The sequence below is a fragment of the Camelus ferus genome, chromosome 4, assembly GCF_009834535.1.
Source record: "Camelus ferus isolate YT-003-E chromosome 4, BCGSAC_Cfer_1.0, whole genome shotgun sequence".
In the NCBI taxonomy this organism is placed as follows: Eukaryota; Metazoa; Chordata; class Mammalia; order Artiodactyla; family Camelidae; genus Camelus; species Camelus ferus.
In genome coordinates, this window is record NC_045699.1 from 72,707,783 (window position 1) to 72,983,084 (window position 275,302).

Genomic DNA, 275,302 nt, shown 5'->3' on the forward strand with positions numbered 1-275,302 from the left:
CAGGGGGTGGGCGAGGGCTGAGGCCTTGCCTCCTCCATACGTGGCAGTAGGCGGAGCCTTCAGAGCCTGGCTTCCAAAGGAGAGGCAGGGCAGGTGGGTGCGGGGCTCCCACAGGGACAAGTGGGTGTCATGGGGACCAGGCATCCTCTAGGTTCTGTGGCCACACTCCAGGTGTGGCAGGTGGCACACAGGTGATAAGCACTCAGTGCCCAGGGGCCAAGGCCAGGGGCAATGAGGATGAGGCAGGGAGGGGTACTGAAGGGTGGAGGCCCCAGCTGCAGGGCCCAGGGCTCAGCTGCTTTTCCAGGTTCCCAGCCAGCAGGGCAGCTCCTGTCCCTCAGACTGGTGACCAGAGGCACCTGGGCTCCCTTCGTCTTGCTGCCAAATGGAGCACCTATCCCAGGGGCAGGCAACTCCTGGCCCCTTGGCCCCACACATGAAGCCCATGCCTGGAAGATCCCCTGCGTCTGCCTGGAGCTGCAGGCCAGGCAGGAGTCTGTCCAAGGTGGTCAGTGCAGATTTCACAGCGACAGCTGTCCCTTGTGGAGTGTCTGCTGTGCTCCAGGTCTACTGCCAAGGGCGTTGCAGGCAAGACTTCATTCACCGGGTTCCCATTTGAGAGAGAAGAGAGAGGCCCAGCGGAAGGCTGAGGCCCCACTCGTGAGGAGCCCTGCTGTGCCCCAAGCCCCACACCTCCCCTACACTCTAGATGGCCAGGGTCCAAACAGAGAGAGGCTCTCCCATCCATCAGTGAGCATTTATGTATCAGCCCCATGCCGGGAGCTTCGGCGATTCCGGCAGGTCCCTGTCCACCTGGAGCACACAGGTGCTCTGCTCAGCCCTCTGTCCACCGGTAGGGGCCTGCTTCAATTACAGCGACACATCCACGAGGTAAATGCCATACAGCCCCCACTCTCAGCTGTGTCTGTGAGGTCCAGGTCATGCTTACAACGTCACATTAAGTGAGAGCAGGAGGCTACAAAACTACATGTGCTATATGACCCAAGTTCTATAGCAATTCTTGTAAGTGTGTACTGAGGAGTGAGTGTACTGGGGTGAATGGTGGGCCCCAAAGAGACATCTACTTACAATGGTAAATGTGACCTTATTTGGAAAAAACAGTCTTTGCAGGTGAAATTAAGTTAAGGATCCTGAGCTCATCCCTGATTAGGATGAGCCCTAAATCCAACACAAGTCCTCTCAGGAGAAGAGAAGACATAGACCCAAGGAGAAAAGGGGAGGCCACATGAAGCTGGAGACAGAGGGGGGATGATTTGGTTACAGCCACAGGACACCTAGAGCCCCAGAAGCTGGGAAAGGCAGGCCCTGCTAGGCCTGCTAGGCCCTCCAGGCAGAGCAGCACCTAGATTCTTCTGGCTTCCAGAGCCGAGAGAGAACAAATTCTGTCATTTTAGGCAACTTAGTTGTGGTCATCTGTTGTGACAGCCCCTCGGAGACTAAGATAGAGGCCTACACTCCGTCAAGCAGGATTTAACCAGCACCTACTGTGCCTCATGTTGCTGTTCTAATGTGTTCAGCCTCCAAGCAAGCCTGGGAGGTAAGTACCAGAGAGATGGGGTTGCCCAGCATCACACAGCCGGGCGGGAGCCTGCTCTCCAGGCTGGCAGCTCATGGCCTCCTACCCCAGAGAGTCTGGGCTCACCATCCATCGTCACACACCCGGAACGGGCAGAGAACCCGCCCCACAAAGGGAAAGATCCACTGGATTTTCTGTCTGCGTTGGGGCTTTCCTTGGATTTATCGGGGTGGCAGATTTGCCCTCCTAATTCTGTTTGATTTAGGCTGATGTTAAAAGATTTCCACCCCACACCCAAGGGCTGGGGGGCCTGGAACCAGCCCAGAAACTTGGAGCCGGAACAGGCTCCCCTCTCTCTGTCTTTCCCTCGGTCTCTCTGTCTCTGTCCGTCTCTCCCTCTCTGTCTCTCTCTGTGCCTCTCTCCAGCACTCTGTGTCTGCCAGGATGTGGTGGGGAGGGTAGGGGAGCCGGAGCGGCACAGACCGGGAGGGGGGCGGGGTTCTGGTCACACAGGCCACAGATGAGCCCTGCTGTGGACAGAACAGTATACGCCTGCTTCACGTGTGCCTGCCTCCTCCACACAGGCCCCGGGGACACAAACTGGGTGACAGAGCTGCCAGCTAGCACTCCAGGAATGCCGCGTGGCGAGGTGTCACTTGATGACACCGTGGCGCGCAGCCTCACGCGGACTTCCAGCTATTTCCTGGGCACGCGTCATCTCCCAGTGAGGCGCTCAGGCCCCTGTGGTTGGACAAACCATTTCCTTCCGGGCTTCCTGCAACACCCACTACACACTCTGCAGCCCCCACTCTCCAGGGACTTTGAGGTCCCCAAGGAGAGAAATGGCTGTGGATGATTTCTTGGAGATTTTAGGGCAACAGGAGGGGCATGTACACCAAAACTGGGCAAAAAATGAGATCTTTCTCAGAGTAATGAGATTATTAAAAATGGTGGTAAAAATGAGCACTCTCTTTACTTAAACACATAGGTGTGCGGACGTGTGTGCATGCATCTGTGTGTTTGGGTCTCTCTTTCTCTCTCCTCCCTGTCCATGTCTTCCCTCAGGTCCTGTGTTAGCACCTCTGCTGGTGGCCCCTGGTGGTGACCCCAGCCTCCACTGGGCCCTGCAGGAGCAGACTTGCTGGGGAGGGGCCGGGGAGGTGGGAGTAGGAGGAAGGCCCTGGGCTGGGAGCTGCCAGGCAGACCACAGGGACATCCCCACCTATACCTCGCCGTCACAAATGCCTGGGTGGGCCTTGGAAGTCGCACATCCCGTCTAAGCCCAGTTGCTGGTTCTTTGTCCCTGGGATGGCTTGGGGCAGCCTGGCCACTTCCCTCAGCCTGGTCCTCATCTGGAGTCCATGTTGGCCTTGAAGGACCACCCCTCTCCAGGAGTCCAGCCCTCTGCACTCCCAAGGGCTCAGAAGAACGCTGCAAGTGTCCCCTGTCATCTCCCACCAGCCTGTCCAGGGGACAGGACTAGGGAGGGGTGAGTTAGGAAACCAGGACTTGACTTCAGCTCCCCCGAGGCCTAGATTGGTGACCCAGGGCATCACTGCCCTGTCCACTCATGAGGCAGGACGCCAGGGAGGGCCGAGTGATGACCGGCAGGTGAGCAGTAGGCGCCCTCAGGGGGAGGTGGCTCGGCAGACGACCGCCAGGAGCAGGACCCTGGGTGTGCTGGCACTAAACTCTTGGCACTCTGAGTGTGGTGGGCTAGCCTGTGAGAGGTGGTGCCTCTCAGGACAAGGTCTGGCATGACTGTCTGCGTCCGCCCAACTCATTGCCGCCCTGCTCCCCGAGCTGTGACCAGGGCTAGGACGCATCCAGACGTAAAGTTGTTTTTCTTCTCTCTGATGCTACTTTGGGATGAGACCCATTGAGGGTGGGTAGAGGGGGCGTGCTCACAGCCTCCAAGGGACACGCACCCTGGGCTGGTGCACGAGGCGTCACAGAGGGAACTTATAAGAGAGTATATGCAGAGCCCAGATGTGCACAGACAGCAGGTCCCTGCCCCCCAGGAGGCCGGGGGGAGGGAGAAAAAGCCAGAGAGGGTGAGCTAAGTGAATGGGGCCTAGAGGGGGGAGGCGAAGCAGGCCCAGCGCCAGCAGGGTCAGTTGGTGATGGAGAGTCAGTGCCCCCAGGAGCTCCTCCACTCCCTGACCTGTCACCTAGCAGCCCCTGTGCTCCGTGGAGCCGAAGCAAAATCATTCTCACAAATCAGTGGCCACACGGGCACCGTACATTGGGCCTGTCACCTGGTGGAGGTCCACATGCCATCCTCCTTTGTGGGTCCTCTCGACAGGAGACTGTCGGGCCTCTGGGCAGGAGAAGACACACCTCTGTGCTGTGTGGGAGGGGCGTCTCCCCATCCAGCCAGGGCTGTGTGCAGGGGCCCAGTGGGGCCAGGTGCTAGTCCACGGACAGCATTATCCCGACAGCTGGTACTCCCTGAGTTCTTACTGTGCGCTGGGCACTGTGACTATCACTGTCCAAAGCCCGTGGTCCTTCCCAGCCCCTACAGGAGGGGCTGCTGAATCCTACTTATAGGTGGCAGAACCAAGGCTCAGACGGGGAAAGTGACTTGGGCCCGCACACAGCAGGTAAGAGGTGGGGAGGGCTCAAGTCCCCCTCGGCCTAACCCAGGACCTGAGTCCTTGGCCAGCTCACTGCATAGCACCTCTAGGAGGGTTCAAGCCCCTCCTGCAGATGCTCTGATTTAAAACTGAGACTCTTCTGGCCCAGGGACCCAGCTGCCCAGTTTTTCTGGTCCAAGGAAGGAAGAAGATGCCCTCCCTGCAGTGACCCCTGTGGGGCCAGGAATCTTTCCCTCACTCCGCCATTCACGTTGTATCACTGAAGGCGGCCTTCCTGGCAACAGGCACCCGGCCCCAGATTCAGGGGACCTACAGGGGCCCACAGTAGTGGCCTCCCAGGGACACTGAGCTCAGGACTGGCATAGGCGGGGCCCACGGCAGCCCCTGCCCTGACAATGGTGCTGGCTCAGGGGCGCCCAAGGAGGCAAGCCTGGGGCTGCAGTGATTGAGTCCCCACCCACCCTGCAGGGGCCAGCTGGTGGCCGTGGCTAAGGCCAATAGTGAGGACTTGCCCAGCTCCTGTGGTCATTGGGGGAGGGTGTGTGGGCTGAGCCCCAGGCCGCCGTGCTCCAGGCACAGGTGGTTCTCATCCCACTGTCTCTTCCACAGGAAAAACAAACCAGCTCGGGGCCAACAACCCTTTTTTATCTCGTGTTTATTTTCGTTGCCTTTGCCTGAAGCCAGTGTCCTGTGGGCTGCATTCTGCCGAGGGTCTGGCCGGGGTGGCCCTGGCGTTTTCCTGGCCTTAGGGTCGCTCTCCGGGAAGGGGCTGGGGTGTTCCCAAGAAAAGTAGCCCATTTCCCTCTTCCAGGTTCATCCGAGTTCCATTTGGTCACAGCGGCTTTTCCAGAATTTGGAGTTTCCTGGCTGCATGGGGAGGGTCGAGATTGAGAAGTGGGGCAGGACAGAACCAGCTGGGACCCTCGAGGAGTGCAGAGCCAGGGGCGGCGGCGGTCAGGACCAGCAGGGCTACCAGGAATTCACAGAGGAAGGGGCCCAGGACTGGGGTACTAGACTGGGGTTGGGGGGGCACAGCCCTGCTGCCCTACCTGCATCCTTCCAAGTTTTCATTCATCCCCACTTCGCACCAAAGACCAAGGTTGGAGGGGGACCTGCGACCCAAAATCTCAGAAGGGAGATATGGGTAGGGGGGAGGGTGACGTGTTTGCAGGATCCACAGCTTCCCACACACGCCCTGGTAAATGGGCCAGGAGTCTCTCAAAACCCCGAATCCACATGGGGGATACTCTAAAGTAGGCAGAGGGGCATCCTCCGTGGCCTGCACCCCACTGCCAGTGTGAAGAACGGGCTGAGGCACGTGGGGGCTGGACAGGAGGAGAGGCAGACGACCACCGAGGGGGGAGGGGTCACCTGCCAAACAAAGGCAGGGAGGCCTCCAACGGCCCCTCGTGAGGGGCGAAAGAAAAGCGGCGGGGAGGCCAGCAGGGCTGCACTGTCACCCAGGGGCCTCACAGGCCCCAGAAGCCCCCAGAAGCGCTGCCAGCGCCAACCCCTCCCCTGCCTTCGCCGCGGGGGTTTGGGGGTCGGACCCTCTGCCGGTGCCAGCTGCGCGCTCGAAGGCTCCGCCCTACCCCCCCCCCCCGCCGCCGCGGGCCGCCCCCCTCCTCCCGCGTCCTCCCCTCCCCCCACGGCGAGGACAGAGAAGGGACTGGCGGCTGGGTCCGCGCCCCCCCCCACCCCCACGGGCGGCGGTGACATCACGGCCACGGCGGGAGGGGCGGCGCCGCGCACATCACTTCCTCGGCGCCTCCCGCGGGCGCGGACGGACAGACGGACGGCGGGCGGGCGGTGGACGGCCGACAGCACAGCGCGGACAGGCGCAGGGCGGCGCGAGCGTGGGGCGCGCGGCCCGCGGCCCTCGGCGCCTCCGGCCCCATGGCGGGCCCGGCCCCGCCCGCCGCCGCCGACGAGCTGCCCGGCGCGACCCGGCGCCTCTACTCCAGGTGGGCAGGGCGGACGGCGGGGACGCGCGGGGACGCGCGGGGCCCGGGCCGCCGGGACCGCGGGAGGCGGGAGGCGGGAGCGGCTGGCCGGGAACAAAGACGTTGGCGGGCGCGCAACGTGGCGCGGACGCCCCTCCCAGCGGGGCCGACGGGGTGGGGGGGGCCGTTTGCCGGAGGCGGGTGCTGGGGTGGGAGGCTCGGCGTGGGGGTGCCCCGGGTGTCGGAGGAGGGGGTCCGAGGGGTAGAGGTTGCTGGGGCCTCCCGCCGCCCACGCCCGCGAGAGCCCGGGGACTAGGGGGTGGGCAGAAAGGGCCCCCGGGCTGGGCTGCTGCCTGCCAGGACTCTCCCGCCCCCGCCGTAGGGTCCAGGGACAGGGGTTGGGAGACTGGCAGCTTCTCCAGCCCTGCCCTCCTGGCAGCTGGGCCCTCTGGCACAGCAGGTGTGTGGAGGGGGTTGCCAGGAGATTCCCTCCCAAGCCTGGCCCCACCTCTCTACTGCCTTGCTCTGGGTCCTCAGGGAACAGCATGTCTGAAGAGACCAGGCTGTGTCATTGATGGGGCCCTGCCCCCACCAGCCCACCGGGTGCCCCTGGTCCGGCAGACTGGGGCTGGATTGGGGCTGCAGAGCCAGCCAGGTGGGTGTGTGCCTGCCTGAAAAGGCACCTGCCTCGGGCAGGTTCATGGGTGATGCCAGCGGTCTGGGCTCTTCTCTGCACTGTCAGGGATGACAGGGTGGCCCTGCCCAGGGCTGCGTGCCTACTTGGTGACTCCAGACTGTTCGAGGGTGTTCCATGAGGCAGGCACAGGCTCTCCCAGGGCCTGTCCTCAGGTGCAAGTGTCCAGCAGAGCAGGGCCAGCATGAGTGCTGGGGATGTTTGCCCGCTGCAGCTCCCAGAGGCAGGCCTGGCTCCCCACAGTGGTGACAGGCCCCTCCAGCTTGGAAGGACATTATCATTCCTGCTCCATCTTTAAGATCTGGGGGACTCCCTGGCTGCTGATCCTTCGAGGGGCCCGGCCTGGCCTGTGAGGATTCTCCAGCCCAAGTCAGGAGTCCAGCAGCAGCAAACCTCTGCTGGGTGCTCCCCCAACCCATGCAGAATGAAGCCCTGATGGCCCCTCCCTCCTTGGTCTGAACAGAGCTGCTGGCTGGAGACACAGCCCCCATTGTATGGTCTCAGGGATGGAGCGCTAGCCCCGGCCTGGCTCCAGGGGCCCCATGCAGGGGGAGGGGCATGCGGGTGGGTTTGTTGGCTGCTGACTTTGGAGGCCTGTCCTAAAGGACCCCCTCCAGGCCCCTCTATGGGTATCGAGAGCTGTTTGGGGCAGCATGTCTCTCCCCAGGGTTGTCTCTCCGATGGACAGAGGGGATTTTGAAAGAACTACAGGAGTTGATCTGGCAGCCACCGACTTGTGTGTGTGTGTGTGTGTGTGTCTGTCTGTCTGTGCGCATAGGGGAGCTGTAGGTGGAGGGGGCGTCCTGAGCTTTGGCCTTGGGAGACCCTACGCAGCCGAGCATGGCGTCCACACCGTGTTAGTCACTTCATCTGCGAGCTTGGTGGCAGGGTCCAGCAGGGACTGTAGGGGAGCCTTCAATGGGCAGGGCCAGAGCTCAGAGTGAATGCTGGGAGAGGCCCTGAGCACCGGCTGGAATGCTTGCAAGTGGAGCCCTGAGTTGAGCTCAAGGGGGCGAGCCCCACAGAGGTTTGGGGTGCATGGCCACAAGCCTTCCTTCAGGGCCTATGAGGAGGTCCGTGGGAGTCTGGACCTGAGGGCGCAGCAGAGGCCAGGCATAGACAGGGCAGTTCCTGTTTAAAGCTGTCTTCCAGAGGCTACCAGGAAGCCATCAAAGGACCATCTGACCCCTGAAAGCCTGCGTGTCTGGGGAAGCCCACCTGCAGCGTGGGAGCCCGGGGGGTGGGCAGCCCGGCGCATGCATGGCCCGCCGACTGGGTCCTTTTGTTCTGAGCACCCACTGGATGGCTGTTTCAGGAGAACCCCAATGTGTATGTGGGTTCCTTGGGGCCAGGCCAGGCTCTGCAGCCTTGTCTCCCCCCAGCCTGGTGGTTCCCCTTCCCACACTGACATTCCTGCCTGGTGAGATGAGTTCAGTTCTTATCAAGTGGGTCCCAGGGGAAGTGGGCTTGGAACACACGCTGAGAAGGGCCTGAGTGTGAATGTGCCCCCAGTGGGTCCTGACGAAGGGACTGGGTTAGGGAGGCAAATGGGTCTTGTCGGGTGGGGATGCCTGTTTGCCCAGATCAGGGGTTTGAAAGGGACTGAGGGGCTGGGGGAGGGGGGGATGGGCTGATGGCCAAGAAGCCCCTGAAAAGTAGAGGAGCTATGGGCTATCCTCTCCTGGCCTCCTGGCTCCCTGCGGGCCAGCAGCTGAGGGCTCCTATCTGGGTCTGGGACGGGGAGAGAGGCATAGCACCCCTACCATGGGGTGACCCATTAAAGGTGCGCCCCAGGCAGGGTCATCCCACCCCTCATCCCACTCTGTATGGCCGTGCAACCCAGCTTTGCCCCCGGCTCCCAGAAAGTGTGACCCCCAGGCACTTTCTGAGGCTGGGTGGCCCTCCCACCCCTCCTCTCCAGTGATCTCTATACCCACCCCATTGTCTGTCCCATGCTGCTCCCAGGCCCGCCCCGCCAACTGAAGGGGAGTCAACGTGGCTTCACTCTGGGGGTGGCGGGACAAGGGGTGAGCAGAGTGTGGATGACAGACCCGCACAGGGGTGATTGCATTTAGCAGAGAGAGGGGCTGATGGGGACACAGCCCCTAGTCAGCCTTGGGCAGTGGAAGCTGGGGGCCTGGCTCAGAGACCAGCCTCAGCGGTGGGCACCAGAGGACATCCTGCAGCCTGAAGAGGCAGACAAGGGGAGTCAGGAGCCCCGGTGGGGAGCCCGTGGGGGCAGAGGGTAGAGAGCAGGGCAGTATGGTTCAGCTGAGGCCGGGCTGATGGCTACTCCTGGGATGCTGTCTCAGGCGCGGTCCCAGGTGGGAGGGATGCGGGGATGGTGTGGCTAGAGCAGTGAGGCCAGCCGCTGGGGAGTCAATAACCACTTCATTAACTGGTGAGCCAGTGGGCAGGTGGCGGGAGCTTGGCAGACAGTGCCCTGCCTCCTGGCCGCTGCGGTCTGGCTGCTGGGAAGGCCGACCCTGGTCAGCCACTTTCAAGGAGAGATGCGCCGGGCAGTCACCATGTCAGAGAGCGGATCTCACGGGTGAATGTGGCCTGGCTGGGGTGGGCAGACTGGTCCCTGAGGCCTCTGAGGTGGTGGGCCAGCTCTCTCCCCAGGAGGTGGAGGCCTGTGGATGAACAATTAAGCATCTGTTTAGCCCAGGTGGCAAATCCTAGGAGGGAAGGATGCCCCCTCCCAGGGTTTGGGTGGTAAGGCTGGTGAAGGGGGAGGTAAGACCTCAGCCCCGGGGCCCTGAGAGCCCTTGGGTAGACAGGCCTTCTGGAGGCCCCAGCAGCCCTGCAGAATGGGCAGAGGGTAGTGGGAGGGAAGGCCGGCTCGGCAGAACCACACTGGAGCTGGTGGCCTAGGGTGGCTGCAGCCCCAGTGGGTCCCCAGTGGACTTGAGCATCTTGCCAGATGACAACACATACCACAGGCCTGCAGAGGTGGTGTGGAGAGACAGAGGCTCCAGAATCTTCTTCATTGAGCAAGGAAGTGGGCCCAGCCAGCCTGGGCAGGGCCCCACAGGGTGCTGGGTGGTGGAGGGGGGGCCTGGGGTGGTTGTGCGTGTGCAGAGTTCGGGCGTTCAGCTCGTCGACAGGAACAGGGCAAAGAGATGGTCCAGGCCCTGCCCTGCGCCCTGAGCTGAGCTGTCCTAGCGGGTGGAAAGCCGCTTTGGACAGAGGCCTCAGGGTAGGGAGCAGAGCACCCTGGCCTGGATGCCCTGGGGAGCAGGGCCTTTTGTGGGCAGATGGGTGGCCTGGGACCTCATCCTCCCAACTCTGCATCCCCCCACCCAGCCCCTTCGAGGACTCCCAGACTTCCCCCGCCCAGAGCGGCAGTGCCTGCTGGGCCTCATGGGCTAATGCTGACCTCGAGGTCCTACATCCGGGGCAGCCTTTGCCCCGGACTCCACACCCTCCCACCTGCCTCTGCTCAGACCCGGGGGTGGTCTTGGGGGAGCAGGCTTTCTAGTTCTCCCTGAACCCAGGACCGTGCCTCCCTCCCTGTCCCGAGGTTTCTGGCTGGGCAGGCTCGCTGAGCTCCCTCTCATCCCGAGGCCCATCCCTGAGAAGGGAAGTGTTCTGGCGGTGGGGCAGAGAGGGCCTCTGAGGGCCCAGGGGACCCCAGGGGCTCTGGGCTGGAGCAGCGGGGGAGGCCCTCATGAGAGGCCTGAGACTTTTCTCCACGACTCTGCCCTGACTGAGCCCTGCAGCCCCCTCTCTGTCGCTGGATGTTAGTGCAGACCCCCACTGCTCCGAGGATGGTCACACTGTCTGGCCTCTCATCAGCCATGGTGGCTGGAGGAGCTGGGAGCTGGGCTGAGAAGGTGGCTGAGGGAACTGGGAGGTTTCAGGAAAGGAGCTGAGGGGGTGTCTGTTCCTCCCAAGCTCCCCAGCCCCAGGCCCCTCCAGCTCCCGCACCCAGGTTAGACCTGGGGCTGGGAGCTCACCTCGGACTGGTCAGGTGCTGGTAAGCCCAGCAGCTCCCCAGAGGGTCGGGGACTAACAGGGTGGCCTGGCCCCCAGGCTTACCTGTTGACTCTTTGCATACAGGACAGGGGACACCTGTGCTGAGGCCAGGCCAGGCTGCAGAGTTGGGGAGGACACAGTCTGGGGAGGCAGGGTGGAGCCTCCAGGAGGACCGGGCGGGGCCAAGTGCAGACCTTGCCGAATCCCAGCTCTGTTCAGGCAGGGAGCTTCCCCAGGCGGAGAGCTCTGCCCAGGGTCCTGCCCTCTGCCAAGACAGGCAGGAGGGCGGGGGGGGGGGGGCACACTTGCGTTTCCTTCTTTCCTTCTCTTACGAACACTGAGCCAGCGCCTACTAGGTGCCCAGTGCTCCTCTATGCTGCTTGTCCAGGCTCTGGCCCAGAACTGGCCACAGGGCCGGAGTTGGGTACAAGTTTGCCTAATCAGGGCCAGCGGGAGCGGGGCACTGCCTCTGCACCCCTGCTGTGCACCCGCCCATCAGTGAAGGTTCCCTCTGGGCTCCCCGCCCGCCTGCCCTGCTGACGGTGCTGATCCTGGCTCTGAGCCGCCCTTGATCCCCTGATCCACCGCAGGCCCTGGGAGGCCCTGGTCGACCTGCCAGGGGGCCAGGGGTCTCCCAGAGCTGAGCCCACCAGAGCCTTCAGCCCAGCCCTCTAGGGTCGGAGGATGCAGGGGACCCTGAGGCTGGCGCACCCCCAGGACCAACAGCCAAGGTGGGGAGCGGGCTGGCCGACCAGGAGGGAGGCCCAGAGCCCTGTCATGCCAGCTGCCACCACGGAGGGCCAGCCTGTGGCCCTGAGCTTGGCCGAGAAGGCTGTGTGCAAAGTGGTGTACGGCGCCCCCCGTCCACGCCCACTGCTGCTGCCTGTGGGCCTGGAGCTGTGGCTGTACGTGCAGAAGATGAGAAACCTTCAGAGGAAGAGGTGCGCCTGGCACCTGGCCACGGGCAGTGACCAGGTTGGGGATGGGGCCTGGGCTGGAGGTCAAGGTGCAGTTGGAGATTCTTGGGACAAGGGAGGGCCGGGGGCTTCTAGCCCAGGACACCCTGCCTGATGCCTCCCTGGGTGGCTTCCTCTCGTTGCAGGGCCCCTGTTAGCTATCCCCAATCTGTGATTTGCGATGACTGCATCGGACACCCCCATTGTGCCCATGTCCCCTTGGCCTCTAGGCCCAGGGCCCTTCCCAAGCCAGAAACCTCCTCTGCTCTGAGCCACTGATGCCACCTCTCCAGGCAGGAAGGTGGGGTGGGGGGAGGCCGCCTCGTTAATCAGATCTGCCAGAGCCCATGGGACTCCCAAAATACCCACATTTCAGACCCCAAGTCCTTCCTCTACAGTCCCCTGGGAGGAGAGGGCTGCGCGATGTCAGACAGTGTGGTGAGCAGCTGGGCAGGGACAAGCAGGCCCTAAACAGGGAGCCCCGTGTGTGGCCCTGGTGATGGGAGTAGGACTGTCCATGGGCTCTTGCGACGTGGCATCTGAATGGCTCTACCAACAGCGCTGGGCGAGGTGGCTGCCAAGGCTCCAGCGTATGGTGGTAGGGAGCCCCAGGGGCTGGCATCCTGGTGTCAAGGCCATATCCCTGACCCCGGTTCTCAGTGAGGCCACTTGGGCTCTGCTTGAATGAATCCCCTGATCCACTGCAGGCCCTGGGAGGCAGGGAGATGGTGGGGGGTTGGTGGGGTCTGTGAGTACAGCCCTGCATCCTCCAGGAGGGGAGGAGCCTACTTTCCCAGGAGGAGCGACCCTGACGTTGGGGAGTGGTGGCTGGACAAGGGGCGCCCAGAAGGTGAGGCCTTCCCCAGCAGAGAGCGCTGAGCTTATGGGTGCAGGGCGCAGGGCTCAGCTTCTCAAGGGGTTCACCAGCCCTGCCCCAGCCCACTCCCGAGGCGTCCTTATCATTTGTAAAAGTTGAAAGTGCCCCGTGTTCTTGATAATACAGGGACAAGAGTGAATGGAGCATTGTGGTTTTGTATCAAAGGGGCATTTTGGTTGAAAAGCACTGCTCTGGACAATTTTGTTTATTTTTTAAGGAATTGCATTGGTTTCCCCCCAGTAATTCCTGATTATTCCACTATTCTAACAACACAGAGAAGGGGAGGGCTTTGGGGTGCAACGGGGCTGTTTGGGGTGCATGTTTTAAATTACTCTGCTGACATCAGAAAGCAGTGGGCGTAAGAGGAGGAGGATCTGGCAGCCTGTGACGGGCAGAGCTGCCTCTGGCTTTTCCGGGGTGCTCACCTGCTGTGTGGTCACCGGGCGGGGACAGGGGTGCCGCCTGCTCTTCATGGGGGGGCCCTCTCCCTGGCTGCTCCTGTGCCTTCCCCCCACAAACCCCCTTCCTGCCCCAAGACAGGACATCAGCTCAGATGCAGCCATGCTCCCCAGAGTATGGGAGGTGAGGACAGGTGATGGCTGAGCCCCAGGCCCCCAACGAGAGCTTGAAGCATGGGGTCCCCCTGCTTGAGGATGCAGGGCGGAGGCGGGGCTGGGTTGGGTCCTGCCTGTGTGGCACTGTCCGTGACCCTGTGGGCCTTGGTCGTCCTCGTTGGGGATCAGGGCCTGCCCCCAGGCTACCGCAGCCACTCTGGAAGACAGCGTGTGGCACCTGCCCCAGGGGCAGCCCTTGTCCTGTCGGCTGGGATTCAGGGGACAGAGGCAGTGTTTGCAGCTTGGCCTCCGCAGGCTGAGGGTTTGACTGTCATCGCAGCCTCACATGGTGCTCTGGCACTCTGGGCCCCCGGGTAGAGGAGGGCGCACAGTGAGGTTCGGGTGGGGCCTGTTGCCGGACCCAGTGCTCTTCTAAGAGTTTATCCAAAAAGAGACTTGGGTCTGCCCCCACTGGCATGGGGCTGGCCGCCGCCATCCGAGGGGCCCAGGTCCGAGTGATGACAGGGAGGAGCGCGGGGCCCCAGACGCGACGGCGTGAGAGGCAGGCTGTGACGACTCCTCTCTCTGCCCAGGATGGAGGCCTCGTGCCTGGAGCTGGCCCTGGAGGGCGAGCGTCTGTGCAAGGCGGGGGACTTCAAGGCGGGCGTGGCCTTCTTTGAGGCCGCTGTGCAGGTAGGCACTGAGGACTTGAAAACGCTGAGCGCCATCTACAGCCAGCTGGGCAACGCCTACTTCTACCTGAAGGAGTACGCCCGGGCGCTGGAGTACCACAAGCACGACCTGCTGCTCGCCCGGTGAGCCACAGGCGGGGGCGCGGGGCGGGGGGCCTGGCTGCCCCTCCCCTGCTGGGCCGGCCACTGGGCAGGGTCTGGGTGCCCTGCCCTTGGGGAGTGGCATTCCCAGTGTGAGCACGGGAACCCAGAGGGGCACCCCTAACCTGGGGGGGGATTCAGAGGTGCCCCCAGGGGCTGTGTTTAAGCTGAGACTCCTGTGAGTGTATCCAATAGCGTGGGCATGGCCCAGCATTCCATGTCTGGGTAAGCACACGTGTCTGTGTGTCTGTGTGCATGTGCCTGTCTCTGGGACTGCCTGTTTCTGGGGGGCTCCGGCAACCTCCCCACCTGCCCTGTATGGAGTGGTCTTGTCCCTGGGGCCCCTTCCTCCTCCCACCATGAACTCTGACCCCTTCCTTGCTGGCCACACCTACTCCACAGCCTCTCACCCCCAACATTCCCCAGTGTCTCTGTTCTCCTCTGGTCTCCAGAACTCTGCCCATGCTGTTCCCACCTGGAATAACCTCCCCTTGCATGTTCCCTGCCCACTCCTGCTCCTTCAGGCCTGCAGGAAATGCCCCATCAGAGGCCCAGGCCTCCCAGGTTTGGCCAGGGCTTCCCGGGGCTCCCCTCCAACCCTGCTCACAGGCCCTCTGCACTAGCCAGTGAGCCCTGTCCTCAGCACCCAGCCAGGCACAGAGCAAACATTCACTGAACGAGTTACTGTAAACTCCCTGCAAGGCAGCTCAACTCTCCCTTCCTGCATCCAGGGGACTCCCTGAGCCCCCCAGCAGCTGCAGGCTGCTCAAGTGCCAACCCCAGACCTGGCCCAGCAAAGAGCGGTTCTGTGCTGGGCCTCAACCCACTACGGGACCCCAGCCCAGCATCATCCCAGGGGCTGTGGGCTCCCATTCCCCCCAGGCCCTTGCCACCCTCACCGGGCTCCCTGCTGGTTTCAGGGTCCCCACCAGTCCTTGGTCTGGCCCCTCACTCCTCCCTGCCCCCCAGGACCATTGGCGACCGCATTGGGGAGGCCAAAGCCAGCGGGAACCTGGGCAACACACTCAAGGTTCTGGGCCGCTTTGATGAGGCTGTCGTCTGCTGCCAGCGGCACCTGGACATCGCACAGGAGCAGGGGGACAAGGTGGGCAGCAGCCCCTGACCTGTGCCCCCTGTCAGGGTCTGGGATTGGGGCCACAGATGACACCACTCGCAGCCCCACGCTCTCCCGCCACGGGATAAAGATGGAAGGATGGTCCTCTTGGAAATGAGGGCACTTCCAGCTCACACAGACATCGTGGGTCTGAGGCCCAGCTCCCCAGGCTGGGGTTCCCAGTCCGTCACTTCTATGCCAGCTCGCCTTTCCCCCGACCTTCCCACGAATCTGCCAACACCCTTGTCTAGTCACTCTTTCTGGGATTGGAGGGCTGGGGGCCCGGCTCCAGGAGGAGGCCTGGCTGGAGGGGCGGACGTTGGTGGAGCAGCCGTGCTCTGTGTCCTCCCCCCATGACCCTGTGAGATGAGCCTCCCTGCCGCTGTCCAGGCGAGGGGACTGCGGCTGAGAGGTGACCGACTCACCCAGGTCACAGCAGGAGGTGGTGGAGTGGAGCCAGAACCTTACTCTTGGGCACCAGGGAGGGGCAGCCCAGGAGGAGTGGGGCCAGGTCCCTCCCTCCCCGTGACCCCTACCTTAGTGTCTGGAGTCAGTGATGCCACCCCGTGGGCCCTTGCTTTCAGGGCCCCAGGAAGAGCGGGATGGTGGGCCAGCTGGTGGGAATACCCATTCTGCAGACACACAGCCTGAGCGGCTGGCTCCTGGGGACTGTGGCTTTGGAGACACCCCCCCCCAAACCTCGGTGTCACCCACAGGTCGGGGAGGCAAGGGCGCTGTACAACATTGGCAACGTGTACCACGCCAAGGGCAAGCAGCTGTCCTGGAACGCCGCGCAGGACCCTGGGCACCTGCCCCCTGCCGTCCGGGAGACGCTGCGCCGGGCCTCGGAGTTCTACGAGTGAGCAGGGCGAGTTTGTCCACGAGATTCACAAACACAGGGACCTGGGCGGCCCTAGGCTCAGAGCACTCTCCCCCCCCCCCCCATCCTCAGCCTGGTGGGACTCACCAGGCCCGGGCGTTTCCCACCTCTTGATGACACACAGCAGTGGAGAGAGGCAGGGAACTGCGGAGCCACAGCCATGTGCGGGGTTTTAAAACATTTGGCTGGAAGAAGGGCCAGAAAGTTGGGCCAGGCCCCCAGGTGTGGGAAAACCCTCCCCTTCAGAGGCTGCATCTGAAAACGAGTTGGGGGTTGGGGAGCCCCTGACCTGAGCCTTGGAGCTTAGCATCCAGCCACCCTCTTTCGGGAACACAACTCTGGGAGGGTGAGGCCACCCGCTCAGCATCCTCTAGCCTGGGTGGGTGGTCGCTGGGAGGGACACAGCTCAGACAGGCTCGGCCCCCAGGAGGAACCTGTCCCTGGTGAAGGAGCTGGGCGACCGGGCGGCCCAGGGCAGGGCCTATGGGAACCTGGGCAACACGCACTATCTGCTGGGGAGCTTCACAGAGGCCACCGCCTTCCACAAGGAGGTGAGTGCACAGCGTGGCAGCGGCGGGATCGCCCCAGTATTGGGGCAGAGTGGCATGGCTTTGTCTGGCTTGGTGCTGGGGCTCCCGGGGCTGCCCTTCTGAGCACACAGACATCAGGCTGACCGTGCTGGGCGGGGCAGCACCTGCCATCCACATCGGGTCCCAGGCTGCTCCACAACCACCCGGGCCTCATGTCTATGTCCTCAGCGCCTGGCCATTGCTAAGGAATTTGGAGACAAGGCAGCAGAGCGGAGGGCCTACAGCAACCTGGGGAACGCCCACATCTTCCTGGGGCGCTTCGACGTGGCTGCAGAGTACTACAAGTAGGCAGGCCCCGCCCACCCGCGCTGCCCAGCCAGGGAGAGGGTGGGGCCTAGGAGGGTGCCTGGACACCAGGCCACGGAAACGCCCACCCCAAGGTCTGCCCTCCCAGACTCCCCAGGGGCCACGTGGGGGGTTCTAGACCCCCCTGGAAGGGCAGACTGGTAAAGCCAGAGAAACCCCCAGTGGGATCCTAGGGCTGGAGGCCTCTGGGCCGAAGGGCTGCTTCCCCCATCACCCACCATCTGCCCCTTGGAAAGGGGGCTTCGTGGGAGCACGAGTGGTGCCCTGCCCCCTCAGGGGGGGGATACTGAAAGTTTCCCTCCTAGGGGCTGACTTCCCCACCCCCTGTGCAGGAAGACGCTGCAGCTGTCCCGGCAGCTCAAGGACCAGGCCGTGGAGGCACAGGCCTGCTACAGCCTGGGCAACACGTACACACTGCTGCAGGACTATGAGCGGGCTGCCGAGTATCACCTGCGGCACCTGCTCATCGCCCAGGAGCTGGCCGACAGGTGTGTGCCGCGGGGACGCGGGGGTGGGCAGGCCCAGACTGGAGGGCTCCCGACAGCCCCTTCAGGCTCCTGGGCTGAACTGCAAGCTGATTGCAGTTCAGACTCACTGGTCTGCATCTGAGGTGCCACCGACCACTGACGGCACCCCTCGGCTCAGCCTCCGTCACTGGGCCACGCGGCCCTCTAAGTAAGACTGGGTGAGCTCACAGTGACCCTTGGCACAAGCTTGGGGGATTGTGCCCTAGTCCTCAGCCCACTGCCCCTTGGAACACCCTCCCTTCCCCTTCTGTCTCTGTGTCTATGCAAATATTAGTCTCCGTGGGGAGACAGACAGGCTGACCGAAGACTCCTGAACACACAGAAGTGTGTTTGTGGGGCAGCGGCTGCAGCTCAAGAACTCAGAGCCACTGGCCAGGTTTCTCTCATGGCTGGTGGACAGGAGGGAGCTCCTAAAAAGCTGCTCGGCCAGGAGGCTTACAGTGGCCTGTGATTTTTCTTTTGGGTGATGCTTTGGACCTAGATGGCGGCAAGGGTCCAGGCTGTGAACGTGTGTGGCGCTGTTGGGTTGTGCGTTTACAGCGGTTACATTTTCGTGCTGTTATTTTTACCTCAATTTAAAAATTAATGATCCAAGGGAATGAGGTCACTGCTGCCCAGGGTGGAGGGAGCCACAGGGGTGAGAGCCTCACTGGCCACTAGGGGGCAGTCAAGGCCACACCAGGAACTCTGGGCCATCCATGGGCAGCCCCTGACACCCTGCCAAGCTACCCTGCCTTCCCACCTCACGTTGTGATGGGCCTAACCACCTGGAGGCAGGGCTTGGGCTGGCCAGACTAGGAGGGAGGCTAGCAGGCCTGGGTGGCACAGACATGGACTCAGTTTCCCTCTCCGGCAGAGTGGGCGAGGGCCGGGCGTGCTGGAGTCTGGGGAATGCCTACGTATCCATGGGGAGCCCAGCACAGGCCCTGACCTTCGCCAAGAAGCACCTGGAGATCTCCCAGGAGGTGAGCCCGGCCTGCCCACCTCTGCCCCCAACCCTGCCCTCGGCCGGCACTGGAGGCTGCCCAGGTGCTGCCCAACCCGCTCCAGACTGGGCCAGGTGCCTCTGTGTGCTCTGGGCTCTTTACTGGACTGCCTCCCCGTCCTTTCCTGGCTGTGCTGTGCGCCGTGATGGGGCCCAGCTACCCCGGGCCTTCAGAGGCCTGGTGGCTGCTTGTCTGCTATAGTCCCGGGGGGCGGGGGGAGCAGGGAGCAGGGAGCAGGGGCCTGTTTTCTGCTCCTAGAGTGTGAGCAGCACCTTTGGGTAGCCACAGGCAGGTGCCTCTGTCCCTGACTGAACTGGGCCAGGCTGGGCCATGGAAGGCCTGTGTCCAAAACCCAAGGAGGAAGGATCTACCGGAGGTTGTTGGGGGGTGGCCCTGGGGGGGTCTTCCCTGGGGCCCTCAACCAGGGAAGGGCCCTCACACCTTCCTAGGGAGGACGGGCAGGGTCTCTGAGGGCATCATCACAGGTGAACTCTGGCTCCCGGCTCCTGACCTGTCCTCACCTCACCCCATCCCGCTCCTCAGCCCCCACCACACCCCCGGGAGCAGAGCTGTGTTGCCTCCTTCTGGCACACCCCCAGCGCCTGTCCAGACCTGCCATGGGCCAAAGTCCATGGGCGGGCAGGACCCACAGGTGCCGTGGTGGACATGGGGAGGAGCAGGAGAGCTCGAGTCGGGGAGGTCCTGGTCTGGAGAGCCCTCCACTGGGGCCTCCAGCAGGGCTAGCCGCCATGTCCCTCCGAGCACGGGCAGGGCGGGCAGTGGCCCTGGGGCCCCACGCGCAGGTCCCTCCTGCCCCACCCTTCCTTTGGCTTGCTCCTGGCTAAGCATGCGGCCTTTCTGCCACGAGGGCTCCCAGAAGGAGGGCCCCATATGGCACAGCCAGGCTGGGCTGTGAAGGGGGGCTGTCTGGGGCTCTTGAGGCCACTCCCACCCAGGGACACCTCTGGAGTCCACTCTAGGGCCCAGAGGGGCCCAGTTTATTTCCCTTGGAGGCCCCAGGATCGTGGCGGTCCAGTGGGAGTTCACGGCAGGGCCTCCCAGCCCACCTGCCCGCTGACCGGGCCCTGCCTGACCGCAGATTGGGGACCGCGGCGGGGAGCTCACGGCCCGCGTGAACGTGGCGCAGCTGCAGCTGGCACTGGGCCGGCTGTCCAGCCCGGCGGCCGCGGAGAAGCCAGACCTGGCTGGCTATGAGGCCCAAGGTGAGTTCCTGGCCTGGAGGGGTGGGAATCCTGTTCCCTGACAGGCTCAGACTCCAGCCTGGGATGCAGGGGCCTCGGAGGGCAGGGCTGTGGCAGGAGAGCTGCCCGGGGGCCAGTGGGCACTGCCTCGTGCTGGGGCTGGTGGGCTCTGTCCCTAAACGGGAATTTCTGATGGCTGCCGGGTGAGGGAGGGGCCCCTCGGAAGGTGTGGAGCCCTGTCCCTGGGGGTTGTCAGCATCTGAGCCCCACTCACCAGCCCAGTTCACAATAGGAGTGGGTGAATGACAGGTGCTGGGGCACAGATAGGGCTGTTTCCCCAGGGCGGGTCAGAATCGGGGGACTAAAAGGTGGGGGACAGCACGGGCAAAGGGGCATTCAGGCCAGTTCTTCATGGCTCTGGGGCCACCCTGATGAGTCCCTGGGTTTATCACCACAGCTCACTGCCTCTCCCTCGCTGCTCCACCCCTCTGGAGCCCAAGATCCCGCTCCAGGCTGGGGGCTGGGCCTGGGGGAGGCCTTCCTGTGGGAGCCCAGTGGGAGGGGGCTGGTGGTAGGAGGGAGGGGCTGAATCATCTGAGGTGGAGGGAGGTGCGCTGGGTATTCATCAGCCGAGGCCTCAGACCAGCCACGGTGGGTACAATGACCTCATTCACAGGCTGCTGGTTGCCCCATACAGGTCAGAGATGCTACTCGGACCAGGACAGGACGTTCACTGCAAAGTAAACAGATTAATAAATATGGGCACTGGGGTAGGGGGCCGCACTGAGCTGGCCTCCTGCAGGTGGGTGGGGGCAGGCTCTGGGCAGGGACTTAGCTGTCCCCTACTGGCCCACAGAGTCCCTGTGGTTCTTGAGTTTTCAGGGATTCTGGTCCAGATCCCTCATGCTGTGTCCCTGAGAGTGCCCACCCTGCCCCAGCCTCCAAGCCCTGCTGGCCTGCCCAGAGCCAGGCTGGGAGGCCAGCCAGCCGTGGTGTCAGGTCTTGGACTCCTGTGCTGTGAAGCTCCTGGGTTTCTGACGATGGCCTGTATGAGAGATGGGGGCTCGTGTCACCTGGCTCAGAGGCTGAGGACAGGAGATCCCTTCTGGGGCCCTCAGCCACTCTTGTTTTGGGGGTGCTGTGGTCAGTGGGGATAGGATGGAGTATGGCCCCCTTTTCTCCCCACCCTACCCAGCCTGTCCAGGCCAACATCTGCCCTTCAGGCTGGGGTTTTCTGAGGGCGGGCAGCTGGCCCTGCGAGGCCACCCTCTGGGAACCCCAGCAGCAGGTGGGGGCAGGGCTGGGCCCAGCATCTGGAAAGGCTCCCAGAGAGGTGTGGCCCAGCCCTGCATCTCCCGGCATTTGCCTTCTCTGAGCTGAGGGAAGGGGGGCTCAGGGTTGGTGACCGGCCAGGCCGTGCAGGAACAAGGCAGCTTCTGTCTTCCCCATGCCTGCTCCTCTGCCCTGCCCGGTGCCCAGACCCTTCCCAGCCAGGGCCCCTGGCAGCTTCCGCCCACCAATCTGCCAGCAGACGCTGGGAAGAGGCCATCCCCCTGGGAGGACAGTGGCTGGGGTGGCCCACCCAGGCCCGCAGAGCCAGGTCTGAGGGCTCTGGGCAGCCCTGGGTGCCCCAGCCCTGGGATGCAACTGCTGGAGGCCGACCAGCACCTTGAGTCTGGGTGGCTCCGGAGGAGACCCCAGCTCGGGCAAGGCCCGTGGAGGGAGCCATGGCTAGGCTGTCTGCTGGAGCGGCTTCATTGATTCATCCCTCACTCACTCGTTCGTTTGGCACATACTGAGCGTGGGCGGTAAGCTGGCCCAGTTTCCAGAAAGCCGGGTGCCTGTCTTCTGGAAACTGTCCCTGGGGGTGCAGATGGGACAGTTGCACATCCGGAGCCTGTGAGTGTGCAGGGAGGTGAAGGGGGCCAGGTAGGCACCTCCATGGGAGGTAGGAGCCCTGGGCTGCATCAGAACAGGAAGAAGCCTGTGGGTGTGGCCTTTGTGGCCAGTATGGACACAGGACAGGAGGCATGGCCCGTGGAGGGGCGGCAGGCCTGGTGGTGGCCGGCCGGCTGGAGGCCAGGCCTAGGGACATTTTTTTCTATCATAAAAACGAGGACACTTCATGCAGGAGGAGCCAGAGCCCAACTCATGGCCCCTGCTGCCCACACCCCAGCAAAGAGGGCTCAGAGTGAATCTGGGTGGGAGGGGGCCCCTCCCTGCCATTTGCTGCCTGGACCAGGATCAGTCTGCCCAGGTGGCTGTCCCGGGAGGGCACAGGATTTGGGGGAGCGTGCTGGTTGAGGTCCTACTGCGCCTGCTTGGCGTGACAACATAATCAGTGCACGGGAGGAGGCAGTCAGCCCTGAACTGTCCTCTGTGCCCAGGGTGGGGCTGCCCTGCCTCCCCTGCTCATGCTGCGGGGGTCCTGGGCCCAGAGCAGAGGAGTCCCTGGACAAGCAGGTTCAGCCATGATGGGAGGTTGGGATGTACACAGTATAACATCTAACTGGCAGTTTCGGCTGCAGGCTCTCGCCCTGGCTCCACACATCCTGGTCAGCTGACGTAGTAACTTGACCTAGCAGTGCCTCAGTGTCCCCATCTGGGAAGCAGACCCACTGGTGGTCCTGGGAAGAGCTCCTGGCAGGGACAAGGTCACAGCTCATGCCCTGGGGAGGTCTAGAGTTGTAGACACATCACTGTCTGTCCGTGTATTCAGCAAGTGCCTGCAGCCCACCCACATGCCAGGCACCTGTGATGGACAGATCGGGGCTTCGGGGCATGAGGACAAGTCTGCCTTTATGTCTGTCTCTTTTCTGGCTGTGCTCAGCTCGACCCCCTAAGGGCTGGCCGGGTAAGCCTGACTTCCCATAGCGCCCCCCGGTGTGGGCACACATGTACAGCCCTGATTTCCCATCCTGACACTGGCTCTGCCCCTCCAGGCTCTGTGACGTTGGTGGTGGTCACCTTCTCTTGAGGCCCAATGTCCACAGTCCCTGGAGGGTGGCCAGTACTTCCTATGCTGGGGACAGCCCTGAAGGAACAGTGCCTGAAAATGCACCCAGGTCCTCACACAGTAGGCACTAAGTAAACACTTGCTACTCATTCCACTGTCCTGAAAGCCCCTATGTGCCAAACCCTGTCCAAGCTCTAGGGGCACAGCAGCGAAGGAAACAAATGAGAAATGATAAATTCGCAGAAAGCAAATCATGCGTTTTAGGAGCCTGGAAGGGAGCAGGTTGGTAGGGGGTTGGGAGTGTCAGGTGGGGCAGGACGTAGCAGTAAATACAGCAGCTGATGGGCCTCACAGAGACCTACATCTCAGTCAGGTCGAGCTGCGTAACAAAACAGCACAGAATGGGCGGCTTAAATAGTGGATGTTGGGGGGAGGGTACAGCTCAAGTGGTAGAGTGCATGCTTAGCATGCACAAGGTCCTGGGTTCAGTCCCCAGTGCCTTCTCTAAAAATAAATAAATAAGTAAAAAAGTCTAATTACCACCCCCCCAAAAAGAAATTAAAAAAAAAAAAAAACTCTTAAAACTGGATTTTTTTTCTCTTGGTTCTGGAGGCTGGACCTTCAAGAGCTTGGGGCCCACTTGTCAGGGCCTTGTGAGGGCCCTCCTCCTGGTCTGGCCCAGGTGAGACGGGTGGGGTGCAGGGGGAAGAGAGAATGAGCTCTCTGGTCTCTTTCCATGTGGGCACCAGTCCCATTTCCAGGGCCTTGCCCGCATGACCTCAGCCCACCCTGACCATCTCCCAAGGCACCTCCTCATTGCTATCACTTTGAAGTTCGGGGCTTCAACATATGGAATCTGGGGGACACAAACATTCAATCCATAAGTGACATCTGAGCAGACACTTGAAGGAAGGGAAGGAGTGAGCCCTGAACTTAAGAGGAACAGCAGTCTAGGTGGACCAGACAGCCCTTGCAAAGCCCCCCCCCCCCCCACAAGGCAGGAGAACCTGGCAGGGAGGAGCGGTGGGACTGTGTCTGGAGCGGAGCGAGGGCAGAGGGTTAGTGTTGGGGTTGAGGGTGGCAGGCCAGGGTCGGGGAGGGCCTGGTGGGCCCTGGTGTCAGCCTCACCCCCGACACTAGTGGGGCCCCTGCAGGGTTGAGCAGAGGAGGAAGAAAATCTAATCCAGATTCTAAGGGCATCTCTCTGGCCCCTGCATGGAGAAGGGACTGGGGGGGGGGGGGGAGAGCAAGGCTGGGCAGGGAGGCAGGGCTGGGAGGGAGTGTCAGATCCTGGGTCTGTCCCAAAGGTGAAGCTGCCAGGTTTTCAGAAGTGGGGTCGGGGGTGAAGGCGAGGGAGGCGCTAGGGGCCCAGTGGGTTGGGACAGGCTGTGTGGGGACAGAAGTGATGACGAGGTGCCAGTCAGACTCGGCGGTGGTGGGGCATCCCTGGGGAAGTTTCCAGGCCTGGCCCTCTCAAGTGGGCGGGGCAGGAAGCCAGCCAGCAGTGCCAGGCCTGAATGCCCCCAGTCAGGGCTCAGCCCAGGGCGAGGACCGTTGGAAGCGCCGGGTTCAGACCGCCTCGACGCACACTCCAGACAGAGGGTGCATTTAGCTGGGACCGGAGGACCTTCCGCCCGCTGTCCGCGTGGCCATGAGGGTCCCGCCCCGGAGGAGCTGGACGCGGGCTGCGTCTCAGAAGGACATTTTGTGGTGGAGGGCCAGGTGGGGCAGAGACAGCCATGCAGGGCCCAGTGGATGGGGTGGGGAAACCTAGTCGGACCCCCAGGGTATCCAGGGGCAGCCGAGAGAGGACTGCAGCTGGCCTCCCGCAGGAAGGCAGAACAGGGCTTTTTGTGGGCTGGGGTGGGTACTGGCTGTGGGATGGGTGATGCACCAACCCTTTGCTTCCGGACAGAGCCCTTCTTTTCCTACTTGGAGCTTTCTCCCTCGCTTCGTCCAGCCCTCAGAGGAGAGCTCGCTGGGCCCCCCTGGGGGACCTGGGCTGCCCACCGTGCAGGCAGGGTAGGGGGAGCAGCTGAGCTGCTGGCAGCGCAGATGCAGGAAGGGCCTCCCAGGAGAGGGAGCAGTGCAAGCTAAGGCCGGGGAGTAAGAGTGCGAGGTCCAGAATTTGGGAACTGGACCAGACGGGGGAGCACCAGAGCCTGACCCTGCCCAAGTCCCTGCAGGTCGGCCCTATCTCTACATGGCACTGCTTGTCCTGATAGGGCTGGAGGTCATGCGCACCCTGCTTTTGCCTCCATGTCGGGCAGGGGGCAGGAGCCTGGAATGCTTGGTTCCCAAGCCAGCCCACCTCGAGGCCAGGGGTCAGTGCCAGCTGACCAGGCCTGCTGTCTTTCAGGGGCCAGGCCCAAAAGGACGCAGAGGCTGAGCGCAGAGACCTGGGACCTCCTGAGGCTTCCCCTGGAGCGGGTAAGTGGGTCTTAGGCGGGGTCCTGGGGCACCTTGGGGGTGGGCGGCAGGGAGTAGGCAGTGGGTTAATGAGGCTGGGGCAGTGTGTGCTGAGCTGCCGCCGCCCGCCTGGGCTCTTGTCTGCATCACGTCCCTGCCGTGGGAGACGTGTGCCCTTTGCAGCCCAGGACCCTGGACAGGCCATTTGCCCTGCCCTGAGAGGCCCCGAGGGGACCCTGCCGCACCAGCGCCCATCCCCTCCCTCCTCACCTCAGAGTCCCGCCAGCCAGGGCCCCAAGGGAACAAGCCAGGGTCCTTACACCTTGCAGACCCCCTTCTCCAATCCTCAGCCACTGTCCCCAGTGTCCTGGCTGGCCTCCATTCCTGTCCGCTCCCTGCCCACTCGGACTCTGCTCCGTGAGGAAGCAAAGCTGTTATGGATGGGGCATTTGGGACTTCGCAAACCCCAAACAGATTTGGGTGCCCTGGGCCTACTTTGTACCTGCCAGGGGTGGGTGCTGTGTGGTCCTGGAGCAGTGGCCTCCCCTCTCAAAGCCTCTGGTTCCTCCAGTATAGACTGGGTTCAGTTACAGGGACCCACTAGGGGACAAAGCTCAGGGCCACCCAGTCTCCCACTGTGTGGGAAGGCGGGTGTCTGAGGCAGTCAGACACCCAGCCCCAGCTCCTCCAGCACCCACCGTGTCTCTGCCTGCCCTCACGCTGCCTGCTGCCCTCTCATCCTCCTCCCTTTGGCACCTGAGTGCCTCCGTGAGTTTCAGTGAGACAGGGGTGACAGCATCTGCTCAGCCACCCTTTAGGGTCCTGGGACGGGGAGCATTGGTTCAGAATTGCTGTTGGCCCCCTCCGATGACCGGCCTTCCTCCCCACTTCCAGGAGCAGAATGGAGACAGCCACCATGCGGGGGACTGGCGGGGGCCAGGCAGGGACTTGCTCCCCCTCCCCGTGAGGAGCAGGAAGTACCAGGAGGGGCCGGACGCTGCTGAGAGGAGGCCCCGGGAAGGTGGCCACTCCCCACTGGACAGTGCGGACGTCCGGGTGCAGGTGCCTCGCACGGTAGGAGACTTCTCCTTGGGCGCCAACAGGGGGCCCCAGGGGGCTCTGGGCCATCCTGGGCAGTTGACCTGGGAGGCCTAGCATCTCCGGGGATGGATGAGGGATGGGTGTGCTAGTGATCAGGTAGACGGACAGCGGCAGATGGAGGAATGGGGGTGTGGCTTCTTCCTGCCCGGTGTCCCACTGTGCCCAGGAGCCTAGGCTGGCCCCTCCCGGCTCTCTGGAGTTGGTTAGGGTACGGGGGACACAGAAGGGCAAACCCGAGTTTCTGGTCAAGCCCAGGTTTAGAGGTCAGCCTGGAGCCCCCCATGCAGAGCACCTGGGTTCAAATCTCAGAGAATTAGTCTAAAAATAGTTCCCTCCAAGGGTTTAATCAGCACCTTCTCAGCCTTCGAGGGGTGTGGGCACTGTGCTGGTGTTTTTAGCCTGAGGCTGCTCTGCACCCATCTAGCGCGAGCCTGGGGAAGCCTCCACTGACCCGTTTGACCCCAGTGCCACCAGACGAGCCAACTGAGGGCCAGAGTCTGTGTCTGTGGAGTGAGACAAGGAGCGGGACACGTGGGCCAGGCTATCCCGTGGGAAGGCGAGGGGTCCCTGCCTGGGGCAGGAGTCCCCCATCAGGTCCCAGGCCAACGGGGCCGCTGCTGACACTCCCTTGTGTTAGCAGCTGGCCCTGCTCCTCCCCCACCCCAAGCCCAGGTGGTGCAGGGGTGTTGCCACCAGCACAACGGGGACGTTGGGGTCTGAGGAGGTGTGGCTGACCCCCACCAGGGCACTGGGGAGCCACAGAGGGCTCTGGAGCAGGAAGGACCTGCCCAGGGCTCCCACCTGTGCTCATGGCTCCCACCATCCTGGCTTCTCCATCTAGGACCATACTTACCAGGTGATGGCGCTGGTGGTACCCCCCCCCATGTTCACGCTATGAAAGGGAGGCTGAGTGGTGGAGGGGGCAGAGCCTGCCTAGGCCCCCAAAACAGGGAAAGCGAAGAGAGACTTGTCTTTCTGATTCCCTCGCACCCCTAAACCACACCAGCCTCGCAGCATGAGGGCTGTTTTTGAAGCCTCGCCAAAAATGGCAGCCAAGGCAAAGCTGTACCCCACTCCCATCCGGGGGTCTCAGAGCTTTAAGCCCCAGAGGCGGGACCTGGGAAGGTGGAGTCCAGGCCGGGAAATGGCTGCCACGTGCTGCCGACCGCTCACCTGCTCCACCTTTTCACTCTGGCCCCAGCCGCGTCCCACAGCTGCCACCCAAAGCCCCTTCCACCAAACAGAGCCGACGCTCAGGCTTGTTAAGTGTGCTGTGTTTACAGTTGCCCAAAGAGGGGAAACTGAGGCGCAGAGCAGGGAAGAAATGGCCTGAGGGCGTCCAGCTAGGGGCGGTGGAGCTGGGGTCCCAGGACCAGGGCCAGCTCCTGGCACCTCCCCCTTGGCCTCTGCAGAGAACACAGCAGGGCTTCGGGCCGTGGTGGTGCCTTTGGAGACAATTCCCACAGCTGAGTGCTGAGCCTGGTCCCAGCTGGAGGCCTGAGGCCAAGGGTAGGCTGAGCCCCCTGCCTACTGGAGCCTGACAGGAGGCAGCCTCACAGGGCCAGGCCTGGGCTGCTGGTGGGGGCCCCTTCTCCCCCAGGGCCGTGATGGGAGGGGGTCAGCACTTCCAAGCTCACTGTGGAAGCAGGACAGGGCCCTAGTTGGGGGGCTCCAGTGCCCCCTATCCTGTCCTCACCTCTCCTGCCAGGGCTCACAGCTGGTTCCCCAGGATGCCTTTTGGGGTCGGCCCCCTGCTGGACCCCAGGGCTGGGCTGACAAGGGTCTTGCTGTGAGACGCTAGGACTCCACGGACCTCCCAGAGCAGGAAAGGGACACCAGGGCAGGCTGGGCAGCAGGAGGCCGGGGCCGGGCGGAGGCCAGGGCGCTGCTGCGTAGGGAGGTGGCTGTGTAGCGGGGAGGGAGGTCAGGCCACACAGCCACCGAGGCCCAGGATGGAAAAGAACACCAACCCACCTGGCTTCTCACCCGCAGCTCCCGGCCTCTGGAATCAATCGGGGCTGAGGAAGGAGGGGAAGGAAGCTGGGGCTGCTGGCAGAGTGAGGAAGTGCTGTCCGGACAGGTTCCGTCCCCCTCCCCTTCTGGTGTGACTGCCCACAGGTTCTGTGCTCAGGGAAATCCATCTTCCAGTGTTTACCGAGCGCGCCTGCGTGTGTGCGTGTGCGTGTGCGTGTGCGTGTGTGTGTGTGTGTGTGTGCTGCGAAGGGGCGGGGACGGGGAGGGGCCCTCGCCCTGGGTCCTATTTAAGCATTAAGCTAACGGCCCCGTGGGTCTCAGCAGCGAGGCAGCACCAGGCACGGCGGGTAGGGCACTGGCACAGGGACCTTGGCGTCCTGCCCGGGCTCCACGTGGCCAAGAACCCCAAACCACACCTGGTTTCTGCTGGAGAGCTTCGGATCTGCGTGAGTGCGGGGCCCCGACACAGGTGGAGGGTCACAGGCCTGTGGGCGCTGGACTCGGGGGCAGAGCTCTGCTCGTGGGGGGCCGGGGTGGGTGAGTGGCCAGTGGGTGGGTGAGCAGTTACACCAGGGGCTGTGCAGTCCGCGGGAGGTGAGCAGTCAGCTCCCTAGCAGCCTCGCCCAGGCCAGTCCATGGGGGGAGAGTCCAGTGCGTTGCCCGCACCGCCCCAGCTGCCTCCCCGCTGCCATCAGCCCCCGCCCTCAGCCCTGAGCAGCTCTGAAAGCCCCAAGGGCTGGCCGCACCAGCCGGAGGGGGTAGCCCCGGGCCCAGGGGAAGGGAGAGTTTCTGCAACCAGGGCTGGCTCCTTCCTCCTGGGGAGAAACTAGGCTGAAACTCCCACTGGAGGAGCTAGGCTGAGACCCAAGGAATTCTGAGACCTCCAGGATGGAAGGAGCCTGAGTCTGGGGCAGAGGAAAGGTTGGAGGGGCCAGGGGTAGTCCCCAGGTCCCCTGAGTTTGTCCTGCTGGGACCTAGGATGGTGTCCTGAGCGAGGGGCCCAGGCCTCACCTGTGTGCCTGTGGTCTCAGGCTAGCCGTCTCCCACGTAAGGGAAGCCCGCCCTTCGCCAGTGGCCCCAGTCCTGGGGAGAGTGAGGGCTTCCAGGCCCCAGCCCGTCCTGGGTCTTGGGTTTAGGCGGCCCTGCCACAGCGCCTTCAGAGCCTGTCTGGACGGCCCAGCCCCGGCCGCAGTGGTGATGGGGCAACGAGAGGCCGCCAGACGAGCCCGTCTCATTCAGGAGCTCTTCTTCAGCCAGACTTTCAGCCCAGGGGAGGCTGGAGAAATGTTGGGAGCACCTGCGTCCAGAGGAGTGGGACGCCGGGCTGGGAGGGGCCTGACTCCATCCACCTGGCCCGTGGTCCACCTGGGAGACCCCAGCTGGCACCAGATGCTGGGCTGGGGGCCAGGAGCAGCAGCTGTCCCCTGCAGCGGGGGTGACACTGGTGTGCCCAGGGCCACCGTCAGCCTGTGAGCAGAGCCCACGACCTCCTGGGGGGCACCTGTGTGTGGTCCCCACCTGTGCTTGGGTTGTTGCTGGGCCCCTGGTCCACTCTGCTGGGCCTGCGGGTTCCCTCAGAGGCCCTAGTTGACTAGGTGCGGCCCTCTGGGCTGGGCCCCTCAGCCCTGGCTCTTCCTCAAGGCTCTGTAGGGGCTGCAGGAGAGCTGAGCCCTGAGGTCCCCCAGCCTCGGCTCCGGGTCTGCCCTGGTGTGCGTGTGCAGTCTGCATGTGGGGAGAGGCAGCCCCGGAGCCTGAGCCCTGGTGGGATCTCTCCCAGCTCCCACCTGTCGGTGCAGGTCAGGACTGCCCGCTCAGCTGCCCCTCCCTGCCCAGGTTGGCCGACGGGTCCTCCTGGCCTTCGGAGGCCTCACTGCCCCATGGCCTGAGCCCAGCTCTAAGCAGCTCTCCCTGTGCTCCTGGAGCCCAGGCTGGGCTGGGCCAGCTCCCCGGCCCCAGTCTCCTCTAAAACAGGCTGGAGATGCGAAGTCGGGAGCTCTGGGGGTCCTGACACATTTTGGGCAGCACCCAACTCTGAGCAGCCGTGACAGCCACCAGCCAGCCAAGAGATGGACAGGCCAGGGCTGGGCAGAGACCACTACCTTCTGAGGGGAGGGTGTCAGGCAGCGATTGGCAGCCAAAGTGTCCTCTGGAAGCTTCCCCATCCACCTGTCAGTCCTCAGGGCCCTGGACCAGGCCTGATGAGGCCAGGCTGGCCTGAGAGACCATGCCTTCTGTGCACCTATAAACTGAGGCCAGTGGGAGTGGGCTCAGCCTGACACAGCGACCTGATCTCACACTTCTCACCCCAGCCCTCCCCCCAGAACTGTGGCCCCTCTAAGGGCCACCCTCCCCACCCATCCTTCCCCTGCCAGTGGGACTTGTCTGGCCCCAACTGGGTCACCCCAAGGTCAGCCATCCCTGCACCCAGACTGCACACTGATGGCATCTCTCCGAGTCCCTGCGGTCCACCCAGCAACCCAGGACCCCAGCTTGGCGTCCTGGCTCTGTCCCCGCCCCGAGCCACCAAGAGCAGACCCTGGACCACCACATGCACCTCTAAGCCAGCATGTGGAGGCGGGGGCTGGGGGTGATAGCATCTTGTCTCTGGCCTAAACACCCCGCACCCAGGGTCCTGGCCCCCACACAGCTGCTGTCCTCTGGGCCCGCGCATGGATTCAGGACCTTATAAAAACGTGCCCAAACCTTATAAGAGGTGGAACTGAGGTAGAACACAGAAGCCCTCACCTCCCCCAGTTTGGGCTCTTTGCCTTTGGTGATATGACCTGATATTACTGGCTCTTCTGAGTCTACCTTCATCACTGCCAGGGCCTCGGCACTGACCACAGCGAGTGTGTGTAATGGCCATCAAGGCACCCTGCCTGCCTAGGGCCTTATCACTCACTCGTTTGTTCATTCAGCAATCACTGGTGAGTGCTGTGCTGGGTGCCAGGGCTCCAGAGGAGAGCTCATCAAAGGGGTCTGACACAACAATAGAGGCCCGTGGGGCTCGGGGCATTGAGAGGTGGGGGGAGGCATACCAGGCTGGGAGAGCGGGTGTGAGCGGCCCCGGGGGAGGGCAGTGTCAAGTCCAGGGAGGATGACGGCAGCCTTGATGGGGAAGCCAGGGGCCAAGGGAGGAGGGAAGTGAGTGGCAGTGATGCTGTGGGGAGGAGCGAGGGGCAGACGGGGGAAGACGCCTGGGTGGCGAGCAGGGTGATGGATGAGGGTCCTGATCTTGGCTCAAGCTGAGCGGCCCCTCAGTCGTGTCCAGGGGTCTGTGAGGGGTGGTGGCCCCAACAGGGCCACCTTTGGCTGGTCCAGAGCCAGCACTGACTTCCCACACCTGCCTCACGCAGAGCATCCCCCGGGCCCCCTCCTCCGACGAGGAGTGCTTCTTTGACCTGCTGAGCAAGTTCCAGAGCAGCCGCATGGACGACCAGCGCTGCCCCCTGGAGGAGGGCCAGCCCGCGGCTGCGGAAGCCACAGCCGCCCCCACCCTGGAGGAGAGGATGGGTGAGCACCTGCGGTCGGCTCCCTTAGGCCTTAAGGGTGCGGCACAGGGACCGGGTGAGCCCCCCCCCCACTCTGCTGCAGTGCTCCGAGGGCGGGGCAGGCCAGCTGCAAAGTGCCCCCTGTCACTGTGAGCTCCACGTCCCCGCCTTGCGCAAAGCTACATCCTGAGAAGTGTGTAATCATCCCGCCTCCGGAGCACACCGTGTCAGCACAGCCGTCCCGGGGAGAGGGCGTGGGAGGCGAGGCTCTCCTCCCATCACCTCCTGGAGGCGGGTGTGGGGCCCACGGTGGGGACAGCTGAGAGCAGCTGGGGTCTGGGGTCGGCCCTGGGGGTGCAGTGGGCTGTGCTGAGCTCACAGAGGTCAGAGCTCAGGCCTGACCTGAGGTGGCGCCTTGCTTCCCTGGAGCTCACCCCACCCCTGTCCCCCACAGCCCAGCCCTCGCTGACAGCCTCCCCCCAGACCGAGGAGTTCTTCGACCTCATCGCCAGCTCCCAGAGCCGCCGGCTGGATGACCAGCGGGCCAGCGTGGGCAGCCTGCCCGGACTGCGCATCACCCACAACAATCTGGGGCACCTTCGAGGTGACGGGGACCCCCAGGAGCCAGGGGATGAGTTCTTCAACATGCTCATCAAGTGCCAGGTGGGCCTGCAGCCCGGGGCTGGGGGCTGGGTGCCGGTCATCTCCCCACCGCCTGTCCTCCCAGGCCCCTGGCCCCAGGGCGGCCACACACAAGCTCTCGTCCCCCGGTCTCAGAGTGGGTCTAGGGGGGTTGCGGAACACTATGCCGGTTCTGCTGGTGTCACTGAGCACCCATAGGTACTTAAACTGTGGCCCACCTCCCCAGCCCCCTGAGAAGGCCACCCCAGGACGTCTTCAGGCCGGCCGCTCCTTACAGCACAGGAGCTTGGAGCCCGGGGTCACCGGGTCCCCAAGACCATGGCCTCAGGTACCTCTCCAGCCTTCCACATCTGGATGGAGAAAACCGAGGGCCAGGCAGTACCCCCAGAGTGCAGGGGCAGGCAGGGTTTCAGGGTCAGGAAACCTTCAGTGAAATGTCCGGGGAGGGGCAGCACCGCAGCCCCCTATGCAGGAAGCTGGGAAGTTTCCAGATGTGACGTTCATTCCCACATAGGAGAGGAAGGCGCAGCCCTGGGCAAGTCCAAGGAACCTCGAATCCAGCGCCTTCCGGGAAGGCCCGAGCCCCCCGCCCACACTCACTCACGCTCCCGTGGCTGCGCCGCCTTCCGGCCCTTCTGCTCCAGACCCTACAGAGAAGCCCGGCCACCCCCTCAGCCCCCTGACTCGATGGGACTTGATGGGGCCCTGGGGGGCTCTGCACCCCAGGCTCTGGGAGCTGCAGCCTCGCCCCATCCCTGGGGTTCATGAGCACGTGCTGTCTGGTGACCTTGCGAGCGGCCTGGGAAGCCACCCAAGCTGCTGTCTTCTGGCCCTGCCACTCCCAGCGGCTGTGGAAAACTCTCGCCAGGTGGACTGTTCTTGGGGTCAGGGCTCCCAGCTCCACTGCCGGAGGTGCTTCCCAGGGAGGCCCGAGGTGGCCTGACCAGCCCTCCTGAGCTGGCCCTGCCGCTGGATAGCAGCCTTTGCCTCCGAGTTGTCTGTGGGGCCACTGGCCGCTGGGTTAGGCCCTGCAAGGCCCAGGAAGGCCAGGCCGCCGGCCCACGTGTCCGTGTCTGCCCAGTCCTCCAGGATCGACGACCAGCGCTGCCCCCCGCCCGACGTGCTGCCCCGTGGCCCCACCATGCCCGACGAGGACTTCTTCAGCCTCATCCAGAGGGTCCAGGCCAAGCGGATGGACGAGCAGCGGGTGGATCTCGCCGGGAGCCCGGAGCAGGAGGTGGGCAGACCACCCGAGCCCCGGCAGCAGTGCCAGCCTGGCGCCAGCTAAGGCTTCGCACCTGCGGCCAGGCCCACCCCACCCCCATTCCTGGACACCGGGGTGGTGGGGGCACTCACAAATATCCAGGATGCCCACGGACCCCCCGAGAAGCCAGATCCTCCCAGGCCATGGCTGAGGGCAGGCTCTGAGTCACTCAGCCCTTTCCACTGAGCCGGATGCTGGGCACACAGCTCTCACTGTGTCCCCCTGCCCCAGGGCAGGAGGCTTAGGCCTCGGCATAGTCTGTCCTGGGCTGGTCCCCACATGGTACGCAGCTTCCTGCAGTCCTGCCCAGCCCAGCCCTGCCCTCACCCCTGCCCCGGGCGCGGCCTTCAGCATGTCGGCCCCAAACCCCAGTACTGTCCAGACCCTCCATGCTCTCCCCCTGCCCTCCACCCCCATCCAAATGTGAAAACTCTGCAGCCCTCCCGACCCCTAAAGTTGTCTCTGAAGCCTCTTCTCTAGGGCCACCAGCGACATGGGCATTTCTGTCCTCCCAAAGCTGGTCCCGGGGTGGTGAGCGCAAACATGTTCTCCCCAGTCCCGGCCTCACCCCTGGCAAGTGCCTCCTCCCAGCCCCACTCCCCTCAATCCTGCCCCAGGCTGGAGGAGGGAAGAGGAGGCAGTCACATCTGGAGCCTGACGCCGTAGTGGCGGCAGTGCCCCTACACGGGGTCCACGGCCCCACCAGGCACACAGTCCTAAGCAAGCAGGATGGGGAGGGAGCGGGGTGAGCTGCCACACTCCTCAATTCCAAGCCGAGAAACCCAGGAACTGAGCCGGCCTGGTTCTGGGAGTACCAGTGGCAGCGAGATCTACTCCCGGACCGTGCCAGGGTGGGCAGTGGGTGCAAGGGCTCCGGCTCTGTGGCTGTGGGGGGCACCGATGGCTCAGCACAGCTGGGAGGGGCTCAGTTCGATTCTGCCCTGACCGCGTGAGCACCTGGTCCTCACCCCTCCCAGCGGGGGGAGATGACACCACCACCTCCCCCGTGGGGGCATCGGCCCACAGGACTGGGCTGGAGACAGGCCCTCTCCCAGGCCTCCGTCACAGCCCACCCCCTGCAGGGCCCACCCACCACCAGCTCTTCTGGAGCACTCTTAGGGTCGAGCGGCAGCCCCCCTGGCCTCCAGAGCTCAGAGGCGACGCCTCCTCTTGGGTGGTGCCTCACCCAGCCCCACAGTCCTGCCCTCCGAGTGTTGGGAGGTGGCCAGACCCCCACCCCACAGTACAGCCTGCGGAGCTCTAGGTGGAGGGGCCTCAGAAGGGGTGTGGGGCCCTCAGGGGTAAGGGTGGGTCAGTAGGTGTGGGGTCAGAGGCCAAGCACAGGCTCCTGCTCAGCCGCCCCACATGCCTGATTGTACGTGCATATTTATTGCTCACACGTGTGTTTGCCATGTTGTCAGTGGGTCCTTTCCAACCCAAAAGGTACATTTGTTTTTCCCGAAAAAATAAAGTCTGCCAAGTGAATGCTGTCCATGTCGGGGTGAGTGCCGACTGAGGGTGTTGGTCCTTCAGGAAGCCTGGTGACGACTGTATCAGGGTGAGCAGCGGCACCCTGCAAAGGGCCTGGGGCTCAAGCCACGCCCTCCCACCCACCCCCACGAGTAGTCTCGCTCCCTGCTAAGTTCATCAGTGAGGGGGCTAGGGCTCAGGGGTTAAGTGGCAGCCCCAGGGACACACAGTCAGCCAGGATGCTGGTGTTGGAGCCCACATGACTCCTAAAGCCCACGCCTCACCCCACCCCCACCCCCACACTCCTGTCCTAGAATAGAGATCCTCTGGTGCTGACAAGGCTGCTGGGACACATGGAGTGTGCTGTGGGGGCTGGCCCCCTCTCTGTAGTGGGGCACAGGGAACCCCGGGCCTCCCCATCTGGCCAGCCACCCATGCACCCTCTCGTGGGCTAAGCCTGCCGCCCCCACCGAGAAGACTTCATCCCAGGAGTCCCCAGCCATTGGGACAGTCTGGCTGGTCCGCACGGGAGAGGAGCCTGGAACCCAGGGGTTTGTGTTCCACAGGCAGTGGGGGGTAAGGAGAAGGCCGCTCATGTCCAGCGAACACAGCAGGCAGGCAGTTGGGGTGTATGACAGCAAGGCTGCCCCCCGTGTACCCCTGGCCTTGCCCCAGTGCCCTGCTGGAACCACCACCACCTCCCCACTTGCAGGAGGGTTTCTCACCAGGGGCCGTGGAACCGGGGCCAGCCCAGCTCCCCGCCTGCGTCTCTTGAGTCCTGAAGTCTGGGCTCCAGATAAGGTGTCCGGGACCTGTCAGGACAGCCTGCTGCACAGGTGAGACCCCCACCTTGGCCTGCTCAGGGATTCACCCCCAGGAGATACAGCCTGGGCTCCACTGGCATTCGGAGGGGGACAGGTGACCCCGAAGGCTGGGCAGGGGTCTATAGGCAGAGGCTGAGGGCCCACCCAGTAGGAGCTGAGCAGGAGGAGCGAACAGGAGACGTCTGCTCCTGAGGCTAGGAAATGCAGACCAAGCTTGGGACGCCAAGGGGCACCACACTTGTGTGTTCCTGACAGCACCCAGAGCAACAGGACCAGCAGGAACTGCCTGCCAAAGCCTAGGTGCAGGTGAGCCCCTGAGGGCCACACCTCTACATTCCAAGCTGTCTTAGTCCCGGGGTCCTGTGCCTGCGTGCAGGAGGCCACCATGAAGTCAGTGGCACCCCGGCCTTGCACAAGTTGGGCTCACCCAGACCACTGGACACTGGCTGGGCTGAGAAACATCAGTGCAGGTGGGGCACTGCCCTCGGAGGGGCACCAGCAGGGCCCTCAGGGGTCAGGAGGCAGGGGAGGGGAAAAAGTGGGCAAGAGCCTTTCCTGTGGTTTCCGTGGGAGCAACAGGGAGGCAGGACCGGCAGTGGGAGGGATCAGTGGCTCTGGGTGGAGGGACTGCCCCTAGTTGTCCATCCCTGCCTTGAGTGCGCTCACTGGCATCTTCTACTGTCTGTAGGTACTGACTAGCCCTGGGAGGGGCAGTCCCTCCAGGGTCAGCGGAGCCCAGATGTCAAAGCGTCAGAAAACAAACAATAAAAAACACGACTAGCATACATGTCCAAACTGCAGGCCTCCGTTTCCCCATCTGTGGAGGGAGGGGTTGGTCTGGGTGGCCCTCCAGCTCTGCACTCTCAGAGTCCAGCCAGCTCCCAGGACCTCCCCAAATTCTGGTCCTAACCCTCTGGGGTCAGCAAGGCAGCCAGGCCAGGGCCCAGCCCTGCAGCTCAGGCATTTCAGGGCCAGTGGGTCCCCTGGGGCCTTCTGTGGGAGAGCAGGCCACGGTGGGGGTGCTGGCTCAGCCTCCAGGAGCGACTTCACAAAAGGCACAGGAGGCTCTGGGCGGGAATAATGCAGGGTTGTCTGCCACGGGGGAAGAGTCAGAGCACAGACCGCCAGCGCCTGGGGAAAGATGCTGAGGCCCAGGGCTGGCGGGGTCGGCGGCTGGGAGTGCGCATCCTGCCAGGATCCTGTGAGATCGTGGCTGGTGATTAATGCTGAAGGTCACACGACCCAGAAGGCTTCTGGAAATAAACACACTCTCATAAACACAGGAACATCCTGAGAAGACAGTCAAACGAGGCTGGGAGACAAACTGCACACCCTGGGGGAGGGGACACTACGCGGGGCACGCGGCCCACCGCCAGTCAGACAACAGCCCTGGCTCCCACTCTGCTCGCCACCACGGCTGCCTGGCCTGTCTGTGGCGACGGTGAGCAGCCTGGTTTCCTGACCGCTTGGCCAGTGGCCAAGAGTCAGGGCTGAGGTTGGCACTGGTTCAGCAGTGCTGTCCAGGGAACAGCAGGTGTCACAGAAGGATCTGCGGGGCCTCCTTGTGTCTGGCCAGAGGGACAGGACCCACAGTGGGGTGTGGGGGTGCTGATCCTGCACCCAGGAAGAACAGTGGCTAACTGGCCATCCCTTCCAGGCATCCCCGAGAGCCAGCAAGATCGGAGCCCTGACATTTGGGGCAGGACTGAGCCACCCCATGCCAGTCCTGAGTCTTGTCTTTCTGCCTGTCCTCCTGACGAGGTGGCACTGTGAACATTTTCATCTGTAGACAGGAAGACAGAGGCTCAGAGGGGCAAAGTGACCTGCCCAAGGCTACACAGCCACAGCCAGGAAGGGCTCAGACTCCATGTCCAGCCCCTTCCCACTGGGACATGGCCTGTAGCTGCAGAAGGCCCCAGCTGCAGCCTGGAGAGGGTTCTTGTGAGTCATTCTGACTCCAGAACCAGGGAGAGCAGGAGACCCCCAGGCTCCACATCTGCAAGTGATGTCTGTTTATTGATAAAAAACAAGCACGTCCAGAGTGGCCCAGGGCCAGAGCATCCTTCTTGAAGGCACGTGAGTCAGCTGGCCTCCGTCTTGCCAGGGTGGGTGGGATCCTGGTCCTCAGCCCCTTCCACAGCAGTGGTGGATTTGGGGGACCCCGCAGCCTCTAAAACAAGCTCCAGGGCCCCCTCACCAGCCACTCGGCACACCTTCTCCCCTCTGGCTGCCAGGATTTCTTCAATATTCCTGAGAAAGAGGGAGGCACCATGACACTCCAGGGCCAGCAGCCATCCTTCATCTTGGTCCCTTGAGGGCACCCCAGGCCAGGCGGAGCATGGGTGTGGGATCAGGGCCACCCAGCCAGGAGGCTCCTGACCACTGCCCCCCAATGCTCTCCACAAGGGGGTGAGGTTGACTCTTCAGGCCCAGGGCCCTAACACATCACCTCACACACCCCCACCAAGACCGGAGTAGTCAACCAGCCAGGGTCAACAGAGGACAAGAAAGTGACATACTAGGATCCCTGCCCCATAGCAGGCACTCAGGGAATCTTTGTAGGGTGAAGGAAGGAACCACAAAATGATAGGCAAGTCGCTGCTTTCAAGAGTCAATCTCATCTGATCCCCTAATTTTAGCGGAGGCTCATGGATGGCCCTGGCACGTAACCAGGTTCTGCCTCCCACACATAGGCCATCAGCGAGGACAGAGGTCAGGCAAGGAAGCAGGGCCAAAGAGGGTTGGTCTAGGGTGGAAAATTTAGCAAATAAAAACATGTCTTGTACCTGGGGCACACTCACACTAAAAAGTGACTTGTATTTTATCTGAAATTCAAATGTAACTGAACCTCCTGTATTGATAAGAAAGCTGGGCTTGGAGAGGTGAGCTCTGTAATCATCTTTAGAAGGAGGGTGCCCCAGGGAGGTTGGGATGGGGCTCCAGACCCAAGATCAACCAGGCCAGCCCTGGGATACAGACCTCGATCCCCAACCCTGCTGAAGTGGCCTCACCTCTTCCCATCCAGGTCCGAGAACCAGCCCAGGTTGTCGGCGATGATGTGGTGGTTCTGGCAGCCAGGGCAGGTCACAATGACCACACCCTGGTGATAGGCAAGCTTAGAGATACGCTTGGAGGACCTAATCCCACAGACCTGTTGGAGACATGGAAGGACCTGTGCCTGGCCCCGCCTCTCCCTGGGGGGGGTCAGCCCCAACCCTCGGTGAGGCCCCGTCCCTTGTAGAGACGACCACCTCGCTCCCAGAAAGCTCCGCCCCTTGAAGATAGCCCCACCCTCCACGCAGTCCCGCCTTCTCCCAGAAAGTCCCACCCTTTGGAATAGCCCCACCCCTCCGCGCGGATCCGCCCGCCCCCTAGAGGTAGCTCCACCCCCGCGCAGTCCCGCCTTCTCCCGGGAGGTCCCGCCCCTTGGGGAACAGCCCCACCTCTCCACAAGGCCCGTGCCACCCCTCTGCGTAGCTCCGCCCCCTGGAGACAGCACCATCCCCGCGCAGTCCCGCCTTCTCCTGGAGGGTCCCGCCCCTTGGGGAACAGCCCCACCCCTCCACAAGGCTCGTGCCACCGGCTCTGCGCGGCTCCGCCCCTGGGGATAGTCCCACACAGTACTCGCAGTCACGCAGCGCCTTCCAGCGCCAGGTGCAGGTGTGCTCCGGTCCCCTTCCCGCCGCGTGCCCACCTTGCAGGTGTAGACGAGCTGGTAGTGCGCCAGCCCGGGTCCCGTCTCGGAGCTCGAGCGCCGCCAGCCCCAGCCCCAGGCCCGCCTTCTCGCTGCGGCCTCCAGGCAGGCCCCGCGCCCCCACAGCCACCTCAGGCCGGGCCCCCGGGGCCGCGCGCAGCTCAATGTCAGCACGCGGCTCAGCGCCGTCCGCAGCATCCCGCCCGCCGGCCCTGGTCGCCCCGCCCGGCTCAGCCGAGACCGGCCCCGCCCCAGCTCTCCCCGCGCAGCCTGACGCCGCGCCGACGCCATCTTGGAAGCGGGCGCTCAGCGGAAACGGCCCTCCTCGGCTTCCGTCGCCGGTGGGCGGGCTGCGCTCTGCTGCCTCCTGGCGGCGGGAGGTGCGCACTGACTGGCGCGGTGTCCGAAGGTGCAGGTGCAAGCGAGACCCATCAGAGGCGGCGGTGTCTGGACCACGGTTGTTTATTGACGGCTGCGTTTTTAACACTGTAGCATGCGTGTACATTACATAGCAATAGAGCACGCCTGTGCTCGCCAACAAAGAGGCGGCCTAGAGGGGCAGCGCCCAGGTCCCGGGGCGGCGCCATGTCCTCCTCCCACGACGGGCCGCTGGACTAAGGCGCCGACTAGGAGCCCTCGGTGTCAGTGTTGTCGCTGCCCGTGGTGTTCTCCCAGTCCACCTCTCCCTGCCTGGAGCCGTGCTGCACCTTTCTGAGGGCCCGCTTCCTGCGGGAGACCCAGACGGCACAGGTGTGCGCGAGTGGGCCCAGGGCTGCGGCCCCTTAGCACCCCCACCGCGGCCATCCCTCGGGGGAGCCTGCCTGGGACCGCCCACCGTGCGGGCCCACCTGCGGTAGTTCTCGAAGCTCTCTTTGAGGCGCCGCCGCCCCTTCTCCTTCTCTGGGGGCTCCCTGCTGCTCAGGCCTGCATCCTGAAGAAGGGTGAGGACTCTCAGGCTCCAAACAGCACCCTGGTGGGCCCTACCCGCGCCCTGCCCCAGGGATGCAAACTGCGGTCCAGGCCAGTTGCGTCCCCCGTGCACCTGGTGAGGGGAGCAGGGTGTGCTGTCGCCTTTCAGATGACGACTGGCCCAGACCAGCAGCCAGAGGGGCTGGGCTCCAGGCCAGCGTTCCTTCTGCTACAATGTCCAGGGGAACCCCTTTGCTGTCGGACTCCCATGTGGTGGACTGTGAGACTGAGTTCCCACTGAGGTTAACGCTGCGGCCCTCCCAGAAGACAGACTTCCCATAACTGCCATACTGCTGGCAGAGTTCCGTCCTGCCCCGCCCCCTGCCCCCTCTCCAGCTGCTCTGTCCAAGAAGGGAGGAGGCACAGCTTCCTGTTCCAAAAACCACACCCCAAGCGCCCATGGGCAGAGACCCTTGTGATCACCCTCCAGGCGTCCTGTGGAGCAATCACCCTCCCTGTGATCAGTCACACTGAGGCCCATGCCAGGGACATCCCAGGGCACCAGGGACCCCAGGCAGCCTTACGTCGGGGGTCAGTGAAAGCCGCTCCTTCTGCAGAGCCACAGAGGGCTGCTCCAGGCTCTCCCCAATGGCCTGGCCACCTGCAGAGAAGAGTTGTGCTTGTGGTCCTGCCCACCTTCCATACCTCCCCCTCCCCACCCCAGACATGTCCTGGGTCCTCACTTGGACTCCGCAGAGACTCCCATTGTATAGACAAGGGGACTGGGGCTCAGAGACCTCACCTCCCACTCCCCACTCCCAGGAGCAGATCCCAAGTGCTCCCAGAGCAGGTGGCTTGGCCCCTTCTAGGTAAGGACTGGGGCACTGCAGCAGCTGGGAGCAGAACACACCAGGCTGCTGGGCTCCCTCAAAATCTGCAGTGTCTGACAGATCCAGGGCCCAGGACCTTCAGAAAAAGTACTCTGTTGGGCTGGCTCCCCTGGACTGCCCATGATGGGGACTGTGGATTTCAGGGGACATTGTGGTGAGAGAGGCCGAGGCCCAGGTCTCTCCCTGAAGCTGACACCTTTCCCTCCTCCTTGGTCTCTGACCCTGAAGCCTGCCCTGCCTCCTGCAAGGGGCCACACCAGCCCTGAGTTGGGGCTCCCTCCCAGGACAGCTGGGCTGGCAGCCTTCCCCTCCTGCTCGATGCCCGTGGGTATTGCCCGCCTGTCCCCATGTGGGGGCTCAGTGGCCTCAAGCTCACGTCTTTGGGCAGCAGCAGAGGGACCAACCTCTTACTTCTCCATTTGCTGTCCCTTCTTCCTCTTTTGCCCCCCTCTTTAGAATCTGGGTTCAGGCCTGATGCTGAGGAAGTCTGTTTGGCTTTCCATGCTACCTCCCCCTCCCCTTCCACACCCAGTCCTTCCAACCTCCCCTCTGACACCCACCTTCAGAGCGAGCCCCTCGTCATCCCCTCTGGACCATCTCCTGGCCACCCTGCCCAGTCCTGTGTCCAAGCAGGCAGAGAGATCCCGCCCCTGCCACCCAAAATCCCCAGCACTGTTACCACCTGGGTGGTACCACATGACACACCTGGGCAGAGACCTACTGCAACCTCCCCAGCTCCCTGCTCTGGGGGGGGCAGGATTTCTCCACTCAGCATTCCCAGGGCCCAAGTGGGCTCCAACGGCCAGATGTACTCTCAAGGTCAGAGCTGGGGTGTGGACCTGCAAACCTGGGGGGCTCTCGTTTGCTCACTGGGGAACCTTGGGGGGTTATTTATCTCTCTGAGTCTCAGTGTTCCCATCTGTAAAGTGGGGCTGTGATGGTCAATGGGTCAGGGCTGGGGCCCGCATCCCCAGGCACTGTCACTGGGCTGTGTGTGCTGTAGATCAGGACAGGGGCCAACTTGCAGCGGTAAGGAGGCCTTGGCCAGATTCCTCCATGAGAAGCCGCTCCTTCCTCACCTTTGTCTGAGAGCTGGGCGTTCTCCTCCAGGTCACGGGGGGGCGAGAGCTTCCCAAGAGAGAGGGGGCAACCAGTTAGACCACCACCCTCCCGGGACTGGACCTAACCCTCGTGCTGCCCACCCCGGGCCGCCCACCCCATCACAGTCACCCCCTGTGCAAGTTTCTCAGGGACCCTTATGCTGTCTGGCTGAGCACTGGAAGGATGGCCTGCTGTGGGCAGCCAAGCTTCCAGAGCTTCTGAGGGACACATGTGGGACTGTGGTCTGGCAGAGGCAGTGGCCCAGAGCCCCAGGTGAGGCCAGCCCTGGGCTGACCCCTGGAGTCACACTCACCTCCTGGGAGTTCCTGGGTGAGCTGTCCTCCAGGTCGGAGCTCTGTGGTCACAGAAGAGGGGTCAGCCAGCAGGCCATGGGGGAACAGAAACACTCCCAGGCATGGGACAGGGTGCGGAGAGGGGTTCCAGGCCAGCCCATCCTCCAGGGAGGCCTCCCTCCAGGGCACAGCTGGCATCTGGCCAGAACACCCCTCCATCCCCTTCACCCCCACCCCGAGCCCTGAGCTCTGCCATCCCTGCAGCCCACCTCCAGGAGGGCTCAGTGAGGAGCCAACCTCACAGAGGAGGAAGGTCCGGGGTCCCACCAGGGCCACCAGCAGAGCAGTGGCCAAGCCAGGCCAGGGCCGGGGCTCTCTGGAGGCTTCTCCTCTGGGCTCTGTGGTGTCTAGGGACGCACCTGCCCCTAAGTGGCCAAACCCCTGAGCCCCACTGTGGCAGAGCTGTGGCTCTGACTGATGGACACTGGCCCCGGGGGAGGCCCACCAAGACGGACGTCTCCAGCTGCTGCCGCCTGAGCCTGCCCTCCGCGGCCAGCAGCTGGCCCTCGCGCTGGAACAGCTGCAGCTGCAGCTCGTCTGCCTTCTCGCTCAGCTCGCGGACCTGCTTCCGCAGCGCATCCTTCTCCTGCAGGTTGCGGGCTTGCTGTGCGTGCAGCTCCTCCTGCCTCGCGATGGCCTGGGGGTGGGGTGCAGCTCAGGGACCCCTGCAGAGCGCAGCCTGGGCCCCTTTCCCCCGCCCCCAGCCCACATGGGGGTACTTTCACTTCTCCCCCCCTCCCCAGCACTCTCACTTCTCTGCACAGCCCGCCTGATTTCTAGCAATGTTCCCCGGAGAACTCCCAGCAACGGGTGGGGCGGGGGGCAGGTGACAAACGCGCCCACCTCTTCCTCTTTCTTCTCTGTGGACGTCATTCATGTTTAGGGGGTTTTAAACATAATACAGGCTCATGATGGAAAGGGTGGACCATTAAGAAACTACAAAGAAGACAGTAACCCTCAGCCTAGTCCCTGCTGACCGTGCGTGACTGGTCTCCAAGTCCTGCTCCCTGTGCAGACATCCCGCACGGGTTTACGCCGCACGTGCGTTTTACACATTTTGGGTGTGGCTTGATATCAAAAAGGAGATTGTTGACAGCAGTGTAAGATTCTTTAAAAAGAACGCCCCTTGCTTTATCATGCCCGCTCTCCACCGGGGGACATCGAGGTGTGAGAATGAACTTGCAGAGGCACAACGGCCAGACCAGGAGGCTGGCCCACGACCTACAGTGACTGGCCCAGGAGGCAGCGGCTGCAAGTCAGACTTGTAGGAAGCCAGCCTCTGTCTCCAGCAACAATCCAGGAAGCTAAACCATATCGCTGTGTCGGTTGACCCCAGACGACCAGGGCTTGATTCATGACAGAACTGCCTGAATTTCTGTGCCTGCTTCCAGTGTAGGACCAACCAGAGAAAACCCTCCTGCTCACCTGCGGGGCCCGCCCCCCAGCTTCCCCAGGCAGATGGCACACCTGTGGCTGCCCTCCTCCGCCTGCCCTGGGGTGGTGCAGGGCCCCTGCTCTGGCAGCTCTGGCGCATGGCTGCACCCATTTACAGGGGCTGCCCCAGACCTCACCATTGTCCATGGCCCTTAGATAACACCCACACACCAGGCTTTTCCTGAGTTACTGTTATTCCCACCAGAGAGGTTTCCGGAAGTGGAATCGCTGGGTTAAAGGGGTCTGCATCTAAGACTGTGGATTGCCCTGCAGATCGCCCTGCAGATCTCTGCCGCACCAGCTGTAACTGATTAGAAACGAGCCTAGCGATGGGACGGCAAAGTGACGGGAAACAGTGAAGCAGATGCAGCCCTCCCCACGCTCGGATGCTGCCTCCTACCCACGCCCATGAGAATGCCGCCAGCCAAGGTGCCACTGCTAAAAATGTATTTGCGAGACAAGTCAGGAAGCTTCTATTTTTGTAAAAACAAAAATGAAACTACCCAGATACTGAAGAGAGTCTGGTATGTCCAGCAGAAGGTGGACCATGGATTTTGGGGCAGTGGGCTGGGGTGCAGCTGGCAGAGGGATAGCCACTTCCTGGGGTTCTCATCTGTCGTTGAAAAACCATCTTGACGGCGGCCTCCCCTTGAGAAGTCATTGCATGGGTGGTGGGGCTGGGAGGCCCTACCTGGTCCCGCTCGATGGCGACCTCCTCCATCTGCTGCAGGATGGCCTCGATGCGATCCTTGTACATCTTGGAGTCCTTCCGCAGGGCCAAGCACTGCAGCTCGAACATTTCCTTCTCCTCCATGCACTGTGGGAGATGGTAGCTAGCCCCCTGCCCTCGGCCCCCATCCTGGCCCGGGTCAGGCCAGCTGGGATGGGATGGGGGAGGGGGAGGAGAGAGGGGGAGGGGTTGCTTGAGCCCTGAGGTCCCCACCAGGCCTGAGCTTCACCAAAGGTTGGCCGTGAGCCTGCTGGGTGAGAAGGCTGGGCCTCTACCTCCAGGAAGGGGGAGTAGGGGGCCGTCGAGCTGAGAGGCCGCCCCACTTCCAGGCACGTGCAGCCCAGTTCCCCCTCTACCCGCCTGCCCACCGCGTACCCGGGCACGCAGGGCCTCGGCCTGGCGCAGATCCTTGCGCAGGGAGAAGATGGCGCTGGTCTGCTCCTGGTGGTCCCGCAGCGCCTGCCGCCAGTCCTCCTCCAGCACCTGGATGTAGGGGCTGCTCTTGTCCGGCTTCCCTTCCTGTGGGCAATGAAGGGAGAGGGCAGTGGGGACGCCTGGCTGGGAGACCCAGGCCCGGCTGCCCCGTGCCCGCCCCACGCCGCCCCGGCCGGGCCCCCACCTGCACAGAGGCCTCCAGCCCCTGCACCCGCGCCTGCAGCAGCGCCTTCTCCTGCTGCAGCTCCCACAGCAGCTCCTGGCTGGGCCGCTGCTCCATGGCGTGCCTGAGCTTCAGCGTGTGCTTGCGTTCCACCGAGCAGTCGTCCTCTGCCTTCATGAGGCTGTGCTTGAGCCGGTCGATCTGCGGGACCAGCTGTCAGCCAGGACCGCGGGATCCGCCGCCTGGCCCCCACCCCGAGCAGCCCGGCCGTGAGCAGGGGCGGGCAGGCACCTCCAGCTGCAGGTCACGGTTCCGCATGAGCGCGGCGCCCCTCTCCTCGCTCTGGCGGGCCAGGCGCATGGCCAGGTCGTAGTTGTCCTCCTTGCAGCGCTGGAGCTCGCGGCTGCCCGCCTCGCAAGCCTCCTTGAGCCGCTGCACGCGCTCCTGGTGCTTGCGCAGCAGGCTGTCCTTCACCCTCAGCTCCTTGATCAGGTCGTCCTTGGAGCTCAGCAGCACCGTCAGGTCCTGCACCTTCTTCTGCAGCTTCATCACCTCGCTCATCAGCAGCTGCATCAGGCCCGACTCCCCGGACGCATCTGTGGACCAGACAGGCATCAGTTGGGGTGCCCCTCGCCTCCCTCGCCTCCACTCGAAGGGTCAAATCCAGGTCGCTGCAGCTCCCCATCAAGGAAAGGAACTGAGGTTCTGACTCACTGCTCGGTCCTGTTCCCACCACCTCCCAGGACAGGGCGTCCCTCTTTGTCTAATTTTGTTATCTTGATTGAGAGGCAACTCAGAGCCAGGAGGGCCTTGCTCCACCAGCTGCTGGGACCAGCAGGCCCCATCCTGCCAGGGGCAGATGGTCTTCTGGGCCACGAATCAGCCTGTGCACCCCACCTCCCACCTGTTAACCCTTCGGGATGGGAGTGGAGCCAGACAGGGCCCCATGCTGGCACCCTTCCCCGCAAGGCTCACCTGTTTTCATCTGCAATGTATCCATCAGGGGGCCAGGTGGGAAGGGGCCCACCAGCCCCACCCCTATGCCGGCCCCACCCCGTCCCCTCGAGGCTCCCATGCCGCCCCGCCTCCAGTGTCCCCAGGCCCAGGTCCCATTCCTCACCGATGATCATGGAGAAGACGCGGGTGGGCTCCTTGCCTGTGACCTTCTTGTAGAGCTGTGGGTAGTACAGCTCCAGGCTCTCAAGGAAGGCCACGTAGCCCTTGTGGCCAGTCCGCTGCAGGATGTCCAGGAGCACACCTGCAAACCAGAGAGGCCCAGCTGAGCCTGAGCGGGTTAGGCAGACAGAGGGACAGGGCTCGGGGGCTGGGAAGTCCCCATTGCCACCCTGCAGTTGGGGTTGCAGTGCGCTCCAGGGCAGGTGCAGGGCCGGGACCGCCAGCACTGACCCACTTTCCGCTTGCGGATGACCAGGTTGGGGTCGCTGAGCACCTGCTCCTCATCGTCAGGGTTCAGGACCTTGCACTGCCGCAGGTAGGGGGTGATGCGGGCGGGGTCGATGACCGCGATGAGCTTTACGCGGAAGCCTTCCAGGGCGCTCCAGCACTCGTCCTCGTTCTCGTAGTCGGACATGGCTGCTGGGGGCGGTCGGGGAATGCTTGCCGCAGTCTGAGTCCTGACCCAGGCCTGCCGCCTTGATGCCTGCCAGGGCTCTGGACACAGCCAGACAGGAACTCAGCCCAGGGGACTCCAGGAGAGGTGTCGTCAAGAGAGGAAGCACCCCGCTCCCATCAGCTCACCCGGTCCTGGGCTTTCTTTCTCCCCAGTCACCCCAGTAAGCATGGAGGAGGATGTGGGGATGCTCCAGGGACAGGTGGCATCTAAGAGAACACTCTTCCCTGCACTGTGGCCCTCCTCTGGCCTCTGCCCCCCCAAACCCCCTGAAGTGTTGTGGGGCTCTCTTCCACCCATGGAGGTGAGGGGTCGGGAGGAGCTGGTACAGCCACCCTGGCAGGTGTGGGTGGAACCCCGGCTCCAGCCCCCAGCTGGCCAATGCCCCAGCTGGGGCCAGAAGCTGGTTGGCCTGGGACCCTGCCACCTGCCAGGCACCAGGCTGTGCTGCTGGGGACTTCCTCATTCCCCGACAGTGCCTGCTCACATCCAGTCCCGTCCCCTCCTCTCCTTCCGGCGGCTGCTGGTGATGCAACGGTCATCCAGCTGCTGCGGGGGCCAGCCTGCTCCAGGTCAGGCTCAGCGACACGGTGCCCTTTGGGACAGCTGACTGTGGACGGCCCACAGGAGTGCCAGGGCCCCGGCACACTGGAGGGCGGACTGTGTTGCCCATGGCTGGCCCGGGATGCAGCTCCACGCCTCATCCAGGCTCTCAAGTCCTGGCCACCAGCCATCCCTGGGATCCTCTCCACCTCCCAGGTGAGGCCTGCTCTTGGCCACACTCTGGGGGACTGTCACGCCAGCTCTCCGCCTGGGAACCCTCTACATAGGAACCACTCACTGCTGGTCTCTTCCACCAGTGGGCAGGAAGCCACTTTCTCCAGGGCTGGGCTGAGCTGGGAGCAGCCACGTGGTCGTGCCTTGTCCCGGCAGTGGGGATAGAGACCCTGACCGGCCACCTCAAACTGAGCCTTCAACCTGAACAGGAGCGGTTTCCAGCCCAGAGGACCTAGACCGCACTCCTAGAGATGCGGGTGGCAGCGGGTCTGGTTTGCTGAGGGGTCTAACTTCCCGCTGCTCTCAGCCAGCCAGCCTGCTGGGTGACAGACAAGGTGTTGAATGAGAACAGCAGCAACTTGCTGGACAGTCTTTGGAGCATTTGGCCTGTTCCCTGCCTTTCTGGCCTAAAGTCCACAGGTCCCACACCTGACGCCTTGCTGCTAATTCCACTGAAATGACAGCAGGTACAGATGGCTGTGAGGGGGGGCAGGGCATCCCTCTGGGGTATTTGCTCCAGACCCCGCTCCCTGCCCCCAGGAGTCCTGAGCTGAGCCACTGAGGATTCCTAGCCACCCTTCAGAAAGGGCAACAGACCAGCCTACCTCAGGGTCCTCCCGGGGCACCTGTGTAGCTGGTCGCCGGTCAGCCTGGAGTGGTAGGAGGTGCTGCTGGCTGCTGCGAGGTGAGGGAGGGCGGGGCCGTGGAGCCGGGAGGGGAGCCTGTGCACTTCCTGATGGTTCTGGTTAACCCCAGGCCGGCCAGTCCTCCCATGGGGGACGGGCCCTGTGGCTGCCTTCTGAGTCGCCCTGGGTGGCCCCAGGAGATGGCGGCAAGAGGGAAGTGGAAGTCGCCTGCTCTCCGAGGACAGCAGCTGGTCAGAGCCCTCCCCGGGGGGTGGGGGTCCTGGGACCTGCCCTGGAGGCCCAGCCCTGACCCTAAGAAGTTCTATCAAGGCTCTCCCAGGGCTGGACGAGACCAAGCCACCTTCCAGTCCACTTGGGCCCCCTAAGGACTGCAGTGTGGTGTCCAAGAGGTCATGGGCCTGGCCGCACTTGTCCCACACTTCCACCAGCCCCCACTGCAGCTGGTACCCTGTCCCATCCTGAGAGCATCCCCACTCTGCAGCCCCCTCCACCAGGATACAGGGGACACAGGCGGCAGGACCTAGGACTGTGAGGCCACTCCCTATGGCCCACAAGCCAGTTTCTCAAGGGCTGTAGACAACTGGGCAAAGCTTGGGCCAACAACCATAGCACCAGTTCTCTGTGGAGGGTACTCCCCAGGCCCCCACCCCTGGCTGCGAGCTGTGTCCTGACAAGCAGGAATCCCCAGGCCCCACCTCACCGGGGCAGCCTTACTGGTTGGACTGAGTTGCCACCTGCCAGGCTGAGGCAACAGCTCCGGGAAGGGGCTGCGGGTAGGCGGGCAGGGAGGCAGCCTGACGGGTGCTCCTGGCTCCACCATCCTGAGGCGGCTCCCTTCTGCGTAGCCAGCCCTTCCAGTGGGGTCCTGTACCTCAGCCTCGGGGTTCTTCTCTGCCTCCTGGCCCATGGCGGTCAGTCCAGGCACTGCTGAGCTACAGTGGCAGCATGGTGGCCTGGCCTTCCTGCAGGCCTCCCAGAGGCCCGACACACCCTCCAAACGCAGTCCCCTGGCCCCTGGTGGGGGGGCCGCAGTCAGGGGGCTTGTGCCTGGGCCCTCAGTGACCCAGCGCTTCCCCACTTTGCGAACGGAGACTGATGAAGGGAGCTGCCTAGGGGTGTGTTCAAGAATTGAAAATGCTGTTTTCTGACCACACTGGAATCAAGCTGGAAATCAGTAACAGAAAGACATTTGGAAAATCACTACGGACTTGGAAATTAAACAGCAAACCTCTGAAACAACCCACAGAGTGTCAGCACAGAGCTGGGGTGACGGTGGTGTCAGGGGTGAAGGGGGGACAGGGACTGTTGTTTGGGGCCGGGGTGTGTGTGATAAATCTGTGAAAACCAAGGGAAGCAGCTCGCAAGAGAGCCAAGCTCCTGGGAAAACCGAGCGCTGAGGAAGGTGTTAACCTGGGTGCGTGCTGGGCAGCCTGCTGGGAGCAGGCCCTCAGCCTGAGGGCCAGAGTGCCAGGCGCTCCTCGTGAAAGGGCAAACCCCTGCTCTTCCCGCGCGCTCATGGAGGCCCAGGATGCCGGGGACGCCCCTCCCCTTCACGTGCCAAGCACCTCAGGAAAGACCAACGAGACCCTGCATGGCTTGTTTTTAATTAAAAAAACCAGGACATTTCTTTATTTCTTCCAATATTCTGATCTGCACTTAGGGACCAGCTGAGCCGGTCACAACGTGGTCACTGTCGGCAAAGCCTCCGTCAGCGTCCTGCGGGGTAGGCACAGGCTCCCAGTCCTGCTGGCAGCAGCGGTGGAGGTCTGGCCCGGGCAGTCCTGGAACACGACCACACTGAGGGCAGGGCACCCTGACCCTCCTTGGACCCCACAGGTGCCACAGTGGAGGGACAGCACTCTGCTCCGTGGGCCATGGCGGGGTTGGAGCGAGGTCTCGCCGCCCACCTGTGGTCTTTGGAGGGGGCTGTGCTGGCAGGCCGTGGAGCCGAAGCAGGCTCTAAATGGGCTCACCCAAGAGATCCCCTCTGTGGCCCCCACAGCCCAGGGCTCGCTGCTCCCTCTCCACCTACTCCAGGATGCAGAGCTCTCAGCACAACCCCCTCGACGCTCAGAGGACCCGACTCCTGCCTCTAGGGATGTCCTCCCGGGGCCTATGCGGTGCCTGCTACCCAGGCACCGTGCACCCAGCAACTGAGAGCGAAGGGTCTGCCCTTAGAGGCTCGCATTCATGGGGAAGACAGTGAACAAATTCACCACAGACCACGCAGGGGGTCAGGGTGGGGCAAGTGCCGTGGGAACAGATGGGCCCTAGGACAGCGATGCTACCTCAGGGCAGTAGGGGAGGGCGTGTCTGAGGAGCCGACCACTGAGCAGACCAGAATGGAGAGATAGACAAGCCTTGGAGACAGACAGCAAGAAGAGTGCGAGGCAGAGGGACAGCAGTGCAAAGGCCCTGAGGCAGATGTCGCCGACAGGAAGGAAGCACTAGTGGCTGGGTAGTGGAGCCAGTGGGGTGTGGGTCCCATCTATGCCCACACCCACCCTGTGACACTGCCACACTGAGGTGAGCCCTGAGGCTCCCACATGCCCAGGGCAGAGCCAAGGGAAGGCCCCTGGCACTCACCCCACCACTCACACCAGCTTCCTCCGCTTTCGGGCGTGCTGGGCATGCCGGGTCCTGAGTACGTCAAGGTCGTCAGAGCCGTCCAGACAGGAGGGGGCAGAGCCCTGGCCCTGGTCTGGGGCTCCCTGAAACAAAGTCCAGGCAGAGGGGGACAAGAGTGACCCTCTAGCCAGTACAGGTAGGGGCCGGGGTGGCAGTGGGGAGCAGCGAGGAGCCTTTGGAACCAGGACAGGCAGCTCCTCAGACTCATCCTGGCTGGGAACGAGCAGCTCTTCAGGTGAGCCAAGGCCCCAGCAGTGGGAGCCACTCCAGGCTGGGCCTGGTGACAGTGACACACCCAAGGGTGTGACAGGGAAGGATGGGAGAAGCGCTGCCTTATGGAGCCACAAGTGGGCTCTGGCTTTCTGCTGACCCCTCCCTGACTTGGGGGCTCCAATCCCCTCTGAGCAACCCCCCAATAGCTAGCCTGTCACGGTTTCCCTGAGCGGGGCCGGCAGGGCTTGGACCAAGGCGGGTAGGTGCTGGAGGCTGCCCAGGCCGTGGGGGACAGGGAGCCTCTTCCCCTCGGGACCTGGGCTCCTGTTGTGCTTCCACTTCGCTCCAGCCCAGAAGGCAGCCCTGGGGCTCCTGAGGCAATAGTCTTGGGGACGGCAGTATGGCCCCCGTCTCCCTATCCTCCTGCTAACACATAAAGGGGAGCCCCAGGCCCAACAGGCCCAGTGCCACAGATACCCCAAGTGAACAGGAGGGACAGCTCCTGGGGGTTCTCCAGGAGGGTCACTACATACTCCCCAGACAACACTGGCCAAGTCCTGGGCGACCTCCCTGATTTGGTAGTCGCGAGGTGACCCAGCCGTCCTGCTTGGCCCAGACAACAGGGGCCAGGGGTTCCCTGGTGCACACAGCCCCAGGGGGTTGGTTAGAGGACACCTTCCCATGCATCCATATCAGGTTTCTTGTCAGTCAACAGGGACACGATCCCCCTTCTGTAGCTTAGAAGACTTGGCAGACAGTGCCAGATTCGGCACCTGGAAGGACTGCGGTGTCCGTGAAGTGCAGGTACCCATGTGGCCCCCACAGGAGTGTGGGTATGTGTGTGTATGCGTGTGGGCACAACGCACGTGTGCATGGCGGGGCGCAGAAACCCACAGCAGCTCCCCAGCTCAGACGGGGCCGGCAGCCCCAGGCGGGCAGAAGCAATGTCCCTGCTGCACAGAATCCGCCCGCCACTGGGCACCTTGGAGCAGCCTCTTCCTCTTCAGAAACCAGCTAGCCAGCCCTCCCGGCCGCGACTTCCACCTGCTCCCACCCGCAGGTGCTTGGGGTGGCAAGACACCCACGGGTGGGTGGGGTGCTGTGGGGGCTGCAGCTGCTGCAGGGAGGTGGGGTGAGGGCTCCGCACCCAGGACCACCTACCTGGGCGGGGCTGGCGTGGGCACTGCTCGCCCAGCCCCTCTGCTGCCCACTGTCGTCCTTGTGGACATCATCGTCGTCACTCTCAGGCTCAGCCCTCACGGCTGCTGACAAGGTGGTGGGGACACTGGGCGGGGACAGGGTGGCCAGGAGCGCGGGGAGGGTGAAGGCCGCCAGGAACCGCGCCTTCAGCAGCAGATGGGCTGGGCTGTCCTGGAGCCGCTCCCGCGCCTGCTGCAGCGAGGCCTGCAGGGCTCCGGCTGCCCTGCCGGGCACAAGGGCAGCGGCTCGCTGTTCTAGGTCCTTCTTGCGGAGCAGGAGGCCAGACAGCACCCGCAAGCTGCACAGGGTCGGGGGCTGGTAGGGCAGCCTGCTCCCCAGCGGGGGCACACACACCCCACACCGTCCCCTCAGCCACTCCCTCACGGCTGCCTCGCTCTCCTGGGAGAGAAGGCCCAGGTCCAGGGCACCCTTCTCAGGCCCAGGCTGAGGCCTCCTGGGCTCCCCGGGTCCTGGTGTCTCTCCTGGGCCACTGCCACCTGACAGAGGCAGCTGGCTAGACTGGGAGGGCTCTGCTTCAGGGTGGTGAGCCAGCAGCATGGCCTGGGAGAATGTCCTGGGCACAGCTGTCTCCCCGGCTACCTGGACCTCTGGGGGGGAGGAGAGTCCCTCGGGGTCCTGGGCCCTGGTGCTGTCCACCTCTGTAGGGCTTTGGGATGTGGAGGGCCTCGGAAGGGTCAAGAGGTCTGTCCCTGAGGGAGGGTCTGACGCTGTGTCCATGTTGGCTGGGGGCTGCCCAGAGAGTCCAGGGCCCTGGGCTGCAGGAGGCTCAGTTAGGGAGGGTGGCGGAGTCACCGACAGCCCTCTGGGGTCAGGGGTACCTGCTGACGTCGGAAGGCCCACCACAGCTGGCACAGGCACAGGGAGCAGCCCCTGGGCTGTGAGCACCCAGGTGACAGGCAGAGGGGTGCTGGCCCCGTGTGTGCCCAGAGCTGGGATCAGGCTGAGAGGCTGGGCAGGCAGCTGAGCAGGGCTGGGGGCTGCAGGGAGAAAGGGAGGTGCCTCGGGCAGGCCCTGCTTCCGGGACGTGGCAGGTGCCTGAGACTGTCCGAGGAGGCTCAGGTGGTGGCTCACAGGGCCCTGGCTGGGGCCCAGAGCTGGGGCCCTGGATGCAGCTGGGGTCGTCCTGGCTCCCGTGGAGGCTGGGGTGAGGGCAAAGGCTTGCAGAGACGGGGGTCTCTCATCCGAGGCTGAGGCCCAGGAGCCTGGAGCACTCAGACTGGCCACTGCAGGGCCCCCGGGCCCAGAGAGCACTGCATTTGACACAGGGGGGCCTTGAGGGGCCAGTGGCTGGAGGACCACGGGTGAGGAGACCAGCACCTGGGGCGGGAGAACCACCCGGCTCTGGGCAGCCTTCCTGGCTCGGGCCTCCCACAGCCGCTTCTCCCGAAGCAGCTCAGACACAGTTTTGGGCTTGGGCCGGGGTCCGCTCAGAGCTGGCGGGGGCACCCGTGCAGTGGGCTTGGCGTGGTGAGGCTGCAGTGCTGCACCCTCTTCATGGCTGGCACTCTTCTTTGCAACTCCGCGGGCTGGCACATTCTGCAAGAGGCAGCCTGCAGGGAGGATGGAACACATGCTGACAAACCCCAGGTGACTGGCCCAGAAACAGGACTTGCCTCGTGTCCTGGTGGAAGGACCCTCATGGTGGGCAGCTGCTGGGAGCGTGGAAGCAGAAGCCTGGCATCTGGGCCAACAGGGGCACATCAGTCTGGCTGCACATTTCCAAATCTCCCCTCCCACGGCACCCCCCAAGCTCACAGTGGGCACTGGGCAGCCCAGCCGGGGGCGTTCGGCCACGGCAGGCACTGAGCAAGGCCCTGCATGTCAGCCCCACTTCTGGAGAATCTTCTAAACAAGGTCTGTTGGCCCCACTGCTCTCCCCTCTAGCATCACCTCTCAGAACCCAGACCCTGAGCCTGCCGGTGGGGAGACTGGTGGTCACCAGCAGGAGAGGCCCCTTGGCTAGAGGGCAGCCCTTCACCTCCTGGGCCATGGCTGGGGCAGGTGGACTTGCTATGCTAGAAGTGCCCCCCCACCCCCCCGCCAGCCAGGCCCTCCAGGCGGCCCTCCCTGCTGTGGGATCCAAACAGACCCACCACGAGGGGCCACAGTCGTGCTGCTCAGAGCCAAAATTCAAAGCCTGTGACAGGTATGGCCTTTTTCCCACTGGACACAAACCACCAAGATAAACGGAGAGACAGACAGACAGTACCTTGGGTGTTCTGGGCACTCGAGGGCATCTGGAAAAGAAGGGTTAGCACCTCAGGATAGTCCCCAGAGGCCCAGATCCACTTCTCCACCCCCAGAAGACCATCTCTCACTTCTTGCCTGCAGTGAGCACAAGGCTCCAGGTGCTAGGGCCAGCCTGCCCCCTCCTGATGCAACTCCACCCAAAGGCACCCTCAGGAGAGCTCATCTCAGTGGGGTCAGGGCTGTGTGGACTTTGCAGGGACAGACAGGGGGCCTGGCTGTTGAGGCAAGAGGGCATGGACTCTGTGGACTAGATGGGGCACCACAGGCTCGTATATTTGGTCCTCTGACTAACCACACCATCTTGTCATTTTCTCTAGCGCTGACCAGGCTCCCCCTAGCAGAGCCAGGGCCCAGGGCAGCAGGTGCTCAACAGCTCCCGCCCTCTGCCCAGGGGTGGTACGGCAGGGTGGGAGAAACATGCTGTGGGCCAGGTGGGTCTCAGTGCCATTCAGGCCCTGCACCCCTTGGACTTGCAGCATAGCCACTCAGGGATCCAGGCCCTCACTGTGAGATGGACAGACACCTCCCAGGAGGGCTGCTGTGGGAGGAGGGGACAGCCTTGGAGCCAGGAATGGGCAACAGCTGCTCGCAGGGCCAGCCCCAGCCTCCACAGGACCCAGAAAGGCCTCCCATCTCCAGAAAGCTGGCCAGCACCTGCTACCTGGCACTAGCCGTGCAGCAGGATGGGGAAGGGTGGCTGGAGCCAGGTGAGCCCGCGTCCGGCTCCCATGCTCACTTCTCACCTGCAGAAGCTGTGGCGGCAGGTCCCGGGCACCAGCCTGGAGCTGGGTGGGGGCCTGGGCCTTCCTCTCTCGAACGACCTCCATGCAGCCGGCAGTGTCGATCTGGAACAGCTGAGGGATGTGTGTGACACGCTTGATGCCATGTGACAGGAGGCCCTTCACCGCCCGTCCTGAGGCCCCCTCCACCCCAACAAGGGCTGAGCCGATGAGGCGCTCGTGGTGGGAGCCGCTCTCATGGAGAAGACCCAAAGCCCCTGAGGGAGTGACCATGCCTGCACGGGTCACGCCCTAACCTGGACGCGGGAACTCAAGGCTGCCTCAGTGCTGGCTGCCTTTCCTGCCCTGATTCAGACCATGGGATGTCCAGTGCACCTGTCGCGACAGCCTCTTGTCCCCTGAGCTTCCACTTCCACACTGGGGCTACCCTCCCAGCCCTTCCCCACGGGGTTTAGCTGACATCCGCAGGAACACTGCACCATGGCTGCCCCTCCACCTTAACTCGCCCACTGAGTCATAGGCCACTGAGGAACTTTAGAAAGTTGGGCTTTGATAAGGAAGCGCCACACCGGGTGGCATCTTACCTGAATAAAGAGAGTAAACACTGGGGTGCTGGCCAGGTGGGCGCCCCGCAGCCGCTGCCTGATGCCATCAGCTAAAGGGACAAGGACACATGTGCCAAGTGGCCTCAACTACCAGCCTCCTCTTCCCCAGGCCCGAGAGCCCCAGACTGGGTACCAGGCAAGGGGCCCCAAAGAACCCCAAATCCGGCTGCCGCTACACTCAATCAGAAAACAGGGCAAGGGTCCAGGGGGCAGGCTGGCCCTGACTGGCCCTCAGCACAAATTCGGGGAAAGGCACTCCTGAGCCACAAGAGCCCCGTCCCCTGGAGAACGTGACCAGCTCTCTGGAACCTGCACGCCAGGTGCCCACACATTTCAGATCCCGAGAAGATGCTCGTGTTCAGGCCTGAATGTGCGGTCAATTCCTGGGCTGACCACGTGTGCTAAGGGGGTCGGGAGAGGCAAATCCCAGACACCTCACAGGTCAACACTGGGCAGGTGGCCCCTCCTGTTTCTGCCTCGCCCCAGCAGAACAGATGTGACCAGCTGTGTCAGTGGGTGCCCCCCTCCCCCTTCCTCTCCCCTTGCCCTGGGCCCCACAGGAAGCTCCCGAGGGGAAGGAGCCCTGAGGTAGTACCTTGACTGTGCACCATGGCAGGCCTCAGGGGAGCGCACGGCAGGACGACATCGCCCACCCACGGGCTCACAGCCATCAGAAGCTGGCGCTCTAGGAGCCTCCTCTGCAGGGCGTGTCTCTGGCGCCGCCGCTTGCTCCCCATGGTACCCTGCCACAGCGGCTGCACCCGGGGCCTGGCCACGCCACTGCCATTGGGGCTGGGCTGCCTCCGCTTCTCCTTCTGCGGGGAGAGAAAGGGACCTGGGCCTCTTGGCCGGGCTCAGCTCTGGGGCTGCCCAAGCCCCACCCTTACTGTCCCCCCTCCTGCCATGTGCTGGTGGGGTGGGACACCCAGGCTGGGAGCAGGGGATGGGGGACAAGGTGGTTCATAGGGACTGGGGTGATCCTGGCGGCCTGGGGTGCTGTGAGCGGCCTTGGGCAGGCCCTTACCAGCACCCGGCAGTGGGCAGCCGTGTTGGTCCTGAGCACCTGCAGCACTGTCTCCAAGGGCACTGTGAGCGGATGTCTCCCCCCCTGGCGAGAGACCGCGTGAGGCTGGCTGCCCCCTGGGCTGCACGCGCAGCTCCTCACCCCAAAGCGCACCACATCCGCACTCCAGGTTAGTGGAAATGCTCGCTGGAGTGTGGTGGCCTCAGGCAGGTCCACCCCCTCAGGAGGGTAGTGGGTCCCTAAGGCCTGGCCCCATGATGCTGCTGGGCCGGGACATACCCAGGGCTGACCGAGTCCCCATTCCCCCAGGCAGCTCCCTGAGCTGACGGCACCATATGCTGCAGACAAAGTTGGAACCGGGGCTTCAGGCCCGTAGTTACAGGAGCTGTGGGTATCTGCTGTCCCCTTGGGCGTCACAGAGTGGACTTCCAGCCTCACCCAGGACAGACCAGCCAGTCTGAACGTGGCCAGAGCCGAGTCTGCGCCTGGAGCCTCAGCACCTCTGAGACCAGCCAGGATACGCCTCAACTTGACTAGCCAAGTTGGGCCTGAGCTGGTGGACAGTGAGACTCTCCATGGGGAGCTCCTCGGACTTGGGGAGACTAGGAGGAAACAGTTCCTCCTTGCTGTCCCCACCTTCCTCCATGTAGCTCTCCCACAGGGCTTTTCAAGCCAACCAGTTGTGGGAAATGGAGGTGGCCGGCCTCAATGGGGAGAGCTGCCACCCTGGGTGCAGCTGCCCTGGAGTGGCCAGGAGTGAGCACCTTGACGAGCGAGGAGGGGGTGTCTGCCCCGCACACACGGGGCCCAGTGGGCATGTGACAGCGCAGCCCGCCACCCCCACGTCATCCAGACTCGGTGACAACCGCGCAGGGCCGTGCCCACTTGCCTGCCGCCTACCTCGTCTGTCTCTGAGCTCGAGGGGTGAGCATCTGACGAGCGCGGACATCCGACACCTCTCTGGCCAGGGCTCTGGGTCCCAGCAGCGGCCTGCGGCCGGCCGGCCTCCTCTGTGGGGGCTGAGGCTGTGGTGCAAGCTCTTCTGCCCCCACCCTGGGCCGTGCTGGAGCCACCAGGAGGGCTGGGGGAGGCAGCGCAGCGGCCCGGCCGGCCCCCTGCTCCTCCTCCCCACAGCTCCTTGGCGCTCTGCCTGGCGGGAACCCACAGGTCCAAGTCCGGCACAGCGTGCGGGGTTGGCGGCAGCACTGGGCCATCCTCCAGGGCCTCCTCCGGCTCTGGCTCCGAGTCCTCGCTGCTGCTGCTGCTGCTGCTGCTGCCACTGCTGCTGCTGCCGGGCCCATGGCTGCTGTCCTCGCTGCTGGAGCTCCACTGCACTCTGCGAAGGGGCCGCCGCCGCCGCCGCCCCCCCCGCCGCTGCTTCTGCTGTGGGGGAAGGGCTGGCTGGAGGTCCTGGCCGCCCAGGGCTCACTGATGGGGACAACGGGCAGGCCAGCCAGCCCTTTGGGGAGAGGCCTCGAGTGGGCACGCCTCCAGGGGGCAGGGGGGCTTGGCTTGGTGGTGCTGTAAGCAACCCTTCCACCCGCTTTGAAGCCAGAGGGTCCCAACCAGGCCAGGTCTCTCTCTACTCTTGGCCCCATGGAAGAAGACGCCCCTTCTCCCTCTGCCAGCCGCTCTGCCCTCATCCTCCAGTGTGACACCAGCCCTGCAGGTGACGGGCCTGCTGGTCTGCTTTCAGCGAAGCCTCACCCTGACCATGATCTTCCACTTGCTCAGGCACTGCGAGCCCGTCCGATGGGGTAGTTCAGAGGCTATTTTTGCCCAGTGACCTACAAGAGCAAACAACATGGAAGTCACTTCTTACAAACAGGTTTCCTCAGCACAAGTTTATCAGCTTGGAAAAAAGGACTCTTTCCTAAGACGCATTTGTGTTTCCCGTCAGAACGGATCGGTGAGAAGTTGGGCATCTGGTTCCTGGTGGATACACAGCCCCTCAGGGAGCTCCAGCAACGCACAACCACAAGGAGAAGCCTCATCAGTGTTTATGTGAAGTGGCCCGTGCGCGCCTCCTGTGGCCAGGCGGCTAACCAGGCGTTTCTTTTTTTAAAAAACATTTTATTTATTATTGCATTATTTTTATTTTGGTGGGAGGGGGAGTTTTATTTAATTAGCTTTACTTATTTTTAAAGAAGGTACCAGGGATTGAACCCAGGACCTCATGCATGCTAAGGCACTCTACCACTTGAGCTGTGCCCTCCCCCACGTGAGCTGTGCCCTCCCCCCACGTGAGCTGTGCCCTCCCCCACGTGAGCTGTGCCCTTGCCCCCAGACATTTTAAATTATTTGGTGTTTTCTTCCAGACAGTTGCTGGTGGGATGGAAACGGGCGCACTGCTTCTACAGGGCAGTCTGATCACCTGTGACAGAAGCCTTAGGACTCCACATACCCTTGAACCCGGCAATGCCGTATCTGGGATTTTTTTGGGGGGGAGATATTGCGAATATAAGCACAAATTTAGCTATTAAACCCTCAGCTCATTCCAGCCCTGTAACCAACAATGCCAACAACTTAAATGTCCATCGATAGAATACCGGCTGAGTAGCCTACAATACTATTACTCAGGGGAATATATCACAGTTATGGAAAATAATGCTGGAACACAGAATGTGTAAAGACACGGAAAAATACTCGTAGCAGACAGCATAATGACAGAATGAAGCAGAAACAGCCGGCTCAATTAAACTAAATGGAATGACTCAATCTAGCGAGCTGCCTTTTCCTAGGAAAGCACCAAACACAGAGAAGGACTGGGCAAGTGCACACCAGCCAGCGGTGGCCGCCTCTGGTGATGAGAGAGGAACTACGTCACTCTCCTTTTCATACATCTCTGCTTCTAAATTTCCTACAATGAATGTGAACTAGCCTGTAAAAGGGAAAAACCGCCACCACGTGCTGAGATGATGAAAAACGAGGCAGAAAAGTCGGTGGCCAGGAAGGCAGCCTGGGATCGGCGCAAACTGCCAACCTCCAGGGGTGTGTGCAAACCTCCACCGTGAACTCAAAGCTGTCAGGAACCCGCAGAGAGCAAATGTACCAAGAACTTGCTGGAGGTGCCAAGATGGTGGAGAAGGAAGACCCTAAACTTCCCTCCTCCCACAACACCCCAGAATTACAACTACTTACAGAGCAATCCTACATGAGAATGATCTCGAGACCTACAGGTTTCCCACGACAGAAGGCATGGACAGGGCACCACAGCGAGATGGGGGGGCGGGGGGCGGGGGGCGGTGCAGGCAGGACCCATGCCCCCGGGTCAGCGACGCACAAAGGGAGCAGTATCACAGCTGCAGAAGGCCTTCTCCAGGAGCGAGCGCTCTGAGCCCCACACCGGGCTCCCCAGCCCAGCGGGCCCTGCACCAGGAAGATGAGCCCCCAGAACGTCTGGGTTTGAAAGCCAGAAGGTTTACATACATTCGAGAGAGCCAGGGGCCATGGGAAACAGAGACTCCGCTCTTGGACGGCACACAAAATCTCACGTGCTCCGAGGGCCAGCACAGAAGCAGCAGCTTGGAAGGAGCCTGGGTCAGAAACGCTTGCCAATCACAGAGAGCCTCCCAGGAGGCACTGGGGCCCTCTGGGGATGGAGATGTGGCGGCAGCCGTCTCTGGAGCTCAGTCCACCGCAGTAACACCAGAGCTGGCGGCCCTATCAGCCCGGGAACGCGGCCACCCACCAGCTGCTGGCAGCATCCTGCACCAACCCTCCTCCAACCCCGGGTGTGCAGCCAACCATGGGGGAAGCCTACCCTGCCCTCCAGCAGGTCCACAGCCACTGCACGAGGCATGGCCTTGCAGCCAGCTGGACCAAGGCCCAGCCCCACCTACTGGCACCCCTACAGTTGTCGACTCCACCACAACAGAAGGGCCCACACAGCCCACACTGGGGGCACCCCTAGAACATATAGCTCTTGTGACCAGAGAAGATTATGCTGCTGGCCTCACTGGCCATCTTCTGCCTAAGGCCACTTCTTCATGATCGGGAAATGTAACTGATCTACCTGACAGTAAATACACAGCATTAGGCAAAGTGAAACTGACAGTAATGTGTTGATAGCGGGGGACTTTAACACCCAACTTACAACAATGGACAGATCATCCGGACAAAAAGTCAGTAAGGAAGCACTGACCTTAAATGACATACAAGACCATACAGAATTCATAGACATTCACAGAACATTTCATCCCCAAACAGAATACACATTCTTCTCAGGTGCACATGGAACATTTGCCAGGATAGATCACATGCGAGGCTACGAAACAAGTCCTGGTAAATTTAAGATTGAAATAGTATCAAGTGCCTTTTCTAAAAATGAACGAGAAAAACTTGAAAAACACAAACACGAGAAAGCTAAACCATCTGCTGCCTAACGAACAACGGGCCACTGAAAAGTCAAAAAGGAAACAAGTAACTGGAGACAAATAAAAGCAGGACGCAGCAAAAGCAGTTCTAAGAGGGAAGGTTAACAATGCACGCCTGCCTCAGGAAGCGAGAAAGGCCCAAGGCAACAACCTAGTCTCGTGCCTAAGGGACCAGGAAACGCAGCGCAAAGCCCAGCGTAAGCAGGAGGAGGAAAACAATAAAAACTAGAGTAGAAACAAGTAAGGGCTTCAAAAATAATAGGAAAGATGAATGAAATTAAGAGCTGCTTATTTGAAAAGATAAAATTGATAAACCTTAGCCAGACTCATCAACATAAAGAGAGCCCAAATCAGTAAAATCAGAAATGGGACGTCCATCAACAGATGACTGAGTAAAGAAGATGTGGTATATTTATACAATGGAATACTACTCAGCCATAAAAACCGACAACATAATGCCATTTGCAGCAACATGGATGCTCCTGGAAAATGTCATTCTAAGTGAAGTAAGCCAGAAAGAGAAAGAAAAATACCGTATGAGATCGCTCATATGTGGAATCTAAAAAACAAAAACAAAAACAAACAAACAAAAACAAAACGTAAATACAGGACAGAAATAGACTCATAGACAGAGAATACAGACTTGTGGTTACCAGGGGGGTGGAGGGCGGGAAGGGATAGACTGGGATTTCAAAATTGTAGAATAGATAAACAAGATTACACTGTATAGCACAGGGAAATATACACAAAATGTTATGATAACTCACAGAGAAAAAAATGTGACAATGAGTGTGTATATGTCCATGAATGACTGAAAAATTGTGTTGAACACTGGAATTTGACACAACATTGTAAAATGATTATAAATCAATAAAAAATGTTAAAAAGAAAAAAGAAATGGGAAGAAGTTGCAAGCAACACCGCAGAAATACAAAGGATCATATAAGATTACTATGAAAAATTATCCACCAATAAACTGGAAAATCTGCAAGAAATGGATCAAATCCTAAAAAGTACACTCACCTGAGACTGACTCAGAAAGAAACAGAAAAGATGAACCAAACGATTACCGGCAATAAAACTGAATTCACATAAAGAGAATTCCCAACAAACAGAAGTGCAGGACCAGACGGCCGCACAGGTGAAGTCTCCGAAAACCTACGGGCTGTTTGAGCACCACCCCGTGTTCACTGCAGTGCTGTGTACAGCAGCCGACACACGGAAGCCACACAAGTGCCCACTGATACGACTGCATAAAGAAGAGTGAATATGATGTAGTTACTCTACAGTGGGATATGACTTAGCCCTAAAAGAAAAGAAAAAAAAAAAAAAGAAATCTTGCCACTTGCGACAACAGGGTAGGACCTAGAGGGTATAATGCCAAGTGAAGTAAGTCAGACAGAGAAAGACAAATACTGTGTGATCTCACTCATACGTGGAATCTGAAAAATGAAACAAAACGAAAAGAAAGACTTATAGATACAGAGAACAAATGGACGGCTGCCAGGGGTGGGGTGGGGGGCGCAAAACCAGCGAAGGGAACTAAGCAGCACAAACTTCCAGTTATAAATTAAGCAAGTCACAGAGACGCAGTACATGGTATGACACGGTCAACAACATCACAGATACTCTGCACAGGGACAGACGGTCACTGACTTTATTGTGATTGTTTCGTAACACATGCAAATGTTCAGTCACCGGTAAGTGTGAAACTAAAAACACAGAAGCAAAAAGTAAGAACTCACCAACACCGTATTTCTCTATTAATTCAATTAACTTTTCCTCTTCTTTGGAATTCCATCGTCCCTTTTTCAGGCTAAAATGTAACCTTCTGAGATACCTGAAAGTGACATAAAGACAAAGGGACATTTCAGAAGCTCAGATGGCCTCCCACCCGTCCTGGCATCTGCAATGGCTTCCCAGCTATGACACCAAAAGCACAGCCACAGAAGAGAAATACAAATAAACTGGACTTCAGCAAAACTGAAAACTTCTGTGCGTCAAGGGCCACCATCAAGAAAGTAGACACACAAGCCACAGACTGGGGGAGACTGCCTGCAAACCACGTACCCGGTGAGAGACCTGTGTCTGGAATACAGAAAGCGCTTTTCTAACTCAATTTTAAACATGGGCAAAGGGTAAGGACAGCTATTTCTTCAGATACACAAACAGCCACTCAACACACAAAGGGATGCCCAACACCATCAGCTGTCAGGGGAACGTGAGCCAGAAACACAACGAGGTTCCACTTCACACCCACTAGGATGGCTGGACTCGGAAAGATGGTAAGTGCTGGCGAGGATGCAGAAAACCGGGACCCTCCTACACGGCTGGGGGGAGCGTGACATGGTCATCCCTCAGAAGTCAAGTCAACACGTGACCGACTCCACTCCCAGGCAGAGCTGAGAGAAGTGAATACACATCCGCACAAGAACGTGCACACAAACGCCTACGTTTTCACAGCTCGTCCATGACGTCACAGGTACCAGACTCTTGCTTATTTCTAAGGCTCAGTGACAGTCAACCGTCCACACGACATTAGGACCACCTTGTGTTTAGCCACTTCACTGCTGATGGACGCTTCGGTTGCTTCCACCTTTGGGCTGTTGTAAGTGTTGCTATGAACGGGGGTGTAAAATATGTTTGAGTCCCTAATTTCAGCTCTCTTGGGTACGGGCTGGAATTGCTACATAATGTGGTAATTCCATGTTTAACTTTTTGAGGAACCTCCATACTGTTTTCCACGGTGGCTGCACCAATTTACATTCCCACCAACAGTGTGCGAGGATTCCAACTTCTCCACATCCCCTCCAGCACTTGTTATTTCCCGTTTCTTAAAACCAATAGCCATCCTAGTGTGTGAAGTGGTATCTTTCTGTGGTTTCGATTTGTATTTCTATAATGACTAATCATGTTCGCATTTTTTCACATGCTTAATGGCCATTTGTATGTCTTCTTTGGAGAAATGTCTGTTCAAGTCCTCTGCCCATTTTTGAATTGTTTTTTGTCAGGGAACAGCATTTGAGGGGTGGATCAAAATGTTCTAAAATCGACTGTGATGATGGCTGCACAGTTCAATGAATACACTCAAAATCACAGAACTGTAGTACGCTTTGAATGAATGAATTACATGTGAATTACATAATAAAGCTGTTACTAGTCATGATAACAAACCTCTTTTTTAAAAAAGCAAGCCGAGAGAAGGGGGAAGCGGAAGCTGCCCACCAGATACCTGAGAGAGGGCTTCGGGCAGCAGGGCTCAGGGAAGCTGCCGGCCAGGGGGTCTCACGGGACACCAAGGGGAGCTGTTCAGAAGCCACTGCTTCCTGACTAGGTCAGCCCTGGCCCTCCGCGCCCCTACGGCCACATCCTCCTCCTGCGCCAGCAGGTCGCCCTGGGGCACAGCCTCCCAGCCCACCGGCGGCCCACACAGAAGCAACACCCACAAGGCCCCCACTGCTCGGCGCCCTCCGACTCACCGATCTCGGCACTGGGCATCGCTCCTACCTGGCACCTCTTCCCGGATTTTAAACCAGTCCTGCTCCCCGTATTTGGCAACTGCTCGAAGCAGCTTCTGCAGGGAGAGACAAGCAGACAGGTGACCTCTGCTGGCTCAGCCACAACTTCCCCACCTTTAATTCAGTTTAACAAGGAGACATGGGGGCCCAGTAGCCACTCAAGGTGTCCGGTTCTCCTCGGCTCCCGCAGACTTACGGCATCTTCTTCTGGCGTCCAGAACCCTTTCTTCAGGCTGGGATCCAAGCTCTTGGTCCACCGGTAGATAAGCTGCATGGAGTCCCTCCCTTCCATGTAGTAGACGACTGGGGACAGAGAGGCCTTGTGGGCTGCACTTCCGGGCTCGCCCAGAAAGGAGTCGCTGGCCACAGGGAATTAAACTGTGGGCGCCCAGGACCGTATGACCCGTCTCCCGCCACCTCTCACAGCCTTGACTAGTGATCCGCCTTGGCCTGGGGCCCCAGGACCTCCCAGTAGCCCAGCGACCCCGACCACGGTGCTGGAGCCAGGCAGCGGGGCGGACTCACTCCTCCGGTAGGGGATGTGGCTGCCGACACGCATCTCCTGCACGAGCTGGGTGAGCATGTGGTCCTCCTCCTCCGTCCACTCCTTGCGCTTCAGGGCCTTGTTGTGCTGCTGATACTTCTGCAGGCACTGGAAGGCGCTGCGGCAGGTCTGCCGAGGCCGAACCAGAGCAGAGTGGGGGTTACTAGGCGCTCACGTGCACAGGGAACGTCCAGGCGCCAAGCAGGTAATGCACTTCTGGGAAACAATGACCTACTTACTCCTACCAGGCCCCTGGGGACAGTGGAGGGCACCCCCATGGGGGAAAACACGGGGTCCACTAAAGAGGAGCACAAACACCAGTGCACGAGGGAAAATACACCCACAGAAAGTCATGACCCCACCTTCACATAACCCTAAACCATACTGCAAACTCAAATACCCAATGGAAACCTCAGCTCGGCCAGGTCTGCGGGAGGAGGGCCAGCCTGCACAGCACGGCTGGCACTGTGACTCTTATTTCGCAGCCCTGAGTTGGTCTCTCTGAAGTTTATGCCAGGGGGCAGCGGGCAGTGCATGCGGCAGGGGATACTGGACAGTCCTTGGTGTGGTGCCTGCGTCTGGGGACAGCTCACAGCAAGCTCCAAGTGCCTGTCAGCCTGCTTCCACACCTTATAGCTGTGCACACCCCTGGGCTGCAGAGCAGGCGTTTTTGCCTGTATCTGTCCCCTCACTCATGTCCTCGTGGGAAAGTGGTTGTCCGAGGGCTGGCTAACGCTATCTGACTCTCTTTTCTCAAGTAAGCTTTCTCACAGGGAACAGGTACGGTTGGACGTGTATGGTCTGCTCGGCTATGAGCTCTGAATGTGGTGATGTCTCTTTAGATTCAACACCAAAAGCACAAACCATCGGAGAAATAATTTTCATAAGTGAGGTTTCATTACAATTAAAAACCTCTGCTCAATGAAAAACAATGTCAAGAGAATTAGAAGACAGACCACAGACCAGGAGAAAATATTTGCAAAAGATGCATCTGACAAGGAACTGTTACCTAAAGTACCCAAAGAACTCTTCAAAGTCAACAATGAGAAAATGAACAACCTGATTAAAAAGTGGACCAAAGAGCTTAACACACACCTCGCCAAAGAAGATACACGGACAGCAAATAAGCACACAAGAAGCAGCTCCACGCCACACGTCGTCAGGGAGAAGCAAGCTAAGCTGAGACACCACCACACGTGTATCAGGACGGCCAAAACGCCGCGCGCTGGCAATGCCGGACGTGGGCGGGGCGGGGCTGCACGCCGCAGGAGCGCTCACCACCGCTGGCGCCCATGCTACGCAGGGCAGCCACCCCGGAAGACGGCGTGGGGCTTCCTACAAAGCTAAATGCGTTTCTACCGTATAAGCCAGCAATTGTGCTCCTTTGTATTTGCCCAAAGGAGCTGAAAACTTCTGTCTACCCAAAAACCTGCATGCGGATGTTTACAGCAGTTTGATTCATAACTGATAAATTTTGGAGGCCCCCAAGATGCCCTTCAGTAGGTGAATGGATAAACATATTTTGGTCCATCCAGACGGTGATAGTACTCAGCACGAACAGGAAGTTACCAAGCCACGACAAGATAAGGAAGAACCTTAGATGCTTATGATCAAGCAAAAGAAGCCAACCTGAGAGGCTGCAGACTGTGGGAGTCCAGCTACAGGATGGCCCGAAAAGGCCAAATGATGGCGCTCGTCTTCCTAAATGATCACTGGCTGCTGGGGGAGGGGCTGAGGGGGTGGCCGGGCAGAGCCCAGAGGACCCTTAGGACAGTGAAATCACTTTGAGACCGTAACGGCGGGGACATGTCATTACACTTCTGCTGAAACCCACAGAGTACACACCACCAGGAGTGAACCCACGGTCAACTATGCGCTTTGGGCGACTGTGACTCGTCAGCGCAGATCCACCCTCTGTAAGGACGCACCGACAGGTGAGCGACGTTGCTGGTGTGTGTGTGGAGGCGAAGGGTATGCGGGAAACAGCTGTACTTTCAATTTTGCTGTGAACCTAAGCCCTAAAACCTGTCTTAGTAAGCACTAAAAACATAAGGACATAAAACAATTTTTTAAAAGCAGAACTTATCAAGTAAATAAAAGCACGTGTACCAAATTACAGAGCCGCTAAGCGTATAAAGTAAAACTATTAAAGACGAGAGCACAAAAAAAGTTAACAATGTTTCCTTCAGGTTCTAACCAAATTACATCAATGCAATTCTTTCAGAAATGAATGGCCCTAAAGAACGAAATTTAATAATATAATGAACTCTATTTAACAGGCTTATATGGCATCCTAGACTCTCAGAGCAGAGAACACGCTTTTCTTTTTAAACAGCTTGGTAAGTTTAGTTTGGTTTTCTGCAACCATGTGCTTGGCCAAAAAAAGTGAGATTAAAAACGGAAATTTTTCACATCACATTCTCATGTCACAAGCCAACAAAATTCAAACTAAGAATAACAAAAGGGATTCCAAGAAACCCTGCCATCCGAAAATGAGAAACACATTCCTACACAGGCTAAGTCCTAACACAAACGGGAGTCACAGCCATCCCAAAACTTGTAAAAGGAAGGCATTTCACACCAAGCTGTTCTCAAAACAGGAGGCCTTAACGCCTCTACCATTAGGGAGAGGGGCCAGCGGAGAACTGAGTCCTCGCCTTAGATGGGAAAGACAAGAAACCCAAAAGAAACCAGGAAAAGCGTCCTTCTCAAACACCCCGCGGACTCCTCCTGAGCCTAACGGGGGTGAGGGGGGGCCGAGGAGGGGAAGCAATTCAGACGGCCTCAGAGACGGGGCTCTACGGACAGATGGAGCATGAATGCGCTCTCAGGGAGGCAGTGGGGTCTGAGAGCAGGAAGCTCTGAAGAATCAGCCCGGGGGCAGGGAGGGCTTACCCTCTCCGAGGGCCACAGCCTTGAAAGCGGGGAGAGGAGGAAACCCATTGCTCTAAGGGAAAAGCCTGGGCCACAGTGTGACACGTGGCCCATGGAGACCCCAGACCCACCCAGCCTCCCAGCTGTGGAGCCGAAGCTGCCCATGGGGTCCGGGCCTCACCCCCAGCTCCTCAGCAATCTTCTGCCAGTCCAGGTGGCCGTGCCTGGCCGCGATGGCTTTCAGCTGCTCGACCTCCTGCCCCATCCACTCCTGCTTGTTGATGCTCGGGTGCTCACAGTTCTGCCAGAACTTGCGGATCTCTTCTGCACTGCGACCTCCTTCAAACTGCACCAACACAGAGACCCGGGCTGCAGGGGGTGTCACTCTGGCAGCCAGGGAGAGGTGGGATCTCTAGTCAGGATGCCTGGATTCGCGCAGCCGAAATGTAGAGGGGGCTCCAACTTCAAAGACAAAGCCTCCACAGCCATCCACCTCAGAAGAAGCGCCTTGCTCCAGCAGGGAAGGCCCTGCAGAGCCACACCACGCTGCTGGATGAGCACTCGACCAGGGAGGGTCACGGCAGGCCTGGTGACCACGCAGGTCTACGGCCTTACCGCCTGCAGCTGACCCTGCCGACGCTGACCCGCCCCTCAGCTACCAGGACAGGCCACCCCCAACTTACGTTAACATTGGAGATTTTCTCCCAGTCGTGGCTGTCCAGCCTACTCCCCAGCAAGGCCTCCTCTGGGAGCTGACTGGAAAGGGGGGCAAGGGCACGGGGTCACGCCTGGCCTCCTGCCGCCCTCCCCGGCTGACACCCGCTGGCAACCTGGCTTACTTGATGTCCTGGATCTCCTTCTCGGCCTCCCTGGCCTGCTTTTCCAGGACCTGCCTCTCGGTCTCACTTGTGACCCTGCTCTGCTTCTGGTGCAAGTACTCGAGCCTGAAAGGCAGAGCAGAGGCACCACGGTCACTGATGATGCTGGTCTGCTCTGCGGGGGACCCCACGGCTGGCTCAGCCTTCACTCGGACCCAGGGTGCGCCCCCTGGGGCCCGGCTCGATGCTGGCGCTGCCTCTGCAGACACACCGCTCAATCTCTCTGAACCACACCCAGAGAAAGCAGCAGCACCCCTCCGGCGTCGGGACGGCAAGGGCAGCAACGTGTGTGCTGATACAGATGTTGTATCACTGCTGCCCCACATCTCAGAGCTCGGTGTCCCACTGCCAGCCCTGCATCCCACATACAGGGAGGCGCTTCACAGGCATCCTGACCCTAATGCCCAGCAACAAGGCTGGAAACTGTCTCTTAGGACTGCAGTCACCCACTCGAGAACATAAGCACTTCCAGGACAGCCCAAGGAGCGTCCCAGCTGTCACCACAACAAATCCCGACCCCACGCGGAGCCCCGGCCTGACTACAGGTGCTGAGACGTGGTTCCAAGACATCATCCCATATGTGCTGCAGATCTTGTGAATGGTCCTCCTTTCCCGAGATGGAAACGGAGGCCCAGGCCAGAGACACTGCCAGGTCACACAGCCAGCGTGGCCACTCAGCCTGACCCAGCTCTCACACGCTTGACCTCAGGGTTCGGCAGCCTCCTCTGGGAGAGAGTTCAGAAACCAGAGCCTCTCCCGTGGCAGCAGAGGGACCCGGCAGAGAAGGGGGCATGGCTGAACGGGGCCTCTGCCCGTCATGAGCTGCCAGCCTGGGCGCCCTGCTCACCGGGCAGCCTTGTGTCCAGGCCCTGCTCTCAGACTTACTTCAGTAACTTGGGCTGAAGCAGACGCTGCAGGCGGTCGCTCACCACTGACTTTCGGAGCAGGGCCTTTTCCCAGTTTTTCCCTGAGGAGACACAAGGATGTCAAAGCAGCCCCTGGCCCCGCACTCAGGCCCCGTGCACTTCAGCTGAATCCTCTTGGGACCCTCGAGCTCTATCCAGGCTGCAGTGAGGAAGTGGCTGAGTGGCTGGCACCCGGGGATGCGGGCTGAGCGGTGAGCCAGGCCACAGGCACTGGGCCCTCCATCCAGAGAGCGCAGCCCCACCCGGGCCTAGCACCAGCTACAAGCTCACAAGGCAGGGCCTCCTGGGGCCTCAAGTTCAGGAGTTTGGAGGGGGAGACCAGAGAGGGCGCCACAGTGGGTGGTCCGAGCCTGTCCCTCATGACAGCATCCTGAAGACCCCACCCAGCATGGGAAAGCAAGGCTCCAAGTAACCAGTTCTGGTGCTTGAGGCCGAAGGCGCCTGTGACGCTGCTGGAGTCTCTCGTCACGCCCGGGGAGAGGCAGGGCGCAGTGAAGGCCCCCCGCGTCCGAGTGTGGCAGGCACTGAGGACTGGGCGGGGCTCTTACACTTGGTCACTAGGAGCTGCTCGAAAGCCTTGATGCCCTGGGCGGCCTTCTCCCGCGTGTCTTTGTTGGCAGGAGGTCCCTGTCAGAGAACGGAGTGCCACAGTGTGGACAGAACCCAAGGGTGCTCCCCTGAAGGGCCAGCATGTCCCTCTGGGGTCCCTCCTAAGACCCCTTCCCCACAGCCTCCTCCAGCAACCCAGCCACGTGTGAGGCAAGGCCCTGGACGCCTGGACCTAGAACTGTGCCTTGGGAGTAGCTCTGGGACACAAGCCAGAGGGCGTAGGGTGGGTTCAGTGACCCCACGAGGGTGGACAAGGAGGGGAGGGGTGCTGTTAGCAACATCAAGACCCCAACTACCAAAGCTCAGCAGGCCCTCCAGGCTGCCCCGCCCATGGCACCACGTTAAAGGAGCTGCCCCAGCAGGCTTATGAGAGAAGGGAGATCAACTGCCACCTTTGGGGGTGGGTTGGAGGGCAGACCCTGACTTTCACCACTGGGCCCAGGGGAGACTTTTAATTTAGGAAGGTTGGGAAATACTGTCCTGAAGAATCCAAGGGAATTCACAACAGCCACAGAAGGCTGTGGGGACAAGAGCCCCTTCCCACAGAGCCTGGCTGAAGCCTCACCGAAGGGCAGGGCCCTGGCCACTCACCACGCCGGTCACCTTGTCCTTGAAGTAGGGCTTCATGAAGTGCCCAATGTACAGATTTGGAGGCAGGCTCCTGCCGTCCTTCACTTGGGGCCTTTGGATCCCGCCAGGTCCCACATGACCTCCTCCTGTGGCAGACACAAGGGCCCATCTGTGGGCCAGGCAGCAGCAACCCTCCTGGCAGAGAAAGGGGCAGACCTGACCCAGAGCCCAGCCCTGGTCCTGGGAGGCCCAGCTGCGGGGGCTCTGGGAGCCAGACCACATCCTACCTGCTGCTCCCGGTTCTGGGCCAGCAGCAGGCTGACCTCTGCCAGCTTCTCCTGGATGACCTCTTGGTAGACCATGTTCAGCTGCAGACAGGTCTCCGGGTCCTCAGGGAGAGCTTTCTCTTTGGGGTCGTCTTCATCATTGCTGGCTTCACCCCACCTCTCTTCTTCCTGGTTACAAACGGGAAACCGCAGCTAAGGAAACAGGCGCACGTACTCCGGCACCCTCGTGCCCCAGGGGTGTGAAGGGCCCTGAGCAGGCTCTGGCTGTGGCCTGGCGTGGTCCACAGAGTGCGTGCACACTCCCAACTGAAAACAACTCTACTTAAATTTAACTTCTAGGAGTGTACTTCAGGTGTGGAAGCGCGAGGAAGTGAGCAGTTTTCATTCTCTACAATAAAAACGTCTGTAAGGCTTGGACTTTAGAGCAGGCTCGTGTCATGTTCCTTGCTGGCAAATGCAGCGAACAAGAACATGTGCAAAGGCCACTGCAGCACCAGTGACACTAAAGACAGACAAATGTCCACCACAAGGCGATGCAGCTAAAACCCTGGAACTACAGTAAACCTGAGTCAGGGGACCACCCAGCTAGTAAGAACAGGGAGCAATTCTGTACCTACTGACTTGATGGAAAAAACAAAAAGCCAACTGTAAAAGTTTTCTAGAAAAACATAAAACTACAAAACAAACAAGAAATAGTTAAACAGTACGTGGCGCTACCCAGAGCTGACTTGCCAGGCGCTGCTCTAGGCGCTGGCGTGTGTGAACTGGCTTGTGCTGTAACTGCCCCTCCCGTTCAGGCTGGGAACCGGAGGCACAGAGAGGTGGATTACCAGGGGCAGGACCCAGGCAGCCCAGCAGCCCTTCCACGTCACATGTCACACAAGACACAGCAACCAGCAGAAGCTCAGACAAGAAGAGAGGCCAAACGACAAGCTGCCAGCAGTGGCGGTTCTGGGGACAACCTTATTTTTGATGATACCTGCTGATGTCTCATCTTTACTAACAGGTGGGCAATATCTTTACAATGTGAAACACCCAGCTGGCCTCAAAGCACCCCCTTCCCGGACCCACCAGGAGGGTGGTGTGTCTGCCACAGCAGAAGTTACCGAGATCAGTGGAGCAGCAGCATCCGAGTCCTCATCGGGCAGTGAATCTGTAGGAACACAAGCAGACCATGTTGGTGACTGACGATGGGGCGCCATGGGGGCCGGGGAGACCAAGCAGCTGAGCTTCAAGGGGCTGGAGCCAGGCGGGGCGGGCGGGCGAGCGGGATGAAAGACCACAGGTGAGACTTGTTTTGCGTGTGCCCCTCCTGCCCCCTCCAGTGCCGGTGGCTGAGCACTGCTCACTGGCTGTGAGGAGCAGGTACTGCACCACGGGCAGGGTCAGCCAGAAGAAGAAGACACCAGCCTGACAAAAGTGCTCTCAGGCCTGCAGGGAACAGTGACCACTGGGACAATCAGTGGGAGACTTCACAGGAGACAGTTCTGTCCTGGGGGAACTGGAGCTTGTTATGGGGGAGAGCGGACAGACAGAGGCCCTGCTATCAGGTGGAAAAAAGGCCTTGGTGTATTGGGAACTATGAGAAGTTCAGCCTCAGAGCTACCCCTGGAACCTGCAGAGAGGTGAACAGGTTGGGGGACCCTGGACAGCTCAGCCACTGCAGGTTGGCCTCCAGTCAGAGATGCAGTGCAGGTCACTCAGGGCCTGGGGAGCACTGGCGGGCGGGGGGCAGAATATGAGCCTTGGCACCAGGGGTCTCAGCTGTGATGGCTGTTCAACGAGGGGTGGAGGACAGAGCTGAACCCCGGGACCTTCCGATTCCTGTGGCAAGCAGCGTGGCCCTCCTCCCAGGACAGCCTGATGCAGATGGCCACTCTGGGGCAGGATGCCCACGCATGGCTGGCAGGTCCAGGGGCTAACGCAGGAGGAATGGTAACAAGCTGTCCAGTGGAGTCAAGGCAGAGGCTGGTTTTGCGGAGAGAGCAGCACGGTGGCCTACTGGGCTGACAGGGCCCAGGGCAGACACAGCTGTTCTAACTGTAGTGCGCGGGAGCTCACCTGCATCAGAGTCTGAATCAAGACTCGACGCTGAGACGTCCACGCTGATACTTGAAGACTGAGGGTCCAAAATCCTTTCCAGCTCCTTGATCTCCTTTGATATTTTTTCTCTTTCAGCATCTATATCCATGGCTTCTACCTGCCTCCAAAATACAACACAAGATGCTAGAAACCAAAGGGTATGTGGGAATCTCATTGTCCCTCAGATGCGCAGGCCTGCAAGGGGTGGCAGAGCACTGACCAAAGCAGGTCCTGGGCTCCTAGAGGCCCAGCCCGGGGAGCCCCATGAACCCCAGCTCTTTACTGTCAGCTGCTCCAAGGTTGCAACCAGCACGGGGGGAAGAATGATGGTCACCAACATGGTCCAACATGCCTGGTCTGTCTACCCACGACCAAGCTGAGAATGAGCTGGTCACGCGGAGCATTAAGAGGAGGATGTGGTGGCAAAACTGTCAGAGGATGAGGACGAGGAGGCCCGCAGACCGCGCGAAACCTGAACTTGGGACCACAGGTGCACCCTGCTCTCCCTCGGCACAGAGCTGGACACAAGAGGGCATCTGGCCAGCATTCGCTGAAATACAGACGGACCAGGTGGCATGCGCCAACAGCTCTGGGAAGGAAGCCCCAAGGGCAAGGCCCACGACTGCCCAGCAGCTAGTCCAGCACCTGGCCCTGGGTAGTGTCTGACACTGAACAAACTCTACTAAAGAAACAGGGACTTCTTTTCTTAGGATTGAGAGTCTGGAAAATCTCAAATAGGCCGAAAGAGGGAGAATAAGTCACTGGTAAGGGAAACAGAACGGAACACAAGCACAGACCAGAAACCCAAAACACGCACGAGAAACATCCTCCTCGTCCCCGGCCGGCCCCTCCCTGCTGCAGACCCACAGAGGCCCGCCCTGCGACAACCGGGGCGCCCCCAGCTCGCACAGCAGCACAAAGCTGAGATTTCAAAGGTTTATAAACCCAACTCGGCCAAACGCCAGCCAGTCTGCAGAACCGGCACAGCTCCTGGCAGGCGCCGAGCGGCCCCTCCGCGGGCGGCCGGGAGGGACGCCTCAAGGAGCCGCAGCGCGGTCTGCGGGCGCCCCCGGCCAGCTCGGCCCCGGGCCCAGCGACCCGCGGGCGTCAGGCAGCCCTGCACGCTCTGCCTCCGACGGCGACTGCCGGGGACTGGGTGCGGAGGGCCTCTGGGGCGGACCCCGCCTCCCCCCGCAGCCCCTCGCCGCCGCTCCGGGCCCGTCGACACCCACCGCTCCTCACCGGCAGCAGCCCTGGCGCCAGGCCTCTGCACCCCACGGTTCCGGCAGATGCGCGACTCCCGTGCCGCGGACCGGAAGTCCCGCCTCCACGGTCGCGACGGAGGCACGTCGGGTTGAGGCCCACAGGCGGGCCGGTGCTGCCCCCGCGCGGCCACCCTTGGGACTGCCCGCGTCCGCAGGAGGCCTGGCTGCGGCCCACAATGGGCGGGGTCATCTGGTAGCCGGGTGCTCGCCTGGCAGCGTTCTCTCCCCCGCGGTGGGACCTCCCGCAGCACCCGAGCCTCACTGTGCTGTTTCTCCATTAGCTGTATGCAGGGTTTTGGTTGAGGAACCGAGGAGAATCCTGCCCAGCGCTCGGTACTTTCCTGGCCAGGCCATCTCCAGACCACCCTCCTCGCCCGGCGCAGCGCTCTGCGAGGAGCGGGCAGAGCCGGCCAGGAGGGGTCCCTGACCCCCAGAGGGGCATCTTCCCGAGGGTGATGGTGGCTGGGTCCCGGCGGATGAGTACGCCCCCCTCTAGTGAACCAAGTGGAGCTGGAGGCCGGTGGGCGCAGGGGAAGCTGGGATTGGCGCTGGAAGTGAGGACAACGACGACGGAAACTGCAAGCTGCCTGTTCTCCAGGGCTCACCAAGTGCCCCTGGAGTAGCCCAGGACGTGCCTACTGGAAATCCAGGGGCAGACACGCGGGTTCGTTTAAGTCACCGAGAATGGCGAACCCAAGTTTTGCTGTCGAACACTTCAAAAGTAAAGGGAGAGACCAGAGTGTAATAAAAGCCTGTGTCCGCCCACCTTACCTCGTGGAGACCCTCTCTGCCCACCCCGCCCCCCAGCAGGCCCTCCCCCCACGGCTGCAGCAGCTGGAGCCCACTCACATCCAGGGTCAGGGGTGGGTGGCCCATCTGAGGGTTGCTGCTCTGGGAGCCACCCTGCTTTGGGCCCAGCCTGGCCTGTGGGCCGGTGGGTGAAGGAGGTGCCAGGCTGGTGATCTGCCTGCATGGGCCCAACCCCTGTAAAATGCTGTGCCCTCCATACGGGGCTGTGGCCCGAGGCATCCTCCCTGGCAGTCCCAGCCCTGTTTTTACAGGTTTCCCAGAGCTGCTATGTGTACACCCAGAAAAGAACCTCTCTCTTACACTGTCCTGCTAGACCACCCCGTCTGAAGTCTGCTCTGACAATAGAACCCAGTGCCCACTTTTCACCAATGCGCAGGAGCACGAGGCATTGGTGGGGGGTAAGATGAAGGACATGGTCCACGGTGACTTCTGGGAAGCTCTTACCCATAGCTAGGGGCAGAGGGCCTAGCAGTTTAAACGTCTTGAAAATTCAGCCGCATGATCTCAAATGCTCCAATACTAGAATCTAACCTGTCCCACTCAACAGGCTGCTCTGACTCAACTCGCAAGTCTACAGCGTGCTGTCACTGCAGCCGGGCCCACACAGCAGTGGCCCGAGTCCACCCCTAACGGGCAGGGCACGATGCTTCATTCGTCAGCATAAACCACCTGTTAGGACAGGACAGGACACACACCTTGAAATCAGGGGACAGCCGCATGCTTCTCAGACACAACAGGCTAAGTCACAAAAACAGGGACAGTGCATATGAATTTTAGAATTTATTAAATAAAAAAGCTGTTGACTTGAAGAGGAGAGGAAAAGGAACTTTATTTTAAAAAATAACATCCACGGGAACACAGCCAGAAAGGCGTCTAGTGCACATGAGGCCTCACTTGCGGACAGGAAGGGGTGGGAGAGGCACCGTGGGGCACGGCGCGCTGCCCCGGGAAGGCTCTGCCCACGCTCCACGCTCCTCAATTCTACACCTCACGGTATAAGATGCCACCTGAAACGTGTACCAAAACCCTTCAGCCAAGAGCAGTTTTCTGAATCTGAAGGCCCACGGAGAGATGCACTTAGATGGCCCCCCACCGTGGAATGCCCGTGCTGACTTTGGTCCCTGCGGGGGTCCGGGCTCAGGCCACCAACCACAGAGCCACCCTGTGAAGGCCAACAGAGTGGACACGAGCCAGAGGGGGTGCGGAGCGAGGGCGGGAAGGCACAAGTCCCCTCTGACTAGGTGTTTAGTTACGGCTCATTTAGTGTTGTTCTCGCCTCATGAAGTCAAGGACGAGCAACTGGACTTCTCTGACAATTATTCTGGAATGACAACGGAAAACGCTTATAAAACAGAACTACTGCTTTTGTGTTTAGTACATTAAAAAAAAACCACCAGCTCTTATAGAAGTGCCTCCCAGTAGCAGATCGGCAGCTGGAAACCAGCGGGAGCCCCCGGAGGGGCTGCGTCCAAGGCAGGGGCGGCCTCCTAGCCAGGAGCGGCTCCTCCCCGTGCGTGGCTGGTAACAGTGTGACCGGTCGTGACGTCAGTCTCGCATGATAAAGATTTCTATCACGGGTGAGGACTGTTTATGTAAAGACACAGCGGCGCTTTGGAATCTTTGGGTAGTTATTTCAGGGTGTAAACAGAGCTGTGAGCTGGAAGCCCCTCGGTGGTTCTCAGGACTCCTCCTCATCTTTAATTTCAGAAATTCTGTCTATAGATTTAAGGATTTCAGCAACGAGATTCAACGTTTCAGCTCCAGAAACCAGCTGCCTGAAACGAGAATACAGACAGGACGGACCGCTACCACAGCTGCTCAAAAGTGCCAACAGAAGCGTTCACGTCCCAGAGTGAAAAGTGCAGGTTTGTTAAATCTTGGATTTACTCTGAAGAGACTCTTCATGCTCCACTTAAGCGAAATGGGCTTTGTCACTCACTGCTGCCCTGGCTGGGGTCGGCCCGGGGACAGAGCACGAGGGTGGCCGCTAACGACAGCAGCCGTCACCTCCCACAGTCTTACAGCACTGAGCGCGGTCCTAGGTCCTTCTTCCAATTTATTTGCTTTTTACAGGAGGGAAAGTATTATTATTTTTTTTCACTCAAAATCTCGGTGTTTTGTAGGCGAAGGAGCCAGGATTCAGGCCCGCTTGACGTTAACCTTCAAGCCTCCAGGGTGAGAATGGTCATCACCACGTGGGCCATAGGGGGCCGGCTGGCTGGTGTGCACCCTGTGACCCTGGGGTGAACAGGATCATCCAGCCCCCTTCACCCCGAGGGAGCCCTCGGTCTGCCGTGCGTGGGGTGGTCGTGGTTTGAAATCCCTCGCTGAGGGAGGTCCCACCCCGCCCCCAGCCAGCCGAGGGCACAGCCCGTGCTCACTTGATCGAAGTGTGTGCGTTGTTCATGACGACGCGGAGGTTCTGCAGGGCCACGTCCGTGTTCTGCTTCACCACAGTCAGGCTGGCGCCCTGGCCCGCCCGCAGGGCTTCATTCTCCCGCTTGAAGTTAGAGACCTGTGCCTGTGTGTGTGTGGGGGGGTGCTAAGAACTTCCCTGGCCAAACCTGGCGACAATGGTGGTCTTTCCTAGTGGGGGTGGGGGGCTCCTAATGGATGCGGGCCTGACGCTGTCCCCAGCCCTCCTCAGCGGTGACCCACAGAAATGAGACTAGCACGCGAGCATGTGCCACCCTGCCCTACAGTCCCCCACGCTGCGCGGTGTGCAGGCCCGGGGCCCAGGACCGAGTGGCTTCCTTCTTTCAAGGCCTGAGAGGAAAGCTCACACTGTCCTGATTTTGGATGCTTTGTCAGTTAGGGATGGGAAGAACCCCAGCAGAGGCTCTGGCGTGTTTTAGGGGATTTGTGTGCACATGAAGCATCTGCGACCTTCCCTCTAGTTACCTGCAGCAAGCTTATTTCCTGTTTCAGTTTCATGACGTGATTTTCTGCCTTGACCGCCCGTTTCTGTGATTCCCCCCACAGAAAAAAAAAGAAGAAAGGCATCACTGACGTCGTAATGTGGACACAGGCGTCCCCTCCTTCCTGGCCCTGCCGCCCTCACCCAGAGCCAGGCGGGCCCACCCCACCTTCAGGGTGCCCACTGTGAGGGACCTCTCCTCACAGAATCCGTGCCCCTGCTCACTGCCTGCCTGCGGGGCCCACCCAGGCCTCCGGTCCCCCAGGGCAGGGCTCAGCAGCAACAATGCCTGGGACTTGGGTCCCCTGCAGGGAGTGACACACCCAACACTTCACAATGTCCCTGTTGGCTCCGCCCAGCAGACAAAGGCCCTGCCCACCTCCCTCCTGCAAACAAGGAAACCGGCTCATACAGTCATGAGCTCCAGATTCTGCTCCACCTGCTGGACCACCGACTCCAGATCATGATAGTCACTCTCCTCCTTTATCATCTTGGCTTCTAATTTCCGCTCCAGTGTCCTCACCCTTGTTAAAGGAAAGCCCCGAGATGTTAATAACTCCCACGAGTAACGCTAACAGTATTAGAACAGAAGGAATTTTAATTGGGTTGATTGGATAAAAAACGTTAAGAGCCTGCTGCTTCAGAATGAACCTCAAGGAGGCCCAGCGGGGGAGGCAACAACCCCGAGCCAATGCAGAGTCAGCTCGTGGTCAGGGCCACCAGGTCAGGGGCACCGGGAGCCAACTGACCGCTCTGCTGCCTTGTCACCAAATTTGGTTGATTTCAGCCTCATGTTCAATGTAAACTTTTACACGGGACGTAAGAAACGTGTTTGATGCTGAGGATTTAATACAATAAAACCTGGGCTTGGTTCAACTTGGATACTTCGTCATTATTTTCAAATTGCTCTGTTTGGGTCAGAAGACGTTTTGAACTGTGATCCTAACTAAAGGCTTACATACATTTCTGTTTGAGTTTCAGAGAAGCTCTGAACCTCAGTCAGCTTTCTTCTTAGCTTAGAATTTTCATCTTTGAGCTGCAGAAAAAGAAAATCCTCATTAGCAACTCAGCGTGTCTCACTCCCAGGAGTCTGGACTTCTGCCATTTGGCTCTGGGACACAGAATGTTCCAGAGTCACCCCACAGTCCACTTACAGAGAAAGACCAAGAATAAAGCTGTCTGCTTTCCCAAGGCCTATAGTCACAACTTCAATCATATTCATACCTTGTAACGCTTTTCTAGGTAATTACTACTTTTTAAAATGCCTCCAGAATACTGGGCAGGCTGTCCCTAAGCCACCGGTTGGAGTGGACCCTGTTCTAAGGGGCAGCTCTGAGGGTCTCAACCTTGCTACAGCTCATGCCTACGGGGGGCCAGACCTTGCAGCCCCCGCAGGGCCTTTCAGTGGGTTACGGGCACACTGGGCAAGGGCCCCGCACAGAGACCCTGGCGCGGACTGCTGTCTTTGGAGCCAAAACCCCAGGCCATCGAGGCCTCCAGAGCTCTCCAGGTTTTTCTCCAAGAATGCTGCTCAGATCTGAGCTGTTACTGGGGACCTGACACACAGTCCCCCCTCACTTACTGCTTCATAACTTATCTGCAGTGTCCGAAGGTGCCTGTCCCCCAGTGACTCTCCGTGGGCTGCAAAGTCTGCGCTGGGGCTCCCCGCTGGGGAGACGCGAGAGTCGGAGTCACTCAGCGTCCACGCGGGCAGAGACTCAGGCCCCGCCAGCTCCGATGGGTTGGAAAAAAAGGAGATGTAGGTGCTGCAGGGTGATGTGCTGGCGGCGACCCTGGACGAGTGGGTCTGCTCCACAGCAGACGGCAGGTAGGCCCCATTCCACCTGTCATCCTCATCCTCGTCCTCGTCCAGGAGGTCACCAGCCCCTGTCGGGTCTTCGAAAAACTGGCTGCTGGTATTCCAGGCCATACCCCACAGTTTGGGAGGTTGGGGAGTTATGGTCGAGTCCCAGAGAGTGCCTCGTGGATTCCTAAAAAAAAAATAGGGGGTCAAAGCTCAGACTCAGAAGACACTGCAGGCCTTTCTTCCTGGACGTTCAACGCTGGAACTACTGGGAAGGTGGGAGGCAGGAGGGACCCATGCAGCTTCCCCACCAGGATTAGCAGCTGCTTCGATGTGCCCCACAACTCCTGCAAAACCTTCTCGGAAGGAACGCTGCCAATCAGAGGAGAGACGTCCTCTGGAGGGTTTTTCTGAAAGTACTGCAAACAGTGCCTTCGAGCTACCTTTGAATAGATCCTGCTGTTGGTCGTGTTCTCTTTTGACAGGCCAAGGTTCTTGGTTTTCAAAAACTCTTTAAAGGAGAATGGATTTGCCTCTTCAAGATCTTCAAGTTTATCATCTGAAATGATAACGCACGTCACACATGCAAAGAGTCTCCAGAAGGTCATTAAAAGGGGACTTTCCCATGCACTGCTCTTTCCCAAACTCGGCCCCAGCGCAAACTGGGAAGGCTGCCCTTGTCTTTCCACCAGACCCCGGTGACACTAGGAAATGAGCGCAGGCCAATGAAACAGACCTACTCCTCTCTGTCCTGAGCCCCTTGGTTCCCACAGCTTGGGGCCCATGGAGTCCACCTCAGAATCTTTATGACCACGATGCACCTCAGCTCCCACACAGGCTGAGTTTTAGTTGGCCTGGGGGCAAAGTGCGCCCGCGGGCCATGCTGGGAATCACTGCTCCGCCTTTATTTCCCTTTCCCGCTGCCAGTACCCAGCCAGCCACACTGCTGCCCTTCCGGCCCACCAATTACCCAAGCCCAGGTGCCAACCCTGCATAAAGTTAGTTCCTGTAACCCCAGCCCCGGCTGTATCCTCAGACCCTCAGGCAGGGTTTCCCCCTCACCTCCACTCGCCACGTCCCAGTTCTCTGGCCCCATGCCCTTTTTCCCTTGGCCCTGGGGTCAAGACTGAATCTGTGGGATTCTACCTCCACCTGATCTTTTGGGCTCCAGGTACACTAATTCTATGCTGTCAAACCAACAACCCCACTACCAAGCACATGCCTGGCACTGTGTGTTTGATGAAGAGAAAAAGAAAGGATTACTGAACTACTCTACCTCCAAAATGTGTGTTCTGGGCTCCTGATGGACCTTGCTTAGTACACTTCCCCTTTCCATAGCCAAAATCTGCAAAGAGACATCGTCACCCCACCATGATCACAGGAATCCTTTATGACCTCAACTTTTTTTTTACATGGGGTCTCTACTGCAGTGGTTCTCATAGCCTGGGGAACTTTCAAAGCACAAGCACCTGGATTCCTGCCCCTAGAGATGGTCTGACTTCCATGGGCCCTAGCATGTGTGTTTCTGACAAAGCTCTCAATAGGTTTGATGCCCAGTGGGGCAGGTACATATATCCTCCTGCATCTTGTGGTACCTCCTGAATGCCCTTGTGGGTTGCCATGGCCTCTCAGACCCTCACATAACTACCTGAACACTCCAAGGACACCCTGGACACGAGGCGGTGTAGTTGCTTGGGGAGAATTAGGATGAACTAAGGCTGCCCACTGCCCAGCTGCAGTGACCAGAGGATCACTGCAGCTGGTTTCCAAGCCTTGCCTACTGGATGAAGCCTCCCTTGCCCTGAAAGAACGAGGTGGTTTCCCTTGCTCCCACTGCGCATACCTCCACTCCAGTATTTACCATCCTGTACTAGAGCTGTCTGGCTGGGGGGGATCCAAGATCAGACTGTGAGCTCCTGGGGGCGGGACCCCTATCCCCTCGCGTCCTGTACTCCCAGCGCCCGGCACACGGTGGTGCTAGTGCTTATCGCTAGGTCAAGGGTTGAGTTCAGGCTACAGCACAGGTACCTACAGGTAGTGCCGGCACCGGGGATCCCTGAGGCTGGTCTCTCACCTGTGTCTCCCACGGAAGCTAGCACCGGACTGGGCACATAGCACATAAACGTCGGCCGAATGCCGAAGAAGTGGGACTCCAGGTCCCTGCCATGGGGGCGCTCACAGTCTAGCTGGGGGAGACAAGACCGGCGCTCATAGAACGCTGGAGCTGTAATAACAACAAGAGCGACTTCACCGCGCGCCGGCGCTGCGCGGGCGCTCTGCGTGCCCGCCTCACCTGGACCTCAGCACGGCCACCGGGCCGCGGACCCCGGCCCTTGCCCGCTCCGCCGCTCACCGTCCGAAATGACAAGGCTCCGGGCCCGGGATAGCGGGGTGACGCCCGGGCGGCGCGCGTAGCCCGCCATCGCCGCGGGCCCGGCGGCGCCAGCCCTCCCTAGCCCGGCAACGGCGGCTCCATGGCCCGCGGCTCCGCCCCGGCCGCGGCCCGAGTTGCCCGCCCCAGTCGCCCGCCGCTCGGCCGCCGCTCCGAGGCTCTGGCCGCTGCTTCCGCTCCGCGCACCGGAAGCGCGAGCCCGAACGTCGCGGGCCGGCGCCGGGGGGGCGGGGCGTCAGGGGCGGAACAGGAAGTGACGACAGAACCGGTGGGCGGAGACACAAGATGGCGGCTATGGTGTTGGCGGCGACGCGGCTGCTGCGAGGCTCGAGCTCCTGGGGCCGCTCGCGGCTGAGGTGAGTCGAGGGCCGGCCATGGGTCGGTCGGAGGCTGGGGAGGTTCGCGTCTCTCTGGACGTTTAACCTTTGGCTTCCCCAGGCCGAGGCACGGCGCCAGGCGGTCGGACTGGGACTGCGGGATCCCAGGCCCGTCCTCGACACGTCGTGGGCACTTCCCCGCCTGGCGCCGCGGGCCCGGGCCCCGAGGCCCATCCGGCTTTCCTGTCCCGCCGTCTCCTCCCGGGCGGACGGGAGCTTGTCCGAGGTCACGTGTCATCTCGCCTCGGCCCCTTCCTGCCTCGTGCCCCCTTATGAGGCCGAGCCCGCGGGGCCTCAGGTCCTTTGGGCCCACAGAGCCAGGATTCTGTGGTCGCCAAAGCTGTGCCCTTGATAGCCGTGCCGTGTCCCCTCCTGTTGTTGTCTGGCCTTTTCTCTACCCGCCGCCATCGCGCTCCAGTGGCCAGGCCTGCGTTTTTCCACACTTGGCACTTTCACTGAGACAAGGGATGGATGTCGACACCGCTCTGTCTGCAGGAACTGTGTAGGCGCCTGGGTGCGATGGGGACAGAAACACCATCGCTGTCCCCAGACAGTGAGGGATAGATAGTAGCCTGCCCAGAGTGTCAGCTTTGGAGCACGTAAGTCGAATTCAGTGATGGGAAACAGGAAAGACTAACTTAAAGTCGAATGATGAGGGGTGATCTCAGAGGAAGTGACATTTAAACTGAGAGGTGAAGAATGAAAGAAGAGTCAACCATGTGAAAAGTGCGGGTGAGAGCAGGGTGGGCCAGAACAGTGAGATCAGAAGCTTTGGGGATGAAGTGCCCAGTGTGCTCTGGGAATGGACTAACAGGCCAGAGTGAACCAGACCTAGCTGGGGGATGGGCGGTTAGGAGGTGAGTTTGGATAAGTCAGAGGCCAGACCACACGTGGCCTTCCAGTCTAGGTGAAGAGGTGGGGCTTCCAGTTTCCACTCCAGTGGGGCTGTGGAAGGGCAGGGCTCTGTGTGGAAAAGCTGATTTAACCCACACAGCCTCCCTCAGAGTAAGGTGTTGTTATTACTGTTTATCTCACAGAGTTGCATTTGAGGCCCGAAGACCTGAGCCAACTTGTGGCAGGCCCCTGGGCTCAGCCAGGATTCGTCCCCCGCAGTAGTGTGTTTGGTCACCCCTCTGTGTTATCTCTGGAGACGTGTAGAAATACATCCTTTATGAAGGGAGAGGCTGACTTGTAATACAGATAGAATACAGATAACTGCACGTAGGTGGTCCCCACGAGTTCTGTCGGCTCAATGTTGTTGTAATGGGGCTAATGTCTCTGTTTTAGGTTTGGAACCCCTGCGTACAGACGGTTTAGTAGTGGTGGTGCCTACCCCAACATCCCCCTGTCTTCTCCCTTACCTGGAGTACCCAAGCCCGTTTTTGCTACAGTTGATGGACAGGAAAAGTTTGAAACCAAAATTACCACACTGGATAATGGGCTTCGTGTGGCATCCCAAAATAAGTTTGGACAGTTCTGTACAGTAGGAAGTAAGTACTGTACTGTTCGCCGTGTTGTGGGTGGTCCCGTTTGCTGTAACGTGCACACACTTCACTTGACTGTCGGTTGTAATTAGTCCATCATTAATGGATTGTATCCTGAGTGAAAAAGCATGGCATAAAATCTGAAAACTTAGTAGACTAAGTAAGAAGGGTGGCTGTTTTGGTGGTGGACTTTTCCCCTCTTTCTTCCTGTTATTCTAACAATTTTCCACCACGAGTATAAAGCGCGCAGGTCTGTAAATACATGTGTTTTAGCTGTGAGGCCGTCCTGAGTAAGGTGGTGAACATACTCATCATCTCGTTTGTTTACATCTGCTTATGTAGTCATCACAATTTTAAAAGGTTTCTCTTGATTAAATCTTCCCCTTTGAACTTACTTGTCAATTTCCTTTTTATTGCCAGTTCTTATTAATTCAGGATCAAGATATGAAGCAAAATATCTTAGTGGAATTGCTCACTTTTTGGAAAAATTGGCATTTTCGGTCAGTGTCCAACTTGTGATTTTTTTTTTACTTTTTTATTGAGTTATAGTCATTTTACAACAAGTTGTGATTTCTGAGGTTATACTTGGGAGGAATCTGTCAAGTTTTGCTTTTTTTAAGTGGTTATTTTAATAGATGATTAAATTGCAAAATTAACACTAATGAAAGATTTCTAAGTTAAAAGATAATTTGATGCAATGTGTTTTTAAAGCAACAGTAATTTTTTTCTTAAAAGTTGTATTTTAGAGGTTGTTTTGGATTGCTTACTTAGTTTTTATTTATTCTTTCTAGTCTACTGATCGATTTGGCAGCAAAGATGAAATTCTGCTTACCTTGGAAAAGCATGGGGGTATTTGTGACTGCCAGACATCGAGGTACACCAGCTTTTACATACGGACTCATTTTGCATCAGGTGAAACTGTTCTTCTCATCCTTGGTCAGAGTCCCACTGAGCCCCTCCCATCAGAGAGGCTGTGGAGGTGGATGGGGAGAAGTGAGGCCTGATCTGGGCAGAGAATTGGGTGGAGAACTGGATGGGCAGAGAATTGGGTGGAGAACTGGATGAGCAGAACACATGGGTGGCAACGCTTACACAGAGGAAGGTGCTTTGAGGCCCAAGCAGTCCCCAGAAGGCTGCTTACCCTATTGTTTGAGCCAGGCTGCTGGCTGGGCCCTGGAATGCCGAGCAGGCCCTGTCCCCAAGATGTGCACAGATTGGGCAGAGGGCTGCACCCTAGGCAGTAGACAAAGAAGCCAGGGACCAAGGGTGGTGGGAGCGTGGGGTGAGAACTAACTTGGTCTGGAGTCAGGAAAGGAAGGAAGGGCAACTCAACATTGGGGCTGGTTCTTGGAGAAATTTGCCAGATGGAGTGAGGGGGACTGTGGCTCAGACTGGGGAGCAGCAGGTGCCGAGGCTCAGCCTGGAGGAGGCAGTGGTGTGTGTGGGGACGGGGGAAAGTCCAGTAAGTAGCTGGAGCACAGATGGGGCAGGGTGCTGTGGGCACAGGCAGATGGTGTTTGCCAGCTGTGGGCCCCTTTCAGAGAGCTCTGTCAGGCAACAAGACGAGTGGACAGAGGTCACACGTGGTTGGTTGTTTCAGTCTGAATGCTACGAAATTACACAGAAAAGAATTAGAGTTAGCGTGGAGGCCATGTGTTCACATTTTCCAAAAGAGTCTTTGAAAGCTCCTGGCTCCCAGTTATTTGAACTGCAGTCCAGACGCATGCCCAGTATGTGAGCCCATCTCCCTCCGTCTCCCCAGGGCTCTTCCTTCTGGTCAGGCAGGACTGTGTTCTGACCCTGACACCGCCCACTAATCTCAGCTCAGACTTCATTCTTGTCACTGTCCTGCGTGGACCTGCAGCACCTCCCCGCTGAGAATGGCCCCTGGTCTGCAAAGACACTGGTGGCCGTGTCTCCCCTTGAAGGCTCTCCTGTCCGCGTGGGTTATGTCTGTTCTGTGTGGGCTCCTGCCTGACTCTGCTCCGTCCTGTGGCTGTGTGGTTGTCATGCCAGTGCCTCCCGACCGACTTGGTGCCTGTCTGATCCTCGTGCCCCGTGCTGTGAGCTGATGCCACAGGGAGTCTGCTCCCCAGCCACCTAAGGCCAGGCCTGTTCCCATCTTGATAGTTCACATAGCAGGACACTCAGAAAGCACAGAATGAAATGACTCACCTTAGAGGGAGCCTGTGCTGGTGCAGTCCTCTCAGAGCTGGCTCTCTGGTCTGGTGGGACAGTGTCTTCCGCCCAGTGCGTAGCCAGCACGCAGCTGTGTTTCCTACGCTGTGAGGCAGGAAAGGGAGAAAGGCACCAAGCGTGTGCTGACACCTGCCGCGACCTCAGCGCCCAGTGCCCGGTGTTGTCGGTTTTCCAGAGACACCACCATGTATGCTGTGTCTGCTGATTCTAAAGGCCTGGAGACGGTGGTTGGTTTGCTGGCTGATGTGGTCCTGCACCCCCAGCTGACAGGTGTGCATTCAGGCTGCTTGAGGGATTTGGGGGATGGAATACTGGGAGAAGCGCCACCCCAGGGAGGGGCGTGGCTTTCCTGGAGCCCTGGGGCTCACCTGCCAGCGACAGCAGGGTCTCGTTAGAAATAATGCCAATGATTAGAAGAGTCCTTGGTGCTTCATCCTTGTCTCTATGCCCTCTGACATTTGTGGTGACCTTGCTTCTTTCATTTCAGAAAGGCACCTCAGACTGTCTTTAAAGACCTTGCCTGACATACTAACAAAAGTTTCCACGTCCCCATCCCCCTTCCCTTACTCATCCTTGCAAGTGGCAGGACTTTGAGCTCCCCAGCAGGAGTGGGCCAGGAGCAAGGGCTGGGCCATTGGTCCCAGCTGCTCTAACTGACCCCTGCTTCATAGCACCGTGGCCTTGAGGTCCCAGGCTGCAGTTCCGATGACGATTTTTGGGGTGCCTGTCCTAGGTAGCTGATGAAATGGCACCCCTGACATTGGTCTGGGGTTCTGTGTTCTAAGCACCTTCACACCCAGGCTGATTTTTGATCCTCATGGCAGCAGACGGGTCAAGGTCCTGAGTGCCTCTAATGGGGAGGGAGCCAAGGCTCAGAGCAGGCAGAGACTGATGAGGGGCCCAATTCCTTCAGGTCACAGCTGAGGGCGCTCTCACCCCAGCTCCTGCAAGTGTCCCCCAGGTCTGCCCCTGAGGAAGGCGGAGGGGACCCTGCCAGCAGCTGCCAGCCAGTGATGCTCAGGGCAGTCTCCGTCTGAGCCTTGTCTTTGGTTCTTTGCAGATGAGGAAATTGAGATGACCCGAATGGCAGTCCAGTTTGAGCTGGAGGACCTCAACATGAGGCCCGACCCGGAACCGCTTCTCACCGAGATGATCCACGAGGTGAGGCTGTCACTCACACCGGGCCGATGTCACCTCACAGAACAGTCTTCATTTCAGTTTTTTAAGTTGAAGTGTAGTCAGTTTAGAGGGTCGTGTTAGTCTCTGGGTCTGCTATTTAGGCAAGGCTTTAACTTCCCAGTTCTTAAAGTGACAGAGCTCTAGAGTGAGCCTATTGTTTTGCATTTCTTATGAGCTTTTGCTCTGGAGCAGCAGATTTACCATTTTTGTAAACACACAAGACTGCTACTGCCAAGCCGTAGCTGAAGTGAGCAGCTGGTGGGCTTCCCCCGTGTGGTGGGGGCCTCTGTGGCAGGGCTGCCGCAGGCCTGGCTCGCTTGCGGAGACCTGGTCGTGTTCTCGTCACTCGCGTTGCTCTTGCTTCCCTCATTCAGGCTGCTTACAGGGAAAACACAGTTGGCCTGCACCGTTTCTGCCCCACAGAGAACATAGCAAAGATCAATCGAGAGGTGCTTTATTCTTACCTGAGAAACTACTACACCCCCGACCGCATGGTGCTGGCTGGAGTGGGGGTGGAGCACGAGCGCCTGGTGGAATGTGCCAGAAAGCATCTCCTGGGGGCCCACCCAGCCTGGGGCAGCGAGGCGGCTGTGCAGGTTGACAGATCGGTGGCGCAGTACACCGGGGGCATCGCCAAGGTAAAGCCGGGGGTCCCGGGACCTCGGGTCGAGGACGTTCTCTTTGACGTCGTTTCAGTGTGTTCCTGTGAAGGTGTCAGGATTAGCTGTGCGTTCGTGGCTTTACCTTAGTGCATATTACTCGAAGCATGCCACATGCTCCCTGAGCGCTTGTGAGACGAGAGTCCAGCTGGGCCTGAGGCGGGGGCAGTTCTTTCCTCTAGAGGGAGTTTTCTGACATCCGTGGATGGCTTCTGTAGAACTGCTTTTAAGACTGAGAAGTTTGCATGGTCTGGTGGTGTGGTTTATCATGTGTGCACACACATCCGTTCTGCTTGGTTGCAGCTGGAAAGAGACATGTCCAATGTCAGCCTGGGCCCTGCCCCATTCCCGGAGCTTACGCACATCATGATAGGGCTGGAGAGCTGCTCCTTCTTGGTGAGTCCCAGCAGCTTGGACGGGACGCCCTGGAGCCAGGGCCGCCTTGCGGCTGAGCTCGGCCCTCCCATCTCCTGCAGGAGGCAGACTTCATCCCCTTTGCGGTGCTGAACATGATGATGGGGGGCGGCGGCTCCTTCTCAGCCGGTGGGCCCGGCAAGGGCATGTTTACCAGGCTCTACCTCAACGTGCTCAACAGGTGCGCTGGATGCTTTCCCCTGGCTATCCCGGGGCCTCCAGGCCCGCCGAGGGTGCTCCGGGACCCTGATACCACCTTCCTGGTGGCCCTCTCTCCCACTCCTCACAGGCACCACTGGATGTACAATGCGACCTCCTATCATCACAGCTATGAGGACACGGGCCTCCTGTGCATCCATGCCAGCGCTGACCCCAGACAGGTGAGCCGGGTGTAGCTGGCGCCTTCTTCGGAGCACCGCAGGGCTGTTGGGCTCAGGTCATGCTCTTCCGCTCCACGCTCTCTTACAGGTTCGGGAGATGGTGGAAATCATCACCAGAGAGTTTGTTTTAACGGCTGGAACCGTGGACGTGGTGAGTACGGCCTGGAGCCATTTCCAGCAGCCCCACAGTGTTGGACAGGTGGAGACCATGGTGTAGGGTGGCTGGCAGTGGGCCCGTTCTCTGTGCCCACAGCGCCAGTACCCCAGCCAGGGTAGTGTGGCCCATGGGGTGACTCAGGCCTGCAGCCCTGGGAGCCCATCCTCCCCGTATCCATGCTGAGAGCCACCCCCAGCACAAGGTCTGTGTGCTCTGACCAACCCCGTGCGTCCTGTGACCGTCCTGGGCCCCTCTCAGCCGCCCTGGGAAACCAAGTGAACTAAGGCAGCGCCGTACAAAACGTGTGGGTCACTCAGCATTTGTCCTAGCTTCCTCCTGGCTGTGTAGCTTTTCCGTAGTAACCTTAGGTTTTGTTTCATGTTTTTAATTTCATTTTTTATACTGAACATGTTTAGAAGTCTTGTTTCTTCCTGCACCAGAACTGGCACAATTAAGTTGATTTCATGTACATTATGGACTGATGCATGCATGCGCATGCACACATACACACCAGCAGCTGCAGCGAAGCCCAGCGCGTGAGCTGTCTGCCCTGTGGGCGGGAGGGTGTCCTTCACCTTTAGAGCTTCTTTTCTGCACATTCCGTGTTTTCTGCAGGAATCACGTACTCCCTTTTTAGTTCAGAAAAAGGAACATTATTTTAAAAATACAAATGTGTTTAAAAATTAACACTTGATGGTTCCCTTAGCGTTTTGCTAGAAAAACTGTTTTTCTCTAATGTGAAGTCAGTCTGAGAGAAGGTAGCTGCCTGAAGTTTCAAAAATAAAGATGTGTCTTAAATTAGAAGTTATTTTACTTAAAAAGCACAGACTCTTAAGTAGCCAGGATGTTTTCCGACATTCGTTCCTCCAAGTCAGGTAGCTCCCAGGTCGACCGGCCTGGCGTTTCTCACCCAGCCCCGCCCCTCTTTCCTACCGTCGACTCCCAGGCTGAGCATTGTAACCGTAACCCCCTGGAGTCACGGAGCTGTAGATTCCACACTTGGTCTGAGGGGCTCGAGTCGCAGGGTTAGTAGATGAGCAGGTTTCCCTAGAGTTTCCCGGGGGGCCTGCTCCTGGGACTTGGGTGCTGCCCCGGCATCTGCACGCATCTGTCTTCCTTGTGATCTTGACGTGTGGCCAGCTTTGGAGTCCTGGAGTTTGGGTGTTTGACATTTCACCCTGCCCACTGCATGGCGAACTTTTTAAACATGAGAATGTTTAAACATTAGCATGTTTCTTCCTTATTTAAAATACGGTGAAGGTCCTACCAAATGTAGGTCCAGCCCCACCCAGAAAACAGAGGAAGTGTGGCGGGATTTGCCTAGGAGCCCAAGCCCACGGGTGTCTTCCCTTCCCTCAGCCTGGGGCACGTGGAAGACCCTTTGCAGGGACGCTTCCGTCGGCCACTCTGTGGGCTGCGTTGTTGGCGAGCAGCTGGAGGGGCGGCAGTGAGCCCTGAGAGCTGAGCCGTGTGCCCCGCAGGTGGAGCTGGAGCGGGCCAAGACCCAGCTGATGTCCATGCTCATGATGAACCTGGAGGCCAGGCCCGTCATCTTCGAGGACGTGGGCAGGCAGGTGCTGGCCACCCGCTCCCGGAAGCTGCCCCACGAGCTATGTGCGCTCATCCGTGAGTACCGCGCTCACGGCTCGGCCGAGACGGCCTCTCCCCCGGAGGAGGCCAGGGGCACGCGTCCCGCCCTGCCAGTGTTGGCTGAGTGCCTCCCCGCATGACCCCAGCTTTTGCCCCCCATTATGAAAGGGCTTCTTACAATCACTGTGGGTTTCAAAGCAGGTTCAGTGAGGAAATGGGCGGAAGGCTCCTGGCGCAGTGCTGTTCTGCACATGGAGAGGCTCCAGCAGGGGTACCCTGTGGGCTCTGTGGTGGGGTCGGGTCTCCAAGTGTCTGAGGCCTCCCACCAGTGACCTTCAGGAGGCCCTGGAACTTCTCCCAGTTGTATGCCAAACTTGATTTGCTTGTGACGCATTGTGGGACAGGCTGATCTTAGCTTCATCAGATTGTCGAAGGGTCTGCAAGCCCACAAGGGCTCGGCCTCCCACTCTGTGGAGACGAGGAACCTGGGGTCTCCTGAGTGTGGAGTCCTGCTGGGACGGTGCTTGCCCCCCACGTGTGGCCCCTTGTCCTTCCTTGGAGATCCCTTCAGTCACTTCAGTATGACAGTCCCATCTCTCCAAGGCCTTGTTTTCCATAGAAGATAAGCCTACTGGTGGGCGTGTTCACTGGGGTGTGGTTTCCGGGTTCTGACCTCCGAAGGCTGCACCCTTCTGTCCATGCAGCCCTGAGGATTTTGGTTTTTTCCTCCCCTGTGGATTTGTCATGTAGGTAACTCATTAGATGAGGGGGTCCTTTCTTTTTTAATTGTATTAACTCCTATTGAGTTGGGCATGTCTGTACGCATTTGAAAGTACATAATTTTAAACCAAAGACACTTCCCCATTCCTAAGAAATTTCACCGATTCACTGAGTCCACTCACAGCTGCATTTGGACCCTCTGGGGTCCTGAGGTGGTGAAGTGATGGGAGATTGGGGACCCCTCAGTCCGCTTAGCGATCGCAGCCACTGCGTGGAGAGGACTGGAATCGTGGAGGAGTCACGTGTCCCCCGATGTCTTTTTGTTCTCTGTGCCAGGCGATGTGAAGCCAGAAGACATCAAGAGAGTTGCTTCTAAGATGCTGCGGGGGAAGCCTGCAGTGGCCGCACTGGGGGACCTGACTGACCTGCCGACATACGAGCACGTGCAGGCGGCGCTGTCCAGCAAGGACGGGCGCCTGCCCAGGATGTACCGGCTCTTCCGATAGAGGCCCTGGGACCCGCAGACCCAGAGCTGTTAGCACCTTTTTATGTGCTTCTTGGGATGTGACTTTAGAGCAAACATTCATAAATGGTGCACTCTCGGGCTTTTTCCCTAAACATCAGTGAACCTATTTAATGTTACCAGAGCACAGCTGTTCAGAATTGAACGTGCCAATCAGTGGAATAAAGATTTCTCTCCACGGCTGCAGCTGGACACCAGGTGAAGCACAGAGGTTACAGCCACCACTGTAGTCAGACCAGGTTGGTCTCCACACCTCCACAAGGAGCTTCGCTGGGAGGGGGCCTCCATGAGGTCTCCGAGACTGGCAGTCCCTGGGTGGGGGAGCACCCAGCCGTCTCCTCAGGCCAGCAGGCTGTCAACCCTGCCCGCTGCCGAGAGGCCTGTGCTGCCCACACTGAGTGCCATGGTGGGTCCCGGGGCGACGTGAGCACCCGCTTCTCTCCCTGAGGGTTGTCCAGCTTGACCCGGCACTGTGAACCCTCTTGCCCAACCTCCGAGGTGTGGATGTGCATGGGGTGGGGGAGGTGGGGTGCTTACAACTGACAGCTGGAAAACGGCAAAGCCCGTGAGCATGATGAAGGGTGGGGAGTTCAAAAAGGTCTGGTGACCTTGGTGACCCAGGACACTGCGGGGGCCTCAGACACGTACAGGTCCCCAGGTTGCATGTGGGAGGCCGGGGCCTGGACATGTGCATTGGCTGCCTTGGGCTGTTCCTGTGCTGCCATGGTTCAGAAGGCGGCTTCCTGGTGGTCAGCAGCTTGCACTCGGACCGCACAGTTTTATAGAGGAGTCATCTCCAAATTGTGGTTTTTGAAATGTGAGGAGGTGTGGGCTCTGCAGTCCAGCGTGGGGGGGGGGGTACAAGGAAAAATAAACACGTGAGCATCGCCTTTCTCGTCTGTTTACTCTGCAGGGCCTGTGGTTCCATTTCCATCCCTTTCCGACTCCTGGGTGGGAGGCGTCTGGGCCCGGCGCTGACTCCGCGCTCCCCTTGCAGTCCCGTCCGCTGGGGTGGGAGCCTGAGAGTCAAAGGCGCGGTCCTGCAGTGCAGACTTAAAGTCCTCACCGCGGTGGGGGTGGGGGGGGGGAGGCGCGTGGCAGACAGGCCAGGAGGGGCTGTGCCCCTGAGGTATGTTCAGATGGACTTGCCTGGGCTGCACTCGACTCCTGATGAGCCTCCTAGAAGCTGGCGCTCATGCAGGGCTGGTTTCTCTGCCAGCCGCTCCCCCCCACCCCCAGGCCGGGCACTTCTGTGCCTTGGGTGCCGCGCCCCTCCCTCTTGCTGGGGGGAGGGGGGCTTTTCCTGGCCACCTTTCCAGCGCACCCATGTGATAGGTTGTCCACTCCATTCCTGAGCACGAGTGCGCCTTTGTCATCCTCAGCAGCCTCCCTGTCAGCACCCCCACCTCTGGCGGCAGCCTGCGCTGGCCGTGCAGGACTCAAAGCACATTTCTGAGAAAAGAGCTGGGCTCTAAAAACCGCCCTCAAGCCTGGTTGTGTTCCACGCTTCTTTATGAAGCTCAGTTTCCAGACGGTCACCAGTTTCATTTGCATTAATTTGAGCTTTAACCTCACTTGCCAAGTGAGACCCCATTCGTCTAAACTCTGATGGCTGGTACTAACTGCTTCACTTTGGACCCATCAGGTGTATGTAATGGCCCCCCAACCACATGAAGCTCAATCTCAAAGCTAACACACGTCTGTGTCACATTAAATCTCTTTTCCATGATTTTGGTCAGAGAAAACACCCAGAAAGAATCCATAAATTCTCATTTCAAGCCCTGTTACCACAATTGATTCAAAACTCAAACGCACATTCTTCTGAGCACAATTTTATACATTCAGACAATCTGAACAGTTTCTAAAGATTAGATGGGATTGACTGCCTTCTCAGTGGAATTTCTCCCACTTGTACCAAAAGATTGGGTGTGTATTGCTTTAAAATCTACATTCCACATTTTGGAAGCTGACGCTAATAAAAGTTTTGATAGTCTACTTCTTGGAATTGACTTTCCATCGTTCATCATGGTTCACTCAAGTCTGAAGTACTCAGGTCTCCTCAGAAGCCCCTTTTTCAGTGAACACTTACCTGGGGGCAGCGGACGAGGCTGTGGGTGCACGGGCAGCAGAGGTAGATCACGTGAGACCAAACATGCTGCCTTTGAATGTGACAGCCTCTCCTCATAAGAACATTGAAAGAACAGGGTGTGTATACAGATTGTTTCTTTCTAGGACTCAACCTTTAGCCAGAGAGAGTTTGAGAGTCAATATATGTATTTATTTAAAAATATAAATACTGAAAAATAAATAATTTAAAAGACTAGATTGAATGCCCCTAGATTTTCCCACATTCAAAGCCTGCACTGTTTTTAAGAGATGGGCTAAGACACAAAGCAATGATGGGCTCTAAATCCTTTGAGGAAGAAGAAATCTGGAACATGGCGGGGTGCTGGCCGAGGCGGGCCAGGTGGTGACATCAGAAGCTTCTAACGGTTTCTTTGACCGGGAAACTCACCTCTTACATGAATGCCATTCGCCTCTGAAAATGGTCTGAAATCACTGAGACCAAGAGAGGAGAGGGAGGTGGTTTTGTGGCCCTGAACCACCGGCCCCTCCTCATCCCAGCCTCAGCCGGATCCTGTCTGTGGTCCCTGACGTGGGATCCGAGATCCCAGGGTCACCCAGCCCCGGGCAGCCTCCTCCCCAGCACTACCGGGCGCCCTGAGCTCAGACAAGACGGGCAGCTCCTGGCTGGTGTTTAGGGGCTGCAGGGAGGCTGCGGATCTGGACATGCAAACGGAGGTGAGGGCTCGGCAGCCAGGCGGGAGGAGGAGGCGGCGGCTCGGCGGCGGCGGGGTGGAGAGCCTGCGAGCCGCTTGAAGCCGCCCTGACACCTAGGCTGACAGGGACTGTGGGCGAGCAGGCCAGCGTCGGGCCGTGCGCGGGCCGCCCTGTGAGGGGAGCTCCGGGGGTGGTGAGTCAGTACGCACGGGCTGGTCCCATTCCAGGAGCGGCTCATCCTGATCCAAAGACAGGGAGAGGTCCCAGATGGCAACCTCCTCTCTCTTCCAGGGAGTCTGGGCCAAATACCCTCCCACGTTGCAGGTGGCGAATCCCCCTCCTTCAGCAAACTTCTCAAGAAACAGTACAGATAGTACTCGAGTGCTGGTTCTTGAGCACTTGCTGTCTCTGCATCTCTTTGGAAATCCGTCTTTTAATTCCTATCAGGTACAGTTCACGGTCAAACTTGCCAGCAGCCAGCGGGATGCTGTGGGGAAGGAGCCGTCAGGAGGGCGCCGGTCTTCCGAGCCGCTCCTGCTTGGGTGGTGTTTCCTGCGGGCGGCGGCGCGTGGAGGAATGGGGCCCGGGGGTTCCCTCGGCCGCCTGGACCTGCAGGCCTCCGCCCACAACGGTGCCAGACCCTGCCTGTGGCGGGAAGGCCCCTGCAGGGGCTGTAGGGTGACCCCTGCTGTCCTCGGGCTGCTCCGGGCGAGGTCCCCACCCTCTGGCATGTCACTTGCATATCGAGCACTTCAGGCAACCAATGCCAGCAGCCCTCACGTGGGGCTGCGGGACCCGAGGAGCCACACTACACTCCCAGCACCCCCCACCCCGCCCCAGGAGCGGACAGAGGGAGGAGGCCTGGCGGGATACTGACTTGTCTCTCCCTGGTCTCACTCTGACCCGGAACAGGCCGTACACGGGGCGGTGGTCGGACGTCCTGATACCGGGGCAGGAGGCGTACTTGATGGGGCGAATGTCGTCCTTGTGGCGGCTCCGGTACATGACCCGGTCCTGCCCAGAATACCCAGAGGCAGCTTTGCTACAGGCCTTGGCCTGCTTGCCCGTCACCCCAGCTGCTCTTGAGCAGAGTCCCGAGTCAACGCCCACCCTCAGGAGGCCCTGCCCAGAGCCCGAGCCCCAAGCCTTGCTTACAATGGGCATCTGGGCCCTGGACGGGGCCAGGTATGCCTGAGGCCTCTCCCTCACTGCTCTGGGGCAGCATCTCCTGCCCAGATTCAAACCCTGCACACACTCCCAGCGCCTGCCCAGAGCCCACCGTGCGGGCACCTGCCCCGTGCCAGGCCTCCTCTGGGCCAGCGAGCCCCCCTTCAGAACAACACTTGGAGGGCAGCCCCATGGGAGGCAGAGCTGAGTGGTCACTGGCCCGGGGCTGAGGCTGGGTGCTGGCTCACCCAGGTCCCCGCCCTGGACAAGAGGGTATCCAGTCCGCCCCGTGGGGGCCAGCCCGGGCTCACCGTGTAGGACGGAGTCCTCTGCTTGGAGGTGGTGTCGTAGGAATCCTTCCCGATGTCAAACTTGTACGACGGAAGAAAGTGGATGTCTGGCTCTTGGAAGCCCTTGAAGATGGACCCTGGGACAGCATGGAGCCCAGGGTCACCCCAACCCCAGGAGTGCCACCCCCTGTCCCGGGCGTCAGCCTCCCCTGGGCCCCACCTCTCTTCATCTCCCGGGTGAGCTGGTCGCGCTGCAGCAGGGCCTGCACGTCAGCCCCCGGGTCCTGCTTCAGGATGGCCTCCACCGCCGCCCGCCCGCCGCTCAGGCGGAAGTTGAAGTCTCCGAACCAGAACACCCCATCGAAGCGGGTGGTGACATCCGCTGGGGTGCGAGAGGGAAGCACATGAGCCCTGCCCTCCCCAGGCCTTGGCAGCAGGGACTGGTCTGTGTCCCCAAACCCCCAGAGCCACAGCGGGGCAAGGACACCCTGGGGAAGAGGGTGGCAGCCCTGAATGCTGTCCTGGGGGCTCAGGGCTGTGAGGGCCAGACTCCGCAGCATTCTGGGGTCATGTTTGAGTCTGTGACTTTCCTTCTTTCATTTCAAGTGGCTACAGTTGCCCTCGGGTTCCCAGCTTCTCACAGCACAGACGGGAGGCAGCGGCGAGGATCAGACCCGGGCTGGCAGCTGCATGGACACTGCCTGGCCTGGCTGAGTAGGTGCGCATGGTCACTACTTGCGGGTGGGCAGGCACCAAAGCCTTGTGACTCTCCAGACTTTCCTGACCTCGATTCTCAAAAGCTCTAAACAGTCCGTCCCCACTGAACTATCCAGGGGGGGAGGCAGCTGCTGCAGGTCTCTGGGGTAAAGCATCTCTCAGCAGCACTGCCCGGGCCGCTCACCTGCGTCGGAGCGGTAGGGGCTGGTGTCCGGCACGTTCCGGGGCAGGGCGAGGCCCTGGATGGTCTTGCTGTAGTCCACCAGCCTCTCGCTGACCTTCCCATCTCCAGCTGCAAGGATGGTGTGGTGAGGGCCTCCACAGAGGCAGGTTTCTGAACCCAGGCCTGGGCACCTGGGGGGTACGTCCTGGGCAAAGACCCCCCCCTTTGCCCTCTGAGAGTGCTCTAATCACACGGCGTCTATGTGGGGACCCGGCCCACCAGGCTGACAGCACCTCCCAGCAGACCTTTCCAAGCTCAGGACGGAGCCCATCTGGATGGGAGGCCCCCGTGAGGTCTCCTCTTAGGTCCTGGGAGGCCAACGAGGGACCCGGCACCCTCTGCCCCCAGCCTGACTCTGGCAGATGGCACCCAGTGTTGGGGCAAGACTTACAGGTGAAGTGCGAGGTGATGAAGAGGAAAGAGGTGCCGAAGAAGGTGAAGCCGACACCCAGGGCGCCCTTGGTTTTGATCTGGGACACGATGCGTGTGGTCACCGTGGCGCTCTCTACCTCTGCAGGGAGGGGAAGAGCGCTGAGCCCCAACATGGCCGATCGATTCCCCGTGGTTGCCATGGAAGGGGACGCGGTGCAGCTGGGCCACCTACCTGAGCAGAACCAGATGAGGTCCCTGCGGATGAGCACAGACAGGTACAGCGCCCCGTGGGCCGTGGAGAACAGCATGACGTAGTGCGGGCCCAGCGTCTCCTGCAGGCGCGCCTCCCACTCCCGCCTGCGGTGAGGAAGCAGTCGGCCTGGGAATGGGGCTTCCCAGCTCCGCCAGCCCCCCGCCCCAGCCCCAGAGAGCCCCCAGGAGCCGGGAGGGAAGCAAGCTCCTCTTCCTGTGGGAATGCGGTGATCGAGTAGCACAAGAGGTCCACCGGGCCCTAGGAGACCCGCTTCCTCGGCGTCTCCGGTGATGGTCACAGGCCCATGTCCTCCCGCTGCCTCCCAAAGGTCTCAGTGATGGACGGGGCTGGTACCCCAGTGGAGACTTGAGCAGAGGCCCAGGGAGAGCTCCAGGGCCGGGCAGGAGTGAGGCCACCTCTCCTGGAGGCCAGGACCCCTGGGGAGCAGAGCCCCCTCCGAGTGTCTGTGCAGTCGGGGCACCTCCGCTCTGGCCAGGCCTCCCACTGCTGCTCGAGGGGTGGGGACCCCACTCCCCTCACCAGGTCAACTCGCAAACACACCTGAGGGCCACCGCCAGACCTAGGACAGGTGAGCGACACCACTGAGGGCTGGGCTCAGAGCCAAGAGGACGTGCCAGGCTTCGCTGCCCTCACTGTCTCTTAGATCAGCTATTCACTTACAAGACGGTAGATCTCATTTATTTAAAATTCTGTGAGTCACCATTTGAGAAGGAAAAGCTTCCAGGCTTGGCCGTGGCCTGTGTCTTGCCCCACACGGGGTTCTCCAGCCACAGCAGCTTCGGCCCCGAAAGCCCACTGGAGCCGCTGTTCCCAGGGATTGGGTGGGACCAGCAGCTCAGAGACGCAGGGCGGGGCAGAGGCAGGAAAGTGGGTGAGCCGCCTACCTGTCGGAGCAGCCCTCCTGGACCCCCACGACATACAGGTCCTGGGCATAGTCGGCCTCGGCCGGTAGCAGGAGCTCGTCCAGGTTCGGGGGCAGCTCCTGTGGGAAAGCAGCAGCGCCCGGCAGGGGCTGGAGAGGCTGGCACGCAGGGCTCCTGCTCGGCCTGCAGACCCCACGGCCTCTCCCAAGGGAGGGGAGTCCCTGGTCTGTCACGGCCCAGTTGGCTCCCCTCTTCGCCATGCCCCCCCCGCCTCGGCCCTGCCCACAGTGCAGCCACTGTCTGCTCTGCTGCATCCAGCCCCGAGCCTGGCCGTCCCCTAAGTGGGCTCCCCGCCTCCCTCCCCTGTGCTTCCGCTCTCACTGCAGCCCCAGGGAGGGAAGCGAGCCCCCCTGGTCTTCACCCCAGCTGCTGCCGGCCCTGCCATGGGCTGCCGGCCGGCTCTGGCCCTCTGGGCCCAGGGTGAGGGCCATGGGTGGATGGGCAGGGTGGCTCCCTGAGGACGACGGAGCCACCAGCCTGGGCAACTGCCTCCTCCCGAGAGACAATCACTTCTGTCTCGCTCAGGTCACTGTTTTGTGGGGGCTGCAGCCCTGCGCCATTTCCTCCCCGCCCATCACCCTGCTGTCAGCCCAGGACACGGCTGCTTCGCTCCTCTTGGCAGCAAACACACTGGCACACGTGGGCGATAGCCCGAGCCCCCACTGGTGGCCAGTCATCTCCTTCACCCAGGTGTCAGGGTCACCCACAGTCTAGAGGACGTCCACGCCCAGCCCCACAGGCAGGGGGGAGACCGCTAACTGTGGGAAGGGCGCCCCCGGAGACTCAGGCGCTGGCAGCACAGGAGGCCGTTGGGACAGCGTCCATCCAATGGGCTTCCCCAGAAACCAGCATGCAAAGCCCCAGCCTGGCGGCCAGGATGCTCACCTAGTCCACAAGGACTGAGGGAGCTGAGCGCCCGGCTCGCAGTGGGACCCTGACGGGGCGTGGTGGGGCAGAGGATGGGGAGCCCCGACCAGTGAGGGACTCACGATGAGAAACAGACTGGGATAATGGTGCAGACGCTGCTCTGTGGAGGACAGGGGTGGATGTGTGTCCCCACATGTGCCAGGATCCACGATGCACACAGGAGTGGCCCAAGGGGAACCGTGGGCTTGGGCTGCCTGCAGTGGCTGGGCCCTGCGACGGGCGCCACAGGTGGGGAGCCTGTGGGACCTCCGCCCTTCCTCTCAGGTGTGCCGTGAACCTAAAGCCGCTCTAACAACACAGTGTGTGTGCAACAGAAGCCCTGGGCCCCTGCGCCCCGTCGTCAGGGTGGAGAGGTGGCCGAGTCAGTGTTACGGGCAGGAGGCTCCTCGGGGGTGAGGGTGACGGGCGAGCTGGGGAGGCCCTGGAAAGAGCCTGGCAGGAACCCTGGCCCCAGTCAAGGTGGGAGGGGGCGGCCTGCTTACCTTCTGGCCCTGCATGTTCCAGGTGGCCACGAAGAGGGCCACACTCCGGTCTGGGAAGTACCGGGCGAGCTCATCCGCCCCCATCAAGGCCCCGCTCGCCAGGAGACTCCCCTCCAGGTAGCTCCTGTGGGGACAGGGACAGACTGAACTGGGCGCTGGGGGTGGGAGCGGATGGCCCACAAAGGGGCCAGGTGCAGGGCACGCCTCGCGGGCAGGCCTGTCGGCCTCAGGCCTCGGTTTCCTGAAGCCTCTCTCCCAGAGCTGGGGTTTCCTAAGGACCCTGCCAGCTGGCCCGGAGCCGAAGCACCGGGGTCCCCTGCCCTCTCAGGAGACTACCAGGTCCGCAGTTCCACAAACACCAGACTTCTGACTTCTCTTTCTCACCTCCATAGGTGAAGGGACATGAGGGGACATTCTGGGCTTTTTTGTGGAAACTCTTAGAGGCAAGGCCCTGGGAGGGCCACAGACAGAGGTCGAGGTGGGCTTCTGGCTGTAAGCAGACCTCGGGGAGGACTGCCGGCCCTCTTCTGAGGGCCTGGCCTTGGCCTCGTCCTCAAGCACTGGGAGCGCACACGTGCTGCACGTGACACGCGGCGGTTAAATCCACTTTCAGATTTTCAGAGGACACCACCTGCAAATGGTTAACAAGGCCCCGACAAAGAACAAGAAAGGCCTGCCCTGCCCCACTCTTGCCCTGAAGGTCGCACTGACACTTTGAGCAGCTGTGGTGTTTCACTCTGGGCCACCAGTCTGTCCCTCTTTCACTCGGCTGACAGCAGCCACCACCCATACGGAACCGAATGACGCATGCCGTAGTGCCAGTCAAACTCTACTTAGGGACACCGAAACCTGAGTTCCACGTGACTTTCACACATCACAAAGGGTGTCAGTACTGCCTCAGTGTTTTGTTTCAACAATGTGAGAACCGTTCTCGGCTGGGGGACCGCACAGAAACTGGTGGCGGCTGCGCCGGCCCGTCCCGGTCCCGCCCAACCCCGAGTGCGTTCCTGCTCCAGGTCTACAGGGGCTGCTTTCTTTCCCGTGGGGACCAAGTCCAGCTCCTCCGCACCAAGGCCCTGGTGGCCGCCTTCTCCATCCCTGCCTGGGCAGGTGAGCAGGGGGCCAGCTGGGTGGTGACGGCTGTGTCCCCTCCCTGCTCTAATTTTCCCTCCTCCTCTTGAGACTCGTTCGCGCAGGGAGGCCCCTGCGTTTTCCCGCTGCACTGTCTGCGGGCCTTTCTCCGGGAACCCTCCTTCTGGAAGGAGCCCACTACCAACCCAGCTCTCAGTCAGGCTGGTCCCTGGATCGGGACCCCGGCAATGGCCACACCCTGGGTTGGCCTGCTCCGTCCCTGACGTCTTCTTAGTTCCATGACAGGCCTCCTTCCCCCATGCTGCCCACACTGGGGACACTGGTCATCAGGCCTGTGAAGTCCCAGCTCAGACTCCTTTGTCTCCCAAGTGCTCGTGACAACTCGAGGCTGATTAGACCTGTTCCCATTTCCTGACGGATGTGCCCCGATCAGCTCCACGTGTCCCGTTCCCCATCCAGGGGCACCAAGATGGGTTGGTGGGTGCACATGGCATCGCCTGATGGGCCCTCCTCTGAGTCATCTCCCCTCATCACCGGGACCTGCAGATGCCCACTCCTGCCGGCACACTTTCTGATTTCTTCCGAGGCCCCTCCCTGTTTCCTGACATGTCCCTGTCCAGTGTTGAGAGCACATCACGGGGGGCTGCTTGGGCTCTGCGATGTGATGAGGAGAGCCACCGGGCGCTGCGGTGCAGGAGGCCTGTGTGGGGGACTTGTTCCTGCAGCTGGGCCAACTGGGTAACCACCAGCTTGGCCTCTGTCCTGGGGTCCACTCTCACCTGGTCAGACAGGCACTTCCGCAGCAAACGCACCCCTTAAGCCCTGGTCTACTTGCTGGCCTCCACCTTCCGGGAAGGTGGACACCCCACCGTGGACACCCCAATCCCAGCTCGCTTGTTCACCAAGGGTTTACACCATCTGATCGAGCTCCCAAGAAGGGAAGGGGCGCCTGGGGTCAAGCCTGAGTCAGTTACCAGAAACCTGCATAACTGCTCACGCGCTCTTTTCACTGCAGCTTGTTGAGAAAATCTTAGCTTTCAAAGAGGCGCCAATCCCTCTGAAGGAGATAAGGTCTGGAGTGTGGCTCCCAAGCCCCTGGGCTCACACAGGAGACTCTTGAAGCCTGACCAAGCTTTGAAGGACATGAATTTAAGCACGTCAGGAGGGAGGAACCTCACTGACCGTGTTCAAACCCCCTCCACTGCCTGTAGTGCCATCTCCTCCAGCGGGCCGTCCGCTGCGTGGCCAGAGAGCAGCCCCTCCAAGGGCAATTCCCTGGGTCCCCGGCCCAACCTCAGGCCAGATCTGGGCTGTGTGCAGTCTGCGAGCCAAAAATCGCTTTTACACTTTCAAAAGGTTGGGGTTAAAAATAAAAGTACTTTGTGACATGAAGAAATGACATGAATTCACATTTTGCTGTCCCTGAACAGTGCCCCTGATGCACAGCCATGGCCATTGATGTGTGTGTCCCACGGCCACGGAGACCACGTGGCTTACAAAGCCCACCCCTGTCCGAGAACATACAGAGGGTCTGGAAGAGGGAGGTGTCCCCATCAGTCCACCTTTGCTGCTTGTAACTTTGAGATGTGTTTCTCATTTTCTATAACACGTGCTACATCTACGTAAGTTGCGTATAATTCAGACAGTATAAGAACACTTCAAATGCGCAAAGAGATCTTGCTCTTTACGAGAAACTCACGGTGGATGAAATTAACAAAGGAGCTCACTTTGTGATAATAATAATAAACATTGCCCCTCCCTCGCTGATGGAGAGAGCAGGAGGGAGCCTGGGGACAGCGGCCCTCACTCCAGGGCTGGAGAGAGACCACCTGCCTGGCTTCTACTGCTCAGCTCACCAAGGGAGGAGAGAGGGGAAGACGGCCCTCTGTCTGCCACCTGACCCCCAGAATCTGCAAATATGACCTTATTTGGAAACAGGGTCTGTGCAGATGTAGTAAAGGATGTCCTGGAGATGAGATCGTCCTGGGTTAGGGGAGCCCTAAGTTCTTACAAGAGATGAGAGGCACGTCTCAAAGTTGGGGAGGCGCTAGGTCAAGGGGGTCAGTGGTGGAAGAGCTGCTCCAGCACCTCACATGCTTTTAGGAGAACCTTCCCGTGGTTCTCATGGGACCTGCATCTGAAGGTTAACACAAAGGCAGCGGACGACACCCCTCCACCCCGGAGGCCCTACCTGCTCCGGACGTCCTTGGCACGAATGGGTGCCAGGAGGCTGAAGGTGGACTTGGCCGAGTGAAGGGAACAGTCGTCGTTGGCCAGGGGGCTCGGGGGCCGGCCAGGGCCGAGGCTGCTGTGGGCCCGGAACAGCCTGGCCTGCAGGCGGAGCTTGTAGTCCGCGTGATCCGAGTCCACCTTGTTTGCTGTCCTCAGGGCATTGGAGGCGACGTTCTGGTCCATGGCAGGCAGCGGGCGTGGGGGAAGTAGGCTGGCCAGCCTGGGGGTGCTCCCAGCCGAGGCCCCATCCCGGTGCAGGAGGTCCAGGGAAGTGCTGATCATTCCAGAAAGACAGTTCCCCCACGAGGAGGGGCCCCCACCCAAGCTGCAGGGGGCCCTGCGGGTTGTGGGGATTTCCTGCAGGGAGGTGCTCAGGCAGGGTGGGGAGCCACTGTGGGTGGGGGTCCCGGGGGCCTCATCCTGCAGGGAGCCCCTAGAAGGGCTGGCCCCACTCCGCCCAGCCAGGTCCTCCCGGCTGGTTCGAAAACGCCTCTTCCTCCAGCCCTTCTCATCCAGGGACAGTGCTCGCTCCAGCCGGGGCCTCGTCGGCGGCTTCGGTGCGAAGGCTCTTGCCTTGGCATGTGGATCCTCATCGGTGACTTGTGCTGGGATGTTAGGAGGGAGCACTGGGCTCTTCTCAGGTGCCTGCCGGCTGTCAGGCAGGGACCAAGGGTCGGGGACGGGGTCTTCCTCAGTGTTTGGGAGCTGCCCCTTGAGCATCCTGACTTCAGGCTGCAGATGCCCCTGGGCGGCGGGCTGCTGGGGGGCAGCCTCCGAGTGCCCCACACACGCCAACTCAGATGGCATAGTCCAGGGGCCAGCCCTCACGGACGACAGCAGCTGAGCCGACTCAGAAGATGGCTCCTCCTGGGGCTACTGGCAACGCCCAGTGTTAGGGGTGCGAAGTCAGACGTCGCTGGGTGAGGCACGGAGGAGAGGACCGGCAGCGGCTCCCCTTCAGGCCTGGGGTGGTCCGGCACCACCAGGGCTGGCTGCTGCATGGCTGGAAGCCCTGAAGGTCTGAAGTCCCCGACTGGAACCTAAAGGAAAGTGTGCTATCAGCCTGCCACCACCGTGGCCCTGATGCCAGTTTACTGTTCCTAAAGGTGACGGAGCTGACAGGTCAGCAACAGGCCAGCAAGAAGTAGCATCTAGACGTTCTGGCCTGCGGCTTCCTCCTAGAGGTGGGTGAAAGCAGGAGCAACTTAGGATGGTGGAAGTCCACCCTCCTGAGGGGCCTGCTCTTCCCGTGGGGTGCGGGGGCATGACCAAGTAAGCTCCCCGTCGGCGCAGCCTCCGATGGGGACCCTGCCGCGCTCCTTCCTCCCGCAGCCAGGCGGCCCCGCCCCGCTCACCTGCGCGCCCACCACCATAGCTCGGCCCGCAGTGCCCGCCCTGAGAGCGGGCGACCCTGAGCAGGTCAGCGGCCCCGGCTGCGAAGGCCCCTGACTCAGGACCTGCGAGTCCAGCCTGGCCGGCTGTGGGGCTCCTCAGGGCAACGACCGGCGCGGGGCCCCGGCGGAGGGGCAGGGAGGGGAGAGGAGACCCGCGCCCAGGGGTTCCCCGCGCCTAGGACCCCGCGGTCCGCCCCGCGCCGAGGACCCCGTGCCCCGACGCGCGCCCGGCCCAGGATCCCTGCACCCCCGCCCAGGGGTGATCCCGCGCCTGGTACCCCTGGGCCCCGAGCCCCCGCCCCGGACCTCGTCCAGGACTCCCGCCGCGCCCCCGCCCGGGGGTCACTTCGCGCCGCACCCCGCGCCCTCTCCCTGGGGCCCCGCGCCCCGTGTCCCCACCTCTCAGAGCCGCCTGCTCTCCAGCCCGGCGGGCCTCGGCGGCCGCTCCCCGGCAACCGGCAGGCAGGGCGGCCGGGACCCGGCGCCTGCAGCGGCCCCTGGCGGTCGGAGGACCCAGCCGCGCACAGCGAGGACGGGGGGCGCCCCCCGGTGGGCGCCAGTGCACCTGCGGCCTCCTTGCCTCCGCCCCCCGCCCCCATGCCCGTGCAGGTATGCGGGCTGGGGCCCTTTCGGACAGAGGGAATCCTAGAACACTTGGTGTTGCCTGGGGTCCCCAGGGAGCAGCACTGCCTCATCTCCTTCCCACCAGGAAGGGTATCCATGTCAAACCCACCACCCTTCAGAGGCGTCCTCCTTCCTCTGCCCATGAAAAGCAAGGATCGCGAACAGGCTCAGGTGGCCCAGGCGCCTCTGTACAATAAAGTGCAGGTGAGCACGAGGGTGTAGCTCAGTGGTAGAACTCATGCTTAGCGTGCGCAAGGTCCTGGGTTCAATCCCCAGTACCTACACACACACAAATAATTAAAAAATACGTAAATAAGCCTAATTTTCTCCAACTAAAAAAAAAAAAAAAAAATTGCAGGTGCGGCCCAGGGTTCCCAGGCCTTGCAGAGGGAGACTCACTGGCTCCCAATAAACAAAAAGAGGCAGGGTGAAATGCTTGAGAGAGCAAAATATTTTATTTAACAATTTGCAGTGTAACAATTTGCATTTAGGAAAAATAGCAGCTCCCGCCTCAGAGGAAGCTTCTTGAGTCAAAAGTCACTGGCAGTCGACACAGAATGATGGGCAGGGCTGACGGGGGAGCTGATGGTGCCAGGAGGGTCTCAGGTCCCAGGAATGAAACGGAGCACTGACCAAGGGACACGGCAGACTGCCTGTCAGCGAGGTGACAGGAATATGGATCAGTCACAGATCTGTGACGCATTCTGGAAACCACTGTGGGTCTCTCCTAGGTGACAAGTGACCCTGGAAGACAGGCAGACCTTGCCGGGTCCACACACAACCTCACAGTTGGGTCTAAAACTCCAACCAACCGTGTTCCCCCAGCGATCTACAGAAATTACTTCCTAATGATTTTTATAAATATTTAAATATTTTCTTTAGTCCCTTTAGACTTAACAAGAATGTGAAGTTTTAGAAACAGTCGGTGAAGCCTTAAAGCTCTGAGCCCACAGGAGGAGGTCTTCCTTGCGGCCTCATGTGGCCGAGAGCTGACGCGTTAGCTCCCCCGGAGCTCGGTGTGGGAGAAGTTCAGGGGCAGAAAGATCAGGTTCCAGAGCTTCCGTCAAGAAATTATTTTAAGCTACTTTTTTCGAGATGTTACCAACTCCTTATATGAAGTCAACCAGGGGAGAGGAGCCAGTCAGCGGGGCTGTGCTGTGAACACCGCCCAGGAGGAAGCCCCGCATCGACTGGTTCGGGGAGCACGGCGACCCAGAGCTTCCGACGGGGAGTCTGACCAGGCTACGCACACGTACCTCAAAGTCCCCCAAGTGACCAGGTGTTAATGTGGCTGACTAGTTGGGCTCAGTCACGTCAGAACACAAGTTCCCTGTGGCTCGTTCCCCGCCATGGAGCCGCCCCTAGGGACGGGCAAAGACAGCTCCTTCGGCTGCGTGGAGCCCCTCACAGGCCGGATCAGGCCGGATCAGGAAGGTTAAGTGAAGCTGGACCCAGCTCTGCTAGAGAGAAATGCACTTCAGTAACCAAGGCCTCCCGCAGAGCCTGACTGAACTCGCTGAATTAACCCCACATTTCCTTTGAGAGGAACGCCCTCCCAGGCTCAGCCACAGTGACGTGGGAGCCCACTGCCTCTGCGTGTAGGGTGGGTGTCAACGCCTCCCTCTGAGTCAGAGGTCCACCACTTCCTTCTAGCATCTTGAAGGACCCCGTGGGGTGACTTGGCAATAATTCACTGTTAGGTTTTGAGAGATGCCTTAGTTACGGAAAAGCAAGGTCCTCCTGTAGCCAAGATGTTTGCAGCTTTGCTTAGTGTAACATCCTTAAATGACTAAGAATGTTGGATCCTTAAAAGGAATGAAAGATTCTGAGTCAAAGATTTACTCTTGTCATTCAGCATCTTAAAGGTGTGGAATCACTGTTGGCGATACTGTGTAAAGACAGGTGGTGAGGAGGAAATGAAGGTACTTCTGAATCACGGCCGTCCATTTGGGAACAGAAGAGAGGTTGCAGGCAATCGGCCTGAGCTCTCGGTGGAGGGTAATAATTTCAGGGTTCCAAACGCTAATCCAGACGGACCATTCTAGCTCAATGCTGGGTATCTCCTCTGGCCAATCCTTCCCGTCCTTGAACTTCCCGAGGCAGCAGAGGCCTGAAACAACACAGACAGCACTGACTTCGCACACCTGGCCCCTCACCCCCAAGGTGGGCCACCCTCCGTGAAGGATCAGCGGGTCAGCGGAACAAGCCAGAACAGACCATTTCTCTCAACAGACACGCATGTTCTGCGTGTTTTGTTGCTGCAAACCCGTGATAACTGACCAAGGCAGTACCCCGTCTTGACATCCCCTTCAAGGGTGCCTGCAGTCTCGTCAGGCTGACCCGACAGCTGAGTGCCTAGACTCCAGGGAGGGCCTGGGGCCGGCCTGCTACTGACAGGACACAGGGACGCCCATGGGAAGACAGTGGACATCTACTCCTGCTCCCTCGAAAATCCTAACTGAAATGAAAGCCAGGGAGCGTTTGTAAAGGCATAACCCATAAGATAAAGATGACAGGAGAGGAGAAAACAACCATGGAAACCTGAAGTGAACAAGCAGGTGGCAGCCCGGGGACCAGGGGAGGGTGCAGGCGGCAGGCCGGGAAGGCCACCACTGCCAGCTGAGGCAGAAGCCCGTGGCTGGGAGGAGAGAGGCTGGGGCTGCCTCGGGACAACCGGGGATCAGGGAAGGTTACACGTTCTGAATGCCAAGACCTCCCGCAGACCTCGTCCCACCCTGAGCTCCCCCTAGACGGGCAGCCGTCTTTACTCTGCAGGAAAGAGCCTGGAAGGGAGGAGAGAGAAGGCAGGTGGGGAGAAATGAAAGGGAACACTCAGGAACATTCCCTGCCTGGAGGTCACAAGTACCAGGTGAGGGGTGGCCAAGGCCAACAGGGGAGGGAGGTGGACCAGCAGGAGGTGGCAGGACCCCGGGCACAGTGGCGGCGTTCATACCCATGGCGGTGGCGGCGAAGGGAGAAGGGTGAGCAGGCAAGTCGGGGTCATCGGTGGGGGAAAGGCCTCCTCCAGCTTCCCACCCGCCCCTGAGGGACAGCCAGGGCGCTTACCTGCGCAAACTGGGCAGGGTTGTAGAAGGGCACTGCTCCCCCGGGAGGGCCCCCTGTAGGGGTGTGAGCACTGGGAGCCTGAGAACCACAGAGAGTTCATCTCAACAACTAACTTACAAAGTGGTTTGTGTTTCACTTGCAAATACACTATTTCTGGGTCAGGATTTGTACGACTTCTAAATATGCACAGAAGCAGGTCTAAATACTTCTTGCAACACTGGATTTAATTATTTAGTGGTTCAGAGAGAAATGGCGAACACCACAGCAACATGCAGAGCACAGCGCTTCAGAGACCACAGCACGCAGGCGAGGCAGTGCGGCGCCCCGAGGGGCCCGCTGGCATCAGCTGGAGCAGTTAGAAGCGACTTCTGGCTACTTCAGCCCAAAGTATGCAGCTACAAAATCCAGTGGTTTAATATGCAAACCAATCACACGAAGCCTTTCTGCCGAGCAGTGGGCAAAGCTTCGTTCCACGATACGCGTGAAGACGGAATATTTCCTCTACGTCCCACCCAGACTGACCACAGGGCAGCGGTCACTGCCACCCCACCTGGCCTAAAACAAAGCTTCTCATGCTCCGTCAGAAAACAAACTCCTCCTTTCAACTGAGAGCAGCCCGGCTTCTGAAACACACACACATGTAAGGCTATGCCTGAGGCTGGTCATTTGGAAAAATCAATTCAGAAAGTGTAGGAGTCCAGAACTTGCTGGTTCACTATGAACGTTTTCATTCAATTCGACTGTCAGTGTATCTGGATATCTAGCACCACCCTTCCAGAAGGTTTAAAGACAGGAACACTGCATCCTCAGTCGTGTGACGGTTGGCTGAGACGAGAGGTAATGTTAGACACCGAGAGCAAGGGACCAGCCAGCACAGCGACACAAACAGCCCAGTTCAAGTCCAAGTCCAGTGAGAACGGCCAGCCACAGGTACCTGGTTAAAATGCTGGCTGACTTCACGTGATAATGAACTCATTGAACTACAGCGCGAAAGCTACAAAACAGTAAGAACACACACAGAGACAGACAAATCAAACAATCAAGATGCAAGTCACTGCTCCAAGCTGTCAGTGTAATTCCAGAGCTTATGAGGCCATCAGAGTCAATACAATTCATTGGGAAAAAGCCAGAGTTAGCTTTAAATTCCTATTTTAAGGTACAGTTTTTATTAAGAAACACCACTGGCTCAGGGGAAGGAGTCTGGCCAGCCCGGGCCTCAGCCAGCATGACCTCGGGGCACTTGACAAACTCCACACAGAAGCCACGCTGGCTGGTGAGCACGTACTCGACCCCTTGCTCTGTCTGGAGCCCCCAAACAATTCTGCTGAAACAACTGTGACTTTTTAAGAGCACAACACTTTCAAGTTCTCAAAAGTTCCCAAGCTGCCTTTTTCATACCCATTAATATCCATTTTAAAGGAAAAAATTGTTTTGACAATAAAAACGACCTTCCTCAGCTCAGAGTTTCCACAGATACTCTCACCCAGGGCCATTTACCTCTCCCCCCTGGGAGCCGTCCGCTCTGGAGGGGGGCAGTTCAGAACCAGGGAGCGGGGCCGCAGAACTGAACACCTGCCAGGAAAAAGAAGAAATGCAGCCACCAGCACACCCCAGGGAACCAGAGTCCCCACAGGAGGCAGAGCACTCGGGCCGGCCCTCTGCCCAGGTTACAAGCCACTCTGCTCCACGCACAGCGCTCCTGCGTGTACCCGCAGAGTGGGGCCGGCCGTCCCACAGGTTCCAACACCACCAGCGCATCCCTAAGGAGGGCCCGCTGTGCCCTGCAACGGCCTGGTGACTTGATGGTCTTGTCACCGTATCCACCAAGCAGGAGACTAAGGCTTAGGTAAGTGACTTCCCCAAACTTTAAATGGCAGTTAATGGAGAACCAGGGCTGAAACCCAGATCCATTCAACTTCAGAGACCATATGCTAAACGACTGTATTTCACACATACGTTTTAATTATTCAAAAAAATGTCTTTACTATTGTGATTTCAGCAAGACAAAATCACTGCGTAACACGTACGTGGCTCTAACCTGCAGCCCCCGGAGGACATTCAATAGCAAAGAGACTCCCGGGAGACACAGGGTGCTCTGCACACGATGGAACTCAACGCGCAGAAGACCAGGGCTGACTCCCCACTGGGCCCTCCCCTCTGTCCCACGGCTCCGCTCACCTTGGGTTCTGACGCAGACTCTCGGTTGGCTGGACCCCCAGCTGGTGCCTGCCCTTCCCTGCCAGCCCCCTCTGCAGGTGGTGCGTCCTCTGCATCTGTGGAGGAGACAGTGTGAGAGGTGGTCATTTAGTCCAAAATCTTGGGGGGCGGGGGTGTGGTTCACTGGAAAGAAGCCGAGAAGGGTCCACACAGTGCCCGCCCCAATGGAGGCAATGGGAGACAGACCCAAAACCCAGCACAGGCCAACCTCAGGCTCTCGGCGCGCTGGCTGCTCGTTCTCCTTAAGGAGGTTAAAGCCACAGGCTCTCAGAAAGAGGGTCAAAGGTCAGGACGCCAGGGCTCCCATGGGCACTGCTCCCGTGCTGCCTACCTGGGTGTGGTCCGAACAGGTGAGCTGGGATCGGGAGCGGGGCAAGCGGAGCAAAGAAGTCCGAGGGGGCCAGCGCTGGCTCGCTCCGCTGAGGGCCGCCCGGGTTCAACACGTCCACGTAGCGTGCTCTGCTGCCGCCTGTGACGGGGAGGGAGCGGGCTCAGGCCAGCACAGTGATGACCGCTTCCACTGCTCCAAAGGGCAGCAGGAGCCCGCAAGCCGCAGGGGCGGGGCGTGAAGGCGGGCTCTCCGGAGGGCTGAGCACGTGTGCGGCATCTGGCCTGGGGTGAGGGCCATTCGCACCACAACGCTCCCAGAGCCCTTCTCCGACCACGGGACCTGCTCACTAGTGGCACCTGGCCTCTGAGGCCTGTTTTAATCTCTAAGAGACCTGGTATCTTCCTCCACGACTCATCCTCATACAACCAGGATTCCCTCCTGTAAGGTGACAAACTACCATCTAACATGTGCCTCATCATTGCTAAACTCTGGCCTATCTGTAGGACAAATTAACCAAACTCACTCTGATCTCTGGTTTGACTTTGTTACCTGCTTTTCTAGAAAACATGTTCACAGAGGCTCTGGGGGGCCCTCCGGGACAAGGGTGGGCAGCTTGCGGAGCCTTGGGAAGTGATGTTGGAGGCGGGGGCAGAGCCTTCTTCTGTAAAGGAAAAGACCACTTCAGAAATCTGCTCTCGGACAAATGCAGGCTGAAGCCTCTCAGAGAGCGCCCCCACCCAAACACTGAGGGGCCCCCTCCGGTCACAGGCAAGTGCCCCCAGCTCACCTCCTCTTCCGGCTCGTTTACATCCACCCATCGGTTCTTCTTTTCATCCCAGACGATCTGCCACAATTATGCAAAGTAAAAACAAACAAAAACAAAACCAAAACACTCAGTCGTTGAAGCAGAGAAGAACTAGAACCCGATTACTTGAGAGGCACCTGCTGGGTTCATCCTGAAGCTGAGACGCAGCGTGCAGACCAGCGGACGGACGTGCTACACGGCGCCCTACCGGCTCCTCAGTGCCCCGCTCGCCAGGCTTACCGATTTGTTCTTGTCATCTGGCAAGTAAGCTTCTGTCCTTCTCTTCCCAGGCAGCCAACGAGAAAACCAGGATTCACTAGTCTAAATATAAAAACCACCAGAACAACCTTGAGAACATCATGCTGAGTGAAGTTAGCTCAACCCAGAAGGGCGATCCTGCAGGAGTCCCTGAGGGCGGGACCCAGGAGTCAAACCCACAGAGACAGGAAGCAGATGCCCAGGGCGGGGGCGGGAAGGAGGAGCTGGTGTTTAGTGGGGAGTTTCAGTCTGGGACAATGAGAAAGTCCTAGCGACAGCTGGTGGTGGTTAGACTATGATGTGAACATATCTAATGCCACAGAACCGCACACTAACAACAGTTACAATGGTAAGTTTTGTGTATATTTAACCACAACTTAAAAAAATTAGAATAATCATTTGCACTATGGAGCTTTTCATTCTAAATGCCAACAAGTGAGCAGCCTATGACCATCTCCCATCTGAGGAGTGACAGCGCTGGGACAGGTGGCAGAGAGGTCCCAAGGACAAGGCCCTCGGTGCTCCCGGGTGACCTCACTTGTACTAAACCCCATACGCTCCCCCAGCCTGCTCCCCTGAACCTGCAGCAGAGTGATGCGCCTATTGGAGTGGGGAGGGGAGTAACTGCTTACTCACAGCTTGTTTGAAGGCCGTGTTCTACCTTGTGGTTCATGCATGTCTGGCATTACATTTGTGCTTACCTAAAACATTGGCTATTAAATTAAAGTCTCATGAGCTGAACTTGAAGAACCATGTTCTTCATAAGCTACCGCCAAAAGTAAAAGGCACAGACCGGGAGGAGGTACTCACAATACACAATACACGGGACATCAGGCAGGACTCGGAGCCACAACAGGCAAAGAATTGCAGGTGACTGAGTGCCCAGCTACGGTCAGGGGAAGACGGGAAGTGGCCCCACACATAAGCGCAGAGGGTGGCAGGCAGCACGTGAGACGTGTTCAGCGCCATCACTTGCCAGGGAAATGCAAACTAAACCGCAATCAAGTGTCACCAATCCCGGCAGAACGGCCAAAACGAACAGGGTTGACAGCACAAGGCCCGCGGGGACGAGGACTGGACTGCGGCTGCCACTGTGAACAAAGAGGCTGCCGGAGGGGCCCCTGGGACAATGCCCAGGGGACTGGCTGGCAGCTCACTCCAACCTGGACACACAGCTGTTTGTGACCTCGGGGCACACTCGAGAGAAACAAGTGCCTCTGCCACCAAAAGATAAGAACGCTCATGTGGCTTTATTTCAGAAACTCTAACCTGAAAAAGCCCCAAACATCCAGTGTTAGGAGAAAGGGTGCATAAAACTGTGGCACAGACGGCACTACGCCATGATGACAAGGGTGAACCTCCTCTGCACGAAGCTGGGAAGCAGCCAAAACTAAGCGGTGGAGCCAGAGACCAGAACGGAGGCCACCCTGCAGGGGTGGACGCCCACAGTCCTGGACTCGTGGGGCCCCCAGGAACTCCGATCCGGGGGTGGTTGGTCATACGTGGACACAGACTCACAGAAAGGGCCACACGCTTTCCCACATGCTTACTGCACTTTGAGAAAATGTCTGGCTTAAACGAAAAAGAAACAAACGCTCCGTCCTCGCTTCCAGTGGCTGAGCCCCCTGCCCAGCCCCGGCCCTGCCAGCTGGAGGTGGGCTGCCCATCACCTTCTTAGGCTCCTTGGTCTCTTTTTTGGCCACCTGTTCAGGTCTCTTCATCTCGGGCGCCGATGTCAGGGACGGAGACGGTGGCAGGGACCTTGAGCCGGCACCCTCCCAGGCTGGAGGCGCCTCGGAGTTGAGCGGTGTCCTCGAAGGGCCCTGTCCCAAGGAAAGACGGGGGCAGGCTCACCTGGGGCACTTCTGGGAGCCCTCACAGTGCTGCCAAGAGGCTCCTGACCACGATGAGCAGAGGGGAGTGAGGGGGCACTGGGGAGAGACTTTTCATAGAGCTGTACAATATTCAAGTGTGGATTCTGGAGCTGAATGGGACTGCTGGGTGGGAACACATGGGTACCTATGTGCATGGAGGACGGGACTGGGCAGAACGGGGTAGGTGTACCTCCAAAGACACACTTCTCTGAAAATACTTACCCTGGGTTAAGATGCTGTTTTCAGCACAGTTACCTGCCACCCTTGCTTTCCCGGGGACAGAACACTTTAGTGGGAGAGCACACAAGGAGAGTGTGAGCTGCAGCCACCCCCACCGACGGGCCCATAAAGAGCTGGTGTCTGTAAAGAAGCTTCCAGAACGCGGTTGTCGCCCCCACACCCCCACTGGGATCACAGCACAGATGTGCCATTTATAGCAAACATATCTGATCAAGTCAATCTCCATTTCAAAAAGCCACTGAAAATTTTAGGGATTCTATGGTAGAAAGAAACGCAAAAGTTGGAGGAAGTTCTCCATTTTAGAAAAGTTAAAATTGACAGAGTGGTTTCATTATAGACAAGCACTCCTTCCTTAAAGCCCCTTATTTCTACAGCATTAAACCACCTTTTTCCCTATGGATGTTTTCACCATGTCTTCATGGTCTAAGGACTCAAGCTTTCTCTTTAAGAAACAATGGAAAAAATAATTCCATAATTTTAAGTATCATCTCCCTACTTACAACTTAAGAACAGAGTCTGAGTACCTCTTCAGTGGTGTTTATGGAAAACAGTTTTTAAAAAAGTGGGGAAGTACCATATGAGCAAATTTTCCACCAAAATCCTCTTCTCTTGACTCCAGAAGTGAGCTTCTACAGGGACCATCTTGCGGCATCGCTCCTGTCAAGGGAAAGGAACGGCGTGACCTGGCGGGGCCAAGCACAGAGCCGGGGAGTGAGGCGCCGACGGGGGACACACAGCTCCTCCCGGCCATGCCTCCCCAACCCTGTTTGCAGAAACCAAGACGGAAAATGTTCCCGGACTCGTGGAGACGGTTTCTTTGTTAAAGCCGGGCTGTCAGGAAGACAGTCAGGTGCAGGTTGGTGATGGATCTGCCTCCCACGAGGAGGGCACAGCTTCCCGTAAGGTTCACAGGGGCCGCAGGCCAGGCACCTCGATGCCGGCCTGCCCACCCTGGCCACCCACTCCCACTTCATGTCCTAAAGAAAACCAGGTCACCAACCTTGGATCAACCCAGTCAGCCTAGGACTTCTGGAGTATTGGGTACACACTAAGTAAAAGAATTTGCTCCAAATCTCTCCCCAGTCACCTCCTTGGACTTAAACACAATTCAGCTCTTCCCCCAGGACAGCGCCTTGGCAGACCCACCTGGGACCTGGCTCCTGGGGTCTGGGAGCAGGTGGTCACTCTCTTGGAGAGGTGGTGCACCAGGCGTCAGGCCAGGCCCTGGGTACAGAGCAGCTGGATCAGGCCCTGGGGACTCTGGAAAGCCAAGTGCAGGCCCGGGGGGTCCATAGCCAGGGCCCGGCTCGACTGGGCCCATGGGTTGTGGCACTGGGAACATCGGCACCCTGGCGGGGATGGCCGATTGGCTGTCAGGGAGCATCGACGGAGCTGCATGGAGACATGGACAAGAAGGTTTAAGGTGCTGAGCTCACTCTGGTCACCTGAAAAGCCATCTGGCAGCTACTAAACAGCCTCTCGCACATGCCCAGCAGGACACGTTTCCTTCGTTAAGGAACAGGAAATCAATCATCAAAGCACAAAGGCTGAAGTTGCTGGGACATCACTGGTCTGGCTGGGCAAAGGTGGAACATGCACCTTTCAGGGCCAGGGGCGGACATCATTCAGCGGGACATAGGGCATGGGCTCAAAGCCACAGTGCGACCCCAGCACAGCCGGTGAGCAGCCTCCTGGCCCAGAGCTGGCTCTCCATGCTCCCTGAGTCCTCTCCCCACCTCCTCCACCTCCCAGCCAAAGAGGCCACCTGCCCACTCACCCAGACCTTTAAGCTGGGAGAGCAGCAGGCTCACCAAGGAATAAAGCAGAGAAAGGCATGCTGGCTCACCTGAGGGCAGCAGCCACACGTCCTGGCTGAGGTGCTCGGCGCTGGGCCCGGGCGGCACCAGCAGTGGGTTGTCGGTGCCCAAGCCCGCCAGCTGAGTGAGGGCCAGGCCGTCACACTGCCCTGCCTCAGAGCTGGGGGTGCTGGGACAGCGCAGGGGGAAGGTTCCGTCCTGACTCCACACCACGGTGCCCTCCTAAGGAGAAATGCGTCACTGGACGCTGACCCCCGACCCGCTCAGTCTGCTGGGCTCCAGGGAGCGCCAGCCTGGCCCGGGAACTAGGGCTCTGACAAATGCGTGCCTCCAGAACTGTGCCATCTGCCCCACACCCTCAGTGTCAAGCCCTCTGACTGGAAGCAAACCACACCTGGACCTGCTTCTCCACCCGCCGCAGCTCGGCCAGCCAGGCAGGCTCCACAAAGAACTCCTCCTCCGGCTTCTCCCTCAGCTGAGGATCAAAGAGGCGTAACTGGGAGGCAACCTGGAAACAAAGGCCATTACCACGGGGGATGGCAAGCAAAATCATGCTGGCGGAACCCGTTACGGTCTGGAGCACGTGTTTTAATGCGCTATGTAAGCCCTTCTCCATTGTGCTTCTGTGACTGGTCCTTAAACATTTACACCGAGGCTGAGCACGCACATCAGGGCAACCAGCCACTGGCGCCGGCACGGGGCCCGCAGCACCGCCCTGCCTCCACCCCACTCTCCTTGCACTCTGGTCTGCGGGGTGAGGGAAGGGGGGATGGAGGGGGACTGTGGGGGCCAGGGGTGGGAATAGATGAAACAAGTTTGGCCTCATGTTAACTGCTGAAGCTGGGGGACGAAAACAAGGGTTCACTTGTTATTCTATCTTTGTACGTCTAAAAATATCCACAGTGAAAATTTTAGGCATCACACAAGCACGCTTTCAAAAATGAAGCTCCTGGGGGAAAGGAACACAGGCTGCGGCCACTTCGGGGCTGGCGAGGCACTGTCTTGCTCCATCACACTTTCGGCTCACAAAGCCCAGGGGCTGGTCACACTGTCTCTGGTTTACAGAGCGGAACCTGGGGCCAGCAGTCCCGCAGCCAGAACCAGACCCAGGAGGCCGGACTCCGGAAGCTACACTGTTAACTGCGAGACTTAAGATGCCTCAAGACACGAACTTCCTGGAGGAGAGGGTCCTTCTTACTCCAAAGCTCGCTGCTAAGTTCTGCACCTGCACGAGACTCCCATGTTGAGGTGGAAGACACCATCCCCTGCCCAAGAAAAGTGAGTGTCTCAATTCAGCCAAGAGTCAGTCTAGAGCACCCACTGGTCACGAGCACCTGGATGATCAAGAGACCCCGCGTGCCGGCATGGTGGGGACGACGCTGTGGAAGGCTGCACCTGTACCAGCTGTCTGAGCAGCACCGGGGAGTGTCTGTGCGGCTGCAGCAGGATGCTCCTGGCGATCACTTCGCAGTAGTGGAAGGCCTGCGTGGCAAGCCCCATCTCAGCCAGGCGGCAGGAGTAGATGAACTTAAACACCTGAAACAGACAGATGGAGCTGGCGTGCCCGGCCTCCCCCGCTACCGCCTCCCAGCATCATCCTGGGGTCGCCCTGCAGGAGGATGTTGCTTTGGACATTTCTAATCTCTCCTGCGTGCCCCCAAACCTGCCCGCAGCAGAACTGATCCCGATTCCTGAGCTGGTTTACATCAGAGTGAACAACTAAGCTGCTAAGAAACTCACTTCTCTTCAACACCCTTAACAGAGCTGCCAGAGCTCTGACTACAGAGACCACAATGCGGCATGTGCCCCGCGATGACCGCCACCTGCTTGGAACCCTTCTCTGTGGCGCCTGGTCTGCGGAGTCAGCGTTTCCGACACACAGTTCAGGGTCAGGCAGTGCGGTCCCCGTGTTACTGCCAAAGCTGCCAGGAAACTACTTGACATTGAATACTAAAGGTTTTTAATATTTAAAGTATAAAAAACCAAAACAAGGGGTGGATATAGCTCAGTAGTAGAGTGTATGCTTAACATACACAAGGTCCTGGGTTCAATCCCCAGTACCTCCACTGAAAAATTAATTAATCAAAAAATACATAAAGAAACTTAATTATCTCCCCCCAAAAATAAACATAAGAAACATAAAAACCAAAACACAAACCCCTCAATTCAACAGGGTTCAGTTCTCGAGCAATCATCTCAAAGTTTCCAAAAACACTTCATTATTTTATGGGAAAATTTAAAATCCCTGAACCACCAAAAACCCGGAACAACTGAAGCCCTGTCAGCCCGACCGTCAGAGCCGGAGCCCGCGCAGTTCCCACCCACCTGGAAACTAGGCAGGGAGGAGGTCTGCGCCCCGAGGGACTGAGCGTACTCATAGGCCTCTGTCCTCTGAATAGCTTCGTTGGTTGCAAACCTTGAAAACGGCAAACTGTTGAGGAAATGAGTTAATCTTGGAGCAGGTCACCTGGAATGTGTAACTGCATGTCGAAGATGCAAGGGCGCCACCGGCGGCCCCGCACGTGTGTGTCCGGGCTCGCCAGAGGAGGGGCCGCTTCCTCTCTAGAGGAAACGGATGACGCTACATTTACTCGATTTCTCACCTGTGGTTTGATCCAATTAAGACAAGTTTTGTGGTTTTCTTGGTATAAACCCCAAATCCAACCTGGGCCATGAGGTAGCAGAAGTGCGCCGCATCTAAGAGGCCTTTGGAAGCTGAAGAGACATAAGACAGGCCCAGCCTCAGTCATGGGGGTTCTCCCGGCAGCCGGAGGGCTGACAGGAGACACCAGGGAGACTCCGGAGGGAAAGGCTCGTGGCCTTAGCAGCTCGACAGCTGCCCGCCCACGTCAGCCGTCCACGCCCACGCCCGACCCACCTAGGGTGTCACCCATCGTGACCATTGTCCTGGATTCCACGTCCATGTTGTTGTTCAGGTTGGATAAAACCATCGCAAGATGTGGCCTCCAGTCTCCCCACTTCTCGTCTCCACAGCACTGAAGGCAGAACAGAGCAGAAAAACCCTTATCCTTGGAAAGAGTGTCGTTTTAATTTTGTGGTGGTTGAGCTCCATGAGCACAATGAGGAGGCAAAAGAGGACAGACACCCAGGTTTCGCATCAAAGGAGGTGGCCTCTCCCGGGAGCGGGCTCTGAGCAGAGAGCTGGGCTGTGGGGGGCTGTCGTGGACCCCGCACTGACCGTGGACGCAGCTGGCATCCGCCCCGACATCAGCTGGTAGACTGTCTGCAGAGGGTCATTGATTGGAAGGCTGTTGGCGAACCTGGGCAGACACGAAGAGAGACAGAGCTAACTCAGCCCAGCTTAAACAACAGGAAACAAAGCACAAGTCTGGTCTCACTCAGCCCCTCTAGGACTGGCCTGACACTTGATCTAAGCAAAGGATACGCGCCGCAATACTTTTATAAAAGGCTGGAAAAGATGAAGACTACAGAACTCACTGAGATTTTATAGAAAAAAAACCCATGCATTTAACAGAAAATTTAAACCCCTCAGCAACACAACCCGAGCACGAGGGCCCTGCACGCACGCGGACATGGCGGCACCAGGTGCAGTGCAGGCGGGATGCCCATGGCTCTTGCTGACAGGAGCACAGGTGACTGTGTGCGTCAAGGAGCCGCCAGCGCATCGCACTGACCAGCAGACACACCCAGGGACAGTCCACACGGCGAGCTCTGTACCTGGTCATGACTCTGGCGTGCGTCCGGCTGTCCATCTTACTCGCCAGTAACAGGGCGTGACCCCACAGGCCGTTCTTCATCGCAGACTCTAAAGCATCCTGCAAAACATTTCAGTGGTTCTCTGATTCTTGGAACAACGCAGTGATGTGAGCAAACAAGGAGCAACGGAACATGTGTCACTCGCACACTCAGGGAGGAGAGGACTCAGCTGCACGTGAAAAAGGTCCCCCTACACACCCGCTCCTGGTCCCAAAGTGGAAGAGAAGGCAAGTGGGGCCGTCTTCCCTCGTCACAAAGTCCCTCCTGGAGGAGGTCCCTGTTTTCAACATCAGCACAGGGAACAAGCACACCGATCAGAAACAGGGACATGGAGTGGCTGAACTGCCACCCCCAAGCTGCCCCTCCCACTGCAAGAAATGCCACAGGCACATGGACCCCCGGGTCCAGGGGACCCATGAGGCCTCCTTGGGTGTCTTCTCTGCACAAGCAGGGCCTTCACTACAGCAGCCTCCCTGGATCCAAAATAATCTGGGGCATAATTTAAAGAATTTCTGACCAGGAGGCAAAAATGTTGCAATAGAGATAAATGTAATCAAACCTAACAGAACACGCGACTTTGATCACTTGTAAAACGTCCATGTTAAGGTCATTTAAGTATCAGGTATGAACTTTCTGATTTTATCATAACATAAAAGTACCAAGAACTCTGGCCTCCCCCAGACCCGTGCTGCCAGAGGCAGGCGTGTGCTGGGAACATGCCCCAATGCGGTGTCCCCTGCCATGTGCCTGTCTGGGCCCCTGTGTTCTGCACAACCAGAGCACACTCTCATGGGCCAATGCCGAGTCTCTGAGGCACTCTCCACCGACCTCCTGCCTACAGGCCTCAGCCCCTGCTCTGCGCGACCAGCTCACTCCCAGCAGGGCTCCCACCCAGCACCCTCACTTCAGCAATGCTGAGGGCACCCCGGCTGCGCGTGTGCACGTTAACTTCCTACCTCGCACATGTGCTGATCCCTGAGACGGGCTCCACACAGCCTGAGCTCAGTCAACGTGTTTATCGTCAAATGCCTAAAAGCCAACCTGCGAGTCTTCAACACTGGCAACGCTTAGGAGAAACTGCCACCCACGCCTTCAGAGATGACACACCAGGTGCCAGATGTGCCTTGTGGGACCAGGCCCCCAGTACTGCGCTCAGCCCAGATGCTGGCACCCCCGGGAGCAGGACGGGCCCCGCCCCGCGCTGAGCTCAGCTGGCTCACCTTCTTCCGGCCGTATAGCAGCAGCTCCCTGAACCTCTCCGTTTCTTTCTCAAGGGAGGTGGCGGCCTGATTGTCAGTGAGAAACGAGAGCTGGGCCTCCCCTGACTCCTCCTCCTCCACTTGCTCCACGGCCTCATTAGTGAAATCAATCAGGTTGGCCTCATTGGGTGACTTCCCAGGAAGCCACACGGTTCTGTGGTCTCGTAACAACAGTTCCGCGATGTCCGTGCCCACCACGGTCTGTCAGGGTCAGCAGGGACAGGCAGGAGAACAAAGGCTTTACTACGAAGAGAACTTCCTGCAAGAGCGACCAGACAGGACTGGTCCTGGTCCCCTAGGGCACAAGGCGCTGCTCCCAACCTGCCTAGGACCAAGATGGGCCACCAGACAGGCATAGGACAGTGAGCCCAAACCTCCCTCCACCCCAGACCACAGGCCCTGCTTGGCTCCCACTTCCCCAAATGACTGCCAAGCCCTTCTTCCCAGGGGAGTCCTGGATGGCAGCACTGCTCCCCGTGCACAGCCTGGGCCAGAGACCTGCCCAGCTCCTTGGGGGGACTGAGGATCCCTAAGACTATAAAGCCTGACAAAAGAACCACCCTAAAAGCAAAGAGAAACATACCCCATTCTGTCTGCATAACAGAACAATAAAGCTCCAAAGAAGACTTGCAGACTCTTTGTCAATTAGATTTTCATTCTGCAAACATTTTGTAGCTTTGTTCTGCGCAAAATTAATAACATCCACTTTATGGGTGTCATCTCTGAAAAAAGAACACACACTCAGTGAACAGCAACACTGCATCTGCGAGGCCACGCTCGGCACTGCCGGGACATGCGTGGCGGACTGCTTCCGTGGGGCACGTACTTGCCAAGAGGTCCTGGGAACAACCGCATCTCCTCCTGCTCCGGCCTGTGCTGCAGCAAGATCTGTGGGGGACAGAGAGAGAGCAGCTCACGGGGTGCAGGCACATCACTGCCTGACCCGGCCTGCCTCTGCTGGCTCTGCCTGCAGATGGAGTGACAGACGCGGTCCTGAGGATGGCCTGTCCCTCGACGTGGGGGGCAAAGGCCTCCATCACGGACCGCAGGCATGTCTGCTCTACAACAATGATTTTCTAACTGTATTTTAAGCAGTGAGACCAACCCTCCCTCTCCCTGCCCAAACTCTGAGGCGGGGCCTGGAAAGAAGTCACAGGACAGGCCTGCCAGGGCACAGAACGGGGCAACCCACACCGGCCCCCGGAGATCATAACGCACCTCCACCCACTCTCCAAAATCACCAGGAAAGTGACCATGGACAGGGTCCTCCCTCCAAAATCAGAAATTCAAGTAAGCACAGAAAATGAACACACGGTAAAACCAAGTCTAACACGGTACCCAAAGCAGATTCTTAAAATGCCAACTTCTGGGAGGAAAAAGAGACGACCAAACAACCAGAAAGATCTACAAATTGAAGATTTACAAGAATAAACATTTCCCAAGGTTGTTTTTTCAGACAGCGACTCACAAATTGAAGATGTTAAGATTGCCAAGCAGAGTGGAGGGCAGGGGGCAGCCTGGGCTGTGACATGGAATTTCTACCCGTGGAATTACCTCCATGCTGTGAATTTCAACCAATGCAGGCTGTCCTTCCGAAGGCAAATTCGGAATCACTTTAATGAGCTGACCCCCAGGACCAAACCTGGCACAGATATGAGGCACTGAGAACTTCTCAGGAGACGTTGGTCTTGATGGAGCTACGTTAAATAAAGTAAAAAGGAAACAATAGGCTTGTTACATTTTAATGCTTCTGAACTAGATCAACAGCTTAAATTCTCAAGATGCCTGTGCAGCTGGAATCACAGGTTTATCACGACAACCCGACTTTCTACTAGAGATCAGTAACTGTTAAATATCCTATTAAAAAATAGAACTTAAACATATGTCAGAAAAACATTCAAATCATTAAACACGAGAACTATTCTCCTTTAAATCACAGTGCTCCTTTAAGAACCGCCAGGATGCATGTGTTACACAAAGCAGCGCAGCGCACCGCCCCCTGGGCTGGGGCACCCTCCCACAGCCCCCGCTGCACCCTCAACCTCAGAGCAAGCGTCGGAGGAGCAACGAAGTGACCGAGAGGGTGTGGGAGGATAGCTCAGTTGGTAGAGCACGCGCTGAGCATGCAGGAGGTACTTAGTTCAATTCCCAGTACCTCCATTTGAAAAAAAGAAAACAGAAGAGAAACCAAAATGAAAGTGACCAAGAGGAAAAGCACCCCAGCCCACAGACAGCGAGGTGCTTAACAGACAGGACACTAGCGAAGCAGCCATCCCACCTCTGCTTCGTGCTGCTATAGTGCAGAACTCCACACATGCTTGTGCAGTTTTCCAAGAAACAGCATTTGACCAGACACTTCAGAGGGGAGCTGAGGACGTGGCCCGTGTGATAAGTGTATGAACAGGGGTTTTTCTGAGTGGAGTTAGAGCTTTCCTCCAAAAGCCGCTGACCCCTGTAGTCAGCACAGGGCGACCACAAGGCCCTGCCTGAGAGCTCGGCCGTGAGCCTGTCCTCGGTCACACTGACATGGACACAACAGACAGGCTGGGCAGCTCTCAAGCCTGTGAACCAAAATGTAGCCCAAGGGACGCTGCCAGCCCAGCGTGGCAAGCTGTCACTCAGCAGGACAGGTGCCCTTCTCTGCAGGGAAGCCACCAGGCCAGGCCATCACCAGCACCCGTCCCAGGTATAGCCCAGTCCCTGTGTCTCATCACAGGCCCAGCTGGTCCTCAACCACACACACCGTGCTCCACGGAGGGCCAGCCGGCATCGGCGGGGTAGCTGTATTCCGGGAAGCCCAGGGCACCGTGGAGACTGCCGCCATAGGTGCTGTAGGCGTAGTCGTCGTGGAGGGAGCCTGGTGGAGGGGGTGCCTCGTAGGAACCAGCCGTCATGTTGTGACTTCGGTAAATCTGACTCTTCGAGAGCAGAAAGCAAACAGGGACGCCGTGAGGCCTGGGCAGGCGGGCAGACCCGCCGGGTCGAGGCCGGTGCAGCGCGCCCGCCCACCTGCTGCGACTGGGAGCTGAAGCTGCCGCTGCGGCTGCGCAGGCTGCGCGCTGAGTGCTCGCTGTGGACGCTGCGCCGGTCCGCCTCTCCGCCATAGGGCTCCCTGTGGGGTTCAGGGTCGTCGTCGAAGCTCCCGGTGAAGCGAGGGTCATACTTCCACTGGTCGTCGTACTTCTCGGGCCTGGAGGGGCCGTGGGGCAGTGGCGGGGGAAGGGAAGTTGGGAGGGCGCTCCAGGGCCGCCGTGCACCCACTACACAGGGGCCCCACCATGGCCCCGCTGCCCACCGCGCAAACATCACCCCGAGTCCCGGGCCTAAGAACACGGGTCGGAGCCCCCCTCGAGTGAGGAGCTGCCGTCTCCTGAGCCCAAGTTCAGGCCCCACCGTAAGCCTCAAGGCACTGCTGCAAGTCGACCCGGCGTGCCGCTCATGGCACCGAGGAGAGGAGTGAACTGGCCCCCGGCACTGGTTCTGAGGCCAGGCCTCCTCCAGCAGCCCAGAGAAAGACCCGCCAGGAGCGCCTGGTTCATCCTCCTCTTCCAGACGGTGACTGTGACGTCAGCCGTCCACCAGAAACCCAACACAACTGGAGCTCCTGAGTGAATCACAAAGACACCAGGGCAGAGACGCACAAGCACGGCTCTGATTTACCACCAACCCTCACCGTCAAGGTGTGTGTCACTAACCTGTCACCATAAGCACAGCTCTCCTTCCTGTATGCGTCGCGTTCAGTGTTGTACCAATACCCCCGGTCGTAGGAGCGGGGGTCCCTGAACTGAGAACCATAGTGGTACCGATCCCAGCGACCAGGAGCTGTAGGCCAGAGATCAACAGGTCAACACAATGTGCAAGACACCCCTCAGCCATCACTGGAGAAACCACGGCACCCCAGGACCAAAGAATGCTTTCTGCCTCCTAGAGGAACCAAACTTTCCGCCCGAAAACCAACACAACCCTGGGGATGTTAGCTGTGAGACCCAGAGTACCCCTCTGGGTCTTGACTGTACTGATACCCAATGGCCACTGGCTGTTTTTTTCTCAATATACATAATTAAAAAGAAAAAAAAAACTGCTAAAAGACATCTTTATTTTTTTTTTCTCTTGGTTTGTTTTTTTATGATGGGGAGGTAACTGAGTTTTATTTATTTATATTTGGAGGTGGTACTGGGGATTGAACCCAGGACCTCGTGCATGCTAAGCATGCACTCTATCGTCTGAGCTATACTCTCCCCGAAAAAACATTTTTATTAAGTTGTTACTTGTAGTTACTGCTTTTTAATAGTTGATCCTGTGACTATCCAGTTTACTCATATCTTTTCTCTCTAATGTGGTTCAGAGAGTCTAAATAAATACTCTCAAAACGGGAAGACTGCTTTAAAAAAAGCACGTTAGCATTACAAACAAACCAGATACTCCATTTTGGGCAGCTGTGTGCAGAACTTATGTGTAAAGCAGTGTAAACGTAAAAGGGGAGGAAGAGGCCTGTGGGATGTGGAGGGTGAATGTGTCAGGACAGCGAGGGGCTGCAGACTCCGGACCCTGCATCTGGTCACTGCCAGGGAGGGGGACCAGCAGGGCTGCTCAGGGGACACACACCCACTCTCATACACTGCCCGACGCCGGTGGCACCTGGGGCAGCTTATGTCCACACCATCCAACACGGGGACCCCAGCCACGTGTGGCCCCGTGCATGTCAGATATGGCTGGTGCAAAGAACAGGCGGTCCCTCGTTTTACTTACTTTCATCAATTTAAACAGCCACACATGGGCCAGGCCACTCTAGGACTACTGAAAATTATCAAAGAAATAAAAAATCAAAGAAAACTACTAACGTGACGAAAATGCATTAATTCTATAGTTAAGATACAACTTTTTAATGAATAGCAACAAAATACAATTATGGCCAGATACAGTTCATTTTCAATTACTTTGGCTCTTGAATAAAATCATAAGACTAACAAAAAGGGAAGTCCCCTAAGAAATCCCATAGGCTGCTGCTTTGCACCTGGCTGCACTAATGGTCTAAACACAGGTTTGCTAGTGGTTGGCCGATTAAAAGCCCTGCACTTACCTCCATAACCGTACTGGCTGGAGTAGTAATTTGCATAGTAGTCACTCTGACTGCTCCATCCACTTTTGGAATGATAGTAACCTTCAGGATACCCTTGCCTGAAAAACACACGGTGCTGTTAAAAAACAAATTACCTATTTCTTAAAGTGCCACAAGCTATCAGTCAATACGAATTATACCAGAGTACCAGGCATTGATCAAAGCACCTTGGTTGTGAGAAAATTCTAATCAGAAGATCCAAACCAGTAACGGTGATAAGACTGCGGGATTCCCTACACATAGCGAATTGAGATGTATCTGTGGGAGTAACTATTTAAGTGGTGTTCCACATAAAAGAACGGACTCTCTTCTGCGTTCTCAGTGCTGTGTCCTATAAAAGCCGGCGCTGGAACAGCTCCTCACGATTTTGTCATCATGCCTGCTGAAGCAAAAAGCACTAAGCTATCAAACCAACCTGAGGCCGACTTTGACACCCACTACACAGACCACGCGCGGAGTGGTAAGGTAAGGGGCCCCTGGTGTCCTCAGAGCTGCCTGGCTCGGGACTCACCACGGAAGTGATCAAGGTCAGCTTCACAGACCCAGATGGACACTACCTCTCACCACAGGAAAGGCAGACCTCAGCGGGAAGGTCAGGTGTCAGAACTTCTGGGGCAGTAAGATTCTTGGAAGGACTTAATAGCATTTTTGTGTTTTTTTTGTTGTTGTTTATGTGAGGTTTTCTGGGGTTTTTTTTAATGGAAGTACTGGGATTGAACCCAGGACCCTGTGCATGCTAAGCATGCGCTCTACCGCTGGAGCTATACCCTCCCACCATTTCTGTCTTCTAAGAGTAAGACTCAGGCAGGATCTGATTTTGAAAACATGCCCCTTCAGGAATGTTTCACTCAGCCAGCTCACTCCTGGGGGTGGGGTGCTGCCCGTGAGGAGTGTGCTCCCGCCACCACCCGGCCCTGCTCAGCCCCACGAATACCCGCTGGGCTGGGGGCCTTGTGGGGAGCACACTGGACTGCCCTGCCTGCACACATCAGCGGGGGCTCCGGAAAAACCACCTGATGGGCAAACCCCAGAGCGTGCCACCTCCTGGCTGCCCTGGCCAACCCTGCGTGTCTATCAGGAAAGACACACGCACAGAAACACAAGGTGTGTCCCCTCCTCAAGAGCTCACACCATGCAGTAGACAGACAAGCTGATGCTCCCCGCTGTGCGAGAACACCACCAGGCACACACTCTTGTGCATACACAAGCACGCAGGGCAGGAAAGGGGAGGCTGCTCCCCAGAGCCATCCCAAGGAAGTGGGGGAGACGTGGAGACGCTGCGGATTAGGTGACAGAACCACTGCAAGGTAATCCGACCGAGCCTCCACGCAGGTGCCCCCCAGCAGCACGGAGCCTCCGTGGCCTCTTGAATGAAGTGCCACATTAAGCAGCAGGCGGCAGGCAGAGGCAGGGAAAACAGGAAGGGCCAGATGTGCCTGGCTCCTCCCTCCACTCTCCTGCGCCTCCCAGGGGTACCAGAAAACACCTGCCCACTGGGACTCCAACCTTGCTTCTGGGGACGCCAGGCACTCTCGCACATGAAGCACCCAGAGCACCAGGCTACATGCAGGTCAGCTCGTCCCTGTGGAGCTGCGTGGGCAGAGGCCAGCTGCACGGGAGAAGGCTCACAGAGGTAGAGCCCTGTCTCCAGACAGGCTACTGAGGCCTCAAAGAACCAGCATAAGGAGCCCACGGCTTTGAAAGGCAGTGTGTGCATGAAGCCTTCACCTGTGACCGGACTTTCTCTATGAAGGTTAAGGACCACGTGACCTTGTAGCAAACCCCACCCCAGTGGGACAGGTCACTCCCGAGGTGTGAGGGCGTGCTGCTGTGGGCACAGGCTCTGGGGAAAGAAGCCAGGCTGTCAGGGCCAGCGGGCCAGCGGCCAGCGGGCCAGCTCTGAATTCCGCCCAGCCTGCCTGGCCTGGGAAGCAGGGCACCTCTGTAACCACAAGTGGGAAAGCTTGCCTTGGTCCAAGGACCTGTGAAGGTTCGCCTTAGCAAGCCCGAAGAGCTGTGTGTGTGCCTCAGCGATGGGACAATGCCTGGCCCGGAAGGAACCCTGCATGGGGGCACTGGTGGCTTCACAGTGGCCCCGCACAGGGCCCGGCCCAACCAGTGCAGCTGACGACACAGCCACTGACTGTGACTGTGTGGCAATGTGCTTGGTAGTTCAAGGTGCAAAGAACAGGCAGTAGTTCAGTTTAAAAACTGCATCCTACCACCTGTCCACGCTGACAAGATGCAAACACATTAAACAGGCTTGTATCATTCCTCACAAACACGGTCTTTCTGAAATCACTAAGTTACTAGCACAGCCAGCAGCATGAACACCGATCACCTGGCAGCCGGCCGGTCGGAGCAGTGACTCGCGCGGGAGCTGGGCCGCTCGGGCTCGGGGTAGCGGTAGCTGTCTGCGTAGGCGGCTGTAGCGCTGTCGTAGGGCCTGTATCTGGGATCGTACAGGCCATAGACATCCTGTTGAAAGACGGATGTCTCATTAGATACGAAGAGCCAACTTGTTAAGCAACTGGCACGAGCACCCACAGTGATGCTCTCCAGGAGGAGCCTGGAGGCAGGGCTCCCTTCACTGACATGAAAGAAAAAGCTAGAGTGAAAGCCGCAGCCACAGGCAGGTGCAGCCTCTCCCTCCTGCGGCCCACCGCGCTCGGCACACGGCCGCAGGCCAGCAGGCCCCGGGGAGCGGGCGGCAGTGACTCTCCCAGGGCTGCGAGGCTTCTCTTTCCTGAGGCGTCGTGTGCGTAGGTGCCATGACCCCCAAGCTTGGGCCCTATTTCAGACACTGTCTCAGGTGCCTCAGTGGAACAAGGGTTCCACTAAAATGGGTCCTGAAGCTACAAGCAGCCTCAAAAGGAGGATCATGCTATTTGCATGAAGCTTTCAGCCCATTTCAGATCAATGAACCCCCATGGCTCTAAGGAGTGGACATGCTGGGCCCAGAAGCAGAGATGAGGTGACGGGGGCACAAGCCAGAGTCAGTCCTTCTGTCTCAGAGCCTGACCCTCGCCATCATCTGGCAGAGAATGAGAAATCACGTAAGATGGACTGATTCTTGACCCTGATGGAAAATGCAATGAAACAGAGAAAGGCAAAAAGAAGTGGGCTCCCACAAAGTGACGCAGGGTGCTGGGTGGAACCTCTGGGACGCAGAAGTAGCCGCTACACAGAAGACCCAATGCAGGTACACGGCTCCCTCCCAGAGCTCTTGGCAGCGCATAACTTCCTTCTGCGAAATAAAAGTCCCCGGGGTTCCTTCTGGATCTAGGATTCGCAGGCCTCAGGGGTTAGGCGTGTAACTGCTCACACATATACAAACGTCCCAAAGCCCATGAGGTGGGCACGGGCCCCCATTGCCGGGGCAGCCCCCAGTGCCACTGGTGACAGCCCTGCTCTGTCAGCCTCTGCTGACACAGTGGATGCCACACTTCTGGCCCACAGTCCTCCTGCCTCAGCTGGGTGTGGACGATGCTGGCGAGGGCTAGAGGTGGTGAGAAGCAGGCAGTAACCAACCGTGCCCACCTGGACCGTGTTTCTCACATTAATGCAAGGTTAAACAGTTGTGAGTCTGCATCACCGTGAAGAGGCAAGAATCTTCTGTGTAGCACAGAGGGGCCCCTTGCTCTGCTGCCGGTATCACCAGGTATCACCTGGGGGAAGTTTATGGAATTCCACCTCTCGGCTTAGCTGTTTCATTTGGATTACATTCCAAACCTAACTTTCTTCCCTAAATGATCTAATTCTAAAGGAGAGGCTGATAAGTCTAGACGTGTTCCTGTTGTTCTCAGGTGGGTTTTTGGTGTCCAAACCACAAAGAAGCTTCACGAGGCCATCCGTTTCCCAAAGTGTGTGGCCCAGAACTCTGGGTCTGTGGAGAGCCAACGGGTCTGACAGCAAACAGAGGTCCCTTCTGTCACATAGGTTGGGGTATGCTGTGTTCAACAGAAATTAAGCAGGTATCCAACCCAGCCCAACACGCTAACGCGCAACCTGGACTTCCCAGAGGGGGGCCGCGCTCAGGAGGAGCTCTCTGACCAGGAGCATTCCTCTCACAAAGCAGTGGGTGCCAGAAACGGGGCTACGGGGCATCTCAGACCTGACCAACAGGACCCTGCCTAGGAGCACGACATGGCAGGAAAAACCACTGGTCAGAGGACTTGACAGCCTGAGAGCTCGACCCTACCTGGTAGTAGTGGGGAGCGGGGCCAGGATCCGGCGGGTACGGGGACTGGAAGCCGTCATACAGGTGCCTGTAATAGTAGTAGGATGCCAGGTCTGGAGGCGGCTGCTGTGGCCACTGCTGGTCTGACCGCGCGGCTGCCTGGCTCGAACTGGTGGACACGACGGACGCGCTGGAGGACCGAGGTGGCCGAGGCAGCAGCTGCTGGCCCGCGTCGGCCGGAGACGGACTTGCAGGAGGATGGGTTGAGTTCTGGGGCTGTCCTTGCGCTAGGGGACTTCCTGGGTCTGGAGGCTCTGAAAGTGCTGCTTTGGGAGCCGGTGGAAGGGGCAGAGGTGGCACTGGCCCCTGCTGGGCTCCCTCTAGGCTGTGCTGGGCCCGAGCATCTTTCATCACCTGCTGGTAGAAATGGTCTGGGGCGTGCGGCCCAGGCTCAGGTGGTCTGGGAATGACTGGCGATGGTCTGCTGACCAGGAACTGGGCCATCAGAACGGGACGGGCTATACATTCTCACAGGATTTTCCAAAGTCCTAGTTAGAGAGCAGTCTAGAGCTCCTGAAGTTCCATCCCGGTTACTGGGGTGATCTGCCTTAGTACTACTGGGTACCGAGGCACCGTTTGCAGGTGGTACTAACATCACGCCGGTGCTTCTCCCAGGACCATTAACTAACTCGGGAAGCACGTTCTCTGCATTTTCAGTCTTCTGACTTTCTGGAAGCAAGTTCTTTGGAGTTGGATGACACGACAGCTTGAATCAGCAAATCGGCTGGCAGGTTAGAAACCATTTCAGAGGTACCAGAAACTTGTGGGGAATTACTCTGGGCAAGATTGTGAGGCAGAGGCGGGCAGAAGAGAGAGCCAGCCAGAGCCCCAGACAAAGCAGTGTTTTCTCCAGAATCTCCCCCGACAGCTCGGCTGCCTACTGTGGCCTTGTCTCCCACCAATGAATCTCTCCAGGAATGATTCTTCTCATTAGGATTCGGTAAGGACACAGGAAAATTCGTGGGCTGAGCCAAACTATAGCTTTGATCAGGCTGGGCGATCAAGACTGGCTGATTCTGCAAAGACTCGGTGGGCGGCGAGGACAGAAGACTGGCATAACCGGGACTTGCCTGGGACTGGAGGGCCTCCTCTTCGCCCATCTGGGGAGGGTTCTCGAGATTCTCAGAAGCACCAATGGCATCCCCGCTCTGCACGGTGGGGACAGGGATGGGGACAGGCTGCCGGGACTGCCGACCAGACAACCCCTCATCTGGAGGCTGGATGACTTCAGGTGGCCGAGGTTTCGCAGGCACGTGAAGTGCGGGAGCAGCTGGGGCTAGGAGGACATTGCCTCCAAAATCTGGCAGCTCATTCTGCGCCCACAGAGTCGTGGCTGGGCTCTCACACTTCCCAGCTCCTTGAGCCCTGGTCGAGGGCCTTTTCTCAGGTGCTGGAAGCACACTTTCCAAGGGCGGCGCCCTGGCGTGCAGGAGCCCATGACTGGCTTCCGCAGGCGTGGTGAGAGGCAGGGCACAGAGCTGGGGGAGGGAGAGGGTCTCCATGTTGTCCGGTGGCTGCTCCAGGTTGCCCGGGGAGGCGTCAGGCGGGGCAGCGCCTGGTCTGCGCTGCTTCTGGTGAGCGCTGGTCCCCCTCACCTCACCCACCACGTTGGCGCGATCTGCCTCAACCGGTTTCACTCCAACGAGGTGGGCTTTCACGGGTTCAAAAGAACTATTTGCACTTGTCTGAAATATGCCCGTAGGTTTTGGGGGGCTGGGGGTTGAGGGCTGGGACAGGCCGCTGCAGTAGTTCTGGCTTGTGGTGGGTTTGTCTGTCTTGCTTCCGATGGGAGAGGAATCAATTTGCTTAAAAAAACCCCCCGGAGCCTCATCTTCAGGTTTTCCAACCTCCTGCTGAATGAAGGTGCCCCCCGCATCGTCGGACGCGGCTGCACTGCTAAGGCCCCGGGGGCTCTTGCCGCTGTAACTGGAGGATGTGCTATCAGATCGCACGGGGTGTGGCATTGCATCTGGGGCCTCGATATTTGGGCCTCCGCCTCCAGTGTGGCCCATAGCACTGAGTCTGGGGACAGCTGGCCCAGGAAGGGGTCCATATCTGAGCGGATCGCCTGGGCAGGAAGGGTCCAGACTTTGGGGCTCACTTGGAAGAACTTCCTGATTCTGCATGAACTCTAAGTTTTCCACATTCTCATACTGGGAGCTGCCCGTGTTGTGAGTCCCTGCGCTGGCTGCATCACCCCACACGTCAAGAGCAGCATTCTGAGTGGCTGGTTTATCCTGCTGGAAGCCTGCAGACTGGGTAAAATAAGACTGCATGTCTTCTCCCTGCTGCGTGGTCTCGCTGTTGGAACCTTTGAGAAAGAGCTGATAGGTTCCTCTGGCTCCCACATGGGCAGGAGGATGGCCGAGTCCCAGGCTGGGGGACAAACCATCTGAGTCGGACTGAGCAGCAGAGCCTGTTTTTTCAGATGAGAGGTTCTCCTCATTCTCTGTCTCTCCTCCTTGGAAAAACATGGAGAGCGCTCCCGAGCCCACTTCCGGCAGGGTCCAGCTGCCCCCAGCCCCCGGGGGGTAGTGCAAATGGCTTTCTGGGCTATTTCCCTGAGCGAATGGATTGACAAGAGCAAGGTCTGGCAACTGCTCCTTGTTCACTCCTGGATTCGACCTGAACTCGTGGCTTGCGCGAGTAGTCCCAGCTCTGGAGTTCTGCCTGGATGTGTTCTCAGGGTCCAAGTTGTTTGCCGAGTGGTTTCCACTTTGCAGACAGACTGCCTCATTTCTTCCATCACTGACCAAGGGTCCTGGTAAAGACACCAGGGGACTCTGTTGCTCGTGGCCAGGACCTTGATGCGGGTTGGACGGAGTGGGAAACTGGGCAACACCGGAGGCATGGGGCATCGTGTTCTGAACAGGTCCTTCTGCACCAGACCAGTAATGCTGACCTGAGGGTTGTGGGCCTCCCTGCACGGGCCCCCACTGCCCTGGCAACTGCTTGATGAAGCTGAAGGGAGAAAGGGGACGCTGCCGGTACCACGGCACCGTCGTGCAGGCTTGGCAGACTCAGCGGTCTGTCGGGCTGAGGCGCACTCCCCTGCGGACGGCCCCCGTGAGAGCTGTCAGGACCCGCTCCTGGAATGTACTGAGAAGGACACAGCAGAGGCTGAACTTCGGGGTTGGAGCTGGGAGTGACCTCGGCACTCCTGCTCCTGTCTGGCCCAGGTGGCATTGAGGGCGTCAAGAGGCCAGGAAACGGGCTGGAATCTGCCCGGGGCTGTGACAGAGGTCCAGGCAGAGGTTCGCAGGGCCCCCGGGAGCTATCCCTGGCATTTGTGTGGGGCACAGGCAAACCAGCATGCTGAAGAAACGACGGTTGGGCCGGGCCTTGCAAAATTGATGGGCTACTTTTAGACGAACTGTCCAAAGACGTATTCTGGAGCGCCTGTCTACTGAAAGCAAAAGGATCTGTCACCGGCTGCAGTGGGCAAGTGACCGGGGCCACCGGGGCGTGATTATTTGCCTGTCTCCTATACCGGCTGCTGGACCAGAACATGCCCTGAGGGTTCCTAGCTGGAGGTGGCCCGACCACGCCTGACGGGACCGCCTGGGGCTGCGGCTGCATGACTGATCTCCTGCACAGTCAGGCGCTGCTCACAGAAAGAAGCAGGATATAGGTTTCCTTAATTTGAACTGAAAAAGACAAAGAACAAAAATTAGCATAAGATCCATATATTCAAAGTCATGGCTGCAATCAGGAAAACTAGGAGGGGAAAAAAAAAGACTGAAAATGATTCTGCATCATTTAAGTCCCAAGGGATATATCTCTCCTTCCCATTCCCGGGAGGACTGTGGTCCTTGAGGAGCCATTCCTGCTCTGGGGAGTTTGGGGGTGGGGGAGGCCTGGAGCGAGAACACTGCAGGGACAGGACGCAGAAGCTGGCTGTGCCCCAAGCTAGCTGAGGGACTTCAGACAAGTCGCTGCCCTTCTCTGAAATTCAGTTCCATAACCCAGCTAGGTACCCACGTGGAATGCCCACTAGCCTCCACGATGCCCTCACCAAGCTGGCAGGGACAAAGCAGAACCTAACTGCCAGTCACCAGGTATGAAGTTCCTCCACATTTTCCTAAAAATTATCAGCACATCTAGTAAGAGCCAACTCCTCTGTTAAGACTGCATATCATACTTGTCATACAGGTTAATTCTAAATCTCGAAAGGAAAACAAAAGTTTAAAATTTGGTCCTCCCACTAACTAAAGAGTATTATAAAATACAGAATAATATGCTACAAAATATCTGAAATATATCCAGCTAAAATGCCTTTTATCCCACCAAGTAAAATATCTCATTTTGTGACTGGTTGAACATCACTAGCAAAACAAGTTGCCTCTGACTGTTGGAGATGCAACAACTATGCCTGGAATGAAAATCCCAAGTAATCCTAAAGCAGCTTTAAAACTGACCAACTGACTTGATTCAAAAATGGTCAATAATAGGCAGAGTGCCCACAAAGACTTTAAGGAAAACAAAGGGGCAGAAATCCTCTTACAGCGTTTGTTGTTGTTGTTTGTTAGTTAAACACACTAAGTATAACCTTGAATGGTTAACCTGAACTTTTAAGACAAAAATCCAAGCACTGACTCTACCAAGCCCCCCTCTATGTGTCAGTCCTTCCGCCCAGCACCACCCTCACGAACAGGAGTCGAGCCCATTACAGAAAAAAGTAAACACTGAAGGAGAACTGATGGAAGGATTCCAGAGTTTCATCCACACACTTTTGCAGATATATAATGATTTTGTCCTCAGAAATCTTTCTGATATCCAGATAAGAGAGAAAACGTAAGAGCATACATTAAATAAAGCTATTTATAAATCAAAGTCCCTATTCCTACCTGAAAACCAGTCCTATAAACCTACGAATGAGTTACTGTTACTGCCCACACACACTCTTGCCCTAGGCCAACAGGGAACCCTTTCTGACTGACAAGCACTTTGAAACTCACTCAGATTTAATGGGATTAAATACATCAGGAACAGCATCAGAGACTTCCTTTGGTTCTGAGCTGTCATTTTAAAACAAAGAACCTTTGCAGCTCAGCTTTATGTGGACTGAGGGTAGAATCAGCAAGAGCCTCTTCCTCTTCTCTGTGAAACAGAGGCACCCAGGACATCTTACAGGACAAGACGACTTCTTTGTAAGGTTTCAGCAGAAGACCCTCAACCATTCTCAGCTGTTTAAAAAAAAAAAAAAAAAAAAAAACAGAGCACAGGCCTAGAGGATTTATTCATCAGATGTCACTGTGAGAGCAAGTCTGGGCGTCCAGCTGAACGGCCTGGACACACCACTTCTCTTTCTGTGGCCCAATTTCTTCATCTATAAAGTGAGAGAATTGAAATGATGATTTCTAAAGTCCTTTCTGGGTTTAATCTTATGAAATTCTATTCACAGTGGATTCTGGGATGCCCTACTCCCTTCGGCTATTTAATAGGGAAATCTTATCACAATCTACAAATTTCACAAAGCATTTATATTTAAGTGTTTTCCTTATAGCAACTTTCTTAAAATTATTTTCAACTCCTAGGCTAAGAATCGTTTTTTAAGCAAACACTATCACTTCCCTACAAAGTAGCGTCCCCTTCCCTCCCTCTGACAAGAGCATTTAGCCATATACCAATTTCATTTGGAACAATCTTGTGACATGAACATTACTCTTTCGATTCTTTTTTCTATTCCCCAACAGAAAAACAATGCAACTGCGTATCATTTATCTCATGACTATAGAGAATTTTATTCTGTTCAGTAAGTCATTCTGTAGCCTCAAGTCATCTAACTTTTAAAAAGGCAGACTGTTTCAAAGGAACCAGCTGATCTTCCAAAAGATGCATTATTCATAAACCTAGCTCTTCAATTAAACTGCCTCGGATCTGTGTGAAATAAGCACAAACTGTTTCAATATAAATTCCTGGCTACTGAACTGATATTTAAAGCACACTCCTCTCCTCCCAGACCTGCCCCCTCAAGTGTAAGCATGTAAACCAACAAGAGTGCCAAGAAATCTCTCTTCTGCCTACAATCCCCCCTTACGGTGGCTGCTAGAGTGATGTACCTATCAGACTATGGGACACTTGACACAAAAACATCATAAACTCCAACTTTTCTAAGTAAAGAATCAAACACATTTAGATGTTTAAGAAAAAGAAGAAGGGGGTGTCTAAACACTGCTAAAAAGGACAAAGATCCAAAAGGACACCTTGACACTCAGGAAAGATGTTTACAGAAGCAAGAAGGAACCATGTTAAATTTTACACACTACTCTAAAGAAAACTTTGAGTACAATTTTGAGACTTACTGTAGTAACAGCTATTAACAGTGAATGAGTCACAAGGAGCAATAAAGTGATTTTTTGCCTCTTGCTGTATCTTTGTAAGATAACAGCACCCAGAACCCTATGAAAGGGCACAGGGGAAAAAAAAACTGCAGGGAGGCTGGTTGTGCTGAAACTTGCAAAATATCACTCTAAGAACAACTATCTGTGACTGTTTCTTGCCATATTGGGGATGGGAAATACCTCTCTAGTTAACATCTGCGTCATATATATTTAAAACAAAACCTTAACAAGCAACTCACATTCAACCTCCAAGGCATTTAAAACTTTTTAAGTAAAGAAGCAAAAGCGGGTTTTAAATGGCTGCGTCATGTCCAGATGCTCTACTGAAATACTTTCATCACAAAAAGGGCAAGCTGGTTTACACATTACTCTACCCCTTGATATAAAATACAAGTACTCGACCTCCGTTGCAACATCCTGGTCACCTTGCCAGGAGATTACCGACAGACAGCAACACCGCTGCTCCTTGGTTCACACGTAAACCCACCTCATCGCCAGCATGGCTCAGTACGAGTCTTTCAACCAATGCGCACAGAACAACTTTAGAACCCTCGAAGCAAAGAAGACGCTAAACTGCTACAGAAATTCCCTAAAGGGTTCTACTCTTTAGAAAGTTGCAGGTCCGGCTTTTCCTTCAGCCATTCCAACACAACCCTACACCGAGGCGACCACGGCTGACGCAAGTATCAACACAGCTGAGCCCGGCAGGCAGTACAGGTGGGATCACGTCAGCCCGACGGGGCGGCCAATAAAGGTGTTTGCCCGACTCACGGGACCCGCAGGCCCCCGCCCGACCCCCTGCGCCCCGGCCCGACACCCCTGGGGCACCCCGGGGACGCGCCGGCCGCTCGGGGCTGGGCCCGGCCCGGCCGCCTCCCTCCGCCCCGACCCCGGCCCTCACCTGCGCGCCGCACCGCGGCCAAGGCTCGCGCCGGTTCCCGCCTGGTCCCTCCGCGAACCCAGGCGCCAGCACCTCAGGAGCCGCCGGCGGAAGACTGCCCGGTGGTTGCGACGAGAATAGACAAGGCAGCCGCAGCAGCCATCTTGGCACATCCGGCTCCGGTCGCCGTGGCCGCCGCGGCCGCCGCGCCGCCGACGTGTCCGGCTGCGACGTCAGCACGCGCCACGCCCGCCCGCCACGCCCCTCGCAGCTGCGCTTGCGACGCCCCGCCACGCTCCTTGGCCCCGCCCCCGCCGGTATCCTGTCCTTCACCGCTCCATCCCTTCGTCCCGCCCCTGGCCCCGCCCCGCCTGCGTACGGCCGTTGACCGCCCACGCTTGGCCCCGCCCCTCGCCCACCTGCCCGATGGGGCGAGTGAGGACCGCCCTAGGACGTTACCTGGGTTACGCCTGCTCTTTCTCCCAGTCTTTTCTCCTCTTAGGGTGTGAGAAGAGTCGGGATTCTTCAATCAGACCCTAGGGAAGAATCAGTCTCGAACGACCGATGCCAGCAGGTGCACCCACCGAGAACGGCTACGGCTGAGCCGAGAACCCGAGCGGCGCCCTGGCGCAGGCGCGTTCCTCCCATTCTGCCGTTGGACTCCCGAAGCCTGGGAGATGGGCGGAAGGCTGCCGCGCACGCGCCGGCCGCCCGCCGGACTGCGCGTGCGCGCCTCGCGGCTGCCCGGGAGTGACCTTGTTACGGCCACTCGGGGCTCCAGGTTCCAGTTCGGCCCGGGAAGTTCGTTTCCGTCCACGTCTAGCTCTCGAGGAGCAGGGCCGTCTCTCCGCACAGAAGTCAAGAAGGGACAGACGCCACCGGCCCCCAGTCCACAGGCCCCCGTCGGAGTTCCACTGACCACCCAGGCTCCCGATTCGGGGGTCTTCCTGTCCGCCCGCAGCCCCCAGCCGCGCCGCCCCGCCTCGCCCAGACCCCGCCCTCCCCCGGCTCGGCCGTCGCCTTCCGCGGGCACTCGATCCGTCCTGTCCTTTCCTTCCCCCTACCCCCACCCCCGTCTCCCGGGCGCTGGCCGCGCAGTCCCAGGCCCCTCTTTTGTCTGCCCTAAGCCTCCTCAAGGCCCCCTGACTCTTCTCCCAGTGAGCAGCGGTTCCCTCTGTGCCCAGTGATGCCCCGTGGACGGAAGCCAGGGGCTCTCTGCGCTGTTCCATAACCGTTGTTGAGTGGACATTTGTGTTGAATGAAGGCGACCCACGAGGTACGGAGTGACACGCTAGGCTGCTGGGCCTCAGCCTCTTGTCCCTACCCCGTCCTGGCGCCCACCCGGCCACCATCTGAGCCCTACTGTGGAGGATCTTAGGGAAGACGAGGTGTTGCCATTTGTACCCTTGTTCTCCCACTGAGAAGTGGGAGGCTTAGCAGGTGAAGAAGCGTCCACCTGACCCGGCCCACTCACCTGCCACCTGCCTGGCAAGGACAGGGAAGAACAGCAGCCCTCTGGCTTGCCCTAGTTCCTTCAAGTGTGCCTGTCCAATTGCACAACGCCCAGCCACTCAGCTCCCAGCAGCTTCCAGCAGCTCCCAGCTGCTGCTGTGCATTGGCCCTGGGGGGGTGGGGGCGGGAGGGCACCCTGGTCACTGGTGGGACCCTGAAGCTTGGGAAGAAGGAAGAAGTGTGATTCTTCTGTTTGTTCTCTGTGACGCTGGCAAGGGAGCAGCCACGCTGTCAGAGCACCAGGTGGGTGCGGGGAGAATTTCAGCCCATGTGACGTGGCCACTCTGCTAAGCTAACATTTGCCTTGCAGAAATCGAGCTCCCAGCCTGTTTAAATACAAAGTCAGGGAACAGGTGCTAGAACGCATCCGTGGGCCCCACCACCTGATCCCCTTCTTCCTGGTGGTCACTGTGTTCTGCAGTCACTTTGTCCCAACAAATCGCTCTGCAGAGGGGGATGTGGCTGTTCACGCACCCCACCACCACCTGTCCCCACCCCAGTGCAGAGGCAAAAGCACTGACGCTCCCAGGCCCAGGGCTCGCTCCTCCACTCTCGGGTTGAGTTCAAAGAGCACAGTAGCTGGGGCTCAGACTTTCCCCTCTAGTGACCCAGGGAGCCCTGTGGTCAGGTCTGGCGGGCTCTAACCTGAAAACACCAGAAGCTGCAGAAGGCAACCTGCCCAGGGCAAATTTGAGACCTCTGGGCCCTGAGTGGGTTGTCAAAGGTGAAGCGTGGTGTTGACTCCTAGATGGTGACTTTAAGGAAAACCATGGTCAGCAAAGTGGACCTGCAAGGACCCTGGGGCCATCTTTCCCTCTCCTTCCTCCTGCTAAGCCCCTACATGGAGACCCTCTCAGGTTTTCAGGTCTGCAACCTGATGTGAAGGAGATGGTTCTTGGGCCCACAGCCGAGTCATCGTGCCATGGAGGCAAGGCTCTGAGTCGAAGACCGTCTGCTTTAATGCCCAGTCTGCTACCTAGATGCTGTGTGACCATTGTCAGCTTCCTTATCCTTGTCATCCCAGGGTTTAGGCAGGGTGAGCACCCAGACAACTTGAGGACTAAAAGAGGGTACTGTTGATACACATGCTGGGACAAGACATCAGGCGTGAACTGGGACTGTCAGGGGAAGCGAGGATGGGGGGCTGTGCCTTGGAGGTGCGCTGCCCCAGGGCCGTCTCTCTTCTTGATTAGGCTTGCTTCCTTTTGCCTGCAATGCCCACTCCTCTCCTTTTTCTCAGTCCCTCCCCTGGCTCATACTTAGAGATTGGATACAAACGTCTCCTCCTCCCTGAAGCACCCCTATGTGGATTAGGATCACCCGCTCTTTTCTGGGGACAAAGTTGTAGCTCCTCATGCAAAACTCGGTGACCCAAGCTGTAGTCACGTTACCCAGAGCTCACAGGACCCAGAGCTGCACACTTGCCCAGACAATGGGCGGAGCCTGTGCCAGAGAACCTGGCTGTCCTTTCATTGTGACATTGTGTTCCATATTATGACAGTTGGCCTCTCCTGTTAGCCTGTGCCTTCCAAGGAGGCTGCCACTGAGCACCTGACAGGTGGCTGGTCCGAACCAAGATGGGCTCTTGGTTGTGCAGAGGATGTGCCTCAGTGCCAAGAATGCAAAAGATCTCATTGGTAGCCTTTTACCACCTATTTAAATGATAATATTTTGAATATATTGGGTTAAATAAATTAAAATATATGATAAAATATGTTTTCATCTGTTTTCTTTAAAAAATATAGCTACCAGGAAGTTGAAAATTCTGTACGTGGCTGGCATTATAATTCCACTGGACAGTGCTGGTCTAGATGGTGAGCACATTGTCACAGGGGGACAGGGGCTGCCCACTCAGCATCCCCAGCCTGGGGCTTGTAGCCTCCTGGTTGGTGGAACTGGCCCTCTTCTGATGACCGACCAGCCAGGCAGTCCTCAGAGTAGCCCCTGGGAGGTAGGGCAGCAGTCTCGGTGTAGGCGGAGGCGGGTGGCCCAAGGCCTTGAGCCTCTGCCCCTGACTCCCCCTGGGGCACCAAATGTGGTTTGGGGCTGTTTGTAGGGCAAGCCTGCTCCGTGCCAGGCACTCTGCCCCCGACACACACACCCTCAGTCCTGGGTGCTGAGGCTCGGGGTGCAGGGAGGCGGGCCTGCCTAGCTCGGCCTGGAGAGAAGGGACAGCCTTCATGAGATGGGGCTGGCTGAGTGGTCTGGTCAGAAAGCATGTTAGGGCCACAGAGGTGAAAAGAGCAGGCTGGGAGGGCTTCCAGAGGCGCTAACAGGGCTGAGGAGGACTGCATGGCTGGAGAGGAGGGGTGGGAGTCTGCCCCTCTGGGAGAAAGCAGTCCCCAGGCACAGGTAGCTGCACATTAGAATCTGTTCCGCAGCACCTGTGTGTCGGGCCCCTGCGTATGCTGGCACCTGTCGTGCCTCCAGGTTGGCTGCTGGTTTCGGCAGGAAATCCACATCCAGGCCAAGCCCCAGCCAGGCCTGATAAATGTCACCACCGTCAGTGTCACTGTTGGCACGAGGACAGCGCTGTCTCCCATCTGCAGCATCTGGAAACACTTCTGGCGCCTAGCAAGGTTTAGAGAACTTTCTTTTATTAATCATTAAGCCAAGTAGTAAGCATCTAAGATGATAAGCAAACAGGGATGAAATAGAAAGCACAGGGAGACATTGAGTCCACACCCACCTGGGGCTACAGAGACCTGGAGTCGCAGGAAAACCTGCATTGTGGCTCCTTAGCTGCAGCGGGGCCTCAGGAAAGTCTGGGAGCCGTCCTTCCCCAAACTGAACGCAGATGTTTGCTGAGCCCTACTGCACACCAGGTGTTGCAGAGTGCTGAGGCTTTGTCCATGGGACAGACAGGCCTGGCTGCTATCCCTGGGGGAGCGTGCACACTGGACAGCTGTGAATGTGCCCAGTGCAGGCAGGGAGCACTGTGAGGGCACCTGGCAAGGCAGAATCCTCCCTGTTGGGGGTCAGGTAGAGGCAGGATGGAAAAAAAGGAGCCTTTGTGGCTGAAGCAAACAGAAGCTTCTGTAGTGGCAAGGAGCAGAAACCAGAAAGTGGGAAACGGCGCGAGAGCTGGTGGGTGTGCGTTGCGTGGGGCTCTGCAGGCTCCCTGAGGGCACGTAGACTTGGTCTCTGAAAGCATGGGAAGTGTTTGGGGGCTTTTCAGCCAGGAATGACATCAGTTTAGCCTCCCCTTGTCTCTCTGACGGGAGACCACCCAGAGCCAGGAGCCCAGGAGCTGGCCTTGGGTTCCCCAGGGGTTTAGGGGCAGACTGGTGGGGACAGTTGAACCCTGGATGACCTCTGGGGGCAGGACTGGCTCTCTCGCTGCCAGCTGCATCTGCAGCCCCCGGCACAGCACAGATGCTCCACACACGTCAGCCAAGGGAGCAAACAGGATGGGAGGGCAGGAGTCCTGAGCATCGATGGTGACTTAAGTTACAGGTGCGGACTTGGAGGCCTGGGAGGACTGTGGACTGGGAATTAGGAAGGCCCTAGAGTGGAACTTGGAGGAACACCAGCAGGTTGCCGAGCACCAGGCTGGCTGCAGCGTTAACTCCTGGCAAAGTGACGCTGGCAAGTCCCTCCATGAGCGCCAGTTTCCCTGTCTGAAGATCGGCAGGGCTGAGCAGTACAGGCTCGACAGGCCCTCGTAGCCCTCCAAGGGGAGATGGCCCCTCAGAGGTGATGGGAACCTTGGCTGGAGAGTCCCAGAGTTCTGGTTCACGTGAGTGAACTTGGGGCAGTCATTTACCTCTTTGAGCCCCACCGTCCTCATCTGTAAAATGGGATAACAGCCAGTGTTGCAGGAGATGGCCCTGAGTGTTAGGTGAGGTGCAGACATAAACTGTAAATAATGAAGCCTCACCTGGCCCACTGGAAATCCCCATGGGGACCACCTGCTTGCCAAAGGGGACACTGGTGGGGCATGGCCAGCAGGGGGAGGCAGAGAGCCACCTCCGAGTAGGCAGGCTAAGCCATTGCCAGGCTGGCGGCTCCTCCCATGACGGCTGAGGCTCTGGGCTTCCAGGTGCTGGCATAAGGAATCCCCCAGGCTCATTCAGGACTGGCACCAGTGCAGCCAGAGAATGGTTTCTGGCCCTGCGCAGCACCCCCAGACTGCAGCTCTCTCTGGGGAGGGTTCATCTCTGCCCTCCCTGAGGGTGGTGGGGTCTGCTGAACAAGGCAGGTCCTCCCTGAATCCTCCAGGAATTGTGCTTAAAGGGGACGTGCGTTTTTCAAGCTCTATGCTCAGCGATTTAATCCTCACAGCAGTGGGGGCTGGTAAGTGTCGTTTTTAAATAAAGGATCCATATTTGGCACTCATCCTGCACCCACTAGGTCTCTGGTAACTGGGTAAGTCCTTAGCCAGGTATGGCCAGGGAGAATGCCACTTCAGGTCAGCATCCTTTCTTTCTTTAATTTGCAGGTGAGAAAATGACTGGTGGAGGATACGTAACCTACATAAATTTACACACACACTTTTCTAAGGCTTGTTTTTTTAAATGAAGAAATGCTGAAACAGGGTGACAAAGACTATAGTACAGGCAGAGCCAGCTCTCTTGCCCTTCAAAGATACTGTGTGTTTTACAAATCAAAGGGCTCTGGCAACCCCGCATTGAACAAGTCTATGGGTGCTGTTTTTCCAACAGTATGCCCTCACTTCATGTCTGTGTGTCATGGTGTGGTAATTCCCACAGTATTTCAAACTTTTCATTATTACTATGTTTGTCATGGTGATCCGTGACCAGTGAGCTTTGATGTTACTACTAATTTTTTTTGATATAAACAGGACTTTTATTAGTGAAGTGAAAACATAGTAGTGAAATATAGTGCACTCCCGGGAGCTGGGAGTGGGCCAGTCCAAGAGAGGAAAACGGCCTGATGTTACTGCTATTAGTTACTGTCTGTTACTGTATTGCTTTGGGGGGGGGGGTTAGATTTACTTATTTATTTAATGGAGGTACCAGGGATTGAACCCAGGACCTCGTGCATGCTGGGCATGTGCCCTTCCACTGAGCTATACCCTCCCCACTGTTCCCATTTTTTAATTAAGGTGTATATGTTGTTTCTTTAGACTTAATGCTATTATTGCACACTTAATGGACTGCAGTCTAGTGTAAACGCAACTTTTATATACCCTGGGAAACCAAAAACTTTGTGTGACTTCCTTTACTGTGATACTCATTTTATTGCACAGCCTGGACCCAAACCCGCAATATCTCTCAGGTGTACGGAGATTTGTAGTAGCTATCGTGAATCTCTAGAGAACTATAGATTGATAACAAATATTGGTAACGCATCATGCACCGCGTGGTTCAGGAACGGGTCACATGTGAAAAAGTATAAAATGTAACTCAGGCCCTTCACACGGCAGGTCTGTTGTTACACATAAGCAATGCTTCTGCGGTGCAGACCACCACCTCCTTGAGCCTGGGTTTCTCTGTCCTGAACGGGGTTGGGGGCAGCATCTACTGAGTGGGACTGCTGCCTGGCTTGAGTGAGTGCACGGGTCTGCAGGGGCAGCGCGAAGAACACACTTTAGAACTCTGTGCTATTTCTGAGTCCGTGCCCCATTCCAGGAGCTCCGTGTCAGCAATCTTGCCAGTCCCATCCCTGCCGCAAGCCCAGGAGGTTTGCTCAGAGAGCTCCTGCTTAATGCCTGAGACACTGAGTCTCGGAAACACTGAGTCACCTGCCTGAGGTGCACTGGCTGCAACGGGGCAGGTGGAGACACAGGAACACAGTTAGGAAGCCCAGCAGGCAGACTCCATGACTCCTTGGAGCAGTGTTTCCCCACTGTGCCCAACTGACGCCACGCCTCAATCGTGGTAACGGTGAGTTCCTTTGGAAACCAGTGCACATGTGTTCCCTCCTAGAGACTCACGGTCCACACGATCGTTTCAGAGGTCTAAGAAGTCCTCCAGAAAGGGATCCCCTGACCTAGGGCTTCCCAAACCCGTCAACCATCCACCAAACACCCTTTGGGACACAGTGCTTCCAGGTCTCCATTGGCCATGGGATCAAGCTGGACCACATCACTTAGGTTTCTGGTTGAATTACTTGGACACAATAATCCTTGGCTGTGCTGCCCAGGACCCCACCATGAGAAGTGACCATAAAAAGCTCTCCATCATCATCTGTCCACTGACAGCTCTGCCCCCTCCAGCATGGCTCCCGGCCATGGTTTCTGGATGGGGCTGGTCCACAAACAATTTGTCATTGGCCCGTGATGAGATACAAAGTCCCACCAGAGTGGAGGCCAGCTCCCTGCTAAGCACAGCCTCGCCTGCCGATGTTCAGAAAGCGGGCAGCTGGCGATGGCCCTCTGAGCAGCACCAGCGCCCACAACACTCTGCTGGCTTTCTGGCAGGGGGTAGCCCTGCCAGTCTGTTTAATCTGGGCATTGATGCTGTCCCTCCTGGCTCATGGATCCCCTCTCTGCTATGGCTAGAGGGGTGCAGAGCCACATCTGGGGCTCAGTCCAGGAAAATGTGGAGAGCACACCATGCCAGTGATACACCTAGGTTTCCCTGCAGTGCTGAGAAGTTGGACACTTTGATCATCTCAATCCGAGCATCCAACGTGATGGCCTTGAGCCACACATGGTGATCACGCACCTGAGCTGTGGCAGGACAGAGGTGTACCATAGCCTTCTTTTTTTTTCAAAATTTTTTTTTTCGGGGGAAGAGGTAATTAGGTTTATTTATGTTATTTATTTTGTTAATGAAGGTACTGGAGATTGAACCCAGGACCTCATGCATGCTAAGCACACAGTCTACCCCTGAGCTATTACCCTCCTCATCCCAACTGGATTTCAAAGTCACAGGATACTCCCTGCTCCCCTCCCCCAAAAAACCAGAATCTAAACTATATCCCATTAACTGTTTATGTCGATTACAGGCTGAGGTGATAATATTTGGGATATATTGGGTTAACTAAGAGGTATTATTAAAATAACCTTCACCTGGTTCTTTTTACTTTTAATTGTGGCTACTAAAACATTTGCAATTGCACATGTGGCTTGCATGCCATTTCTGTTGGATGGTGCTGCTTTAAACCATCCTCAAGTCCTGGAGGAAGGTGCCCCCTCCCCCAAGCAGTCAAGAGGGTGGACTGGCAGCCACGTGTTGGCCTCCTGCGTTTTGCGTGTTGACAAGTGCAAGTCGGACCCCTGGGCTGTGCCCCCCCCCCCCCGAGGAGGGCCAGGCAACCAGGGCAGACAGCAGGGCCAGCTGGCTGCAGCTGCTGGGGATGTGGCCCCTAGGACACGCACCGGGCACTTGAGAGGGGTGACCTGGGATGCTGTGTTAGTCTGCTGGGGCTGCCATGACGAAGTGCCGCAGACCGGGTAGCTCAACAGAAATTCGTTTCTCACAGTTCTGGGGGCTGGAAGCCTGAGATCAGGGTGTCAGTGGGGCTGATGTCCTGGGAGGTCTGTCTCCTGGGCTTGGAGTTGGCCGTCCTCTCCCCACATCTTCACATCGTCCCTCTGTGTGTCTGTGTCGTGATCACCCCTTCTTTTAAGGACCCCAGTCACACTGGATTACAGCCACCCTAGGACCTCATGTTAACTTAATCACCTCTGTAAAGACCCCGTCTGCAAACACAGCTACATTCTTAGCTCTGGGAGCTGGGGCTTCACCCTATGAATTTGGGGAGGATACAATTCAGCCCATAACAGACCCCCAAGTCAGGGGTGTCTTGGCTGAGCTTAGTCCAAGGGAGGGGCTGTGTCCTCCCTGGGAGGTGCATGGTGGCCGGGCGAGGGGTCCTTGTGAGGGTGGGGTGGCAGAGCGGGCCGACTCAGACTGTACATCCACGATGAGAAGGACAGGTTGCAGGGAGTTCTTTCTTTTAAAAAAATAATTTATGGGGATACAATTCATAGAACATAAAATTAACCGTTGTACAGCCAACGATTCAGTGGCATTTAATGCATTAAAAATGGTGTGCAACTGCCACCTCCACCAAGTTCCAAAACATTTCATCCCCCAAAGTAATCACCCTGACCCACTGGGCAGTCACTTTGCACCACGCCCCTGCCTCCACCCTGGGAACCACTAACCTGCTTCCTGTCTCTGTGGGTTTACCTGCTTCGGACATTTCACACAAATGCACTCACACGTTACGCGGCCTTTTGTGTCTGGCTTCTATCACTTAGCATGTTTTTGAGTTTTGGCCACGCTGTAGTAGGTGTCAGGGCTTCATTCCTTTTTATAGCTGAATAATATTCCATCATATGTGTATTTGGTCTGGGTTCTCCAGATAGAGCCAACAAGACGTATCAACATGTAGAGAGATTCACTCTAAGGAATTGGCTTACATGATGACAGAGGCTAAGTCTCAAGGTCTGTGATCAGCAGCTTGAGACCCAGGAAGAGAAGGCTTCAGTCCAAATCTGAAGAAAGGAAGAGCCAGGTGCTCCAGCTCAAGCGGCCAGGCGGGAGGACGGCCCCGTTGCTCAACCCTTTCGGTCTGTTCGGGTCTCCACCTGGCTGGACGGGCCCACCCGCACGGGGGAGGGCGTCTTCTTTACTCGCCCACAGGCTCCACCGCTCATCTCATCCAGAGGCAGGCTCACACGTGGCTCAAGGGCCCAGCCGCTCGGCATGTAAAACCAACCATCAGAGGGTGGGTCTACATTTGGTTCACACATTTGTCAGCTGATGGGCATCTGGGTTGTTCCGACCTCTTGGGTGCTGTGAGCACATGTGTACGTGGACTTGTTTGGGTCTGTTTTCGCTTCTTTTGTGTGTACACCTAGGAGTGTGATTTCAGGGTGCTGAGAGCTCTTCGGGCAGAATTCAGGCTGGGTCCACTCCCTCTGAAAGTGAAAGTTCAGCCATTTGCCATATTCCATTTTCCAGAACTTGTCCCAGGAATGCAGCATCCAGACTTAGTGAGGAAATCTTGGGTTCACAATTGTGCTTGGATAGGCCAGGCCCAGGTGGCACTTTGCAGTAGAAGCAGGTCATCAGATTCTCCCTTGGTTGACCTGGTTTGAATCCACTGGCCTGGGGGTGGGGCCAGTGGGAGGGGCGTGGTCAGGCAGAGAAGGGGTGGGGCCAGGTGGAGGTAGAGGCCCAGGCAGGAGGGAGACAGGGAGGCCCATGTGGGTGCCTGATGGCCCTACGCAGGACTCCCCAGGGAAGGGTGTTGCTCAGCCAGCACCCCCTGTGGTCACAGAACCTCCCCTACTCTGTCACCCCCATGGTGCCCCTGCTGAGATGTTTCTGCAGCTCCCTTTGCTCGCATGCTAGGGCCTGGCTTACTCCAGGCCCTCCTTGTGCCCCTCTTGCCTACAGCAGCCTCCCTGCCAAAGTCCCCAGGCTGGGGATGTGGTGCCTTCACCCTCTGAGGCACTGATGGATGGGAAAGCCTGGAGCCTGGTGTCAGGGTGGCTGAGTCTCCCAAGACAGGGCTGCACATGCCCTGTTCACAGCTGCGTCTCTGCCTCCCCGCATGGAGGCTGGCCCAGGCAGACAGGGCCACTGTACAACCTCTGAGACAGTGACCCCGGCACTCACGGGCCAGGGACTCCGCGTGACTGCACAGCAGAACGGCGTGCCCTCCCTCTCTCAGGAAGCAAGCCAGCACCTCAGCCAAGTTTAGCAAAACCTGGATGACCATTTTTATTGCAAATCAGTTAACAAAAAAGATGAAAAAAAATACATCATTTACATCACCTACCCTCTTGCATGTAGATAATGTTTTGAAAAGTTTCCTTTTTATGTAAACTACACTCTATTTTATAAAACACAATAGGAAGCAACATCTTAGGCAGTGTCTGGTCATGCCCACTAGGGATGGCAAACGCCCCTGGTGAGGCCAGAGAAGCTGCCCTGAGGAGGTGGTGCTGCCCGACGGAGCGGGAGAGGGTGGGGCGGCAGACCCTTCCCTGGGTTTGCTCATAGGATCTACGGGTCCAGCAGACACAGGTCTCGAGGACTGGGTTCCGTCCGACATTCCTTATTAGCAGTGTCCCGACAGATTTGCTTTCATTCAGATTTCTTAAACAAAATCCCCTTTAAAAATGTATTTACAGACGTTTATTCCGCCACAGGCTTACACTTGATACTATATCAAGAATCTGCTCCTCCTCCAGGCACACACCCCCCTAAACCAGGAGGGGTGGCCCACAAGCAGGCTCCTAGCGCCCCCAGCACCCCACCGAGCTGGGGGACGAGGGCTCTGTGCACGGAGGCTGGACCCAGCCATGTTTCTCCAAGTCTCCTATAAAACCAGGGCCCATTAGCGGCTGGGCCCCAGGAGTGCCTGTCCATCTTCTGCTGAACCTGGAAGATGCAGTTCAGGTTGTGAGGCCTCCAATGGGGCGGCCCAGGCAGTGTCTTTCCCCAGAAGAGAGTGGGCCTCCCCACCACAGTGTCCAAAGGTGGGTACCACACGGCCACATCTCCAACTTCTCACTCTACAGCATGCTTCAGAATCAGCGGGGGCAGGGTAGGGGGCGGGCAGAGGAGCCTCCAGAAGGAACAAGAACTCACAAGCTCAATGAACAACTACATAATACTGAACCCAAAACAAAGATTCATGATTGGTACCATGAAATGTACCCTTGGTATACACCAAGGCCACATTTTTAAAAGCATGTTTTTAAAAGTCACTTAAAGGAACACCAAAACGCATAAACCACATCATTTTACATTCCTATTTTAGACGCAAATTAACCCACGTGCCAAAGGTGTCAAAGTTTTGCTTCGTTGTCTCTAGATGCATCTTCCCATAAAATGCAGGTGGTGCTGGGAGGAGCGGGGGGGCCGGGAGGGTCCGGGTTTGGGGGTTGGGGGGCACGTCTGGGGAGATCACAACAGGCCAGGCACCCCAGCAACTTTTTGAAAACTGGTTCAAACCTCCCTTCTTCAACCTCATTTCTTTTTGGATTAAAAAAAAAGGAAATCAATAAATAAATGGCATGTATAAATCATGAATCTTTGTTTATATTTTACAAATACCTAGGATTCTGTATCCTAAGTAGGAAAAATCACGACTGAGAACTAGTTTATTTTCTTGGAGCAGATAAAAGTCTACCTGCTGCCATACAAAACAGTACATATAAATAAAAAGGCAGTGTTTCAGTGTAAAATAAAAGTACATAAATAAATACTAAAAAAAAAAATTAAAAATCCTTGTTCTCTTATTTTGTATAAAAACACGTTTCTTGAAAAAAACCTCCTTTGGTCGGCCGCAGCATCCACGGAGCGCACGCAATCGCCCCAGCAGGGCTTGGGAAAGGAAGCAGGGTCCCTCTGGGCGGCCGAATGTTTACTTGAACGCCTCCGGAATGTGGGTGACCTGGGACTGCATGCTGGTGGGCGGGCTGGAGATGCCCTCGGACCAATCGGAGATGTTGGAATGTGGCGATGAGCTGGACCACTGGTCAGGGGACTCTGGGGACGGGGTGAGGAAGGGGTGCTCAGGCACCTGCAGCTGGTGGCTGGGCGTGTTGTCCACCGGCGAGGAGGAGTAGCTGTGCTGCGAGGGCGGCGTGAGGAACTGGGCAGTGGTCATGGGCGGGGCCAGCGCGGACGGCAGTGATGTGGGCAGGACCTGGCCATCCTGTGGCAGGACGGTGTGCACCGCCAGGCTGCTGGGGCCTAGGGGCTGCACATCTGCCTGGCTCAGCTCCCCACCAAGGAAGCTCCGGCCCAAGTGGCTGCCAGCAGCCGAGCTCACGCCGAGGAGCGGCTGCGGTGGCTGCGGCTGCAGGCTCTGTGGCTGCTGGAGGCTGGCCGCTGGCAGGCTCTGCTGAGGCTGCAGGCTCTGCTGTGGCATCTGTAGGTTCTGCTGCTGTGTCTGCACCAGGGGGGGCTGGGTGGCCAGCCGCGTGTTGGGCAGGGCCTGGTAGCCCATCATCTGGGACAGGGCGCTGGCGGACAGGCCGCTGTGCAGCGGGCCCATCATGCCGTGCTGGAGGGCGGGGGCCTGTGTGCTCAGGGTGCCGGGTGCCACACTCCCTCGCAACGGGTTGTACTGGCTTGGCACCAGGCCGTTCTGCAGCCGCGACAGCCACTCGCACTGGCTGTTCAAGCCTGTGGCCCCACTCACGGTGAAATTCACAGCTGCGCCGCCGCTGCCCAGGACTGTGCTGGTGCTGGAGGCCACAGGCAGGTGGGAGAGGCGTGGGGGTCCCGCCTCGAAGGCCAGCCGGCCGCCCCCGCTCAGTGCCGCCGCCTCGGGCTTGGCTGCCACACTCAGGTGGCTGACGCCTAGGTGGGTGTCAGGCATGCCGGGCAGGTGGCTGAGGGGCATGGATGGAGACTGCTGGAAAGGGGAGGGCAGGAGGGGTGGGGAAGCCACGTCCGACAGGTAGCCATGGGGCGACTCCAGGGAGTCCACGGGCGACAGCACGCTGGAGCTGTCCAGCAGGCAGCCCTTGCCGTCCTGGGACTTCTTCCTCCGCGCCTTGAGGTCCTTGGCCTCCTTGCCGCCGCAGGCCAGGCCCTTGGTGCTGGGCTTGCGGGCCTTCTTGCCCTGCACTGTCGGCTTGAGGTTGCCCAGGTAGCCATTGGGTGAGCAGAGCGGGGGAGACAGGGTGGGCGCGCCACCCAGGGCGGCGCCGTGCAGCTGGGGACTGCGCACCAGGCTGTACTCATCCAGCAGCCGCACGATGTCGTGGTGCATGCGCTCCTGCGCGATGTCGCGAGGCAGGCGGTCCATGTGGTCTGTGATATCCCGGTTGGCGAAATGGTCTAGCAACACCTTGGCGGTCTCGTAGCTGCCCTCCCGCGCGGCCAGGAACAATGGCGTCTCCTCCTGGGGGAATGGACAGGGAGCAGGTGAGCGGGTCACCCTCATCATGGTCACCCCACCCAAGACCACTGCCCAGTTCCTGACGCTGCCCTCGCAGCACAGCTACTCCTCCTCGCCCGTGGACACCACGCCCAGCCACCAGCTGCAGGTGCCTGAGCACCCCTTCCTCACCCCGTTCCTGGAGTCCCCTGACCAGTGGTCCATCAATGCCCTGTCACTAGAGGAACCAGCAGTTTGACCCCCACCTCCCTGCTGTGGACCCTCTCCAGTGTTCTACCTGGACTGTTAAGTCTTAAAAAAAAAAAGCCTTAAACACCTTAACTACATCTTCTAAGACCCACCCAGAGATGGTCTGTGGGATCCTATATTCTTAATCAGTAAGGCTTTGCCCTGTAGGGTCGCAGACTCCACTGGAAAGTTAAGCCGTGGCCCCTCTTCCCTCCCTCCAAAATGGCGCAGATGCAAGTATGGCCGCAATTTCAGGGACGTGGGGGTCTGAGCAACTATGGACACCGGATGGTCCCTGAGGGACACTGACATCTGAGCTCCTTCCCTGGGTCTCAGTTTCCTCATCTGCATAGCAGACATGCCTCGTATCCCTGCCAGGCTGCTGTGTGGAGGGTGAGACCTGATGGTGTCTGCCTGGTACACACAAGGCCGTGGCAACGGCTGCTGCCATACCATGACAGTCCCTTTGGCCAGACCCTCTGTCTCTGAGGCTTAGCCTCTCCAGGAGGAGGTGGGATCATGCCTCAGCCCCACTGGGCACTCAGTGTTCCCTCACCCAGGTGAGAGGGAGACCCGTTTGAAATGCAGCCATAGGCCAGTGAAGTGTGGGGTGGGGCTTGGCACACAGAGGAATCCAAGGTAGGTTCAGGAGATGCGGGGTCAGACTGGGGTTGGGAAGAGCTTCCTTAGCCTCAGGGACAGATCATGGCGACGCTGAGCAAGACAAGAGGCTAGTCCATGTGTAGCAAGGCGGCCCTTGCATTTCCAACTGAGGACCTCAGAATGCAGAGCCCCCCACCCCCACCAGCCTCAGCTCAATTTGCACCACCTGGGTCACCCCCCACCCTGCCGGGTGACAGCCAGGAACAGAGGATGAGGTCCAGGTCACAGTGACACAGGACAGCTGCAGCCACCCATCCACTGCTGGGACCCATGCCCCGCACTTGGGAGGGGACCTGTAGATACGAAATGAAGGGGAGAGAGCCCCGACACAAGGCACCCTGCTGAGGAGTCTGCGTCTAAGTGCCCAGAGGTTCTCCTGGAGCTGAAGTCATCGGCTTGGGGGCGTCCCACGATCAGGAAGGGCGCTAGGGGAAGTGACTTGCCAGCCAGCGCCCCCCACCCACCTTGTTGTTCTGCATGTCTTTGTTGGCCCCGTTCTTCAGGAGCACAACCGCAGCCTCCACGTTGTTCACGGCGGCGGCCCAGTGCAGGGCGGACTTGCCTGTGTTGGAGACGCAGAGTGGGTTGGGAAGAGCAGGTGGCCGCGGGCGCCCACACCCCACCCCGTGGCCAGGGCCCAGCCGGCTCACCCAGGTCGTCCACAGCGTTGACGTCGGCATGGGAGTTGATGAGGTCCTCCAGCATGCCCTCGACAGCCAGGCGGGCGGCCAGGATGAGCGGAGTCGTGCCGTCGTGCATGCGGGCATCCAGGTCGGTGGCTCGGTTCCGGATAAGGATCTAGAAGACAGGGAAGGTCTCAGCCTTAGCAGATGTGAGCCTGAGGCCCCCGCTGGGAACATGTTCTTAGGAATCAATCCTGGACTTGGAAGCAGCCCGTCCGGAGGTCTGAATGGCCCCAGCAAGGCTGGACAGTGGGGAGTGGGCGCACAGGGAGGGAAGAACTCCACTGGGGGCCAAGCTGAGTGCAGGACTGGACTTAACTCCTGCAAAGCACCCATGGGAACTTAGGTACCCCTGTGTCAGAAAGGCCACCAGTGCCACCATGGCCAGGGCCTGCCTCCAGGAGCTTGTTAGACTGTTCTCAATTTCTTATTTCCCCAGGAATAGGGGGCATTCAGGTGGGTGTAGCTCAGTGGCAGAGCATGTGTTTTGCATGCATGAGGTCCTAGGTTCAATCCCCAGCACCTCCATTTAAAAAGAACAAAAAATTTCTTATTTTCATAGAAGGACATGTTAAGAATTAATAAATCCCTATAAAACTCCCCTATTTGTGCCCCATTTACCTGCCCGTCTGTGCAGAGCAGTGCTGCCCAGAGCCTGGGGGTTTGTGGCAGGGGGACTGGCTGGCAGCTTTCAAAAGGAGCCTCTGCCAAGGACAGTCCCCAGAGACCCAGGCATCCAAGTCCCTAATCCCCCCTTGTCCTGGGATCCTCGGCAAGGCCAGAGCCCCAGGTTTGCAGGCTGCAAGTAGCAGCCTACATCCCTTTGCCCCAACGCCAGAGGCAACGCCTGCAGCCAAAGCAGAGTGGGGAACAAGGCTGTGAGGGGCAGACGCAGAGGGACATCGGGGTCCTGTCTTGGGTGAGGCGGGGAGGCCCTGCCCCCTGCAGGTCCCCCTGGCCTCCTGCTGGACTGCCTGGCTTCCCTGTGAGGAAGACGCGTGGGGTTTGATGACCTTCCTGGCCTCGTGCCTCCTTCCAAGTGCAGAGGAAGGACACCAGCTGCCCCTGCTCAGGAGGAGGGGAGGTGGGTGGGCTGCCCACCTGAAAGACGCCCTGGGCGTCAGCAGACACAGCTGCGTGCAGTGGGGTGCGTCCCATGTTGTCCTGGATGTTGGCGTCAGCGCTCGCCTCTAGCAGGCGCTTGGCCGCGTCGGAGCGCGAGTAGCGGGCAGCCAGGTGCAGGGCGGTCTCACCGGTGCGGTCCGTCTGGTTGTGCAGGCTGGCACCCTGGTAGATGAAGTCGGAGATGACCGCCGGTGCGTCCTCCTCCTCTTCGCTGTTGCCTGTCTCCAGGCCCCCTCCACTGCAGGAGGCGATCATGAGGGGTGTGAAGCCATCTGCAGGGAGGCCGGGACAAGGGCGGGGGCTTGGTCAGAAAGGCCAGCCCTCAGCAGCTGCTCTGGGCAGTAACAATGGCCCTCGGTTGGTGGGCAGCCCTGTGGACATGTGGCCCATGGTGGCCCTGCACACAAGGCCATGCTGCCTGGGGCCAACGGAATCAATCCAAGCTTCCCAGTCAAGTCCAGTGGCCAGCCTGCAGGTGGGCAACAGGGACCCCGAGGCTCTGCTTTCTGACCTGTTCAAGATCTTCACCAACAACACGTCCAGGCGAAAGACGAAGTGAGAGATGGGTGGTTAGAAAACCAACAGTTTGAGTGTCTTAAAAGGAGTGTTTTGGGAGGAGAAATCAACTTGGAGGGCAGAGTGAGCTTAGACAGGCACCCCGAGGAGGGAGCCAGTGAACAGGCAGCGAGACTCCTGGGACTTCCCATCCCGCTGAGACCTTGGAGCACGCTGCCCCTCCTGGCTAAGCTTCCAGGTACCGACTGCGAGCGCTCAGGGGCGGGAGACAGGTGGATCATGAGGTCAGGGAAGCGCAGGCTGCCTGAGGAGACTGACCCGGCCGGGGAGCCCCTGGGGGCAGAGTAGGGGTCCGGCCGCACCTACCCGGCCCGCGGACGTTGACATCCATGCAGTCGGCATCAGCCTCGCCCTGGGGTGGCGTGGGGGCCATGGCGGACACGCGCAGGTCGGCTGCGTCCAGGTGCTGCTGGGTCCACTGCCGGTGGTCTGTCTGGTCGTCCAGGTCGGGAAGAACCACCGGCTCCTCGAACTAAGGAAGGGGGTCAAGCAGAGAAGCATGTCCTGCCGGGCCCAGGCAGGGTGGGCAGGGGACTGGGGAAGTGCTGGGGCCCCCGACTCACCCGGAACTTCTTGGTCTCCAGGTCCTCGTCGCCCCACTCGTTCTGGTTGTCATCCATGAGGGCGCCGTCCGAGGCGTTCTTCAGCGGCCTGGGGGCGGAGGGTCAGGGAAGCAGGACTGAGCAGGGCTCCCCAGAAAACCCCCGAGACCGTGGCTCAGGCAGCTTGCCGGGGAGACCGGGGTCTGCAGGGTAGCCCGCCTCCCGCAAGCCCACAGCTTCCACTAACTTGAGGCCCACGGAGTCCTCGCCGAGGGGCTCCCGCCGCTTCTTCTTGCTGGCCTCCGACACCTTGAAGCCCTCGGGGAACCAGAGCTGGCCATGCTGCCGCCGGCGCTTCCGGGACAGCAGCACCCCACAGCCCACGAAGAAGAGCAGCACGAAGGCGACCACGGCCACGTACATGAAGTGCAGCGGCGGGGGCGGGGGTGGCTCCACCGTCTCACCTGCGGGCACAGGGGCCGCAGGCAGGCGCCTGGACATCAGGCAGCGCTACAAGGCAGGCTGGCGGCCGGGGGGCAGCGCGCTGGCTCCACGGCCAGTGCCTCCTCGCCTGCTCTCCTCCATCCCGCCCCCCAAAATAAGGTCATTTTCTACGCGATTAATCAGAATTGCAAACTATCGCTAAATTCTCTCCTGCACCAGCGGGCTATCTGGAGCCGGCTTTCACTTTTTTCTCCTTTAAGGGAGGAGGATTAGTCGACTTCAAATCACTGCACTCGCATTGAGCTGTTAAGACAAAGGATTTAGGGGGATTTTCGAGATACAAACTTCAACACTTCACATGACACCGATCAATTCTTCTCCCTCTCTTTTTTTTTTTTTTTTTAAAAAGCTGTAATGATTTTGAAATAATACCCAACAAAGAAAAATCAGGAGAAGGGGTGGGGAGGGAAAAGGCCCCCACTTCCCGGCGGGTTCCCCTGGGCCAGCCTTGCAGACAGCTGTCACTATGGGTAGGGGGAGCATGCCAGGCAGAAAATGCCAGAAACGCGCTTCCCAAACTCTGGATGGCATGACACGCCTGTGGGTGGCAAACAGCACACAGGGCATCTTGGGGTGGGGGTCACTGGGAGACTCAGCCCCTCCCAGGCGGATTCCTCCAAACACAAGCAAACAGCGCCCGAGGGCGTGTGGCGGGCCGAGCGGGGCGGGCTACTCACTCTGCACTGCCTCGATCTTGTAGGGGATGTTGAGGCTGCCCAGTGAGGCGAGCGCGCCCAGGAAGGCAGCCACGTCCGTGGCGCTCTGGAAGCACTGCGAGGACGACTGGACACACTGCCGGTTGTCGATCTCCAGGTAGACGATGGACCTGGGGGACACGGCAGGGTCAGGGGGCTCAGAACCCAGCCTCCTCCCTGCGCCCGCCCAGCGAGCTGCCTTGGAGGAGCAGTCCTGCCCCCATGGCATCACCCCAGTGAGTTGCGGGAGAGATGCTCCCAGAACCTGAGGGGTGGAAGGGAGCTGGGTCTAGACTGGAAACAACCCAGGAGGTGGACAGGGCCCCTGCCGCCCACCACGTCCAGCACCAGCACTAGCTGGGCCCACTCAGGTGCTCATCACGGACACCCCTCAAAGTGCTCTCCCACCCTGGCCCTGTGCGTCCCTTGAACATCCCTCTTCCTCATCTCAGAAAGACAGATCTCAAGGCCCGATCCTCCTCCAAGAGCTGACACCAGGCCCCAGGGCATGGGCTGTGGAATCAAGAGCCCTCGGTGGGAATGCTGTCTCTGCCCCTTGTCCATCACAGGACCCGGAAGTCCTGGGTCCTTTTGGAACCTCGGTCTCCTTCACCATCGAGTGGAGAGTGTACCTCCTCCTTCGGGGGCAGCCCTGAGGGTCGGGGAGGCCTTGGCCGGGGCTGGGGCGGGGAGACGCGCTGGAGCTCACTCACCCTCGGATGTCCATGGGATCCAGCTCCCTGCGCCGGCGCCCGCCCTCGCCCCCCGGGAGCAGCGTGGCCTTCATGTGGCCGAGCAGAGTGCCGGGCACAGCCCCGCCATCCACAGAGCGCTTGATGGGGTGCTTGTGCAGCTCCTCCTCGCGGCCGTAGTAGGGGAAGATCATCTGCTGCCCGCTGGCGTCGCGCTTGAAGACCACGTTCGTGTGTAGCAGGCGGCTGAGCTCGCGCAGGAAGTGCAGGGAGTGGTTGCGCAGCTGCTCGGGCGGCATGAGCACCACCAGCACCAGCGTGCCGGCCGCCAGCCGCTCGGGCACGTGCTCCGCGCAGTCCAGCCCGTCCCACTCGCACTCGGCGCTGTTGCAGCCCTGGTCGCAGTGCCCGTCGCTGAAGTGGTCCTTGCAGTACTGGTCGTACAGGGGGCTGCGGGCACAGGGCACGCTCAGGACTCCTTCTGCGCCTGGAGCCCCGGAGCCACAACCTGCCCACCTCCATCCTGCTGCCCTCCCCGGGCCACATTCAGGGAATTGTGCCTGCCCTGTCCACCGGGAGACCCTTGGCCAGCCTCTGGCCGCACGCCATTCTGCACGGGAGCTCAGGGTCCTCCCTCTGCCTCTGCCCACTCTCTCGACCCCCTCTCCCCGCCCCGTGAGTGGTGAGTGGTGAGTGGTGAGTGGTGGCTCCCTCCTCTCCCTGCCCCATGAGTGGTGGCTCCCTCCTCCCGTGCCGTGAGGAGCAGCCATCCCTGCTGGCCTTACTTGCACTGGCCTTCCGCACGCTGGCAGTCGAAGCCGTCGAAGAGGCAGCCGGCCGAGTTGCACTGCTTGTCACAGTGGCCGTTGCTGAAGTACTTCCAGCACTGCAGCGACTGAGAGCAGTTCTGCCAGGGGTCGTTGAAGTTGAGTGAGCAGTCGCCGCCGTCCCAGCCGCAGGCGTGGTTGTTGCACTGGAGGCTGCACACCTTGTTGCCGGCCTCCTCGCGGCACCCGGGGAGCTCGCAGGCCTCCTCGACCTGCGGCGGGGCGATGTCGAGGCCCACGCCGCCCCCGAAGCTGTAGTCCAGGATGTGGCACAGGAGCCCATTGAACTTGGCGGGGCACAGGCAGCGATAGAAGGGGCTCTCGGGCGTGGGCTCGCAGCTGCCCTGGTTGTAGCAGGGGTTGCCGCCCACGCAGGGGCTGCTGGCCGGGAACTGGCACTCGGGGCCGGTGAAGGGGCCCAGGCACAGGCAGGTGGGGCTGCGCAGGCCTGAGATGCAGGTGCCGCCGTTCAGGCATCGCAGGTTCCCGCAGCTGCCAGCGTCATTCTCACACGTGGCACCTTCGAAGCCCTGCCGGGGGAAAGGACGCGGGCAGGGGGTATCAGGGTGGGCTGGGACGCACCCAGGCCTGGCTGAGCCACGCATCCGCCCACCCAGAAGAAGGGCTGGCAGTCTTTCCCCAGGGAGCACGACTCCTTGAAAGAAAGCCTTTCAACAAAAAACGCGCAGGGGTTGCCCTGGGTCGGGAGGGAGGAAGGGAAGGAGCACAGGCGGAGCAAAGGGTACATTTTAGGCACTAAAACCTCCACGTGGCGCTGCTCTGGTGGAGGTGTGACACCGGGCCTGCATCAGAGCCCACAGGAGGCCGGACGCCAGGAGCGGACTTAGCGATGCATCAACGCTGGGACTGTGACAGTGTACCATCCAACGACAAGATGCTAGTAATGGGAGAACCTGGGTGTGGTGGGAAGGGTGCGTGGGGACTCTCCCGCACCAGCTTTTCTATAACCCTGAAGCTGCTATGAAAGTAGTTTATTGACACAAAACACATGATCTAGAAGAGAACGAGGAGGACGGAGTCAGACACTCAAGCCAGCCTCTGCCCTCTGGTAGGGGGACAAGCCCAGGCTCAGGGCCCTCCACCCCAAGATGCACTGAGTGAGGACGTTCTCCTGTCACCTTCAGACCAGGGAGCCCTTGGCCGCACAGGGGCCTTCCCCACCGCCTGCCCTGGCAGCACCTACCGCGGGGCACTTGCAGACGAACCCACGGGCGGTGTTGGAGGCCACGGCACAGGTGCCCCCGTTTCTGCAGGGCCTGTCCTTGCAGCCATTGATGACCGACTCGCAGCGGCGCCCTGGGGATGAGAGCGGGCGTGAGGGGCTGGCCCTCCACCCCCAGCCCCCATCCCCGGCCCCGGCCAGGGTACTCACCGGTGTGGCCGGCACGACACTCGCAGTGGAAGTCGTTGATGCGCTGCACGCAGTTCTGGGTGCCGCGGGTGTCACAGGGGTTGGACAGACACTCGTTGACATCGCCCTCGCAGCGCTCACCCACGAAGCCGGGCGGGCAGGTGCAGCTGTAGCCGCCCACCTGGTCCACGCAGGTGCCGTTGTTAAAGCACTTGGGGCCCCGGGAGATGGGGTCGATGGGGGGGCTGCAGTCGTCCACGTTGATCTCGCAGTGCACGCCTGCAGGGCGCCCGGCACCATCAGACCCTGTGCTGGCTGCTCACCAGCCCCACTCCTCCCAAGCGTGCCCCATCAGGTCAGGGGTCAGGACTGGGACCACAGATGCCCAGAAGGATGCTGGCGGCCAATCCGGCAGGCTCCCTCTCTCAGCCCCTTCCTGGTCAGCCCTGTGCCTGCCCGAGTTCCCCGACGCCTGGCCCTGGGGTGTGGCAGCGCCTACCCTGTGTGCCTCGGGGGCAGGAGCACTTGTAGGTGTTGGTGAGGTCGATGCAGGTACCCCCATTCTGGCACGGCTGGGACAGGCACTCATTGATCTCCTCGGAGCAGTTCACCCCATGGTAGCCAGCCACGCACTGCAGGGGACCGCAAGGGGCAGGGCCTGTGGTCAGTGGACAGCTAGGGTGCAGCCCCCCCTACCCCCTGTGCAGGCTGACAGGGCCATGTGAGCTGCCCTCTTGTCTAGCAAAGCCATGGGTTCCTCACATCTGGTGGACCCAGATGGAGACCCCAGGAAGGGCCCCAGTAGGCTGTGGTTCACAGCCTAAGTTGGGGGTTAGGCCCCGTCCCCTAGGATAGAGGAGGGCCCCATGGCAAACCTGGGGGAGAGAAAACCCTGTCCCAATTCTCAGCATATTCTTTCTCTTCCAGATGCCCCCACAGGACGACTCCTCCAGGCAGCCTTTCCTGACTACCCCAGCCCTCCCTTAGTGGGACTGAAAGGGATACACATCTATTGGGCTTACCTTTCCCTGCTGCGCTGGCTCTCAGCCCAGGGCCTGGCCCTCGGTGACACCCCCTCCCCAGACCCAGACATGCACACCCTCATGAAGGCCAGGTCCCCACCTCGCAGGAGTAGCCGCCAGGGTAGTCGGTGCAGGTGGCCCCATTCTGGCAGGGGCTGGGTGAGCACTCGTCCACCTGGTCCTCGCAGTAGCTGCCTGTGTAGCCGGCCTGGCAGTGGCAGTGGTGTGTGTTGCCCGCATTCATGCAGAGCCCCCCGTTCCGGCACAGGTGTGTGACATTGATGCCTGTAGGGCACACAGCAGGGAGTGTAAGGCCTGGGGCTCCCGTCCTGGGGGCACCGGGAAGCCTGGGCCAGGGCGGGACACAGCCAGTTACCTTGCTGCCATGCAGCCACCTCGCAGGAGACGTTGGGCACGTCGCAGTAGAGGCCGGTCCAGCCGCTGTGGCACTCGCAGCGGTACAGGGTGTTGGTCTGCCAGCACTTGCCGCCGTTCTTGCAGGGCGAGGAGTCACACCAGCGCACGAGGTTCTGGGGAAGGCAGCGCTCAGCCTCGCTCCGGCAGCCCCACCCAGGCCAGCTCCCACAGGGCCGCCCACCCGGCAGAGGACCTCCGCCCAGGGTGCCTCGTGACCCCCTCCCACGAAAATGGAAACTGAGGCCCCTGGGCCCCCCTGCTAGGGAGCAGCCTGGGGTGGAGCGGAGGTCTCTCTCTTGCTCTGGGCCCTCAGTGAATCCGGACCACTAGCTGCCTTTCATTCAAGGAAAAGTTTTTCTTCAGAAGCAAACAACTTTGTCAGGAACTCTTCTGTTACCAGTGTCTTATGTGAAAACCTTAAACGAAGGTAAATCTCCAGTACTTTTTTACGTAGCCTTCCATAAAGACACCAGCTTTTAGTTGTCTTCCCCCAGGTCACCTAGTCCTGGTTCTCCATAAAGCTTTGCTGCCTGACCTGGAAGGCCCCTGTTCACCGCTTCTTGGCAGCAGGGCCCAGGGCTGGGCACCAGGCTGGCAGCCCAAATCCCCAGGAGCCACCGGACTGAGGCCATCCCCGCCCCCTGAGCCTGGTGTGCTCTCCCGTGACCCGGGGCGGGGAGGGCAGCTGGAGCCGATGTGGGCAGGCCCGGCCACGTGGCCCCCCTCACCTGGCAGTTGAGGCCTGTGTAGCCCTGCGGGCAGGTGCACTTGTAGGTGCCGTAGCTGTCCTGGCAGGTGCCACCGTGCAGGCAGGGCCGAGAGTCACACTCGTTGACGTCGTGCTGGCAGTAGCTGCCTGTGAAGCCAGGTGGACACAGGCAGGTGAAGGAGTTGATGCCGTCCACACAGGTACCGCCGTTGAAGCAGGAGCTGGAGGAGGGTAGGCAGCGGTGGGGAGGTGAGCAGGGTGCCCAAGCAGGTGCCTCCGTGCTGGCCTCTCCCTCTTGACGCAGCGTGGCTAGGGGGCCTGAGTGCCAGGACAGGCCAGGAGCAGCCTGGCTGACCTCAGGAGGCCGACAGGAGTCCCAGGAGGTCCCCAACGCAGGGCCAGGGACCTCAGGCTCTCTCATATCATGTCATACTCTCTCCTCAGCCTTCTTTATAATTCACGTTGAGAGGGGCTTTATAACACATTAAGGTAAAGAGTGGTTAAGATAAAAAATGAGAGAGAAACCAGAACTGCATAGACAATGTAGGAGATAATTATGTAAAAAGAGACAAGAATGACATTCATACTGAGCTTCCTGGCAGCCAAGGCAAAAAGGGAAACAAGATGGGCTACAAGGTCCTTGGTCCAGTTCCTCAGGATAAACTACCAGGGTTACTGCTTCCAAGTCACACTGGTCAGTGGACAATGGCCCTTCCAGGAGGAACATGGCAACACAACAAACAACGTCTAACTCAACTAGACTGGGCGGACACCTGCTCGGGGGCACCGGTTGCTGGACGCTGTGCATCCCACCTGCCCCCAGCCCTCCCTTGGAGCAGGACCGCCCTGCGCGGCACCTGTGCTGATGGCCGCAGCCCCACGCACCTCTCCGTGCAGTCAGGCGTGTTGTTCTCGCAGTGGATCCCGCTGAAGCCAGCGGGGCAGGTGCAGGTGTAGCTGTCCACGCAGTCAGTGCAGTTGGCACCGTTGCGGCAGGGGTTGCTGGCGCACTCGTTGACATCCTCCTCGCAGAAGGCACCCCGGAAGCCAGGCAGGCAGTCGCAGAAGGCTGTGTTGATGCCGTCTGTGCAGGAGCCCCCGTTGTGGCACGGGTCTGGAGGGGACAGGAGGACAGGTCTGAGGGGTGGGCACCACCCCCACTGCCTAGGTGACCAACAGTGGGAGGGCTCCTGGCACTGCCCCCACGGCCACAGAGGGGTCTGGCCGGAAGCCCTTGACCTGGAAGGCTGCACAGCGCCCCTTCTCCCGTACTTGGGGTCTATACACCCCCATATGCTCCCAGTCCCCAGGCCACAAGAGCTGGAGGACACACAGGCTTAATGAGGAGACAAATCATGGTTGGGGTCACAGTCTTTCCTGCTCGTCAGTGACGCCAGACAAGATACTTGGCTTCTCTGGACCCCAGAGGTCTGTGAACCAGGCTCAGGGGTGGTCGGGACAAGGACTAGCAAGCGCCATGCTGAACAGGGGCCGGGCATGGCAGCGCGCGAGGAGTCCTGGAATCTGGCTGGGAGATGCTGGGACGCGCTTGAAGCCCTGCAGTCTGGCTCGAGAGCCTCAGAGGCCGCCTGGAACCACCCAGCTCAGTCCATGCAAGGCCCACAGTGACGCTCGGTCCCCAGCACTCCCTCCTGGGGGGCCCAGCTGGACCGAGGGGGCCAGGCCTGTCTGGAGAGATGCCGGACACTGCCTGGGCCAACCCCGCCCCAGGTGCTCCATGTCCACCCTCCTGTCCAACACCGACGAGCTTCCTGCCCTGAGCCCGCCTGGGGAGACAGGTCCTGGGGGTCTTGGAGTGGGCCGGGTGGGCAGGGCGGGCAGGGCAGCCTGGCGGTCCCGCCGCCCTGGCCACTCACTGGGCCGGCAGTCGTCAATGTCCGCCTCGCAGTTGCGCCCGGTGTAGCCGGCCCGGCAGTGGCAGCGGTAGCCGCCATTGGTGTTCTGGCAGGAGGCGCCGCCGCGGCAAGGGCTCTTCACACACTCGTTGATGTCGACCTCGCAGGTCTGCCCTGCAGGCGGAGCGGGGGCAGTCAGATTAGCCCCGCGCCCCACAGGCCTCTCCCCTGCCCCCGAGAAGCCGGGCCTCCTGCAGCTGGAGGACGGTCCTCTGGGGACATCCCGAGAAGGAAGGGCCCTCCGACTTGGTGTCCCCCAATTTGGGGCCAAGCAAGATTTCGATGCTCAAGTCTGGAAGGGCTCAGCAAGGTCAGTTCCTTCTTCCTGCAGCCCCCTGGCTCATCTCCAAAAAGAGAGGGGCTTGCTAACTCTCGCTCCGGAGATGCCTGTGTGCCCTGGACCTCCCATCCTCCCTGTCCCAGCGCCTCTTGGGACTCGGCCCGAGCCAGGGCCGCAGGGAGCAGACCGGCTCACCCTGCCAGCCTGTGGGGCAGATGCAGGAAAAGCTCTCGTAGTCTTCAGACTCCCTGCACTCGCCGCCGTTCCTGCAGGGCGCAGGGGCACACGGAGCCAGCACCACCTCACACGTGGCTCCTGAGGGGAGGAGGAACAGGAGGTGAGCCCCAGCCCAGAGGGTCAAAGCTCTGTGGCAGAGGCCACGTGGCCACGGCCTGCCGGTCGTTCCACCATCAGAACACATCTGGGTGGCTCCGCAGGAGGGCATATGGCGCCGCTCTGGAGTCCTGTGTGAACGCTGAACTGAAGACAAATCAGATGAACCCCTGGCGCCCTCTGAGGCTACAGGACCCTGCCTGGGTCTCACTGCGCCAAGAGCACCAGGAGTAAGGACCGGGCTCGGACTGTGCCCTCCACAACATCGCGGGGCCCTGGCCTTGCTCCCACCTCACGCCCCGCCCCGCCTCCTGGTGGCAGAACGCCCTGCACTGAGCGGGTGGCCTAGGATCTAACCCCAGGGGCTCTGTGTCACAGGCAGCAAGTGCCCGTCATGGGGGGGGGGCACTGAACGGAGGCCGTGACAGCAGGGACGAGCCCTCTGCTGCCGGGGGACAGGGGACATGCCAGCCTCAGCCTCAAGCACGTCCTACTTATGGGGGGGGTGGGCGGGCATCGGGTGCGGCGTCAGGACCCCTGGGACGGGTACGGGAGTATGGCCAGGACTGCGCACACCGGTGACTTTTCCTCCACTGCCCGATGGAGGGTTTCCTGTTTACAGCCCGTGGGGGCTGAGTCCCCAGGCAGCACGGAAGCATTATCTTCCTCACGGCTGCTATCTCCCCGGCCCCTCCATGCGATTGTCCAGGGCCTTTCTTTCTATCGGTTTCCACGGCGACCTGGGCAGGCCGGAAATTCGCCAGAGTTTCCGACAATTGTGCAGAGGGAAGCAGGAAGCGGGCAGACGGGAAGCAGGTCAGCACAGGCCGGCTCCTCCCCGCTGGCCCTCCGCCTCCGATGTCAACGTGGCCGAAAGGGACTGGGGTGTGCCCTGGGCGCAGAGGCCCATGGACAGCCACCGAGGGGAGTTTGTTCACCGATGCAGGAGAGAAAGTCCAGGTCCCCAGCTTTGCTCAAAAAAAAACAATGATCTGGCCACGGGCCTCCCAATGTCATGAGAACCGCAGTCACAGGCCCCCATCACTGCCGGCCAGGCCAGGCAGGGCCCTCTCAGGACCTCCAGGACCAGAACTATCCCCAGTGGTGGCACTCTCTGCCCACTCCCAGCGGGGCCTGGTGGCCCAGGTGGTTGTGGGCTTCTATCTTTTAAAACTTGGTAAATCTCTTCTAAGGAGGGGACCATATCTGGGTGATCCCCTGGCCAACGGCTGAGGCTGAGACAACCAGGGACACGTCGTCTGCGGCTCACAGTGCCAACAGAAGACTCCTTGTTCTCCACACACAGAGGGCCCGCCATCAAAGAAAGCCCTGAGGCTCGGCCAGCGGATGCGGAGGACGGCCTGGCCCCAGGGCCCACGGCAGTGCAAACATGAACCCACAGCCCAGGCCCAGCTCCCAGCTCTGCCACCAAAGGTTCCACCCACCACTGTGCCCTCAGCCACCGCTCCGAGGGCGGCCCAGGCCCTGCACAGGCCCTGTGCCCGATCAAAGGCCCTGCCCTCACCTGTGTAGGGCAGGAGGCAGTTGCACTTGTATCCGGCCACGTCATCGATGCAGGTGCCCTGGTTCAGACACGGGTTGGACGCACACTCGTTGATGTTGGTCTGGCAGTTGGGGCCTATACAGAGAGGGACAGCAGTCAGTGTATCCATCTCCCTGGGTGCCATGGCCAGGCCCTACTGCACTGCCTGGGGCCAACCCCAGCAGACGTATGCCCGTGACCTGGCTCGGCAATGCCCACCCCACTGCCCCAGAAGGTCCGCTCTGCGCTGGGAGCGCCTGCCCCTCTCACCGCTGAAGCCCTCTCGGCAGGTGCACACGTAGCCACCGGTCATGTCCTTGCAGGCACCCCCGTTGACGCAGGGGTTCGACTCACACTCGTTGTTGTTGACGTCACAGTTTGCCCCACTCCACCCGGGGTCACAGTCACACTTGTACCTGCAGAGGTGACCACACTGCTGCTCAGGTATGGCCCAAGAGCGGAGGGCCCAGGCTATGGGCACTCCCAGCTTTGCCACCATCCTATGATCTGATTGTATGGAGATGCTGGTCCACTCTGACCCTCAGAGTCTTTTACACTCCTTTAAATAGCCCACCTTGTCCAAGACAGTGGTGAGGGTTTGTTAAGCCAGATTGGGGACAGTGCCCATTTCACTTGTTGTGTGGCCTCAAAAGAGTGCTTACCCTCTCTGTGCAAAAAGAGGACATGGGGTCCGTGCCCATTTCAATGGCCCCATCGAGACGGAGCAGTGCTGCGCATGTGATGAGAGTCAAAAACTAGAGGTGAGCTTGTGTTTCTTCTCTACACTAATACTTTGACACCATGTGTGCATGGGCTTCTTCGCACACCAAGCAAACCCTCCAGCTCTCAAACACCAGCTGGGTCTCCTACAATTCAATTTGGCCACTGACTCCCTGCAGTTAGTGTGGACCCCACAGGTTAAGGGCTCAGTCCCATAAGACTGGCCCCATGTCAGACACTAACTGCAAGTCCCAAGTTGTCACCTGTACTTCTGACCAAGCAGCTCTGAATCAGACCCCTTCCCTGAGTTCCGCAATTAGCTGGAATGGCTCACAGAACTCAGGAAGACAATTCACTTACTTGATGAGTGGTTTGTTATAAAAGGTTAAACTCAGGAACAGTCATACAGAAGGGGTGCACAGGGCCAGGCATGGGGAGGGGCTCAGAGCTTCTGCCGTCCTAGCTGCGTTCACCAGCCCGGAAGCTCTCTGAACTCCCTGTGAACATTTTTCTGGAAGCGTCCTCACATAGGCACGGCCGATTACATCACTGGCTGTTGGTGAGAAGCTCACCCTGCCAGCAGCCCCTCTTCCCTCCTTGCAGGTCAGGGTGGGACCCCAAGATCCAGCCCCCTCATCACATGGATCTGGGCACCCAGCCTCACACTGAGGTGACCCAGCAGCCTCCTAAACTCAGGTGCAGTTGAAAGGGACTTGGACAAATAACAGAAGCTGCCCCTTCCACTTTTGTACACCTGAGTGATTGCAGGAACCAGGACAAAGACCAAAATAATCGTCTCTCATTATGACACAACGTCACAGAAACCCCGGCTGCTGCCTTGGCACAAACATGTTTCCCGAGACCAAAGTGGCCAGTGACCACACGGAGCCCAGGACAGCGATGGGCACAGACCAGGAGCTGTGCCCAGACGGCACATTTTGAGGCCCTGGCAGCGGGTCAGTGCTTGGGGGAGCGCCCTCCCACTCAGCCAGGAGCCCACTGCTGGCCCGTGGGAGCTCTGCGCTGGCACCTCCTTGGCCTGCCACCCGCCGGCCACCGAGCAGCCACCTCCCTGGGGTAGCTGCTTCTGAGGACACGGCGCGTCGGGCGGCTGTGCCCCGGCCCGTACCCATTGAGGCCGTCCCGGCAGGCCCCGTGGATGCAGGGGTTGCTGTTGCACTCGTTGACCTCGGACAGGCAGGTGGGGTCGTGGTAGCCCTCGGGGCAGCGGCATGTGAAGCTGTTGACGCCGTCCTCACAAGGTGCCCCCATTGTGGCAGGGGCTGTCCGCACACTCATCAATGTCGATGTTGCACATGCTCCCTGTGGGCGGGGCGGGGGCAGGGCTCAGGGACCCGTGCCCACCCCCACAGGAGCAAGGGCAGGAGGGATCCCGGGGAGGGGCGTCTGAGCCCTCCCATAAGCCCCCTCCCCAGGGCCTCCTGAGGCCCAGACTAGGCACCCACATGATCTCTCCCCTCTGAGGTCTTGGGGGCACAGATTGGCTGACAAGGGCCTGAAGCCCTGAAGGCTCTGGCTGAGCTCGGGGCAGAGGGCAGCAGCAGAGCAGAACATGCTCCCGGGAGCCTGGCTCCACTCTTGCCCTGCTGGGCTGCATCTGACCAGAAACAAGAAGGTTGAAGATGGCCATCCCCACACCAGCTAGAGCCCCAGCCCTTTCACGGTCTCTGCTGCTGTTGGCCAAGACGGGCGGCTGGACAGCTGGGCCCTGGACAGTGACCTACACCATCCTGCCCTCTGGGTCCCAGATCACTTTTGTAGATCAGAGGGGTCTTGGTCCCTCGGCAAGGCAGAGACGAAGGCAGGGGAGGTAGCGCCCCGCGGGGCCCCGCGCCAGGTGGCTCACCCGTGTAGCCCGGCTCACACGCACACTCGTAGCCATCAATCTTGTCCAGGCAGGTGCCCGAGTCACAGGGGCTGCTGGCACAGTCGTCCAGGTTGATCTCGCAGTTGGGGCCTGTGGGTGGGGCCGGAGGTGTCAATCCCGCCCTCCCAGCCCCAGCACCACCACCCAGCCCCGGCCAGGCACCTGTGGTCCCCCTGAGGCAGAAGCAGAGGTAGGCGTTGTCGCGGTCCTGGCAGGTGCCCCCATGGCGGCAGGGCTGGCTGTGGCACTCGTTGATGTTGGTCTCGCAGTGGTGGCCCGTGTAGCCCGGCCGGCACAGGCAGGTGAAGGTGGCGACACCATCCTTGCAGGACCCGTAGTGGCAGGGGTCAGGGTCACACTCGTCAATGTCCACCTCGCAGTGGGGCCCCGTGTAGCCTGTAGGGCGGGGACTGGGGGGCTCAGGGTGGCTGCTTTCTGGGCATGCCATCGTCCTGTCCCAGGACACCACCAGCCAGACTGAGTCACTGATGCCCTTGCTGGGGAAGACTGGGTCTCTGTCTCGGGATGGCCCCCTGTTGCCCAGGGTTAGAGCCCTGCTTTGCTTTTGGCCCCTGGACCAGAGGCCCCAGACTGAGAGATACCCTCCCAGCCTCGACTGCCAACCGTCCCCCTTCCCTGGACCCTACACGTCTGCTTTTCCTCCCTCTGCCCGAGACCACTGGGCAGTCCCGCACCTTCCGTGCACACGCAGGTATAGGTGTTGGGCCCATCCAGGCACTTGGCGCCATTCTTGCAGGGCGTGCTTGCACACTCATCCACGTCATACTGACACAGGTGCCCAGTGAAGCCTGCGGCCGGGGAGAGGGGTGGCGGTCAGATGCGATGGGGATGGCGGCCCCATGGCCGAGCCCCAGCCAGCCGAGAGCAGGGAGTGCCTGGGAGGGAGGGGTCCCCCCAGAGTGCTTTGGCCAGCACCGGGCAAACCCATTTCTCTCCTCGTCCCCTTTCATCTCCTGCCCTTCAGGTCAGACCCCTCCTGCGCCCTCACAGAAGGGCCTTTTCCCCAGACTGAACTCTGGTTGCTGTGCCTACAGCCGGGTTGGGCTGTGAATGGGGTTCCCCGCTCGGTGTCTGGGACAGCTGATTTGCATCTCGGGAGGTCCAAGGCTCTGACCCACAACGCCTCCCTGGGCTTGGTGTCCCGCAGCCCCCAGCTCTCTCGGGACAGACTCAGCTGCCACCCCCTACCCCAGGCTCCTTAAGCCCTCCTCCCAGCCATCATGTCCACGGCAGGCTGGCTCCCTCCCAGCTGTGAGCCATCAGGGACTCAGACTGGCCCTCCTCCCATCCCGGCCCCTAGGGGGCTGGCGAGAACACTGCTGCTCCCAGAGAGACTCCAGCAGGAAGGAGGGTCTCTGGGCCCTGGGTGAGCACACCCAGCCTGAAAACGCCCCATCCGCTCCTGAGAAGCCCCCACTCTCCCCCAGCCCCAGCCCAGCCCCTGGGGGACCTGATCAGGCACCCCTCCTGGAGAGCAGGAGGGCTCCTGCAGGACAAGGCCAGGCCTCACCCGTAGGACACTCGCACAGAAACTCATTAATCTTATCTATGCAGTGGCCGTTCTGGAGGCAGGGGCTGCTGGCACACTCGTCCGTGTTCACCTCGCAGTGCACGCCCTCGTAGCCTGGTGGGGGAGGGGAGAGTCAGGGGCGCAGGGGGTGTGAACCACCTCTGGGGCCCCCACCATGGCCAGGGGTTCTGACACCAAAAGCAATGCCCTGCTCGCTGGCAGTCCACCCAGCACCCCACCCATCTGCCCAGCTCTGGCCCACTCTCGGCCATGCCCTGCAGGACTGGCCGAGTTTCCCCAGAGACCCGTGGAGGGTGCGGCTAGGGCGGGCGTGGATGCCCGGGCCGAGGAGACGTGGCCAGGGCACTGCCGGGGGCCATCTGCCTTGACGCGGCTTCCCCACTCCCCACTGCCAGGCAAAGGCGCCTGCCCACGGGCGGTGGGCGGGGGGCTGGTGGTGTACCAGGCATGCAGATGCACTGAAACTCCCCGATCTGGTCCAGGCAAGTGGCGTCGTTCTGACACGGGTTCGAGACACACTCATTGACGTCGATCTCACAGCGCGGGCCAGTGTAGCCCGGCAGACACTGACACTCGAAGGAGCCCAGGGTGTTGATACACTTGCCTGCGTGCTCACAGGGGTTGGCGCCTGGGAGACATGGTTTGGATGAGAAGCCATTCCAAGAGCCTTGGCCTCTGGAACACTCTGGGATGTGCCCACCTCCCCCATTGGACTGGTGGTCCAGAGTCGGGGCCTGCCTCCCCCATCAGACTAGGAACCCTCTAAGGAGAGGGTACATTTCTGATGGATTCCTCTGGGACCTGGCTGCCCCTTGCCCATGCGTACCGAGTGAGCACTCGTCCACGTCCTGGCTGCAGGCTGGGCCTGTGTACCCTGAGGGGCAGGTGCAGATGGCCTTGCCGTTGACGGGGTTGGTGTCGCAGTTGGAGCCCTCATTGCAGGGGTTGCTGATGCAGGCGTCATTGAGGTGACAAAGCAGACCTGGGCGGGGCGGGATGGTCAGCAGAGGCACTGTGTCCCCCCAGGCTGCCCACATGCCACCCTCCCACCGTGACACGGCCAGTGACCCTGGGGAGCGTCCCACAATGCATGGGATTTTCTGGGAGGTTCACCACCAGCAGGCCTGACTGTGGGCCACCCCCACCCCGGCCACCCCACTTCCCCCAGAAAGGCCCCTTCAGGTCCTCCTCACAGGCCCCAAAAAGCTGCAATCTGCGTCTGCACGAGCCTTCCCAGGTTCCCACCCGCCAGGCCCTCCTTCGAGCGAGGGCAGCGAGAAGGCCAAAGCCTGCCCTTCCGGGCCCTGCGCTCACCCGTGCGGCCATGGGGACACTCGCAGTAGAAGGAGGCCACGCGGTCGTGGCAGGTGGCGCCATGGAAGCAGGCGGCACTGGCGCAGTCGTCGATGTTCTCGCTGCAGTCCTCGCCCGTCCAGCCATTGACGCACACGCAGCTGTAGCCGCCGTGGGTGTTGTGGCAGGTGCCACCATTCTGGCATGCGTTGGGCATGAGCTGGCACTCGTCCACGTCCTCAGTGCAGTACTGACCTGCAGAGGTCGGGTCCGTCAGGCCAGGCAGGGCCTCCAGACCCTTGGATGAGACCCCCACCCCTCGAGGTGCAGGGCCCACCTCCACCAGGAAACCTTCCCTCCTCTGGTGAACCCCACCCGCCGCCAGCCTGAATGACCCCTTCCTCTGCATCCTGGGCACCGGAGGGGGTTCTCCTCTTGCTGCTCTGTGGGCACAGGTGCACCAGGGTCCACGCTCACCTGTCATCTCCATACAGGGAGACAGCCCTGGGGCCAGGGCCCATGTCCTACTGGCCAGCGTCCCTGTGTCCTATCCAGCCTGGGGACCTGATTCTGGCTCAGGGCTGCCTGGGGCCAGGCTGCAAACGGCCCACACAGATCAAGCTGATGCCACATCTGTGCCGCCTGCTGCGGTGGGCCCCAGGTCACAGCATCCTCCCCAGCCTGGACCAGGTTCTTGACTCCCATCCCTGCCTCACCGTGCACACACCTGTCCACTCCGGGGGGCAGCGGCAGTTGTAAGTGTTCACGCCGTCCACGCAGGCACCTCCGTTTTTGCAGTTGTTTCCTGGACAGTCGTCAATATTTTCCTCGCAGTTCTGGCCGGTGAAGCCTGTGGCAGGAGGAGCCAGGAGCCCAGTCAGTCCTCCCTACTTGCCCCACCAAGCTCGCTACGCCGGGCTCTCGCATCCTCCTGGCTGGACCCACGACCTCCCGCTCAGGACGGGGAGCTGCCCCTCTGTGGCCCGCCCCGTGATGCCCACAGCCTTGAGGCCGTTGCGTTCTATGCCCCACGCCCTGCCCATCCCACGCCTGTGGCCAAGCTGCAGACTCCAGAGCCCACAAGCAACGCAGTCATCTCCAAGGAATTATTCTGTAAAGGCTAGCTGAGCAGACAGCGACCCGGGCGCCCAGAGCTCTAGAGGCTCTGTTGTGATAGACATTCTGGGTAGGGGTCCCACAGGTGGGCACTGCCTGTGGGCCAGGCACTGTGCTGGGCTCTCTGCAACACCCCCGCAGGCGGCCACAGACATGCTATCTTCCAGGGGCTGCGCCGGGCTGGGAGCCCTCGGAGCTGGAAGCCGGAGACGGTGGGACCTAGGATGCAGTGGGACTCCTGAGGGAGAGTGCAGACGCAGCCCTCAGCTTCCCAGGAACAGAGGCACGGGGCCCACCTCCTCCCCTAGCCTGGGCCAACCTCTGCGGCACCACCTCCGCAGCCAGCCAGTTAGCTATTAATCCGTTCAACTCCTGCTGGTTCAATAATCAACCCAGAAAGGTGCGCCTGGCAATAGCCAAACTTGCAGCCAGTTACTAATTAATGCCCCTCCCGGGTGCCTTTGGACCCCCTCCTGCCCCTCCCTCTGAGGCCCCCCAACACCTGGAGCCCTGGAGCCAAAGCAGGAGGCCAGGAAAAGCCAAAATGCAAATGGGATAGTAGTTTAGGGAGGTGCCCCAAACAGAAGCCCCCACGCTAGCGCCTCTCCTGCATCGGGGCCTTCAGCGCTGCTTCTCCCCTGCCTCAGAGGGTCTGTTCTAAAGCAGATGGACCTCACCCTACCCCCGCCCAGGTGGGGCCAGCACCAGCTCCACGGCTGGGGCAGCTCTGGTGGGGCTCCTCGCACCCCTCAGCGCCCCCAGCCCTCACCACAGCCCATCATGACCCAAGTGGCCACAAGTAAGGTCGATGCCCAGGGTTCCACAGCCACCAAGAAGGCATTTGAACCCAGAACACAGGGGTGGGCCTGGCAAGAGGGCTCAGCCCTCAGCCCCCTGGAGAGAGCCAGGCAGCCAGCAGTGCCGGGCAGGCAGGTGGTGAGGGGGCACCCAGTGACACACAGGAAATGCACGCGCCTGGCGTCTGCACGCAGAGGCAGCTGCTGCAGTGACAAGGCCCAGGGCTCGCGGATGGCAGGTGGGCAGAGCACTTCCTCTCTGCGGGGCCCGGGCTGGGTTGGGCAGCGTGGGGGCTGGGGCAGCCCTTGCATCACTTCTGGGTCAGCCGGACCCTGGGCCCTGACTCCAGCTCCCCAAACCCACCAACCCCACCTCCTCCCGACCTGAAGGACCCTCCCCTTCCCGGCTCCTGCCTAACCGCTCACGTGTAGTCGACAGACTAGAGGTTTTCAAGCCTCTTTTTCATGATTATTTTTAGATCAGCAGCAACAAAATTTACTCAAATGAGAACTACGGTGGGAAGGCCGGGATGTACAGCAGGAATGGTGGAGCTGCTGGGGGACAGCAGAGGGTGCTGCGCCTGCCTGCCATTCCCCGCCCACCAGTGGGAGACAAGTGGGGACAGGAGGAAGGGCCGCCCCTAGGGCAAGTGACGACAGTGCCAGCCCCAGGAAATGGGAGAAGCTCTGGGGCTGCACAAGTGAGGGTGCTCCCAGAGGTAGTGGAGAGTTTTGTTACACGTGGTTCCCGGGAACTAAAGATAAGGGAGACTCTTGAGTGGCTTCAAAGAGGCTGGTGCCCACTGCCCTGAGAGACTCGGAGCAAGGACGAGATGCCAGGGCCACGAAGGCAGGGGTGCTCCGGGGCAGAGGGTACACCCAGGCCTGCACTTTGCAGAGAAGCCCACCCTGGGGCTCCAGGGACCACAGGCCCCTGGCAGAGGGAGGAGCACTGGGGGTTATGGGTTCAGCTGTACAGACACAGCAGATACACCCCCAAGCAGAACCGGGCAGGTGGGTGCCTGGACCCTACACAAGCCACCTCCTAAAGGGTGGCCCCTATTCCAGACCTGTCCCTACATCACACCCAATGCTGCTGTCCAATCTCCCCTCCTAGGTGCAGCCTGCCCAGCTTTCCACCCACTGCACCCCTGCCAAACGGTCCCTCACCCTCTCCTCACTGGGCACCCCGGCCCCCTCTGGTGGCCTTCCCTCCGACCAGACAGCCGTGGAAGCCCAGCCACCCCCGCAGGGGCCGAGGGGCAGTACCTGGCAGGCAGGCGCACTCGTGGGTGGTGTCTCCGGTGGGGCGGCAGGTGCCCCCGTTCTGGCAGGGGGAGGGGCTGCAGGGCACGTAGGGCAGCTCGCAGTGGGGACCGGTGTGGGTGGCACGGCAGGCGCAGCGGTAGGAGCCGACCTCGTTGTGGCAGGTGCCGCCGTGGTGGCAGAGCCCAGGGTTCTGGCTACACTCGTTGACGTCCTGCCTGCAGGTGGGACCGTGGAAGCCGGGAGGGCAGCCGCAGATGTACGAGGCCTCGAAGGGCAGGCACTGGCCACCGTTGGCACAGGGGTTGGAGGCGCAGGGGTCAGCCTGCTGGCATGTCTTTCCTGGGGGTCGAAGGGGCGAGGGGTTCAGGTGAGCTCCCTGCTCCTGGTCCCCAGCATCCAGGCACCACAGAGGAGGTGCCAGCCAGGGATGCCAAACAGCATCATCTCCTTAGACCTCAGGACCCCGGCATCTTCGAGGCTAAGTGGCCACCCCAGGACGTGTGGCGGGAGGGTGGCCCTCCAGAGCTGACCCAGCCTGTCGCCCTCCAGAGCCTATGCTGACATCATGACTCCTGGGGGGGGGCTTGCGCTCCTAGGAGGACGGAGGTGGGAGTATCCCCTTTTCTGACAGAGGCAGGGAGGGGTGGGGGCCCTTGAGCCAAAACCTGACACCTCTAGGGAGGGAAAGGGGCACGGGACTCTTGGGTGGGGGCTCTGGGCGATTTCTGGTCACGGACCCCGATCCCAATGGCCAGCAAAGCCCTGGACCTCCTCTCGGCCACACAGACAGGGGCCCGGCACCTGCCAGGCAGGTCAGGGATGCGGGCAGCTGGGGGCGGGCCAGGCTCTGGCTGCCCCCACTGGGCTAGGGCTCCCAGCGGGCCCTGGGTGCCATGCCCGCCCCTCGCCCCCCGCAGGCGCCCTCACCTGACCAGCCCGGGGGGCAGAGACACTTGTACTCGGTGAGGGTGAGCAGGTCACAGGTGCCACCATTGAGGCAGGGGCTGGCCAGGCAGGCGTTGTCGCGAGGCGTCAGGCACAGTGGCCCCGAGAAGCCCAGGCGGCAGCTGCAGGCGTAGTCCACCACGCCACTGCGGTCCACCGCGCGGCACGTCCCGGAGTTCTTGCAGGGCGCGCTGAGGCAGGGGTTGGGTGCCTGGCATCTCTGGCCGGCAAAGGCCGCACTGCAGCTGCAGCGGACACGGCAGAGCAGTGAGTCCCCGGCTCCCCCAGCCAGCCGCCCCCACCAGCCCCGCCACTCAGCCCCTGCCACCAGTCAGGCACCACCATGGGCGGCCCGCGTGGCCGGGCAGGGCCCCCCAAGGGGCAATGGAAGGGTCCTGGGACCAGACGGAGAGGGTGGTTGCACATCACGAATGTGCCAACGCCACTGAACTGTACACTTTAAAGAGGTCAGCTTTATATAAAGTGAATTCACCTCCATTAAAAAAAGTGATTATGTTAATTGGAGAACGAGCTGGAAACCAGAAGGTTCAGCAGAACCTGGCTCAGATCTCAAACCCACGTAGGCGTCTGTCTGCACCTGGAAAGCCACTGAGAAGGGGGACACGGGCCAGTCCCAGCCATGCTCTGGTGGGGTGCTCTGTAAAACCTTTTGTTCTGGGGGCTTGTCTGCTTTTTACCCCCTCTCTGTGATGAATGTGCATTATTTGGGTAATAAAAGAGCTCCTGGCCTTTTCCTCTTTCAACACCAATACGATGTCAAATGCGGAAAGGACTGCAGACATCTGGTGCCCTGGCCACCAGTTTCCTTTTAACGTGGAACTCTTGGTCAGGGGTCTAAGGCAGCAGGGATCTTGCTGGTTGCCACCCCATCCCCACCCACACGGAGCACCCAGACACAGTTTTTCCCTTTTGGGATCAAGTCTTCACCGCTCATGTCCACACAACGTCAGGCAAGAGCAGAAGCACCCACTGCACAGCTGGAGAAACCAAGGTCAAGGAGGACCAGGCTCCTGAGCTCTCTGAGATGGCCCAGGTTGGCCGATGACCACCCCACCGTGTACGCCACTCAGGCTGTAGTGGGAGCAGATGACCCAGAAGGGGGACATCCTGACTTCCCGCCCAGGCCTGGTCTCACGTGTTCCCCGTGGGGAGGGGCTTAGCACCTGCCATCCCTACCCCAGGGCCTCCCCTCTTGGCCACCTGTTGGCTCAGCTTCCAGAGGCTGGGCTGTAAATTGCCCACCGAGGTCACCTCATGGCCTTGCACTCGAGGGAACAGCTCAGGAAAGGCTCTGGGATCAGCCAGGCATCACTCTTCCCAGCAGCAAAGCCTCTGAGGCAGAACGTGCCCTGGCCCAGCCCCCAGCCCGCGGCGGCCTGGGAAGGCAGCCCTGACGCTGGGCCCACAGCGCTGGGCACCGGCAGGGTGGGGCCCCCTCCCACCTGGCAGCAAGGGGGGCTAGCAAGGAGCCTCCAGTCCCCTGGTTGAAGAGAGAGCCCTCCCGAGTACCGGACCACCCCCCTTTCAGAGCCCACCAGGAGGGGCTGTTGTTTGGTGCCAGGCACCCAAAGCTGTGGTCATGGCCTTCACTCGGGGACCCCTACCCCCAACAAATGCCAGCCTGACAGTCCTCCCTCCCTCCCCTCCCACCTGCCATAGGGGCTATAATCAAAGCTGCACAGGAAGGGGGAGGGTTGGCCCCAGCAGAGGCTCTGCCCCAGGGGGGTGGCGGTGGCAGTCTGGGGGGGCCGGGGTCTGCCTGTTTCTCAGCAGGTGAGCTGCTCCCCTACCCCTGTGGCCTGGGAGGCGTCTGTCTCCCTGACGGCTTTTATCTGTGGCTGCAGCTTGGGGAGGGCAGGCAGGGAGGACACAAAATGGCCACTCCGGCCCACCATCTGTTGCCAGAAGCCAAAAGTCCCAAACCAACTGGCTTAAAGAAAACCAGCTGCCCCTCTGGGAGGGGTCCAGGGGAGGCAGCTCAGGCCTGAGCCAGGGCTCAGGAAGGTGGGGGCGGGGGGGGTGGTTGGCTGGCTCCTTGTGAAGGGCTAGGACTCCAGGATGCACCCCCAGTGCGGCCGGCGGCGCTGTGGCACCTTGAGCTCCTTTAAGAACACAGCCCGGGAGTCTGGGGAGGGTGACGTGGCCCTCACTGTGCACGGATTCAGTTACAAGCCTCCTGGTCGCAGCCTGAGTGGCACTGGGAATCTGGAACGCCAGTGTCAGGGCGGGGGTGCCACAGAGGCAGCACCTCCCCCAACCTATCAATGGTCTCCATTGTCAGGCAGGAGCTGGCTGCCTCTCCCACTTGGAGAAAAGGCTCTTTTTTCCTTCCCAGCTACTGACGAGCAGGCAGGCGGTGGGTGCTGGACAGAGAACACTTGGTCATCAAAGCCGGGTAGGAGCCCACCCTGTCCATGCCTCCTGCACACCCTCCGTGCCCTGCCCCTGCCCCACCAACTCCAAGGGGAGGGAAGCCCACCCGGGTGGGCAAGATGAGGCAGGCCCACCCCATGGCTTTGGGGGGAATTGACACAGGGCTGCCCAGTGCCATCCTTCTTGTGGGCTAGGCCTCCATCATTGGTCCTGGGGAAGGGGGGACACCCTGGGGTCCCCCACTAGAGCAGGCCTCTGCCCAGCACCTTAATGTGTCAGGACATTAAGTATTCCCAAGTGGACCAGAAGATCCTGCCCAGATGCACAATCCTAAATCCTCCAGCCATAGGGCAGTGTGCCCCTGAACGCACGTCCCCAAAACCTGAATGGGGAGCCTAACGTGGAGGATTGTGGGAGCATCAGCCAGGACTGGCTGCATCATCAGCAGTGAGGCTACGTTATGCTGGGCCAGTGAGGGAAAACGTGTCCAGTAAATCAGGCGTCAGCAACGTGGACAAAGGGCGGCCGGGGAGCAGGTGCGCCTGTGGCCGGGGACGCGGGCGGCAGCTGCTCCCAGCCGGGTATGGTGGCCGCCACCCCAGCAGGCGGGGCATGAGCCAGGGAGACTCCTGGCAGCTGAGAGGGCCCATTGTCTGCCCCACTCCCGCCAGGCCTGGCGGACACTGCCGTGAAGGCATGCTGCCCGTTCGGGCCGGCTCCGGGCTGCGCCTAAGCACTGCCACCACCCCGCCAGCACCCCGCGGGGACAGGCAGGGCCACGGGGAGGGGCAGGCTCTGGAGGTGGGACAGCAAGGCAGGCGCTTTATGGGGAAGCACCATGTATGAGGCGCAACCAGGCCGTGCCAGGTACCTATGCGGGGACGGAGGAAACTCCAAGCCAGGAGAGCAGGGCCTGGATCTGGAGGTGGGCAGAGAGGTTTCAGGCCAGCCCCGAAGGCCACTCACCCCACTCTCCAGAGCTCTGTTCCAGCTCTGGGCAGCCCCCGGCCTGTGCCATCTCTCTCTCCTCTGTACCTGTCTGCATGTCTCTCCCAGCCTGGCCATCGTGCTGGACTTCCTGGGGAGACACCTGCTGCCTTCTCTGCCCACGGTGCCTGAGAAGGTGGGAGGCCCCGCTCAGACATGGCCAGGGCCACCAGCACCAGTGACCAAGCCCCTGATGGCCATTCTGTCCTGACACTTATCCTGGTGGGTCAGCAGAAGTGCCCAGTGGGGACAGGTGCCCATGCTTGGAGAAGGAAGTTGCACCCAACACCTGCCTTGCAATTCTGCAACTTCCCAGAGGGTCCCGGGCCAGGGTCTCCAGTGAGCAACACCCCTTGCTGGCCCCACACCCCTCCTGCTGGGGGGCTGTTGGGGGACAGTGCTGAGAACCCAAGGTGGGAGGCGTGAGCCCCCTACAAACCGGACAATGGCCCTGTCCCCTGCACGGCCCAGCTCCCGGCCCCCCAGGGCCCATGATGGCTCTCTTCTTCTCGCTCCCCTCCTGGAGGAGGTCACCCCAGCATCTGCCCCTCCACTTTCCTTCTCTCCCGTCCCACACACGCCCATTGGGGTGACCCGTCCTGGCCGGCAGCAGGTGAGGGACAGGTGGGGCTGGGGGTTCCGGGGAAGGGCTGTGGAGGGGCAGGTTTCCCTGCCCGGAGAAGCGCCAAATGGCTGTGTCCCCAGCCTGGCGTCAGCTTTGTTACCGCCTCAATCTTTCCACTGTGCTGGGCGCCAGCCCTCCCCCGCCAGCCCTCCCCCATCACCAGTGCGGCTCCATAGAAATGCAACTCCCGAAAGCATCCGGAGGCAGATGTTACCTCGACCTCTCACCCTTTCACCCGGGACTAATTCTAAACTGTGCTGTTTTCCTTTCTAAGCTAACGGCCATCTGCCACCCCCAGGGGATGGATGACAGCTCCCTCTTAGTTCCAATGGGGAGGGACTAAGTATCAGGCGGGATTTACTCAGTTCTGCCTTCAAGGAGTTTATGGTCAAGTGGGGCAGAGCCAGGGTGAGCACGGGACACTGCACCTTGGCCAGCTGGGGACGGGGGTCAGTGATGTGGTGCCCCTCCGTCCTCCTGCAGGAGATGCCCCGGGGAGATGCATCCTCGGGGCTCCACCGATGGACTGGTGAGATGCAGTTTGATCAAGGGAACTTCGAGGGCATGAGAGGAGTCTCCACTCTCCGCAGCACAGATGGGTACTGCCTCCCTGGCCTCAGTTCCCTGTGAGTGCAATGGGGGTACGAGGGGCCGGCGTGTGCTCACAGAGGGCTCTGTGCAGAGGCAACCTGGCCATCTGGGCAGAGGGGACACGTGCTGGTGAATTTGATTTGCACGCAATTTACTGATGCATCCCTAGGAACATGTACTTTGCACCTGGGGGAGGTGCATCTGTTAAAGGAAAGCCATGGGGGACACAAGGCTTCCCTGGCACAGAGGTGCCCCACCCTGCGCTGCCTGGGGCCAGGATGTGCAGCAGAAGAGCTTGTAACCCTGGCTGCAGGCCACGTCTGCCAGCCTGGGGCCTGTACTCCTAAGGTGACACAGTGAGGGACAGCTCTGTGGGCCCCAGGCCGCTTGGAAGCCCCACCAGGCAGCCTGTGTCCCTGAGCACCAGGGTGGAAGGAGTCACCTGGCTCTAATTAGCCGTCCTGTCCTTAGGGGGCTCCCCCATCCCAGGTGTACCAGGGAAGGCAATACTCCACCTGCCCCTCCCCAGGACACCACCCCCCCAGCATCTGTTCCCAGCCCATCTTCCCGCCACTGTCGAAGTCCAAAGTTTCCAAAGTCTCCTCTGGCAGCAGAGGGCAGAGTGGTTGCTCACGAGCTATACAGGGGGGGCTGCCCCCTCAAACGCTGCCCAGCCCCCACCTGCTAAGTGCCCGGAGTCAGGGCCTGGGTCGCATGTGCCACGGCCAGAGGCCCCTCCTACCCATTCTTTGGGCCCCGCCTCTGCCTGCAGCAGAGTGCCTGCCTAGAAGCCCCTCCCCACACCAGCACTGCCTCCTCTCTTGGGTTTCTGCCCAGGAAGGGAAGTTTGGGGCTCTGGGGCACTTGCTCTGTACCCTCCACCCAACACCATGTCGCCAGGACCCACTGATGTGGCAGGGGCTGGGGGGGAGCATGGGTGGCTCGGTGTGGTCTCCCCCTCCTCCCCATTGGGTGAACCCGCAGTGCCAAATAAAGGCCCGCTAAGGCCCCCTGCCCTCCCCCTAAACCACTGACACTGGGCACAAAACAGGAAATCACCACCAGGCAGGCCCACTAACCCCTGGGCAGCTTGGCCAGAAGATTCTGAGACCCCTGGCCCAGCCTAGGCCACTGGGACCACCTGCAGACTGGGCAGAGGAGGCTCTTGACCCCTTGCCACAAGGGGAGACTGAGGCCAGGACAAAGCAGGACAGGGGGGCCCCAGACTCCTTCCCCAGAGAAGACAGGGGCAATGAGCACAACTGCGTTCCCAGTCAGGGCTTGGGTGGGGGAGTGTCCTGGGACCTGAGCCCCTACTTGGCCAGTCCCAGCCCCCCCCCAACCCCAGTGGGGGACCACACCTTCCAGGAGGCGGGAGCTGCTGAGGGACGATGAGCTCACGGCAGGCTGGGTCGGGGGCTCGGTGACATCTGCCAGCCTCCCCCCGCTGCGCCCCACTCGGGCTCCTGGAGTCCTTTCTCACTGGGCCTAGCCGGGACAGCTCAGCTCTGGGGAACAAAGCCCAGAGGAGACATGAGAGCCAGGTGACTCCTCACGGCCCCCCGCCCTCTTCTCCCCAGGGCACCCAGGACAGAGCCAGAGCATGGAAAGCCCTCAGGGTTCCTTCAAGCCTGCAGCGTCTGTTGTCCAGACACCTGTCTGAGGGCTGGGCTAGGACCAAGCCAGCGACTCTGCTGGGCTCTCTCCTTTCGGTTTTAAGGGACATGGGGTGGGGGTCGCGTGGGGTGTGCCTGGGGCAGTTTGGAGACCAGTGTGGGACCGCTGCTCCACCCCCACTGTGGCCCCGCTGCCCCAGCAAGTGACTTCAGGGGGACCAGCCGGCACCTGGTCGAGCTGTGGCCTCCCTCCAGCCTCTGCAGCTGCTGGGCTGGGGCAGCACAGAGCTGTGTGGTGTGGAGGGTGGGGGTCCTGCCCCTGGTCCCCAGGGCCCAGGAATGAGGAAAGGGGCAGTCAGGGCTATAGAGGGACTGCGGACCCAGAAAGGGGGCCAGCTAGGTCTGATACCAACAGGCCCCAACCCCAAACAACAGTTAATCCTCAGCCCAGAATGGCAGTGGCGGCAGCGGGCAGGGGAGGAGCCGGGTCCTGGAGGGGGAGCAGGGTGCATGGCTGCAGGGCCAGGCTCTCTGAGCCCAGCAGCTGCTCCCAGCACTCTCTGCTCTTTGTCTTGAATCTTTTCCCCAAGTTGCATCTTCGGATGGTTTAAAATACCCTGGAAAGAGGAAGTGCAGGAAAAGGGACGGCTTCCTTCCCTGGCTCCAGGGAAGCCCTTTGTGTGTGGGACGGAACCTGTCCTCGGGAAGCCACCTTTCCCACTGCAAGGAAAACAATGTCCCCGGCCCGCTGACCCCCAGGCGCTCAGAGCTGAGCCGCCCCACCCTCGACATGGGAAGCTGTGCGCCCGTCTGAGGGGACGGAAAGGCCGGCGCAGAGGTCAAGCGGCTTCCCGGACATGACCCAGCTGCAGCGGGCAGAGGCAGCCCAGACTCACCCGCGGCGCGGGGGGGGCCCTGGCCGGACAGCCCCTCCCAACCCTGCAGAAGGCACCCGAGCAAGTGCAGGGTCTCCCAGGAACCGGCCATCACGAGCGAGGCCCAGGGGCTGTTGGGTGTGAGAAAAGCCTGCTGCCCCCCACGCCCCTGCTCTACTGCCCCCCAGAAGATGGAGCCCTAAGCTGGAGAAAGGCTGGAATGTGTGTCTTCCGCTGAGCTCACCCCCAACGGCCCCTCGAGACCCACGTGGACGAGCCTGCACCCCCACTGCCAGGGAGCCCAGGGACCCCCACTGCCGCCAGGGGCCTCTGTGCCCAAGCAGGGCGGGGCCCGGGCCCCCGCTCCCAGACTCTCCTCTGATGTAACGAAGGATCGATGCTTGTGTAGCCGGTACCACGGGGAGGACTTAATCCAAAACTCGATTAATTAAGTCAGCAACTGCAGACCAAGCTCCACGCCAAAGGCAGAACCGATTCTGGTAACTTCGCGCCTCTTCTCGCGGGAGCAGATGCTGTCTCGGGGGTGTGGGGAGAGGGGAGGGCTGCCCACTGGCGCTGCCAGCCTCTCCCGCTGACCAGCGCGGATCCTGGGTGACAGCCCCGCTCTGTGTCCGTCCTGTGTCTGGTTGAAAACACGGGACGAGGACACCAAGGACCCCCTGACACGGGTCCCAGAAGGAAGAAAATCAGGACACCTCTCCTCCACCCCTGGCCTCTGCCAGCTTTATCTGGAGACGGCCCTGCAGGTGCATACCGGGCCCATTTTACAGATGAGAAAAACCAGGGCTCAGGCAGGTTATGCCCATGGTACCGCCTGGATTTGAATGCAGTTCTTAACCTCTCCTGCCACCAGTGGTGGCCAGACGCCAGCCACCCAGGGCAGTCGGAGCAGGGTCGCCTCCCCAGAGATGGCCAAAGGGTCCGCAGGAGCTCCATGGGTAGAGGAGGGAAGGTGTGGGTCCCCCCAACCCCCAAAGGCCTGGATTTCTTGCCTGACCACCTGATCTCCCCAGACCGGGAGGGCCAGGGCTGGAGCAGACAATGCATTCTCACATCCCCACAAGATCAGCTGAAACTCAAAACCCTGCGGGGGGAGGTGGGGGGGAGGGCGGGGTTCTGGGTGAGAGGCCTGGGAATTGGGAAGCCCTGGCTCCCCAATGTCCCTTCTGTCCATCAGGAGGGTCACAGCAGCACCCACAGTACCTGCGTGACCTTCCTCCCAATCCACTGGCACTGGGGACACAAGGGATGAAGCCCACAGCCAGCCGGCCGCTGGACAGGCCAGCCAAGGGCGAGCCCCTGCCACGTTCTTCCACGGCTCCCAGGACACCCCCTTGCCTACGGGCAGCAGGCAGGGCCGGCTGTGGGCGGCCTCTTACTAAGCCGCAGCGCCCAGCGCAGAATTCAGTGGTCATCCCAGAGGCCACCCCCATCCTGCAAGCATCACCAGTGCCTCTCTCTGGCCTCCTCTTCCAGATCATGTAGGCCACCTGCCCCCCCCCCCCAGCAGTGCCCCAGGCAGACCACTAGGCCCCCATGCCCCCCCCCCCCCGGCCGGCCACTCATACCCTTGCTCTCACCCCGGGCCCAGCACCAGCAGCAAGGGAGACAGCAAACACCAGAGGCAGAATCCAGCCAGCTGCACCCAGGCCCGCGTGGGCCTGAAGAGGGGAGGGCCTGCCCTGTCACACCCTGGGGACACTGGGCATCCCGGGCCAGCTGGCGTCTGGGGTGGGGGGGCTCTTTCTTGCAGGGAACGCTGGAGGCTCTCAGGCTGGGGATGACCCTCTGCCCCGGAATGACCCTGCCCAAGTCCTGGGTGGGACTGGTCTCTGGGAGAGCTTTCAGGATGAGGCCTCGGGGCATCAGGAACAGGCTCCAGTGTGGAGTGAAACTGAACTGACACGTTCCCCCTGGGGGAAACGGAGGGCACCCCATGGGGCCAGTCTGGATTGGTTACTTCTTACAGCTGAGTGTGAATCCACAATGACCTCAAAATAAGACGGGGAATGAAGAATAACAAGGGACGGGCAGCAAGGATGACCCTAACTAGTCAGGAACTCGTGTGATGCTTTATTGCTCCTCGCAGAGGCTGAGTCCCATCCTCCTGGGAGGGGGAGCTCAGAGAGGTGAGTGAGCAGCCCAAGGTCACACAGCCCAGGTGGGGGAAGGAAGCTGATTCCACGCCCGGGCTGTTGACCACGGCACCATCCCAGCTCAGAGACACAAGCGAGCGGGAACAGGGGAAATCCGGTGCAGGGCAACCGGCTCAGACAGCGCCTCGCGGCAGCCTGGAAGCCAGGCCTTCCAGAAACCTGGATCTGCCCACCTGCCTCCACTTCCAGCTCCATGCCCACCGGGCTCCAGCCCTTCCCAGCTCGCACACCGGAAACCTACTGAGTGCGCATGCTGTGCCGGCCCTGGACCCTGGGCCCCCAGAGAGGATGCTGCCACGGTCTGAGCCCCTGCGACAGTGGATGCTTCCCTGCTCTGGCTCTTAACCAGACAGGCCTGAGGCTGTCCTCATTCTGACCCCGAGAGGGGTAAGTGAGGGGAGCCCCACCCTGTGGGGCCAGCCCCTGGGAGCCAGGACCAGTCTGGCGAGTGGGGAAAAGAGACCATCAGGCTGACCCTGGAGGCCCAGAGGTAGTCACCTCCCCAGCCCTCTGCGGACAGAGGGGAGATGGAAGCCTGTCCACACTCCACTCCAGAGGGTGGAGTGTGGCCTGTCCCCTACCCTGTCCCCTGCCTGTCCCCTGTCCTGGCCCAGTCTCAGCCCAGCATCTTTTACTGAAAAGCTGTCAGGGAAAAATATACACACTCAAAACTCTGGCTTCTCCCCCAAACCTCTCATTTCCAGTAACTGTGTAGTTTCCGCTTATCAACAACCGAAACTGAGAGGAAATGGTGGGAGGCAGGTCCCAGGGCCCCCGGTCCTGCTGCTCAGGCACCGACAGATCTTTCCAGAGGCTGCCAGCAGCTGCTCTTGCCGCCCACCTCCTCTCACGGGTGTCCTCCCCCAGCAGCCCCGGCTCTGCTGTGGGCCCACGACCACCTGGGAAGGGTGGCCAGGGTTGAAGCCGGTGCTGCTACCTCTCGGCAGCTTCCGGGGCCCAGCTGTGTCCTGATGGGTAAACAGGGTGGCAGTCCTCACCGGGGCCTGGTGCAGTGAGCGGGCTCCCTAACATGGGGTCTGTCCGGCAAAAGGTCTGCGGGGCAGGTGCCTGCGGCCCGGCTGTGACTCATGCTGGGCCACGATCAGGAAGTGACGAAGGCAGAAGGCCAGGAGCCACACTGCTGCCTTGGTCCCCGAGGGGTCCCCGGAGGGGACCTCGGCACGAGGACCAGAGCTGAGGTTCTTGCCAGCCTCTAGCTGTGTCCCCCGTCCTGGGTGTCTCAGACACTTCCTGGCCACCTCTCGAACCCCAGCTCCTCTCCCGGGCCCACTGCACTCACACCAGGATCATTGTGACACTGTGGGACCTGCCTGCCCGCAGCCTCTGCTGGGTTGGGTGAGGCTGGCCTCCGTGCTACCTGTAGGGTATGAGTTTGTTCAGCAAATCAGTGTCAACAGAGTGACAAGGGGACCGTTTACCTAGCTTAAAAGGACAACCAATTCAAGCACTTCAGGGACACATGACTGACACCCAGCCCAATGATGGGCGGGGGAGCTGGGACAGGCCGGGGACAGAGGCCAGACCTGGTGCAGCAGAGTCACAACGCAGCCGTTTCTTTGGTGAAAATCTCAGCGACCAATCTAGGCTTCGGCCTTACCTCCCATTGGTAAGAGTAGCTCCCGCCTGGGGCCCACCTGTCCCCGGGCAGCCTGGTGGGGGGAGGGGGCTGTCTGGGTTGAGGTGCTGGGGCAGCCTTTGGGCCTGGCACTTGCTGCATAAGGACTCCCAGACCGGGCCTGGCAGGGCCTGGCAGCCTGTCTGAGTGACTCTCAGGTTTGGGAACCACGGCATGGGCGTTGGTGGTAAGCCTCCCCCAGTGTATCCCTTCCAAGGTCACTGGAGACCAGCACCCCAGGTGCTCCTTCTGGGAAACTGTGAGAGCCCAGAGAGCTGCCGGTGTGGCTCAGGTGAGGGAGGCTCCAGAGACGGCCCCCAGCCCCCAGCCCAGGGGAGCCTGAGAACCACAGTGCGCCAAATGGGGGCTCTGGGAGGCCTGGGACCCCAAGAGAGGTGGGCTGCCTGGTAGGCGAGGCCGCCCTTCTGAGGCATCCACACCCCACCTAGTGGGCGTCCACTCAAAGCGGCAGCTTTGTGTCAGGGAGGGAGAGGGAAGAAGGTGATGCTAACCTGATTCACGATGACCCATCCCTGCCCCCGGGGCTGGGGGACGTGGACAGGGAGGTCTCGGGCCACCTTTCCCAGAACGCTTCCATCCCAGGGGTAGTGGGTGCAGGTGGGGAAGAAACCTTCAGCAAGAAGGGGCCACGCAGTGGCGAAGCACTGGGGAAGGGGCTTCTGCCCCCAGAGTTCCACGGGTCTCAGAAACGCACGGAGAGCTCCCGGCCCTGTGATGCCAGGACCGTCTCAGCCCTCCCCACTGGGGCCAAGCAGGTGTCCAGACGCTACCACTGACCAGGAGGGCTGCTCTATCAAGGGTCCCGGGCCCCTCTAGTGCCAAGTAGCAAACACAGAGCCTCCCTGAGCCCCGGGGGCAGCTTGGAGGGGGCCTGTCTGATGCTAAGAGCGGGGGGCCAGCCCCCAGCCCTCTCCCCCTCACATAAGGCTGAGTACCTCCTGCCAGGGGTCCACTGGGGGTAACTCCACGCTGACCCTGAGGGTCCAGGAAAAGATGTGCTCCTACCACAGGAAAAGGCCAGGGAGGAGGCAGCTGGCTTGGGCAGGGACCAAGGGTCTCAGGGTCTCAGTGTTCCCTCCATGGTCCAAAGCCTTACTTCCCGCTCCTTCCGCCCAGGGCTGCACTGCCTGCTGACCTGTCCCAGCCCATCTGCCTGCCATCTCTGTGGTGGACTCACTCCAAGGCGGCGGCAGGCCTGGGGCACGGACAGGGTGTTCCTACAGCACTGGGCCACGAGCAGTAGGCGTCAAGGCGTCTTCCCTGAAGCCTGGTGCTGAAGCAATGTGCCTCCTCTCTTGCACAGGTGGGGCCTGCGTCCGCCTGGCCCGCTCCCGGCCCCGCACCTAGCACCTGCTCAGTAAAGCCTGCTTCCCCTAGCTTTCCTGCAGCACCAGGCAAGTGGGGCACTGGCTCCGCAGCCCTGGGCACTCCTGCCCCGGGCCCGGCTTGGCTGGCGGAAGCTGAGGCCCAGGGACAGGACCTGAGGCTGCGAGCTGACGTGGGGCGCTGAGCAGGCTGGGAGCAGAAGACACACAGGCCATCCTAACTAATACACCTGGGACATACCAGGCCCCACTCAAGCACAGAGATGAGCACCAGCTCTTCCAGGAAGCCTTCCAGTCATCCACCACCCCCAACACCACCTCCTCTGGACTCCTGTCCAAGACCGAGACTGCGCAAGGGCCTGGATGCTGGTGCCCACCGCCAGCCCATCCCTGACAGTCTCAGGCAGGTCAAGTCCAGTGCCCAGAGGAGTGAAGCACTGACACACACGAGTGAAAGAAGGCCGGATAAGAGCCGGAGGCCACACATGTGATCCTATCGTGTGAAGTGTCCAGAATAGGTAAATCTGCAGACGCAGAGCAGATCGGTGCTCCTCAGGGGCTGGGGGAGAGGGAATGGGGGTGCCTGTCTAACTGGTGTGGGGGTTCTATTTGGGGTGACAGTTCTACAACCTTGTGAATGTACCAAATGCCCCACTTCACTTGAAATGTACATTTAAGTGTACATTTAAATGTACGCTTTAAATCGATGAAATCATAAAACTTATGCTATAGGCAATTTACTGCCAAAGTACATGTACGTATTACCCACCCCCTCCAGTGTAGCCGTCGACTCCCTTATGTTCTCAGAGAGCAGGCTGAGGTGGGGCGAGGCCTCGAGAAAGGCCACCTGAGGCCACTTTGGCAAAGGGCTTTCCTCTGCCCACCTGCCCCTCCTCTGGAGTGCCTGTCAAGCCCTGCCCCATCTCCAGCAGGTGTGTCCCCAGCCCGGTAACAAGAGCACCACAGCCCAGAGCTGGCCCCAGACGGGCAGAGTCTGCAACGCTGCATCGCGGCCAGGCCTGACTCCTGGGTGCCTCTCCCCGCACCTTGCTGCTGCCCACCGCCACCACCCAGGCTCTTGCCGGCCAATCCCGGGGTCCTGCCAGCATGTAGCTGGAAGGTATAGCACCAAGGACCACTTAATCCAACACCCTCAAGTACTGAGGGGGAAACCGAGGCTCAGAGAGGAGACACTGTGTCTGGAGGGGCACAGCAAACCAGAGCCAGGCTGGTTCTGTGTCTCCTGGATTGTCCGTGGCGGGGCATGGGGTGGGGCCCCCAGAGACAGCCAAGCCCCAGCCCCACCAGGAACTTCAGGACCATCAAACACATCCTGACCCATAGTCACGATGCCCCAAAGCCAGCCGCTCATTAAAGCCTCTGGAAAGTTCTGGATATGCCTGTACATGAAGGCAAAAGCTGATGCAAGCTGGCCTCAGATCCCCACCCCCTTTCCCTGAAGAGCCTCTTCAACTCTCAGCCTCAGTTTTTCCCACCTGTAAACTGGGGATAAAAAAAAAAAAAAGGCAGAGCTGGCCACCACCTGGAGAGGGTGTGAGCCAGTTGGATAAAACGTCTGCCTGGGGTTTTATGATGCCCAATAAAAGCAGCTGTCTGTGCGTGGAGTTATGATCGTTACATTATTGAGGAAAGCAATCTAGACGCTCAATCAACTCTGCAAAACCACATCCTTTCACTATTTATAGATGAGACATGAAACAGGAAAGGTGCCCTCCCCACCCCAGGAGGGCGCAACCCCTCTGCCCAGCAGACCCCATGTGCCAGTGACGGCCACTGCCACCCAGCAAAGTCACAGTCAGCAAGGAACAGAGTCACTCCCAGCTCTTGTGGGAACTTCAGGTGCCACCCAGCACTTGGGAGTGGAACCCTCTGGACACCCCCCTGCCACCCTAGCTTCTGGGGGGGGGGGGTCCCAGCACCCAGCCCAGGCCCAGCTCAGCTGTCCTGTTAAGAGTTTCTCCACCAGCTGTTTGCCCTGCCCCACCCTCTTTCAGCTAAGGGCACAGTTTATCTTCTTTCTCTTTTTAAAAAACATTACTATTATTTTTTTCAATGGAAAAAATGTTGGCTGTCATTCAGGGCCAGGGCCAAGCCCAAGGAGGCACCTTCCTTTAAAGAATGTGTGTTCCTTGATGCTGTTCCACAGTCAGTCAGTAGGTGAGACTTTCTAGCTGACGCTGTGCGTTTAAGGTGTGTTTTTCTAACCCTGCGTCCTTGAAGCCCAGGCGCTGCATAAACAGAGGAAGTCCTGAACCAGACCTTTGTTGCTCGCAGCCTAGGGGCGAGGGTGAGGATTAACCTGCTCCTCCCCCGGCTTCGCCCAAGACTTGCAGGTGACTCAGTGGAAACAGACGACCAGGTGACAGAGACACACGACGTTCCATCCCTCCGCAGCCGGGGCGGGCAGCCGAGCCACTTCCCACCCGACCCTCTGAACCTCCTCTTTTAAAGGGAAGTTGTAGTCCCCGCCCTGCTTCCTGGCAGGGTGGCCAGGGAGGGCCTGGGGCAGTGCGGGCAGGATGCAGCAGTGGTTAGGAACACAACTTTGGAGAAAGACCCAGGGCTGGACTCTACTCTGTGCTGTGTGATCCTGGGGCCAAGCGTCGACATCTCTGTGCTCCCCCATTTCTGCCCTGATCCCTGTGGTGTTACGGGGCTGCTTCGAGCCACATGGGGCCAGGCTGCCCTACCCACTGTGCTCACCTCCACCTGACACGTCACATGTACATCATGTTGCCTCTCCTGCCCTCATACTAGAAGGTCAACTCCATGGGGGCAGGGGCAGAAAGAAGATAAACTGTGTCTGACCTGATCCCACTGCACCAAAGCCTAGAGCAGAACCCAGCACACACCAGGCACTCAGAAGTGCGGGAGGACGCCAAGAGGGCTGCTGACTGGAGCCATCGTAGGCGATCAGATCCTCAAAATCGGCCAGCCCCTCCTGGGCGGCACCCCGGCTCCGGCCCACCAGGTTGCACCTTTTGGGTTCTCTGAATTAACCTATCAGCTAACTAAACATTCGAGAATGAGGATCCTGAAACCAGCACTGTCAGCTCAAAAGGAGAAGACAGGGAGGAAACAGACACTCACCCGGTGCCTACGGCAGGCCACTCTTATGCAATCCTTATGCACCATTCAGAGATCAATTGTGTATCAGCCACTGAAACACAGACTGGGGGAACCTGAGTTTAGGTGACCGGATGATCTGCAGTCACGGAGACCCTGGGTGGCAGAGCCAGGCCTCAAATACAGGGCTGTCCAGAGCTGAGGCCCACCAGCCAGCAGGAATTTCCTGCCGGGTGCTCTGGGTGGAAGGGCTCACCCCACTTCTCTGATCACCTGGAAGAGGCCCCCAGTGAAATTCTGACTTTCTCACAGGCAAGAGCAGTATCTTAGTCATCCTGGGGCCTCAGTTCCCAGCCCAGAACCGAGCAGCTCCTGTTTAGCCTTTCAGACCGAAAACACACGCTCACCCAAACAGACAGCAGTCGCCACAGGCCTTCCCACCCATCAGGGGGAGTCCACCTCCGTATTTCCTCGGCCCCAGTGGGGCCTGCAAGGAGGCTGGGGTCGGGTAGAGGCCCCCCCTTAGCCTGCCCACAGGCCACCAGCCCCCTGTGGCAGCCCCCGGGCCACCACACACAGCCACTGTCCAGAGATGACACTCTGCCCATGGGGACCTGCAACTGAGCCTTTCCTCCAAGGCCACTGGCCGGCCAGGCCCCTGCACCCCCTGACTTCCTGGGAAGGCACTCGCACCAGCAGAAACCTCTTTTTCCGATTCTGAGCCCTGCAGCCACCTGACTAGCGGCTTCTGGGGACGGTTCCTTCTCTTCGGGGTGGAAACAGATGATTCACCAGGTATTAACATGCCTGGCACACTGACACCACCGTTTCCCACGCCCTGTCCACAGGGGAGCCAGCAAGTCAGCACGGAAAGTCAAAGGGCTTTCTGAGGGGCCCAGCTGGAGGCCACAGAGCTGGAATTCACACACCAGGTCGGCAGGGCTCCGGAGGCCTGCACCCTGACACCTCGGAGGAAAGAAAGCGGCTTCTCTCAGCTGGGAGAGCAAGCCTCGCAACCCCCGGGGGCGCAGACCCGTGCCTCTCCACGGCTGCGCCTGGCCGGGCCGTCCCCACTCTGGGCCCTCGCCTGCCCCCTGCCCCCAGCAGTGCTGCCCAGAGGTGGGGCCTCTGAGGAGGGCACTTCCGTTCATCTGCCAAGTGGATCTGTGGGGTGTGCACAATGGGGTCTCTGTGGGCCGAGCTCGGCCGGGTGCCAGGCCAGAGAGGCAGGCTTCCCACCAAGGAGGACGGGGCACCAGGCCCAAGGGAGAAGAAAGGCCGGCACCCCAGCCTTGGGCCATGGCTCAGGGCTGGCAGGACCGCCAAAGCACCCGGGTTTGAGGGGTGGGACAGCAGGGTGCTGTCCGCTTGAAGTGCCTTACCCTGAGGCCAGGGAGCGAGCTGCAGCAGCTGATGGCCCAAGGCACCTCCTTCCCGGCTGGCCCTGGCAGCACCGGGCGCGAGCCTCAGTCCTGGAGACCCCAGGCTGTCCCTACTCCCCAAGAAGAGACCGCTCCCACTTTCCCCAGCACAACACTCCCCCTACCCTCCCAAAGCCCTCTGCAGAAGAACAGAGATTTTGAGTACCCCCCAACATATGTGCACGCACACGCGTACACACACACACACACACACACACACCAGTGAGCGGCAAAGCCAGGGCAGGAGCGCGCCACGGCGCAGGGAAGGGAGTTATGCATTCTGGGAAGCCACGCATAATTAATCAAACAGCATTAATCCGCCTCCCCCAACAATAGCCACTGCACTTCCACTGAATCCCAGCTGTCGGTCTCTGAATGAAAGGAAACAAGATTTAGGGCATCAAGCGTCGGTGAGGCTTCTGCAGGAGGAGAAAAAGGCCCCCAAAAAAGCAAAAAAAAAAAAAAAAAAAAGTAGTGTGCATTCATTAGCATCTGACAAAGACACAATCCGCTTTGTCCATTAAACTGCTCACAGACCTGCTTAATTGGCTTCAGTTGGCGGGGAGGTGGGGGTGGTGGAAGGAGGGGGCTGCCTGCCCACTGGCTGGGCAGGCAGTAAGCCCGGGCTCGGGGTTGTCAAGGGAATGGGCCCTCAGCAGTTGGAATGAGGGCGCGCCAACCCGGCTGGGGAGCCACTTCTTCTGCAGCCTCCAGGGAGAGGAGGGGGCCGTTTCTCCAGCCACCAGGCACCTCCTCATTATTCCCATCAGGGATGAACTCAAGTTGAAGGGCATCGGCCACCACAGAAACACTTCCCTAAGGCTGCTGACTGGTCCTCACAGACAGGCAGAAGGCAGGTTCTAAACGGACTCCCTGCCCGAGTCCGGGACAATCCAGGCAGGTCACCATCTCCCTCAGTTCACAGCTGAGGACTCAAGGCTGGGAAGGTGCAGGGCCAGCCAGTTAGGAGGTCAGAACTGCAGATGCCAGAACCAAAACCAAGCTTCTTGCAGGTCCTACTAGCCCCCACAACCTGGGGAGAAGGGCACAGCCAATGAGATGAGTTCCAGCTAGTCTTCCCCCACCTCACCTGACACCAGAGAGGAGTGGACAGGGAAGGCAGAGGGCTGAGAAGGGCGGGTTTGGCTTTGAAATAGTCAGTTTCTTGCTGACAGGCATCACCTGCCCAGGAGGCTCTCACCTGCCCGGCAGAGGCACCCCCAAGTGGCAGGGCAGTGAGGGCGCAGCTTCTCTATAGATGTTCCAGAGCCCCCCCCCCCCCCCCCGGCAGCTCAGCTGTTTCTCAGGGACTTCAGGAAGAAACAGGTACTGGGGATTCCCACCTAGCACCGCAGGAACCCTAGGTGGCCCACAAAAGAGTGCTCAAACCTCCAGCAGCCAGACCAGCTCCACACGCAGCATAATTGCTGGTGATTAAGTAATTGCCAGACTTCGTCCAATAAAAGTAGCACGTGACCGCGCCCAGCCTTCTGGGCCATCTCCAGAAGACAATGGCCTAGTGTTCTGCCCCTGCTGCCCTGCTGCAGAAGGCAAGGGCTCTGCTCCCGACAAAGCAACAGGTCCCCGCAGGGGCGCATACTCACACGCAGGCCTCGGTGCCATTGAGGGACACTTCACACTTCCCACCATTCAAGCAAGTCTCGCTGGTCTGGGAACATCGCAGGCCTGGGGAGGGGCAAGAGGAGAGGTCAGTCTGGCCAGTACTAGAAAGGGCACACCCCAAGGTTGCCCCAATCATGGGGTTGCTGGGGGCAAGGGGGTCCCAGGAAGCCCTGCACGAACCCCAAGGACCTTCGACATTCTGCCTAGAGTTCTGAAGTCACAACTAGGGGGAGGAGGAACAGGCTGGCTGGATGGCAGGTGGATAAGTCATGCCCCAAGTGGGGACGGGTAGTCTGAAATGCCTCTGGACAGTGGTGGAGAAAAGCAGAGATGACCCTGGCCACTCTCCCAAACTTCTCACTTCCCAACCTGTCTTCACTTGGGACCCTGGCTGGGCTGGGCCCCTACCAGTCACCAGGATTGTGCTGCTGTTCAAACAAGTTCTTCGAGGGGGCAGTGCTGGGGAGGGGGTGGCGGTGGCTACACTCAGCTCCCCGCTCGTGGGAAAATGCGACAGCTGCAGGGCCCGCTGCCCCGCCCGCCAACAAAGCGCCGGCAGAGGAATCAGAGCAGCTCATTGTCCCGCCAGGGCCGCCTCCTAGGGCACCGGGACTGCACCCGAGGACATGGCCCCGCCTCCACGGACACCCAACACCGGCTCCCCAGGGAGGGCATCTTCAGTGGCAGCCCCCTCACACACAACCAGGAGAGGGGGATGAAGATGCCCCATTTGTTAGGAATTCGACCCCATTCTTGGGAAGGGATCAATTAAGCCCCTCTCTCTCGATCTTACTAGGGGTGTGTAAATTAAGCCCCCAGGGGGGCCCAGATGGGGTGTGATGGGGGGCCCTACCTTCTGGAACTGGGGAGCTAATTCTCCCTCCAACTTTTGGGGGAAGAGCAGAATTAATCACCGTTAGATTCCTTAGATTCCCCTCGATGTGAAGTGGAGAGGAAAAAGCGCCCCTCTCCCAAACTGCCCCCCGCCCCACTCCCCCGCAAGGTTTCCAAACTTGAACTCCGAAAAGTGGAAGTCCCACCAGTTGCACGCAGCTCGGTCTTCCGCACACACGCCCACCCCACAAAAACTGCGAGCCGGTGTGGGGGCAGCAAGCCGGCGTGGGGAGCGGACACCGCTGGTGGGGCAGCCAGGAGCCCGGGGACACCTGGTCCGCGCCCCTCTCCTTGGCCCCGTGCGAACTCTCTTAACCAGGAAGGAGGCCGCGCCCACCTCGCGCCCCTCTGCCCACCACGCCCCGCAGCCGGGTCCGGCGGTGCGGCTCAGTAAAGGCGAACGCGGCGCCCCGGACCCTAGGCTCCGGGCCCAACATCCGCCCCCGGCGCGGGCCAGAGGCGAAGCAAAAAGATAAATGGCCCCAAAGCAACAGGAAACCAAAACCGACTCGATTCAAATCGAAAAGTAGTAGGCAGCTCGCTCGCCAGGACCGGCGGCGAGCCCCACGCGCGGCTGGTGAAGGGCGAGTCCAGGGCTGGGTCCTCGGGGCCCCCAGCGGCCCACGTCAGGCTTCAAACTCGACTTCAAACCCGGCTCCAAATAAGTTCCAGGCGCGAGCGGCCCGAGCCCGCCCCGATGGGGCAAGCGGCGCGGGGAAGGCTCAGTCCTTCTCCGCGAGCGCGGGACTCCAGCTCCCACCCCATCCGAGGTCGTCCGGTTCCCCTCCCCACCCCGGCCGCCCGCTCCCAGCCACCCAGGGCGCGCGCGTAGGGCGCCGCCAAACTTTCCGAAGGCGCGGAAAGTTGCGGGCTCGCGGGCGGGCGGGCGCCTACCTCGTGCGGCGAGCGTGGGCAGCAGCGCCAGGCAGAGCAGGGGCGCCAGGAACGGCGGCATGCCTGCCCGCCGGCTGCCCGCTGCGCCCGGTGGCGGCCTCTTGCGCCCGGCCGGCTAGGCTCGGGCGTACACACGCGCGCCGGACGGTCCCACGGGCGGCGGCGGCCCGCTACTGCCCTCTCCTTTCTGGCTGGGGGGCGATGCTGGGCTCTCGCGGCCTCCACGGCCCGGCTCCGCGCCCGAGATCGTTCCTTCACTGCGCTCGCGCCCGCGCCCGCGCCCAGCGCCCAGCGCCCCTTCGCTCCCTCCCGCGGCCAAGGCACTAGTGAGGCGCTGGGCCGCCGTGCGCTCCGCCCCCGCCCCGCCAGCTCCGCCCCCGGGTCCCGCCCCCGCCGATCCCTCCGCACCCCTCTCCCCTCGCTGGCCGCGCCCCTCAGCGCGCCCCGACCAGCCGCGCGCCTCCTCGGACTGGGGCGCGTGTCTTGAGCTCAAATCCTCCTGGGTTGGGGGCCGCGGCGATACCGGGAAGGGTCGGGACCCGGCCCTAGGGACTACTTCTTGTTCAAAAGTTTTCGGAAGCCAAAAGTTTGGTCCAGGGCTGCGGAAGGATCCGGCTCTGGCAGTCGTCGCGCTCGGCGACAATTGGCAACGATTTGCATCTCAATAGCCGAGGTGGCGCGGGCCAAGTGGGGAATGGGGAGCCTGGGGAAAGTCGTGCCCGGGGAGGAGCTGGGCCCGGGGAGATGGGGAGGAGCGACCGAAGCCCAGTTTGGGGGACCTTGGGACGGGACGGGACGGGACGGGACGGGGACTCTGGCAGAAGTCGTGCCCTCAGCAGCCGTGGGCGCACCTTTGGCCCAGGGGCTACGTGGTCGCAGTTAAGCCTCTGAGAGACGGAGGTCAGACACCCGTAGCTCTGAAGGCTGGGGCGCTTGACCCCGAGGGACGGTGGCGCCATGGCCTCAGCATCTGGAAAGGGGGCTCTGAATGCCCCAAGGAAACAGTCTGGGGCCAATGCCTGGACGGATGGATTGCGCACCAGCTTCCCCAGGAGGGATCCGCCTCTAGACGCTTCTTGGTTCCTTCTCTAGCGCCTCCAGCATAAGGCGCGCGGCAAAGCACGCATGGGTCAAACAGACCTGCTGCTATCACCTGTACAGCCAGGGCCCCTCCCACGAGCTCCTTCCGGATGATTTATTTATTTCCTCCGCGAGGCCAAATTTGGGCATCCTGTGCCAACCTAGGTTAAGTGCTGGGCGTCCAAAATGCCTACCTTAACTAAACCAAAATTTACAGTCTGGCACTGGAGACAGACAGCACCCCCTCATCTCAACACAGGGTAGTGAGCCCCAGGCAGGTGGCGCAACCACCCAGCCCTGCATCCTGGCGACGTTCCTGTAGTAGGTGATGCCAGAGGGGAGCCTTAAAGGCTGAGAGAGTCCTCGCAAGGTAAGGGGCCCGGGGCAGGAGAACCCTCAGGACTGCAGAAATCCCAGAGACTGGCAGAGAAGCAGCCCTTCCTGGGGAGGTCCAGAGAGGTGGGCAGAGTGGGGTGCCCGGTGGTGGGCATATTACAGACCTGATCCCAGTCTGCCCTTCTTGGCACACCTGTTGCTGGGCACTGCTGGCAGCTGGGATGCTGTCACGAGCACAAGAGGGACAGTCAGTCCTGGCCCCCCAGCAGCTACTGCTGGAGCCTCCCTGGCCTGCCTCCTCCCAGAAGCTGGCGGCACTTCTCAGAGCCTGGGGTAACTTCTGTCGGGGTCAGTGCCCGGGAGAGGAGGCCCCCGGAGGCAGCAGAGATGTTTATATAACAGCAGCCAGGCAGCCTGGAAGAGCAGATTTTCCGTAGAAGGAAGAGGGGGCTGCAGAGTCCCTCCCCTGCATACCCCGAGTTCATGGACTCAGATCTCTGCAGGCCACATCCCTCTCTACTCCCGGGGATGAACTGAGAACCTCATGCCAGGCAGTCTTCTGGGAGCCACTGCCTGTGTGCCCTCCACTGGAGCCCTGCGTCTCTGCCAGCAGGACCCAGACCAAAAGTAAAGTCCCATCCAGCCCTGGCTGGGGAGCAAGTTCTCACCCTTCTGCCAAGGAGCAGCACTGGAGGAGGGGGCACTGCAGGAGGTGGGGAGGGAGGGAGGAGGGGAGTCTCACCTGGATCTGCCCAGCCCTGCCAACGCTACCCTGGGTCTCTGCCCAGGAGCTGGGCTCTCTCTTTAGCTCATGGTACAGACGGGCAACCAGGCCTTCCAAGCTTCTAACCCCTGTGCCACCTGCTGCCTGGGCTGTCCCATGGGCAACTTGGGGCCCTAAGGAGACCCCAGAAAAAGCAGAAGTGCCTTGTGTGTGAGGCCAAGGACAGGGGCTGGGCTAGGACGCCCTCCCATCCAGTCCTGGGAAAGGGGTGGGCCAGGCCCTGGCAAATGGGCCCCAAGCTTTTTCATTCACAAATGAGGCGGGAGATTTCTGGCCTCCCCTTCCTGTCCCTCTTTATCAGTCTGCTCAGGCCAGGGAGTTTGAGGGAGGGGAGGGCTGGAGGGCCAGATGGCCTAGACCCTGGAGACCTCTTACAGGGTGGGCAGCTTAGGGAAGCCCTGGTCAGTGGATGTGGGAGAAGCTAAGGAGAAACAAGGGAGGAGAGAGGAATTTGGGGTGCTGGCCACTTCAAAAACCCAACGGGAGGGTGGGGCCTGGGGCAGCCAGAAGCTGAACTGAGGCACAGCAGTGGGACACCACTTTGGGTCCTGTCCTGCTGTGGCGGGAGCCGGGACTGGGTTTGCTGGGCAGTCCTCTGCAGAGGCTGCTGAATGGACAGCTCCCAAGTTGTCTAGGGGAGCTTGAACCAGGGGGAGTGAGGCTGCAGACCTGGCTTGCAGAGGGGACGGGTGAGAGTCCTGGGGGCCAGCCTGCCCGGGCCCCGAAGGGGAGAAGGACCTCAGGCTGAGTTGGGTCAGTCCCCCTGTCTCTTGCTTCCAGAGATACAGGGGTGCCATCATCCGGATGGGCTGGGGAGGCCATGCTGGCATTGGCCCATACCTGCCCCCCAAAGAAAACCCATCCCAGCATCCTCCTGCCGGGGGTCCAGCATGACTTGGCCTGCTTGGGGGACAAGTCAGCATGTTTAAAACTCCCAAAGAATGACAAGTTTTTACTGTACAGCACAGGAAACTCTATTCACTATCCCATAGTGACCTATAATGAAAAGAATATGAAAATGAATATACTTATGAATACGTGTGACTGAACTAGTACGCTGTGCACCATAAACTGACACAACATTGCAAACTGACTGTACGTCAATTAAAAAAAAGAGCTCCCCAGGATTCTAGGGTGTAGCCAGGGCTGAGCCTCATGATCCCGGGCTCCTTCCCTTTCCTTCATGCAGGGGTGATTGGTCTTGGTGCTTCAGGGGCTCCCCTGTGACCCTGCAGCCCGGGGTAGGGGTAGTGTGACGCTCCTGATTTTTCAGAGAGGTTGTGATGAGACTGGTTCTGTGTCAGACCACGTTCCAGCCTGGGTCTTCAGCAGGCGGACGGGCTCCCAGAACCAGCAGGGCTGGGGGTCGCCCTCTCTGCCCTTGTGTATTGCTCACAGTGTGGGGGCAGCAGGTCAGACGCAGGGTGCAGGCACAGGTGTGAGTTAGGGTGGCCCTATAGCGGGGGAGGGAGGTCCATGGAAGAGACGAGGGCCTGGAGGCCGGCCTGCGAACAGTGCGGGGGGGTGGCTTTTGATGGGTGCACTGGCCTGATCTGTGGGGGGATGTGCCAGCCAGGGCAGCTGTGGGTCGATTCCAGAACACAAGGGGTAGGGCTTCTCCACCTTTGGAAGCCGATTGTAAAACATAGGTGACTTGCTTGGAAAGAGAGAGCCTAGGGGCCCACTCTTACCCCAACACAGCCAGGCCCAGGCCCAGCACTGGCCTCTGACCAGCAGACCCACTGAAGGACCGTCACTGCCCCCGGGCCTCCGTTTCCTCCTCTACAGAGAGATTTCTAAAACCCTGTCTACCTTTTCCTGCTTAAAACCAACTCAGAACATTTCCAGAGGTCTGAGCATCTTTCCAGGATGTGGATTCAGTGGCTGTGTGGTGTTGCTTTAGGAGGATGGGCCAGGGCGGGCTACCCCGTCCCCGGTGCCGGACACTGGGCTGTGAGCAGCTCCTCTCTGTGCGGGTGGGCCTGGGGCTCTGCTGCTCTTTCCTAAGGATGCATTCAGGCCAAGCTCTGAGGGTTTCCCTCATCATTCCAAAAAGGAAAGGGGCAGGCTGGGGTCTAGAACGTGCGTCCTACCCTGCCTTCACCCCACATGCAGGGATCCACTGTCACCCAGGCCGGGGTGTGCACCCACATGCCTACACTGAGAGCAGACTGGCCGGGGCCACCTGCAGGTGCTGGCATCTCTCCTGGGCCAGCTTCACCAGGCCTGATGGCAGAGGCCCCCTCATGCTCTGCACCCCAGGCAGTCTGCAGTGGGTCAGTTCCCTGCTCTGCCATCTGCATACACGTCCTCTGCTGAAATGACCCCTCCTTCATCAGCCTTCACCTCCAGGAAGCTATCCCAGACCCGAGGGCCTGCCAAGCCCCCGCACCAATCATACGGCGTTCTGGGGCTGGGGGCGGCGAGGGTGCAGTCCTATGTTCAGGGGCCTGTGGGTCCTACCCCCACCTCCCCCACAACAGAGGCAGACTAACCCATGGCTAACAGATGGCCCGGTGATGGGTGATTGCACAGAGCCCTGCCCTGCTGAGGGTGCTATCCACCTGTCACCCACAGCGGTCACTGCTTGGGAGCCCCAAGACCTCTTGGCAGCTCAGAGCCAGGAAGCGGATTGACTGTAAGACCCCTGCTGCCTACAAAGCCTGGGCAGGAGGGTCGGCATCCCAGAAGCAGGCACAGAGCCCGGGCAGTGTGCTGCCCGGGCAAGTCCCCTACAGGGAGACTCCTCCCTGAGCAGGGGAGCCGATCGGCGTGGCTGGTGTGGGCTCCGGGGGCCACAAGACTGGCCCATGGGGCGCACCTGGTGCTTGTCACATGAGAACTCAGCTGCAGGGCAGTCAGAGGAGTGCAGGCCCTGACAGGGACCACTCGCCTCTCCCCAGGAGCCCGTGGACTGCTCAGTGCACAGACCCCAGGGGCAGGTGGCCCTGGCATGGTGTCCCCAGCTCTGAGAAGGCCCCCAGTCCCCCTCAGCTGCCCACAGAGCCTTGGCGGAGCTGGGCCTGGAGTCGTGTCACTCAGGGCTCAGTGGCTCACCTCTGGGTGCCCAGCGGGGAGACAGCCAGCCTCAAAGGAGGAAGGGCCCGCCTGGGGCCTGGGGCATTGTGTGAAGCAGGCTGAGCCTGCTAAACCATGGAGGAGGGACGTCGGTGGGTGGGCTCAGGAAGGCTGTCTAGCTTAGAGCTGACAGCTCCAGGCAGGGGCTGGCAGGGGCTGGCAGGGGCTGGCAGGGGCTGGCCGAGGCAGGGAAGCTGTCGCCATGCCCGGTTTACAGACAGGACACTGAGGGCGCTGTGGAGCCCACCTGGCCCGTGGGCTAACCCTGTGAACCCCCCCACCCCTGTGGATCCTGGGACCCCTGCAGTGCCTACTGGGAGTGGGGCTGGCCCTGGCCCTAGGGAGCTTCCACCCTGCCTGGCCCTGCTGGCTGCAGCTCAGAACTTTCTCCAAAAAGAAAGGGCCCCAGGGGACGAAACTGCTAGGCCCCACCCCTCTGGCTTCAGTAAGAACAGAGCCTCCGCAGGCCTGAGTCACCCACTCACGGAGAAGCCAGCCAGGCTGGGTCCCTCTTCCCCCATCTCCTCCCTCTCCCTTGCCCCTTCCTTCTTTCCTTCCTTCCTTCCTTCCTCCCTCCCTCCCTCCCTCCCTCCCTCCTTCCCTTTCTTTCTCTCTGGGGCTAAAAATAGCTAGAGATCTCCTAAAAAAGTCTGTTTTTATCTTCACAGGGAAGATACAGGAGTCTCACAGCAGAATCTTTCTGCCCCAGCAGAAGTCGCTGGGGAGGAGCCAGGAGCCCCTGCGGACCATCTGCCCCAGCTCTGCAGCCCCTGCCCTCTGGGGCTGCCCCATCCCCCAGGGGGGCCTCAGCCCTCGCCTGCGGGACTCTCAGCCTCTCAGCAAGTTTCTCAGGGCTGCCTGGGTTTCTTCCCATTTGCTCCAGACACATTTAAACATGTCTAGGACTTCCGCCCTCCCCCACATACCCCCCAACGGCCCCCTGTTAAAAAGAAAATGGGCCTGGAAACCGAGGTTTGGGTTACAGGGAGCACAGGGAATTCTGTTCCTGACATAAAATGGAACACAAACATTAGCAGGTACGGCACATCTGTGAGTTATTTTCACGTCTCCAGGGGAAAAGGAAAAAACCCCAACAATCCTTAAGTAAGACCAGAATTCTTCTATATTTCTGCCTTGACAGCTAAGGAAAAAATTTGCCAAAAACCAGAGGCGCTGCTGAGTGTTGGCGTGGGAATGCTGGCTGAGTCAGAGGCTTGCTCTGGGCAGTTTAAATACAAACAGGCACACTGGTGGCAAATACCAGGGGGCCGTGCCTGGTCGGAGCTTCTGCAGTCCAGAAGGGGCTTTTGCAACCTCCCCCTCTAGTCGCCTTTCCCTTGGCCGCTCCAGCCTCCTTCTGGTCACTATCAGCGTCTCTCTGGTTAATGTTTGGTGCGATAATTCTCAAAAATCAGCCAGGAAAGCCATCTTTCATGTGGCTGTGACTGCTTGGCCCCAGCTGGAGAGAGGACTGCCCAGCAGCGCCAGACGCCCGAGGGGGCTTCGGCCACCGAAGGTCTTCGGCCACCGAGGGTCTTCATGCAACATAAATCAGACCGGCTATTGCTCGGTCAGAGGGAGGATAAAAAATACCTCAGTGCTGTGGGAGCAGCCTTGATGGGATTCCCTGGTGTGTTCCCAGGGGTGCGGGGCCCTAAGGTAGGGGCGGGGGGCGCTGGCAGACGTGGGAACCCAGGGCCACTGCCCCTCCTTGGCCCAGCCTGGTGACCCACGCGTGGGACCTGCCCTGCACTGGGGTGACTACCATGCCCTAAGCACCTGCCGTGGGCACCCCACTCCCTCAGCCACCTGATATGGCAGGGGTGAAGGGCCTCACTGATTTTTCCCTCTTTGGTTCCCAAGCATCTCATGGAAGGAAAGCTGGTTCCCATGCTGGAGGCAGGGCTGGGAAGGGGCCACAGGGGCCCAGGGCTCTGCTGGTGTGGGGCAAGTGTAGGGGGAGGTCCCCTCTGCCACGCATCCTCTGAGCAGGGCGCTGGGGGAGGTGGGCCGCTGCAGTGAACGTGACGTGGGCCCCTCCCCCTCCTTGGGGGCCCCGACTCATGGTGGGGTGTCTGTCCTCCCTTCCCCGAAGCTGGAGGTCCTGGGTGTGTTTGGACTAACGTCTGCTCTTCACTTAGAACAGTGAGGCTTGGAGTCAATTCAAGGGAAGAAATGTGAAGGAAAGCAGATGCCATCTCCAGGGGACCTCCACGCTCTGTCCACCGCGGCCAGGAGCTCTGCAAAGTTGTGGGTGGGGAGAGCCCTTGTCCCTCCAACATCAACCCAGACCCCTGCATGGGGCTGTCTGGTCCCCGGGAACTTGATGCGGGGTTCTGAGCCACCAGCTGCAGCGACCTGTCTGTCTGTTCCTCTGTCTGTCTGTGTGCCTGGGCCCCTCGCCGGGCCGGGGCTGGGATCCCTTGTCAGCAGTTATATACCTGCACTTGGAGGCCACCTGAGCCCCAAACCCCTCCATCGGCTGCGCCTGGACCAGGCCCGGCCGGCCCCGGGCTGAGGAATGCAACAGCGCTCAGCGCACAGAGCAGGGGGTTGGGAACTCTTATGTCTGTGTCGAGCAGGACCAGTGCCCTGGTCGGGGAGGCCAGAAAGTCTTTTGTGGACTCAGAGGCATCTGTCAGGCTCCTTCTCCGCTGTGCCAGGTGCAGGGGTGGGACAGTGACCAACCCCTCGTGCTTGAGGAAGGAGGAAGACAGCGGTGTGTGTGGCCGGAGGCAGGTGAGAGGCGGAGCGCTGGGTGCCGCTGGGTGGGGTCAGTGCAGGAGGCGACACAGGAGCAGAGACCCCAGAAGGTGAGGGAGGGGCCGTGCAGGTATCTGGGGAGAAATGGCTGAGCAGAGCGGGGCCAGCACACCCTCCTCTGCACCCACCTGTGCTCCCACAGGGACCGGCCACGGGTGCCAAAGGCTGGCTTGTGCCTTTAGCCTGGCGGGCCCACGCTCGGCCCTTAGAATAAAATCAGGGGACTGCAGCACCGTCCGTGGGACCTGTCTCCTTTACTGTGCTCGGTTCTGCCCGCCAGGAGGCGGTTCCTGGTTTGTGACTTGCCAGTCACGGCTGTCCCGCAAAGATGTATAGGATAGTTTCTTCTCGGAACCTGTGAATGTGACCTTATTTGGAAATAGGGTCTTTGCAGGCGTAATCAAGTTACAGTGAGGTCGGACTGGAGTGGGGTCAGAACTCGGAGAGCATCGCTGTCTGTAGTTCCAAGGCTCCCATTTTGTGGTCGTTTGTTGCTGCGGCCCAGGAGACTAACCCAAGGAGGGCTTGGTGAGGGGGAGTGGGGTGTGGCTGAGCCCAGTCCCCCACAGGTGGGCGGGGAGAGGCTGCTCATGCCAGGGGAGAGAGCCCAGGTTTGCTGGCACCGGCCTCCACGCCCACTCGCTGGCACGTGGCTCCAGCAGGTCCCTCTTCAGATGAAACGACGAAACAGCACAAGGAGATGCCTTGATGTCTGTTAAGCTGTAAAGTGGGGCTTGGGTTGTCACAGATGGCAGGGAGGGTGCCGCTCAGGTCCTGGATCTCTGGTGGCTAAAGGCCTCTGTCCTGTGTCCACTGGTCCACAGCGCTGGGCCGATCCCTCCCCGATGGGGGAGAGGGTGGGGGCGACGTGCCACATTCTTGCTAAAATACAACGACACTGAAACCTGAACTTGCTCTGTCCCCAGACACAGACTCCAACTGGCAAGCTGCGTGTTTGTGCCGCTGGGCACGTCCAGCTCTCTCACCCAAGCTGTGGGCTCAGCCCCTCGGAGGAAAGCACGGAACACTGCAAGCGGATTAGTGTGGGCTACAAGCATCTTGAGCTGGCATTGAAGTGGAAACTAAATCAGGGTGGGTTCAAGTTCGCCGTGCCTCAGGTAGAAAGGGAGGATGGTGTGCTTCGACAGGCTCGTCTGGAAGTGGTTCCTTCTGGGTGTTTCTTCCTGAGGGGTACTGCTGACAGGTCCTCAAAGGAGCCCCGCTTCCTGTTTCTGCAGAACGAGGAAAACGGTTGCTCCTTGAATCTTCGTGAACATGTTCCTTGAAAGCCCCGCCTGGGCCTTGCCCGGCTGGTATCTGCCCCTCCTCCCCGAGTCCTCCATCTGACGGAAGGTGCGGTCAGAGCCCAGAGAGCGGGGCACCCAGCCTGCTCTGCCGAGACTCTGTGTCCCAGCCCAGCGGGAATATGAGACGGACACAGGTACTCAAAGCCCCTGAAACCGCGTCTTGGCCTTTTCTTCATCAGCTCTCTTCTTGTTCAAAGGTGTGGGATTTTGGTTCCAAAGGAGACTCTGGACAACAGGGAAGCAGCTCCCCCTGAAGTGGCCCTAGCTCTGGGGGGCTGTCCCCGGTTCTGCCTGCAGACCCCGCAGGTGGCAGGGATGGCCTCATCGGGGCAGTTCTAGAAGAAGAGCCCACAGGGCTCCGTGATGACTCAGTCTGGACTTCCTCCCCTGCCACACACAGCCAAGGAAGGCACAAGCTCCAGGGACATGCGGGGGGACCCCAGGAGATGGAGGGATAGGCCTGAGGCTCGGACCAGCTCCCACTGAGAGGTGGGGAGGACCAAGGCCACCTCCCAGAGGTACTTGTCAACCCCCCACGACTGATTTACACCTGCCCCCGACACGTGCCACACAGTCCTGAGCTGGGTGCTGGGTTGAGTGGCTCACCTGGTCTGGGTCCTGAGAGGCCCCCGAAGAAGGGAGGGGCTGTGAGATTTGGGGAGTCCAGGCTCTGCTGGTGCTGCGACCAAGGGGCAGACTTCCCACCCCATGCCCACGGGAGGCCCCATCTCCTAGGAGCCCAGAGCCAGGAAATGGCTTCCCTCCATGGGCCCCTCCCAGTGGGCCAGACTCGACCCCGTGGGGACCCTCCTCAGCCCACACATGGCAGTGGCAGGAGGGAGGTGGTCTTGAGAGCCACACAGGCCAGGGAGTGGAAGGGGGCATGGCTGAGGGGAGAGACGCAGGGAGGACCACACTTCTGACCGGGCATCCTCCTCTGGTCACCGCTAAGCTGGGTGGCCTCGGAACGTCCCAAGAGGGGAACCAAGGCAGAGAGGCCCCGGGCTGGGGCCACCCTTGTCAGCAGGTCCCAGGAGGCCTTGGCCTCTCCCCCCTCCGTGGGGAGTGGCTCTTGTTTCACTTCAAGGCCAATTGATGAAAAAACAAACATGTTTGTGTTTATTGGTTATGTTTTTTCACACAAATGAAAATTCCTCCCCCCCATTATAAAAATTCAGACAGAAGCAACTAGCGTAGAGACGGAGGTTACATCCCTGCCACCCCAGCAAGGGCCCTTCTTTCTGCCTCGGTTAGAGACTGAGCTGGGGTGGTCTCCTCCCCGTCCCGCACGCCCACCGCCGGGCCCGCCATTGTGATCAGACGCCATAGTTATCTTCAGGGGATGGGGACGGCGGTTGGGGACGGCGGTTGGGTGGGGCAGCTTGCCGGGGGTCTACAGAGCCGGACGCAGTGTAGACACTCAATCTGGGGGTCAAATGAGCGAGTACGAGCAGGACTTTCTCCAGCTCCCATCCTGTGGTCCACTCCTCGGCACGCTACCTGTGGTCACACCCCTGTAGGGATGGGGAGCTCACCCCCTGTAGCCCAGAGTCCTCTGCATCTCAAGGTCAGGAAAGTTCTGGGCTCACGGTGGGCTGGGAGCCCCATGCGCAGTCAGTCAGATGGAACAGGAAATTAACCCAGACGAGCTGTGTTCCAAAGTGCCGGAGTCTCTCAGGGACGTCCTTTGACTCAACTGTGGGGGAGGCCTCTGTGGCCTGGCGGTGGCCATGGTCAGAGTCCCCCAGGCCAGGGGCAGTGAGGGCACACGTGGGGGAGGGGTGCTGTTTTCCCTGGACGGTGTCTCGAGTTCATGTGAGACTCTGGGCCGTCGAGGGCTGGCCCGAGATGCATGGCTTCCTTAGCGCGGGACTGGGGGCTGGCATGGGCTGGAGGGAACCCCAAGACCCATGTTCCCTACGCCCTTCCCTGGACCTCAGCTCTTCTGTTTCAGCATCTTCTGGGCAGCCTGGCCTCCAGGAGCTGTGAAAAGGCTCCCTAGAACCTCACCCGAGGTGCAGGGGTGCGGGGCCAGAGGGGGTGGGGTGCCCTCCAGGCCCAAGCCGCCGGGAGCTGTGCCCCCCTACCTTCCTGTTGTGCCAGTGTGTGTGTTCACATTTGTTTACATTTGGTTTAGAATTCAGGCAGGCCTCGTTTGATTGCTCTTCTCAGATACTCTGATTTTTACAAATTGAAGGTCTGCGGCCACCCTGCGTCAAGCTCATCGAGTGGAGCCATTTTCCCAACAGCACTGGCTCCCTTCCTGGCTCTGTGTCACCTTTTGGTAATTCTTGAATACAGTTCCAGCTTTCTCATGGTTATTATATTTGTCACAGTATCTGTGGTCAGTGACTTTGGCATTATTGCAACTCACGGAAGGCTCCGACGATGGTTGGCATTTTTTTTTACAATAAAGAATTTTTAAGTTAAGGCATGTGCATTGCTTTTTTAGCCATAATACTATTACGTGTTTAGTAGACTACAGTATAGCGTAAACATGACTTTTAGATGCACTGGGCCAAAAAACGTGTGTGCCTTGCTTTATCGCAACATGCGCTTTATCGTGGTGTCCCCGGCTCGGCCTGTGTGAGCGCCATTTGCGCCGACAAAAGACCCAGCTCCAGAACAAACAGGCCGTGCTTTACTCCATGGACTTGGCTCTCCCAGTTCCCTACCAATGCCGCACATCAAGAAGCCTCACCTCAAATGTCAACCCCAAGAAGGGGGAGCACTGGGCAGGCAGGCCCTTGCCCTGGGGTGACGACTGACCTCGTGCTGCAGAGGGTTTCCGGAATCACTCCTAAAGCCCGAGGGAGAGCTTGGGGGTTGCATCTTAGAGTTTGGGGTCAGGAACCCCTGATCCACAGTGCTTGTTCACGGTCTAGCAAGCTGGGTGGCCTAAGGCAGGTGGCTTTCCTGCTCTCAGCCTCAGGCTTCTCAGCTGTAGAATGGACACACTTCTGGGACCTATGAGGGGCTGAAATGGGCTAAGTGGGCCCTCCATGCTTCTGGGTCTGCCTTGTGATCAGCACTTTTGGTGGACAACTGTGGTTTCGGAACCTACTGCTTCCCCAGTCCTCTGCTCGTGTGTTTGGACTTCTAAGTCCAGGGTGGGCACATGGCCCAGGCTGGCTGGGACAGGGGTCCAAGCCTTGTGCAGAGTCCATCTTCCACAGGAGTTGCTGAGCTGGGGGGACACAAGCCATCTCTGCCGTGCTGTGAGGAGTGGAGCCCAAGGAGCCTAGAGAAAGACAGAGACAAGGTCTAGATGGCGCATTACCAGGAGGCCCTGGATTCAGCCATACCTGAAGCTGATACTCTCTTTTTTTTCTTTTTTCGATTGAAGTATTGTTGGTTTACAGTGTTGTGTTAGTTTCTGGTGCACAGCATAGTATGGTGAGTCAGATACATATATATTCTTTTTCATTGTAGGTTATTGCAAGCTATTGAGTATAGTTCCTTGTGCTGTACGGGAGGACCTTGCTGTTTACCTATTTTTCTGTTAAGTAGTTTGTATCTGCTAATCCCAAACTCCTAATTTATTCCTCCCCTACTTTCCCCTTTAGTAACCATAAGTTTTTTTTCTATGTCTGTGAATCTGTTTCTGTTTTGTAAATAGGTTCATTTGTGTCATTTTCTTAGATTCCGCATGTAATGATATCATGTGATATTTGTCTTTCTCTGTCTGACTCGCTTCACTTACAGTGATGATCTCCAGGTCCACCCATGTTGCTGCAAATGGCATTATTTCATTCTTTCTAATGGCTAAATAGTATTCCATTGTATATACAACTTCTTTATCCAGTCATCTGTTGATGGACATTTAGGTTGCTTCCATGTCTTGGCTACTGTAAATAGTGCTGCTATGAACTTTGGGCTTCCATCTGGTACCCGGCCAGAGCTGGGAGGCCTAGCTGCCAAACAGCAGCCAGAAACCCTCCAAGAGGCCCGTCCCCCACCCTCTCTGGTCTCTGTGCCACTGCCAAGACAGCCTGAGAGGCCCTTGTGGCCAGCGACCTCAGGGCTGGAAGCGGACCCCCTGGCCCAACGCCCATCACAGCAGACACTGAAACTACCCACTTCCTCCTGAGGTCACCTGGCCTGGCTGGGGGCTGTACCCCTGGCCACCTGGGTGCCAGTGCCCCCTTCCCACCCAGGCCCAGAAATGGGCCCCCTCCCTCCAGCCACGGACCCTTCACCAGCCCCGGTGCCCACTTCCTTCCCCAGCCTTGGCTCGGCAGCCGGTTGAGGGGAGGGTGTTGGTTCCCCTCGGGAAGCTGCCTGACCCCAGTGTTTCCCGGCGCACTTAGCTGTGCCCACCACCTTCATCCCAGGGCTGAGCAGGTGTTTCCGCACCCTGGCACTCAGGGGGCCTCAGAGCCTCACAGTGGGAGTCTGGGGCCCCCAGAGGCCTCCGGCGAGGCCACAGTTTCTGTTTACTCGTAGGAGAATGTTCCCTTCCACTTTGGCAGGACCTGGGCTTTGATGTGTCCCCTCGGGAAGCAGGCAGGCCAGCCTGGCCCTTGCTGGACGAGTCTCATTTCTGTCGTAAGACGGTGAGGGGGCTGGATGTCCATATGGGAGCCATGGAGCTGGACTCTGCTCGGGCTCCACACAGCCTCACCATCCCTCAGGCGAGTCCAGCTCCCTTGCGCCAACCTTCATCTGTAAAGTGAGGCCAGCAAACCCCCAGAGAACTGCAGTGAGGCACACAGAGGGTGGGGAGCGGAGGGATGGCCAGAGGTTTAGACATCGTGCCAAAGAGGAGCAGACGCAGGTGCCACAGCGATGCCAGACCAAGGAGGCGGGGCTTCACCTGGGAGGGGTATCCAGCTCCTGGGCTGCGGCCTCCCCTGGCCCTGGGGTCTTCAGCCAGCTGTCCACTGGGGGTCTTTGGGTCCCTGACCCTGTCCTCCTAGCCTGCTCTAGGAAGGCCAGATCTCCAGGACAGGAAATGTTCCCCTGGGGACCGTCCCCTCCCTCACTGATGGACGAAGGACTGGGTTCAAGGCCTCATCCTGCCCACTCTCACCAGCTCTGTGATCATGGAAGAGTCCCCTCCCCTTTCTGAGCCTGCCTTTTCTCCTCTGGAGGGAATATTTCTTCTCACCCCATTCACCCCATAGGACTGGCCAAGTATGAGAAATGTAGGGTGAATTATGAAGAGTTTAGACTCCTCCATTCAGGACATTGGTCTTACCCAGGACCACAGGCCACCTGGGGAGGCATCAGCCTGTAGCTCTGATGGGCGTATGACAATCCACAAAGCAAGGCTGGCGCTTTATGGTTTGTTTACACTATTGCATGGAGCCCTTCCATGGGTTCCTGCCACACCAATGGCCCCTCCTCGACGCCATTCCCCAGTCTGGGCTCTTCCTGGAGTTTGGAAGGTGGGAATCACCACCCTGCTTCCTAACCAAACTGACAACATGGAAATGTGTCTATCGGCATGGGGGTGGTCCTCCTAGGGCTGCAGGCTCTGAGGCCCTGGGTTGGAGTCAGACTTGGAGAGCCTTACTGAATTCTCCCCAGCCAAGCCCCCCACGACCCTGGAGCTGGGTTTTGGCCTTCAGGGTACAGCTTTGCAGGCTGTGGGCAGGCAGACAGCCCGTTGCAGGTCCAAGGCTCTAAGCCCGCAGCAGGGGCCCTCGTCTGCTGCTGTGAGTTGGCAAGAGTGTGGCCTGCAGTTGGCCCCAGCTGCAGGGTGTCAACCCCCAGATCTGCCCGGCTGCCTAGGACCTGGGGGCCTGAGGCTGAAAATGGAATCTGACCGTCCTTTTGGGAACCGGCCTGAGGAGAGGAGCCTGTTCAAGGCCAGCCTCTGGGGTGCAGTCAACGGGAAAATCCATGGGAGCTGGAGGCCCGGTGAGAAGGGAAAGGGAGGGCCGGGTCACAGGGCTTCACAAACTGAAACAGGCAGAAAGGGGTGTCTTCTGAATGTCCGCGTTGCCGTGAGCTGCTGAGCCTGCTCTGGGGCCACCGGGGTCCCGGCTGGGGATTTCAGGGGGCCCACAGCATGGGCAGAGCAGGGTCCCGGGTGGGAATTTCGGGGCACTCGCAGAGGTTGGTGCCCCCCGCCTCGATGCCCCAGGTGAAGCCCAGGCTCTCCTCCTGAGCCTCCGGGGTGTGTAGCAGAGAGAATGGTTCCAGGGGGATCCCAGCCTCAGAAGATGGCTCAGCACAGCGTCCCGCCTCCATCCCAGACGGAATCCCAGATTTATTCTGATGTCAATGTGTAGCAAGAGGCAGAAAATGTTCATGTTTCTGACCTAGTGATTCTACTTCTGGGAATTTATCCTGAGGAAATAATGCGAAGCCCAGAAAACCCGCCTCTGGGAGACTCCTGTGGCTGCATTATTTATAACCGGGAGAACCCGGAAACAAGCCAGATGTAGGGGGAGGCCGGCTAAGAAAACCATCCATGTCTGTCTAACTGAATAATGTGTGGTTGTTAGAAGCTGTGCCTGTGGAAAGTTCCAGCACCATGGGAAACGGTTACTATGTGATGGGACAAGAAGGGGCAGCATCTCCGGGCCAAGCGAACCAAAGCCTGGAACTTCAGGTGCCCTGGCGTCCACTCTGGTTCTAGGTGGTGGGATGTGGTGGTTTGGGTTCCTGCTGTGTTCTGCTCTGATACGGGTCCGTGGTGGGGACCTTCCTATAAAACCCTGGACCCAGAGACCCTCCACGCGAGCCGCCAGGGGCTGGGATTCCCGGGCCTGCCTCCAGGTCAGTAGCTGCAAGGGGGGTCTCCGGAGGAGAGTCAGGAGGAGGGTGCCTGAGGGGTGGGCCCCCAGGCCCGGGCAGGGGCGGGAGCCGTCCTAGCTGGGGGGTCCTCCCTGCGTCTCCTACCGTCCAGCTAGTGCTGGGCCGCACACATCTCCCTGTGAAGACTGTCCATTCTCTCTGCTCAAGACTTCATTTTGGGGGTGACCTAGGAGCAAAACAAGGAGGCAACCAGGCTGGGAAAGGCCCCGCACCCACAGTGACCGACGCACCCCCAGCACAGCATGGCCACTTTCTCACCATTAATCACCTCGATACTCACCCAAGACGCAAGTAATTACCGGGCAGAGTGGGGGCGTTTATTTTCTCTCTGGCTGCTGGGAGCGTGGGGCTGGGATGGGCCCAGGCAAGCCTTCTGTGGGGGTCTGGGGCTCCCTCATTCCCTCCTGGCCCAGCCCCCAAGTCCAGAGGCTCGCCCTGCCCCCTGCCAGATGGGGGACCAGCCTCAGGGAAGTGAGGGGAAGCCCTGCTTTGCAATTTAAGACCATCCACCTGACCCCAGGCCTGTCACGCCTTGCTCTGCCAGGTGTGCCCTCCCCGCACCTCTCCCCGCTCCTGAAAGCACAGCACAGCATTGCTCTCTGGGAGCAATGTCAGGCCATCTAACCACCCCCCGGGCCTCAGTCTTCACACCTGAAAGCTGGGGCAGTGCTACCTTCCTGGTGGGCTGTGAGGTGACAGCGGCGGCTACGTGGGCTGTTCTGGGGAACTTGTGGGGACAAGCTGATCTCTGCCCTCGGCACAAATGAATGAAGAAAGAGTGAATGAAGGGAGTGGAGTCCTGACATGTCAGCCACACGATCAGCCGCCAACACAATGTGCTCGGGGAGGAGGACGAGATGCCTGTAGCGAAGGGCGCCTGCCACGGCCCCCATGGATACAAGACGCCCACGGGGATAAAGCCGCTGAGAGCAAGTAGGTCAGTGGCTGCCAAGGGCTGGGGTTGCCAGGTAGGGGGTGACTGCTAACAGGGACAAGGTCTCCTTTGGGGGTAATGAGGATGCTCTGAAACTAAAACACACCATAGAGAAGGTATTAAATGCCACTGAGTGGTTCATCTTAAAGTGGCTTCTTTTATATTATGTGAATTTCACCTTAATTAAAAAAACAAAAGCTCGAATGGCTGGGGTGTCTTCTCCAGGCCCCTGTCTGCCCTGGCACTACTCCTGCCCCAGAGGTGAGCGCTGGCACTGTCCCCTCCCAAGTGAGGAAGCTCAGCTCAAGGAGGGAGGTGACCTAGCCCAGGGCCCATGTGGTTGGTGGGGTTTGAACCCAGGTCCCCTGCTGCAAAGCAGACATGCAGAGGAGGCATCCTGACCCAGTTTCCCTTCTGAAGCACAGGCATCAGAAAGGGGGCAAAGATGAGGTCCTGTAAGGGCCTGGGTTCCCCGAGGGCACCCTTAGAGGCAGGAAAAGGCCGGACCAGGCCTGGGGGGCAGGCGGGGCAGCGGGCCCTTGTGTGGGGCCACATTCTCGACTCTGTCTGGATGGCCAGCCCTCCCACCCACATCCTGGGCCGCTGATGGCCTGAGTCTAGGCCTGACCCTGAGTGTCCTGCTCCTGCCCCTGCCCGTCCTGTCCCTTTGGTCCCTCGCCCCAGGCAGGCCTCCCCTTCAGTCAGAGCCCGGGAGCTGAGCCAGGGCCCCATGCCAGGGGCCAGAGCTGGGCTGAGGTCCGATTCCTGGCAGGCCTGCCTGGCACTTGAACCCCACCTGAAATGGGGGGACAGGCCCCCCAGCACCACTGCCTGGGTTGGAGCCCACCTTAGCAGCTGGGAGGGTGCTGTGCCCTCTCTCTGCCCTGACCCTTGGGCATCCTTGCCACTCGCTGGAGGCCTGGGAAGATCTCAGGCTGCCCCCTGCACAGCTGGGACCCAGCCCAGTTGCTTACAGCCCCCTGAGATGCAGGCCCACCCCCTTCCTGCCTCTGTGTGGACAGCCCCTGGCACCTCCCACCCCAATGATGCGTCTCAAAGATTGTCCTCTGTGCCCCCACTTCATGGAAGTGGAAGACTGACCCCCAGAGAGGAGGGGGATCCTAGAGCAGGGGGGAGTTGACCTTCACTTGATGGGCACCCAGCCAGGTCCCCGTGACTGTCCCACGTGCACACACGCATGTGTTGGGGTGGAGCACACTACACACTCGTGGGCCTCACTGGGCCACTGATGTCTGCGCTGGGAAGGAAGAGAGAGAGGTTTTCCCCCCAGGTGATGCCCGGCCTTCCGTGTGTTGGCGGTGTGCAGGCTCAGCTGGGCAGACAGACGTAGGCCGACGTGGGCCCCTGGCCAGGGTCTGGCCAGGTCAGTGGTCAGGGAGAGGGTCTCTGGAGGATGCCACTTCTCTCATCTGCAGGCGGACAGGATCCTTGCAGGCGGCCTGCAGCCCAGCTCCTCCAGCCCCGGCCCACTGATGCCTGCCCCAGGTTTGCCCCAGTTGTAGGCCCCCCAGACCCCTCCAGACAGCCCAGACCTTCAACAACTGCTGGCCAGGGCCCCCATGTTCCATTCCTGGCCTTACTGTCCTCTCCTCCTCTCTGTCCTCTGCTCTCTCCTCACCAGGTCTGACCCCCCGCATCCTCCCCAAGAGGCTCCTGAGCTCACCGTGCCTAAGCCCCTGTCACTCCCATTCCTCATCCTCACCGTGAGAAGTTGGCCTTCCCAGCACCAGGGACCCTGTCCCATTTGCCTTCGGCCATGTTTCCACTCCCAGTGCTGCCTCCACTGGGGAGCCCTCCTGGCTTGTTCTGGTGCTGACAGGAACCCACTCGACCCACTCTGTGGAGCCCTGGCAGGCGAGGACAGTGGCCATCCCCGTGTCACAGAAACTGAGGCTGGGAACCTGGAGCCACTGGCCAAAGACCCCACAGCAGAAGTGTGGCAGAGCGGGGCCATGGCCCCTCGGAGTGGGCAAGAATGTCCACCCCTCTCTGTCTAGTCCCCAGGGGAGCCAGCTGGGCGGCACTGCCTCCCACTGACAGAGGATGGAGGGGCTGTCCTCCCCCAAGCTGGGTCCTCCCAGGGATCCCACCTGACCCGACCCCCTGCTCCCAGCTGGCCTGCTGCCCACCAGTGTCCCCTTGCCGGGGCCATGGATGCCAAGACAGGGCCGGTCAGGGCCCCATAACCCCTGAGCTCCTTATGGCTTCCACAGACAACCGCTTGCAGGACAGCATGGCTGGGGCAGAGAAAGGGTGGGCCTGCTGGGCCCTGGCCTCCCAGCCACCCCCCGGCTTCATTTTCCCTCAGGTCTGCCCCTCCTCCCTTGTCCTCCCAGCCCCCCTCCCCACTTATGTGGGCTGACCTCCCTGATGTCACCGACAGCCCTCCCCTCTCCTGCATCACACCCCAGGTCTGTTCACACCCCTTGGCCTTCGCCCTCAAGGCTCTCTGTGCCCAGTGCACCCTCCCCGCACCCCTCCCTGCTCGTGAAGGCACAGCCCAGGACCTGTGTCTCCGGGAGCACTGCCAGTCAGACTGGCTGTGATTTCTGCAGGCCGGCCTCCGATATTCATCAACCCACTCACCTCCCCAACCCTGGGAGGCAGGCACCATCCTAACTGCCTCCCCCATTTTGCAGATAACAGGCAGGGGCCACTTCTGAGCTGCCGGCAATCACCCCCGCTCTGCAGGGTGGACTGCACCACAGTGTCTGGGACCCCCACAGCCTCCAGCAGCCTGAGGGGCTGGCAGACAAAGGGACTCTCCCTTCACATGGACTTAGATTTCTTTTCCTCTCCCTCCCCTTCCACCCCATCTCCCCTTCCCCTCTCCCACATGTCTGTTCCCACCTTGGGCTGAGAGCAGACACGCTCTCAGGGCACGGGTGCCCTGTCCCATTGTCCTGCTGAGATCACTAAGGTCAATACGGAGGCTGCAGGGCTGCTAGCAGTTGTGGCTTCCCAGGTTCATGATGGACCCTGGTGTTGTGCAGTGCACAACCTGTACCACTGTGCTCAGTAGCCCTTGCTCACTCCCACTTGGTGCCTAAACCTGGCCAATCTCATCCCTGTGCCCCCTCTGCCTGACAGGTGTGAGTGACAGGAAGACGCAGAAGCTTGGCAAGGATGGGCTAGGCTGGCCAAGTGCTGGAGAGGAGGCCCCTCCAAGGCTCAGGCAGCATTCCTGGGATGCCTGTGCCCCATTCAGCAGCCAACGCACTTGCTATGCAAACACTAAGGGCCCCATACACAATGGTTCCCGCCAGCCTGGCTGGCCAGCCAGACCCCTCCTGCACCTCCTCCCCACCCCATTGTCCTTCCCTCTGGAGAGGGGCAGTTGGGGGGGCACTGGGAGGGGGACCCAGACCCAGTCCCTTTCTCCAGTGCAGGAAAGGGCTAGGAATGCTGGGAGAGGATGAATGGCCATGCAGATGAGATGCTGATGAACCTGGGCCAGGACTCCCAGAAAGTGAGACCTGGGAGCTGCCCCACCCCAGCCCAGACGGAGGGGCTTACCCCCTTCACCCCTCCCCCATCCGTGGGCTGAACCTCCAGCCCCTCCAGGGGAACTTTCTTGGGTGGAGACCACCCACAGGCCTCCAGCATTGGCGTCACACATTCTCGTCCCTCTGTCTGGGTCCCCAGCTTGGTAGGCCCCCCTCCTTGGGGTCTAGCCCTCCACAGCATGGCCCCTGCAACAAAGGACTGTCAACGCCCACCCACAATGGTGCTCTGTCGCCCTGTCGCCCTGTCGCCCCTGCTGAGGTCTGAGTTTGAGTGGGAAGAGCCTGCTTGTTTAGGACTGAGTTCTGGGGCTAGCAGCCGTGTTTGATGAATGAATAAGCAACCTCGTCATCCTTCCCCACTTCCTCCCACACACCCAGAGCCCTGATCCAGACCTGGAACAGGAGGCCAGGCTTTGGCAGGACCCCCAGCCCCTTATTCACTCCTCCTCCCCTGCTGTTGCCCACCCTTCCACCTGCACTCGTGGTTCTGAAATCAGCAAGGATCCAAAGAATGTACTGAGAAAACTTTTCTGCTCCCCATCCTGGGCTCGCAACTTCCATCCTGAGGGCCACAAGGTGCTCGTGTCTGTGGGCCCTTCCCTAGACCAGATTCTCCAGGCACGTCGAGCGTACATTTCTGCCCCCTCTGTTCCCTGACAGAACAGGGATCCCATTCTGCACACCACTGGGCATCGCTCACTGCACGTACAGCACACAGAAATGCCCATTATCAACACCTGAAAGCCTTCTTCCTTGCTCCTTTCTTTGCCTGTTGAATAGTCTACCACGTGGTTTGTACAGTCCACTGATGGGCATTTATGTTTTTTCTGGCCAGCTCAGGAACCATGCTGCCATGACCTGGTACCTGAGATGGCAGTGGGCAGGATGCCTTCCTAGAGGTAGGACCGCTGGGTCAAAGGATGTGCGTTCGTAATTCTGAGAGATTTTGCTGAATGGCTCCCTGTGGAGGCTGTAACCATTTACAATCATTTAGGGTAATATATGCAAGTTCCTATATCCTCACAGCGCTGCCAACAGTGTGTAATCAGAGGCTCAGCCAATGTGATGGGTAAACATGCCATCAGGGCAGCTTTAATTTGCATTTCTCTTGCCAAGAGTGAGGTTGAGTCTCTCTCATCTTTTCATAAGACATTTGCTTTTCCTTTCATGTGAACTCTCTGTTCATATCCTTTGCTTTTTCATTTTCTTTCCCTTGTTGGATTGGTAGCCTTTTTACTGATTTGTTGGAGCTCTTTACATATGAGCAAAATGAGTCCTTTGAGTGATACACTTTGCAAATATTTTCCCCATGTTGCTACACAGCAGATCTTGCCTTTGCTTTGGGTATCACACTGTTTTAATTATTGTAGCTTTATAACGGTTCTGATACCTAGTGGGGCTAGTTTGCCCTTCTCACACTGGCAGAGAATACAGAAGCCCACCCCAACATCCATGACCTTCTCCCTTCCCCCTGTGTAACATGATTTTATTTGTGGCAGCAAAGCACAAAGAATCTGCACCTCCCAGCTTTGAGGCAGAGAGGTGTGGCTATAGGACTAGGTTCTAGACAGTGAGAGGGAAGTAGAAGTGAGGTTTGGTGCTTCCAGGGACTTTCCCTGTAAAGGAGGGCATGAATGGGTCTTCTTCCTTTCTCCTCCCAGCTGTCTGGAATATGAGGTGGTGACTGGAGCTCCAGCAGCCATCTTGGGTCACTTGGCAAACTCGGAAAGGAAACCACACAACAGAAGGTCAGGACAGAGAGATGGAAGGATCCTGAGTCCTGAATACCATTTCAAATCTTTCTTAATATGGATCTGGGATATTTCTTATTGATTTCCAAATACTTTATAATTTTTAGAGTAATCATATACGGGGCCTTTCTTTCATATACTGCCTACTGAGTTAATGTTTGCACACATGAAATGTATTGAGATTCCTGTGTTTACTTTGCTCTCAGCCACTGTAAGGAATTCTTTTATTATTTGAAACCTTTCAGTTTTTCAGATATTTAATAACAATGTCTGTAAATAATGATGACTTTATCTCTTCTTTTTCCAGTAATTACAACTTTATTTCTTTCTCTTGTCTAATTGCACTGGCCAGCACCCCCAGAACAATGTTAGCTATTGCTGGATGCCATTGTCTTCTGCTGACTTTAATAGATACACTTTCAGAATTTTCACAGAAAGCAAGCTGTTGGTTTGGGGTTACATAGATATTTTATCAAGTTAAGGGAAGATTTATCTGGTCATATTTAATTGTGCTTTTCAATTTGACTTAATTTTTTAATTTTATTTTTTACTTTTATTTTGTGGGGGCCATAATTAGGTTTGTTTTTTGTTTTTTATTTTTTGTTTTTTGTTTTTTTTGGATGGAGGCACTGGCGGTTGAACCCAGGACCTCATGCATGTGAGGTATGCACTCTACCGCTGAGCAGTAGAGTGTACCGTGAGGTACTGTGAGCTACCTCCTCCCTAATTATGCTTTTTTTTAATCAATAATTTTGTTGAATTTTGTCCAATGCCTTTTGGACATCAACAGAGACAAATATTTGGTTTTTTCTTTTGAGCTAGTCAAAGGTAAAATACAACCATATAATTTGGAGTGCAAAAAGTAAACAGGTGGTGTGCTCAAATGAGGTAATTTGAGGAGATTTAATAAAGGGACTGTTTACAGAAGTGCAGGCAGGGGTCAGGGAAACAACAAGAGTTCATGCAGCCTGGGGGATACATGAACTCCGGCCTTTAGGGCTGGGGACAGGTGAGCACAGGGACCGGGAGAGGCAGTCCGGCAGGTGCTGTGCCCCTCGGGTGAAGGATGAGCCACTGCAGGAAGGGAGGCATCGGAGCTGAGACCCCTCCCCCGCCCTTGTCCCTCCCCCTCCCCATCTATGGCCTCAGTAGGTGAGTCCATGGAGGATGGAGACTGGGCTGCAGGGGTGCACCCCAGAATCCTGCCTCTCAGGGCCCAGCCAGGGATGGAGAAGGGAGGTCTTCATCTTTTTATGGACTGCTGGGTACTGCCAGCTGATACTTGCCTAGGGTTTTTGCACTGATCTTCAAAAGTGAAATTTGTCTGCAATTTAATACATTTTAGCACAATTTTAGCTGGGTTTGATATTAATATTATGCTGTTTCTATAAAATAAAATTGGAGGCTTCTCTTTTCCCTCGTTTCTTTTCCTCTCCATGGGTTGAAGCAGTTTAAACAGCTTTGGAACGATCTCTTCCCCGAAGCTTTGGCAGAATCCAGCTCATGACCAGCGGTGGTTCAGTGGGAGGTGGGGGGGTCAGGCTGATCACCTTCTTCTCTGGTCCCTGGTATATCTGCATTCTCTCCATTTTCTAGTGTAAGTTTTGGTTAACATTGCCAATTTCATCCAAGTTTTAGAAGTCTATTTGTATATAATTAAACAAAGCGGGCACTGGGAGTCCCTCTGCATTCGTGCCTGGTCCTCACATCTCACTGTGTGCTTTGGATATTTCTACTTCACCCTTTTAAAAAAACCTGGTTAATGAATTTTTGGCCATGATCAGGTGTTGCATCTCAGCATCTTGTACAAAACTCTCTCACTCGGGAACATCAACCCACAGATCCACGCTGCTCCAGAAAGATCTTCGAGATGTTTGTTCCAGCCTCCCTGGGGGTGCAGATGGGGAAACAAGGCTCAGAGCAGGAGAGGGACCTGGCGGCCGGGCATAGCCACCATCAGCACTGGAATTTGTTGTGTGCCTACTAGGAGCCAGGAGCAGGAGGGGGCCTTTCCACCCATCATGTTTTTTCACCCTCCCCCGTGAGGCTGGATGGGGGCCCCCAGTCCTGGTGAAGGCGGCGAGGCTCAGAGAGGTGCCCCTGCAGTAAGGGGGTGCCAGCCAGGTGTGGGACCCGGTGGGCTGCACCTCCCAGGCCTGCGGACAGCCAGGCAGGGTCCTGCCCATCTGCAGCGGTTCCGGACACTGACTTCTGCAGGGAGTGGGGCAGGGGCAGGGGTGGACCGGCAGAGGCCAGGGAGCCCCGAGGGGAGGAGGAGGAGATGCAGAGGCCCAGGTGTCGCCGTTCTGGAAATCTCTGCCCTCGATCTCCAGAGAGCCAATGACAGGCACAGAGCCAGACTTCATCTGGGAAAAGGTGTCCTTGCACATACAGTTAGTTAAGGATCTTGACATGAGGTCCTCCTGCATAACAGTGGACTCTACATCCAATGAGCAGTGTCCTCAGAGGAGGGACACAGGCACAGAGGAGAAGCCACATGAAGACAGAGCAGAGACTAGGGTGATGTGGCCACAAGCCAGGGATGCCTGGGGCCTCCAGCAGCTGGAGGAGGCAGGAAGGAACTTCCCTGGAACCTCTGGAGGGAATGTGGGCTCCCTTGGTTTTGGACTCTGGCCTCCAGAACTGCAGGAGAGCACACATTCGAGATACCCGGTCTATGGTGCTGTGTTCTGGCCACCCCGGGATGTTCCTACACCAGCCTCTGGAACACCGTCTCCGTGGCTGCTGCCACCTCTGTCACTCCCCTCTGGGTCCCTGGAGGGGCCTCTTCTCTTCCTGCCCCCTCCTCTCTTCCTGCCTCTCGGCCTCCTTCATTAAGACCATTGACCTCGGGCTGCACACCCCACCCGGCTCAACTTCCAAATGCTTATCTGGGCCGGGAGTTCTCTCGCAGGATTCTGTGTTGGAAGGAACTCCGAGCCAGCATCGGCCAGTTGGCCCAGAGAGCACCTCAGCCTCGATGTCTCTGAGCCTGAGCCCCGTCTCCCCCTGACCAGGTCTTCCTGCAGCTTTCTGTCTCGGCCAGCGGCTGCTCCGGCCTTCCAGTTCCCTGAACCTGCAGCGTCTTGACCCCCTCATTCTCCATCTCCCACTGTGGGATTGTTGGCAAATCCAGTCACCTGGAACTTCAGAATGAAGCCAAATGGGCCCATTTCTCTCCCTTCCCCCTGGATTGTTTCTGGGCCTCTTACTGGATCCCCTGCCTCCCCAGCCCCCTGCTCACCCCACTGCAAACCTGCCTCAGCACCCGCACTGGCTGTTCCCTCTGACTGCAACACCCTTCCCTGCACCCTGCTGGCTGTCCCCGCACAGCCTTCACATGTGGTGCCCCGGCTGGACGTCCCGGCCTCGGCCCGCCTCCCACGCCTCCTGCTTTGTTACGAGCCCTACCCCACTGGCACGGCCCGTGTCCCCCCTAGAGGTGGGCTCCACGCAGGCAGAGATTTTGTCCCTTCCTCTCTCTCTGGGTACCCCCGGTGCCCAGGCAATGCCTGACAAGTGGTGGGCTCTCCTCGCAGATGTCTGCAGAAGTGGGAACACACGAAGGTTTGAGATTAAAAGAGAGAAGCCGGGCGAGCAAAACCCTGGAGGAGGGCGCTGGCCCGGGGCTGCTGAGGCTGTGGGAAAGCCGGGACTCGCTGGCGGCAGTGGCGATGGGTCTGTTAGGTTATGAGGCCCATAAAAATGTCCACAGTCTTCCAGAGACAGCTGGCCCGGTTCAGAATGCACCTAACGACATAGCCCCATAAACTGAGGGGAGCCCAGTGGGAACCAAGGGCCCCTGCGAGGGATCTGAGGGGAGCAGGTGGAAGCCAGCCACCAGCCACCTCCAAGATTCCAGCTGGGAGCGCGGCCGAGGAGGGCAGGTGAACAACGGGGTGTCGGTGGGAAGAGGAGTGAGACACGATGTTGTGCCAGCACAGGGCCCGGGTACCAAGCGCCTGGACATGAGCTTTCCCCTGTGATCCCTGCCGACGTGGGGGCCCTGAGGCTCAGAGGGTGGGCCCAGGGGCCCCTGGGGCTCTGCAGCCCCAGCCCCCAGGGCTGGCCGATTCTTCCCTTAAGCGATGTGGTGAGGCTGTTCTCTGAAAAGCCGCAGAGCACCCCCAGCCCACCTCCACAGGGGCCCTGAGGCCCTGACGCCCCACAGCTGCCTAGGCCCCGCCCCGTGGGAACCGTTATTTCCTCGGGGGCGGGGGCCATGTTTTGTACGAAGACTGTTTTCACAATAAATAAAGATTCTAAGTGACTTAGCAAATGTTCTAAATGACCAAAGTCATATTCCCCGGTCAAAACTGACGGCATCAACAAGACCGCCCCCATCCGGCCCCAGGGACTCCTGGCGTTGCCTCCACACTCACACCCCCAGACACAGGCTACTTACAAATAAATCCAGCCTGGGTATTTTTGTTGGAGAAACATTCTTCAGCTACAGCTGCCAGTGGCCTGATGTTCAGAGGCCCATTGTGGGCTGGGGAATGCTTGCGAGGCCCCCTCGGGCTGGGGGCTCAGAAGGAGGCGCTCGGTGACTATCATTCCCAATGAAGTTATTTTTATGCTCAAAAATGTTTGTGGGAAAGTCAGGGGGAGGTGGGAGGAAGGAAACAGAAAGACCCCGTCGGGGGGAAGGTATAGCTCAGTGGTAGAGCACATGCTTAGCATGCATGAGGTCCTGGGTTCAATCCCCGGTACCTCCACTAAAACAGAAAAAGACCCAATCGTAGACCAGAAGGGGAACGTTCACCTCAGTGAGGCTGCACCCCGCCACCTCCCGGGACTGGGGGTGGGGCAGAGGAGCCAGGCTGCCTTTCCCTCTTCCCGGCCGAGGCACAAACTCTGGTCCTTCTAAGGTCCAGATCCAACCAGGGGCTAATTGTAGCTCTTTAGGGTGCGGGCCCCCTGCGCCCCACACTCGGCTCTGAAATACACCTGTTCAGACAAGCCTGCAGGTGCTGTAGCCCATTTCCAGCCCTCCTGAGACACCAGGACAGGTTTCCGTGGCCCAGCAGCCCCAAAAGGCAGCTGAGGGGGTGGGGCTGGGGGATGGTGTCTACCCAGATCAGCCCCCCAAGACAGGAGACTCACCCCACCCCCGCACCTCAAACCCACCATCAGAAGGGATGTGTGCCCTCTCCTATCCCCCATCCTGCAGCCCCAGGGCGCCTGGCCCGAGCTCCCACACCCTCCTCTTCCGGAAAGGCTGGGCAGCTTCTGGGCCTGATGAGAGAACTTCCTGCTGGGAACACCCAGGGTTCCGGGGCTGGGGGGACGCCTGTTTCCTCTTTTCTCTGTCTGTCTCTCTTTCTCTCACTCACTCATTCATTCACTCACTCTCTCACTCACTCAGTCATTCGATAGACATTTTCTGAGCACATTTTCAGGCACAGAGACAAGGGAGAGACAGGGGCAGGCGGGGAGGAGCCTCAAGGGTGGGGGCTGAATGCCCACGTCTGTGTCCAGGACCCCGCGGGCTGTGCAGACGCAAGGCTGCCCGAGATGCTTCCCACCTGTCAGGGGTTTGGGGTCCAGCCAGCTGTGCGGCTCACCAACCCCGCCCATTTTCCATCTCCGTCTTTCACCACTGGGGGCTCTCCTGGTGGGTCCGGAGACAGCAGGGCAGCGGGGCTGAGGCTCCCTGGAGCCCTTGGTTCACTGCACAGGTCAGGAAGCAGAGGCCAGAGGGCAGCAGCAGGTCTCGAGTCAGCCACGGACAGAGTGAGATGTCCTGCCCTCTGGACCCCTGCAGGCCACACTCTGGCTGGCTCCCCACCCTGCCACCTGGCTCAATCTGAGCTCCCTGGGACACTAAGGGGCTGGCTCTGGGCTGGGCTGGGTGCCAGGGACCCATGAAGGACACACTTCCTGGCCTTGCCCTCGAGGTGCCCGGGGCTGGGGGCTTTGTCTGCAGCAGGACCCAGGCACGGGCCAAGGAAGGAGCAGCCCCTGACCCACTGGGAACTGTCACCAAGTGCGGACACCTCGCCCTCATCCCAACCCAGTCTATGCCCGCCCGCGCCCACCTACGCACGCCCGCGCCCGCCGCACCTGCCTGTCTCCCTGCGCCTTATCTGATGGGCCTGCTGTGCCCCTTGTGAGCCTAGACAGACCCCGATGCAGCGGGCAGCACCCGCGCACCCTCACCCCCTCAGCCCCTTCCGGATGCCTTTCCCTGCCCCTCTTGTTTGGGGAGACCCGTCCAGGCTGGCCTGCTGGCTCCCGCCCGGATCTGTGGTGTCCCATCTCACTGCAGCCTGAGATAAGGGCCCAGCTCAAAGCTGCTTTGTTCAGCCAACAAAAGGACATTTCTGCAGTGCCCTGGGAGCTGGGCCACGGGCCGGCCCGCACTGGGGAGGCCCCGGTCCAGCCTCAGCACCAGCTTGGGAAACCTTAGCCCGGCCCTGGCTGGGCCGTGGGGGCTGGGGACGCACCTGCCACAGGCTTCCCAGGCCCTCGGGCCCACAGAAGGTGTCTCCTTTCTGTGCCCTGGCCTGGCCCTGCCCATGGCCACTGTTGTCCGCCGCCCAGCTCCTGGCTGCAGGGCCCACGGCCTCCACCTCCACAGCGAGGAGAGACAGCCACCTGCAGGGAGAGGGCAGACACGCTGCCAGGAGGCCGCCCACAGCTGACAGTCACCAGAGGGGCAGAGAGAGCCCCCTGCCCCTGGGCCTGGACCCTAGCATCCCAGTGCTGCCTCCTGGCCTTTACCCAAGCTGCTACCCAGCCAGGAGCTCTTTCCTCTGCCTCCCCTACTAACTTGGACTTGAGGGCACCAGAAGCTGCGGTCAGCACCTGGGGAGGGAGCTCTCGGACGTCTGGCGGTGGACTGAGGGTCACTGGTGTTGGGGGGGTTTAATTGCGGCCCTCAGAGGGTATGTCCACTTGGAACCTCCTAACATGATGTTATCAGAATCAGGGGCTTTGCAGATGTAATTAAGGTAAAGATCTCAAGATGAGACCCTCCCGGATTACGGTGGGCCCTATGTCCAATGACGGGTGTCCTCACAAGAGAAGAGGAGAGACTCAGACACACAGAAGGGGAGGCCACATGAAGAAGGAGGCAGAGATCAGAGCGATGGGGCCACCAAGGAGGGCCAGTAACCGCCAGAAGCTGAGAGAGGCAGGGAAGGGACCCTCCCCGAGAGCCTCTGAGGGAGAGCGGCCATGCAACATCTGATTTCAGACTCTGGCCTCCAGAACCGAGAGAAAAGAAATTTTTTGTTGTTTTAAGCCCCCAGCTGGTGATTACTGCAGCCACAGGACACTAATAGAGTGCCATCAGATGCTCCCACCCACCTGGCTTGGATGGCCACAGCCTCCTGGGCCCCCCACGTCCCCGGGGCTCCACCCCAGGTTTGCAGGGTTCCCAGCTGAGAGTCTCCTGCAACAGGACAGTGTGTCCCATCTCTGTCTGACTGCAGTGCCTGACTCCCAGCTGGCCGGTCACACCCCAGGGGCCCCGCGGCGGCCACCGTCCCGCTGGGCCCTCGAGCACCGACCGCGCTGTGGCTGGAAAGGTGCTAGTCTCCAGGGGGCAGCCTGGGTGGCAGGCGAGCCTGACCTCAGCTCACCTGTTCCCACCCCTCCCTCTCCCTTCTTGGGGTCTGCAGTCTCCCCGCCACTTCCTCCCTCCTTCCCTTAGAGCCCTGGTCACAATGAGCAGCTCCCCGGTGGCCGTCCCTGCATTCACCCTCCCCCAGGCTGGCTGGAGCCAGCCTTCCTTCCACCTCACCCGCTGCTTCCCACGGGCACGCAGGCAGTCGAGCTCCTCACCCTGGCCCAGCCTGCACACCTCGGGTCACAGGGTCATGGGCCATGGGCTAGTGCAGCCGGAGCAGCCCAGGAGCCAGAGCCCCCTCACCCTGCTCACAGTCCGATGGGGCTGATGCACAGCTGGTTACAGGAGGGAAAATGTGGGAGGACCAGAGAGGATGAGCAACCTGCTTAAGGTCACACAGCTCGCAAGTGGCAGACAGCCTGGACGCCAGGTGCTTGACTCATTTCCTTGTCCCTTAGTCCCCGTCCCTCCCCCACCAGTCCTGCCTGGGACCAGCAAAGAGAGGTACTAGATGGAGTAACACTGCCCTTACCCAAGCAGTTAAACATTTGGGCCTGAGTGACTTTGCAAACATCTCAAATTCTCTGAGCCCTGGTCTTTGCGTATACAGGATGGGGGGACATGCTGAGCATGGGCCAGGGCGGCCCTTGGAGAGGGTGCAGAAGAAGGCATTTCTGGGAGTAGCAGGAGCGGGGCTGGGTTCCTAACTGTCTTCCCTGCTCCCTCATGCTCTTCCCAGCCAACCACAGGCTTGTTCCTTCACACGTTAGTTCATTCACTCATTCATTCATTCATACATTCTATGCATATCTCCAGCCTTTGGGGTCCCTAGGAACTCACCCACAGGAGAAGCAACACTGCGGTGTGGCGGGGGTCCACAGAGACCCCTGAGATGGGCGCTGAGGCCAGGAGGATGAATGGGGGTCACATAAATCAGCAGAGGGGAGGGTGGTGCTCTGGGAGACACACAAGGGCAAAGATCCAGAGGCCAGGTCCAGGTCACCTTGGGAGGGCCAGGCCCCTGTGAGGAGGCGCCCAGGCACCAGGAGGGCGAGGGGGAGGTGGGCAGGGACCATGGCCCCAAGCCCCTCAGCCAGGAGGGCAGCCGGGGCCTGCCTCCACGCCCCACCCTGCAAACCAGGAAGAGGAGCCAGCTCCGCCAGAGGGGCCTGCCACCTGCGCAGATGCACACACCCTGTCACACACACACCTTCTCACACACAGCAGCCTGCACACACTTAGCACCCCTACTCACACACTCATGGCAGAGACAGGCACTGAGGGCTGGGGCTGGGCAGGAAATACCTAATAAATGTTTATCCGGTGACACATGGGACTGAGTCAAGAGCCCGGGGTGGGCTGAGTGCCTTGGCCGTGAGGGTCCTGTTCTCAGGACTCCAGACGGCGGGAGGTTCCCAGGGTGGCCAGTCTGGAGGCTCTGTGCGGGGAGCAGTCCTGGTTCTGCCCACGCTGGGGCTGAGCAGAGAGGTCCCTCCAGGGCCTTGTCCTCTTGGAGAACATCCCTCCACCTCCCCATGGGGTGTCACACAGCTTCACAGTTTCCTCTTGGACCCCGCCCCCCACCCGCTTCTTGACCAGACCCTGCGGCTATTCCCCCGTGAGCCCTGACCGGGCCCGAGGCCTGGGCAGATCTGGGCTTGGGTGAGGCTTGGTGGTGCGTGGCGGTGCACAGAGGGCGGGCCGGGAGCAACCTGTCAGGAGGAAGTGTTCAGGTGCCTGTGTGCACGAGTGCTTGTTCACATGTGTGAGTGTGTGCACGTAGGTGTGCCCCAATGGTGCACAAGTGTGTTACCACATGCACAAGAACACAGCATCACCAGCACCAGTGCACACACGTGTGCATATGCACATGCAAGCACGAGCGTGGGCTTTTGCATGTGTGGCCCCGTGCTAGTGTCCCGGCGTGTCTGCTTGTCCTTGGGCGTGCATGCTGGGCAGGTGTCTGTGAGTGCATGCATGTATGCACACAGGCTTGTGTTTGTGGACAAGTGTGCACATGAATGCTTGAACGCGCATATACACGTGTGTGTGCACCTTTGCGCACACGTGCATGTGTGTGAGGGCCGGAGAGGGGCTGTCATCCAACTCTGTGGCCCAGGCGGGACCTCTGAAGGCACTGGGAGTGTGGACTGCAGGAATGGCACGAGGCTGCTGGTGGCCCAGGGCACAGGTGGGTGCCCACAAGCCCCGCACAGTGACTGATGGGTCTGGTGGGGCCTGCAGGCACGAAGCCTCCACTGTCTCCGCTCTCCAGTGCCTGCCAGACCTGCCCTGTAATGAGGCAGAAACCCAAAAGGCGGCCTGCGTCCCTGGGCTGGGGCGGGTCAGCCCTGGGGCCTTGCGGTCCTGTCTCCCCATCTGAGCAGTGGCAGGGGTAGGCGGCTTGTGTCTTTCTCTCTGATGGCCCTGGCCCTTGTCCCCAAGCCCCACACAGGTCTGAGCCTTGTCAGGCCCTGCTTGCACTCCAGGCAGACCACCCCCGCCACCAGCCACTTCCTCCCCACCCCCACCCCCACCCCCGGGCTGTGGGCCACAGTCCCAACATCTGGTTGGTGTTTCCAACTAGCTGGGGGGTGGGGGTTGAGAGCCAGGAGGAGCCCGTCTGCTGCGGAAGAGTGTGGGAATCGCGGCCTGGGCTGTGAGAACCAGCGCATCCGCGTCCGGGGGCAGAGTCCAGCCTGGCCAATGGAGAGGGGAGGCCATCGGGCCAAAGCCTTGAAGGGGCCAGAGGCAGGTGGGCTAGAGACCACCTCTCCAGGCTCTGCAGAGGAGGGGTCCTGGGCTGCCAAGTCCCCTCCACCTCCAGACAGTGTGAGGTGAGGGCGAGGTCCACCCGGGCCTTCCCCAGGGGCTGCCCCCACTCCCTATGGGGCTTCCCAGAGCCTCAGTTTCCTCTTCTGTAAGGTGGGGATGACTCTGCCGGTGCCCGCCACCAGGCTCTAGGGAGGACAGGGAGGTCAGGCCCCTGCCCGGCCCAGAGTGACCTTCCTTGTGGTGGGGCTGCCTGACTCCTGTGCGTGAATCCCACACCTCGCCTGTGGGTTTATTCATCAGCCTTTATCAATTCCTGCATCCCGAGGCTGTAGGGGAAACCGTGCAGGGCTGAGAGAGGAGGTGGGTCCGGGACCCCCTGCAAAGGCAGTGGAGGGGTGGGAACCCCAGGGACCCTGGGTCTGCTTCTACCCCAGGCTTGACACAGCCTCTGCTGAAGAGGACGCCAGGTCGTCCGTCTGGAGGGTGGGCCTGACAGTGGCTCCGGCGCAGCCTTTCTGGGTGAGGTGATGGGAAAAACTGGCCCCGGAGGAGCCCCCAGCCCAGGATCCCCAAAGCCGCCTGCAGGCTTAGCTTGGCTCCTCTCAGCTGCGGGGAGGGGTCCCCACCTCCCGGGCCAGCCCAGCTCCAGGCTCCCAGTCAGGTGCCCCAGGTCCCCAGGCCCCACATCCCCGGTTATGGGGGCTGCTGCGGGAGTGTTTCCGGGCTCTCAGACTCCACAGGCCAGGGGTTTATTTATTGCTGATGAGGCTTTGATTTGTGTGTGTTTTTTCAGTCCCTCCCTCCCCGATAGAGTCGGCTTCAGGAAAACAGTTCCCCAGGCGCAGGGAGCCTCGGAGGAGCCCAGGCCGGAAGAGGGGGACAATTAAACTCAGAGGAGAAAGAGTTAACCCCAGCACCCCGCCCCCAGCCCCCCTCCGCCTGCACACAATTCACCAGGAAATAAACAAGAAGCGGTTTGTTTCCATTTGTCCTCAAAAAATACAAGGATTTCCTCTCAGGCTGGTCTGGTCTGCCCCTCAAGGTCCCTTTGAACCCCAGAGGGGTAGGGCGAGAAGGGGGCCCTGGGTTGGGCAGGGGGAGCCCTTCATTGAGCCCTCAGACATCTTGTCTTTTCTCGAACCTGCAGTCTGCAGAGGTTTCTCAGGGCCCCTGGGCCCCGGGACAGATGGAAGGTCCACCCTGGGCAGTGGCGGGGGAGCCAGAGCCTCTGCAAATGGGGGGAGGGTGAGTCATGTCCTCACCCCTCCTCATTCATCCCTCGTTCACAGAGGACCTACTGTGTGCAGGCACAGAGGAGCTCACCACACAGATGAGAGAGCAGCCAAGTGTGTCCACCTGGGGACCCATCTCAGCAAGCAGCAGCCGTCCTGGCTGAGGTAGCAGCCTGTGCAAAGGCCCTGTGGTAGGCCGGCCCTGGCACCTCCGAGAAACAGGAGGAAGGGGAGTGAGGCTGCAGGGAGCGGGCGGCAGGGACAGCATCAGGGCAGCAGCAGGACCCCTCATGCGGGAACTCCCAGGCCACAGGGAGGCACTGGGATTCTTTTTTTGGGGGGAGGGAGGGTCATTAGGTTTATTTAATTCAATGGAGGTGCTGGGGATTGAAGCCAGGACCCTGTACGTGCTAAACACATGCTCTACCACTGAGCTGCACCCTCTCTTAGGGAGGCTTTTGACTCTGCTGCACTGGGGAGTCCAGAGGGGCTTATGCAGGGGGTGACTCGGTTCATGATTACTTTTTAGAAGCTCACCCTGGTGGCTGGGTTAGACGTGGTCTGGAGAGGGGCCACCAGAACCCGCAGTTTCTGGGGTAATGCTTGCTAAGATGGGCAGCTGGGAAGGGGCAGTTGTGGCGGTGGTGGGGGGTCCAGTGCGAGAGGCCTGCCTTCTCCCCGGTGGGTAGCGGGCTGAAGCGCGGCTCCGGGACTCTGGCCCAGGCATCTTTCAAAGCTGTGGACAGGATATGGCCTCCTGGGGAGACTGTAGCTGGAGGAGGATTCCATCCGAGAGCTGGGCCCTGCTGCCAGTCCTCCAGGAGAGGGGACCCCTGCGGACATGGGGCAGCTGCTGCCCAGGAGGCCAGAAGAGTGGTGGGAGGAGGCCGTGGGTGGCCCCTCCGGGTTCCCCCTGGCCACCCTGGGCTGGATTTCCTCACCTGGAGAGTGGGGGTGGTGACAGCGCCTCCCCCATGGGGCTGTGCCCTTGAAAGAGGTAACAACATGCTCATTAAGTGGGAGCTAGGCCCCGAAGGACGAGTAGAGGGACCTGGGTAAGGCCTGTGCTGGCTGCCCCCAGGAAGCCCTCTTAGATTGCCTCATCCCCCTGACCCACCACCGGCCCCCCACCCTGGCTGTTCATTCTGCCTGACACTCCTTGCCTCTGCCACCCCAATCTGCCGATGCTCCACCTGTGTCCCCTCATTTCCAGTGGTTGGCACCTGACCTTACCCACTCTGCCCTCACGTGGGCGGAAGTGCCCAGGGGTGACAGCATTTGGGGCTAGAGCTGTAAATACATAGGCTCCCACCCCCAGGGAGTCCTGGGGTTCTGTGTGGTCCCCCAGCTCCCCCCGCAGATTGAGCTGGCCCCGTTGCCGGCAGAGTTGCTCCCACCTGAAGGCTGCTTCTCTCTCCCTGCACTGCCCCAGCAAACCGCTTTTGTCTGTGACCTGGGGTTCAGATCTGCTTCTGGGAGAACCACACTAGGTCAGCTGGGACCGGAGTGGCCCCAGAAGCGGGATGCTAAGGATGGGATTCTGGAACCTGACCACTGTCCAGCCAGGGGGCTGAAGAGCCCCAGTCTGGAGGTGAGGGGACAGTGGCAGACCCAGAGCGCCACAGGTGTGCAGATCGCCTCGACATGGCCATCTGGGAGAGGCTGTCCTGATTTATACGGTGGCCAGAGCTGGAGGTGGGTGACTCTGGGCTCCAGGACCTGAGTGGCCTGACAGCATTTGAGGGGAGGATGAGCAAGTCCCTGGGGGAGGGGTCAGGCCTCTGATCTGGGAGGAGGGGACCCTGGGACCTGGAGTGGGGCCATGGGGTGGGGGTGTCTGAGGAGAGGGCACCCCTGGAAGTAGCTGCTCCCCCTTCGAGGGGTCCCCCCAGCCCCAGGGTGCCACACAGATGCCCATGGGACCTGCCCCCTCCCTTCTAGGCCAGTCCCAGCTGGGTGGTGGGGATACGGACTGGTCAGGGAGGGGCCGCAGGACCAGCTGGCAGCTCCCCAACACCTGAGGGTCCCAAAGACGCTGGCTGGGGCAGGGCCGTGGACAAAAGGCTGGGTGGGGAGAATCTGCTGATAGACTCAGGCTTTGACCTGGGAGCTGGTTCTGGGACTCAGCCCACATTGCCGAGGGGCAGGGGCAGAACAAGGTGAGTATTGGAAGGGACCAGAGAGCCTTTTGTCCATCTCTGCCTCCCCAGAGGGCCCAGAGGACACCCCAGCTCACGTGGTCAGGAAGAGCTGCGGGGTAGGCGCTGCGAGGATGAGGCTCGGTGGTGGCTGTCCCCTATAAGCTGAGGTGGGTGGGAGGGGACGCTTTGGGGAGCCCAGCTTCCCAGCACCCAAGTCCTCTGATCGGGAAGGGCAAGGGCAGAGGCAGGTGTGCAGAACGGTTCCCGAGGAGGCAGAGCCCACGGGGACCTGTGTTCTCTCGCCAGCCAGCCAGAGGGTGAGGCCGGTGGGGCCCAGGGCGGCGGCTGGCCGGGGGTTATCCCACTTGTGCAGCCAAGCTTGGCAAGGGCAGGTGCGCCAGATGCTGGCGCCAGTTGCTGCGATAGAATTTCTCATCCGGGGCCTGGGCCCGAGCCAGCCTTCAGACCCAAAGCCCGGCTCGTCACATGGAGGCTGGGTCCCTTAAGGAAGGACCCAGAGATACCACAGCAAGGTCTGCCATGGTGACTGTGGAGGGGCCTGTGGCTGTTTCCCAGAGCACCTGGGCGCCGGAGCTGGGGCATCAGGAGACCACAGTGACTGGTGGCCTGGCCCCATCCCGTGGGATATGGACGTGAGGCCATAGATGGAGTTTCTCTCTCCGTGAGGCATCCTAAAAGCTCGCCGTGTTGACGACAGCATGGGAGCCTGGGGGACTGGCAAGTGGCAGATGAGCCCTACAGAGACTCAGGGGCTTCCCCACCAGAGGCATTTTTCGGGCTTCAGTGGTCTAGGACCTGATGGACACCGCCCTTGAGGACCAGAAGGAGCCAGCTGGCCTCCGTTGGGAGAGGACCCATGTTGCATTCGCACCTGCTGGCCAGCTGGCCTCTGTGGGTCTGAGAGGCAGCGTCCCAAGCAGTCAGTTTGGAGTGGGGTCCAGGGCGCTCTGCAGCAAGCTGGGCTGTGGGACAGGCCGCCCTGCCCCGTGGGCGGGAAGAGGGGGAGACCCCAGGAAGCTAGAGGCATCGTGTACAAGAGGACTGGGCAAGTGCATCCGGGGGGGCTATGGCCAGACCTCTGCTAGCAGCAGAAGCAGCTCCCGGGGGCCAGGCCCAGCGGAACCTAAGAGCCCGCAGTGGGCTGAGCAGGCCCGCCCCCGCCAGTTCATGTCCACCCAGAACCGCGGAAGGTGACCTCACTTGGAAACAGGGTCTTTGCAGGTGTAGTTAGTTAAGGATCTTGAGATGGGATCATCCGGGGTGAGGGAGGGCCCTGCACCCACCGACAGGCGTCCTTCAAAGGATCCGAAGCAGACGCAGGCACAGAGGAGGCCACGTGAAGCGGAGGCAGAGACTGGGGCGACACGGCCACAAGCCAAGGAACAGTGGAGCCATCGGAAGCTGGAAGGGGCAGGAAGGGCCTCCCCTGAAGCCTTCGAAGGCAACGCAGCTCTGACACCTTGATTTCAGCCTTGTGGCCTCCAGCACTGGGAGGGTCAGTTTCTGTTGTTCGCAGCCCCCAGTTTGTGGTCCTCTGTTGTGGTGGCCCCAGAAGACTCACGTGGTGCCAACCACAGCTGCCCATCCTGGCCACAAAGTGATACGTTTGGCCACTAATGTGCCAGGTGTCAATGCCCTTGGGCGGCCCTTGGCCAACGACTGCCCGGAAGCCAGCCTCCCGCCTGCTTCAGTATGAGAGATCTTGGGAGGAAGCATGTGGGTAGGTCCCCGAGAATGTCACGTATCAGGAGGACCTGTGTTTGCCTCAGTGCCCCCCCCTTCTCTGTGAGCTTCCCTCCGGGGCTGACAACCCAGTCCTAGGGTGGGGAGCTGGGTTAATAATATTACTATCATTAATAATAGTTCTCTTTCTGTGGACACCCTTCTGTCACAGTACCTCTCCACTGCCTGGCACTGCCTCCTGTATCTCCCCCAAAGCTGCTTTCGCGGCACCTTGGTCTCAGGGGTGCCCCTGGGAGAACCTCAGGGAAGGACGACCCACCTGAGGTCTCCCAGGGAAAGTGCAATTTGCAGCTGTCGTTGGAGAAGGAAGCTGCAGGGGCACAGACAACAAGAAAACACAGATGGATTAGATGCCTTCAGAACAGAAATGTCTGTGCATCGACTGGCACTATCAAGGCAGTGAAAAGGCAGCCCGGGGAATGGGGGAACATATCTGCAAATCATTCCTGTGATAAGGAGTTAATATCCAGAATTCATAATAAACTCCTACAACTCAGCAGCAACAAAAACGAACAACACAATTCATAAATGGGCAAAGAACTCGAATAGACATTTCTCTGAAGATAATACACGATTTGCCAACAAACACATGAAATGTTGTTCAACATCACTGGTCCTTGGGAAAAGCAAATCAACATCTCGAGGCGGTTCCACGGCACAGCCACTTACTGTTGTGTTACAAAAACACGGCCACCAGAAAATGACAAGTGTTGGCGAGGATGTGGGGAAATTAGAAACTGCGCTGCACCGCTGGTGGGACGTGAAATAGGGCAGCAGCCTTGGAAAACAGCATGATGGCTCCTCAAAAAATTAAACAGAATGACCACACAATACAGCAGTTCCACTTCTGGGCATAGACCCCCGAGGATTGGAAGCAGGGACTTAAACAGGTACTTGCCGACCCGTGTTCTCATCTGCATCAGTCATAGTAGCTGAAAGGTGGAGGCGACCCCGTGTGCCCCAGGGATGAAGGGTCAAGCCGCGTGAGGTCTAGACACACTGTGGGGGACTATTCAGCTGTGAAAGGGGGTCCTGGCACAGCCTGCCACGCGGATGGGCATGGAGGGTGTTACGCTGAGTGAAGTAAGCCAGTTACAGAAGGATGGATACTAACCATGTGATTCCACGTCTATGAGGTCCCGAGACTGGTCGAATTCATCCACCTGCCTGGCCCCACAGTCTCACTGCCGCAGCCCCTCATTAGGCCCCAAGAGCCTGGTGGGAGAGAGGCATCCCAGACAAGGATGATTCTGTCTGTGGACAGAGAAGCTGCCATGGGAAGCCGGGGGGGGACAGCAGCCGCAGAGTCAAGCAGATCCCTTGCTGTCACTGATGCGCACAGCAGGGCATCTCTCCGGCCCTCAGCCTCTTCACCTGCGCCGGGTCCACGGGCCCTCTGAACCTACGGCACACAAACACAGCTTTAAAAGCAAGCTGCGCTGAGCGTGTTTGGTAAGTCAAGGAGCCACGCCTTCAGCGAGATCCGGAGGAACTACTACAAAGGGTGTTGCAGGAGCAGATGTAATGATCTGGGCCAGCGCTTCTGATCGAGGGTTAGATGGAAAAGAGCACTTAAATGACAATTCTGTGTGTTTACCCAACACTGTCACCTTCTGGAGGGTAAGGCAGGCCCCAGCACCACTCGTTCTCAACAGCATCCCCAGAGCGGGAGCAGCCTGCAGCCCTAAGCTGTTTGATAATTACCTGTGGAATGAATGAATGAATGACTGAATGAATGCAGAGTGCCTCCAATTTTGTGAACAAAGACACACATGAGAAGCGTGTAGTGGAAACACTGGAAGGATATGTCCCAGATGCTAACAAGCTGCCCCTGCGGGGAGGAAGGGCTGGTGTTTTTATCTTCTTTCTGCCGTGGTTCCCTGCGCCCCACTCCCTGGCTTTTTTTAATTCTGAAGGTGCTGCGTGAATGTGTGGAACTTCACGGCAGGGGACAAGGTAAGAGCCAGTGGACATCTGTGCGGGAGTCACAGCTCTGTGCCCTCTGGCCCTTCTGTCAGGCAGGACGGATGGATGGATCTGCAGGAGGGATAGTTCTAACCCCAAGGACAGTGCGGTGGGCACTGGGGGCCCATGGGCTTCAGGCACTGAGGAGTGTTTATTTCAACCGCTTTGCACCCGGGGAGCACAGGGAGGACCCGGGGAAGGGGCACACTGCAGCATCCCTCCCCTCCCCTCCCCTCCCCTCCCTCCCCTCCCCTCTGCCAGGCCCCTTGCTCTCACTCACACAGGACACTCTTCCAGGGATGAGAAGGGGAGACCCGAGGCCCTCCCTGCTGCCATGCGCCGGCCCTCTGCAACAAAAGTGATTCTGTGCTTGAGAAAAAGAGAGGGTTATGAGAAAAACTTCCCGTTCCAGGGTTTCACATTTGGAGGGAAAACGCCGGGCCTTGCTGGGTCATACCAGGGGGGCCTGCACAAAAGCCCCTTTGTTCCCCCCCAGCACCCGACAATGGCACAGAAAGAAATTATCTTTTCAGTAAAAGATTAAGCGGGCATCCCAGCTCAGGCTGGCTTGTTTCCATGCGGCTCAGGGGGTGGACCCCTCTCCAGCCCCAGGTCCTGGTGGGCCTCTTGGAGGAGGCAGCAGCGTTCCCGGGAGCTGACAGTGCAGCCGGAAACAGAGGAGGGGAGACCGTCAACAGCCCAGCCGGATGAGATGCTATTGCCCCGAATTACAGATAAGGAAACTGAGGCAGGCGGACAGCTGCCCTCCCCCACCCCTCACTCTCTCAGGATCCCCATGGGACCTCCCTGCCTTGGGAAAGGGATGACATCAGAGAAACGGGGCTTGGACCACCTAGGTTGGCATCAGGTGGTGAACCCTCGAGGAGGGAAATTAGGAAACCTGTCTGCAGCGCTCACCTTCCCGCCTGGCCCTGCCCAGCTTCTCACCTGAAACTCCCAGTATCAGTCTTCACTTTGCCCAAGACTGTGGCCCGGCCCAGCGTCAGCCTCCCCACCCCACTCCTGGGAAGCCCCCTCCCACTGCAGTTCCCAGGGAAGGGGTGCCAGGGGCTGGGCTCCGCGGTCTGCAGCGCTGCTGGGGACACGTGCGCTTCCAGGAATGGGGTGAGTCTGGACAGGCCTGGACCACCTTCAGCCCAAAACCCTCAGTCCAGATGGGGCCCAGTGGGGGAAGGGGGCATCTGCGGGGGAGGGGGCCACTTCGTGCCTGTCTCTGTCAGCACCGGGTAGGGGCGGGGTGGGGCAGTGAGAAGCAGGCCTATGCATGGAGGAACCCTGGACTGACTCCCGTCTGCTGAAGAATTTCTATCCAGCTAGGACCCTGGGGCCATCTGAGGGTCTCTGTGGGCACAGGGAGGCCCAGAGCTGGGGGGAGTGGGGCTCGGAGGGTATGGCTCCAGCCCTGCCCTCCCCTGGCAGACAGCACTCTGTCCTCCTGGCTTCTGAGAGGAGGTGCCGGAGGCCCAGGTGGCAGGAGATTGGGGGTCATAAATGCTCCAGGTGGAGGGGGTGGGCTGTGGGGAGGGGGTGGGGCTGATGGGAACGTGTGAACCCTCCCCTGGGGCTGGGGCTGGGGCTGCCCACCTGGACCCTCCTGGGGCATCCGTCACCTCCTGCCCTCCCTCGACCACAAGGGCCTTGCCTCTCAGCCCAGAAACTTCCAGAGCAGAATCTCAGGCCACTTGAGCTGGGGGCAGTCTGGGGCTGGGACCCCTGCGCTGCCCCTGTGAGAGGTGAGGTTGCTGAGGCCCAGAATGGAGCTGGCCCAGAGTGAGGGTCTGTCTGGTGAGAGCCAGTTCCACCACTGGCCCCCAGTGTGGGTGTGGTGGCTGGCACAGGTGAGGAGCCGGCCCCCAGGTGCCCATCTTTTTCCTGCTCTTAACGTGGACCAGGAGTGTGTCTCGGGCTTTTTTGAAGCCTTGGAGAGCTGTTGGTCAGCTTGGGTCTGTCCACTGCCCGTAGAGCCCAGGACAGGGGCCGAGGGTGCCCACACCTGGCACTCACATCGCAGCATGTGATGGGCCCACGAATGGACACCACCATTGTCCGGAGTGCTCAGAGCAGAGACAGCCTCGGGGGTGTGTGTGTGCATACGCGCATGTGTGGGTGCAGGGGCCTGCAGGCATGGGTGTGGGGAGAGGTACCGGATGGACGGGCCCTGGGCAGGAGGGCTGTCCCTGGGGTGTGGACAAGCTGGAGCCTCCCCCCAGCCCCCGCCTGGTAGGTTGTTGTTGGCCCTTCTCCTCCCCTCCCCTTTTCTCCCCACCCTCCTCTCCCCTCCCCAGGCTCCCCCAAGGCTGCTGGGCACCTGTGGGCAGGGCCTGAGGGGAGGAGGGCCCATGACCCTCAGGAATCTGGGTCAGGCCTCTGGGCAGAATGACCGGAGTAAGGACTGAGACTGAAGCTGTCACCCCACTCCCACCCTGGTCCCCTGAGACCCCCAGCAGTGCTGTGAGCTGCATCCTGGGGAACCACCGCTCCCAGCTTGGGCCCGGTTCTGCTCAGTGGCCTTCGTTTTATAGCTGAGTTCACAAGGCTTGAGGGATCTGCCACAAAATGGGCCAGCTGGGGCCCAGCCAGGCTGCAGGGGCTCTCTGCTGACCATGACCTCAGGGCCGGCTGGGTGCCCCACTGTGCTCGGTCCCACCCTGCTTGGGCCTGGGGACTGGGATGGGCGAGTGTCTTCCTCACTGTGGAGGGCCATGCCCACATCTTCAATGACTCTGAGACTTCTTGCAAGGCCCTGGGGGCTGGAGGACACCTGCCCTGAGGGCCTCTGGAAGGCCTCTGAGGGGTGGCCCTAGCCCCTGCTCCCTCCCCTCCTTTCTTGGACAGCTCTGAGGGGCAGTGGGGACAGAGGACAAGTTCCTCCCCTTCTCTATGGGAGGAGCGCCCAGTGGCCCTGCTCTGCCGGGCTGTGCGTCCCCGCAGCCCAGCGGGCGTGCGCATCCAGAGACCTGCAGAGCCGCCCTTGCCTGTGCCTGCTTTGAGGGGCATCTCTCTCAGCGGCCAGGCAGGACGCAGAGTGTTCTCTGTGAATCCTCACTGTGCCCTGGGGCAGTGACATCGTTGCCCCACCTAGCAGAGAGGGGCCCTGCAAAACGGCGCAGAGGTCAGGGGTACAGCCCCCACTGTCCCCCACACCATGTCATGGGGCTCCACCCACACTGTTGAAGCCCCTATGGACAGGCCCGGCCCAGGCGCTGACCCCAGGGTGGCTCCTCCCCAGAAATCTCCTCTCCAGGCAGCTCCCCTGCTCCCTGCTGTTGGCCCAGAAGCGGCCGGCCCTGTCCTGGTCGTTAGGGGTCAGTCCCCGGGCTTGGCAGGCTGCAAGAGGCTGGCCCTGCCGGCTCCAGGCAAGTATCAGGAGGAGCGGGGGTGGGGGGGAGCAATGCAGGACAGACCAGGGGGTGTCGCATTCCCACTCCCCTCCCCCCAGCCTAGAAGTTCACTGCGAGGGGCTGGGGTGAGCTGCAGGAAACTCCCTGAGCCTGGGAGACAGGACTTCCCCAGTCGCCCCTTCCCCCCAGCTTCTCTCCCGCCCCCACCCCTCACCTTCCCCTGCCTTCCCCTGTACTAGCCCTGCCCATCTCAGCAGGGGCACAGGAAGACCACACCGGGGTGGTGGCCTGACCCCTGGGCGGTCCTCCAGCTGCTGGTCCCAGAACGGTCTCCCATAGGACGGCTGGCTCCCCAGCATCCCTGGTCTAGTCTTGGGCCCCAGAGACCTGACCTCCTGGGACCCTTGGGCTCTGGCATTGGCTCTGCTGGTGGTGGGGCATGGCGCTGGAAGGGGAGCCTTGGCTGCGAGGCCTGGGGGTGGGGGAGGGGTGGGGAGGTGCGGCAGGGCAGAGGCTCTGGGCCCAGCGCCCATCCCCCTCATGGCCAGCCTCCCATCAGGCTCAGGAAGGCTGGGGGTGGGGGCATAGTAATGATCGCTGAACCCTCTCCCTGTGTCTTGACCTGCAGAGAGTTGGGGGGCCGCCTCCAAGAGGCTCGCTCAGCCGTTTTAACCCAGGCAGTAGGGCAGGCAATGGAGACACAAAGGGCCCTTTGTCTGGCCACCCAGCCCTGCAGCCTCTGTCCGCGTCCAGGGCCGTCGAGGCAGGGCAGAGCCTGCTGGCAGCATGAAACCTGGCTTTCCCTCCATATCCCGTGTCCCAGCCAGCTCAGGGGCCCTATGGAGGCCACGCCCCATGGGGTCTCAGTTTCCTCCTCAGGGAGGAACAAGCCCCTCTCAGAGCAGCCCCCAGACTCTGGGATCAGAGTGGCAGAACCAAGGCCTCTGGCCAAGGGGCTGAAAGATAGGACGGAGCCAGGGTGGGCAGGGACTCTGCGTGTGTGTGCGTGTGCCCGCTGGGAGTGCATGTGCACGTGCACACACACTGGGGACAATGTGGCTGGTGCTCAGTGCAGAGAAACAGACACCTGCCCAGGCACACCTCTCCCCATGCCCCTCCCCCCATTTCCAGCCACCGGGCTCCTCTGGTCCTGGCATCCACGTGTTCGTAAGAGTGCTGCCCGGGCAGATTACCTCCTCTCCCAGCCTGGGCCTCGAACCCCTGGGGCTGCCCTGGTCGGTGCAGAATTTCAGCTGCAGCCTGGCCCAGATGGGGGAGGTGTCGGTGCTACCCCCTCCCAGGGACTCCTGAGAACTGCGGGGGCAGATCCCCAGCTGAGGACCAGGGGAGGTGGCAGGGAGAGACCTGTTCTCCCCAGGTCTGCGGGACTCACTGCCAGGCTAGGGGCTTCGGGGCACCTTGCCCTGCCTTGGGGTCGACCCTGGGATGGACACTGAAGGGGTGGTGACCACGTCTCCCAGAAGCCCGCGTGATGACATATAGGAAGGCTGTCAAGGAGGAGTCAGGACCCAGAACTCACTTTGGAGGGGGAGTCCCTAGGAACCCCTCCCCACCAGGCAGTCCTCCCAGGCCCCCCTGGACTCAGGTGGACTCAGTGGCAGGGTGACCTGGGCCAGGCGTGCTGGAGGGGCCTTTCGTCCTCCATCCACTCACTCCGAGCACTGGCAGTGGGCGGCAAGGGTGGTGGAGGACGGGCACCAGGCCTGCAGCGTCTTGTATGTCTCCAGGCAGTGATTTTTGGAGCCTGGGCGGGACCGGGGAGGGGTGGTGTCCCCAGGGCCCTGGCATGCTGGGGGAGGCGGGCAGGGAGGGGCCGTGCAGGTGGAAAGGAACACCTGCCACTGAAGCCTGGGAACGTGGGAACCAAGCGCGCCTGGGCGTCTTTGAGCAGCTCTGATCCCGAGGGGGAGGCGGGGGTGGGGCGCCCTGGGTTGCCAAGGGATGGAGCACTTGGGGGCCAGGGGTCCCTCAGGCCTCCAGGTGGGCTTGCTGTGTCCTCCCCCAGAGCACAGCTGGCATGGAGACCCCAGCCGGCGGCTTTCTCAGCTGAATCCTTCGGGCCCCACCCCTGAAGCTGTCCTGGAGAAAGGAGGGTGGCCAAGGACTCAGCCTCTTCACAGATCCTGGAGGACCCGCCCCGGTCTCCCCCTCACCAAGGTTGTGCTGCGCGGGTGCCCGCTCGCCAACTGCACACGGCTGACAGTCACTCACACTTCAGCAAAAAGGTTCCATTAAATTCCACACCCTGCAGGGCCCTGATACTGCCCCCCACCTAACAAATTCCTGGCACACTCAAAGTGCGCAGAACCACTCATCTGTGGGCCCCCCCCATCAGTGACCCCCTCAGCCAACAAAGCCTCTGGGCCCTCTGGCTGAGGGCTGCTGGCCCGGGAGGGTGTGGGAAAGGGACTCGAGGACGACCAGCTGCCCCATTTACAGAGCGCTGCCCCTTTGTATATGGCTGCCCCTCCAAACCCCTCGAAAACACTTTATTTCCACTCTGCAGCCAGGGATGCTGAGGCCTGGGAGGTTCAGCCAGCTCCTGCAGGCATCCGCCTGATGAGACACAGAGGTGGGGTTTTCTCTGCATGTGTTGGGGCCGTAACTCTTCATCCCCAATAAAAGCACCTGGACCTAGGGCTCCATCAGGTACTCGAGGTTCGGCTATTGTGACTTGGAGAACCTGAGGCCAAGGGACATTACATGTGACCCCAGTCTCCACTGGCAACTGGGATCCAAAGCTGGGCTTAGTCCCAGTGCTGGGTTCCTACCCACACTGGGCACCCCGGTGGGGGCTGATCCAGGGCTGGGCTGGGGAGGCCCGAGCTCTGGCTGCTTGTGCATGGACAGGATAACCAGCTGGAGGCTGCCCTCTGGCCAGGCATCTCCAGCCCCAGGGGTGTGGTCATGCGAGTCCGGCCTCCCAGCAGCCTGGGAAGCCCTGGGGGCAGTGGGGGGCAGCCATGGGGAACACCTGTGCTTCCAGCCCCTCCTGAAGGCTCGCCTGCTCTACTGCCAGCAGGCCGAGGCCCCACCAGCCCAGCTCTGCACACCCCTGGGGCACCCTCCGTGTCTCCACGCCCCTGCCCTGCCTCAGTTCCCCCCCTTGTCAGATGGGAGGGACACTTCCTCCCTGGATGAGGGCTTAGCCTGAGGCGCATGGACCCCTCCCAAGATGCCCTGCTTGAGCTTCCTGGGGTCTGTCATCCCAGCTCTGCAAACTGGGTGTGAAATTCTGCCCAGCTGTGCATTTTCCCAGGGCAAGAGTCCGTGATGTGGATCAGATTCTGAGGTGTCTCAGCCACTGGGGAGTTGGGGCTGGAGTTGTACCAGACGCAGCTCAGAGGTGTGGGCTGGGGTAGGGCTGGGGGCACCCAGCAGAAGGGTACTCAGGGCAGGCGCCACCGTGCACATGAAGGGGGCCTGCAGCGTGACTGGAGGATCAGGAGGGCGAGGGCAGATGGGGGTCATGCAGTTGTGGGGGCAGGGGTGGTGGGGAGCGCTGGACAGAGGACCGCTGGACAGAGGACCACTGGACGCTTCCCCACAGGGTCATCCTTCGGGACTCCGGCCTTGCTGAGCTGGGGGCCGCCCAGGGGCCAGGATTTCCTGAGGGAGTGTGTGTCAGAGCCAGTGGCTGGCTGGGGTCCTCGACAGGGTGGCTCCTGGACAGGAAATCTGTGTCCCTGCAGCCCCAGTCCCACCACTTAGGACGCTCCTGAGCCCCCAGATCAGCTGCTGGGCGGGTCCTGGGAAGGGAGAGAGCATGCCATGCCCAAGGGCCTTATCAGCCTCACCCCAGGCACCCCTGCTCAGGAACCATCCATGGCTCGCCTTGGCTCACAAGATCCAGGCACTCCTGCCTGAGAGTCAGCCCTGAGTCTGGTCTCCCCCAACTCCAGCCTCATCACTAGCCCTCCCCAGCTGGGCAGGGGTTCCTTCCATTGCACAGAACACTCCTGCTCCTCCTCCTTCCACACCTGGAGGCACCTTCTCCATCATCTTAAAAGGCCAGGGAAATGCCTCCTCCTGCAGGAAGGCAGCAGGAATACACCATTTACCAGTGGGCGTGGCCAGGCCCTTCATGCTACGTTAGGGGGCTTCTAAGGGTCCCCCAGCAAGTCACCCCAGGCAAAGCTTCTAGGCAACCTGGCATGCTCTGCTGTCCCAGTCGGGCTCGGAGAGGCCCCGGAGCTGCAGGGACCTGAGCATCCAACACTGTCAGGAAGCTGAGGCCTGGCACGCCCTGCCCTCCCAGGCTGGGCTCTGGCTCCAGGCTCCATTTCTGAACTTCTGGCTGCCCTGACCCTGAGCCATGCTTACCAGTTCCTTCCCCTGCCTAGAGGCCTTCCCAGGTCCAGGAACTTCTCCTTCAGGCACAGCCCCATCCCCATGGATCGCAGGTCAGGCTGGAGGGCTGGGCAGGGCCAGGCAGGCGTGAGTCCTGGGGCAGACAATGCACACTGCTCCTGTGACTGAGGGCGTAAGGCTGGGGACTGGGGTCTGTGGCATCCAGGGGCAAAGCGCTAGGTCCCACTGTGGAGTGGGCTCAGGACCCTCCCGCCTCCAGGCTGCTCTGAGACCCCCTGAACCACCGCAGTGAACAGTGAGTATGGGCCTGGCCTGCTGCTCTGAGGGGGTCACCAGGGGCAGGGGAGGCCGCCAGTCAGGCAAGCTTTAGCAGGGCCACACCCAGTGGTTCCTAAGGGCCTCGAGGTGCCCGTGCCTTACAGGTGTGACCCAGGGCACCCAGCAACCTCTGGGCTCAGAGTGGTCACACCACCTGCCCGGGGCACCAGGCGGCTGAGCGGTTGGAAGAGACGGACCCCAGGCCGTCTAAGCCCGTCACACGTGACCGCTTCTTGTCAATCTTCTTGTTTTAGTTCTGTACTCATTCATTTAACAAATATTTATTAAGCTCCACTGTATGAAGGTGCTTATCCCTGCCAGCATCGGTCCCCTGCCGGGAGCCCCAGACAGAGGGGACCTGGAGGATGTGAGGCCTGGGGCTGGGAGTATCTGCCCAGAGACCAGTGTGGCTGGGCTCATGGGGTCAGGGCATGTGGGGGAGCCGAGGGCGCACTGCTCCAAACTCGGGGGACACGGCTCTTCCAGCCGCCGCAGCGCGGTCCTGGGCCTCTCCCCTGCTGTCCACACCCCCTGCCAGTCCCTGCCCGGCTCACCCGACACATTTCTGTCCCTCTTTAGACCTCAGCTGGGACTTACCCGCCAAAGCTTTCCAGACACCTCCTCCACCCTCTTCCCGGGGGGCTTCCCAGGGGGGCTGCGTGCCGCACGACCCTCAGTCTATGCTCTTCTGGTCCCTGAGCCTGGAGGCCAATCACTGCTGTCCGGAGAGCCCCCCAGGCCTCTGTCCTGCAAGAATGAGCAGACCAATGCCAGGTTGTCCTCAGAAGTGAGGAAGGGGCTGGGTGCAGGTGGGCCCCAGAGTGATGCCCTAGGACAGTGCTGTGGAAGCTGCCGGCGGCACCAGAATGGCTCTGTCCTGGCTGGTCCCCCTTCCCCTCCCTTGCCCCGAGGTGCCTGAAGCTGGAAGTGTGCTGGAGGGGCTGTGGGTGGGGGGTTTCTGGACCCCCAACGTGCCCTTGCTCTGGTCAGGAGGAGTGCCCACTCTTCCTGGCAGCACTACTGGGACAGGCCCTGAGGGCCAGCAAAGAAGGTGCTGTCAGAGGAAGGGGTGACTTGCCCTTCAAGAGACGGGGGGAGCTGGGGCTGCCTCAAGGGGACCGGAGCCCCAGCCCTGGCCCTCACCCTGACCCTGCACTGGTTGGAGGGGCCCTGTCACCAAGTACATGGTTAGACTCCTTCCCACAGTTCTAGACACTCAGTCCTGGGTGCTGGGCTTGGGTCTGAGAGGAAGGAGGAGGTGCAAGAGATTAGGGGTGTGTGCGCGCGCGCACGCACCGCTTCCCCTCCCACGCCCATAACTAGGTCATTCCCTGAAATGATGTACTGCGGGTGACCTCACACTGTGCTGGCAGGCACCGTAGTCCCTGGAACAATGACCCAGGCCTGGCATTCCAGAGCGTGGCAGCTGGGACAGGCGGGAACCTCACTCCAGTCCCTTGTCCAGCCCTCCGGGAAGGGCTGCCAGAGGCCCTTGAGAGCATCTCTCCCCCAGTGCTGTCCCTGCTCTCCCCTCTGCATCCCTGCCGCCCCGCAGTGGAGCCCGGCCAAGAGCAGGTGCCCCGTGAACCTGTGCCGAATGAATGAAAGAGTGGATGAGTGGATGCATGATGCGGGGATGGGTAGGTGGTGGATGGTGGGGGGGTGGAAAAATGGTGGATGGATGCACGGATAGGTAGTAGTGGGTAGTGGATGGGTGGGTGGGTGGTTGGTGGGTGGAAAGATGGTGGCTGGGGGAATGGGTGGTGGATGGATGGAAGGAAGAATGAATGAACACAGGCCTGCTGTGTCCTCTAGAGTGCGCGGCCCAGTGGGAGAGGGGGCTAGTCACTGGGCTTTATGCTCAGCACTGAGACCTGGATGCACAGGGCAGGTGCATTCACGCCAGCGGGGGTCCAGGGAGGCCTTGTGGAAGCCCCCATCCAGGCTAAGACCCGAAAGACAGACAAGAGGCAGAGAAGGAAAGGAGTGTTCCAGGCAAGGGCACAGTACGGGCAGAAGCCCAGAGTTTAGATGGAGAGGGTGAGACAGAGCGGCCAGAGCCGTGGGCTGGCAGCCCAGCCTTCGGCCTCATTCTTCTTGTTGACCCAGGACGCCACTAGCCCTCCCAGGACACTGTCCGGGTCTCCTTCCAGACACAGGCCTGGCCATAGCAGGCTCTGAGATTAGGGAGGGGTGGGGATGGGAGCTGTGAAACAGTCCTGGCTCCACACCAGTCTGCGGATGGGAGTCTGGTGTCCAGGCCGCATCCCAGGCTCCCACCCTCATATGAGCTCAGATCCATCCAGGTGCAGCCCAGGGTCGGGGGACAGCTGTGCCCCAGCCGGGATGGAGGTGGCTGGCACAGCCCTGGTGCCCTGGTCTCCTCCGGTGCGCTGCCCCCTGGGGATGACATGCACCAGGGTTTGGCCATAATTCCTGCCTAAAGCCCCAAGGTTTCCTCCATCACCCTTTGTTCTAGAAACAGGAGCTGGAAGCCCAGGGGGGAGGACGCTGAGAGATGAAGGGGGCACTCCCGAGGCTCAATGTTACCGCAAGGGCCCTTGAGCTGCCCCGGGTGGAGGGAAGGGCTGCTGGGAGCCACTCCAGCCCCGTCGGCGGGGTCATGGGACAGGCAGGCGGCCCCCAGTGGAGCAGGCCGTCCACCTGCGCTCTTGGAAATGGAAGCCAGGCTGGCTGTGGAGCCTGGAGACCCCGCCCAGGGTCCTGTCTGGGGAGCAAGTCTCCGTCCTTGGGAAGCTCAGTGTGTGAATGAGTGAAACCTCCGCCTCTAATTATACCCCTGCCCTTCTCAGCCTCCCTGTCCAACTTCCCCACTTCAAAGGCCGCTGGCCCCGAGGCAGGGAGGGAAAGTTTCTGGGTGTCCTCACGGCCTCCCCTCCTCCTGGGGGTGAGGTCCTGTGGGAGCGTCAGTCCTGGGCTGGGGGTGGGGTGCAGCCTGGGGAACCTCATTCTTCTGTAAGCCCCAGGGGCTCTGACCCAGGGCCTAGCTCACAGGGCTGCCAGGCCATGCTGGCCAGGTGGGCACCCTCCTGGGAAACCCATCCCAGCTTTTCTGGCTGGGCAGGGAAGTTCCAGCCAGAGAGGCGGGGTGGGAACCTGGCCTGCCCCCCACACTCACTCCTGCTGTTCCCCAGCTGTGTCCTCTCTGTCCCTCGGCGCCCACCTGCAAGCAGCCCCGCCCGACGTACAGCCCCAGGAAGATCTGCCCTCCGGAGTCTGTGCCGCCCTCCCCTGCCCCGCATGGCAGGCCCCTCGCCTGCTTGTGGCTCTTCCGAGCTTAGGTCTATCCTGAGTTTACTTATGGGGCTGCCCTGGGCTGCCCCTTACCCAGGCCCTACCCGTGGGACCTTCTTGCCACAGATGCACAGAGCTGGCACCTCCAAGCCACTTGGCCACCTTGAGCTGGTGGAGTAGGGGTGTGCGGCCCCAGGCCAGAGCCTCACCAGAGAGGGGAGGCAGGGGGCCAGGGAGCAGGGGCAGGCCGGGCACAGGCTCGGGGCAGGGAGCCCAGAAAATACCCAGGTACCTGGGGGAGGCAGAGCCTGGGTTCCCAGGCCAGCGATCAAAGCGGGTGGAACGGGTGGCTAATTAGGGAGGGAGCCAACGTGTGCCCAGGGATGTCTGTGGGTGGGGCCAGGACATTGACGTCCCCCCCCCCGGGGGTGGCTGGCCAGTCCCCTACGGATCATGCAGCCGGATGGTTCCCACGGGGCTAAAAGGGAGCAGGTGCCAGTGCTGGGCCTGGGACAGAGCACACGGGGCCGGGACGCCAAGCGGAGGCAGCTGGGTAGGACGAATGCCGGGTCTGCCACTTGGCTCTAACCGAGTGTGGGAGGTGACTTCCTCTCTGCTCTGCACTGACTGGGTCAAGCCTACCTGTGCTCCCAGCAGCATCCAACGGCCACTGGCCCAGGGGGCCTCCCCCGAACCCTGGGCTATCACCCCACCCTCAGTTCCAAGCTGCTGCTCCCAACACCTTTCTGCCCATATTTGAGCTGCCTCCTGGCCTGGCCTCTGTGTGTGGAGGCTCCAGCTGCCTCCAGTCCTGTGGCCCCTGGGGTCAGGGCCAGGGCCAAGGGGCATGGGCAGTGTTGGCTCAGTTAAGACAAGAAACGCCTCCCTAAGAAGGGAGGAAAGGAGGACCGAAGGACAGACTCCCAGGCTCCCTGAGGCCTTTGAAGTGGGCCTCCTGAGGCAGCTCCAGCCTCACCTGTCTCCCCCCTGTTATACAGTGAGGCCCGACATCGGCTGCCTCTCCCGGGCTCAAATAAAACTCTGAGCATTTGATCTCAGTTTCAAAGGGGTCTTTGTCCCACGCCCGGTGGCATGTGGGCCTGGCCTGCTCGGCTCCTGATTCACCGGTCCCTCCCCCGGGCTGGGCAGGGCAGGGGAGGCAGAGGAACAGGTGTGGCCTGGGGGGCTGGCCCCGCCCCCGGCCCCGCCCCAGGCCCTGCCCCCCAGCCTGGCAGCTGGGTCCTGGGGAGGGTGGGGGGGTGGGATGCTGACTGGCCTCTCTCAGCCTGGGTGTCTGTCTCTGTCTCCACCTCAGTGTCTCTCTCTCAGTCTCTGTCCATCTCTGCCTCCCGGCACGGGCCCCACTCCCTGGTTAAACAGAGCGGCGGGGTCTCGTCAGTCAGGGGACAAATGCCAAATGGGCTGAGGCTGTCCTCTCAGGGGGTGAGGTCCGACAGCTGGGCAGCAGCCTGAACAAATGGTGTGTGTGGTCAGGCCTCCCCGCCCCGGCCCCCGGCCCCCAGCCCCCACGGGGCTCCTCCTCGGGAACGCACATTCCCTGGCTGCGGTCCCCTCGGGCACGGAGACTAAGAGTTGGGCCTGCCCGGTGGTGCCCACACCCAGAGGAGGGGTCCTGAGGATGGGTGGGTCTCTTCGCCTGGTACAGAGCCCATTCCCAGCCCCACTGTGGGACTCCCAAGGCAGAGGACACCCACGGGCCAGCCCCTCCCTGCAGCTGTCCCTCTGCCCCCGGCCACCAGGCCCCCTGCGGGCTCGCCTCGCCCCAACCACCTCTCGGGCCGTGGCCCCGAGTGCCCACAGCCACGCCTTCTTGGACCCGTCTCCCCTCTAAGGGGGTTTTCTCTGTGCAGGCTGTTCCCGCCAACCACGTTGAGGGCTGTGTGCCCACCCCCCAGGGCACCCCGAACTGTGTGCTGGCCCTGTGCTTGGGGGTGACGGCCCCCAGACCAGCTCCAGCCCAGGGAGCAGCTCTTGGGGAACACGTCGGGGCAGCGTGGCTTGGCCCTGGGCACAGGACGCCTGCTCTTCATTCAGCAAATCTCTTCTGAGCGTCCGCTCCGTCGGGCCGGGGGACTGGGCACACTGTCCCCACTCTGAGTGGGGGGTGGCGGCCCACAACAGGCTTCAAAGCACACGGGGTGCAGGGGGTGACAGAGCAGCGATCTGGACCTCCAGAAGGTCCACTGCCCCCAGGCACGGGCTCTGGAGCAGCTCCGGCCTCTGCCTTGGGAGGAATTGACAGCTTCTGGGGTCTCACGTCTCCCCTGCCCCGCGGCTGCCTCCGCGCAGGCCCTCACCCACGGAACTGTTGAAACCAGAGCCGCACAGGCAGCCGAGGGGCAGAGCGCCAACGCGAGCCTGAGTCCACCAGGAGGCTGAGCGGGCGTGGCGATGTCCCCAGCCCTTGGGGGCTTCTGGGGACTCAGAGGCCAGGGTACCTGGTATGTTTGTCTGGCCACCTCCGTGGGGACCACCCGGGGCAGGAACAGCGGTTTCTAGGAAGCAGGCGGGCGGCGAGAGCTGCCCAGATGGTCCACAGCAGTTCCTGAGGGGGCAGGGGCCGCAGCTCAGCCAAGCTGGGGAGGGTGTGACGGAGGCCCGGCCAGGACCCCTCCCTGTGAGCACGGCATCCAGGTCTGGGCGCCCCCACCCTGGAGCCCCCAGCCCCGGCCAGGTCCATCCGCGGGCTGCTGTGAGCCAAGTGTGGGCTACCAGGGGCCAGAGCCAGGGCGTGAAAGGGCGAGAAGGGGGCTCTCGTGGGACAGGAGAGTTCAGGTTGGAAGGAAGCATCGTGGGGAGCAGGGGCTGCACCCCACGGGAGCCTGCTGGGATGAGCCCAGGAGGCTGTGGACCTCAGCTGGGCAGCCACTCATGCTCTGGCCACGGGTGGCCCAGGGTGCTCTGGGGACAACCAGGACCTTCCAGGACCTCACGCCTGGGTGCAGTTTGGTCCTTTGCTCTCTGGCCTCAGGCCCGTGGCCAACGCAAGCCCTGGGCAGCGGAAGCGCGGAGCTCGGGTTTGGAGGGCGGGGACCAGTGCTCACTGAGCTCCTGCCTTATTCCGAAATCTGGGGTACTTTGTGCCCCAAGGCTGGGGCCCTCACTCGAGGTGGGCCGTCTCTCCCAGCCCAGCGTGTGGCTCTGAAATAGGGACTTGGCCTTCCTGCCTCCCAGGGGAACCCTCCCTGGACCAGCCTCACAGGTGTTGAGTAAACGCCAGTGTGCGTGTGTCCTGGGCCCTCCTCACTCACACCTGCCGCCAGCAAGGCCGCCCCACGTCTGGAGGGAGGAGCCCGGACCATTCAGGGAAGGCTGGAAAGCAGGTGGAGAAATCAGAACCCACAGACACTGCTGCTGGGAACGTGGAATGGGGCAGCTGCTTGGAAATCAGGTGGCGGTTTCCTCGAGGGATTAAACACAGAGCTGGCATATGGCCCGGCAGGTCCACTCCTAGGTGGACGTGCACCTGGGAGAAGCGACAATGTGTCCACGTGACCCTTGTGCACACGTTCACAGCAGCCCAAAGGTGGAGACAACCCAAATGTCCATCAACAGGTGATGGATAAGCAACTCGTGGTCCGTCCACACCACGGATATCACTCAGCTGTAAAAAGAAGTGAGTGCAGATGCAGGCTCCCACCTGGATGAGCCTGGAGGACATTCTGCTAAGTGAGAGGAGCTGGTCTCAAAGACCACGGCACGTACGATCCCACTTGCGTGAAATTCCCAGAACTGATGCATCCAGAGGCAGAAACTGGCTTAGGAGTTCCTTGGGGTGGAGGTGATGTTGGGGCAGACACCTAAAGGACGAGGGGTTTCTCCTCTAGGAGGCGAAAATGTTCTAAAATTGATGGTGGTGATGGTTGCCAGGTTTGTGAATACCCTAAAATCATCGAATTGTACACTTTGAGTAGAGTGTATGGCATGTGAATTATACCCCAACAAGGCTGTTAAAACAAAACAAAGGCGTGCCCGGGGTCCCCAGCCAGGCAGGGTGCGAGCCCGAGGGAGCAGTGGCTGTGACTTCCATCACCGCTATGTCCCCTGCCGCGGACGAGGGCGGATGGCTACGGGAGGCCAAATGGGCTCGGGAGGGGGCAGCCCTGGCTGCAGCTGCGGTGGGCTGCGAGTTGTTTGTTCAGGAGGCCTGGGCCCTGCTCCCGACCTGCCCAGAGGGCTCCTCACCTCCCACCCCTCTCTGAGCCTTCCCAGAAGGATGTTTTTTTAGGGACCTGCTGAGCAAATGGCATTTGGACTCTGGCCTGGAAGCCTTGTGGGGACAGGTCTCACATCCCACCCCTGTTTAGCAGCCGCCTGTTTCCTGCGGACACCCAGACCTGGCCAGCGCCTGGCTCTTCTGCTCTTTGGGCTCTCTGAGCCACAGGATCCCAGGGGTGCTGGCCTCATGGGCTGTCCTGGGATTCAGCGGGGCTGTGGGCAGAGCCTGATGCCCTCCGCCCTGAGTGTGAGTGTTTTTTTAATCATTAGGACAAAAATGGCTGGGGAGGTCCTAGGGAGCCCAGCCCAGTGGCCTAAGACGGTGGGAGGCGTCCCAGCAACCATCTCATCCTTCCCCTCGGCCCGTCGGCCCATCACCCAGACCCCAGCCCCTAATCACAGCCACGTTTCCCACAGCTGGCCCTCACAGCTGAGCCCTGCGCCATCCGACCCGGGGTGGGGGGGGAGTTTTCCCAGAAACGGGGCTGTGAGTCACCAGCCAGCCCAGGAAGTGGCTGCCTCCTGTCCAGCCCCGCCAGCTGACCACTGGGCCTCCGTTTGGACCACAGAGTGAGCCAACACATGACCCCTCGGTGAACTGGAGGAGTGATAGGCCCTCTGGGGAGGGCGGCGTCGGTGGGCCTGGGGTGAGAGGAGGAAGGCCCCTCGGGAACATGTGTGGGAGGAAGCGCCTTCCCAGAAGAGAACAGCTCGTAGGGAGCCCCGAGGCCAGAGCAGACAGAGGAGCCTGGAAAGGAGGCCGAGCGACTGAGCTAGCGGGAGGGCCCCGGCTGGGCCTCAAAGGCCTTGGAGGTCGAGGTGGCCACGGGACCGAGAGCAGGGGCTCCCCAGGTGCTCTCAGGCCAAGGGTGTATCCCAGGGAGCCAAGAGGAGGCTGGGGAAGAGCAGCCTGTGTCCTCCAACCGACCCAGCCGGCCCCCAACTACAACCTTAGACGTGAGTGCCGAAGGGACCAGAGAGGGGAAGCAGGTGACTTAAAGCCACACAGCAATCTAGGGACAAGCCCCATAAATCTAAATCCCATTCCGTCAGCTTCCAGGCCTCTCTTCTGCTAGTGTGCTGGAGACTTTCCAGGGAGCAGAAGCTGGTAATAGAACGGTCCTTGCAGGAGACACAAGTAGAAAACCAGGGTCCTCGAAAAATGAGGTTCCTCGGCCTTCTGAGAGCTGGCCCAAGCTGTGAGCAGGCCCGGACACTGCACTAAGCAGGCTGGGTGACACTGGCCCTGCCGATCCCTGGAGTGGGTGGGGGCCTAGGGAAGAGGCCTTGGAGACGAGGCTGGGCCTGGCAGGCGTGGGGGTGAGGGATACTCTGGGACCAGCACCCTCACCCTCTGCCACCAGTTTCCCAGCCTGAAATGCAGGGGCCACCAGTGCCTCCCCTCCCCTGCCAGCAGCTACTCTTGGCAGGCACGAGGTGGTTAGGGGGTGCAGGAGACCCGAGTAGCCCACAGGCCTTGCCTTCCAGGCATTCCCTCCTCTCCTGCCCTGCGGCTGAGTTTTCCCTGAACACCCTCACCCAGTACCACCTCCAACACTTTGTCCAGCCACTCCCTCCACGGGAACACATCCGTCCTGCAGGCCATTGCCCTCCGGCCCCGCCTCCGCCTGGCTTTGTTCTGCCTCTCTGTGTCCGCCTCCGCTCAGGTACCTAGAATGGTCTGGGAGGTAGGACTCGGAGGTCTGCCCCTGTGGGCTGTGGGGCCTTGGAGAAGTTACCTAAACTCTCTGAGCTGACACGTCCTGGTGTAGGATGGAGCTGTTTACCTCCAAGCACTGCTTAGTGGGTAGACAAGGCATTGGCTGAGCCCACCGCAGTGGGAGCAGAACTGTCACCCACCAGTGCCTCACAGTAGGCGCACACAGTGGGTGCTCAGGAAACACAGGGCTGGGCTGTCAGAGCTGGAGGGACCGCAGGGGCTGGGGCAGCAGAGGCGGGGCCGGCAGGGCCGGGGCTGCCCAGGACCACACGGCTCCGGGCCTGCCTCCTCCACCTGTCCAGAGGCCTCCCTCTCAGGCAGGGACCCTGCCTCCTCTGTCTTCTCAGACCTCACTGCCCCCGACCTCCTCCGAGGGCCTGTCCTGCCCTGTTCAGTCCCAGGGACCCCAGCCACCATCGTGGCCCCGCCTCATCTGGAGGGGGGCATCAAGTCCCCGTTCAGCTCTAGCTCCCAAGAGGGAGGGGGTCATCCCACCTGATTGCTCAAACCGCGGCTGGGGACTTCCCCAGCTCCTGCCATGAGCCCGCGTGGGCACTGGCCCTGCCCTGAGGAGAGACGGGCTGCTCAGACTACGTCCCCTGGGCGGCCCCTGGTCTAGGACCACAAGGGAGCCACCCAGAGCGCTGTTTGGGGTGCTGGCTTCAGGGTCCCGCCCCCACCCACGGCAGACGACAGAAGTCACCCCTGGCTCTGCGTCGCCCAGAGGGCAGGCTGCGCGGGTGGTGAGCTCTGGCACCAGGCTGGGGGACGGAGGCCACTGTGTTCACTGTGTCCCCCCAGGAACCTGCCTGTTCGTGTGTGAGAGGAGCCCCTGAGCCCCACAGATGTCTCGAGCCAGCAGAGGACTCTCGGTGTGCTCAGGGGAAACTGAAGCCCCGCAGGTCTGAGTGGCTGCCACACTGTGAACAGCCTCCAGCCCCATCAGACTGACCCCCGAGGGCCTCACCGGCCCAGGCACGGGCATGTGCTGGGTCCTGGCTGGGGGGGTGGAGGGTCGTGCTGGTCTTCCCCTGAGCACCCTCACCCCTACTGCTTTCCGGAGCCCCAGCCTCAGGGAGTGTGGGGCCCGGAGCCCCTCTCGCTGCTCTGCCCTACCCACCCCTGGGCCAAGAGCAAGAGCTCCTCCATCACACGTCTGTTCACACGTGTCTGTCCCAGCTCTCCTGCCAGAGGGGAGGACGGTGATGTGAAGGGTTGGTGGGGGTGGCGTTCTCTCCCGGGTCACAGAAACACTGCCTCCCCTCAGCATCTTCCTGGATCCCAGCCGCCGACAGCCAGTCCCAGAGCCCCTGCTCCCCGCCACCGTGGCCCCGGGGGTGCGCCCCCACCTCCAGCCGAGCTATCTCCCGATGGAGGTGATTTCCTCTGCTCAGCCTCCTCCCATGTTCGCCTCCAGAAAGGCTAATTAAAAATGAAACAGGGCCAGGTCACGGGCCAGCTCCGGCTCATCCAGCTGTCTAAACACGCTGCGCCTGCAGGGCGCCCTGGGCGGGGGACGCTGCTTGACCTGACTCCCAGGCTGTGGGGTTAGGGGTTGGGGGCTCAGCGACCCCTCTCCACCGCAGTAGCCTAGACTCCATCCTGCCCTGGACCCCCTGGGCAGCGCCGTTGTGTCAGGGGTTTGTCACCGTTACTGGACTTTAAAAGTGGCCAGAGAGAGTGGTCTGGGGAGACTCTGAGAGACATCAGGGAGCTGGGCCACCACGGGGGTGCGGGGGAGGGGGGTGTGAGGGTTTAGGAGGTGGGGCTTGGCTTTGGGGTGCAGCGGCTCTGAGGGTGGGGACCTCGTCAAGCCACAGGTCTGGGCCCAGGCAGACCCGAGTGGGGAGGTCAGAAGTGGTGGGATATGTGGCTCTGAGCTCAGAACGGTACCCACAGCGGAAAATGGGCATGTCGGCCTGTGGCTGTGGGTCTGGGGTGGGGGCGGTCTTCCGGAATGGAGTCCTCAGCAAGGAGGGAGCTGGAAGAGCGTGGGCAGGCACCAGGGCCAGGGAGGGCTCGTCTCGTCGGGGGTGGGTAGTTTGGGGCAGGGAGTGTTGGAGCTGGAGGCGCGCCAGGACAGGGGGTTCAGGGGCCAAAGGCTGAGGAGGGGACAGGGTAGCTAGTGTGTTCCAAGGCAGGGTCTCTGGGAGAGGCGGCCGCAGGGCGGCTGGGCTGGCCGGGTTCCCAGCTCGAGGGATCGGGCCCTGCTGCGGGCCTGCTGTGTGATGGCCCTGTGCTGGACGGTCCCACTGCAGGGGCGAGCTCCTGGGCCCAGTACTGGCTGTCCGGGAGCTTTTCAGCTTTTCGGGGAGGTGGGGGCCTGGCTGGAGCCGTAGGGCTTTGGTGTGAGTCTCACTGCAGAGGGGGCACGAGAGGAGGCGGCCCGGCCCAGCTAGGTGATCTCGGGCGAGTCCCTCTGCCTCTCTGGTCCTGAGAGCCTCGCCTGTGAGCCGGGGTCAGTACCCTGAGCTGCTGCAAAGTGGAGTAGATTGTGGATGAGAAGAGATGCCCTTGTCAGGAGCAGCTGCATGGGAGTTGCTGGATTTGGGGTGACTGGGAGCCTGCACCCTGGTAGTCAGCTGCTCTAGGGTCCCTTGGAAGGGAGGTGAGCAGGAGGCTTCCTGGACAGGTGCAGAGAGAGGCAGGCCAGGGTGAGGTTTAGAACCTGTATTTCAGGGCAATAAACTCCCCACCAGCTGAAACCAGGAGAAAGGAGATGAGAGAAAGGGGAGGTGAGGCCCAGGCCTGCTCAGGCCCGAAACGCTGGATTGCTGGGGCGCCCCAAGGCCCCTTTAGCCCACAGGCAGCGTGGGGAGAAGCTGCACGGGGGGGGCCTGTGGGTGTGGGCGGGGCGGGGCGGGCAGGACGGCAGAGAGCGAGGGGGCACTGGCGCTGCCTGGCGGATTACCACGGGGACGAGCGTGGGGTAGGGTCTGGGCCGACCGAGGACTCAGTCAAAGGACAGGACGGAGGATGTGAACCCAGTTTTGTTGTCAGGCAAGATGTGTAAGACCTGCTGTAAAATGGAAAAAAGGCAGCAGATGTGACCCGTCCCTTCCAGGGCGGCTCTGGTTCTGTGAGAACCATCTAGGGGGAGGCCTGGGCGGCCGCCAGTCCCCACAGAGGAGAGCTCCAGGCCCGGCCCGCCCGTGTTTTTTCCTTCCTTCCCTCCTGCACATCTGCCAGTTTGTCTGCGTTCAGCAGGTACAGCCTGGCTGTTTTGTAAATGAGGTGCCCTTTGGTTGACGGCAGGCGGGGCCCCATGCTGTGCTATCTGGCCTGCCATAGGGCAGGCCAGTACCAGGGGCCCCTCCCCACGAGGTTTGGGGACCACGACGCCTGGCTTCTGGCCAGAGCCATCCCATCCGCACCCCAGCCTGGCCGGGGCCTGGCCTCAGTGGGTGCCCATGGCTCCCTGAGAATCCTGGGCACAGACGGCTCTTGTCATCTCCTGTGTCCTCATCACCCCTTCTACTGGTGGAGAAACCGAGGCAGTCAGCAAGCATGCAGGGAGCACCTAATGTGTACAAAGTCTAATGGAGGAAGAAGAGGAAGAGCTGGACCGACACACTGTCCCCAAGCAGACCTATAAGGGGCCACTGCTGGGCCCGGGAGGATGCAGGGGGGCTGTTGGGGCCTGGGTAGCAGCAGGTGGGCAGGACTCCCCATTGCCTAGGGAGGCTGAGATGCCTTCCAGGTGGAGTAGTCCGGAGGACTTCCTGGAGGTGGAAGAGGAATTTCAGGGGCCCTGGGAGGCTAGGCACTTCTCTAGACTTCAGTTTGAGATGGGGAAAAGATGCTCACCCCATTGGCTGAACAGGGTTTGTTTTTTTCCCCAGAAGAGAACAGATGAGCTCATGGACGAGAAGACGCTAGGGCTTCTCCCCCTGTATGCCTCTGCTTCCCGTTTGTAAGGTGGGCCCACGAGTCACCATGTCCCGGGGTTCACTGGCGGGCCCTGGCAACCTGGAGGCTGAGCCCTGGATAGACTGAGGTAGGTTCGTGCTGCAGGTGGCTCCCTGCCGTCTCAGAAGCCTGGTATGCAGCTTCCAGGACTTGCCAAGGGCTTCTGAGACAGAGCAACTGAAGGTCCCCACCCTGACCCGGGGCCCTGGTTGGGAGATGCTCACCCACTGCGTGGCCATCAACAGAGCAAAGAGGAAGCCAGGCTGGGAACTCGGTGATGCAACTCGGTCCTCTGTGTCGACGACCTCATGAGCTTGTGCAATGAACCTGGGGTCCGGAAAACGGGCTGCCTGTGGCTGCACGCAACGGGCCGGCCAAGGGGTCACCCAGGAGGCGGCCCACTAGCCGAGGCAGCCTGGGTGAGCCATGGCCACAGGCCACCCCCGACCTGAGCCAGCCAACAAGATCCCAGCTCGCTCAACCGTCCGGCCACAGAGGCCCACACCTACCCCCCCAGCCCTGGTGCTCCCTGCCCTGGCGGCTTGCAGAGGCTGAGCCACCCTCCCCGCCCATGCATGTGTGCCCACTGCCCGCCTTTTGAGGGGTCCTGTCTGAGCCCAGCCCCTGTCATGTCCTGGTATGTCACCTTTGTGCCCTCGATCCCCCCGGGACAGAGCAGGAGGCCTGGCCCTTGCTTGGAGCCTGGCTCTGGTCTTAGAGCAGCCCTGGGTTCGAGTCTTGGCCTGAATCTCCTCCAAGTACACCCTGGAGCAAGACCCTTTCCCTCTCTGTACCTCTCTGCACATGGGGGTCACAAAGGCGTCCACTCACAGGGCCCGGGAGCACCCTGAGAGGCCAGCTCTACCCTCAGGGCTCCGGTCGGGGAGCGGAGCCGGGGCGGATAGAGAAGGGCTGGGAGGGCGTCAGGCAAGGCTCTGGGACCCTGCATTGCAAGAGCCAAGAGAAGTCACTGAAGGCCCAGGGGGCCATGTACAAAAGCCAGGGCAACAGAAGATGGGCCCAGGGGAGCATCTTCCTGGCTCTGCCCAGCATGCGCCCAGAAGAGGCCCTGCTGCCTGGGCACTGGGTGAGGATTCAGCAGCAACGTGATGCTCCCTCCGCCCACAGTTCCTGGCCGGCGGGCCCCGCCCCAACCTTTCCCTCTGCACAGTGTTGAGAGAAGGAGGCAGGAGTCAAGATGCTCCCTGCATCCCCAGGGTGACAGCCTCCCAGAGGATAGCCCTGGAGGGCGGGGGGAGGGGGGCTGAAGACCCACCGCTCCCAGGACGCCCAGGCCCAGGCCATGTCGGATCTGGGATTGGGAGGGGCTGCTCCCACCCGGGTTATCTCGGCTCCCCTGACAGGGCGCTGGATACAGAGCCCAGAGCCCCCGGCCAGGCCTGTTATCAGGGGCCGCTACAAGTGTGACCTCACCAGGCCCAGGCTGGGCACGGGTTGGGGGTGCCCGAGGCATTCCCAGCCCGCCCAGTACCCCCTATCTAGGGCAGCCTCGCCCGGCCCAAGATAATTGCCCAGAGCCAAGATAGACCTGGGAACAAGGCCACAGGGCCGGCTCCCAGACAGGGACGGAGGCTTGGCCAGGCCAGGCTGTGGTGCAGGGATGTGGGTACCTGGGAGGGAGGCCAGGGCGATGGTGGAAAGGCTCAGCAGAGTGAACGCTGTGGAGATGAGTTTGAGACCCCACTGGGAAGAAAACTGGGAGGGAGGGGCATTGCCTGGGGCCACAGTTTATCTGAGCTGGGCCCAAACTGGAACTTGGCCTCTTGGCCTCCTGCCCGGAGTACCCTCCTTCTGGGGCTGTTGAATGGCCTCTGCCATGCCAGTCGGTCACATGTCTGCAGGCCTGACTGGGTGCTCTCCACCTGGGAGGGAGCTGCGGAGTGCAGGGGGATGTGCCCACTCCCATGGGTGCAGCCCCACACAGGGCTCCCAGGGCTGTGCAGCTCTGCCTGGGACCTGCCTCCTCTATGCCAGGCCCAGTGTGTGGCTTGTGGCCTGGGGAGCTGGGAGGAGACACCTGTTCCACGGCCCCTGGCCCCTGGCCCCCCACCCTTCGCCGGGGCCCTGGGGCCTGGCCTGGGTTTCATGAGAGCAGAGGGGTGGCCTGCTTCACCAGGTCAGGCATCCTGGGAGAATGGGATCCCAGAAAGCCCCTCTTCCCACACAACAAGTCTTCCGGGGCCCCCACCCCTACCCACCCGGTGCCTGCGGCCAGCCTTCCTACTGGCTCTTGCGACATCGTGTGAGTGCCGTGGCAGAAACCCAAGTCCTGGGCTCAGGCCCCGATGTGCCCTGTGCCGCCGCTGGCTCACAGGCTCTTGTCTGTGGTGGGGCAGCCGATACAAGACCCGTAGAGACCCCTGGCTCGGTGCCCACAGGTTCTCATGAGGGCAGCGGGAGGCACTGTCCTGACCCTGCCTCGCAGGAAAAGGTGCTCGTTGACAGGACCCTCTGCCCTGAGCCATCCCGCCAAGGCCACCGTCTGATGGCTGAAGGAAGACAGCCCCTGACCCTCTGGGCAGCCTGGGCAAGTCCACGTTGTCCCCGCATCTCAGTGTCCCACCTATGAGTAGGAGGTCTACCGTCCTCAGACGCCTCGGCCTGGCACCCCCAGCCCGGGCCCTGCCCCAGGAGAATCTGTGCCACACTGTCCTCCCACCCCGGGTGAGAGGGGTGAGCTGGGACTGGCTGCTTCTGCCAGGGGTCCCGGGCTGCCCAGGGGTGGCATGTGTCTGGGTCCTTCTTTCATCAGTGCTGGCCCCTCTCAGTTCAGGGCCCACATGCTGTCTGTCTCCAGGCAGATGGCCTATGGCAGAAGGACCCTGGGTGCCACGGGGAGACGGTGAATTCTGCCCGGGCATGTCCAAGCCTTGGGAAGGTGTTCCAGGACCCGTGTGATCAGATCTGGGGAGAAGCGGCAGGTCTGGGTGGGTGAGTGGGCATTAGGAGCCCCGAGACTCTAGCTGGACACCCCAGGATCTGTCCAGCCTCAGGCCCAGCCTCCTTCGCCCTTATGCTCCTCTTGGGCGGGGGTGCACGCCAAGGGCAGGTGGGCAGGTGGCCTGATACCCGGCTTCCTGTTCCCAGCACTGGCCACTGCAGGTGGGGCCGGTGACAGGGGCCTTCCTTCCTCTGTTGCAGATGGCGAAGGAGCAGTGGTGACCGGGAGATAGATGGACGCTGGGCCTCCTCCCTGGGGGAAGCTGCCAGCGCGGGGTCCTCACAGCCGGGCTCAGTGGCGGAGGGGCTGGCTCTGCGGCTGGGAGCCGCTGGGAAGCAGGCGGCCTTTCTACACAGGGACCAGGCCCCCTGGGCTGCTCTCTGCACTGAAATTAGCAGGTACTCCCTGCATAGTTGTGCGAGTTGGGCACTGCTCAAGGGACTGCACATGTCAGGGCAACAGCCCTGCCCACATGAAGCATCTTTTTGAAGCTCAAATCAGAGCCTCTCCTCAAATGCCAGCTTCAACCTGGAGTGCCGCTCCTCCCTCTCCCATCCTTTCCACCTCACTCCAGCCTCCTCACAGGATGAAGCCTGACTCCTCTGCCCCCATCCCCCACAACCATGGCTCTCAGCTGGGTCTCCCTTTCCCTGTGAGCTCTGTGCTCCTGCTGCCTCTGCTGTCCCCCTCGGCACCCTGGCCACACCGTGCTGCCACTGCTTGGTCCCTGGGACACCTCTCCCCCATCCCCTTGTCCCATGGTCTGTGGGTACTGCCAGAGCCTTTGAATTCCCACAGAGATCTGAGGGAGGGAGGGGCATGGGGCCACTGTGGGCCAGGTTTTGCCAGAGAGAAGACCCAGGACTGGGGTGGGGAGTGAGCTGGGGGTAGGGAGCAGGTGGGCCCCGGAGAGCCTCTGGTCAGGGCACAGCCCCAGGGGTCGAGGACAGCACACTGATGGAACAGTGCCCATCCATCAGCCCCCAGGACCCCTGCAGCCCCCTAGCCACGCCGCACCCCCTTGGCGCTGCCTTCTTGCCTCATGGTGCAGACATGTGGGTAAAAATGCCCAGACTTCTGGGGCCTCACCCCTCCCTCTGTACAGGAGCCCAGGCCCCACCAGGGTAGCACCCACCCAGCCACAGGTGACAGCCCTGCCCTTCCCTCAGGTACATTTCTGCTCCTGCAGCTGCTCAGCCCCCAGGCCAAGTTGTGCTGGCATTCAAGAGGCAAAGCACGGCCACCTCCTCCAGGGAGCCACCCCTCAGAGTTCCTGGGTAGAGCTTGCATCTCCCCCAGCCTTGAGGGGCTCCTGAAGGGCCTTCGTGGAGGCCCTCCACCATGGTCCCGCTATGGGGGGCCACACTCGCTGATCCTGCTGGGCAATCCGGTCTACCCTAGCCCACTCCACCCGGCAGCTCAGGGTGCTGAGAGCCGGCATGTGCCCGGGCAGGGCCCACTGCAGCTGAAGTCTCAGAGGAAGGCACTCCTGTCCCCTCACTTGCTCATGCCCCCTTGGGAGTCAGGGCTCAGGGAGATGCGCACTCACAGGTGACACCCTCCTGGCGCTGGGCCCCTGCTGCCTTTCTCCTTCCTTTTCTCCAGCAACCCGAGGACCAGAAACCAGACCTCCATGCGCCCAGGCCCCAAGCGACCAGTGGGAGCCTGGTGGCTCTCTGTCCTGGGCCTCTTGAGGGACCACTGGGCATCTCTCAGTCCTCTCACCCATCCCCAAGGGCCAGCCCAGCTCAGGCTCAGCGACCCTGATGGACAAGGAAATGTTCTGGCAGCTGGACTCTGTGCAGACCCCCACTGGCCACGAGGCCAAACTGCCTAGCCCCGCCTCCTGGTGAAGACCACTGTGGAGCACCAGCCGTGTGCAGCCGCGCTCTGCTTAAGGGGCAGAGTTGGTGGGGTGGATGGAGCCGCAGCCAGGGGCCAGCACCAGAGGGTCCGAAAGGGCATGGTCTCCGGGCCAGCTCCGGAAAGGGCCACGGAAGTGGCTGGGGCTGGGCTGGCCTCTCAGGCATAAGGAGGGTGAGCACTTAATGGTACTCACATCCCACTGCCTGCCACACCTTCCGCCTCGGCTCAGCATTTTCTCACGCTCGGAGCTGGCACGGTGGACCAGGCCATGCTGGGACTTGTCACCCCGATCCCGGGAAGGTGGGTGAGGCTTTCCTCTGGGCCCGGGGGCAGGGGCCACTGCAAGTCAGGACACAGCCTGGAGTGGGGGAAACCAGGTTGCAACACCAGCTGAGCCGCAGCAGGAGGCCCGGCCCATGCCTGACACCTGTCCCAGCTCGCCCGCCCACCCTGGCACCCACCCCCTGCCGGGGAGGGCAGAGAGCACGGTGGGGGTTGAGGGGCAGGTTCCCATCCTTCCTAGACCTGACCCAGGGACCCATGCCAAGGCCCTGCCCCTCTCTGGCCTGCAGTTTCGCCCCTTTGAAATTGGATCTCTGCCAAGTTGGTCAGGACACCAATGTGCACACGATGTGCACACGTAGAGCTCAGCACCTGAGCTTGCCAGAGCCCGGGGTTGTGCTCAGCAGTGCCGACCTCAGTCCTCCCCTCTGGAGCGGGGAATGGCGGGACAGCTACCTCAGGGCTGCTGGAGGTTCCAACACGTTTGGGTTCTTGGGCCTTGCAGCACCGTGACTGCCTTTGGGACAAAAAGGCAAGAATTCCTAAGGGCCCCTGAATCTGAAGGGCTGGAAGGACAGAGGCCTGGGGCCTCTGATTCCCAGGCCTGGCTCTGTCCCAGGACAAGACTTCGGATGTGCCTGGCTTGAACTGACGGGGCTCACCACCGGGTGGAGGGCACTCCTCCAGTGGGGCCCTGGCTGCCAGCCTTTCCCTTCAGAGGCCAACCCTTCTGGTGACAGGCTCTGATCCCTGAGCAAATCCATTTCACTTGAGGTCAAGCTGGCCGATGGGTCTCTCCAGCCCACCAGGTCCAGGAGTGGATCTGTGGTTTTCAAGACAAAACAGGTTCCTCTCTGGGCACCACCCCTGTAGGGGTAGAGGGCGCACAGGCTGATGGTGGCCCCAGGAGTTGCCAGGACTACAGGAGCCCCTGGCCTGTCAGATTTGCCACCGTGGAATGGGAGGGGGCACAGTGGGACAGGGGACAGGGGAAACTGAGGCCCAAGAAGGCAAAGGCCCATGACTAGATTCATGAGCCAGGCTGGGCCCCCCGGGAAGCACTGGGCCTTTCTGGCCTTGGTGTGCAGGCCTTTTGCTGGGCAGGAAGAGGGCCCGGGGCGCAGGGCTGAGGGGAAGGGGCCCCACGGTCTGGAAGCTCCTTCTGCGAGAGTCCCGGGCTGCTGTCGGAGGCTGGGGAAGATGAGAGGCAGGTCCCCTGGGAGGCAGCCCCTCGACACCCGCCGCTCTCTGGCCACCCCCCAGGCAGGCGTGGGAATGTAACTGGCGGGAACAAGGCCTCTCCCCCGGGAGTCAGCGGTTGGGTGCCGGCCAAGACTAGTCTGATCCAAAGAGGAAGCGAAGTTCAGCCGCTGTGACTTGAGATGGAAACGCTAGGCAGCAAATGAGCCGCTGGGGGCAGACGCAGGCTGTGCAGACTGAGCTCCAGCCCAGCTCAGCCTGAGCCCCAGCCCAGCTCAGCCTGAGCCCTGGTCCCCATTACAGCTAACCCCAGCTACAGCTGCGGGCCGACGGCTCGTCCCAGTTACAGGCTGAGCCCTGACCCTCGCCCAAGCAGAGCCCTGATCCAAGTCATAGACTGAGCCCCAGTCCCACCTATATATTGAGCATTGACACAGGCCTGGACTGAACACCCACCCCAGCCATGGACTAACCTTGACCCCACCCAGAGACCGGCTCCTGATCCAGGTGCTGACCGCCCAGCTCCAAATAGAGCATCAGCCTCGTTTCTGCTGATCTCAAACTCCACCTTGTCCACCTCTGGCTCTTGGCACCCTCAGCCCCCAGACTGAGAACATCCTGGTTGCATTAGCAGAGGCTGACCACCAGGATCTGGAAGATGCGGTCCACTCTGCTGGATCTTGTGGCCCCTCCTGGTCCTGCACCTTCAAAGGGACTCAGACCAGCTAGAGTGGGTACAGGAGGGAGACTGGAGTGCAGGCCTCGGGCCCCGAGGGGGGCAAGGCCAGCTGGTGTGGAGGTGGGAGGCCCGCTGGGCCTGGTGGGACCCATCACCTGCTGAGCACGCGCTGTGTGCCAGTACGTCACCTCTACCACCTTGTCCTCCAGCCAGTCCTGAAAGGTGGAGAGTGCCTGCCCCGCTTTAGGGGAACGGGGGAACCACGCTAGACAAGGTCAGTGATGTTTGAATGTGCACAGTGCGTGATCCGTGTCAATCTGATCCGAAGGCCGCTTTCTGGAGGCAGAGCTGATTCCCACGATGTCTGCCTGTGGGGGAGGTGGGGGCTGCCAGGAGTGAGTGGAGCAACTTCACTGCAGGCGGGGTGTGCGGGAGATGCAGGGGACGACCCGGCGGGGGAGTCAGAGCCGGATCCCCCTCGGGGGCCCAGCCTGGGCTCTTGGGCCCCTGCGGCCACCAGCTCGGGCTCCCTGAGCCTCCCCTGGTCCGAGGCTGGGAATCCCAAGCTTCGGGGGAAAGAAGCCGTGTTTATTCGGAGCTCTAATCTCCGGGCCTTATCACCTGCCTGTTTGCCCACTGAGAGTTCAAACATGGGCTGGAGGTCACGGCGGGGTGGGGAGGGGCTGACAGTATTTGCCCCACTTCTCCCAGCGGTGTTATAAATAGCACAGAGCTTCTCAGCTTGGAGGAGCTCTCTCTAGGGCCCCAGATGCCAGGTGGTGCGCCTGCAGTGTTGACATTCCCTGGCTCCGAGTTTGGCTTCCGATAGCGGTGCACGCGGGCGTGGCCAGAGGGGCCCTTTCTCATAGGAAAGCCCCGAGAAACAGCTGCGCACCCCCACGCCCGGGGCTCGGCTGCCCCAGCCCAAGCCTGGGTGCTGGGAAAGGCCACCTGCAGCGTCCGGGGCCGTGCTGCTGCCAGCGCTGGCGGGGCTGGGGTCCGCAAAGCCCCGGGAGGAGGCCGGGCCCAGCCCCAGGTCAGAGCCCAGCCAGGGTGCCCAGGGTCGGTCCCCAAGGAGGCGGTGCATCCTGGTGGGTAAGGCATACAGAGGTTCCCGGAGCTTGGGCAGTATGTGACTTGTAGGGCCTCAGTTTCTCAGCTATTAAATGGGGTACTTGTGGGTCCCACGACGTGGACTGTGGGGAGAGGGCTGAGAGGCTCAGCCCCACACCCTCTGGCCTCCGCACTGGGCCCAGCAGGGCGGTCACCTCCCCTCCCCCCACAGGCGCGAACGGGCATACCCCCCACCCGGGCACTAGGCATGAGTCTGGGGGGCTGCTGGCCGGGGTCCCTCCCCCAGCACACTCAGCAGTTGGGCGCCCCCACTCCCCGGCTGCTTCCACTGAGAGCCCTTATCCTTTCTGGGTTTATTGGGGGTTAATCTTCCTCATCACCCAGTTTACGAGGCCTCTGGGTGGCTTCAAAGCCTGCCTGGTAGCAGCAGCTCAAAGAATATTCCAGGTTGCCTGCTGGGGACAGGCAGCCACCTGAGCCCCGGGGCCTCTCATGGCCTTAGGGCGACGGACCAGGGGAGAGGCAGGGAGGGGTCTGGTAGGCTTGGCGTCCTGAGGGCCTGCGCAGGGCGGCTGGACCTGCACGGCGCTGTCACTGCATCCAGGGGGCACAGACCCACAGGGCAGGGCAGGCAGGTTGGTCCCAGGCGAGGCACCAGCACAACCAGTCTGGCGTCCGGTGGCTCAGGGACCAGGCTGTGCTGTGACCTTGGTGGGCTCGGGCCCTTTGCCTTCCTGAACCCCTTTCACTATACAAAACAGGAGTAGTGAAAATTAGATTTTATGGCTACATTGGTTTAAAGATATATATTAATATTATATATGAAACCATTTTCTTGTTCTTAAAAATTTGGATTTTTCTGCTGATTTTAAAAGACATTAAAATACTTCCCTGAGCCCCTGAAAGTCCCCTGTGTCCTGGTCCCTGGGCCTGAAGCGGGGGTCGGGCTCTGAGGATTCCAGAGCCCAAAGGAGGGCCCTCATCTGGGCTGGGGGCAGGGAAGTGGCTCAGATGTGACACCAGAGCCCGGAACAAGACACAGAAGGAGCCATCCAGGAGAGGAGGAGAGAAGGGGACCCCAGTGCTCCTGGAGGTGGATCGAGCCAGGGGCCCCAGCCTCCAACGCGGGGCCCGTGGGAGGCGGGGCCTGTGGGACCGTGCCCACCTCGGAGGGGCTGAGGCTTGTCCCAGGCGGAACTGCAGGAGGTTTAAGCAGGAGTGGACAAGATCCAGTCTGCATTTCAGAGGCTGCTGGACTGGTGGGGGTTGGAATGGGGGTTAGGAGAGGGTGGGGTATAAGGTGGGGGGAGCTGAAGCTGCAGCCTGGAATGGGGGAGATGCCGCTGCAGGTGCTGGGAGTGGGGCAGGGGCCCCAGCAGGTGAAGGGCTGGTGGATGGTGAAGGTCGCGATCAGGGGGCCAGCTGGCCCCAGGCCTCAGTAGCCCCAACTATACAGTGAAGTTTTCCCCGGGCTGGATTGTCCCCAGGGAGGTTCCTGAAGGCCAGGAACTGTGGACCTGGGGGAAAGGGAGTGTGTCATCCAGGTTGAGGGGTCCTCACCCCGCATTCCAGGAAGGGAACAGGGTGGGGTGGGGCAGGGCAGCTCCCTGGGACCCCTGCACTGCGGCTACTCAGCTACGGAGCTCTGCCTGCTCTCTGCCTGGCTTCCCTCCTGGGACCAGCAGCCCTTGTCCCCCACCTGTGTGTAAGTGCCTCCCCTGCCCTCTCTCCACCCCTTGGCCAAACTACCATCAATCAGGCTGCCAACACCTGCTGCTCTCGAGTTCCCAGTTCCTCTGCCCTCCTCCCTCTGCTGGCCCTGACAGGGCCCACTGCCAGTCTCTGGGCGCAGGGGGGCCCAGGCACCTAGCAGCCAAGGTGCCAAGGCAGGATTGCCCAGACCTGGGGCTGCAGCCCTCTGTCCTGGGAACCCCAGGAGAGCCCCCAACCAGAATACGTGCCAGCAGGAGCCAGGTCCTGCACAGCCTGATGTGGGGACTGCCACCCCATTCCACAGATGAGAAAACCGGGGCACCCCCAGGTTCCCCTCATCTTTGCACCTGAGAGGGGAGAGAGGAACCGGGGTGGGGGGGACTCAGGAACAGAGCCCCTCGGCTGCCTCTCCCATCACTGGGAGGGGAGGGGTGTGTCTGGGACCCTCTCCCTGTCCTCTGGGTCGGGGCTAGAGACTGGCTGCCAGACAGCGGATGGAGACAGCTATGTGCTCACTGGGATGCGAGTATGAGCTGCGCAGGCGTGGGGCAGCTGTGTCTGGTTCAAGGCTGTCTGTTCTCAGGTTCCCAGTGTCCTGGTAGGGGGACCCTGGAGACTGGGGTCTTCCTCCCCCACTGCCCTGACCAGCTTCTTGCTCTGCACCTCAGTCTCCTTGGCAGGACCAGGACCTGCGGCTCTGCACCAGGGACGGCTGCAACTGGGCCAGGACAAGCATCGGGTGGGACAGGCCATGGGGCGGGGCCTCCACAGCTTCCCAGCCCTTCTTGGCAAACAAAGGCCCTGCTGACCATATGCTGCTGCTCTGATTTGTTTGGGCTTGGGGGGGAGCGTGTGCTTGGGGGCCTGGTAAGCCCCACCCCACCCACCTTGGCACAATAGAAATGCCCCTTAGCTTGATGCTCTGGGCTCCCCTAACCCCCAAATGCCCCCCTCCCTGAGTTGCCTTGGAACCAGTGCTTCGATACTACTGGTGCTTCCGGGGCCCTAGACAGGCCGCCCATGGGCGGGGGCCCACAGCATGGAGGCGGGGCTGGGGGGAAGGGGTCGCAGCTCAGTCCCCAGAGGGAGGGAGAGGGCTGGGGGCTGCTGAGGCAGACAGAGGCCTGAGGGGCTGCATGAACCTGCTCCAGCCCAGGAGACAGGAGGGGAGGGGTCAGCTCCCCTCAGGCATAGCCCCAACCCCATCTCCTTCTCCCAGTGCCAAACTCCAGGCCCACCCTGCCACCTAGCAGGGGCCTGTAGAGTGGGAATCCCACCTGCTCTGCCCTGCTTCTGAGCTGGAAGCTCCCAGATTCCTCCCAGTTCCCCTCCCCCGCTGCCCCCTGGCTGGGCAGGATCCCACCACTTCCCTCCACCTGGACCTCTGGGAAGGTCCCGTGCTCTGCCCCTACCTGCGGGACCACTCGGTGTGTCAGCCTCTCACCTGGCTCACCCAGCATCCCTGCGCCCAGGCCCCTGGGACGACCCTGGGACAGGAGGACTTCGCGAGATCTGGCAGTGCCCGCACACTCCAGACCAGCACTTGAGGCTCAGCCCCAGCCCCGGAAACTAGTCTCCAGCCTCATCCAGAAGAGTCCCCCCCACTCCCATCCCCCCAACCCCCTCATACCCCACACCTGCCCGCCCAGGTCTGTTCCCCAAGCTGCTGGCGCCACCTGCTCGCCATTGCCCTAGTGGGGACCCAGGTGGAGAGGGGTTCAGATGGGGAGGAGCTCATGAGGGGAGGGGCTCAGGAGGGGAGAGGGCTCAGACGGTGAGGGTAAGAGAAGTCCTGTGAGGCTGGGGGGAAGGGTTGGCGTGCTCTCTTTTTCCCTCTCTCTCTCTCTCTCTCTCTCTCTCTTTCACACACACACACACACACACACACGACACAAGGTGGTTCCTGGGGCCACACTGCCCCCCTGTGGCAGCAGGTGGCTCTGCATGGACCTCATTCACCTGCTTCGCCTCTGAGGCCAGGGCAGGGATGCTGGAACCAGGCAGGTCACTCGGCCGCGAGGGGTACAGGGACCCCAAGGCCTGGGTGAGGGCAGAACCTGGTGAGCCACGGACCCTTTGCTCTGTCCTCAAGCCCCAGAGGGCTGGTAGTGGGAGCCCTGGTTCCAGAACTGACAGTTCCCCATCCCCTGCCTAGTGTGGGAGGAAGGGGCTCCAAGACCCCCTCTCCAGAGAGAGCCTGGTCTGCAGTCAGGACACTTGACTGAACACAGACCTGACCTTCCTGGGGGCCCAGGCTGCCTGGGCCTTCGGGCAGAGCTGTCCAGCTTCCCGAGGACAGCGGAAGAGGAAATTAAACCCCAAAGAGGTAGAAGGAATAGCAGAAGGAAGAGCAGATATAGAGAAAATAGAAAATGGACAAGCAACTGAAAAGCAGTGAAACCCAAAGCTGGTTATTTGAAGAGATTTTTAAAAATGGATGAATTTCCAGTTGTTTCAATCAAGAAAAATAGAAGGAAGAGACAAACGGTCAACACCAGGAGTGACAGAGGAGGCACCACCTCGTCCTTTATGGACATTAGACAATAATGCTGCAAATGTTATTGACGACTGATGCCCAAAACTGGACAACTTAGATGAAACGGGAAAACTCCTTGAAAGATGCAAATGATCAAAATAGGCACAAGAAGGAATGCGTGATCCACATAAGCTCTATGACCATTAACGAAATCCCATTGATAATTTCAATTTTGCCACAAAGAAAGCTCCTGGCCCAAGTGGCTCCGCTGGTGAATGCAACCACACATTCAGCAGAAAAGCAGAAATGGGCTCAGATGGGGAGGGTCAGAGAAGTCCTGTGAGTCTAGGTAGAAATATCAATTCTACACAGGCTCTTCCAGAAAATAAAATTCTATGAGACCACCATTATCCTGAGACCAAAATCAGACAAGATATCACAAAAACAGAAAATTATATACCAGTATCTCTCATAAACAAGGACACAGTCTTTTAACAAAATATTAGTAAATCAAAGTGAGCAATATATAAGGAGATCACACTGTGACCAAGGGGAATGCATCCCAGGAATGCAAGGCTGGTTCAACCTTCTAAAATCAGTCGGCATAATATCTGCACCCTATTAGCAGAGTCAACAAAACATGTATGATCCCGTGAATAGATGCAGAGGAAACATCTGACAAAGCTCAACACCGAGAACACTCAGCAAACCAGGAATGGAATGGAACTCACAGATTAGAGCATCTACACAAACCCTACGGCCAAAGTCCCTCGTAATGTTGAGAAGCGGGCTGCTGACCCCAGGACCAGGAACAAGGCCAGGATGTCCACCCTTCCTGCTTCCGCTTAACCATGTCCTGGAAGTCCTAGCCAGGGCCAGGAGGTGAGGAAAAGACATAGGAGACATAAGATTTAAAAGGAAGACATGATTGTATAGGTAGACATCCTTTTAAAGTTACAAAAGTAGCTACTAGAACTAATAAGTAAATTTAGCAAGATCGAGGGGTGAAGGGTCAATTTAGAAAAAAATCAATTACATTTCTGCGTGTTAGTACCGAAGCATTGGAAAATAAAATTTTTTAAAATTTACAATAGTACCAAAAAAGTCAAATGATCAAAATAATGAAACAAATAGCAAGAAATCAAAATAATGAAGAAATACAGAAATCTTTCAAATAGGAAACTGGAAAACTGCTGAGAGAAACTAGAGAAGGTCTAAATAGCTGGGGAGATACGCTGTATGGCTGGAAAAGTCAATATTTCTAAGGTATTCATCCTCCCCAAAAGAACACAGAGATTCATTGCAAATTCTACCAAAATTGCATGAGGCTTTAAAAAAGTTTTTGACAAGATGATTCTAATTTGTCACGGAGTTGCAAAGGACCTAGAACAGCCAAGAGAATTTTGGAAAAGTAGATGAAGTTGAAGGCCCTACACTGTAAAGACTTACTATGAAGCCACAGTAATTAAGACAGCATGGGACTGGCAGGAGGAAAGACAAATGGGTTAATGGGAAACAGAGCAGGGAATCCAGGAAACAACTCCCATACATATATATGGTCCATTGATTTCCAGCTAAGATGCCGAGTCAATTCAGTAGGGAGAGAAAATATTGTCAACAAGTGGTACTGGAACAACTGGGTATCTGTATAGAAAAAAAATGGAGCCTTGACTTTTATTTCACTCTTTGCATAAAAATGAAATCAGAGAACATGAAAATGAATACGTGTCTGTACATGCGTGACTGGGACGTGGTGCTGTGCACCAGAAATGGACACATTGTAACCGACTATACTTCAATTAAAAAAAAAGTGAAATCAGGATGGATCTAAACTAAAACCAGAACCTTCTGGAAGGAAACATAAGAGAAACTCTTCATGACCTTGGGGTAGGCGAAGATTTCTTTCAGGTCACAAAAGCACCCGCCATACAGGAAGAACAGTTGATAAGTTGGTTTTCATCAAAACCAAGTTTCTCCTCTTCAAAAGACACCGCGAACCTCGCTGAGGCACTGCGCGGCCCGCCTGACGCTGACGCAGCATTGCAAGTGGCCTGTACTTCAACTTAGGGAAACACCGTCATGCAGCTGAATAGGCAGTCCACAAGCCGGGGAGAAAAAGCACGGCACAGTCTCGGGGGAAGGATCTCTGTTCAGAATATGCAAAGGACACCAACCAACAAACAATAAAAATACGGACGACCCAACTTTAAAAACGGGCAAAATATCTGAACAGGCATTTGACGAAAGGAGACGGATAAATGACCAGGAACCCTGGAGAGGCATCCACCATCTGCAGGCACCAGGGAAATGCAGACTAAAATCACCGTGAGGTGGTACCTCACCCATTAGAATGGTTACAGTCCAAAGGCTGATGACATCAACTATTATTAAGGACGTTTAGCACCCGAAACTCTCCTGTTTTGCCAAGGGGAATGTAAAATGACATGACCATTCGGACAACTCTTTGGGAATTTCTTATTAAGTTAAATATGCGTGTATTGTCCTAAACCCCAGCAATTCGACTCAAGTATGTATCTGGGAGAAATGAAAACACACCGCTGTATCACTTATCTGTGGCTGCAAGACAAACCCCACTAGTTGGTGTCTTAAGAGGACACTCACTGGTTAGCCCACGGATCTGTAGGTCAGAAGTCTCTTGTGGCATGGGTCTCACGACGCTGAGATCAAAGGTCAGTCGGGGGCTCGGGGCCAGACCGTTCTTCACGTTGTAGGATCCAGGCCCCGGTTTCCTGCTGGCTGTCCCTCTGCTCCTAAAGGCCACCCTCATTCCTTGGCACATTCTCCCTCTGTCTTTAAAACGACGGTGCAGTGTTCCTCTCTGACTGTTCCCCTGCCCCGCTGCAGCTGCACGGGGGAAAACCCTCTGCTTTTAAACAGATGGCGTGATTAGGGCATTCTTACCGCAAGGTCTCTCCATGCATGTAACTTGATCTCAGGAGGAATAGCTGGTCATGTCCAAGTGTCCCACCCACGCTCAAGGTGTAGGGGTGAGGTCACTAGGGGCCAGTCAGAACCTGCCTACCGCACTCACCAAATATTCCAGGAAGGCTCCCTCATAAGAACCAAGGCACAGAAGCCGATCAAAAGTCCACCAGCAGGGGAGCCGCTCGGCATCCTGTGCTGCAGCCACACCACGGACGTGCTCAGCGCCGGAAAAGAACTGCAGGCGCACCTAACGTGGGCGGCATCAACGCGCTATGCCGGGGGGGGGGGGGCAGAGCTCAGCGGCAGAGTGCGTGCTTAGCACGCGCGAGGTCCTGGGTTCCATTCCCAGCGCCTCCATTAGAAAACAAGGCATTATGCCAATAAGATTGCTTCCCCCAGGAGTACAGGATAGCAGTTCTGAACCCACCACATGTGCGTCCTGGGATGGAGCAATTAAGTAGGTGGATGGTGGGAGCCAGCTTGTCACTGTTGGAGTGAGAGAGACAGATAAGGAGGGGGCTGCTAGAATGATCCTTGCAGTGATGGATCAGAGTTGGAGGCACCGGTATGAACTCGTGATTAGCTTCGTATAAATAGAGGTGGTGACACAGAGCAGTATTTGTGGACAGGTGTATATACACAGGTCCCACTAGGCACCTGTATTTCCCTGCTCTGGCTGTGAGAGGGCCTAGGAGTTTCGAAGCCCCAGGAGCAATGATCACACCAGCACCCAAATCTCGATCTCTAACACCGTCCTCCAATGAAAGGAGGAACGGCTGATTCTAGGGCTGGGGCAGGAGACACACACGATGAACCTGGAGCACCTTGTGGTGCCAGAAAGGAAGGATGCGCTCAACCCCCCCCCAAAAAAAACCCCACAATGATGGGGTGTTAACCAAAGTGATACAGATGCCAACTCAAAAGCACCCCCAATGGGCCAAAGCTGCAGCCACATGAGCAACAGAGTAACTTGTTATTGGGTTCTAACCCAAAGTGTAAAACAAGTATCCAGGAGTCTGCAGTGATACAGATAAATGATTGAAGAAGTAAGTAAGTGGAGATCACAGACAATCCTCTCCTGAAGAATTCCAAATAGTTTATGCAGATCCCCCCTCTGCCAGGAGGTGGAGCACTGCCCCGTCCCCGCGGCTGTGCGGGGACGTCCTTGCAGAGGACAGCACGGAAGCGTTACAACCTGGCGGACACCGTGGAAGCGCACCTCAGCCAGGTGGTCCCGGTCGGCATCCTCGGTGATGCCGTGTTGACCATAAACACCCTGACTCGATGTGAGGAGAGGGCACCTCGCCTCCGTAGTCTCCCCCAGAACCCACCCCTGGGGCGGGTGCTGAGGAAAACATCAAACAAATCCCAAAGGAAGGACATTCCTGGCCAGGCCTCCTCAAAACTGTCAACGTTATCAAAAACAAGGAAAGTCTGAGAAACTGTCGCAGCCCAGAGGAGCCCGAGATGTGACGACCAATCGTCATGGGGGTCGTGGGTGGGGTCCTGGGGCAGGAAAGGGGCTTGGAGGAGAACCGAGGAAATCCGACTGAAGTTCGGACTTGGGTAATGACCAGCACTGACACAGTGCCCCCTGTACTGCCCTGGTGTGAAATGTCCCTGCTGGGGAGCCTGGGGCAGGGTCTGTGGCCACACTCTGCACTGTCTTTGATGTGTTTGCATTAAGTCTGACTCCATCCGGAAACTAGAAGTTTACTTTAAAACCATTTAAAATGTGGGTTGCAGACACATGGCTGGCAGATTGGTAAAGTCCAAACGCCATTCCTGGTAACTCAAAGCATATGCTATGCACGGAAAACATCGAAATGAAACACTGCGGACGCCAAGGCCTGGTCTCACTTTCTAAAAAACTGCCGAGGACCAGATTCTGATCAGTCTTCAAAACTGTACTCGTCCCTCTGGTCCCTGCAGGGACCCGAGGAGCTGTTGGGTGGGTGGACGTGGTCCTATCCAGGAGGACCCCACCTCCTCCACGAGCCTCCCTGCCTTCAGCTCGCCATCACCATTCTTTCTTTCCCTCCACGAATTAACTGTCCTTTATCAAGTGTAACTACCTCTTTTTTTCTTAAAAAAATTTTTTTGGTTGGGGGGGACTAAGTAGGTTAAAAAAACTTTCTTAATGGAGGTACTGGGCATTGAAACTGGGACCTCGTGCATGCTAGGCACGCGCTCTACTACTGAGCTGTGCCCTCGCCTCCAAGCAGAACTGCCTCTTAATTGTACAAAACCCCCTTCTCAAAGGTTGAGACGGAACACCTCAGAGCAGTCCAGGCTTCCATGTGTTTTAAACAAGCTGTGATGGTGAAATTCAGTATGTGCTTTACAATTAAAAGAAAATTATTGGAGGAGGGTGCAGCTCAGTGGTAGGTCCTGGGTTCAATCCCCAATACCTCCATTAAACAAACAGACAGACAACCAACCAAACAAACAAACCTAATTACCTCTCCCTCCCCCACAAAAAAGCAAACTAACTAAATTTTCTAAAACTTATTCTGAGAAGAAGAAGCCAGACACAGACAAGACCGAGCTGTCTGATTCCATTTGCACGGCGTCCGAGGCCCGGGCGCAGGCGGGGCTGGTCTGTGGGGGCCGGAATCAGAAAGTGGCTGTGGGCCGGGGGGGTG

General features: G+C 59.8%; 9 protein-coding genes and 3 long non-coding RNA genes across 25 annotated transcripts; 5 read left to right on the forward strand and 7 right to left on the reverse strand.

Moving 5' to 3' along the window:
• Positions 1-5,897: 5,897 nt before the first annotated feature.
• GPSM1 (G protein signaling modulator 1) lies at positions 5,898-34,899 on the forward strand. Its single transcript, XM_032478793.1, is given in 15 exon segments — positions 5,898-6,098; positions 13,733-13,954; positions 14,942-15,077; positions 15,803-15,945; positions 16,394-16,517; positions 16,725-16,840; positions 17,195-17,350; positions 18,246-18,354; positions 19,475-19,598; positions 24,893-24,963; positions 25,837-26,016; positions 31,374-31,530; positions 31,963-32,171; positions 33,232-33,370; positions 33,373-34,899. Coding segments are annotated over 15 exon segments (2,160 nt in total). The 5' UTR covers positions 5,898-6,030; the 3' UTR covers positions 33,579-34,899.
• A 2,798-nt stretch (positions 34,900-37,697) lies between these two features.
• Positions 37,698-39,712, reverse strand: DNLZ (DNL-type zinc finger). 2 transcript variants are annotated; one of them, XM_032478798.1, is made up of 3 exons: positions 39,403-39,712; positions 38,720-38,808; positions 37,698-37,958 (listed from the first exon to the last, which is right to left on the reverse strand). In XM_032478798.1, exons 1-3 carry the CDS (start codon positions 39,691-39,693, stop codon positions 37,790-37,792), a joined length of 549 nt encoding a protein of 182 aa, XP_032334689.1. In that variant the 5' UTR covers positions 39,694-39,712; the 3' UTR covers positions 37,698-37,789. The 2 variants fall into 2 exon arrangements, with proteins under 2 accessions (XP_032334689.1, XP_032334688.1); XM_032478797.1 differs by having other exon boundaries at positions 38,720-38,859; positions 39,403-39,708.
• Positions 39,713-39,846: 134 nt separating this feature from the next.
• CARD9 (caspase recruitment domain family member 9) lies at positions 39,847-48,559 on the reverse strand. Of its 3 annotated transcripts, none has more exons than XM_032478794.1 (13): positions 48,430-48,559; positions 46,825-47,088; positions 46,538-46,675; positions 45,709-46,013; positions 45,439-45,618; positions 45,195-45,338; positions 44,781-44,906; positions 43,101-43,292; positions 42,616-42,657; positions 42,281-42,329; positions 40,896-40,972; positions 40,251-40,333; positions 39,847-40,128 (listed from the first exon to the last, which is right to left on the reverse strand). In XM_032478794.1, exons 2-13 carry the CDS (start codon positions 47,006-47,008, stop codon positions 40,029-40,031), a joined length of 1,620 nt encoding a protein of 539 aa, XP_032334685.1. In that variant the 5' UTR covers positions 47,009-47,088; positions 48,430-48,559; the 3' UTR covers positions 39,847-40,028. The 3 variants fall into 3 exon arrangements, with proteins under 3 accessions (XP_032334685.1, XP_032334687.1, XP_032334686.1); XM_032478796.1 differs by having other exon boundaries at positions 46,825-47,010; positions 48,430-48,543; XM_032478795.1 differs by having other exon boundaries at positions 46,825-47,013; positions 48,430-48,532.
• Positions 48,560-50,056: 1,497 nt separating this feature from the next.
• Positions 50,057-75,140, reverse strand: SNAPC4 (small nuclear RNA activating complex polypeptide 4). Of its 6 annotated transcripts, none has more exons than XM_032478790.1 (24): positions 75,049-75,140; positions 73,796-73,934; positions 72,841-72,887; positions 71,735-71,902; positions 71,469-71,642; positions 70,817-70,895; positions 70,228-70,309; positions 69,304-69,408; positions 69,148-69,220; positions 68,646-68,810; positions 65,572-65,719; positions 65,243-65,349; positions 65,008-65,102; positions 63,274-63,368; positions 58,860-58,939; positions 58,053-58,532; positions 57,153-57,236; positions 56,724-56,943; positions 56,108-56,178; positions 55,527-55,637; positions 54,743-54,770; positions 52,474-54,083; positions 51,070-51,182; positions 50,057-50,252 (listed from the first exon to the last, which is right to left on the reverse strand). In XM_032478790.1, exons 2-24 carry the CDS (start codon positions 73,923-73,925, stop codon positions 50,180-50,182), a joined length of 4,338 nt encoding a protein of 1,445 aa, XP_032334681.1. In that variant the 5' UTR covers positions 73,926-73,934; positions 75,049-75,140; the 3' UTR covers positions 50,057-50,179. The 6 variants fall into 6 exon arrangements, 5 of the variants coding, with proteins under 5 accessions (XP_032334681.1, XP_032334679.1, XP_032334682.1 ...); XM_032478788.1 differs by having other exon boundaries at positions 58,053-58,535; XM_032478791.1 differs by having other exon boundaries at positions 51,058-51,182; positions 58,053-58,535.
• A 1,560-nt stretch (positions 75,141-76,700) lies between these two features.
• On the reverse strand, positions 76,701-83,196 carry ENTR1 (endosome associated trafficking regulator 1). Its single transcript, XM_032478803.1, is given in 11 exon segments — positions 76,701-77,666; positions 78,273-78,412; positions 78,793-78,855; positions 79,221-79,332; positions 79,771-79,844; positions 80,391-80,714; positions 80,716-80,799; positions 81,056-81,171; positions 81,889-81,957; positions 82,687-82,836; positions 82,966-83,196. Coding segments are annotated over 11 exon segments (1,299 nt in total). The 5' UTR covers positions 83,036-83,196; the 3' UTR covers positions 76,701-77,569.
• Positions 83,197-83,237: 41 nt separating this feature from the next.
• Positions 83,238-93,576, forward strand: PMPCA (peptidase, mitochondrial processing subunit alpha). Of its 3 annotated transcripts, XM_032478801.1 has the most exons (13): positions 83,272-83,360; positions 84,669-84,871; positions 85,286-85,365; positions 85,657-85,739; positions 87,240-87,334; positions 88,125-88,225; positions 88,618-88,881; positions 89,206-89,298; positions 89,379-89,497; positions 89,606-89,696; positions 89,785-89,847; positions 91,335-91,479; positions 92,500-93,576. In XM_032478801.1, the coding sequence occupies exons 1-13, from the start codon at positions 83,290-83,292 to the stop codon at positions 92,667-92,669; spliced, it is 1,578 nt and encodes a 525-aa protein (XP_032334692.1). In that variant the 5' UTR covers positions 83,272-83,289; the 3' UTR covers positions 92,670-93,576. The 3 variants fall into 3 exon arrangements, with proteins under 3 accessions (XP_032334693.1, XP_032334692.1, XP_006184204.1); XM_032478802.1 differs by lacking the exon at positions 88,618-88,881 and having other exon boundaries at positions 83,238-83,360; XM_006184142.3 differs by lacking the exons at positions 83,272-83,360; positions 84,669-84,871 and having other exon boundaries at positions 85,310-85,365; positions 87,242-87,334.
• A 1,366-nt stretch (positions 93,577-94,942) lies between these two features.
• INPP5E (inositol polyphosphate-5-phosphatase E) lies at positions 94,943-106,068 on the reverse strand. Of its 2 annotated transcripts, none has more exons than XM_032478799.1 (11): positions 105,960-106,068; positions 104,126-105,206; positions 100,843-100,966; positions 99,395-99,492; positions 98,469-98,593; positions 98,256-98,375; positions 97,826-97,933; positions 97,145-97,306; positions 96,946-97,061; positions 96,345-96,481; positions 94,943-95,954 (listed from the first exon to the last, which is right to left on the reverse strand). In XM_032478799.1, exons 2-11 carry the CDS (start codon positions 104,971-104,973, stop codon positions 95,822-95,824), a joined length of 1,971 nt encoding a protein of 656 aa, XP_032334690.1. In that variant the 5' UTR covers positions 104,974-105,206; positions 105,960-106,068; the 3' UTR covers positions 94,943-95,821. The 2 variants fall into 2 exon arrangements, with proteins under 2 accessions (XP_032334690.1, XP_032334691.1); XM_032478800.1 differs by having other exon boundaries at positions 104,126-105,344; positions 105,960-106,059.
• Positions 106,069-106,617: 549 nt separating this feature from the next.
• Positions 106,618-134,141, reverse strand: SEC16A (SEC16 homolog A, endoplasmic reticulum export factor). Its single transcript, XM_032478806.1, is given in 32 exon segments — positions 106,618-108,294; positions 109,251-109,328; positions 110,185-110,244; positions 110,748-110,822; positions 111,429-111,523; positions 111,799-111,936; positions 112,348-112,459; positions 112,586-112,642; positions 112,844-112,924; positions 114,532-114,684; positions 115,550-115,632; positions 116,122-116,367; positions 116,822-117,014; positions 117,187-117,300; positions 118,188-118,328; positions 119,118-119,223; positions 119,396-119,507; positions 119,671-119,788; positions 119,992-120,073; positions 120,492-120,589; positions 121,751-121,990; positions 122,373-122,511; positions 122,616-122,677; positions 123,344-123,486; positions 124,533-124,707; positions 124,799-124,979; positions 125,485-125,611; positions 126,870-126,967; positions 129,250-129,386; positions 131,110-131,547; positions 131,549-131,851; positions 131,853-134,141. Coding segments are annotated over 32 exon segments (6,408 nt in total). The 5' UTR covers positions 134,007-134,141; the 3' UTR covers positions 106,618-108,225.
• A 15,365-nt stretch (positions 134,142-149,506) lies between these two features.
• On the reverse strand, positions 149,507-196,872 carry NOTCH1 (notch receptor 1). Its single transcript, XM_032478804.1, is given in 35 exon segments — positions 149,507-152,673; positions 154,026-154,123; positions 154,212-154,359; positions 155,346-155,641; positions 156,252-156,417; positions 156,509-156,596; positions 156,735-156,951; positions 157,669-157,817; positions 158,400-158,828; positions 159,164-159,735; positions 160,410-160,522; positions 160,599-160,856; positions 161,077-161,209; positions 161,700-161,884; positions 161,976-162,129; positions 162,745-162,946; positions 163,611-163,839; positions 164,603-164,755; positions 165,117-165,236; positions 166,780-166,893; positions 167,068-167,213; positions 168,647-168,777; positions 168,779-168,840; positions 169,385-169,495; positions 169,568-169,801; positions 170,101-170,214; positions 170,937-171,050; positions 171,400-171,585; positions 171,784-171,939; positions 172,272-172,505; positions 172,978-173,100; positions 175,433-175,771; positions 176,360-176,622; positions 194,737-194,818; positions 196,544-196,872. Coding segments are annotated over 35 exon segments (7,671 nt in total). The 5' UTR covers positions 196,605-196,872; the 3' UTR covers positions 149,507-151,182.
• LOC116663306 lies at positions 177,529-193,603 on the forward strand. 2 transcript variants are annotated; one of them, XR_004319550.1, is made up of 4 exons: positions 177,529-178,793; positions 180,867-187,269; positions 188,603-189,142; positions 189,554-193,603. It is a non-coding gene; the product is annotated as an uncharacterized LOC116663306 (long non-coding RNA). The 2 variants fall into 2 exon arrangements; XR_004319549.1 differs by having other exon boundaries at positions 188,603-193,603.
• Positions 196,873-197,246: 374 nt separating the features above from the next.
• Positions 197,247-208,315, forward strand: LOC116663307. 2 transcript variants are annotated; one of them, XR_004319552.1, is made up of 3 exons: positions 197,247-197,993; positions 205,511-205,676; positions 205,823-208,315. It is a non-coding gene; the product is annotated as an uncharacterized LOC116663307 (long non-coding RNA). The 2 variants fall into 2 exon arrangements; XR_004319551.1 differs by lacking the exon at positions 197,247-197,993 and adding an exon at positions 202,868-204,560.
• Positions 208,316-212,349: 4,034 nt separating this feature from the next.
• Positions 212,350-213,593, forward strand: LOC116662998. The gene is made up of 3 exons (XR_004319001.1): positions 212,350-212,620; positions 212,830-212,950; positions 213,204-213,593. It is a non-coding gene; the product is annotated as an uncharacterized LOC116662998 (long non-coding RNA).
• The last annotated feature ends 61,709 nt before the right edge of the window (positions 213,594-275,302 follow it).

Coding starts and splice junctions, on each gene's coding strand:
- DNLZ (XM_032478797.1), bottom strand. CDS start 39,693: ATGGCGTCGGCGCGGCGTCAGGCTGCGCGGGGAGAGCTGGGGCGGGGC. Junction 38,860..39,402: donor AGCTCGTCTACACCTGCAAG/GTGGGCACGCGG, acceptor TGTCTCCAACAG/GTCTGTGGGATTAGGTCCTC. Junction 37,959..38,719: donor TCGGACCTGGATGGGAAGAG/GTGAGGCCACTT, acceptor CCTCTTTCTCAG/GAATATTGAAGAAATCCTGG.
- CARD9 (XM_032478794.1), bottom strand. CDS start 47,008: ATGTCCGACTACGAGAACGAGGACGAGTGCTGGAGCGCCCTGGAAGGC. Junction 45,619..45,708: donor ACCGTGACCTGCAGCTGGAG/GTGCCTGCCCGC, acceptor CTGGTCCCGCAG/ATCGACCGGCTCAAGCACAG. Junction 45,339..45,438: donor GGCTGGAGGCCTCTGTGCAG/GTGGGGGCCCGG, acceptor CATTGCCCACAG/GAAGGGAAGCCGGACAAGAG.
- SNAPC4 (XM_032478788.1), bottom strand. CDS start 73,925: ATGGATATAGATGCTGAAAGAGAAAAAATATCAAAGGAGATCAAGGAG. Junction 58,940..63,273: donor AATAGAGAAATACGGTGTTG/GTGAGTTCTTAC, acceptor TTGCTCTTGTAG/GTCACTGGGCAAAAATAGCC. Junction 50,253..51,069: donor CGAAAGCGGAGGAAGCTGGT/GTGAGTGGTGGG, acceptor GTCGTGTTCCAG/GACTGCCCGGGCCAGACCTC.
- PMPCA (XM_032478801.1), top strand. CDS start 83,290: ATGGCGGCTATGGTGTTGGCGGCGACGCGGCTGCTGCGAGGCTCGAGC. Junction 83,361..84,668: donor TGGGGCCGCTCGCGGCTGAG/GTGAGTCGAGGG, acceptor TCTCTGTTTTAG/GTTTGGAACCCCTGCGTACA. Junction 85,366..85,656: donor TGGAAAAATTGGCATTTTCG/GTCAGTGTCCAA, acceptor TATTCTTTCTAG/TCTACTGATCGATTTGGCAG.
- INPP5E (XM_032478799.1), bottom strand. CDS start 104,973: ATGCCATCTGAGTTGGCGTGTGTGGGGCACTCGGAGGCTGCCCCCCAG. Junction 97,934..98,255: donor CATCACCTCGCACTTCACCT/GTAAGTCTTGCC, acceptor CCATCCTTGCAG/CTGGAGATGGGAAGGTCAGC. Junction 97,307..97,825: donor CCCCTACCGCTCCGACGCAG/GTGAGCGGCCCG, acceptor CTCGCACCCCAG/CGGATGTCACCACCCGCTTC.